Source organism: Podarcis cretensis (assembly GCF_951804945.1).
Source record: "Podarcis cretensis genome assembly, chromosome: 3".
NCBI classification, from domain to species: Eukaryota; Metazoa; Chordata; class Lepidosauria; order Squamata; family Lacertidae; genus Podarcis; species Podarcis cretensis.
This window is the reverse complement of record NC_137172.1, coordinates 73,512,505-73,767,300: the sequence shown is the minus strand read 5'-3', so window position 1 is coordinate 73,767,300 and position 254,796 is coordinate 73,512,505. Positions and strand designations below refer to the sequence as shown.

The 254,796-nt window shown below is 41.8% G+C and overlaps 5 protein-coding genes and 1 long non-coding RNA gene across 13 annotated transcripts; 1 reads left to right on the top strand and 5 right to left on the bottom strand.

Moving 5' to 3' along the window:
- The first annotated feature begins 35,455 nt into the window (after positions 1-35,455).
- CDC40 (cell division cycle 40) lies at positions 35,456-127,854 on the top strand. 4 transcript variants are annotated; one of them, XM_079971661.1, is made up of 15 exons: positions 35,456-35,543; positions 103,927-104,013; positions 106,941-107,070; positions 112,649-112,732; positions 113,356-113,495; positions 115,161-115,257; positions 116,467-116,606; positions 118,380-118,454; positions 119,388-119,433; positions 120,231-120,332; positions 120,971-121,086; positions 121,284-121,417; positions 124,461-124,537; positions 125,181-125,325; positions 125,954-127,854. In XM_079971661.1, exons 1-15 carry the CDS (start codon positions 35,478-35,480, stop codon positions 126,129-126,131), a joined length of 1,617 nt encoding a protein of 538 aa, XP_079827787.1. In that variant the 5' UTR covers positions 35,456-35,477; the 3' UTR covers positions 126,132-127,854. The 4 variants fall into 4 exon arrangements, with proteins under 4 accessions (XP_079827787.1, XP_079827789.1, XP_079827786.1 ...); XM_079971663.1 differs by lacking the exon at positions 35,456-35,543 and adding an exon at positions 88,906-89,104; XM_079971660.1 differs by lacking the exon at positions 35,456-35,543 and adding an exon at positions 90,187-90,413.
- On the bottom strand, positions 39,764-88,401 carry WASF1 (WASP family member 1). 4 transcript variants are annotated; one of them, XM_079971669.1, is made up of 11 exons: positions 87,840-88,401; positions 78,745-78,903; positions 67,011-67,156; positions 61,993-62,151; positions 57,246-57,380; positions 48,807-48,960; positions 46,966-47,083; positions 45,529-45,701; positions 44,311-44,490; positions 42,723-43,318; positions 39,764-40,692 (listed from the first exon to the last, which is right to left on the bottom strand). In XM_079971669.1, exons 4-11 carry the CDS (start codon positions 62,123-62,125, stop codon positions 40,535-40,537), a joined length of 1,647 nt encoding a protein of 548 aa, XP_079827795.1. In that variant the 5' UTR covers positions 62,126-62,151; positions 67,011-67,156; positions 78,745-78,903; positions 87,840-88,401; the 3' UTR covers positions 39,764-40,534. The 4 variants fall into 4 exon arrangements, with proteins under 4 accessions (XP_079827795.1, XP_079827794.1, XP_079827796.1 ...); XM_079971668.1 differs by lacking the exon at positions 67,011-67,156 and having other exon boundaries at positions 87,840-88,399; XM_079971670.1 differs by lacking the exons at positions 67,011-67,156; positions 78,745-78,903.
- A 685-nt stretch (positions 127,855-128,539) lies between the features above and the next one.
- On the bottom strand, positions 128,540-202,449 carry METTL24 (methyltransferase like 24). The gene is made up of 5 exons (XM_079971731.1): positions 201,698-202,449; positions 172,016-172,114; positions 163,636-163,775; positions 159,735-159,963; positions 128,540-129,305 (listed from the first exon to the last, which is right to left on the bottom strand). Exons 1-5 carry the CDS (start codon positions 202,010-202,012, stop codon positions 128,991-128,993), a joined length of 1,098 nt encoding a protein of 365 aa, XP_079827857.1. The 5' UTR covers positions 202,013-202,449; the 3' UTR covers positions 128,540-128,990.
- LOC307213528 lies at positions 139,407-140,101 on the bottom strand. Its single transcript, XR_013837553.1, has 2 exons — positions 140,015-140,101; positions 139,407-139,765 (listed from the first exon to the last, which is right to left on the bottom strand). It is a non-coding gene; the product is annotated as an uncharacterized lncRNA (long non-coding RNA).
- Positions 202,450-219,038: 16,589 nt separating the features above from the next.
- Positions 219,039-230,287, bottom strand: DDO (D-aspartate oxidase). 2 transcript variants are annotated; one of them, XM_079970991.1, is made up of 5 exons: positions 230,148-230,287; positions 226,948-227,122; positions 225,727-225,835; positions 224,220-224,396; positions 219,039-219,888 (listed from the first exon to the last, which is right to left on the bottom strand). In XM_079970991.1, the coding sequence occupies exons 1-5, from the start codon at positions 230,226-230,228 to the stop codon at positions 219,321-219,323; spliced, it is 1,110 nt and encodes a 369-aa protein (XP_079827117.1). In that variant the 5' UTR covers positions 230,229-230,287; the 3' UTR covers positions 219,039-219,320. The 2 variants fall into 2 exon arrangements, with proteins under 2 accessions (XP_079827117.1, XP_079827118.1); XM_079970992.1 differs by lacking the exon at positions 230,148-230,287 and adding an exon at positions 230,061-230,081.
- A 5,590-nt stretch (positions 230,288-235,877) lies between these two features.
- On the bottom strand, positions 235,878-254,467 carry SLC22A16 (solute carrier family 22 member 16). Its single transcript, XM_079971664.1, has 8 exons — positions 254,334-254,467; positions 244,246-244,722; positions 242,697-242,814; positions 241,103-241,649; positions 238,612-238,739; positions 237,259-237,368; positions 237,040-237,139; positions 235,878-236,526 (listed from the first exon to the last, which is right to left on the bottom strand). Exons 1-8 carry the CDS (start codon positions 254,381-254,383, stop codon positions 236,314-236,316), a joined length of 1,743 nt encoding a protein of 580 aa, XP_079827790.1. The 5' UTR covers positions 254,384-254,467; the 3' UTR covers positions 235,878-236,313.
- Positions 254,468-254,796: the final 329 nt, after the last annotated feature.

Genomic DNA, 254,796 nt, shown 5'->3' with positions numbered 1-254,796 from the left:
GCTTGTGTTTGATCTGGGAAGGCTGTTTCCATACAACAAAGCCATCATCTGGCATGTGGTCATCAAAGGATGAAGCATGTATAAACAGTGCCAACTAGTTTCAAGGAATAATACTGCTTACACTGTACCTACGTAGTATATATAACACCAGATAGACAACAATATTTTGTAAATTTTTGGCTATTTGAGCATCAAGCTGTGCTAATGATATGTGAGCAATGTCTTTAGTTGCTACTTATATAATCCTGCTCCACCATTACCAAAATACAATGAATTTACAGTACACCAGCATTTACTGAATAAGGAATAAGCTGTACATAAACAAGAGGCGATAGTTCCACTGATTGACATCTAATTCATTTCACATAATCTTTTGTGATATTGTAAAGTTGTGCATTTTTTACAAGGCATGCAAATGTTTATTGAATGTTAAGGTGTGAAAACATGGGCAGAGCAATCCTTTACTCATATTGCTTTGGGACCAGATACACTATATGCCGCTGCTACATCGGCAGAATTGCTACCATATCCAAGGTGTGCTCAGGAGGGGACAAGAAATATATATAAGCAGAAAAAAGAAAAATTGGCAGACATGTTATCAGCAGTCATGGGAATTCTGCCAATACCTGACAATCCATGTTCTACACATAGAGGGAGCCAGTGAACCCATGATGATGGGGACCCTCACCCAACACACCCCTGCATCACCCCACCCCACCACCCCACACATGGAAATAATACAATACCACCACATCCCCATGAACTCAGTCTCTGCTCCCGCCAGCCCCAAAGCAAAGATACAAATTCATTTATACTGCTCACAACCACAGTTTTATAAGCACAAGGGGAGCAAGACGACACACCACAGCGCTCACCTAGCTCTTTAGGCAGGATACCTACAAATATTACACACACACCTCCTGGGACAAGTGTTCAAGACTCGTTTAGAAAGTTTATTTTGTAGGGCAGCTGAAGGAAGGCACAGGACATACAACAGGGGCAGACACACACACAACAGCAGCAGCCTCCAGTGGCTCACTCCATAAGGCATGGATTTGGAAAGCAGGAGACGAGAGTGTAAGCCTATCAGGGGAAATGTGGGAAAATACCCTACTCACTTTGAGGGAAAGTCATGTCAGAGGGCACTGCATGTGCCTAACCATTTGAAGTTGGAATTTTGAACCTGGAAATTTTGAACCAGGAAATTCCCAGATTAGTGAATCCTCTTCCTTGAAGTGAATAGACCAGTCTACACATTGAAGCACGTGCAAGATTCTGCATTGTTGGAGGGCTGTCTTGTTAACACAAAACAAAATAAAAAAATTCCTTCCAGTAGCACCTTAAAGACCAACTAAGTTAGTTCTTGGTATGAGCTTTCGTGTGCATGCACACTTCTTCATGCACACGAAAGCTCATACCAAGAACTAACTTAGTTGGTCTTTAAGGTGCTACTGGAAGGATTTTTTTTATTTTGTTTTGACTATGGCAGACCAACACGGCTACCTATCTGTAATTGTTAACACAAGTTACTTACTGGTGCACTGAGTAATCTGATCGATGATTCATGGTAGGATTGTTTTAAATATTAATTTCCCCAGATGATTGGGCACAATCCAACCATAGGTGTGCATTTTAAGTACTATTAAGTTAAGTGGGTGTATGGGGTATGAGGCGATTTAAATGTACTGGCCTATATCCAATTTAGTCTTGAATAACTGTTCCCACACCCAGTTTTTCATCAGTTGGCATTTCATGCCACTGAGCATGTTCTTTGGAGCAGTGGCGTAGCGTGGGTTATCAGCACCCGGGGCAAGGCAAGTAATTTGCGCCCCCTAACCCGTGGATTTGCGCACCCTAACCCGTGGATTTCCCTAACCCCCAGATGTTGCGCCCGGTGCGGCCAGCCCCCCTGCACCCCCCACGCTACGCCACTGCTTTGGAGGTCTCCCTCCCCCCATGCGTTTTGTCCTTCTGCAAAATGTTGTGCTTCCCCAACCCCAGCCTGCTGATAATCTCTTTCTCTCTATTGTGCATGGGTAGTGCCATTTTGGATACAGAAGCAACACCATGCATACCCTAAACATTGGAAGTAGAGGGCTTTTTAAAAATAAAGTTTTCTCTAATGTCACTTATAATTCCTGACTTAATGCTGAATCAGGCTGAGTGGGGTGGTTGCCATCACTAATTAGACAACAGTATTAGGAAGGAAAGAAATGGAGTTCCCTCTTCCCAGTCTAACCTCATGGCTGCATAATAGTTGATGCTGTCAGACCCTTCATTTCAGATGGCTGCAGTTGTAAAGAACATCCCTCCCTCTCCCGCCCAACCTAAGAGGTGTCTGGTGCCATCAGAGCTCTGTGATATGTGACCTTTTCTCCACAAGGATGCACACTGTTCTCATAAAAACCCACAGAAAACATGTGTACAGCATAATATTTGAAGATCGTGCAAGTGTCTGTTCTGCCTCGTGTACACTCATTGGGAACCCTCTGCCACTCATGTAGTGAGTACAGTATATAGACACTGGCATTATGTTTGCAAATGATGACATGTGCTGATCTATGTGGGTCTTTCTCCCCCTTGAATACTAGTGTATACATGTGGTGGAGCAGACCTCAGAAACTACAGTATCTCTGGCAGAACATAACATCTCTAATTAAAGGGGTTCCGCAACCATATCGGTATGAATGCATGGTTTCCTACATCAGGACAGCTACATTTTAACCATTCCCCAATCATTTATAATACTGAAATCGATAAATGTTAATAATTGGATAAAATCTTAATTTGTTTTAAAAATGTGCTACTACTCAGAAGACCAATATGTCTGAACATTAATGGTAATAATAATAATAATAATAATAATAATAATAATAATAATAATAATAATTTTATGTATATACCATGTCAAAAAATTCTCTTTCAGCTTACAAATTGTTTCTGGGAAGGAGTACGCCTAAATGAGGAAGGAGACGCTTTGGTTTTGTTCTGGTTAACTCTTGGACTAGAATTGACGTCAGTCTAGTTGCAGTAAAAAGATGGCCTTTCATTTTCATACTCAGGTTGGATCTGCAAGGGTACCTGAGCAGAATAACATTAGCACCAGCTATGACATTTCTGCCTTTCCAAATAAGAGAAGCCTCTAGTTATATGCAAATGTTGAAAGCACTTTGGGGAAGAGATAATATTCACAGTGTAATTTTGCATGTCTTAGCTTTTCCTGCTTGGAGGGCTCTTTAAAATTTAGTAACAAGCAATAGAGAGAAATCCCAGTGTGAAATGAATGAACTAGAGATTTATTAGCAAATTTGATTATATTTTATTTGAGTTTTATCAGAACCATAGCTCTCATTTGCAATACAGGTGTATAATTATCATAGCATATCTGAACAGTGCTGGCTTTTCACCAGTATAGTGCTGGCTTTTCACCAATTACTGTTGTTGTGAATTAGTCACTGTTCTTATATGCATATGAGATTTGCAGACATTACATTGCCTTTTTCATTCTTCATTGCCTCTTGGCTATTTACAATCTGCATCACTGTGTTTGAATGTGTACATGTGTAAGTGGGAATATTATTATTATTATTATTATTATTATTATTATTATTATTATTATTTTATAAATATTTATTAGGAATTTTTTTTTAATTACAATACAAATAAATAAAACACAATAGTACATATCATAACACATTTTCTTGTCATCTTTGGACTTCCTCACATCTCCCGCTCCTGCGTTCCTAATTAAAATTTAATCCAGCAATTTATCACCTTATTTCCATTCTTACTAACTAATTTCCCGATGTTATATCCCACAATTTCAATAAATTTGTTCAATACCTTAAAAAAATTAATTTAGCCTAGTCATTATCTAATTAAATAAAACTTATCTTCGTCATTCACCTCATCTGTTTTAATGGTGCCAAGTTATTCATAATCTAGCATCCTGCTTAAGATTCATACAATTTACAATATTTTTGCAAATAAGTCTTGAATTTCTTCCAATCTTCCTCTACCGTCTCCTCTCCCAGGTCTCGGATTCTGCCAGTCATCTCGGCCAGTTCCATATATTCTATCAGTTTCATCTGCCATTCTTCCAGTGTGGGTAAATCTTGGGTTTTCCAATGCTTAGCAACGAGTATCCTTGCTGCTGTTGTTGCATACATTAAAAATGTTCGGTCCTTCTTTAGCACCTTCTGGCCGACAATACCCAGAAGAAAGGCCTCTGGTTTCTTAGTGAAGGTATACTTAAATACCTTTTTCAGCTCATTATATATCATTTCTCAGAAAGCCTTCACTCTAGGGCAAGTCCACCAGAGGTGAAAGAACGTTCCTTCATTTTCTTTACATTTCCAACATTTATTATCAGACAAATGGTATATTTTTGCAAGTTTGACTGGGGTCATGTACCATCTATATATCATTTTCATAACATTTTCTTTCAAAGCATTACATGCAGTGAAGTTCAGCCCGGTGGTCCACAACCTTTCCCAGTCCTCTAGCATAATATTGTACCCAATGTCCTGTGCCCATTTTATCATAGCTGACTTTACCATTTCATCTTGTGTGTTCCATTTTAACAGCAAGTTATACATTCTTGAAAGTACCTTAGTCTTGGGCTCTAACAGTTCCGTTTCCAACTTCGATTTTTCCACCTGGAATCCTAACTTTTTGTCAAGTTTAAAAACTTCCTTAATCTGAGCGTAGTGTAACCAATCTCGCACTTTATCTTTTATTTTCTCCATACTCTGCAATTTCCAATTATCTCCATCTTTTTCTAATATTTCCCAATACTTTGGCCAATTGGCCTCCATATTGAGTCTTTTTCGGGCCTTGGCTTCCAATGGTGAAAGCCACCTTGGAGTTTTATTTTCCAGTAAGTCTTTATATTTTGTCCAGACATTAAACACTGCCTTTCTGACAATATGGTTCTTGAAGACCTTGTTAATCTTAACCTTGTCATACCATAAATATGCATGCCAACCAAAAGCATTGTTAAAACCTTCCAAGTCCAATACATCAGTGTCTTCAAGAAGTAGCCAATCTTTTAGCCAGCAGAAAGCTGCTGCTTCATAATACAACTTTAAGTCTGGCAGGGCAAAGCCCCCTCTTTCTTTCGCATCGGTTAATATCTTAAACTTAATTCTGGGCTTTTTGCCCTGCCAGATAAATTTAGAAATATCTCTCTGCCACTTCCGAAAGCACTCCGTTTTGTCCACAATCTGTAATGTTTGAAATAAGAACAACATTTTTGGCAAAACATTCATCTTAATAGCAGCAATTCGGCCTAACAAGGAAAGTTTCAATCTTGTCCAACTTTCTAAGTCTCTCTTGATTTCAGACCAACATTTCTCATAATTGTCCTTAAATAAACTCAGATTTTTTGCTGTTATCTTTACCCCTAGGTATTTTACTTTTTTAACCACATTTAACTCTGTTTCTTTCTGAAACCGTTCTGACTCTGTATCTGTCAAGTTTTTTTCCAATACCTTAGTTTTCTGCTTACTTAATTTAAATCCCGCCACCCGACCAAACTCTTGAATCAATTGTAATACTCTTTTCGTACTAGATTCTGGCTCCTGCAGGGTCAAAACTAGGTCATCTGCAAAAGCTTTAAGTTTGTATTGTTTCGCTCCGACCTGAATTCCTTCCACCAACCGGTCCCCTCTAATCATATTCAAGAGCACCTCCAGAACCGAAATGAATAACAATGGGGAAATAGGGCAACCTTGTCGTGTTCCTTTTTCAATTTTAAACTCTTCTGTAACCACATTGTTAACTATCAGTTTAGCCTTTTGTTCTGAATAAATTGCATCAATCCCATTTCCAAAGCCCCGTCCCACTCCCATCCCTTCTAAATTTCCCTTCATAAATTTCCAGGAGATATTGTCAAAGGCCTTCTCCGCATCTATGAAAATTAACACTGCTTTTGTATTGATATTTGTTTGCAAGAGTTCCAAAATATCAATAATGTTCCTTGTGTTAGCAAACAAATGTCTACCTGGGAGAAAGCCTGCCTGGTCCTTGTGAATTACTTCATTTAGGACTTTTTTAAGTCTGCTTGCTAGAATGTCTGCAAATATTTTGTAATCCACATTTAAGAGAGAGATGGGACGGTAGTTCTTAAGTTGTGTCTTTTCAGCTTCCGATTTTGGTATCAATATGATAAACGCTTCTTTCCACGATTCCGGCGCCTTCTTCCCCTCCATAATTTCATTGCTGACCTCCATTAATGGTTGTATTAAATAATCTTTCAATGTCTTATAATACTTGGAGGTCAGCCCATCAGGCCCTGGAGATTTGCCCAATTGCATGTTCTGAATGGCTTGTTCGATCTCTTGTCGTGTTATTTTGCAATTCAGGATTGATCTGTTTTCTTGGGACAGTTTTGATAGTCCATTCTTTTTCAAAAATTGTTTTATCTCAGCCTCATCTTGCGGCCCTTGAGTGTATAATTTTTTGAAATATCTCTGGAAACACTTTCTAATGTCCACGGGGTTCTGAATATTTCTTCCTTCAATCTCTAAATTTGTAACTGTATTTAGCTTTTGTCTTTTCTTCAACTGCCATGCTAGCAGTTTCCCACATTTATTCGCCGATTCGAATGTTCTGTTTCATTAATTTAACTTTCCACTCTATTTCCTGGTTTATCAATTTAGAATATTGTACTTGATAGAGTTTAATTTCTCTCAGAATCAGCTGTGACTTCGGGTTTAATCTTAACTTCTTCTCTAATTCTTTGATTTTCTCCAAAATCTTGTCTTTTTTCTCATTTTGTAACCTTTTCTTTACAGCATTCTGTTGTATCAAGAACCCCCTCATCACAGCCTTGCTTGCGTCCCAGATGGTTCTTTTCCCCCCCGTAGTATTCAAATTTATATCAAAATAATCCTTCAAAACTTTTTGGGCCTTCTTGATGAGCTCCTGATCTCTAAACAAGCTGTCGTTCATCTTCCATCTAAAGGAGCCGGTTGGTAGTAGTGTCATATCCATCTTTACAGCATTATGGTTGGAGCAGGTCTTTGGGCAGATTTCCACCTTTCTGATCTTAGGTGCCAGACCTCTAGATATCCATATTTGGTCGATTCTTGTCCATGTCAGTTGGGCTTCAGAAAAGAATGTTCCCTCTCTTCCCAAGGGGTTCTTTGTCCTCCAGATGTCAATCAAGTCCATATTGTCAGTGAGTTCGAAAAAAGTCTTAGGTAGTCTGCCGTCTTTTGTCACGTTTTGACTTTGTGACTTATCCATGTTGGTTGATACGACCCCGTTCATATCTCCCATCATAATGATGTTGTCATAGTCCAGATAATCCAGCATGCTCTCATGCAACTTCTTATAAAATTCCGATTTCCCCTCATTTGGTGCGTAGATTCCTAATATCAAAAGCTTCTCTCCTTGATGTTGTATCTCAATTGCCAAAATTCTTCCTTGCTCATCTTTAAATAAGAATTTAGGTGACAGGCTCTCCTTTGCATAAATCGCCACTCCTCTCTTCTTAACTCGGTCCGAAGAAATAAATTCTTGGCCTAATCTTTTATTTATTAACACTTTTTTATGCAGCCTAGTCACATGTGTTTCTTGCAAACAGATAATGCCCAATTGTTCTTTTTTCAATATATGAAATAATTTCCTCCTTTTTTCCGGAGAATTGCAACCATTAATGTTCCAGCTCAGAAGTTGCAGAGACATCCTGAATAAATCTGTTATTTTTCTGGGGGTGGTATCTTTTTCTCTGGGTCTTCAGGCTCCAAGGATAAAGGTGCAGCTGGTAATCCAGGCCCCAAAGGTGTTCCAATTCCTTTCTGAAGGTCCTCTCCGTAGGCAATTAGAAATTTATCTCTGTCTTCAGGTGTTCTGATTTTAACCTTCTTCCCTCTGAAGGTAAAAGATAGTCCCTGAGGAAATTCCCACCTAAAGATGATTGAGTTGCTCCTTAACAATCTGGCCAATTCAAGATAGGTGGATCTAAGGTCCAAAAGTTGTTTCGGAATATCTTTATAAATTTCAGCTCTCCTATCCGAAATGTCCAATGATTTTTCGTAATGTAGGCCCAATATCTTATCTCTTTCCTCCTTCAATCTCAAAATTATCAAACAATCTCTGGGCTTGTCCTTCCTTGCAAATTTTCCAAGTCTGAAAGCCGACACAATTTTAAAGTCCTTTTCCTCCTCTAAGGACCAAAATTTAGAAAATTCTTTCGTCAGGAACTCAATTAAATTTCCTTGTTCAAATTCTGGAATTGACCTTAACCTTAGGTTATTTTCCTGGTTTCGCAGTTCTATCATGGACAAATACGTCCGATGCTCTCCAACTTGTTTATGCAGTGGTTTTACCTCTTGTTCCAAATTTTCAACTTTCTGGGCTGTTGCCTCAGCCAATTTACGATTTTCTGCAGTGTCCTCAGCAAGCTGTCCAATTGATTTTACATTCAAAGCCACCTGTTCAGTTATTTTGTTTAGGCAGGTTGTGTTTTGGTCAATCTTGGCCGTTTGTTCATCCGCTTTCTTGTCCAAAGACTCCACTCTCTTATCCAAAGATTCCAATTTTTCCAAGATTTTTTCTAAAATTGAAGCAGTTGCTCCTGCAGCCATATCTTCCGGCTGCAGTTGCTCAGTTTCTTCTTCCCCTGCAAGTGAAAGAATAGGCACAATTTCTTCTTCCCCTGCCGAGGGCAAAATAGGCACAGACGATCTACGTGTCTGTAAGGCTGAGGCCAAGGTTGTTTGTCTAGTTCTTACTCTAGACTTCTCTTCTTTAGACTCCTTTTTTCTTGTGCCACTCATTCCAATTTTATCTAATAGTCAAGGTCAAGCTGACTTGTTCCCATGGGAATGCAACAGCCCAGAGAATAAACAGTCACACAGGAGGAAAGGAAAGAAACAATAAAGTAAAATCCTCTAGAGGGAGCTCAAAATGTCTCGAGGGAAGAGGCTAAACCAGCAAGAATCCATAAAGTCAATAAAAATCCATAAAGTCAACAAAGTCCAGTTAAAAGTCCATAAAGTCAACAACGTCCAATTAAATGTCCAGGAACCTTCAAAAGCTTGAATTTAGCAGGGTTGGTTTGAATGTGTTACACTGTCTCTGATAAGTAGCAATTGATTTTTCAAAGTATCAAGTCTGTAAGCACTCAGGTTGTAACAAATCCCAGAAATCATGTAGCAAAAACTGCAAGCTGACAGTTCTATTTATTCAGGCAGCCCAAGCCCCTGGGTCTCTCAGTCCAAATTTATAGTCCCCAAAAGAAGAAGATTAACACAGTTCCAATAAAAAGGTAAATCACAAGGGTAACTTAAATCTTCACTTTAACCCAACTTCAATGGAAGCCAAGATCAGTTAGTTTTAGCGCCTCTTCAAAGGCTCCATAGCTCAGAATCTTTGCTTTGATGTTACCGCAGCAGCGGAAGACGGACTTCCTTTTTGACGTCTCTCCGCTTTCAGCCAAATTTCTGTTAATTTTAGCTCAAATTTGTTACAGTCTCAATTTTACTCACGGGTTGTTATTTCTCAAAGCCGAATTTTTCAAAGAAAAAAGGTCAGCGCTCACCGACAGCAGCTGCGCGGCTTCACTCTGCAGAGTAGCGATCGACTCACAGGGCCGCGACCCCCTCCACGATCAGAGGCTCCTTACGGGGTCTCTTTTCAGTTTTAGGAGCCGCTTCTGGCGCCCGTCGAGTCCCACGGCCACAGGCTCTTGCTGCCTGTGGTTTTTCGGTGCGGGTCTCCGCTTTGCCGTAGCGGACGACCCGTTTCTGCAGAGCTTCCTCCTCAGCGAGTGAGAAGGACCGCCATTGCCGTTCGCGCCGCCTCCGGAAGTGTTATTATTATTATTATTATTATACACCATTCATCTGGCTGGGTTTCCCCAGCAACTCTGGGCGGCTTCCAATAAAATATTAAAAATACAATAAAACATCAGACATTATGTTCCCTAAACAGGGCTGCCTTCAAATGTCTTTTAAAAGTCAGGTGGTTGTTTATTTCCTTGATATCTGATGGGAGGGTGTTCCACAGGGCGGGCACAACTACCGAGAAGGCCCTCTGCCTGGTTCCCTGTAACCGCACTTCTCACAGTGAGGGAAATGCCAGAAGGCACTTGGAGATGGACCTCAGTGTCCGGGCAGAACGATGGGGGTGGAGACGCTCCTTCAGACATATGTATATATTCATACGTATCTTCTAATGGAGGATTACACTTCATGTATCTGATGAATTTTGAATATTTTAGCACATACTTGGGAGGTAGAATTGAAATTGCAATCTCGCCATTTTTTTTCAACTAAAACGACCCCAAAAGTTATTCTAGAGACCATAAATCTATTCAAAACTATTTTAAAATTCTACAGTTTTGAAGCAGTAGCTTCAAATTCTGTTTTGGATGCAGTGGCTTTTTGTAACTAAATATGAAGATTTGCGTGCACAGTCCACCTGAAGTTAAGCATATTTGAGTCCCAAGCTATCAAAATAAATGGGATGTAAATGTGTTTGAATGCTGATGAATCATGCAAAAAAATAAATTGTAGTTTAGTTTTTGTTTTGAAATTTGAAATTACAAAAATGGATACCACCCAACCTATAAATATTAGTTGTTGATTTCTCTTATTGATTTAAGTAGATTCTTAAGCCTTTCACATAAAATTAAGAATAGTCATGTCCCATTGATTTAACTGGATCCAGGTGTGGATTCTAACTCAAGAAGAAGGTGGGCCCCACAAATTATATGAGGCACCAACACATAATGGAAAATTATGGCTTCTAGAAGGACATCATGCAACATAAAACACTCAGCCAAACAAATATCCAATAAAAACTTGGAAGTGTTCTGAATGCTGCTGTAGTCTATTTAATTGTGTGTGTATGCATGTGTATGTGCATGTTCTGTTGCTTTATTATTTCTATTACTTTCTGTTAACCCAATGCAAGCAAAAGATTAAATCCTTAGACTAAAATTGAATAATAACTAGGTACACTGTCCCCACTTTAAAATAACTAAGTAGGCCAGCCCCATACTAATTTTCACCCCTGGGGGTGGGGATCACGCTCAATAATTTGAGAAGCTCAATAAGCTCTAGAAGTTGGATGTTTCAATAATGCTGGAAATTACCTCTAATTTCTGCTTGAGTGTCATCTGTTATTGGATTTTAATTACAATCAAATCAACCCATTCATATGAATACTCGGTGGTGGTGGCAGGCGTAGGAGGGAGAATGTGTTGCAAGCACGTTTTCATTTTTAAAAAAAGAAGAAGAAGCAAGAGGAGCATTTGAACTGAAACATCCTACACACACATCAACAAAACATGGTTTTCAGATTTTAAATGGATGAACCTGGTAAACTTCTACATCTGTTCTGCATCAATTTATGTCACAAAATGCTCACAGATATATAAGTAAATGAATAAATTGACAGCCCTCCAAAGCCAAGCTCTTTATTAGATGAGCTACACCAATGGGGTAAGTGCCAGAGCCCTTAGCCAGAGCGCATTCTATCCTTATTCAACAGGAGTTTTGCCTGAAGGGTCCACAAAAAGCTGATGCACTATTAAAGCCTTCAGTGTTAATTTCACTAGCCTGCTATTGCTAAAGGAACTATCCAGTCAGAGTTAAGCATTTTCAAGTCCCACTGGGTGCTATTCACACTGGCGGACGAAGCTGGGGGTGGGGGTGCAGTCTGCCCTGGGTACCATCCGGGGGGGATGACTACATCATGGCTGCCCTGCGGGACACTCGGCATGCATCCCCAGGCCTCTCGCTGCACACCCCGCACAAGGCGGAACGCTTACCATGCAGCCCCCCAAAGTGCACCACGCACCCCATGGGCAGCGCGCCACACCCCCTGAGACGTGCGCCAGCCACACTCCCAGATGTACACCACACCCGATGCTGGAGCAGGTAGTTTTGCCACTGGCTATTCAACTATATTTTAAGAGTAAACTCGCTGAAATTTATTAGCATGACTAAGTTAGGTCCATTAATTACCACTTAGTTGAATATCACCCATTGATTTCAGTGGGAGAATAGATTCTTTGCTTACCACTCTTCTAATCATAGAATAGCTTCTGTGTTCTACCAAACCAGGGTTATATCTCTTCCTCATAAATTCAATAAAAGGAAACCAATTTATACAAAAAGTCTCTGTTGTATTCTTCTCTCTCTGGTGTAAAAAAAATCCCATGAATTTCGTCATCTCTATTTGCTACTTTTCATAATTTAATTAACAATTCCTTTAGAGCATGGGCTTCAAAAGGAATTATGCCCCTTCTTTGCCACCAAATGTTTTGCACCTGCCAATGTACTCCATACCAAATTGATGCTTTCCTTCTACATACAGATCCTAGTATCAAAGTACAGTGGTACCTCGGGTTAAGAACTTAATTCGTTCTGGAGGTCCGTTCTTAACCTGAAACTGTTCTTAACCTGAAGCACCGCTTTAGCTAATGGGGACTCCCACTGCTGCCGCGCCGCCAGAGCACAATTTCTGTTCTCATCCTGAAGCAAAGTTCTTAACCTGAGGTACTATTTCTGGGTTAGCGGAGTCTGTATCCTGAAGCGTATGTAACCTGAAGCATATGTAACCTGAGGTAGCACTGTAAAATGACTGTACAGAATTTTTTAAAAGCCAAAGGTTTCTTGATAATTTGAACAATGACTTACTAAAACTTCTTCCAAAAGGGTCTGATTACTGGGCATTTCCACCAGACATAAATAACATTACCCATTATTATCTCCTCCTCCTCCTCCTCCTCCTCTTCCTCCTTCTTCTTTTATATATCAAATAAACATGCTGTTAAGTGCCACTGATACAGTATTTTATCATGATTTCCTTTTAAAAGGAATTTCAAAGAAGGCTGCATTCTTCTCTCCTTTCAAAAAGCAAGAACAGAATTCAACTAAATGCCGCTGGTAGACAGTTCCTGGAAAACAATGTACTTTATTTTACACAGGATAGTGATAAGGTGTCTCATTACCAAATTTACACATTTTCCCAGGCCACAGTTCTCAGGTGTGACTGCCTTTCAATTGTTACTCTGATAAACTGCATCCTTATAAGGAACAAACTAATTCTGTACTGTATCATCTTAGTGAACATTCAAAGGGAATTATAGGAGAAGAAATAATAAACGGTGGTTGTATTGACCAGAGCTTGGATGACTATTTAAGTAGGAATTTAGGTTTTGCTGAGATAAGTGATTAATGACACATTTTGTATGACTAAATATTTACCACAGTTGTAATAGTAGCAAGTAATCTTCTGCATCACAGGAAAATAAATAATAGGACTGCCATACCTGCAGGGAGATATGATTTGTCTCTTCTGGTTAATGTTATGTACTGTAGGGAAAAGTGAATCTATTTACAACTTAATGCTACAAAAAAGGCGTACTCCGCAAGATCTAAGAGGTAAGAAAATTAAATTACTCTGAATTCATTACTCTGCTCAGAGGAGAGATCTTCAGCATGGTTAACCCTTCCAGTTTTTGAGTTGTTATTTCCATAGAACCAGAAATCTAGGATGAAAGTCAGAGTTTATCAACTCTGGTTCTCAGACCTAGTGCAAAATATCCTTACCACGATGTCTGGAGGCAGTTCTGGGATGTTTGTCAGCAGAGGCTTAATCCAGATAAAATGGAAGTGATATAGCTGGGTGGGAAACCAGCTGATCTGAATCGAACTGAAAGACAAAGTTTTCACATAGTGTTGTTGTTTTACCTGTACTTGGTGCTATCTATGGAGGCACATGTGGTATTGGAACTTGCTACAGTCATTCAATGCCCTGGTTACACACTCTGCATCTGCCTTTAAAGAAACTTCAGCTGCTGAATAATGCAGATGTCTGGTTGTTTGTGAGCGTATATAGGCAATCAGAGCATATAACACCAATTCTGTGCCCAGCTGCACTGGTTGCCAGGGTTAGAGAGAGCAGTTTGGAAGAGATATTCTTACTGTTTTGTAAAAGTTAGCACAATGGTTATTGCTCCAAGCACATTAAAACCTGGTTAGATTGCAAATAAGCGAATGTTTTACTCACAGAAGTTGCATCAAACAAGTCTCCATCTGTTGGCAGGAAAACAAAGGAGAGAGAAAATGTTCCAAATGACTTAAACAGAAAAATAATTGGTTTCCATACAAAAAGGATCATTCAATATTTGGGTTAGCAAAGACGCAGGCTGTAATATCTCCTTCAAGAAAGTTACAGTTCACTTGCAGGGAGCCATGGCCACATGGCTTCTCGCTTGCTCCAGGGAGCATGAAGAGAGAAGAAGAAAGGGATGGGGCAGAGGTTGTTGAGAGCCTGCTAAACCATACCCATGCTGGCAACTTGAGCTCAGGACTCATATTGACCCTTTCATGCACTCAAGTGTTAGTCAGTAACTGTATATTGCAGCAGCCAGTGCATTTCCAAACCCAATTTGAATACTTTAATGCCCTAAGTGACTTGGAACCAGGTTACTTAAAGGACTATCTGCAGCTGCATGAAGCTTCCCAGGCTACAGAGACCCTCTGCATGTGCCTGGTTTTTAGACAGGAGAGACACAGCCTTTTCTCTTGTGGCCCCATCTCTATGGGATGTCCTTCAACTGAAGACATTCCTGGCTCCCTTTCCTATTTTTAAAGGAGTCTTAAAGACCTGAATAACTCAGTCTGTTTTTTATTGATGCTGGCTTTACATTATACATTATGTAGTTCTGGTTTCAACTGTTAGTAATATTTTTATTTTTATTTGAAATGTTACCTAACTGTTCTTGTATCAGTTATTTGTAATGTGTGTGTGTGTGTGTGTGTGTGTGTGTACATATGTATTACTGTTACAAGTTTTTATGTTCTTAGTTTGTAAACCACCATGAGGGGGTTTTTCCCTATAAAGGTGATATAAAAATAATCTAAAGAAAATAAAGAAAAGTGTTTGCTATAGGGTACGTATGTCACCTGCCCCAAGTGGTGTGGGGAGGTTAAAAGACCCCAGAGGGCATGTACCCATGCATATATCTCCAAATATATGCCCATTATTCTATGAAAAACATCCCAGGCAAGACATTCATCCACCTCTCATGGAAGTTTGATGTGTTGCTATTCATAGTCTTTTGTTGCAATGCATATGCTCATAATATTTGATCTAAATCTTTCTTCCTGTGATTTTAAGCAGCTCTCAAACTGACATCTTTTATCGTAAACCCAGTTACTGATGGGTATCATTATTCGGTGGCGAGGGAAAAGCACTCAGCACCCTTTCACAGGCATCCTGCATGTCTGAGCTTTTGGAATTAGAATAGATTCCCAAATCAAAGCATTTATGAGCCCTGGTTTGAATTAATCCTTTCCCATTTGACAAGCATGTTCTACACCCACAAGGCCTCATGGTGACAATGAGCCTATATAAGCACATGAGGTAATGTTGCAGAAGGCTGCAAAGTACTTTCACTTATGTACACAGACCAGCTATGAGTCCAAGGTACAATCTACATATGGAGTTCTGGGGTGGGACCTGGTGCTGTGATCTTACTTCTCCCCACCCCCATGCATTGATTGTACCTGGTTTGCAATCATTTGCACAAAACTTAAGCAGCACCAGCATGTCAGCCAATAAGACCTAGAGAGTTTGTGTGCTTCTCATGCATATCAAGTGAAAGTTCACAAACAGCAGATAAGGAGAGCTCTAAAGATGGGGGTTCCTTCGTACAACACATTTTTCTACACATGAACAACTGGAAGCTTTCTTCCTTGGCATGAAAACTTTCTGTATGAAAGGCTTTTAAATTTTATTTTATACTGTTGTGTGTGCCCCCACCTACAACCTGAAGTGGTAGAGCCCCCAGACAGCTTTCCCTCCTCATCTGCCATTTATGAGGAGGCCATGGGTATAGTAAGGAGGATGGGATGGGGTTAGAGAGGAACTAATCTGTCAATGTCAGTTTAACTCTTTCTCATTTTTCCAGTCTTCAGTTCTTCCCATTTCAACATCAATTCCTGATTTTTTCAAAAAGTCTGCAGGAACATTTCTACACATTTTTGCATGCGATTCTCCTAATATGTAGGGATTTATATGCTACTTTTTCCACAAACAACTTCCCCTAACATTATGCATTTTCAGCAAACTTTGTCCTAATACACACTTTTTTTGCATGCATCTTTTGGTTGGAGTCTGTAACACAAAATTAGGAGGAATGAGAATTTTGAAGGATAGCTCTGTTTCAGTTTGCATATTGGGTTGGTAAGAGCAAAGGAGGCAAGTTTGGGTTTCTTTTCCCATCCCTAATTACAATAAACGGGACCTACTTCTTAGACTGCCTGGTTTGAGGAGTCTGAGGCCCAAAGTGAAGGATTACTAGTTATGTTGAATGTTACTACCCTGGCTACTTTTGTATATAATTTTCAATGTTCCTTGCTTGGATAAAGAAAAACAGTGGTACCTCGGGTTACAGATCCTTCAGGTTACAGACACTTCAGGTTACAGACTCCGCTAACCCAGAAATAGTACCTCGGGTTAAGAACTTTGCTTCAGGATGAGAACAGAAACTGCGCGGCAGCAGTGGGAGGCCCCATTAGCTACAGTGGTACCTCAGGTTAAGAACAGTTTCAGGTTAAGAACGGACCTCCAGAACGAATTGAGTTCTTAACCAGAGTTACCACTGTATTAAATAAGGCAGTGAACGTGGCTTCTTATTTTTGTAGCACGAACTTAGCTATCAACCCACACACTGGCATATCACCATAACTTTGAAATTGCCATCTTGCCACCCCTTCACTGAATGCAGTTAACAAAAACCAATCTGTGTTAATCCTTTAGTTGGCCAGATCCAGGACTTCTTAAAACAACATGAGAAAATCAATCTTTGTTAACACATGCTACTCAGTGACTAATGGTTGTAAGATTTATTTAGCACCAGCATATGCAAAGTTCTGAAATATGGGGGAGATGGGATGGAAATTAAAATTCTGAATATGCATACACTGAAAACAAAACAATTTCTTATATGACTCCTTGCATTCTCTTCCAAATTGGACAGCTTGTTGACTTCTGTGTTCTGGACTCATTGTGCTGCCAACCCAGCATTACAATACTGTCGGTTTTAATTATGCTAATTCATTCTCCTGATGACACTTCATGCTTGGAAAACCCACTGCTTCCATTGACGCAAGATTACAGTGTCATACGCCCAGTGGTATTTTGGTCTTTCTTTGCTGCTTTTTCCTTTCTCAGTAAATTTCAGCCTGGAAGTGATTGGATTTGCAACTGAAATGGAGTCAAACTAATGAACTACAATGTGTAACCAAGCTAACTTGAAAAAAGCTTCATGTCATCTTTTAATACTCAGTGGAGCTTGTGCTGTATAACTGTGGCTGCAGTTGGTTAATAGGCTGCTGATCTAGATGGACCAGTAACCTGACCTGGTAAAAGGCATGGCCCTATATTCCTACAATCATATCAAACTGTGCCAACTTCATGCATCTGTCTACTACAAAAAATGCAAATAAAACTATAAACAAAACTGCTGATTGTTTTTAAAATCTTAATATCCTGGGTACCTGGCGGCAAGTCTTACTGGTGTGCATGATCCCATGGCACAGGCTGGCATGTAGTCCAGCAAGCCAACAAGTCCAAAGTCCAGGTTCCTACCCCGGCAGCTGATCCAAAGGTCAGCATCTGGCAGTCAGTCCCACACAAGCAAAGTCTCAAAGAGAGCCCTGGAACATCCAAGATGTGGCCCAACCAATATGGGGACTTGAGCAAACACAGCTCCATAGCTCTACTGCCCCTTTTATACTCTGCATGCTGATTACAGCCTCTGAGCTTGATGAGGCATGTGACCCTCACTTGTTCCAGCTGAGGAATCACACCCTTCCTTCCAGAGCCAGTGAGCCCCACCTGGCCAGCTAGGGAGCTGCGCTGTGGACCCTTGCCTGCCTCAGCCTCTTAGAGCATACCTCCTTACACCTCAAAGCCTGCTGTATTCGGGGAGACAGGGGCCTCTCTGGCTCTGGTGGTGGGTCCTGCTGCTCTGGTTCCTATGCACTGACCCCATCCCCTCACCACCCTCCACTGAACTGTGAGTAGTTTCTACACCAACCTCTCCTTCTCCATCCCCATCTTGCCCCAGTGCGTCTCATTAACCCCTTGCTGGGATCCTCTTCCTTCTCGCCTTTGTCCTGCCAGTTCATGATATTTAAGCTATATAGTTTTTAACATCTGGATTTTATTGGCAATTCGGATCAGTAATTTATATTTTATGTAAAACACTTAGAGGTTTTGACAATTAAGTGGTATATAAATTCTGTTAAATAAAAAGCATAAATATGTGGGAACAAGAAGTGCAATTCTATAGCTGGCATATGGCTGGTTGAAGGGCTGTGGGAAGCAGTGTGCATGTCACTGCAGCGACAGAAAGGAAGACCAACCTACAGGATGGTACTTGCATTACCAGAGAACAGGTACTCCTGCAGGATAATAGCCACAGGGGAGTCATGCCCTTAGAAGTTGGGCAGGGCCATCCATTTAACTTTTTGATCCTCAAAGTGACCCCCAGTGTGAGGTTTATGGTGAGAAGGTGGATCCACTCCATTCTTTCGTAATTTAGTGGGAGTGATTCATCATGGGCTAACTGTAGTGACAAGGCATGGTGAAACTGGGTTTGGTTCTAGGGGGTCTTTTGGCTGTCCCCATGTGCTATTACTGGAAATAGGGAACAGACTCTTTCTATGCATTGGAGTGGCATTTTTGGTGATCTCAATGTTACTACTGTGTTGTCAACTTGCTATTTATCTGCTGCTTGAATTCATAATTGTGTTTTAAGTATTATTGTTGCTGTTAGTGCTAATTTGATATTTGATGAGGTGGATATTGTGATTTTGCTGACCTATTAGGATATTGTGATTTTGCTGACCTATTAGCATGGCAATGAGAGTTTATTCCCCAGGGTATATTTCCAAGGTAAACTGGGAGGACAAGAGCCTCAGGCAGAAGTTAGAGAAATAAGTCAAATTCCTCATATGGAGAGTAGACTTATTTGCTGGAGCTCAATTTTGTTGCACTAGAGATGTGAGAGATGGTGTGGCTAGATCAGGCTGTAATTAAGTAACTGCACTTATTATAATATGTGCTCTTTATTGAGTCTTCTCTTGGTTGCCTTCTCCCCTCAAAGCTCTGTGGTCCCATAGCAACCTGTATTATTTTTACTTGGATTGTGGCCAATGTTGTGTGTATACCGCTTTCCAGACCAGCAGTGTGAGCACATTGGATGCACAGTAAAATGGAATGCATACACAGCCTAGATGTCTTTGAACAGAGGTGATAGTGGGACAAATGAAAATACTATGATGTCCTCACTCTGTCAGGAGAAGGGGAGACTGAGAGGAGACAAAATGGCACCCCTTTAAGAAAAAGTTGAGTAAGTTTTCAAAAACAACAACATACAAACAATAAAACAAAAGCAATGGCTGTATGGAGCACATTATTGCAGTTGGAATAAACTAAATTAAAGGTATGATGCACTTTTGCAAACATCAAATTAAGAGTCAATTAAGAAGAAGAAGAGGAGTTTGGAATTGATATCCCGCTTTATCACTACCCTAGGGAGTCTCAAAGCAGCTAACATTCTCCTTTCCCTTCCTCCCCCACAACAAACACTCTGTGAGGTGAGTGAGGCTGAGAGACTTCAAAGAAGTGTGACTAGCCCAAGGTCACCCAGCAGCTGCATGTGGAGGAGCGGAGACGCGAACCCGGTTCCCCAGATTACGAGTCTATCGCTCTTAACCACTACACCACACTGGCTCTCAGGGTGGTGCTGAAAACCTTCTAGTAAAGGCAGTACACTGAAGCTGCTTGCCAGATGGAACAGAGCCACAACACTAGATTCCCGACAGATGGGCCACTGTTCCTTACTTGGGAGGGAAAGGACTAAGGGCAAGGAAGCAGAGAGGTCAACACAGTGCAAACACACCAGCAGGAACACATATTGTCTCCACTGGTGCATATGGACTGCTCTGACCTCCCCTCCCCTTGCCTCTTCTGGTAAATAACAGTCACCCACCTGCTGGGTAGCTAGCAAAGTGGCTCAGTCCAGCACCTTGAGCCATTCTGGTTATGTAGCCATCTGTTGGGGGTGCTCTGGTCATGAATTTTCTGCATGAAATGGGTGCATGGATTAAATGTTACGAATGTCAGGACACTGTGTTTCAGTGTAATACTTTTTGAGCTTAGTCATGCTGGCCACATGACCCGGAAGCTGTACGCTGGCTCCCTCAGCCAGTAAAGCGAGATGAGTGCCGCAACCCCAGAGTCGTCCGCGACTGGACCTAATGGTCAGGGGTCCCTTTACCTTTTACTGGGAATGTGTGTTCAGATGCAGTATGAAAGAGAGAGAGAAAATGCAAAGTTTTAAATTAGGAAGATATTAGTACCCCCAGTCTTTGGAAGAATTAGGCTGGTTGGTTCAGTGGGTATGGTTTTGCTTTGCAGAAGGTTTCTGTGCCTTCTGCCATACTCTGCTTGCCCTCTTCTCCCTTCCCTCTTCTCCGAGCACCAGCCATGATTATCACCCTTTAATCTCCCCATTGCAGCTGCCAGCAAGCAGGAACTCTTATACAACACTTGCTCTCAGGGATTGTTTTTTCCCAGAAATTATTCATTCTGCTTTTCTCAAGAGTCCTCAAGTCTATAGCACTGGAATGGACGCTAACCCTTCAAATGTTGAGACAAAAGTGATCCAGGTTTTCATTCATCTTTTTTTCTTGCTCATTGTTTCTTATTCATCTGTACACAAAAGATAAGGAAAACATTATGTACCTTGCAAAGCATGCTTGAAAGATGCAAATTTGCTGTAAGAGAAGTAAGGGCATATGTGAATATGAAAAATGACTCAATCCACAAGCCAACTGAGCAGATTTCTTTCTATTTCTAAGCTGATTGATAGCTCAATCCAAAGCACATTGTTTGGAAGTAAATTCTTCTGGGTTTCGTAGACCTTGCTTCCAAGCAAGTGTTCTTAGAGTCCGCATGATAGTCTTGTTTCAACTTCACCCCCCCCCCCCCAAGAGCCTTCATAAGTCACCCCTGCCAACCAGAAGAGCCAGGAGATGCAGACTGCATGAGGAAGGATCCTACCACCTGACACTACCTGGCCCAAATTGCTACAATGGCAATGATACTTGGGGACTTCTATTCAAAGCCTTGGTCCTACAGTGTTCCTTAAGTTTCCATTTTGTACTCTGTGCTACTGGGCATTTTATTTATTTATTTATTTCATAAAATTTATACACAGCTTGATAGTAAAAAACAACAACCCTCAAAGCAGTTTCCAAGAAGAATACAATAGAATTATCAGTTAAAACACAACTATTTACAACATTAGAAATTAAAATCAGCAATAAATTGAAAAGAGTTTAAGACTCACATCAACATTCTGCATACAGTGGTACCTCTGGTTACGTACTTAATTTGTTCTGGAGGTCCGTTCTTAACCTGAAACTGTTCTTAACCTGAAGCACCACTTCAGCTAATGGGGCCTCTTGCTGCTGCCGCCGCGCAATTTCTGTTTTCATCCTGAAGCAAAGTTCTTAACCCGAGGTAATATTTCTGGGTTAGCGGAGTCTGTAACCTGAAGCTTATGTAACCTGAGGTACCACTGTATCTGGGTAGGCTTGTCTAAAAAAAAAAAGTGTTTTTAGCTGTCACCAAAAGGAGTACAATGAAGGCACCTGCCTGATGTCAGCAGGCAGGGAGTTCCAAAGTATACGTACTGCCACACGGAAATATGGATTTCTGACAAATGTGGGATGAGCATTGTGTGGTATTATGCAACATTTGTAACAGTGCCAGCTCCATGGATCAAAGCAGTTGACTGGGCATATATGGGGTATGACAATATTACAGGTAAACTGGTCCCAAGTTGTTAAGGTCTTCTGTATATGAAACCACTGGGTGAAGAGCTCTGGAATTTGTTCTTTTCCGTCCAGAACTTCATACTTCCAAAGCATTTTGTTCTCTGTCCCCTTGCTGTGGAGTAAATAAGCTACATGGAGAGGTGTGAGTACACAATGGGAACTATTTTTCAGATTCTGACTTAACGTTCATTTTTCATTTATAAACCCAAAGCACGGAAAAATAGGTAACCTGAGGTAACTGCCTTTGAGAACCGTTACAACAGGCCCATGTGAAATGCATTTTACAAACGGTTGTCTCAGACATTAGATTGATCTGCTTCCACAATCACAATTTCTGCTACCTTTCTTCAGTGGCTAGACCTGGCATATTAGCATGAGAATGATGACTATGCTGCCTTTTCAGGCAGTTTTGTGTGTAAGTAAGTAAGTAGCAGGTGACATAGCTAACTGATTTTGAAGAAGTGGCTTAATTCAACACAGACAAAGGCTTCCAGTGCACCTGAGGGCAGCAGACTATTGGGGGTAGGTATGTGACAGACCTGTGGCACACATAGTTCTATTCTCTACCAGAGGGGAATGGCTAGAGAATTTGGGAGAAATTGTGTGTGGGGGGGGTCTCCTGCCCCCCTCCCAGCATCTGCCACCTGAGACAGTTCCCTCACTTTGTCTAAGCCAGCCTTTCTCAACCTGTGGGTCCCCAGATGTTGTTGAACTACAACTCCCATCACCTCTAGCTAGCAAGGCCAGAGCTCAGGGATGATGGGAGTTCAGGGTGCCATCACTGCTGCCCCCCCTGCCCGCGCTGGGTGCCCAGCCCCCGCAGGTGGTGTGCCCCGCCCTGAGACATGCACTAGCCCCGCCCCGTCTGCTCTCCGCCCCCGGTGCCGGAGCATGAAGCCCAATCGCCTTCTCAATCCGGCCTGCAGACTGTCCGGGAATCAGCGTGTTTTTAAATTAGTAGAATGTGTCCTTTTATTTAAAATGCATCTCTTGTTTTTTGTGGGGCCTGCCTGGTGTTTTTACATGAGTATAAGGTGTGCTTTTATTCAAAATGCAACTCTGGGTTATTTGTGGGGCATAGGAATTCGTTCATTCCCCCCCCCCCCCCAAAAAAATATAGTCCGACCCACCACATGGTCTGAGGGACGGTGGACCGGCCCACGTCTGAAAAAGGTTGCTGACCCCTGGTCTAAGGGAAGGGCTGGCACTGCTGAAGCTAGGGAGGTAAGGATGTGGTCAGTATACCACCCTGACTTGCATGGGATATAAATGAAATGGGCAAATCAATCAATGAAAAGGTGAGGATGCAAATATTGAATTATCATTAGCTCTAGTCAGTGTTGGAAAAGAAATGTATTTATAAGCTCATCTTTTTCCCTGACAGGGACTCAAGATGACTTACAGATAAAGCAGAAACAGCTGAAAACATACATGCTTTTTCATGTGTGTGAGAGAAATGATATTGAGACCCTATACCTGAGGTGGGAAATACAGCCAAGTGGGGGTTAATTTTTGAGCTGAAACAGATGATGGGGTACACTCATGGAATTCTGGGTAACATGGAATTCTGGCCAGTGTGCAGGCTGAGTCCTGTCCTGTCTGAAGAAAAGTTCTTTGTGCCTCAAAGGGTTTCATATTCTTGTTCCAACAATCCAGAAAGTATATTAAATTATCCTCAATCTGTGATATAGTATGGTTAAGGATATCTAAACTTTCATACAAACACTTTTCAAGATTTTAAATGGTTAAAAAAAAAACATTGGTGGCAAAAAAGCCAAAGTTAAGTATCTTTTAAGACACAACTCTCTTCTGTTGAAATGGATAGGATTTTGAAGTGCATAGCTTTTCTTGGATTGATTCCAAATCTCTTTTATATCTTAATCTATTGTACTCCCTAGCTAACACTTTTGATGTTGGATGTTATTGTCTTCAAAATTCAGAACACTGGGCTAATGCAATATCTCCTTCAGATGGCCCTTCTCTGAGGCTTTTAACCTCATATAAATAAATGGCAACAGCTTCTTGGCTGTTCCATTATTTTGTTATATTGATCTGCTGCACTGAGCTCATGGTGTTATGGTCAAACAGTTCTGACTCTGTGGCTCACATCTACAAGAGGAGGCAAGAGAATTATTACTCAGTTCAATTTCCTGTCAAGCACTATTTCTCAGGAGTGTATTTTTTATTGAATTCTTCAAATAAGTTTGCTTGCCTGCACACTCTTTTTATGATTTGACACCTTAAAGAGTCTCTTACAACACCTTAAGCACGTGTAAAATGCCCCCAGTCTCACTCCCATATAGAGACTAAGCTTCGAGGAAATGAATGCCTTTTAAATTCTCTGCTCTTGATCTTGTATGAAAATGTGATCCTTCATTGCCTGTTTTTAAAATATTTATATACAACAATCATCATAGCTGTCAACTTTTACCTTTTCTTGCGAGGAATAGAAACAATCCATAGGAAATGGGACAAGAAAACAAGAAAAAATTATCGTGAAACCAAACACTACCTTAAAATGCCCACTGGAACAAAAAGTCTTAGTCATGTGCCTGAAGTCAGAAAGTAGGGTAGCTATCTAATCTCATTTGGGAGGGATTTCCACAGGCTTGGGCTCACTATGCTGAATGTAATTCTTCTAGTAGTTATGAGCCATGCATAAACCATAATAGATCTCCAACAGAGACTCCCCCAAAGATCTAAGTGACTGGGCTGGGATATAAGGGATCAGGTGGGTCCTTGTGATATCCTGAGCCCAAGTTGTGAAGGACCCTGTAAATTAATACAAGAACTTGAACCTGGCCTATTTCTTTCCTGACATCACAGCCATGAGTAGGGTCAATAATAATAAGCTCTGAGAAGTGTTCACGCAAATTCACTATGAGTCTTCCCAGTAAGTATAGATAGGATTGCATTCACAACCTTAGTAGTATGGAGGAAAGCATATGGACACGAGTATTTTCATAATGCATAAGTATGATCAGCACTTATCTTGTGATTGTAAGTTCTCACAACATCCTGTTGAAACTGTGTACCTGCCACCAACTGTTATGACGTTCTGGTGCCCAGACTGAATGTATTTGAGTCAAACTGTTTCTCAGGAGAATGTTTTTCAAAGTTATCCATGAGTTTCCGTCTCATCTGCAATCAAGCACCAGCCTTTGCAGTTGGTCTGTAGATCTTTCTGTACCTTTTATTCTTCTTTTTAATTGCATTTCTATACCGCCTTTCATCTGAAGATCACAGGGTGGTTTACAATATAAAAACAGAAAAATACATACCCTGATAACAAACAAAAACAATAAAATAGCTTTCTGCAGAAACGAATACTGCAAATCATGCACATGGGTAGAAGGCAACTCGTTAACCATTCCTGCAGGGATTCTCTATCCAGTTGAGCTTCATCTTGTTACAGAGGAATTACTGAAGTCGTTTAGGGATAGCTGCCCTGGAGTGCCTTGGCTATGGCCTTAGAAACATGCCATATAAAGTTCTATTCTGAGCCCCAGAGCAATGGAAAGGCAAAAAAGTAAACCATAGCTCTTCAAACTCTTTCACCTAACTGTGTTAGGGGTTTTTTTTTTTCCTTTTTAAAAAGCATTGATGATTTAAGAAGCAGGGAGCCCACAATAACATCCTATAATAGATCTGTGTTTGAACTACAGGGACTCAGTAATGATGTGCCTGCATGGGGTAACACATCCGTTCCCTGCAGTCCACCTGCCTGCAGCCTCCTGCTGGCAGTGCCATCTTTTGCTTTGAAACACAACAGCCCCCACCTGGCTCTTTTTCCTCCCCCTGCTCTTTCACCTGCCTCATTCTCAGCCTCCCAATAGACCAGAACACAATGGTGCTCTTGGGAGCTGTGCTGTTGCAGGACGAAGCATTTGTTGGGAGAAAGAGAAAGGGTCTGAACCCAGACTAGGCATCCTCTCATATGCCAGGCTGCTCACTACAATGGTAGCAGAGATAGTGAGGCACTATTGGTGCTGGTGCTCAGAGGGATTCAGGTGTTCCAGCTGTCTCATGGCATGGGCTGGGACCTGACCCAGCCATTGAAAATGCTTTGTTTTTATCACAGTGCCCCCGAAATAACCAGCAAGGGTATTTATAATTTATCCCATTGGTTTAGCTGACAGATTAGCTGCCATTTAGTTCTTTCTTCCCCTGAACTGTTTCTTTCCTGCATAGTCATTGTAAGAACAGCCATGTAACTTCAAGAAGTATCGTTCCAGTTTCTTTATTTTCCCCTCCCCAGTCCATTCTTTTTTCTTATTGTGTCATGACTATTCAGGGGTGCCGCCTTGGGCCAAAGATTGGGTGGCAGGGAGCAGCAACATATCATGTCCCTGATGCATGCCTGTGACATCACGTGCCTGTTGCCCATCATGCTTGCATCATTGGGAGGAAGCCTTGCCCAGCACCACACAGTTTCAATGGCGGCAACTCCTTCTCTCTCACGCTCAGGAGGAGCCTGCCTTTCATGCTGCACTGCTCTTGGCTTGTCAGTTCAGCCTCCTACAGTAATGGGTGGGTGGGAGTTGAGCCCCCGGTAAGGAATATTGAGGGGGCTGACAGCACTTCTGCCCCCTAGATTTGGCACACCTGTGTCTATTAGATTGTAAGCTTCTGGACAGTGACTACCTTGTTTTTTATAATAGCACTTACAATATTTTAGTGCTTTTAAAATTACAAATAACATTTTTATCTCACTCTTCTCCCAAGGAGCACTGGCAAATACTAGGGGGACTATGCAGATAGGTTATGCTGAGAGAACGATTGGTCAAAGGACACTTGTTTCAATATCCAAAGATTCATCTCTAGCCTAATCTTGCATTTGGGGACTTTAATTTTACTTATTGTTATTATATTATACTGGTTAGTCTCTTGTTACACAGATTTCTTGCTAAGTGACTTACAAAAGTATTTGAAAATATAAACATAAATACATTATAGTATTCACCAATTCATACAAAAATGCATGCAATTCATAGAAGTATACAAAACAACACCCCCACCCAATAACAACCACAGGAAGCTTTGGCACCATACTAACAGCAAAAACAACAACATGTTAAAACATCAGAAGCGAGGGAAATGGATGTTGTAACCTGGCACTGAAACAAAGGTACCAGGCAGACCTCACTGGGGAGGGTGTTCCACTGATGCAAAGCCACAACTGAAAAGGTCCTCTCCTATAATTATTTAATAATAATATATTTTTTTGTACTCTACCCATCTGACTGAGTTGCCCCAGCCACTCTGGACGGCTTCCAACATAATATACAGAAACACCACAACAGAGCAGAGTAGTGACTCGGAAACTACAACTAATCCGCAATGCAGCAGCTAGACTGGTGACTGGGGGCGGCCGCCGAGACCACATAACACTGGTCTTAAAAGACCTACATTGGCTCCCAGTACGTTTCCGAGCACAATTCAAAGTGCTGGTGTTGACCTTTAAAGCCCTAAATGGCCTCGGTCCAGTATACCTGAAGGAGCGTCTCCACCCCCATCGTTCTGCCCGGACACGGTGGTCCAGCACCGAGGGCCTTCTGGCAGTTCCCTCATTGCGAGAAGCAAAGCTACAGGGAACCAGGCAGAGGGCCTTCTTGGTAGTGGCGCCCGCCCTGTGGAACGCCCTCCCATCAGATGTCAAAGTGATAAATAACTACTTGACGTTCAGAAGACGTCTTAAGGCAGCCCTGTTCAGGGAAGTTTTTAATCTGTGATATTTTAGTGTATTTTTGGTTTCTATGGAAGCCACCCAGAGTGGCTGGGGAAACCCAGCCAGATGGGCGGGGTACAAATAATAAATTATTATTATTATTACATTAGAAGCATATGCAAGGCTGCCCTCAGATGTCTGTGGAAGGTCGTATAATTATTTGCTGTAATCCTCTAGTCCTCCCTCAAAGAAGGAACCCTGAGAAGTAATGCTGCTGGTGTTCTACTATAGATCAGGCTGTGGCCCAGCTGTAGGCCCAGTTGCACCAGTTGAAGGTGATGACCTAGTTTGTTTCAAAACTGAGGTGATATTTGAACCCGGATCTCCCCAGACTTAGGACATTTCCACTTGTTCTGTGCATAGAAAGTGCTGGCCCTGCTCCATTACTAGGGAAAACCTGCTCTTTAGCTCTAAATTGAAGCAAACGTCAATCTGGAGAAAAGACAAATTGCCATTTGCTCCGATTGCATGCTAAACAGTGGTTTTCCCTGGAGAAAAGCAGCGGAACAAAAGGGAGTAGGGATAAGCCATGAGTCAATTACATTACGCAACTCTAAATACCAGGTGACACACTTTCCTGTGGAGGAGCAGGGCGTGGCATTTTTAAAATATTTTGACTCCATTATTGCAAAGAAATGAATTAAAAGGGCTGATTTTTTTGTAAATTATATAAGGCTTCTTTGATGTGCTTTGCAATCTTTATGCTGCTTTGATTGCTCCTTTAAGTTTGGTGATGAATAATCTCAACATGGCTGATGATGAACAGAGGATGAGAGATGAATGTTCTAGTACAGAAACTCTTCTAGAAAATGGTGGGAAAGAGTATGCTTATTATAAAGGGCAGAAAGAACAAACAGACAAATTGCTAGTTGGTTCACAGAGGCTCCATACTGAGTGAAATATTAAAGCAAATAAGCATAGGATCAATATGTAATAAATCAGCAGAAAACAAGTTTCCCTGCTGAAAAACAGTGAGATGCCATGAGGATGGGTTATATCAGGTAAAATCAATACTTTCTTTGTCAAACTAAGTAGTATGGTGAAAAAAAGGGAAGACATTTGTCTGCCTTTCAGCAAACGTCCTCAAAGAAAAACAAAACAGAAGGCAGCTTAGTGCAGATTATAGCATCCCCAAGAAGGAAGTTGGTAAACTTCTTTTTTAGGACACACAAGCTGTTGGAGGTACCATGAAACCTCACATGTTAAATTATGACCATGCAGCCAGCTTCAAACTCTTTCTCACTACCTTCCCCTCTGCTTCAGTCCTTTTCTCAGCCACCCTCCTCACAATGAAGACTTTTCCATAATTCCTTTGTCCAGGCCAGGGGTCAGCAACCCACGGCTCCGGAGCCGCATGTGGCTCTTTTACACCTTTGCCGCGGCTCCGGGGCGGATACTAGCGAGGGGAGGAGGCGCATTGTGCGCCCCGACACTCCCCACTGTGGCGGGCGCTGTACTGGCTGTGACGTCGCATGGGGGCGATGTGTGCGTTAGTTACGCACCGTCCCGATGTCACCTTCCCGCCCGCCCGCCCGCTACATTGTAAGGGGCATGTACGCTGGTCACTGCATTGAAAGGGGGCATGTACGCTGCTCACTGTTTTGAAGGGGAGTGAAGAACACACACAAACAAAAAGGTAACTTGTTAATTTAATGTTTATTTCTATGAGGAGGAGTAATTCTGAGGGGTCAAACAAAGAAATAATAAAAAAGTGACAAAAAAGTTATTTTTATAATGACGAGTTTTGCGGCTCCCAGTTTTTTTTCTTCAGAAATGGGTCCAAGTGGCTCTTTTTGTCTTAAAGGTTGCAGACCCCTGGTCCAGGTGGAGAGGTCAAGCTGAAGAACCAGACCAAAGTCAGTAGCTTTATAGGGCCAAGTGGCTTGTATTGGGCCATACTCGCTCTTCGTGTCACTTGAACCCTAGGAGGTGCAATATGACCGTCTGTAGTGGTAGCCTTTGTGGTACAGAGACAGTAAGGCATCTGGGTCTCACTACTGAAACCCTCTGGCATCTTATACCCCAAATGCCTCAATTCTTGTCCACAACTGTAAAAAAACCCAAAGTACTGTATGTGTACTTGAAATGGTTTTTGTGTTTTCATTGCCCTGCTGGGTGTTTTTCTTTTTCATGATTATGTTTTTATTATCCATTTTGCATTTGTATTTTTAGTAGGGATGGGGTAGGAATTTGGTTCCCAAAACAATACACAGTGGTGCCTCGCAAGATGAAAAGAATCCATTCCGCGAGACTCTTCGTCTAGCGGTTTTTTCGTCTTGCGAAGCAACCTAAGATCTAGCAGCTATTAGCGGCTTAGCGGCTTAGCGGCTATTAGCGGCTTAGCGGCTTAGAAAAAGGGAGAAAAAAGCGAAAAAAATCGCAAGACGTTTTCGTCTTGCAAAGCAAGCCCATAGGGAAATTCGTCTTGCGAAGCGCCTCGAAAAACTGAAAACCCTTTCGTCTAGCGGGTTTTTCGTCTTGCGAGGCATTCGTCTTGCGGGGCACCACTGCACAAGCATAACTATCCTTCAAAATTCACACTTCTGGGATTTTTGCAATGCCAAAACTAAAATATGGGAATACCCATTTTGAAAAACTACATAGCAGTCATGATTGCTGTACAGCAGTTTGAGATATCAATTAAATAAGGCTTGTGTCAGCCACCACTGCTTAGTTTGCCGTAATGTGTGAGTTAGGGGTTTTCAACCCAAAGGGTTTTGGTATACATACTTTGCTCATAGCCCCATAACATAATTTATTACTGTAGTTAGTTAGTCAGTATGTAAAAAATGATCTGTGAAAAGACGTAGGTGATCTGGAAGAAAACATGTGAATTGCCAAAGGATGTAAGGAAACCTGATAAATACTAGCTATGCTTGCTCAAAAGTAGGCCCCACTGATTTCAATAAGACTTATTTCAAAATAAACCTGAATTCTGAGTGTTTATTTATGCTTGAGACTGTCTTGTGATGTAAGAAGGTGTCTGGCTGTGCAGGAGATGCTGGTGAGAGCAACACATGCAAGGGCACATGACATGCAAAGATTATTCTAAACTACACCAGTTGCCAAGTAAGACAATCTGTGCAGTTGATATTTCTCCTGGCTGTGTTTACTCTCCTCTGAACAGTAAATTAATGAAGGTGTTTTGAACAATCATGTGTTTGGCAATGAGAAATGACTTTTTTAAATTATAGTCAAAATTTTGAATTAGAAAGAATTTGACTTATGAAGTTCCACTTTGGGCACTTAAATAAAAATAAAAATAAAGCAGTTGATGAACAAGAACGTGATGCGATCACAAGCTCAGCATTTGTGTAGACAGCAGTAGTTTAATCAGCAAAGCATCTTTGCTGTCATTTATAAAATGAAAATCTGGGGTTAACGTGTTTAAAATTAGAAAGGCAATCCCTGTGTGTGTGGTTTTTTTTAATTCAAATATTTTTTATTGATTTTCATGTAAATACAAGAACAACATAGAACTACAGTAACTTGTCCAGTGGTACATTCTTAAGTTTCATATGCAGTACACAGTACATAAGCAATACATTTATTTATGCATTGTCAATTCAGGTATCTTCTCCACAGAGATTCTTGTGTTGTGGGTGGAATGAAAGTATATACTGTCTTGTTTATAAAGGAAAATAATGGAAGCCAAATCTATCTTTGAAGTGCCTTTAATTACCCTTCTATGGCGAGTAAGGCATTCTGATAGAGCCACATTCCAAATATTATTTACCCAGGTTTCAATGGGGATTTCTATTAGCTGATAATAGAAAAAAAATTCAGTCTCTGCATTTAAGGTTATTTTTTAAATTTGAGCCTAAGGATAACAAGGCAAGAGCTGAATTGGGTGGAAGGGATTGCTGAGTAATTTTGGAAATAATCTGGAACACCTTTCCCCCAAAGGTGTAAACCAACGTGCAACTCCACCATCCATGAAAATATGAGCCTATCACTCTGCAGCCTTTCCAGCATAGGCGAGAGATGGTAGTGTTTATTTTGGCTAGACGTGGTGGAGTTAAGTGCCAGCGAAATACAATTTTAAGAGAAGTCTCCTGCAAACGAGCAGAGATTGTACATAGGGATGGGTTGTGCCAAATTGTTTGCAATTTATTATCTGCAATTAGGATCCCCAAGTCTCTTTCCCACACTGTCTGGAGGCCTCCTGTATCACCTGCATATTGTTCTAAAAGAATGCTATAATTTAAAGTCGCAGCTCCTTTTATGCCATATTTTGATTTGTTATATAGAGATTCAAATGACATAAGAGAATGAAGGCCATTCCCCTTGCGTTCCAAGTATCTTGCAAATAATAGTAATAATAATAATAATTTATTATTTATAACCCGGCCATCTGGCTGGGTTTCCCCAGCCACTCTGAGTGGTTCCCAACAGAATGAATGTGCACAATTGAATAGATTGAAACCAGGTTAACTGGGCATCATCCAATTTCTCCATGAGATCATGCGTTGAGGTTGCTTTACCTCTAGGCAGAAGGTCTCTTAACTGATGGATTCCTTTCTCCTCAAGTTTTTAAAACTGTCCTTATTTATCCTCTTGTTGGAATGATGGAGGCAATCCCTGTGTTTGATGGGAAGGGTACAGTCAGAAAGAAAAAATAAAGGAGCAGCTAGTTATGATTATAACTGAAAGATCAAATCAGTCTTAAAACTGTCATCCATGCCTGTCTGTATAGGCCACTTCATGTTGTCTGAACTGCTTTCATTTGTGACTTTACCACCGCACAAGTGCTTTTGGTAGGTTAGTTTAAGGCAGTCTTTGCCAACCTGGTGCCCTTCAGAAGTTTTGGACTACATTTCCCATCAGCCCCAGCCAACACAGCTATTTCAAGGGCATAAGGCTGACGAAGGCTGGTTTAAGAGATATTGAGCTTCAGGTTTTGCATCCGCTGTGTGCAGGAAACTATTCCCTGAAAAGACAGCTTCACTAGATGTTAAAGTTTGTATCAGACTGGCTCAACTGTGCTTCCTGAGCACATGTTTGAAGCTCACATGTAGACATGGCCTTGACAGGCTGCTCTTCATTTTATCAACATCAGTAAATGTGTTTTATTTTTAGAAGCAACTGCCCTTTAGAGAGCACTGCCAAAGTAAGAATGGAATGGACTCCCCCTGGACTCTCCTTCACTGCAGGTTTCAATGCAGAGGTTGGAGGCCTTCTGCCAGGACGCTTTAGTTGCAATTTCCTGCACTGAAGGGGGTTGGACCAGATGACCCCTGGGATTGCTTCTAACTCCACAATTCTATGATTCTATGAAACTAACTGTGAATTTAAGCATACTTAGGCAGGAAGCTTTTCCACAAAATTCCTTAGTACACCACAACTGAATGCAAGGATGCAAATATGCCCGATTAAAATATTGGCAAAGCAACTCTGAGAGGGGAAGTTCAGCATTGGAAAAGTGGTCACGCCCCCCCCCACTCCGCCAATCCCCCCTGCCCCAAGTTTGATATGTTTGCTTGTGAGGAAAACACCTTCAATATGAACCTAAGATCTGGCACTTTTTACAATCAAGCACTGCTCACTAGCCCTATTCTGTAATTGCATTCCATATGCTTGGGGAGTTTTGCCTTCCCAGCCCCAACCCTCTTATGGCAATATTCTTGTATCACTGATAAACTTTACACACAGGGCTGGACACTTCACTGCCTGTTGCAAAGAACAATGTGTGTTCCCCACCACCACTCAACTTCAGCTCAGAAACTGAAGCTGAATCTTAATTCACCCCGGTAATGGGTCTTCCACAGCACCTGAGGCAGCAGGCTAATTTAGTGTGGGGCAAAGGCATGTGATATAGTCTACATAGCTGTGTCTTCAGACACAGGGAACTGGGCAGGGCACCTTAGGAGCAACAACCAGGGAGCTGCTGCTCTCCCCCTCCCTGCCCAGCACCTGCTGCTTGAAGTGGTTGCCGGACTTTGCCTAATGGGAGAGCAGCCTTGCTTACTCTTATATTCCATATGTTCCCATATCCACACTCATCACTGTTTCACAAATGCCGTCTGCGGAGATGAATGTGCCCCATCATATGAGACAGTCATCCACCTCTCTGCTCACCAGCGTGTGGATGCAGTGAACTGAACCTTTACCAAATATTCAGGTGTGATCATGGAAAAGGGGACGCATGCTTCTTGTATGCACTTCTGTAGATAAAATGTCACAAAAGCAGCTCTTCCAAAGATCTTCTGGAAATCTTTAATGAGCTTCAGATTGTGAAAAGCAGGGGGATGCTGCCACCTGTTGGTGTGCATTTTCATTTTCACAGACTCTTGTCCTAAATTCTACTTCTTCTCTTTCTCCATTAGGCTTTTGAAACAAAAAGATTAGCTGTGAGTGAAACATCAGCAGGATGACTGGAGCACCGTGGAAAGCAGGGTCCCTTAAGCAACTGCAGGTGATCAACTTCTTCTTGCCTGGGGATCAGACAAAGTCCTGGATAAGTCAATGAATGGCTACTAATCATGGTGGCTGAATACTACTTCCAAGAGCATAAGCCAAAGGTTGCCAACCATCTTGGACTAGTAAGCACATTTACAATTTTGAAAGAGTTCTGTGGGCTCCAGTCACAAAATAGCTGCTATGGGAAGCGGGTGTGCAGCATAACATCACATGGCTGCCGTGGAGGTGTGGCACAACACACAATCTAGAGAGACAGGCACTGTGGACGACTTTGCTTTACCATGCGACCTCAGCTGTATCCTGCTGGTCCTGGTTTTAACATATACACACTATGCAGAGATGTTGTTGCTGTCAATATGTCAGTATGTTTATTTTATTGTTATGCTGTCTGTTATTATGCTTTTTATTATGTTTTTAATGTTTTACACCACCCTGGGAACTTTTGATAACGGGTGTATATAAATTGAATTAACAACAACATCACCACCATTTTAAAACAAATTACAATCTCAAGAATAGAGTGGGTGCTTAGATATTATTTTCCCAAAAATAATAAGCTAGCTAATATTTTGCCACATCACAATTTTGGGCTTAAAAAACTGTTGGCATGCTGAGCAGCAGAGGGCCCTCATTCTTCCCTACAGCTATCTATGACATGGACTCCATGCAGTATTCATTTCAGATCAAGATTGGCATGCAATTGTTATAAACATAACTTTTTTTAAAAGAATAAAAGGCTACCAAATGTACATAATAAAACTTATATTGGCAATAAACACAAGAATGCATGTCAGGAGATAGAAAGGCAGCTCTGGTAACCATGAGAAGTTTACATGAGATGTTAACTTTTTACTGTAACCCCCAATCTGTAAGGGATGCTGGTGTAGCAATAAAACTGCTAGCACATTTGCAAAGTTAAGCAAGGTCTGGTTTGGTTTCAAAATGGATGGGGGACTGAGCATTGAGGAGGTTGGACTAGATGATACCTGGTTCTCTTCCAACTCTATGATTTTATGATAAACCTTTTAATAACTTTTTAAAAAAATGTAATCAGTCAGTTTAAAATTTAGCCATTCTGCAATTACAGAATTTGCATCCATCCATCCAGTCTATGGAACTGAGAGGATTTTGTATTTTTGTGCTGATGCAAACATTTGCGCAAACTATAATGGCTACCATTCTATTTCTTACTTACAAGCATGGTGTAAATCAAGGAGCATTCCGGGGGATAAGACTAGATGACTCTTGGGCACCTTCCAATTCTACAATTCTTTGATTCTATAAATAGAGGATTAGACTGGGGAAGAAAGCAACATGACATGATTATTCTTAAAACCCTCTTTTCAAAAGGTAAAAGAGAGTATTTTATTCCCACAGATTCCGAAAGCCCAATAAAGGATCAAAATGACAAATTTCATCTGTGGGGATTGTGAAGTTGCTGATATAGAATGAAAATAAATGACAAGAGGAAAACTGTTATGGAACTTCAGAAGAACCCTGAGACACTGAGATATGTGAGTTGTGCAAGTTCCACTTTATAATATTTATGCGACCTCCTGTATGCATTCTGTATGTAATCCAGTATTTCATGTTTGGCTAGTGGCAGTTCTCCTGGGGCTCAGTATCTCCCAAAACTGCTGGTGATGCCAAGGACTATGTTTGGGATCTTCTGTATGCAGAGCCCTGTGTAATGTCCATGTATATGCAGAAATGCATCTCCCCCCCCCCCTTCTTTCCAGTGTGATGGTGTTCACCAAAACACACAAGGAGCATAATCAAATGTCCTGCCAGGTGCCTGTCTTTATGGCATGACTGACCCTTGAACTCCAATTCCAACATGCTAATTAATTGAAAACTACCAAACCTTAAACTGTTTTCCTCTCCCATTCTATATGATAGTATCACTGTTTTGCAAATGTCAAGCAATGATCATTTTTGAGACTGTTCCTAAGGGGATTCTAGTATTTTCTGTACAGCATTTTAGTGTAGAACTGGAAAACAGGAAACGGGTATTGTGGTGGGGGAAGGGTGAGGGGGAAATGAACCATAACACACAGAGGTGCACAGAGCCGTCTCCTCTATGGAGTATACAATACCATTCATTCAGACTCCACAAATCCTATGATCTGCTCTGTACACTGAGAGGACACAGACCTTGAAATAATGTGGATTCAGGAAAATGTTTGTTTCAAAATCCTACCCACTCAATACTTGTTTAGAAATTGTAATGTTTCATTTTCTTCTTCGTGTTTAGTAGTTCACCAAAGTTAGCATGATGCAGGAATTATACATGAAGTGTATTGTTATATTACATTTGGAATACTGTAACATACTCTACATAGGGTTGCCTTTGAAAAGTACTCAAAAACTCAAAGAGCTGCAGCCAAGTTGCTGACTGGGGCTGATTGTAGGGAGCATACTATTTCCTTGCTACAACAGCTCCACTGGCTACCAGTCTGTTTCTGGGCACAATTCAAAGTTTTGACCTATAAAATACTATACAGCTTAGGTCCAAGATATCTGAAAGACCATATTCCCTCATACGAACCTGTCTGGGTTTTGAGATCTTCAGGGGAGGTCTTTCTCTTCAGTCCCACCACTTTCACAGGCATGTTTGGTGGGGACACAGAACAGGGCCTTCTTGGTGGCTGCCCCCTGACTTTGGAACTCCCCCCTTCCCCAAGAAGCTAGACTGGCTCCCTCTTTGCTGTCCTTTGGTTGGCAGGTGAAGACTTTCTTCTTCTACCAGGTTTTTGGAAATGGACTTTTAACAAAAGGGCTGGTGCCATGCTGTTTTTATTATAATTATTTGTATGTTTAAACAGATTTTATATGTATATAGTTTTAATTATATCAGTGTTTAGTATATATATATATAGGCAATTTAAAAAAAAAAAATCTGTCAGCTGCCTTCAGTCTTGTCAGGGAAAAAGGCAGGGTATAAGTAAATATAATAATGATAGTGATAGTCCTAATATAGCCAGGATTATCTGCATAGAGAAACTTCCATGTGAGGATTCTCATATGGATCAGGATTCATATGTGTAGGGATTATGTGTAGAAGAAAAATCTGCACACTATCAGACTGACTGCTAAGAAGCATTGTGTGGGTGTCACTGCCAGCACTGCCAATAACCTTGTGAGGGGCATATTTCTGTGTCACAACTGGTCATACTGTTAAAACTTGAGCACATGGCTACATAACACTGCAGTGTTAACTGGGGCAGAGTGGCACCAAGATGATGCTATCAGGCATTGCATTAGCCTCCAGGAAGGCTGCTGGGGTGTTGTTTTCTGGAAAGACCACCAATGCCCCCACTTTCTATCTCATTAACACAGGCTCCAGAAGCCATGTAAGGTTATTGCTGAGTCATGTAGAAGCAAACAGTTTTCAACAGGAGATGAGCACTGGCAACTTCATGGTACTGCTTCATGCCATATGACAGCGAGTATGGTAGCTTGTTGGATTAGACAATTTGTTAGTCATATTCAGCATAGTGTCAAAATACAAACACAATTAACTTACAGATGAGGTATTCAGTGGCAATATAGGTAGGGGTGTCTCCTCTTCACACCCTCCAACTTTCTGAAGCAAGTAAAGCTGAGTTGTGCAATTTAATGTATTTATTTATTGGGGACATTTCTAATCAGCTCGTCAGTGAAATGTCTCAGAGTGGCAAATGTAGATTAAAAATTAACAATAACATAATATAAAAACAAGAAGAAAGATTGGTGAAACTAGACAACTCATTAAAGCACAAGATATGGTCTGGGTGGTAACAAGGTCTCCACATCGGACCAGAGTTGAAATGCCACAACTCAGATCCCCACCCCCATAAATCTGAAGAGGGGCATTTGAGGTGGATCTCAATTGGGAGGAGGCAGTTCTTAAGTGAGCCTGGTCCCAGGCCATTTAGAATTTTCAACTTTAAAACTTGGTCTCAGAATGGAGCCAGTGCAGCTGTTTCAAAACTGGTGAGAGATGCATTCCATCAGTTTGGCCCCACTGAGTAATCTTAACTGCAATATTCTATGCTAACTGCAGCTTTTGCACTCTTCAAGGGCAGTCCCATGTAAAATGGGTTGCAGTAATTTGAGATGTACCAGAACATGAATGATTGTGGCCAGGCTATTCCAGCTTGAAGAGAAGGTGCACCAGTGTTAGCTGAAAGGAACCTCTCCATGCCACTTGAGCTACTTGACAGGACCAGAGCTATAAGCATCTGCAAAAGATAAACCTAGTCCTTCATGGAGAGTGCAAACACCATCTGCAGGCACAGTAGCCCCTCTGTCTTATCAGGATAAAGACTATTTGCAAAACTAAGTCCTGCTTAGCTGTCTCTCCAAACTGAACACGTTCAGGCCTATATCCACATTTATTGAGACTAGACAAATGTCTGGGGGGGAATTGAGTTTCAGAATGATTTCTGTGACCAATATCAAAATCAATATTTTCTTCTTACACAGAAGTGCAGAAAACATAGTTCACTTTGCAAAAATTATGTATGTTTTGCAGAATTCAGCTTTTATTTGCACAGAATTTGAAAAACCATGGCAGTAATTTTGCTTGTTTAAAACACCAATGAAAAAGGATGAAGTACACAGAAAGTGCATGGTAGTACCTAGGTAGCAATTATCAGGTGTGTCTCTGAAATGGCTGACTAGCACTGTGCAGAAACATGGCTGCTAATCATAGCAAATGAATCAGTCAGCCCATTTCCCAGAGAAACAAGGTAAAGAGACTGCCACAGGCAATGGTTTGCTTTGGGTAGAAAGTAGTAGGCATATCTCTCAGTTGATCCAAATTCTTGCAAAACATCACTTACTTACAGAGAATCTCCCTCGTCAAGGTTGGAAAGCTTATCTGTAGACAAAATATTTATAGCTGTTAGTTTAGTTCTAATTAATCTGTTCATTAGAACATATTAGGAGACAAAAAAACCCCCCTCCTTTATATAGATTACAGATTATGCGTGATTCACCATAGTTATTTCTGGCAGCACTTCTTGGCACACAAACATTTCTTTGAAGGCAGAATTTACCATCAAGCTGCTTTATGGGTTCTTTTGAGAGGCATAATAGATTGCTCTGTAGTACAGAGCAGGAAATATAAAACAGCCTCCCACCTGCTAATGATCATCAGCCTACTTTGGAAAGAGTAAGAGCTACGAGTTCTCTGGCTGTCAGTTACACATTGCCTTACTACGCAGACTGTTAGAATTGAGAAGCTAGGTTATTTCGTGTTAAACTAAACAGTGCCTTAGGTTCTTCATTACTTAGCTAAATCAAACTGGTGTTTTGACCCTTTTTGTTATTTTAGCTGTTTGGGAAGGAATAAAATTGCAGATACATACCACACAGACAAAAAGCAACAATATTTTGTTATATAAATACATGGTGGTGGTTGTTTTTTAAGGTGATGGCCCGTGTTTTCCAATGCTAACAATTATTAATTATGATTAATCTATAGATAAAGAACTTGAGGATTGGGTAAATTCAGCTGAAGCTAATGTTTTCATAGCACAGCTAATTTAAGAAACAAGCAATTGTTTTAATTTTGGTTAGTGTGATTGGTTGATTCATACTAAGTAGTTCCTGACTTACTTGAGGCAATAAATTCCCTCTGAGTAGGGCTACAAATTCATCCAAACATTGGTGTTGTCTGCTGTTGTTTTTGTTTCTTATATAGTAATGCTCTTAAAGTGGCTCGGTGCTGAAAAAAGCAACAGCTAGAAACATTTAAAACAAACCATTTATTTAAATCAAACTGTTATTTCTAACAGTTACATAAGTTACATAGAATGGCTAAGTCAGAAGATTTCACAAGGTGGGGGAGGAGGGTCAAACTCTCAAGCAGGCAAAATAGTATCACACAATAGGTACCAGTAAAGAAAATCTTAAAACATTCAAATAAGGCCATAATTTTTAATTAAAAACAACAATAAAACCCCCAAAGATCATTATTTGTTTTTCTTTCAGTGTGTCCAGTGCTGCTAGAACTATATGTACCTTGTAATGTACAGATTTAATCAAGGCAGTAATAACTAGGGTGCAAACCCCCAAGTTCTTCTCCTGCTCAAATCCCTATGAAGTACCTGGGAATTGCAGCACTTGATGGATTACACCCTTCTCTGTTTTTAAACTGTTAACAGTGTAGTAATGCTCATTACTACGTACAACTCTCCTGGAAGCTTCTGCCTTCATAACTTAAAATTCACAAAGTGCACAGTTAAAGATATGCCAGAAAATTTAAATCTGCTACTCTACCAACAGCTGCCCATGCTTAATACTTAGTGGTCTACTGGAACAAAATTACACTCTTTTAAAAGAGCTGTATCACTGTAAAACATTTAGTTTCAAAGATGTGCCAACATTTTGTGAACTGAAAAGTAGAAAAACATGGATTATATAAAGAAAATACAAAAACACTAGAAATGACCAAACAGTTTTAAAGAACAAGCACCACAATGGACATCAGCATTCAGTTTTGTAGCATATATCCATTCTACTCCAACCAGTCAACTTCATCAAACTCTGAGTCATCTTCTGAATCACTGTATTCCACAGCAATGCGACGAGACAAGATGGTGGCAACATCATTCTCAACACGCTCGTGTTTAGCTTCTTGTTCACGTTGCTCTTCAACTTTTCGTAACTGAATACCTAAAAGTACATGGGGGGAATTAATAGTACTGTGTACACCATATTTATCAGACATGCTAATATGAACTTGCTTTGTTCAAAGCAATGCCAAAAATTCTCAATTGTTTTAGACAGCTTTTTATAGTTCATGCATTTGCGGTTTCCCCGGTATCTTGCAAATCTCCACAAAACACTAGTTTGTATATGGCTATAGGTTTATACAGGGAGGGGATTTCATGTAACATAGAGAAAATTGTTTTGATTCCTCTCCTAAGGACATAAGTGTATGGAAATATATCATAAGGCATAAAAATGCCGTTATCACACAATGAGACTCCAGTTTCTCCTCATGAACATAAGCTATTTCTACTTAAAAAAAAACAACAACAAGAAGTAACAAAGGTTGAAGTTATAATTGGCTACTAATGCAGATGTCTTTTTGAGAGGCATATATTCTTTTCAATCATGCTTTTACTGTAAAAAGCAACAACAAACTTCTGTTTGTTCAATGGTCCTTTAGTGACACTGAAGTTTTTTCCTGGTAGCTTTAGAAATCAGCTCAAATAGAAGGCTGATGGATGCTAATCCTACCAGTAAGCATTAGCAACAATAAATATTATATACTCTTTTTTTCTTCTTCATTGTCCTTTTTAGGGTTCTAAACTCATCAATAACAGTTGCTCATATGAAAAAAATCCAACTTCTCCTTACTGTTAATTAAAAAATAAATTCTGCCTGCATAGTTAGTTGCACGTGGAGAGAGTCACACGTGAAGAGTAAACTGCAGCAAAGTCTAGTAGAAATGGGATAATGGCTTCTTTTATTATTTCAGAGTAATTTAACAGCAAAGGGAAATGTCAACAACTCCCTCAATAAATATTCCGAGGTTTGCTGCTAAATTGCTATAAAAATTGTAGCCTCTGATATGGTGACTAAGACTCCCAGGAGATAAAACTAGTCTCTCTCAAATTATCCTGTAGAACCACGTCTAAGAGCACATGCTCTCCAAATGTTAAGCAAGCCTGACCTTCCAATGTTGGGATATGCAGTATATACACAAAGCAGAATACCACTTGGTGATTGTCTTATATGCCCACCCCCTTTCTGCTTTGCTTTATTTAAGTTGACAAAATACACAGCTTTTCTGAAACCATTCTCAAGCTACTAATTATCTAAAGTTGACAATGTAAAAAGACCGACGCCATGAAAATTATCATAGTTTTTAGGTTGGCAGAAGGATGTAACATGACCAGCACAATATCTATCTGTATTTAATTGGTTAAACAATTTGCAATTAATAGAAGGAAAACCTGGTTTTTCTATTTATTACATAAATTGTGGATTTTTTAAAGTCATTCTGGTTCAATTTAAAGAAACATTTAAATAATGCTATAACCTCATGGTCATAAAACTGTAGGCCAATTGTTCTGTCGTGTGAACACTTCTTCAGCTAACATTTATATGAAACCACTTTTACATTCTTATGTTAAGGAGCCCATCTCGCCCAACAACCTGTTCTCAAAGTGGCCAACCAGAAGCTGATGGGAAATCCACAAGCAGGATTTGAGCACAAGAGCGCTCTCCCCTCCTGTGGTTTTCCCCTCCTGTGGCCTTGTCACCTCCAACTGTGAAGGCAAAACATAGGCATCATGGCTATGTTATGTCTAATCCTCTTTAGTTCCACAGTTTAGCTATGTGCTGCATGAAGAACTTTCTTTTATCTGTCCTCAATCTTCCAACATTCAGCTTCACTGGGTGTCCATAAATTCTAGTGTTGTGACAGAGGGATAAAAGCTTTTCTCTATTTATTTTCCCCAGGCCATGCATAATTTTATAAACTTCTAACATGTCACCTTTACACTTTAGCCAAGGATATGTAAAGTGCATATGAGAAAATAATCTATATATGGTAATCTGCCTATTTTGCAGAACCAATGAAGTGTTTAAAATATCCTCAACAGAAATAATTTAGTTGAAAACATTAAATCTGCTAAGAGAGTATTTGATTCATTAAACAAATAACGCTGCTAACCAATGAACAGAAGAGATACCTTTTCGTATTGCTTCCAGAAGGACACTTCTGGCATCGCTGATGACAGGTAGTGTTGATGGGTGACGCTTGGGTTCAGGAGCAGGAGTGACTTGTGAAGGTGGTGATGGAGGCATTATTGGAACGTGAGCCCCAGGGGCAACAGATGTGGGAGTGTGGGAGAGTGCTGTAACAGGTGATGAGGGTCGGATGCCAGGAGGTGGCAATGGAGGAGGAGGAGGAGGTGGAGGAAGTCCTTGCATTTCGCCCTGTGGAACTGGAATGGCTTCACAGACTTGGGCCGCTCTGGTGACGGGAGGAGAGGGTTGTGCCAGAGGAGGTGCAATGGGAGGAGGAGCAGGGTGAAGCACTCCAGGAGCAATCTGGAGAGGAGCTGGGGGCGGAGGCACAGCTGGAGCTTGCAAAACAGCTGTTGGAGGGGGTGGAGGCGGCGGCACTGGAGGTGGTGGAGTGGAAGTCATTGCAGATCTTAATGAAGAAGTTGACAAGGCGGATGGAAGGGGTGGTGGTGGAGGAGGAGGAGTAGGACTCACAAACACTGGTGTTCTGCCAGTAGCAGGTGACTGAGGACGATTTTCAGTCAAACCTGTGGTAGAGCTGAAATGAAAAACACTCCAAGTGATTACTATAAGAGTGAAAGCTGGCCACAGGGCATTTATATTTAACTTTCAATTAAACTCCAGTAATAAGGCTATTGCAGATATATTTTTGCACAAGCGTGCTAAAGGATACCATAGTTTAGTCATTTACTACAAGCTTTTACTACACAAACAATGTAACAACAACACTGCATTATTTACGCTTTCACTTTTTGAGAATGTTCCATAAATTCTGTCACATGGCCAGTGCTAGACTGAAAGCAACTTGAAATACCCTTAAAGCAGGGGTGAGGGATCTGTGGTCCTCTTTATGGTATTAGACTGCAATTCCCATTATTCCTGACCATTGGCCAAGGTGGTTGCAGCTGGTGAGAGTTGAAGTCCCAACAACATCTGGAGTGCTATAGGTTCCCCACACCTGCTTTTAAAGCATAGCATGAAAACACTTTAGAACTGGGAACTAGTATTAAACTTATCTCTAATCATGTTAACAAACTGACAACTACATTTTGGAATGTGTTCATTTCTTGAAGCCTATGTCTCAAGCCAGGTCCCCACATGGCTAATACTGTGTGAGCTGAAGCAGGGTATTTTCCTTACCTTATTTTCAAAAATTAGTGCCTGTGTCCTGCAGTGGAAAACACTCTAAAACTCATATAAAGTTGTGTTTGAAGTCTGTTTTTTAGACCTACGCTTTAGAGTGTTTTGTACTGAACAAGATAGAAGTACTTTAAAAGAAACTTCGAAAAACTGATTTTTGGTTTTTTTAAAATGTAAGTTTTCTTTCAGTAATAATATAACAAAACTGAAATCTCAATGTTAAGTTCTGTATTTATTATAGTACAGTATATCAAAGTATTTGGCAAACAAGCATTCAATGCCTTTTAGTTCCTTGACAGGTTGATTTGCCTATAGCCAAGACCAATCTTTCCCCCACTTTGTCAGTTTAATGAAAAGGTGTCCTGAATTAGTATTTTAAGTGTTTCATACCTGACACAGGGTGGAATGGGTTTCACATCTCCTGCTCCATGCATTGGTGGAGGTGGGGGTGGCTCATGTGGCCTGACTAAGACACGTTCCTCTGCTCTACTCAGCAATTCAGTCATCTGGCTGTATGGCAATGCAGAAAGAGAATAGGGTCCATCCATGTGTTCCACATATGCCTGAGGTCTGAAAAGATATAAATCCACTTACAAATTGTATATGCTAATTTTGCATCCTGTCTACAGCCCTATTGGTTTCAAGAACCTCAAAAGAATGAAGACAGTCCTTCTGAAAGTTTGTATGGGGTTAAGACCAAAGACAGAAACAGTACAAAATGATCAGTAGAACATGACAAACTAGGTTACACAAGGTAGCACTGCAAGTATAAAGGAAGCACTTCGCAAGCATTTAGCGAATATTTTTTGCTTACGTTACTCTGTAACAATCTTTGTATGTTAACAGAGTATACAAATAACAGTAAATAATGTAAATGGTAGGTTGAGTTCTTCTAATCGCAAAGTAGAAAGCAAATAAAGGGGATTTCTGGTTCTCTGAAACATAGAGGCAAAAGGAGGACAAAGACTTAGACCAGGCATGTCCAAAGTCTGTTTCGGGGGCCTAATCCGGCCCCTGTGGCAGTTTATTTCCTGGGGTAAATCCTAAAAAAGCCTCAACAACTTCAATCCTAAAAAAAGGTCAACAACTTTGTTTGACCCTTTGGTCAGCCCCCACGGCTCTTCACTTCATCAAATCTGGCCCTCTTTGAAAAAAGTTTGGACACCACTGGCTTAGACACTAAAGGAGGAACAGCTGAACAATGAAGGAGGGATCACAACAGCAGTAGGAGTGTAGTGGGCGGAATGGCAACCGCTGGTAGTTGGAGGTTGTCTGAAGAACCAGCATAAAAACAGCATGTGTACATCCAAATATATAAATGGGTATAGTGGGAATGTGTTGTCATAACAGGCCTCAGGTGATTATGCGGCTCAAAAATCTATGCAGACAATAAATGAAAAAAAGCTGCTAGGTCAGGAGAGGAATACAATTTGATGTGATGGATAGCATAAACTCATGAGCATTTTGTCTACGATATCGAAAGTTCAAACAATGGCCTCAAGTTTTCTAAATTCTATGAAAAATAATTTTACAAACTGGCCAATCTTTGTTTTTATAACTAATATACAAAATAATTAGCTACTAAAAGTAAGAAGTAAAAAAGAAAACCTCGTCTCAAAATGTGACGCAGGGCCATTAGCAATTTCAATGTGCTTATGTAAGAGACTGGCGTCATCTTCAGCAAGCTCTGGACCCAGGGCTAACTTCTGCCACTCTCTGCGCCTGTCATGAGGAGCCCGCGGCACTTTTTCCGGTTCATGAGGACGATCTAAATTCTTCTGCTACAAAATAGCACAAAAAATAAATTGACAACTGTTCTTCCTGGCAAACTATAATACAATCTGTTATAACACCAACAAAATTACTTAATTATAGTACAAATACAAAATTCAAAATAGATCAGTAAGGCTTATCACTACAACTGATTCAAACATTTATTTGTACATATAGAACCATTTTTTATTACTTCAGCTATTATGCTTTGTAAATCATGCTAATTGAGAAACGCTGAAGAAAGTGTTTGAATGGAGGCTATAAGGAGTAGAAACATGCATTTCATCTATATAAGCACTCAGTCCACTTTATCTGACATTATATAAGATGTCGTGCAAGAGAATGGATTACCTGAGTGTTTTTTCTTAAAAATAATTAATATACTTCAAAAACATACATAAGAAAGAAAGAAAGAAAGAAAGAAAGAAAGAAAGAAAGAAAATTAAACCCAAACACATATACAAATCTTTTTTGAGGGTTTTTTCTACAATCCAGTGACACATAAATTTTATGAAATAAATAAATAAATAAATAATAAAATCCCTGGAAAAAATAATTATTGGTGCAGTGACATCTTTTAAAATATTTGCTTTATTTATAAATAAACGCAGTAGAATATTTCACAGGAGTTTGAACTTTGTTATCATTAATATATAAAATAAAAATCTGCCACATAGCTGAAAGCGAATCTTTTTTGTTTGTCCTCTAGTATAACTTAATTTATGAGTTAATTTTTCAGCAATAGCAATGGACCAGATTTGACAATACCATATTAAATCTTGATTTAATCCTTCTAAATATTTCTATTTTCCATCTTGGCAGCTAACATGGGAATGGGGAACAACCTCTGCCTGACACTAGGGAAACTGCTTCCAGACTGGGTTGAGATTACTAGGCTATATCTCAGCAGCATCTTTTCTTTTCTTTTGTAAAGTAGCAGCATCTTTTCTCTTCCTGTGTTTAGATGGTCTTTGATAATTTCTTCCATTCAGAAGGCTTTTATGGATGCTTTTTGTTTGTGTTATTCTGCCTCCTGGATTTTTATGACAGCATGTTTGATTTTAATGATTGTTTTATTGTGGTTTGTCTTGCTTTGTTGGTTGCTTTGGTCAATTTTAGTTAAAAAAATGAGAAGCAAATGATTAGAATAAAACCAATAAAATATAGCACAAATCTGAACAATATGTTCTATTCATGTGATGTTAAATTTTCTTAATAGCAGGGCATCCTTCAGGACCACATAACGTAACTCATTTCCTAGGAGGATAATACCTTTTGCTTTCTTTTTTCCTTTCTTTTGTCTTCTGTATCTTGTAACATCTTTTCTTTCCATAGATCAAAGAAATAGGAAGGATTGGTGTAAAACTTCAAACCCTCTTTTCCATCATCTCTAAAGGAAAAATAAAATTATTAGATAAAACATGTTACTAAATAAATATAAAATATGGTATGCATAGCATGTAACAGCAAAAGGGAGACTGCTGAACCCTCACCTCCCAATTAAGGAAAGAAAATCCTAACAATTTGAAGGGTATGAGGTTAATATAATTTTCATTATATAAAGTGAACAATAAGAGAAATTTATTGTTTGTTCTTAGGGGGACAGCACAAACAAATAGTATATGGAAGAGAGGAGGGAAAATAAAGTTTTCTACATGTACCAAAAAAGAAAAGACATGGAGAGGTAGAACAAGTGTGTGTACACAAATTCAAGCTGAGAGTGGATCTTGGGAAAGGAAGGGAGATAAGGAAGCTGCCATGGGGTGGGGGAGAGAAGACCAGGTCCCACCAGGCTTTTTCAGCTGGACTCTGCTCTTTCTTCATTAAAGCAATGAAGAGGAGGCTTCAGTCACCACCCATCCATCTGGGAGAAGGGTGAAGAGGCCCTCCCTCTAACTCCAGCCAACCGGGCAGCTCAATTACCCCACTGCATCCAATCAGCTGGCTGCATTACCCAATGAATTCTTATGGCCTTTTGAATTGCTGGGCTCTGTCAGTGCTGCAGCAGCACTAGTTTGCCCATCTAATGCATTTGGTTAGGGTCCTGGAAGGAAGAGTAGCCAATGGGTCTCTGGGTCCCTCTGGGCTGCAAGTCACTGCCCTATCTGAGGGCTCCAGCACTGGGCTTGAAAATGCACTCTGCATAGAAGTAATAGAATGGTTCAGTTGGAAGGGACCCTGGGAGTCATCTTGTTCAACCTCCTACCATTCAGGAATCTCATCATGCAGTCCCTCATCCAATTTGAAGCTGTACCAGACCCTCTTTAAAGTAAAGGGACCCCTGACCATTAGGTCCAGTCGTGGCCGACTCTGGGGTTGTGGCGCTCATCTCACGTTATTGGCCGAGGGAGCCGGCATACAGCTTCCGAGTCATGTGGCCAGCATGACTGAGCCGCTTCTGGCGAACCAGAGCAGTGCACGGAAACTCCGTTTACCTTCCTGCCAAAGCAGTACCTATTTATCTACCTGCACTTTGACATGCTTTCGAACTGCTAGGTTGGCAGGAGCAGGGACCGAGCAACGGGAGCTCACCCGCCATGGGGATTCGAACTGCCAACCTTCTGATCGGCAAGTCCTAGGCTCTGTGGTTTAACCCACAGCGCCATCCGCGTCCCTCTTTAGCTTTGCAAATATGCTAGCAGTTTTATTGCATTTTAAATAAAATGTTACAGGCCGTAGCCATGATAACAGGTTCCTGTGCAGTACTGTATCACAAACAAAACCTTCAACAACATCACTTTTCCTCTACAATGTGGGCTTAGTATTTGTAGGGCTGTGGACAAGATTAAAGTACGAGGCTAGAAGACTATACCAATCATACCTGATATTTACATGAATGCTAGGAATTTGGTTGAACCACTAGTACAATTTCACAGTGAAGAAGACAACAGTTATGCATTCTCAGAGACTGTGTCATCACAATTAATGGAACATGCAAAAAGTAATCTTAGAATGATTAGCTGTCCTAGTAAAAACTGAAAACAAAATAAGAATTGAGCTACACAAATCTCCAGTTCCCAAATTAAACTCATTCGCTTGATTAGAGGGTTCTTGCTTATCACTAGTAAAGTTTGAGAAATTAAAATGCATCCTGTTCATTTTTTAACACTGACCTGTAAGGGGTAAGTATGTTGAGTGGAGGAGGCTGTTCACATGTGTCATAAGTCTCTTGCAAAGGAATGGGCAGACTCTTGCGGTCAAAAAGCTGCTGATCTTGAGTTGTGGAACTTCGGAAAGCTTTTCTCATTGTTATATCTTGCAGTGAAACTGAAAAAAACCATCAACATTTAGATAGTGAGATATAAATGTTGCATTAGGAGGCAAAAGTTGTATTTGACAATTGTAGCTCATAAGACACAAGTAGATTGTGGAAATTATTGTTGCTGAATCATTAAAAATAAAGTTACAAAAAGAAATCATGATCACATACAATGACGATTCCATGCAATTCTGTACAGACAACTCCCCATTTATGTGTGTTCAATATGTGCACGACTGCACATACATGTATTGGCCACGAACCTGGTAGTGACCCAAAAACAATATGAAAAGGGGCAGAATGAGATTGGGGCAGAACTGGTTTTTTACAGGCTTTTTCAATGGTGTTTCAAATGTACACAATTTCACTGATGCATGCAGTGCATCAGAACATAACCCCCATGTAAATGGGGGGTTGCCTGTATTTAAATATATATGCATAATTTGGAGTAGCAAAGCAATGAGCATTACTCCCATATTACTAGTCATGTCTTTAAAGGCAATTTGAACAGAACTGAGGACATCCTTTGGAGGTACTTTTCTGCAGTGTCTTGTGGAACACCATGATTTTCATAGCACAGGATGAGTAGATGGTGGGGCTAAAAATTTTTTGGTGCCTGATAACAACACACTAACACTGAATCTATAGATTTAGAGACTCCTACTGACAACATCAGGATGTTTTTTAATAAATGGGCTGACAAAAGCCTATGTCTGGAAACAAAGTTAAAATGACTGTTTAGATTTTATATGACCAGTCTAAGCACTTCAATCATGCAAAATATTCCTTGTCTGGCTATGTCTATGTTCAGGATGACTGACTATGATTATATATCAACTGGTCTTGCTTACTGTTTAATTTTTATTCCTTCCAATTCCTTTGGGCAGATAACAATACTTTGGACATCAAATAACACTCTGTTTGCACTTTCAGCAAATTGCCTCTACAGCTAAAGCTAAGTAATCTGTCTGGAAACACCTTTATAGAAATTAGCTTCTCAGCTTTTACAATAAGAAAATTGCCTTCTAGACTTCATCTTCTACTTACTATGCTGTTTTTAGAACTCTGCTGCATTTTAGAGAAGGCTCTTCAGTACAGTGGTACCTCTGGTTACAAAGTTATTTTGTTCCGGAGCTCCGTTCTTAAGCGGAAACTGTTCTTAACCTGAGGCACGCTTTCGCTAATGGGGCCTCCTGCTGCTGCCGCCAGCTTACAACTTACACTCACATCCAGGGGCAAAGTTTGCAACTAGGGACATCTACTTCCGGGTTAGCGGAGCTTGTTACCCGAAGGATTCATAGGGAGGACAGTATGTAACCCGAGGTCCCACTGTATTTTCTTTCAGCCTGGCCTCCATTGTTCCATTTGCATCATCCCTGACATATTAAAAATACAGGGACCCCTGACCATTAGGTCCAGTCGTGGCCGACTCTGGGGTTGCGGCGCTCATCTCGCTTTATTGGCCGAGGGAGCTGGCGTACAGCTTCCGGGTCATGTGGCCAGCATGACTAAGCCGCTTCTGGCAAACCAGAGCAGCACACGGAAACACCGTTTACCTTCCCGCGGGAGCAGTACCTATTTATCTACTTGCACTTTGATGTGCTTTCGAACTGCTAGGTTGGCAGGAGCAGGGACCAAGCAACGGGAGCTCACCCTGATGCAGGGATTCGAACCGCCGACTTTCTGATCGGCAAGTCCTAGGCTCTGTGGTTTAACCCACAGCGCCACCCGCTATTGCTAAATTATAGTCTTCTGTACCAACTTTACTAAGAAGTTGCTATCTTGTAGCTTTTAAAACAGTTTTTTCCCTAGTTCCCTTTCTATCACTTCATTCATGTCATTTCTCCAGCTTTCCATTATAAGAGACTTCTTCAGTCTTGGTTCAAAGGATCACGTGAATTCTGGTGAGCCTTAGACTCATGTACTGCCTCCTCTTTGCATGTTACACCTGAATTCTATACCTTAACAGATTCTCTGTATACATTTTTCTTCGGCAGCTTATAATCCCATTAACGTGATTTAGGCCTCTGGCAGGTTTTAACTGAGTGACAGTTGCCTTCTGACACGAACAGGCAAGACTACAAGCTAAGAGGGTTCTGTGGATCTATGCTAACAGAAGTCTTGCACTACAGGTTCATAAATTGGTAATTGTTTTGGCTAATTATATTCCACTTTCATTTACTTTACACAGAACTAATTTTATAAACTCTAATATCCCTCTAGCAATCCTTAAAACTTTGAATCAAATTGACAAATAACCCCAATAATAAATTAAGATTTCCATATTGATTTTACATCCTATTTACTAAGCAATGATTTTTACAACTGTCTGCCCCATTTTTAAACTGACTTCATACTCTGGTTCCCATTTTTATCATGTTTACTTAGGCTTCTTTGCTCTTGAGATTCTTTACTTGTACATAACATCTGTTATAAAACTGCACATAATGCTACATACAAAAATGTTGAAATACACAGACATAATTTTGATCAAATATTTAGCCAAATATGAAAATTGTCAGACATTTGACTCATAAATATTCTATATATTTTAATCAATCTTTTGGCAGACATAGTTTTGTTATTCAGCTTCATCCTCTCATCTATATTATAGTCCTACATTGTTATACCTCTACCTATAAGCACATCATAATAGCATCTCTTTCTCTACTTTAATTTATTTGCACAAACTTATATGGAAGTACTATTTTAATTCATCATTTAAATCAATTCAATCCAAACTAAGTGAAATTCAATCCATAGCAATTTGAAAATTATCCCCCCCCCCCCCCGCCTGCCTAAGTAAATGCTGTCTACTTCCCGCTCCTCCCCGGCTCGGGTGGCGAGCCTATTTGGGCTCGTCCGCGAAAACTGATGGATCCTGATAGATTCCGACAAGCCTTGCGGAACCCTGCTCCTCCTGGCGACTCATTAGATGACCTTGTTGAGGACTGGAATAACCGGCTCTTGGCAGCCATTGATGAGATCGCGCCTAAGCGCCCTCTGCGACCCCGTCGAAACCGGGCCCCTTGGTTTACTGAGGAGCTCCGGAAAATGAAGTGGGATCTCAGACGGCTAGAGCGAGTATGGCGACGGACTCGTGACGGAGCCTCAAGAACATCTTATAGGACGCTTATGAAAGCCTATGAGACGGCTATGAAAGCTGCTAAGAAATCTTACTTTGCAGCTTCCATTGCATCCGCTAGCTCTCGCCCGGCACAACTTTTTAGAATAATTAGGTCAATAACGTCCTTAGGAGGACAACCAAATTTAAGCACAAATTCGACCCACAGCTGTGAGGCATTCGCAAGTTTTTTTGCGGAGAAAGTCCTGTTGCTCCGCCGTGACCTCCCTGCCAATTTAGATACAGTGACTGAACTGGAGGCCCCTCGACTGACTTCAGGTCCAGTGTTGGACCATTTCGATCGGATACTCCCTACTGATGTGGATAGATTCCTCCAAGCTGGTAGGCCCACCACCTGCCTCCTCGATCCGTGCCCATCTTGGCTGATTAGGGAGTGTCCAGATGTTGTGCGGACCCCCCTGGTTGAAATTATCAATTTGTCCCTTGTCACAGGGACATTCCCAGGGGAACTGAAGGAAGCAGTGGTGTGTCCACTCTTAAAAAAAAACTTCATTAGATCCCTTAGACCTATCCAATTACCGCCCAGTTTCAAATCTTCCATACCTGGGTAAGGTAATTGAGAGAGCGGTTGCTGAACAACTTGGTAGGTTTCTGGAGGAAACATCGGCATTAGATCCATTTCAGTCTGGTTTCCGTCCTGGTTTTGGGACGGAGACGGCTCTGGTTGCCCTAACAGATGATCTCCGTAGACAACTGGATCGAGGCGGGTCAGGACTGCTGATCCTTTTAGATTTGTCAGCAGCCTTTGACATGGTCGATCATGATCTTCTGGACCACCGCCTCGCAGACGTGGGGATACAGGGCATTGCCCGTAACTGGTTGTGCTCTTTTATCTCTGGTCGGGGACAGAGGGTGGCACTAGGGAGGTAAATGTCGTCGCGCCACTCCTTGGTGTGTGGAGTGCCGCAGGGCGCAATTCTCTCCCCGATGCTTTTTAACATCTTTATGCGCCCCCTTGCCCAGATTATCCGGAGCTTTGGGCTGGGCTGTCACCAATATGCTGATGACACTCAGCTCTATCTGCTGATGGATGGCCACACCGACTCGACCCCGAACACACTGACCAGATGCTTGGAAGCTGTGGCTGGATGGTTTCGTGGGAGCCGATTGAAACTAAATCCTTCAAAGACAGAGGTCCTATGGCTAGGTCGGGATGGCATGGGGATGAGGGACCAACTCCCTTCTCTTGCGGGGGCCCAATTAGTGCCATTGCCTTCCGTTAAGAGTTTGGGTGTAATCCTTGACGCCTCCCTTTCCATGGAGGCGCAGGTTACAGCAACAGCCAAGGCGACATTTTTCCACCTTCGCCGCATCAAGCAGTTGGTCCCTTACCTTTCCCGCCCCGACTTGGCCACAGTGATCCATGCGACGGTCATCTCCAGGCTTGACTACTGTAATTCGCTCTATGTGGGGCTGCCCTTGAAGCTGTCCCAGAAACTCCAGCGGGTACAGAACGCTGCAGCGAGGCTCCTCACGGGGTCTCTGCCATGGGAGCATATTCACCCAGTGCTTTTCAAGCTGCACTGGCTCCCGGTGGAGTACAGGGTCAGATTTAAGGTGCTGCTTTTGACCTTTAAAGCCCTTCACGGCCTAGGACCCTCGTACCTACGGGACTGCCTCTCCCGGTATGCCCCACGGAGAGCCTCAAGGTCCATAAATAGCAACACCCTAGTGGTCCCGGGCCCTAAGGAAGTTAGATTGGCTTCAACCAGAGCCCAGGGTCTTTTCAACTCTGGCTCCGGCCTGGTGGAACGCTCTGCCTCATGAGACCAGGGCCCTGCAGGATCTGATTTCTTTCCGCAGGGCCTGTAAGACAGAGTTGTTCCACCTGGCCTTTGGCTTGGAGCCAATTTGATTCCCTCCCTCCCTCTCTCTCTCTCTCTTCTTTTCCTTCTCCTCCTGCGGTGAGGCTACATTTTAATATTTTAATGTTCCATTATTTTAATGCTGTATTTTATTTTTGTTTTTAAGTTGTAATCATTCTTCTTGTTTTATTATTGTTTGTAAGCCGCTCTGAGCCCGGCCTTGGCTAGGGAGGGCGGGGTATAAATAAAAAATTATTATTATTATTATTACTTGACTGTGGAAGATGTTGACAGAGAAGAGCATAAGTCTCTGGAAGAAAAATAGATGAATACAAAAAGTCACTCTTTTATTGGAATACGCAATTCAACCAATTCCAATGATATATTAATCCAGTGGCAACCCAATCATTACTTTGGTGTGGATTCAATAATGTGGATTTGATTGGTGGTAGATTTGGAGTTCCACTTCAGATAATTTATTTATGGAATTCTGGCTTTTGCTGCTGCTTTCTTTGTTTTCACTATTTGGGAAGAAGGGTCTGCGGCATGGCTACCATCACACTTTTGGGGTTACCCTGGGCACATCTGACTTCCACAAGGCAGTTCCGGTTTTGCACAGTCACATCTGCACCCCTGGGGGCTTAAAAATGCTAGATGCCATTTTTTGAGCCCCAGTCTGAAGCACTAGTAGTTGTGCTGAGCTCCCTACTTGCTCTCACTTTGCCCATGTTCTCTGGAAGGGGAAGCTGTTCTTTTTTTAGGAGAGTTGGTCATGCTTTTGAATTCACCTGATGTACCTGAAGACTAGAGAAGAATGCTTATGACAGCACTCCTTCTGATAATTACCAGTTAATACAGTTTTGCAGTCCATGTTGAAGTAATTTGAGTTTGGGAGTGGGTATTCACAACACACAATTCATTCACACAATTCACTGGATGCATTTGATTTAAATGGAGTAGTCAATTACAGTGGTGCCCCGCAAGACGAACGCCTCGCAAGACGGAAAACCCGCTAGACGAAAGGGTTTTCCGTTTTGGAGGCGCTTCGCAAAACGAATTTCCCTATGGGCTTGCTTCGCAAGACGAAATGTCTTGCGAGTTCCTGTGGGTTCCCCCCCTTCCCCCCCTTTTCCTAAGCCGCTAAGCCGCTTATCAGCCACCATCCTGAAGCAAAGTTCTTAACCTGAGGTAATATTTCTGGGTTAGCGGAGTCTGTAACCTGAAGCGTATGTAACCTGAAATGTATGTAACCCGAGGTACCACTCTCTCTCTGTGTGTGTGTGTGTGTGTGTGTGTGTGTGTGTAGTCCACTGTTCTTGTAAAACAAACCAAGGTAGCTAACAATGTATCCTTTAAAGCAGACATGTCCAACTGGTCGACCGCGATCAACAGGTAGATCCCCTGGTGACTCTGGTCGATCATGGGATCCTTATCAATCGCGGGTTTAAGAAAACTTCATAATTAATGTTTCTGCCCCCGCCCCACTCTCTTTGTCCCTCCGTCGCGTCATGTGGGTGCAGTTTGTTTTTTTCTCATTGTGATGAGGAATATGGTGATTGACTTTAGCGCTACGCGTGTTTATTATTGGTGGAGTGTGAAATGAGCAAAGCATGTCCTTCTCCCTCAAAAACAAACAAACAAACAAACAAAAAGCTCAACAACTGTGTTCTTCCCCCGAAAAAGCTCAACAACTCTGGTCTTTACACTGGGAGTAGATCGCAGTCTCTTGGGAGTTGGACGGGCCTGCTTTAAAGAATAGCACCATAATTTTGATTGATCAATCAATAAAAAACAATAGTGTAAAAATTAAAATGAGCAGGAAAATATCCAAAGCCACATGAGCAACAAAAAGCCAGCAAGACTATCATAAATCCACAGCAACTATTTTTTTTTTTAAAAAAAAGGAATGCAAAGGAAAGCCTGGAATAATAAAAAAGCTTTATATAAGTGTCTGGTTTTAACAGGTGTCCCTGGACTGATGTTACAACTGAAAAGGCCCCACTCCTAGCAGATTCCATGGAGTCTTATTCAGCAGAAGCGCCTAGATTAAGATGTGTAATGTTGAAAGGAGTGCATGCAGTGACACAAAGGGGAGCAGGCACAACTCTAGGTACCCAGCTCTGAAACTATTTAGGACTTTACACATTTAAACCAGCATCTTGAATTGAGCTTGGCACAAACATGTAAGCCAATGCAAAGCAAGCAAGCAAGAAAGAATGGTATGATCTTTTCTAACCCACAGCCTGGAGACAGCATTCTGTACTAATATTACTCTATTTATTTAAACATTTTAGGTCATATTTCAAAGTGAAGTCTCCACAAGGCAGTTTACAAGATATAAAATACAAAATACAGCCCTGTTCAGGGAAGTTTTTAATATGTGACATTTTAGTGTATCTTTCATCTTTGTTGGAAGCTGCCCAGAGTGGCTGGGGAAACCCAGCCAGATGGGCGGGGTACAAATAATAAATTATCATTATTATTATTATTATTATTATTATTATTATTATTATTATTAAAACAGTGCCCCAAAATAGTATTTTTGTAGAGACTACTTAAAATCCCACAAATTGATAACAAATAACAGTATGAGTGGTGTGTGTGAGAGAGAGGGAGGTGGCCAACCCTCTATGTGATTCTTGGGGTAAAATGGTTAGCTACCCAGCACTAAAGCATGAAATGTCATGGTGAAATCCAACTTTAGCTGGAAAGCTGGCATCACTGCTCAGAACGAGTACCTCCAACTTATCAACCTGATTTTGGGGAAGTACAATCTCATTCCAAACAGGCTGCCCTATAACCTTGAAGCAGAGGCCCACCAGCCAACATTATTTCTAATTTGTCTGTCCGTTTGTTCACCTTCATCTAGACCAGAGCTTTCCAAACTTTTTATGCTGGTGACATACTTTCTAGTCATGCATCATTTCGTGACACAGTAATTCAGTTTTACTAGCAAACCAGAGGTTAAACTAACCCCCTTTCAGCCCGGGGACGAGCGTGGGGAGTGTTTGCACGACACACCTACACACTGCAGCTGGCACACTAACGTGTCATGACACACAGTTTGGAAAGCTCTGAACTAGACTATCACTGGCGTCAGAGAGATTCTAAGTGCTGCTACAATTCAGTAACATTTGGTAGGTCTTTGCTGAAGCCTCATAAGCCCATGAATCAGGAGATCCACAGGTTCAGACAACCCCCTGCCAATTTCTGTTAGAATCTCTCTCCCCCAAATATTTTTGTTGTTGTCTTTTGCATCTCACACCAGATATGCTCACTACTAATAGCAACTATGGCTGATATAATCCACAAGACCACACATAACATTTACATAAAAACTTACGTTCTTCTTCTTTTGGATCAAGCTGTGTAACACTGATAGATAAACGGTCCACACGTTCTTGCAAGGAGTTCACTCGGAAAGAAAAACTGTGTGCCTCATTGAAAAGCTCACCAAATATATCTTCTGCATATTTACCTGCAAAGGGACGTTTTTAAAAGTTAGGGTTAAGAATTTCAACAAGCAGCTAAATTTGTTAAATTATTCTTTGATATAGGGCATTCTTACACAAGCCTGCCTCCCATAATTCTTTGCTCCTGCCTCCGTCACTTGGAGGAATTACCCAACCCAGTGGCTTCACTGTCCACCTTAGTAAATCTGTTTATTATCAAAATTTGCCAATTTAAGAAAGTTAAGACATTGCAATTCTCCTTAATAGAAGCTTGACCCTGTTCTTAGGAGTTTACATTTTTGTTTTATCATCCAGGATATGCCCTATTTCTCTTCTCAATTATTATTACCCGGTGTTCTCCCAGGTGCAACAAGACATCTGATGCTTTATTCCCACGGCAGAATTACAGTAATCAGTAGCACTCTAAAAATATGAAATGCACATAAGACAACCATGGAAGGAAGTGTTTAAATATGTATTTGCAAATGAAATAAAATGGATTCAATCACTACATGATTCAGTTTTGAATCTGGAGTGTTGCCAGTCTTCTGCTGTATCAAAATTAATGCAATTAAGTTTGCCAGAGCAGAGTTCCCAAAATAAGAAAGTGGCACAGGTCTGTAATGGTTGCTTGCACAGCACTTTGTTATATTTTTAAACACTGAATGCCATGCAACCTGAAATGCAACTATCTTGGCCAAGCATTCAGTGTTTTCCTAAGGTCTCAATCACCAATGTTTTACAAACATTTTGATAGAAATCTTTTTCTTTATTATTTAAAATGCACATATATGTCATTATAAACCTGAAAAAGATACAATAATATATTTCAAAATGTCACTTCTTGTTTATTTCCCTGAAGAATTTCACTGGGACTTACAGTTCTCTCCCAACAGGCTTTATATTTAAAGCCTGCTACATCCCATGGTTTCATGCAATATAAAAGCTAATTCCTGTTACTGAATGGCTCATGGCTTACACAAAAATTTGTACTTCCTTATGAGTTCAAAAAATTCCTTGATCTTTCCCATCATTATTGAGATAATTGTGACTAGGCTTACCAGAGAGCTTGTCCTCTATAAAATCTCAAATCCTGCAATCCCACTTTATCCTCAAATACTCACCTTGTAGTATTTTAAGATACAAAACCATATAATGCATTGAAATATACCTGCACATATACTGAACTTCTCAGCCACTGAAACTTGACAGTCCACCAGAGGAACAAAGTTAATGTTTGAAGAAAATGCTCATGCTCCCATTCTGACAATCTTTCAGGGGGATAGTTCACAACTGGTATGGTGGTAGTGTGTTAAACACTAGGCCTGCTGGTAATAAAACATCTATCATGTATGTCTTAATCATGGACAAGGGGCCAACCTAGTGGCCATGGAAGAGGACATTCTCTGCGGCAGCCTTTAAGCTGTGAAATTCTGTCTCCAGAGAAATGTGCCTGGTGCCTTCATTGTACAGCTTTTGCTGTATGCTGAAGACACACCTCTTTATCCTGGCCTTTGACAGCTAAGATATATATTTAAGACACACCCTATTGAGATGTAAAATGTTTTAGTTGATTTTATTATTGAACTATTATATTGCTGTATGGCACCCATAGTGAAGGGGGAGCAATAAATCCTAGAAACAAATGGAAGTGCAATTGCTGTTAATACGTTTTCATGTGCTTGCTTTCGCTACTCAGAATGATATATAGATGGAACCACTAGTGGCTAAAAGCTAGATCTTATCCAGGCCACAGCTACAGTCTCAGTGGTATTTGGCAAAACTCTTATCTAGCAGAAGAATCTGGAATTTGATATTATCTCTGTACACCTGAAACTCCAGTGACCACCTAATTTAAGACATGATACTCAATGTGGTAATGCAGGGAACAGGGCAGCAGCTTACTGAATAATCCATGTAAGTGGTAGATTTCTTATGCATGTGCTGGTTATCATCTCTCCCAACTTGTAGAGAACTGAATTAAAGTAGTCACTTTAAAAACAAAACAAAACCATACACACATACACAACTTTTAATTAGTGAGAAACACATGACCGAGCCTTCCCCTAATCTAATACTCAGTGTAATACTCCAGTATAAAAACACCAGATAAGCATATTTGAAAAAAGAGACGTATATTCATTTTTTAACTGAAGTCATAATGAACTTCTGGGCCAAGGATCCTGAAGAAGCTGAAGACTTTAATTTATTAGAGAAGCTATGCACATGCTATAGCTCTGCGCTGCTCTCCTTAGGATGCATTTGGCTGACACAGGATGGAAAATGATAATGTCAGTGGTTAAAATGTACTAGAAATAGTTGCAGTTCAGGCCAGCACTGCACGCACCATATTCCATCTGATAGCCTTTTGAAGTGGTTACAGCTCAGAGGGAAAAACAATACATTTCAGTCAGATTGCTGTAGGGTTCTAAAGTATTACTTCATTTAAAATTAATATAGAAAAGGGGGGAAGCTTTATTGTTTCCTTTTTTCACTTCTGCTACATACATAAAGCAAAGTGTAGTTCAGGGCAATTAACCTACAGCTATGTTTTAAAAATTATTCTTATTTTGGGAATGAATAAACAAGTTTTTATGAGCATACTTTAGAACATAGGTCACAAGTGAAAATATGAAATCTGTGGTATGAAATATGAAATCAGCTTCAATTTTCTACAGGTAAGACTGTAATATTATTTCAGCTTTACCAAACTCTTGCTATCTGGTTAAATAGAGCCATAGTGTATTTGTTCTTTGCAAAAGATCAGTACAAAAACTGAAATATATAAATGATCAATCATTAAATGTGCTACTAGGAAAGGTCATATAGACTACTTCCAGTACCCCTAAGGTTTATGACAAAACACTTAAGACAGGGTTGGAGAACCACTTTTGTCCAATGGACTGGATAAAAAAGTGGCCAACCCACATCTGTCAATTATCTGATGTCATATGACACCAGGTGACTCCGATTCCATGTAAAAACAGTAGTCCAGGGCTGCTAAGAAACAACTGGGAGCAAACTCTCAAGGCATCTGATTGTCCTCTGCAGGTGTAACTTTATTCATCCTGCACCTGATGTCATATGATATAAAGTGAGTGACGGTTGGGCATGGCCACCCAAAATGGCATGGCCCATGGACTGGAGGTTTCTACTGTCTACTTAATATAAGCATAATAGACTAGAACAGTACTCATGCAAACACATAAAACATTCCAAAATACTATTATCTATAGTCTTCATATTTACACAATCTGTGTTTTGCAAATATTTTGTAGTTTATGCTTATTTGTACATTGTTATTTTTCAATTATATTTTTGAGGACCCTTTTTGAGTTGAAAAGTGGTTCTGAATTTTACCATTAATAATATCCCATATCCGCCCCCCCCCCTTCTCTGAACATTAAATCAGTGGTTTGTTTCTTGTTTACTCTAATTTAAACATATGCAACTACCTGTTTTCCTGCTTTTCCTCTTTATTCAGGATGTCTTGGGAGCAGCCTCTACCATTAACCTTTCCCCAGGCTGGAATATAAACCTTCTCTCCTTAAAATTGTGTGGAGCTACCAATCTTCTGCTTTAGGTTACCAGTCTCAAAAGTCAATCGTTCTTTTGTTAAATCAGTCGAGTCCCTTTAACTTTGGTTAAAGGTAAAGGTAAAGGTACCCCTGCCCGTACGGGCCAGTCTTGACAGACTCTGGGGTTGTGCGCCCATCTCACTTAAGAGGCCAGGGGCCAGCGCTGTCCGGAGACACTTCCGGGTCACGTGGCCAGCGTGACATCGCTGCTCTGGCGAGCCAGAGCCGCACACGGAAACGCCGTTTACCTTCCCGCTGGTAAGCGGTCCCTATTTATCTACTTGCACCCGGAGGTGCTTTCGAACTGCTAGGTTGGCAGGCGCTGGGACCGAGCAGCGGGAGCGCACCCCGCCACAGGGATTCGAACCGCCGACCTTTCGATCAGCAAGCCCTAGGCGCTGAGGCTTTAACCCACAGCGCCACCTGCGTCCCACTTAACTTTGGTTAGGTTAACACTATTAGCCTACTGAGCAGGAGCCTTATTACATCTATGTTTTGCATAGCAACTGCACATGTTGGCTATTAGCATTCACTAACAATTGTCATTGTGCTTCATAAGTAGTACAACTGACAGAAATGTGTACAGAACTAAAATCTAGATTTAAAAAAAACCAAAACCAAAAAGCAAATTAAGAGTGAAAATTACTGAAAGGCAGAAGGACATAAAAGGGGCCTCTCCAACAGAGAAATGTTCATATACATGGCAGTTGTATTATCCCAATATTATTCTCAAAATAGCGGGTCAGACACATACCAAGTTGGCAGAGTACAGAGAGAAATTTCTGCCTGAGTTCTATAGTCCTTATATAAACTTTGTAAAACTGCCAGTTCAGTTCTTTTAAGACCATTAAAGTCAACAATAAAACTACACATCATACAGTTTGTTAAATGCACAATTGATGGGGACATAGAACATTTTGGAAAGATTCAAAAAAGATGGGATGAACATTATGAATTAATTGTTTTGAAGAGAGTAATTTTATTTTGTTTAACTATAAAATGCAGCTGTATTACACATTAGCTCAAAATGCACTGTCCCTTAATATACCGGGGTACTTACTTAGACTGCTTAGTTGTCTGATTATATTTGCCAAGGAAATATTTGTAACACATTCCAGTTCATTCTTGATGCCTCGTGGTAGTGCTGTATGACAAAGATACCTAGGGTCTATGTTTCTTTTTACCAGTGGCATCCTGAGATATCGATGACACAGCACACCTAGGAAAAGACAGGAGATAAATTAGAACATGGTTTAATTACCAAGATCATTGCTCACTTATTGATAATGGGAAAATTAGACATTATATACATTCTTTACAGTAATGTAAAGTCAAGAGAACTACAAGATGGTTTTTCTTTCAACTGCTGTTCATTTTCAACTTCCCTTACTTGAGAATGCTACAAATGTAGTTTCTTAAGAAAATGAACAGTATGACCTTTGCATGCCCACTATGTACATTGGGGCTTACTTTCAGGTAACACAGGATTAACAATAAAGAATTAACAACTGGAGAAACTATTTGTAAATGGTTTTCGTTGCATTACGTTATAGTTAATATATAACTACAAAAGCAAGCACAAAAATTAATGATTTTCATCCAGAACTTGAATGAAATTCAAATCAAGGGTGGGCACCACTACCGAGAAGGCCCTCTGCCTGGTTCCCTGTAACTTGGCTTCTCAAAGTGAGGGAACCGCCAGAAGGCCCTCGGCACTGGAGCTCAGTGTCTGGGCAGAACGACGGGGGTGGAGATGCTCCTTCAGGTATGCTGGGCCGACTTTAGCTACAATCCATACCAACACTATGATTTCATGACAAATATTTCTCTTTGATGTGCTTTATCCTCAAATCTGCTCCAATCCAATTAGAAAACTGGATGCAGAGTAAGCAGTAATATGAATATACTCTAAGTTTTGCTATGTTAATTCTGCCTAGTGTCGGATCAGTTACACCGATATTCTGATGTAGTACAGACTGTACAGTTTTCCACACCAGAAGGGGGTGGAATGGTCTTACGTACAACTGTTTGTACGTAAAGTTTGCTTATTTTATTTTAATGAACTTGTTTATATAAAATGAATACAAAATGATCCAGAACACAACCCCCATACAAATGGGAAGCTGCCTGTATAAAAATACTATTTTTAAATTCATTCAATTTAGTTTACATTCCATTTAATTTTTATCATTGTGTTTCTTTTAAAGAGATACTGTCACTGTATGTTCTGTCTCTTTAACATGTATACTTTTAGAGAAATTACATACATATTATTTTTTCTCCTATTTGTGCGTATGAATCTAACTAAAACCTTCTTCCATTTTGGCTGCATTGTGGACTAGATGAAGTTTTGAAATTGACAGTAAGAGCAGCCCTGTCTAGAAGCATTACACTAGTCAATCTGTGAAACTACCCAAGGCATGGATGATGGTGGCTAGATCACTAAATAATGTGCTTTTTATTACATTAAAAACAAATAGATTTTTTTAGTGTTCTGTCTCAAGGTAGGGAAAGCAAGAATAGCCCTAAAAATATATTGTACGCATTAAAAACTACAACATGTCTAGCCACATTTCTTGTCTATTTTATTCATTGATTTAAAAATTGTTAACTCTCCTTTCAGAACACATTGCTCTCACTGTGTGGCTTACAAGACTCAGTATAATAGTAACAAATACACTTTCAAATTTCTGACAGTGTTGATGTTTTTGTATTCTTCAAAAACATACCTGTTCCACAATCCAGCTATAGCTAAGCACATTTAACTCCATTTATTTTAATGGGAAATTTAAGTAAATGCACAGCTATCTCCCACTGAAATCAATGGGGACTTGTGCTTAACCTTAGGGTGAGTTAAACACATAAAAAACTGCATTGAAGTGCATCTATTAGTACACAGGCTGATTTTTGTTCCCATTATATGCACTCCCCAAAATAAAAATTAATGTAATCTTTTTTAGTCCTTTTTTTTTTTCAAAATGATTTCACTTTGAGCTTACTCATTATCTCTCCACTGCTGCTACGTATAGCATACAGCCACAAAAGCTCTATGGCTGATCACAACAGCTCTTTGTATTCTTGACAGCCATAGACAACCAATCCCTTTTTAAAGCTAAAAACGTGAATAGTTTAAACAAACTGTATCTTCTAAGGATATAATTACATCATTAATAAATTATAATTTTTAAAGTTCTGTGAAGGCTTTCCTTCTCAAAAATCTACTTTTTATGAACACTGCTTGTGTACAGTTGGAATCTCAAATCTATTTCCACTACTTAAGGATAACTTGCTTTTCAAATTCAGAAAACAGCTGAATAATCTGAGTTTAAATAAAATGCACACCAATTTATGTTAAAGGTAGTCTAGAATATATTTCAACTTCAAAAAGTCCCCTATTTCCTATAAATAGCAAAATGCGGTCTAGTACTGTACAATTATTTTACACCTAAACTTTAACTGCTAAAACAGGGATGCACAAATTCACTCTGCTATTAAAAACAAAAAAACTGCAGTTCAACCTCTACTGTAATGTTAACTTCACAATTAGTCATCAGTGGCAGAATTCTAAATACACAGAAAGCACAGACGGGCTAGTCAATCACAGAGCTGTGATTCCATTAATCATACTGAACACCTCCTGTCATTCTGATGCTACAGAATGGACCGCCGGCCCTTACACAAAAGAACTGGAATTCAACACACAGTGTCTTCCCTTAATAGTGCTGCCTTTTCAAAGAGACGCTCACCCTAGTGCTCACAATTCCCCCTCTTCTTCAGAAATGTGAAGGTTGTTTTTTAAAAAATGGAGGAGGATATATTTGGTGATGAACCATAACTCCTAAATTCTAGGCTAGGGCATACAGGCAACAAGAAGCGATGTTCGGGGCGGGGGGAAAAATGTGTGCAGCTCATACTGAAGATCCAAGTTGGAAATTGGAAGCTAATGAAATAATAAATCATGTCAAACAAAATGAAATCTATTGTTCAAAGGTCTGTCACTAGGAACCTTCATATCCTATGTGACCTAATTTGCTGATTATTCAAAGAGTGATGTATACTTAATTTAGATTCATTTGAAAAATTATTATAGAATTTTAAAAATTACTTTATTTATGCTATTCTCTTATATAAAAAACTGCCTAACATTCCTTAAGATCACAGGAAATCAGTTGCTCAGAAATTAGTACTATCCAGTGCTAAGTAATTTAAGTCCATTAATTCTAATGGGCCTACTCTGAGTATAACCAACACTGGATATCACCCAAGAAATTTTCAGCTTCCTAAATATATTTATCAAGTTTTATATTTTATAACTCCAATTAACAACTGCTTTTTTAAGTGATAAAAGTTAAAAATGTTTTAGATATAAGAAATTACTGAGTTGGAAAGGATCTCAAAGGTAATCTAGGTGAAGCCCCTGCTGATACAAGAAATCCATTACTACTACTACAGTGATCAACTTGTTATCACTCTCCAAGGGCTGGTTTATGACTACTGTGTGGTGAGGGGATCTAGAGTCTGAAAATGTGGAAGTACATTTTAACTTATTTTAATTGTATTGTTTATTCATTGTTTTAGACTGTACATGGTTTGTGGTAGAATTACTTCCTTTAATTGTGTACAGAGCCATGTATGTTAATGGTGCTATGTAAATAAATGTGAATACAGTAATGCTAAATTAATGAAAGAGGTACTGATTGGCAATAGAACATGGAACTGGAGCCAAACCAGGGACAGTGCTCTTCCTAGCTGTTCTCAGAATATATCCTATACAGATATATTTTTGGCAGGGTTAAAATCTTCTACTGAAAATCAAAATGTGCCCTAGAGAGTCCATGGCTGGGTAGTGCAGAAGGGTCTGCAATTTAATTTAAAAGGTTAGCAATATGTAAAGTAGCATTCTTTTATCAAATTAAAATCCTGAGCTCCATTGTTGAGAAATATTGCTATCCTTCTTCAAGTTTGTACTCACAGTACATCTTTAGCTATACAAGTTATTATTTTCAGAATGTGATGAGATGTTAAGTAAATTATATTTAAATCAGTTTTTTCAAACTAAATGAAGTATTTGCGCTTTTGAGAGTACCATTTTACAATAAAATTTCTTTGCAACCTAAGGAGTTGAAAAACTGCTACCATGTAGTCATATATAGCATCCCATTAGGTTGCAATGTGCTTGTTTTTGATTCAACACACTAATATCATGTGGCACTACTGCCATAGCAATAAGTCCCATATTTATCATTCTGACATTACAATGAATAGCACAGTCATTCAGTTGAAATTCTGACTATAGCAATAACACTTGAATAAGTGTGGTTTCTATTCTGCAATGCAAATTCTGAATATGGAAGTAAAGACTTGCAACAAAATGCTGCACTGTAACACCAGCCCCTAAGAGGTGTTTCCCCACAAAGACCTTGAACAGCAAAATAGTTGTCTGTTTCAGATGGTGGTCTCAGCTGGGTGAGGTTTGAGCTCAAGCAGGATGAGAATGCTAAGCACAAATTTACAAGGAAAAGTCAAGCAAGTCCAAATTCAACTTCTAGTCAGACAATATCAAGCATGAAAAAATTCAGGTTCAGATAAAAAAAGAGCAAAGCAGAAGTCAGGTTCTGATAAGGCAAAGTCCAAGCAAATCAGTAAATGTCTTGGATAGTTCTGTGCAAGGTTTGCTGAACAGCAAACCAAGATTTAGCATTAGATGAAGCTGCAGGACTACCTCCACCTCTAGTAAATGAAGTCTCATCAGTTAAAGAGACTTCATCAAGATCACTACCTGTTGACTCAAACAGTGCTGGTTCTGTTGGAGCTTCAGGCCTGGAATCCAAAGACTGCAAAATGGCTTCCTCAGGTTCCAGCTGTGCTGCAGGAAAAAAACATAGGGCCAGTTCTGAGGGGAAACCCCTTCTATACCTCTGAATCCCCAGCTTTGTCCACTGAAGACAAAGGGGATCATAGGATCATGACAAGTAAGTGCTTTGTAGAATGGTGTGACTCTTGCAGAGAATGAGGAGTGGAAAAGGAAAAAGCAACACCTTTACTGAAACCTTACCCTGCTGTTCTATACAGTCATACCTCAAGCTGAATGTGCTTTGGGTTGAGCGCGTTTGAGTTGCGCTCCGCTGCAACTAAGTCTTACTCAGACTTAAGCTGTTTGGAACCTTTTTCATCTTCATTTTACTGCCAGCAGATGGAGACTTGTTTGCTGTAATTTCTGGAAACTGTGGATAGAACATTCACCTATTTGTAAAGCTAAGAGTCTGTAATGTATTCTAGCTGAAGTATTTTCATGAGGAACGTTTGTTTAAAGATGGATTTGGCCAGATGCTAATCTAACAAAGTTTTAATGTGCGTGAAGCAACCGCCACTGTACTAACTCTGCTATGACCGAGTGAAGAATGTCTCTTCCAAACTTCTCTCACCAAAAGTTTTCAGCTCTACCCTAGCAAGGAAACTACAAGAACCACAGTAAACAAACAAACAAACAAAAACTGGACTAAATCCCAACTTTGGAGAAGGAATAATCCCCTCACCCTCACCAACACAGTTCCACACAATACAAACCTAGCTAGCGGAAGTCAGTTTTGAATCATACATAGGCATAGCTTTTAGATAAGGCTCTGTGGAGACTCAAATTTCAGCATTCAGTTCAGTTTAAAACCAGGTAAAACCTAGTTAGTTTTCTTTTTTTTAAAATGAATCCTCAACAGAGCATCAATGACCAGTTACTCACTGTCCACCATACCTCTTGGTCGACATCCATTGTCCACACCTCACTTCCTAAATCCCCCCACCCTTTCAAATTCCTAATCCCTGGAAGTTGAGTCAGACCACCTGATATCATTGGCTTCAGCAGCAGCTAAGGGTAGCTAGCCCAGCGACTAAGCCAGCTCCATAAACTAGAGGGAGCTCCAACTGATAGTGTCTTGGCCCCAGAAACAAAGGATCAAGCTAACAGAAAAGTTAAGCAGCTGAGTAAGGCAACAGGGTGAGGAGGCCTCTGCCCCTCCACTGTTTGATCTAAGAAATGCCAAGCTCTCAAATAAAGTAACACAATAAATTACAAAAACTGATATGAAGGTAGAAAATCACCAGAAGGGTGAGTAATTTCCAATGTATTGCACAGTTTGTTGGACAGAAGTCATGGGTGTGTCCTCATTCCACTGAGCTTCTAGCTCTTAGGGAACAGGTTTTTTGCCTTGAGGCTAAGGTGGGCATACAGCTTTTTCACTGACCCAGAAGCAATAGCACCAGTTCTTAAACTCTTCCTCCTTCAAAGTAGCCAATTGGAACCAGACAGATTTACAAGACAGTATAGTTATTTGGAATCTAATAGGATTGCTGGTCCATTACTGATAAGGTTTATTCCCTCCCCCCTTCCCAGTTGTTAATTATGTATGCTGCTACTGCTCAGGAATGTTTCTGGAACCATCCCTGCTGCCCGAGGCAATTTTAGGCTAGTGTAACTGGTTCGGCTGCACTGGACACTGGTGCCACAGGGGACGTGTCAACAGTGATGTAGAACGGAGCAAGAGAGGTAGGTGGGGGTGATGCTGAATTTTAGCATTCCAGAAAGAGCTGCTGAAATTTGACAGCCCAACATCCGCCACTGCGGCTGTTACTAGGAACAAATCTAGTACCACTGAATTACATAGTATATATGACAATGTTAGGAAGCACTATAGGTAGGTTTTGATTTTCACACCAATATTTTGTACATATATTTGCAACCTCAAAAAACAGAGAACTTTAGTATGCTCCACATATATGAAAAATTAAGATTCTTCAGCTTCTCAAGATTGGGGAGTGGGGGAAGAAATTGAGATGTTCTTGTTTGGATTTCTGCAATGCACTCTACAGTGTCAGAAACTCAGGTACATAACCTAGACACCAAATGGCTCCTTAAAAGGAGTTACAGTTGTCAAAACAGAATGTCTAGTTGCCATTTTGGGGCAAGATGGCTCTAAAGTCTTATTTTTCATATGATAGATTCTCAGTTAAATATCTGGTTAGTTCAGATGACAACCTTGAGCTAGGTTAAGAGCCTTCAGACCTTAAAGAAAAAATCCATGGAGAGTCCACATATATATTGGCATATTCTGACCTCTTTTTCTTAATGGTGACTGTTTCTGCTTAGGCTGCACAGAAAGAGCATTTTGGTTCCAGAAATTCATTCTAATTATGCAGATAAAATATAACTGATAGAATTCTACAAGATGGGGTATTAGCGTGTAAAAACGGTCCAGATCAAATGATCCGTAGGCATGCACCTCCAGATGGTAGAGATGTCAGGCGCCATCCTGGCACCCAGGCATCTTCACTTGCTTGTAAGTAGTCAAAAGCCAGGTGCAAACACATCTAAAGGAGTGCCTCCACCATCATCATTCAGTCCTGACACTGAGGCCCAGCTCTGAGGAACTTCTGGCAGTTCCCTCATTGCGAGAAGTTACAAGAACCAGGCAGTGGGCCTTCTTGGTAGTTGCACCTGTCCTGTGAAACGCCCTCCCATCAGATGTCAAAAATTCAAACAATTATATGACTTTTCATAGACATCTGAAGGCAGCCCTGTTTTGGGAAGCTTTTAATAATTGTTGTGTCCCTTTATATTTTGTTGGAAGCTGCCCAGAATGCAACCTAGTCAGATGGGTGGGGCTAAATAAATAAATAATGTGGGGTTTTTTCCCTTAAGAAGCATGAGGGCCACCCTCTCCTCAGCAGCTGGCATGGCTGGACACCTGTCAGGGGCCTCATCCCAACATACAAACTGAACCACTGCCAACTGCAACCCTCAAAATTAAACCTAGGTGCCACGATTTTTGTTTATCCTTGTGCGCATGCTTTAACAGCACAATTACACAACCCAATCTTAGCCCTTTTTCTCCTCTTCCTGCTTCTCTTTTGCCTCATGGTGCAACTAAAAAAAACTCCAGTTCCTGTAGCACTGGCAGGAAAAAGAATCAACCATTTCTGTCTCCCTCCCCTAGGAATCACTCCCACTTCCATTTGGGATCAGTGCTTGATAAATAAGAGGCTGTGCTGGGGTAGTATGCGGGAACAAGTGAAAGGCCAGACTTGAAGGACAATGCTTCACTTTCTAGGCACTTTCCTTTCTCTCCCCTGCTTCCCCCACGCCTACTGCTCCAATATGAACTTAGACTCTGTGGCTGTAATAGTATTGAGGGATGAACCTGAACCCACCCTCTCTAGTGTCAGCCAGTAGTACAGTATGTAGGCTCAGGGAAGCAGCAGTAAGGGGACATGATACTATGGTAACAAATGGCCTACAAATGACTGAAATCATTCCTGCACAGAAAAAGCAGTACTGTAGTCAACAGAGGTGGTAACTATGATATGCAAACTGCACATCAATATATGAAGAGCAGCAAAGATAAGGCTTCTGCATGAACAAAATCAAACAGTGAATGTGTGTTCCATGACCAACATAGTAGCTTGAGTAGCTTGTTGCTGCATGGCCAGAAATACATATTCTATGGCATAGGATTCAATATTCTTGTGAATAAAGGATATAGATGTCCATATCAGCAAAATGAATACTGCCACATTCAAAATTTCCACAGAAACATAAATATTACTCTACACATTATCTGTGCACAAAGAAGAATCCATCTTATTCCCCAGGGCTACAAATACCTTGTTCTTAAAGCTCCACACACTTCTGTAGGTAGCTTTACATATGCACATTTCCAGCAGTGCAGAGACCACAAACACGAAAATGGCTAAAGGAAGAATGTGGTATCTTCTGTATGGCTAAAAGAAGGATTGGGGCAAGTTTCCCAGATTTTTTTTGCTGTTCTTAGCAGGGGAGCAGCAGTTATTTCTTTAACCAGAATTCAGAAAGCAAGATCTGTTATTTGTTGCTGGCAGTGAAAACTAAGGCTGCCTTCAGAAAAACTGGCTCTATATCATGTATTATGATTTTGCATAATTTTTGTTTATTCTCTTATTTGTAGTATCTTTTACCTTCTTGTGACAAATTCTAGATGCCCTCTTCCCTGCATCATAAAAGCTTCTTTAATAGAAAATGCTTTCTTGTCTCTCTCCCCCATGCCTTCCAATAACAAGGAATAAAGCACGTGTTGTTATTACTCAGAACCTTAGTTGGTGATTTTGGGTTGAATCCAAAGATTTTGTCTGCACAAAACGCCAACTGTGGCAACTTATTTTTACAATAACAAAAAATGAGGAGAGCACAAAATACATTGTCTATTAAGGGAAATAACCAAATCAGCACAGTTGTTTTGATCCACGGACTGCACAATATGCTTCAAGGTCTAAAAATCTCCACATCCCTTCTTCAATATAAAAATCAAGTGTGCACAACCCAGACCTTTGCAGCAGTTGGGGTAAGTTTGTCTAACAGGAGGTTAAAGAATGAGAGAGAGCTGCAAACAGATAGACACATCTAGGAGGATATTGGCTGTTGTAGAGGTCTCTCAGAAATCCTATCTCTCTACCAGCAAGACTTTCCTCAGCTACAGATTGACTGTGGCCAAACCTTCAATGCATTACAAGCAAGATTTAACTGCATGCAAGGGCCTTTATCTGCCTGAGCAGTTTGGAATCCTTGCTGAAGGCACAGAACAGTTTTGTCATTGCTATAACACAGCTCACCCTGGAGGTACATGTCTAGCATGGCCATGATAAAACAGAGAATGGCATATCCACAGTAGAAGCTTGGGGCAGAATATAAGAGCAGACAGTACCACATGGCCAGCCTTTTGGTTCGCTGGTGTATATGGATGCTTCTGTACTCTGTGTACCAACTCAAAACTGGAACACATCCTTCTTTTTAAAGATTTTCCATTAGTGACTCAACAGCAGTCTAAGAAGCCAAGAATTAATCCTGGGCGGTGGGGGCTAGTCCAGTGAAACTTCAAAACGAACAAGTATTTGGACATAAGCTTTGGTGGGTCAAAGAACACTTTTCTCAGGCACATGAAATGCTATCTGCAGCTGACAGATGCATCCGTAAACATATGGGTATGCATACAAGGGTGTAAGTGTACATACACACACACACACACACACACACAGCTATAAACAAGTTTGTGGGAAGAAGTGCAATGTAGCAACATGAAGATGAAAGGCTCAGGAAAGCATGATAGTCATGTTATAACCTATTAAGAGTGCAGTTCAGAACATTAGGCATTCAAAAAAAGAACAAGAAAAATCCAATTATTCTTGCCCGGTACGCAAAGAAACAAAAAGCAGCTAAAGAAACAATTATTTTCTGCAGCAACCTGGCCACACCCAGTCTCTACTGACCCCAATTGTGATGATTATCAAATCTTTAAGTGTTTTATGTTTATTAATCATATTTATTTGCCAAACCACAACTAGTTGTGAGTGGGTCACAGCCATGATTATTGTATCCTTTGCCTTTTTAAATAGATTTTGTGGTTCTGTGCCAAGTTGTTCATTTCCTGTGAATGCTGTGTGCTCCACCCCTTCTGTTCAAAGCTTTTGCTTCCCTGGGTAGCCTCTCCTTTGATTGTGATCTCATTGCCCAAGGAGAAGAATTCCAACCCTAATGTTCTCTTTGAAATGTTAGCATCTTTATGTGGGGACACTTAAACATTCAATCCCCCACCTACAGCCAAACAGCAGATGCATGGTGTGAGTCAGCTCTCATTTACAATCATGTAGGGACAGGGGAGGAGTGGAGAAAAAGTTGTGATGGGTGATTGAACTTTCTTCCACATAAACTAGGTTGAAAGTCACACCAGGGTCACTTTTCATTGCAGAATTTACACAGAAGCAGAGCTACTAGATATGGTCACCTGCACAGCTGCAGCCAATGTCCACAAATTTCAGACACGTGTAATTCAAAATTTTCATTCTGTAAACAAAAAACACCTAGGGTAAAAAAACACAAAACCCTCACTAAATCTACTAATGTTTTGCCATTGTGGTACTTTTTTGTTACACTTTTGCCGCGGCTCCGGGGCGGATACTAGCGAGGGGAGGAGGCGCATTGTGCGCCCCGACACTCCCCACTGTGGCGGGCGCTGTACTGGCTGTGACGTCGCATGGGGGCGATGTGTGCGTTAGTCACGCACCGTGCCGATGTCACCTTCCCGCCCACCCGCTACATTGTAAGGGGCATGTACGCTGGTCACTGCATTGAAAGGGGGCATGTACGCTGGTCACTGTTTTGAAGGGGAGTGAAGAACACACACACACACACAAAAAGGTAACTTGTTAATTTAACGTTTATTTCTATGAGGAGGAGTAAATTCTGAGGGGTCAAACAAAGAAATAATAAAAAAGTGACAAAAAAGTTATTTTTATAATGACGAGTTTTGCGGCTCCCAGTTTTTTTTTTTTCTTCAGAAACAGGTCCAAGTGGCTCTTTTTGTCTTAAAGGTTGCAGACCCCTGGTCTAAGCCATGTTTGTTTTAAACAAAAACACATACATGTATGTATGTATGTATACATATATGTATAGTTTAAATAACCCAGGTGGCATTCAACTAAGTTTTACTCAGGGTAAATGCACTGAAATTAATGTTCATTAATTTTAATTAGTGTACTCTGAGTAACACTTAGATGAGTAACACCCAGGTATAGGGAGTCCCATATAATGCATAGTTTGAGAACAAATAGCTATACACAGTTGAACAGAATTTTCACAGCTATGAATAAAATGTATGTGTCTATTCTAGTATGGCAAGTTTATACAATTCTCATTTCTTCTAGTTTGTAGTTTAAATTGTGTATAATTGTTTCATTTGTTGTAATATCAATGAGTTTCCTTTAATGTCAATTCACTGTGTGTTAATAATAGTATGAAATGAATCCTGCTTGTCATGTGTAGCTCTTGCAGATTCATCCCCAAAATTCAAAAACTTTATTTCCATTAGAGACATGGCTAGAATTGATATCACAGTGGATTAATTAACACATACAGTAAGTAATTCTGAATCAGCTGATTGCACTCCAGAACAAAGTGATGCGTTCAAAAGTCTATCTGAAAAGCAGTATGTGTGATGCAAACAATAGCCATACATATTGATATTCAGCGCCTGGATAGGGAAAATTCTAGGTAGGAAAGAGTGATCTAGGACAGGCACCCCCAAACGCGGCCTTCCAGATGTTTTCGGACTACAACTCCCATCATCCCTAGCTAACAGGACCAGTGGAAAGGGATGATGGGAGTTGTAGTCTCAAAAAACATCTGGAAGGCCGAGTTTGGGGATGCCTGATCTAGGATCTATCTGAATGCCAGCACACATCCTCTAAAACTCACAATTTTGTACTACAGCACCTAGACCTATACAAATATTCCACTAGTGCAATCCTGCATATAGTTCAAATCCTGCATCACACACACTATAGACTAAAAGTAATTTAGTCTATAATAGGCAGAATAACAGGAAAGGATGGCAAGTAGGGAGCTGTTCAGCTACCACCAACTGCTATAAAGCCCTCTCCAGTCCCTTTTTGATTTATTGACACTCCTTCAACATGTACAAACAAATTAGACTGCATCCAAAATCATATACGTGTGGAGGTTAAGATCTACACCAGCTACCTCTTTGATTCTTATAAAAAGACAATATGGACATGTAGATTGGTTTTGGGGTTGTTGTTTTTTGTTTTGGTTTGTGGTTTTTTTGCTGTTTTACCTGTTGGACACTTAACCTCTGGCAGAGGTTGCTAAGCTTTTGGGGCCAATGGAATTTTGGGAGAAAGATATCCAGGGAATTGTTCTGCAGACAGTTCCAAAAGGTAGCATTTGATGAATGCCAAGACTTCCTACCATGAATAGTATTGAACTAAGTTTTGAACTAAGTATTGAACTGTTGAACTAAGACCAAATACAGAACTTTCACCCACAAGGCCTTTAAAATTATAATTAAAAGAAATGATTAGAGTGGGATGCAAAAGTGTATCAACAGTAAAGCACTTCAGTAACTGTAAACTTACAGTCTCTATCCACCCTTTAAAGGCACTGGCCCTTGCTTGAGCATTGTATTGCTGGTCCTGACTTGGGAACACAGTAGAAAGCTATTGAGATTGTCTCCAGTTGACTTAAAAGAACTAATGTAGAAATTACAGGATTATTTCAAAATAGTGGGACTGCACTGTAATAGCAGAAGTCCTCACTCAACAATTATTTGCAAAATTGCATCATAGTCATAATATGCCAGTAATTAGCAATTTGGATTGGAAGCATTGGTTAATTATCAATTACTCTTGAATCTTGACTTCTTAGACTGCTGCTGACAATCACCAGAGAAAAAGGCAGCAGAAGTTAAAAGCTATAGCTAACTAGATTTCTAACTTTTCTTTTCACATTGCTTCAATTGTGATATCCTGTATCTAGCCTGATGGAGGAATCCCCAACAGTTAGGACTTCCGGGTTAGCGCCATCGGCTAATGGCGGATTCCCTCCAAGCTCCGGAGGGATTCGGCTCCGCAGGATTGGGTCTTGTCCGCGGCGGTGACGTGGGGACCCTTAAAAATCACAGGCGCGGAAGCCTGTGAGCGTGGTGACTCGGCGGGCACCATTTACGCCCCCCAAGCTGCGAAGGAGCCTTTTTAAAGGCTCCGGAACGGGGATGGGGTGCGGCGCGGTGCTGTGAGTAGACTGCTCCTCCTGCGGAGTGAAGCCGCAAGCCATTGTCGGAGAGCGCTGACTTTTTCCTTGGAACAATTGGATTTTAAAGTAACAACCCGTGAGTAATACGGAATTTGGAATTTAAAGAAAAATCTTGTTGAATCAGGAGCGAGTGGGGAAGGGTTAAAAAGGAAGTCCGCCCCCCCCCTTTGTAAATAATCTAAAGCAAAGAACCTGCTATCTAAGGTCGAGAGAATCCTTTCTTTCTTTTCTAAAAGACTTTAACCTTCATGGTTTGACATTATAAGAAACTTTACTGGAGGATAAAAAATTAACTTTGGGAGCTGAAGTTTCACCCCCCTGGACCTGGGAGCGTCCCGCGGGAGAGCCTGTTGATGAAGTATTGAAGAGTTTGACAGCTGTCAAATTGGCTGTCAGAAGGAAAAAGAGAACTTTGTTTCTGTCGCTTCTGCTGGTTATATTTGTTACAATTTGCTGAAAATAAGGAAGGGCTGATACAAACTAACTTGATTATTAGATTTGAGCTGAAAGACATTAAGGAACTAAAATCCCCCTAGAGGGGGTTTAGGGACATTACAAGAATGGCTGGAGGAGGGAAAATTCAGACTGAATTGGAAAGAACATTTGTTCTCTTGGGAAAGTTACAAGGCCAAATCGATGTTTTGGCTACAAGCATCACAACTCTGGTCTTAACAGCAAATAATATTGTTGAAGTTGATAAGGACTTGAAGCAGGAAGCCTATACAATTGGACAAATAGAGAAACTTGAGAGCCATGAGAATATGGAGGAGACATATGTTGTCCCTGAAGAAAAGGAAGGAGGAGCTGTAATTTCGCAGATGTTAAAGAAGAGCTGCAATTTGTGGCCTGACATGAAGGCAACAAAGGAGAATAAAAATTTGAGGTGGAAAGTCTGGCCTGAATTGGAGAGTGCAAAATTGAGAGACCCCCTTATGTGGGGATCTGAAGACTGAAGGATTATAAATTTGATCAAGGTGGAAGCTGGAGCTATGGGGACATTTGGACTTGAAAGGAGCATGAAACAAGATTTGGAGTACCCCATAGGCTTTACCTTTAAGCATGGAGGACTGTCTGGAAAAAATATGGATCCTGTTGGGCCGGAGCCTCTCCAAGATTTGGGGTCTAACATTAAGGACTATCAAAAAGGCCGGCAGAGAGGAATTGAAAGAGATTTAAGAGCCTCGGACGTGAGATCTCCAGGCTAAACAGTATATTAGACTGATGAACATTTGTTGGGGACTGAAACCGGGAAAGGGGTGGGTGGAGTCTGGGAATCCAAAGGGTACATAACTATAATTTGCTTTGTTTTTACTTTGTTTTGCTATTTGTATGGAATTTGGGAAAGCCGTGGAAGGGAAATTTTGGTCGACTTTAGGAAAAATGTTTAAGAATGAGCAATGATGTATAAGTATTGATGTTTAAGTTTGGATATAAGGATTTGTTGAATTAATAATTTAAATTGGAATACAAGAAGGGGAGGTGTGAGGAGCTCTGAGAAACAAGTTAAATGAAAATAAGTAACTGAAATTTTATGTGTTTTTTAATTGTTTTTTTTAAGTTTTGGATTTTTGTTATTTTTTGTCTAATTTTGTTTTTGTGTGTTTTTGAAAATGCCAATAAACATTCATTAAAAAAACAACAAAAAACAACCCTGAGTTAGCTGGACCAATTGTCTTGACTCGGTATAAGGCATTTGGTTAGGTCTTCTGCTTACCAACATGTGCCTCATTTGTAATTAACACAACCCTGTGTCAATTGTCCATATCTAACAATGTTAAAAAAATAAATAAAGGAAGGAATCTCAAAAAAAAAAAAAAAGGAATCCCCAACAGTCAGGAGGAGATGTGCAGCATAAAATAGTTCTGCAAGCTATGAGAAGATTGGCATATGTAATTTTCATATTCTTCAATGTATATGTTGAAATAGAATGTAAATTAAGTAGATTTCAAGGCATTCCCTAAAACACCATGCTGAGAATCTTCTAATATCTCCTACTGATATATCTAATTAATGTGCTCATCTGTTCAGATGTTGTAAGCCAGACATGAGCTTTATAACACTACTTTCATTCTACAGTGTATTTTGAAAGCATCAGCAGAACAATTTTGCTAAAGTGTAGAAAAAGCCCACAGAACAGAAATTGTGTTATTTAATACGATGGTACAAACAGAAGTGAAACTCTTTTGCTATCATGATGTTCAATCTGTTTCAGATTTCAATTTCCATAATTTGCTTTGGCTGCTAAGCAACAAATCAAATATGGTTTGATGTATTTCATATTTGAATGCATTATTCCCCCTGCTGCTCTGATGGCTGAAAATACAGTTGCAGAAGACTTGCTTTCAGAGGAACACTATTCAAAGAAATATAGATTTCAATAGGGGTATTAATCATCTGAAAAAATACCAGAATCCACAGAAAGTAAGACTCCAATTCTTAGAAGAGTGCTATCAATCCATCATCATTTCTCCTTCAAACAACATGAAAGGGCTTTGGTTCTTACCTTAGTCTATGGGAGAGCATCTCTAAAATTACAAAAATGGAAACCATGGGAAAACAGTTTAACTCATATTGATCTATTGCTAGAACTCCTTTTTTAGTACTCAAGGTCTTGTCTCTCAAGTTTTCATTTGCCAACTTCAGTACCCTTAATAAATAAATCACAGTATCAATAAGGCACACCTTGCTAAGACCTTCACTTTAAAAGACTGCACACAAGTTACTCCCGGTGTTTAAAAAAACTGCACACAAAGCAACTGATGTTGAGATGGAAGGCAGCAAGCAGAAGAAGTTGGAAACTTTCAAGAATATCATGATTAGGAAATGGCAGCTTGCACATTACCTCTTCCAGAGATAAATGACAGCTGCCTCAAGCCCATTAATTTTGCATTGTTTGACATTAAAATTAGTAATTATAATCAGTATTTCACTGGTAGAGAGGAAATGGGATGTGAAAGATAAATTATAGATTTACCATTTAATTAAGCAATTTTTCAGACAAAGAAACTGTAATTCTGATCCAAATTATAAGGAATTACCACTTATATTCCACTTATACTATATTCTCTCTATACTGTACTGGAAGATAGGTATGCTCAACCTTGCATTCAAATTCAGTTTACCAGATCACAGCCAACATGTCTAAGATCTGAAATTATGTTTGTACCATCTATCGTAACTTACCTTTTGCTTTTCAGTTGTCTTCTACCAATAACACTCCAGGGGGTGTTTGATTTTACACTCTCAAAATAGTCTTCTGTGCATAAACAGGTACTGCTTCATTATAGGAAAGCATACACTGCAATCACTTGTGTCTCATCTCTGGCCAGGAAACGGTCACATCTAGAAGTGAAAGGTTAATTTAAAACTATTTAATCTTTGACCTTTCTACAAATGATTGTCAACAAGGATGTAATTGATGTAAATTATTATGTTAACACCTGTCCACTGGGAACTGGATTGAGACTACAACTGCATTTCACACATTAGAATATACTGGCTTTTTGGCATTTTTCATATTAAGAGATGGATGATCATGACTTTCAGTGAATTTTTTATATTTTCCACCTGCTAGATATATAAACAACTACTTCTTCTTTTTACAACAAAGTTATAATCTCAATGCTACCATCTACAATGTTGAAGGATTAAATATGAAGGAGGAAAGGAGACAAAAACATCATGGGACAACAGTCTCCATAGTTGTTGAGGAGCACACAGAGTATTAAGTGGGTCAGCTCTGCTGCACAAAATTTACGATTACCATACTTCAAATAGCTGCAGGGGTCCAAAATAACCCCACCAGCTTTTTTTTGGGGGGGGAATACATTTTGAGTGTATTTCAAGGATTTGTATCTTCCAAAGCAAAAAGTCCTAATCCTTAAAAAAATATTAATTATATTTGGGCAGAATACAAATCAAATGCTATCTATATACAAAATTCATGACATGTGTAGCCACATGTAAGTAATGAAGAATCTTATTGACACCTGCCCTTGCTTAAGAGATCCCTCACTCCATCTGTTTTAATCATCTCAAAATAGGACGTCTCAAGTCCACTTAATCTTTGGTTATTTGGATTGGATTTAATTCATCCTGTTTGACATATGGGATTTATGTTACTCTTATGCTGTGATCTTATTTTATGATTACATCGGGCTTTTTAAAAAGAGGTGATGTGTGCTGTGGTGTCTTTAATGCGCCAAGTAAACCTAAGTCTCATGCATGGGATAAAAATGATAGGCAGCAAAACTGATAATGTGACAAGAAGGTTGGGATAGGAATATCAGATTATAGAGCACAAATGAAAGTGAGACCCAGTAAAGCAAGAAAAAGACTCAAAGTGTGTGTAACTTACTCACAATTGAAAAGTACATCTCAACATCAGAGGAGGGATTTCTTATTTTCTCTAGTACACTACGTACTCGGTCTCTATTGAATTCAAATTTGATAACTGTAAAATCTTCGTATGATTTCCAATTCAGCTGCTTCATACTGAAATTTTTGTGTAAGACACCTTTGAAGTTAGTTAGAGAATACCTAGCAGACATGTTCATCCACTGGTTTCTGAGTGTTGACATGTTTAATGTCCAATGATACCCAGCTCTACCTCCCTTTCAAATCAGAACCAGTGAAGGCGGTGAAGGTCCTGTGTGAGTGCCTGGAGGCGGTTGGAGGATGGATGGCGGCTAATGGATTGAGGTTGAATCCTGACAAGACAGAAGTACTGTTTTTGGGGGACAGGGTCCTGGTCCTGGATAGGGTAACTGTGCCCCTGAAGGACCAGGTGCGCAGCCTGGGAGTCATTTTGGACTCACAGCTGTCCATGGAGGCGCAGGTCAATTCTGTATCCAGGGCAGCTGTCTACCAACTCCACCTGGTACGCAGGCTGAGACCCTACCTGCCTGCGGACTGTCTCGCCAGAGTGGTGCATGCTCTAGTTATCTCCCGCTTGGACTACTGCAATGCGCTCTACGTGGGGCTACCTTTGAAGGTGACTCGGAAACTACAACTAATCCAGAATGCGGCAGCTAGACTGGTGACTGGGGGCGACCGCCGAGACCACATAACACCGGTCTTGAAAGACCTACATTGGCTCCCAGTACGTTTCCGAGCACAATTCAAAGTGCTGGTGTTGACCTTTAAAGCCCTAAATGGCCTCGGCCCAGTATACCTGAAGGAGCGTCTCCACCTCCATCGTTCTGCCCGGACGCTGAGGTCCAGTGCCGAGGGCCTTCTGGCAGTTCCCTCATTGCGAGAAGCAAAGCTATAGGGAACCAGGCAGAGGGCCTTCTCGGTCGTGGCGCCTGCCCTGTGGAACACCCTCCCATCAGATGTCAAAGCAATAAATAACTACCTGACATTCAGAAGACATCTTAAGGCAGCCCTGTTCAGGGAAGTTTTTAATCTGTGATATTTTAGTGTATTTTTGGTTTTTATGGAAGCCGCCCAGAGTGGCTGGGGAGATCCAGCCAGATGGGCGGGGTACAAATAATAAATTATTATTATTATTATTATTATTATTATTATTATTCATGTCAAGGCAGAAAGGCACTGCTGGCACATGATAACATGTATCACACAGAAAATAGGCAAATTAATGAGTCCCTGGTGGTACTGCCAATTATGTTGCCCCATGATAGCATCACTTGAGCAAATATGAGGACAAGGCTAATATTGAATCAGTTGAAAGGGCTAGCTCCTGAATTTGTGTTTATTGGTAAGTAGCTGCTTCAGATGGTGATGACGGAAGCTTTCTACCCAATATTTGAAAAGAAAAGCTCACATTCCAAGACAGGCTGCTGATCCTTAACGATGCGCTAGAGATAGGATATAGCTGGGAGCTGTAGGTGACAACTATTGATACTCAATAGTTGTGATAGCAGAAGCCACCAGTGCAATGAATCTGTTAGCACAATGGGGCTTCCCCTCACTCCCAGTAGGCTCCAGAGAGGTTGAGAGAAGTGCTAGAACAGCTCACCGGAGGAGAATGGAGATAGTGCCATTAGTGCAAGAATTTATACTTGCCTGATGGAGGAATCTCCTTAGTACTATTTTGAATTCCACCCTTTCTCGATTCAGTTGACTCTTTAGACTGACACAGCCAAATAAGTATCTATTTCTAAATTTGCTTAAGTACAGTGGTACCTCGGTTTAAGAACAGCCCTGTTTACAAACGATTTGGTTTATGAACTCTGCAAAACCAGAAGTAGTGTCCCGGTTTGCAAACTTTACCTCAATCTAAGAATGGAATCCAAATGGTGGAAGGGCACCAGCGGCAGGAGGCCTCATTAGGGAAAGCGCGCCTCGGTTTAAGAACAGTTTCAGTTTAAGAACGGACTTCCAGAACGGATTAAGTTTGTAAACCAAGTTACTGTAGTTTTTGAAATCCTTTTATGTAGATCCTGTAGATATTTGTGCCTATACAAGTATTATTGAAAATGCAGTTATGTCTTAACTTGGCTGTAAACCTTCAGGCAATGACAGAAGTCATTGAGAAATTCTACCTTATTCCAGAAGCTATATCTATTACATAGCTATATTATAGTGATCAGAAAATTTAATGGTTATATACTGGTTGATGGTGGAGTGAAGGGCCTGGAAGTATTACAAAAGGACCTCCTTCCTTGGAGTCAGTTGCTTCCCTACCTCCTTTGGCAGAAAAGGTAAAATATAAATTTAGGAAGTAAATAAATAAAGGTATGATGCCATTGACCAAGTCAATAGTTCAGTTGGTTAGAGTGTGGTCCTGATAACACCAATGTTGCAGGTTCAATCCCTATGTAGGACAACTGCATATTCCTGCATTTCAGGGGATTGGACTAGATGATTCTCAGGGTCTCTTCCAACTCTATGATTTTATAATCGGAGTATCTCAGATACAGTAGACACATGCAGACAGGAGTTGAGAGTATTGCTCCAACTCAGTCAAAAATATGGGGTGCTACTATGCATATGCCAATTTTACAACAGTGACATTCATCTCATTGAAACTGGAGTGTTAAAGATTGTATTCTCTCAAGCAAACTTATGTGGTGGTGAGTTCTTTCAAAATGCCTAAATTTGCTTGGAATCAGAATGTCTATCCAGCAAAAATAATTTGTTTTCAAAATGTATATGCCCCTCCCATTAAAACTGTTCTTTTGTATGCAGTTATTATGAAATATAATTTCATTAGACATTATTGCTGTTTGGAATTGCATGTGACAGCAAGAAATCATTGTGCAAATGTAAAATATGTGCTGGAAAACTGCTGATTAAACTAGCATGTTTAAGGAGGTTATTTGATTTATACTACCTGTACACAATCCAGACAATGTATTCCTCTTGTACAAAGACAAGAACATAGCCAGAATAAATATTAAAATACTCAATATGTTCAGGGATTTGGCCAAGACAGTATAAAGCGACTTCTGAGAACCTGACTTGACACAAGTCTGGTATGCTGCTGTGAGACGGCTCTGGGACGGTAAACTACAAATAAAAATGTACAACACCCCCACCCAATCAAAAAAGCTACTGGATTTCCCCTCCTTTTTAACTTCTGTACCCTAAAGCAGTAAATAGTGATTTACCCCAGAATCTAACACAACAATGGGCAGAATGAAGAACTCCAGCAATGAAACAAAATTATTCCAGAGGAATTCTGGTTAAAGTGCTGGTACAAAATGGAATGCATAATTATTTTTAAAAATTATATACACATAAATCTCAGATCATACCTAAGCCCTAAAATTTCAGTTGATTATTTTACCATATGTATTAAGACTTTGGTTTGGTCGTGGGATATTAATTAGATATGTTAATTAAATGTGCCACACTCAACTGCGAAGTGAATCACCTGACATCACTATGATGTCAAGTGATTCTGTGCCTTGAAGCCCCCATTGCCATGACTTGGGCTGCTTGAAAGCCCTTTTGCAAACAGCCCTGCACTCCTCTACAAACCTCAGAAAACCAGGGATTCAAGGAGCAGTACAGGGCTGTCTGCAAAAGGGCTTTCAAACAGCGGTGGTTTCCCATTCAATGAAAACTGCTTCTCCCTCCAGGAGAAAGGTGATGGGCGGTGGGCATGGCTCTTCCAAACTGGTCTGACAGGCCAAATAGGAAGGGCTGGGGAGCCATGTCTGACCCATGGCTGGAGGTTCCACGCCCCTGATATAACATAATGCTATTCTTTAGCAGGTAGTCATTATATAAAACAACTAAAGTTAGTGGTAATGTTTTACAGTAATCTAGTATGTTTTCCATTTTTAAAACTTTATAGCAAGCAAAAAGCCTAGAAAGGTCTTTCTCATCTGAAGATTCTCATGTTGGAGTTTGACGTGCCAGTAGATAATGTCAAACCAACAGGCTGGTCAGATTTAATATACGGGGGAAATGGAATCTATACCGAAGATGTACAAAATGGGGGGAAATGTATAGAAAAGACTGTACACAATGCATAAATGTGATTTAGAAGAATAAATTAACAGGCACTGCACTCTTATTACCTACAGCTTGTCACAAACAAAACACAGAGATCAGCCTTCCTCAAACCATTCTATCAGGTTTTCATCATCCTGCCCCACTTTTCTTCCAATATTTTATCCCAGTGCATTTCACTCCACTGTATAAAACAAATTGCAATGAGATGTCCATTTCTTTCCATGCATATTGTGTGCTTAAAAGTTCTTCATCCCACTGAATGGGGAGGAAAAAAACTATTGCCAAATATAATTGGTGTGGGTGTGGGTGTGGGTGTGTAATATTTGTGTACATATTCCAGAATGGATTCCTTGAAATCCAGTGATTTCAATGGGGGCCCTACAAGAGTGACTTAGTTGGGTATTATCTTCTGTGACCAAGTCAAGAACTGGCAACTACATTAGGCATCTAAAAGATAATTAAAGAAGAACCCTTAGGAATGAACACCAACACATGCCAGTCGGTATTCAAATTCAATTTGATTATTTAAACTACATATATGCTGCAAAGACCTCCCAGGGCAGCTTAAAAAGAAAATTGGATTCACTTATGTAGGATAATTTAGCTTCATATGGTTAGCAGAAACACTGTGCTTTCAAATGATTTACAGTATTAACCACTTAAAATGCTTCTGATCCTCCTTTTACCATTCACCTTCAATCAGTTTATATGCCACATCCTGTATTATCAGCCGCCACTGGACATAACCTTTGGAAGTTTCAAGCTTGTAAAATAATATACTAGATGACAACTAGCATTTTAAAAATCCACACATTTGCTTGTCTAAAGCAAATAACTCTTCCTGAGACAAGAATGGTAACAAGAGCACCTTTTATAACTGAACTGTTCTAAATATTCCTCTTGTATTGACTCATTCTAAATCAGACAAGGCTATCTTCACATATATCTATTTCCCTCTGTTTTATACAAATGCTGGTTATGTTGTTCAAAGACTCACTCTGAAAACACACACACATACAGCACCTCACTGATGGTAAAACTAGAAACAGATATTTGAAAGCCTTTACAGCAAATGCATGCTACTGCAGAACAGTGCACTACTGTATTCACACATTTCAACTTAATTATATATCTCATGCCCAGTGCTGCTGGATAAAAGCAATAGAGACTTCAACAAAATAGTTTTCTGAATGGGGTATCTGACCAATGTTTTCAAAGATACATTCCGAGCATGATATTTTTGAACACTGGTATTCGTAAACAAGAGACCTCTGTATGTGCATTGTTATGTTCAAAATAAATCTGTTACATTATTACCTAAAGCCAGTAGGGTGCTAATATAGATATATATTTGCTGCTGTTATTATTAAGTTGACCATACCTACAATCAGGTTTTTATCATCTATTATAGAATGTCTAGATTTAGCTTTATTTTTACATTTGCTTCACATATGATGGAACATCTGCAGTATAATGATCCAAAGGTAGTATCAGTGAATTTTTTTGCAAATAGGCCCTTGAGAAACGTTTTCTCTTTTTTTTAAATACACAGTTTGAGACATCTATTTCCAGACAAAGTTTTAAATTTTAAAACCTAATTTACAGGAAGAAGCAATTCAATGCAACTGAAGTACATTATGCAGGATCCAATATTGGTAGATCACATTTCAAATTCTTTAAAATAAGAGCATCACAGACACTTAGTCTCTGCAATTCTCAGACTCTGCAAAAGATTAGAAAAAGCCTAGAAATGTAACAAAATATTACTAGGAAGCCTATTTTCATATAAATGTTTTATGTTTTATAGATTAAAAAACCTCTATCACCTTATTGTCCAGCACTGGCTTTCAAAAGTTCTTATATACATGAATTATTTAAAAGCACTCAAAATAAAATATCAAATTCAATACCTCATATTTGCACTATTTTTAATTTCAAACTATACAAAATTATGTAAAATGTCAGAAATTAACAGCTAAAAGAGTTGAAGGCAGTTGAAAGAACTGATTCAGATCTATCACTATAAGCTTAGTTTCATTTAAAATTAGGCATTTAGACTATTTTAGATTACTACCATTTTTGCATTGCTTGCAGTAGATTTTATACATTTGGGAAGCATGTGTATGCTTTGACTACTACCAGGCAGTTAAGGTCTCTAGCTAGATTTAAGACATATAGGCAAAAATTTATGAAGTAGTTATGATCTCTCATAGCACCACCTATTATAACACATCTAGAGAGAAAGAGAGGTCCTTTCTTACCTTTACATGTCCAGAAGAAAAGCATTACAACTCTTCATCCCATCCTATATTACTTTCTTGCCCACTTCAGTTATACTGGCTGTATACAGTAGTAATTAATTATTATTATTATTATTATTATTATTATTATTATTATTATATATGCCACCCATCTGATTGGGTTACCCCAGCCATTCTGGGAGGCTTCCAGCAAATTATAAAACCACAGTAAAACATCACACATTAAAAACTTCCCTAATATTTTACTGCACTTTATAGCAGTCTGGCAAATATGAAGAACAATATTCATATTATATGATCTAAAGAACATGAGGCTGCCACCTTGCTGAAGCTAAGGCAAAGGCCATAGTTCAGTAGTACAGCATTTGCTTTGTATGCAGGATTTCCCAGGTTCAATCCCCACCATCTCCAGGTAGGACTGGTAGAACCCTGCCTGAAATCCTGGAGAGCGGCAGTGAGTCATTGGAGAGGATTGCTACTGATCTAGATGGATCAATGGTTTGACTCAATATAAGGCAGTTTCCTATGTTCCTAAACTGAACAGGTCTAATGTCTGGTCAGTGCCAGGATGGATGATCACTTGGAAATCACATGTACACTGCCCTGAATACAGGATGGAAGAAAAGCATGATATAAATGTAAGATGATAATGAGTAAAATAAGCAATGTGCTGAACAGCAGCTATGTTGGGGCTAAAGCCAGAGTAAAATAGCCCCCAAATTTGGATAGAAACACAATAATAAAATAAATAAATTAAAAGGGTATTTCCCAGTCCCCTCTTCTATTTTTCACTGAAACCTTATTACACTAGATCACAGGCTTTTGCTCTCTGTTAATTAGCCGAGAATAAATACCATCTGCTGGTTTGGTATTCAGAACCACTAATGCAGATTAAGATTCCTACTTCACTCTCAAAGGTAAGGGGGGGGGGCAAGAAGGGGCCCTCATACTTCTAACCACTCCTTAGTCAAAATGTGGGTTGATGGGTCAGGAAAAAGGAAGTAACAAGTTTGCATCTTACGAGACAGAAGTTGGAAATTGGACAGATGGGGTGGGATGAGTTAGGAAATGGGGGGGGGCAGATTTTTTAAAAGGCTGTTCTTTTATTTCAGAATAGTAGATACGTACACAGGAGTGGAAACTGCTCAAATAGAGGGACGGTGAGTAACCAACCTCACGATCAGTCCCTTTTGAGGAGGATTCCCGAAGCAGACTCGCCTCGCCCCCCCCCCCCTTTTCTTTCAGAGACCACAACTCCAATCTCTCATCGTGGAGAGCAAGGCGACCGGAAGCTCCTGCATACCCCAACCTGAGGAAGGGAGGGGGAAGGGAGAAGAGGCTGCAAGAGCCTGACCCACTCGCCTGCGTCTCCCCTCCGTAAGCCGCGCAGAGGCGGCGGCGAGCAGGACAAGGTGGGAGGCTCCCTCCCTTCTCCGGGTTGGAATCGGTGAGGTGAGGTCTCTCCCTCCACTCTGGAAAACCGGGGAAGCTGGGGGTCGGAGAGAGAAGCGGCGACGGCGGGAATGAGGAGGGGGGAAATGGGGAGGGGGGAGCACTGCAGTGAATGCGGGGCCGCAGCAGGGCACTCACCGTCTCTCTCTGCCCGTTCTCACAGCAAGAGCCAGCAGCACCGTCCTTCTCTTCACATCTTCACACAGCCGCCGCCGCCGCTCAGCCCCTCCCCTTTCTGGGTCTGTTGGGCTCGTGCCAACCGGGTCCGTTTGGGTTTGAAGTTCGAACTCTCAATAGCCGCCCCCCTCGCGGACAGGCGCTCGTGAGAATTCGGGGGGGGGGGAGAGAAGGAGGCTGAGATGATCCGTGAGAGAGAGTGAGGGCGGGGGGGGGGGGGGAGAAGGGGCCGGTAGAGAGAAACTGCGAAGGAGAGAAAACGCGGAGCTTCCCCCGCACAAAGCTTCACAATAGACACGCAGCGGCGCGCGCGTGTGTGTATGTGCGTGTGTGTCGAAGGCGGGGCTTCTCCGCCGGCTCCAGCACTCTCTCCTGGAACGGGGGTGGAGGATGGTAAGGGGGTGGGGGGAGGTGGAGGTGTTGTTTACGCAACCACCTGACTGGCGTCCTCGACAGATCCCTTGACACACATTGGAAAGGGAGACGGCAGACACCACCATCATCCGGCTCCCCTGCCTCGCCACCCCCCAGCACGATGTCGGGTGGTACAGGCTACTTTTGTTCTCTTGACGGGGGGAGGATGATGGAGGAGGCACCAGAATTATTGCGGCGTTTACTCTAGCCGGCTTGTCGCAGCCAATCAGAATGAAGGGAGGCGGAGCTGGAGGATGTTCCGACGCACTTATATACGAATTCTTTCCAGCATTTAGCCCTGCTTATTCGAGAGAAATATTTTTCATGGCCCAGGGTCATCCTATATATTTTGTGTCCGCCTCCATTTTCCTTTTGAGACGTGTTTGACTGGAAGCGAAAAGTGCTGAGGAGCCAGTACTTGATAGCGCAGGCTCTGGAACATTTATCACTGAAGTTTTCATAAAGCTTATGTGGGACGTCTCTAGTCTAGGATGCACAAAGGAAGTGAGGTTGCAGTCCTATTACTCTCAGGAGCCAATCTTATCCAGCACACCTGACGGATTTCTGAGTAAACATAAATAGGATTGGATTGCAGTTTGCGGATGTTTATCGAAAGACGATCTTACTAAATTCAGTGGGGCTTAACTATCTAGTAAAGCTGCAAGTGAACTAAGCACACTTACGTAAAAAGTAAATTATGGAAATTAATGGGACCTGCTTCTGAATAAGCATGCGTGGGATTAGGCTATAATACACCTAAAATGCACGATTCAGAAATAAGCCTCATTTAGTTCCGTGGAATCTACCTGCAGGTGAGTAGAGGATTGCCGCCTGCCGCCTTAACCTGGGACTAACCCAGGGCCAAGAGCCCAACTTACCGGGGAAGTAAGAACTGGTCTTCTGAGTAGCTGTGGTTATGATTGCGCTGCATTTCAGTGGGGCTTACTTAAAAGTAAACATGCATATAGAGCTTGTTGTTTGCTTTAAAACACCCTACTTGTTAATGCAATGTGAAATCAAGTGCCTTGCAGGCTACAGGATAATAAAACAAATGACACCGCATGGTTGTTGGTATGCAGTGGTTCCTCCTGAGTGCCGCAAGAATGAGCCAATGCATTGCTCGATATGCAGTTTGTCCTCGTAATGGACATGTAGCCTTTTAAACAACTTGCATGGCTCTTGGCAGCGCAATCCTATGCGCCATTTCTAGGGAGCAAGTCCCACTGATTTCAATAGGATTTCTACTCAGAAGTAAGTCCAATTCAGTGGGGCTTACTTCTGGGTAGGTGGTGGAGTTGCAGCCTAGGGCTTCGTGAATGTTAAATCATATTACTTCGTACTTCTTCTGGGGCTACTTGAGAAAACAAGCTTTGTTTACTGGTGGTGGGAAATACAGCACTGAAGTGTTAAGTGTCACAGAATATTTGTGGAAGGGGGAACGATGGGGCACTGCGTCTCTTCAGCCATTTTCTGGCAGGCCATAACATTCCTTCTCACATACTTGCAGCTGCCGCACCTCTGCTTATTTACTCGGAAGTCCTACTGAAGCGTTCTCCCAAATAAATGTGCATCAGGGAGCCGCTTTATACAGCCCAGTTCAGCGACGAAAAAGCTTTCATGTTTGGCTCTGGGTCGGCATGTCGGTTGCATGCTGGGATTTGTATACTTGCTGGAAGTCCTACGCCATGTAATCTTAAAACCAATCTTGGAATGAATGATACCTACGGCGAAGACTTCTTGACGGATGCTTTTAAAATTGGAGCAATTTTCTAAAAACAATTTTGCGATTTAAAACTGGGCAAAGTCGCGGAGCCGGCGCGTTATTCCCGACAGGGAAAGGGAGCTGTTTTGTACAGCTGCCAGGACCCGCCGGGTGCTCCTCGTGGCTCCTCCCTCCTGCCGATGGTCCACTTCCGTTCTGCTAAGATGTCGGCCGCCATAGCAGCGCTCGCTTCGTACGGCGTCTCGGACTCCGATTCCGACTCGGAAGCGGAGGGCAGGCCCGGCCACTCGGCGGCTCCGGTCGCCGACGAGGATGCGGTGCTGCACCTCGCCTCGTCTGCCCCGGCCCAGCAAGCGCTGCTGCCCGTCGTGGACTCGGCCCCGGCGGTGGCTGTCAAGGTAGGAGCTGCTCCGGAGTCGCCCGCCTGGGGCCCCGGGGCGGGTGGGGGCAAGGAAGCGCTGCCTCCTCGCCCGTACGTGGTCCGAGGAGGTCGCCCAGAAGCGGCGGCTGCGGGGCTGGCACTCGCTCTCCCTCTCTCGCCCCGAGGTGAAGTCATTTCATCCTGCTCCGAGCCGGGCAGATTCTCCCCGGGGGTCACCTATCCCGCGAAGGTTTCTCGTTGGCGCACGAGGGTTGGCGCCAGTTTTTCTAGAAGAATTCCTCTGACTTCTATGCAGGACGGGCAGAAAGTCAACCGGGAGAGCTTGCTCGCCGTGGAGGGAGAGTGCTGGCCGACGAGTTCTCGCCTCTTGGAAGCCTGCCTGTTCCTTTAAACTTTAAAGCTTTAGGAGAACTCTTAAGGCGGAGAAGGGACATGGGGTTTACAAACTTAAGGCTCAAAAATACTTGGGTGTTTTGACTGAGAGAGGGTAACGGTGGCCTATTTGGTATTCCTTAACGGGAAAGCGATCTCTAAAAGTTAGTGTGTCATATTTTTGCCCTGCTGCATCTTGGTCTGACCCATATTTCAAACTTTTGCTGTGAATAAACTTTGTTTATAAACTTTGTTTATGGGTTTCCCTTGCCCCTACTGAGTCTGAGTGGCAAAACCAACATTGCCCAGTTAGGCACCTTGCAGTGGAGGGACTTGAAAACATTACAGTACTTGTCTTTTCAATTGATTGGATCCCACTCTAATATTTGCTCTGCTCGATTTTAAGGAACTAAGCTAATACCATTGATATTCTTGTTATGCTAGGCTTTAATGCTAGGTGTGATTCCACTCCCTTTATACATAAGGGGAGCTTACCTGCTTCATTCTGTACAGCAGAGATGGCTGACCTGTGACCCTGCAGGTGTTGCTCAGCTCCAGCTCCCAACACCCCTGACTAATTGCTGTGCTGGCTGGTGCCAATAGAAGCTGGAGTCCAGCTACATCTGGATGGCAGAAGGTGAGACAGCCCTGTTGTACAATATTCTTGACATCTGGCTAGGATCCATTTAGGCTGTCTTTATTAATGCTTTCTCATGTATGTGAAACTTTAAGCTTATTCTGTTGTAGTAGAACAGGCTAGGCGTCTATAAATTGTTTCCTCCTGTTTCCACTTTAATCTATGCTTCACAGTAACCTCCAATTCCATGAGATTAAAGACCATTAAAACAACAATAACCCTATGATGACTGCAATAGCTCTTGTTTGTGTTCCCCAGCAATTGATATTCAGAGGCATAGTGCTTCTGATCCATGAGGTAGTATATAGACATCATATTGGCAGTTTGCTTTCAATTCCTTTTGTAATGATCCTTAATATGGAAACAAAATAAAAAAAATCTTCCATTAGCACCTTAGAGACCAACTAAGTTTGTTATTGGTATCCACTTTCATGTGCATGCACACTTCTTCAGACACCTTAATATGGAATTTGTCTTTTCTTAGCTGCCACACACTGTGTCATCATTTTCTCTGTACTACTCATCGCAATTCCAAAGTCCTTCTGAGAAGTGAAATGCTAGTATGGACCAGGACTGGGCATGAAATAAAACTGAGAATGGTTATTAGGCTGGGCTGTTAAGATCTGGTCTCTTCTTCATCCTCTTAGCAATTCCTTTTGCTACCCTTGTGAAAAACAAGGAGACCCTCACGCGGATCTCTCACCTCCCCTACAGATGTGCTTTTCTTGCCTGTCTTAATTAATGGCAGGTCTTAAGCAATGCTGCTGGTTGAACTAGCAGATCAGGAGAGAAGCAGAAGACTCAACCTTTTCCTTGCTTCTCTCCCTCTGCCATAGCTGCATCATTCTTCCAAAGTTCAGCAGTCAACCACTTGAGAGAAGGAAGTTGCCAGTCTTCCCAGAAGCAGTTTTGGAGAACCAGTTGCCCAAATCAAACTTAAGTAAATTGAATAAATTTCAGTGTATCTAAGTAAAATTTAACTGAAAAGTATCCATAGCTACTATGTGGAATCTTATACAAGATCCAAGCCCTTTTACATTGTCCAGTATCTAGCTGCATAACCCTGTCCATCTCTTTGTCATGCCTGTGTGTGTCTAAAGCACATGGGACTCTTACATCTATGGCAGTATAATTATTCATGAAATCATATAGCTGTTTTTAGGTTGTGAGAGTGAGGACTCCTTTTAGTCTTCCTGCTCTTGCTTCTCTCAGCCCTTTCTTTTACCCCCACTGTAGTCTACTAACTGCTCCAACATCTTTTGTATTGGTAAAATCCTGTAATGTTTCCTTTGGTGCTAGTTTTGAACAGTGTTCAGCAATTTGGTGGTGGTTGTTTCCTACACAATCTAATAATTTATCTTGTAAGCATCAGCTATAAATTTTCACTGCCAAAAGGCAATGAACAGCCAAGAAATGTACATAAGTAGTTCAATCCTGTGTCCAACAGGAAAGGTACATACTTTTTAGGAAGCAGACAACCCTTGAATTTAAATTGCATAACACAAATGTTTGCTTCCGATTCTGAAACTTGTATAGAGGCAGAAGTCTGATTTGCAATGGTTAATTCATAGTAAAGAAGATTTATTATGAGCAGTGTTGCAATTGTTTAGGTTGTATGATTCTAATTAAGTAATGCAGGGTTTTTTTTAGCTTTTTTAGTGTACTTCATCATCGTAATAGAGAAGAATACCTTCCCATTTTAAGATTGTTATATATATTCATGATACTAATCAGAGACCAATTTGGAATAATTCTTTTTGTTGCAGTGCATTGATTAAGATTCCACATAGTAGCTATGGATACTTTTCAGTTAAATTTTACTTAGATACACTGAAATTTATTCAATTTACTTAAGTTTGATTAATTTCAATGGATCTACTTTTAGAAAAACTGAGTTGACTGTCACCCTGTTTTTCTCAAGAATGGCCCTATTTGCACATCTTGGGAAGAGCATTGTTCGGCTTCATGTGTGGCTTGCTTGGAGTGAAACAAACCATAACTTCTAGTTTGGCTACAACGCTAAGCCACATGTCATTGTTGCTTTCACTTGTGCTACCAGAAGGATAAATCGGGAGCTTCCTGCACATTTACAGTTAAGCATTAGCTATTGTTTGCTGTGACATGTGAATGTAGTCATTACATCTGTTTTGTTTGGTTGTCTTGTTTGCTTATATATATGTATACGTATAGAGCTATATAGATACATTGTGTGTGTGTGTGTGCGCGCGCGCGCACACACACACACACACACACACACACACACACAGAGAGAGAGAGAAAATCCCTCCTAGAATTGTAGCTGTCCATGGGCAGGACCTGGGGTCTATGTAGAAATAATATGTTTGGTAGACTTTTCCAAACTCTGGCATTGTTTGCAAAAGTAGATTAAAATAAATTCTGAGGCTGTGTTATTCTACACATTATTTTAATGTCAAAACTTTAATGTCAAGTTTTTATAATACGTTTTTCAAATTCTTACTTTCTATACAGCCTTTGTAGTATTCATGAAAAATTCACTGACTTGAAATGTGTTGAACTTAGAAAACATTTCCAATGTACCCCTTTTGTTGCTCCTACTATGCTATTACATGCTGCATCAGGTGTTTGACAAGAAGTTGTAGTATAGTATTCCAGAAATTCACTTCTAAATTCCCATATGACCACAGTTACACCATAAATTGAGTGTGATGTTTTGTTTCATTGTTTGATTGTGAGTGTTGCTTATTCTTTGAGGAATTGCATGCATTTTTGTCAGCTTTAATTCAGCAGGAGGGTAGGAATAGGTGTGTTGCTTGTAGGAGGGCCCAGTTCTGAGTCATTCCAGATTTTCTTCTATGTAATGGGTATTGTGCAGTGCCCATGACATTTTCTTAGCTTTTAAAATGTTCTCCTAGGCCCCAAAACTTTGGGCACCCCTGAAAATAGATACGGTAAACTCTTAAGCAAGTAGATGTGTCAAGAGTTCTCTACAATGTACTAAAACAATAGCTTTTGTTTGAAGGCTAAAACCAATACTATATATTTCTTTCTCTGCCATAATTCATTAATAGAATAACATTACGTTGTGTAATATTCTTGAGCAATGGCGGGCAATCTGTGATCCTCTGCAGGTAGCAAGAAAGCAAAGTTAAGATTGTCACCAGCCCACACTTCCTTTCTCTCTTAAGATTATCACCACCCACACTGTTCTTTCTCTCTGTGTCTTGAAAATTCAGGAGAGAAAAAAGGAGGGAGAGAAACAGGGAGGAGTGATGATCATTTTACGAGAAAAACAGTGTGGGGGTGGTTCTGGCCCCACTCTCAGTGCCAGCATACAACCCCACTCCCTGCAAAGAGATTACCTCCAAGAGGGTGCATTTCTTGTAAAGAAAAGGCAAAAAAGCTCATTCCTGTTCTAGTGATTATATCATTAAAAAAAATGCTTGCTGCACACCTCAGATATGGAGACCAAACAAGAATCGAGCAGCCTGGTTTCAAATGACAGTTCTAGTTGCAAAGATGTTGATCTTGCAAAAAAGGAATGCTCAAAACGGGCAGATACAGTTTTCTGAGTGCAAGGGTCATGATTAGACCAATGAGAGTGGCTCACATGAAAAGAGAAATCAAGATAAATTTGGATGTCTGTGATAGGGCTTCCTAAACCTCTTCTCAGATTGAGGAATGTGGAACCTCTTATTCCTTGGGGCAGCTGGAGGATCTCAAAAAACAATAAAACACCCCCCTTCTTTCATTTTCCTAATTAACAAATAGATAAAATGAGCTAAGCATCTTTTGTGATTTGCAGGTTGGGGCTTCTGGGAGAGCGAAAAGAGTATGTGGTCACTCTTTTTGAAGGTGTTGGATGGGTAGAGGAAGAGACACATTGCATTTATTGTGGACTAAATGGTTTGAAATAAAAGTTCAGGCAATAGTAGTTAACATGGGATAGCTCAATTGGTAGAGCGTGAGACTCTTAATCTCAGGGTCATGGGTTCAACCCCCACGTTGGTAAAAAGGCTTTTGCATTACAGGCTTTTGCATTTTGTCATACCTTCCAATTCTATGGCTCCACTGTATGTTTGCACTAATCTCTGCCAGAAATAGGGATTTGCACTGAAGTACTCTCTTGGCGTTGCAAGCATAGAAGTGGATATATGGGATTCCCTGCTTCCCTTCTTCAGTTGTCTAAACTATAATGCAGCCTCATTTTTCCAATGATAGCTTTGTGCTGGGAAAAGGCCGTCCTCTAGTTCATCGCCTGGTGCACAAGTGGCACTCGTAGGTTCTGTTGTGCTCGTGAATATCTCTTAGCCACCTGCAAAGCTTCTGCATTCTTCTCTTCTCCCCTCCCTGCCCATCTTCAGAGGTCTGAAGGGAGCAACATCTGCATTAGAATCATAGAATCTTAGAGTTTAAGGGACCCAAGGCTTATCTAGTCCAACCCCCTGCTATACAGGAATCTCATCTAAAGCATCCATGACAGATGGCCATTCAACCTTTCCTTAAAAACCTCCAAAGGAGAAGAGTCCATCATCTCTCATGGGAGTCTGTTCCCCACATTGAAAAGTACTGAACTCTGTGAACTTTTCAAAGCAGATCAGCAGCAAACAAAGCCGAAGGTGGAGAGACTGGGAGGGAAGGTAGGAAAGTGCCTCATACTATACTACCCTTCTTCCAAGGATCACAAAGCAGTCTACAATATAAAAACACAAAATACAAAGCATAGTAACAAACATTGCAGTGCACAATAACAAAAAAATGCCTTGTTAAATTCCTGGTGATTTCACATAATTTTAATTATGCATAAAGTATTTTAATGTGAGTTGTGCTGGAAAGGAGAAGGGCCTTTCTTATGCTGCCTTCCCTGCCGGATTTGTGTGCAATGAAATCCATGAGGGGCTCTGATGTACTCATCTAGGGAGACCATTGCATAGCATGGGATCACTATGAAGAAAGCCCGTTCTTCACTGCTGTGAAGGATGGGACAGAGTAGGACGTCATCTCACAATTTTATGAGCATGAAGAAGAGGAGGAGTTTGGATTTGATATCCTACTTTATAACTACCCCAAGGAGTCTCAAAGTGGCTAACAATCTCCTTTTCCCTTCCTCCCCCACAACAAACACTCTGTGAGGTGAGTGAGAGACTTCAAAGAAGTGTGACTAGCCCAAGGTCACCCAGCAGCTGCATGTAGAGGAGCGGGGACGCGAACCCTGTTCACCAGATTACGAGTCCACCGCTCTTAACCACTACACCACATGGCGAGATACATAGCATAGCACTGTAGAGTTGGAAGGGACCCTGAGGATCATCTAGTCCAACCCCCTGCAATGCAGGAATATGCAGCTGGTCCATACAGGGATCAAACCTGCAACCTTGGCGTTATCAGCACCATGGTCTAACCAACTGAGCTATATATGCTAGAAGGTACTCCTTAGAGTACAATGACCTGGATCATTTGCATCTTTAGAGGTGACCACCAGCTATTTGGATTAGGATTGAAAGCAAGCGGACAACATCTGGTGTCGGCCAAAAGTTGTGGACTGCAACTGCCATCAGCCGCAGCCAGCATGGCCAATGGTCAGTTATAGTCAGTCAACATCCGGAGAGCACTACATTGGCTGCCTTTGCTGTAGGGAGACAGACTGCACCATACTGCATTAGCTGCAGCTTCTGAATCATCTTCAAAGGCAGTCCCACGTACCCATTCAGTCATTTTTCTCTTGATTTAAAGCTTGAACAATGCCTTCAAGGTGTTGTGTTTATCTTTGAGAATGGTATGTAATGAAAGAAGACAAATCCAGCAGACAGCGCTTTCTAATTTCACTTTTGTCATATTAATGTTTAATTAAAGAGCTGCAGTATATTCTTCATGTTCCATAAATGCTGGATTATTCTGTCAGCTTGTTTTGACTTCTTCTGGTATGTGTGATTTTTTTTTTAAAAAAAATCTAATGTTTAGAAATGTGTGGTACAGAAGCAGGAAGAATTTGCAAAGCAAGGAGTTAGATATATGCACGAGTCCCCCAAAGATGGCTAAAGAGACTAATCTTCTATAACATGGCAAATTTTTGGAGGTGTTACCCTGTGCATGCTAGCCATACAATGTTGTAAATAATATATTGAAAGATATCCACGTTTGTGCTAATTTTCCCTGCTCCTTTTTTAATCTATTGCAAAATGATCACTATTCTACTTGAAATTTTGGAACGTACTCTTCCAAAATCACACATAGTGATGTGACCTACACTTTTCCCCCTTCAAAGCAGTACCAAAGAGGTTGAAACATCATGGTTCTGAACATATTTCAGAGACAGATCCAGATAAACTTGTCTGGATTAGCAGGAAGTCATCTGTGCAAAAAATTAGATTTGCTTGTTGAAAATGGTGAATGCAGGGAGCCTTGTAAGTGAAAGCTGGGTTAATACTACTGTGCTTCAATTTCAAAGATCCCAGGTTCAGATAGAATGGTGAATGCATTGTGTGGTTTTGAAGTTAGAAGTTGAGCTATAACAGTACAATAGAACTGGAATAGCTATAATTGTCCTTGTGAAAATTGTTCATGTCACAGTCTGTTCTGTTAGTAAAATAATTTTAACAGGAAAGAGGAATGAGATAAAATTATGGATTTCTGACATTTCAGCAAGGAGAGAATTTCATATGTTCCCTTAATTAAATGTGGGGTGCTTTCGATTTCTGAATCTACATTAGTTACTGACAGCTAGAATAGTTGCATAATTGTCTAGTTTCCTTAATAGCAAAAATTATCCTCACTGTTACTCAAGAATTAATGCATTTCATGTAGTAGAATTTGAGATCCATCAAAATCGATTTTAATATTTTTTTAAAGTACGGTAGCCTCAAACCCATAGCATAGAATTGGAGTGTGTGAACCACACTTGTCACATAATTGTACTACTCCATACAATTCTGTTGTGGTGTCTTCTGAAAAAATTAACTGCTGTTAGTGTAACTCTTTCCAGTTAGAGTACGGGGTGCAAAGTGGAGGTTTGTGAATATACCAGTAGCTGTTGCCATTACAAGCAACTGAATTGGGAAGAGGCTGCTTTGAAAAGAATGAAGTCAGGCAGTGCATCTACACCACCATTGGAGGACATACTGTGGAATGCTGTGTGTACATCATTTTTAATAGGCAAAGTTAGTGAGACACACTTACTGTTTTGGATTGCAAGTCACTGATTAGATGATGCATTATGCAAAGTAGCTCACTGAACTGGTGTCTTCTATCTTTTGTAACCCTTTTGTTAAAGGACACAGGGAGGGCATACAGTCATACCTCATGTTGCGTTAGGTTCATGTTGCATCTTTTTGGCTTGCGAACGTGGCAAACCCGGTAGTGTATACTTCTGGGTTTTGCCCCACACGCGTGCACAGACGTGCTCTATCGCACTTGCGCAGAAGCGCCGCTTTAGTTGTGGACTTTTCGGGGTGTGAATGGCACCCCGGAACAGATGTCTGCAACTAGAGGTACTACTGTACTTTGGACTGTAGCGTTTTTTAACTGGCAATAGTAGTAAATTGAGGAATATAGGTACTTTATAATATGCCTACTTTATTTACTGAAATATTTATAAACCACATTTTCATATAAGATATCACAAGGCAGTATACAATCTTAAAACATAGCATTATAGTAAAAGCAGTGGTTGGCAATAGGGCTGGGCAACATCGCAGTGTATCGCCAGCCAAACATCGCAGTTGGGCAATATACTCCAATGTTGATAAAACAAGCTGCATTGGCTTCTGCCCGCGAGACAGTGCTAGCAGTGCCGCTGGAGAAAGGAACTGCTAGAAGACGTTGCTAGCAGAGGGACTCAGGAGCAGTGGCGGTTTCACCAGCGATATACTGCTGAGTGAAGCCAACATACCAAACCTGGGTGATATATCGTCCAGGCCTAGTTGGCAAAGAATCTCAGGTTTGAAAGGCCAGTCTGAGTGCCTATAAACCAGGGATTACTGCTGCTGAACCTCTGTCGACGGGGCAGGGTCTGCCACACTAAAGACTCAGCCCCTAGTAGGTTATTCAGATTGTTTCAAACAGAAGCTGTCCCTAATCTTGCTATTCTCAACTGTAGAAAAGTCTGGTGCTTAAACCTCTGTACAGCTTGACCATTTGTAAGCAAACTTCTTATGAAGAGTTCTTTGAAAGCCACCAGCTTTAGCAATAATATACAGTGCATGATATTCTACAGTGGTGCCTCGCAAGACGAAATTAATCTGTTCCGTGAGGCTCTTCGTATAGCGGTTTTTTCGTCTTGCGAAGCAAGCCCATTGACAGCTTAGCGGATTAGCGCTATTAGCGGTTTAGCGGCTTTTAGCGGATCAGCTGATAAGCGGCTTAGCGGCTTAGGAAAAGGGGGGGAGGGAAAAAACCCCGCAGGAACTCGCAAGACATTTTCGTCTTGCGAAGCAAGCCCATAGGGAAATTCGTTTTGCGAAGCGCCTCCAAAACGGAAAACCCTTTCGTCTAGTGGGTTTTCCGTCTTGCGAGGCGTTCGTCTTGCGGGGCACCACTGTATTTTGAAAGACGCATTCTTTCCTCCTATAGAGAGCTACACAAAAAATACTGTCTGTCTTTCCCTGTATCCTGCAATTGGGGAGTGGGAACCTCTGGTCTGTGGGGCCTTTCCATCCAGGCCACAGTTTCTCCTTCATCAGCCCTGTTCCATCTGCTTCTACTTCGCAGTAAAGCTGCTGCTGTTGCTTCCTCTTGCTGCATTTTTCATGCTGGACTCAGAGAAATATTTTCTTTCTTCTTCTTCGCCTAGCATGGAAGGAAATTGAGCTGCCAGTGGAGAAACAGATCACTCTGTTTGGGTATTAGCAGCCTGCGTTCCTTCTGTGCTGGGCTAAGGGAAATAGAAACCTATAACCCCACCCAGCAACGAGGAAAGCTGAATAGAAAGAAAGTATAGTGGTACCTCGGTTTACATATGCTTCAGGTTACATATGCTTCAGGTTACAGACTCCGCTAACCCAGAAATAGTACCTCGGGTTAAGAACTTTGCTTCAGGATGAGAACAGAAATCGTGCGTTGGTGGTGCAGCAGCAGCGGGAGGCCCCATCAGTTAAAGTGGTGCTTCAGGTTAAGAACAGTTTCAGGTTAAGAATGCACCTCCAGAACGAATTAAGTACATAACCAGAGGTACCACTGTAAATGAATTGTGGTTGGGGGTGGATAGAAGGAAAGCATGTGGTGGGGTGGATGAAAAGAGAGGGAAAAGTATGGCAGAGACAAAGAAAATGGGTGTTTTGCCCATTTCTGCTTACTATTGGTAAGTGGCCCTTCAACCACTGCTCCCCCAAGCCCTTGACCTAGGGGTGGGGAACCCTTTTCAGTCTAAGGAAAGGACCACATTCCCTTCTGACTGAGGGAGTGGGATCTAACCTGGCCAGTGTCCCAAAGGCCAGATAGAAAGGCCTGAAGTGTCACATTTTGGCCCCCTGTTCTTAGGTTCCCACCACTGCCTCGACCACGTATCCCAAGAGAATGCAGCCTTTGGCTTTAAAAAGGCTCCCCATACCATCTCTCTCTCTTTTTTTTATAGAATATTTATTAAGATTTTCAAGAAATAATACAATGTAAAGAATAAAAAGAAAAGATAACAGAAATACAAAAATACAAAAACAATTAAAAATAGAAAAAAGAAAAAGAAAAAAAAACAGAGAATTTCCATTACTTATTTTCTTTTAACTTATTTTCCAGACCTCCTCATACCTCCCTTTCTTGTATTCCAATTCAAATTGTTAGTTCAGCAAATCCCCACCATTAGTTTTTTACTTATTTCTAAACCTTTTTTTTTTCATATCTCTTAAGCATTACAGCTGGAAACCACTTAATTTCTGTCCAACACCATTCTAACATTCTTTAATTTTACAATATTTCTGTAAATAGTCTTTAAATTTCTTCCAGTCTTCTTCCGCCGACTCTTTTCCCTGGTCTCGGATTCTGCCGGTCATTTCTGCCAGTCCCATATAGTCCATCACCTTCATCTGCCATTCTTCCAGAGTGGGTAGATCTTGTGTCTTCCAGTATTTTGCAATGAGTATTCTTGCTGCTGTTGTGGCATACATAAAAAAAGTTCTGTCCTTCTTTGGCACCAACTGGCCGACCATGCCCAGGAGAAAGGCCTCTGGTTTCTTCAAGAAGGTATATTTAAATACCTTTTTCATTTCATTATAGATCATTTCCCAGAAAGCCTTGATCCTTGGGCACGTCAACCAAAGGTGAAAGAATGTTCCTTCAGTCTCTTTACATTTCCAACATCTGTTGTTGGGCAAACCCATACCATCTCTATTCCTGTGCAGACATGACACCTAAGCACGTTGGTTTTCCCTTTAATTAACTGTGTTGCATTTCAATACCTTAAACATGGTCTGAAAACATGGCAATGTCAAAATGCTCATCTTGTGTTTCTTCTCACTCAGTTGTAAGTATCAAGCCTGATGGCTCTTTCCACTGATGTGCTAGGCCTAGCCTAACCTAATTTTCTCAATTTGTGGTATGTGTTGGTTCACTTCCACATCTGAATTGCACATTTAGTTCTTGGTTTCACAGGTCGAGAAAGATGCTGACAGGGGAAAACAGATTTAGGGGAAATTTACAGGGGCAAAAGCAGGTCCTTTGTGGAAAACTTGAGGCATGTTAAGACTGGAGAAAACAAATGTATGCAGTCCAGAGAGTGACTTTAGTCTTACTCAACTGTGTGCATGCACAGTGGCCTGCAGATTCCTGTGCTTTATGTTTCAAACAGCTTTGGCAACTCGCCTGCATTTTAAAAGCAGGTTGCTATGCAACATGCAGGGACTGCAGTTCAAGGAACTTTACTCCAAAGTGCTGGTGGTCATGTGGAAATAGTCATGCAATTCTGTAGACTGTGGGCAAAAAGAATATTGGTCAGCATCAAAAAAGAGCTCGCAACTAGTCCAGTGACTTTTTGACTACTGCTTTAGTAACATAACCACCTTTGTCACATGGCAAACTGTTCCTCTTTAAATTCTAGCCATTGGTATAGTATAGCATAACATATTGTCTAAAATGCATGATAAGTGGCTATGTTGAAGGGAAATCCTTTCAGCGGCAGCCACTTTTACCATATGGAGTCCTACACCAGAGGGCACAGGGGTTGCCACTGGGAGGAGGTAGCTTAAAAACACCCCATGTGCAAGCAGAACATTGCATACCTTGCTGTGGAACCCAATGATTTTGAACTACATGGAGATTTAATGTTTGCAAAAATGTCTTAGTTGATAAAAGCAGTTAAGCAACTGAGTAAACTTTTTTGTGTGATTGTGACATTTCGTTCCTTGGTTACTTTTAATAGGGGGGACAGATTGTATTTGTCATTAATATTTTTGTTATAGGATTTAACTCCTTGGGGAAATAAGTTGGGGTAGCTGATGCATGGGGCCCCATTTCCATATTATACACTTTGAACTGAATAGCTGAAATTAATAAAGCAGTGTAGCCTGGTAACAAGAAACAGACAAACAGGTATATTGTCACTAATTCAATGGTAACTTTGTGACATGAAAATAGTCAATTTTTCATTTATAAGTTGTGAATATTCATGTGGATCAGTTGCTCATAAATTTCATTGGACTGCATTATTGCATGAACTGGAACAAGTATGAGTTGGCTGTGTTGTGGTAGGTTTGGAATTTGTGCAGAAGGCAATCCCCTTCATGGCTGATTTTGTATTTCAGTGGTACCTTGGTTCTCAAACTTAATCCGTTCTGGAAGTCCGTTCCAAAACCAAAGCGTTCCAAAACCAAGATGCGCTTTCCCATAGAAAGTAATGCAAAATGGATTAATCCGTTCCAGACTTTTAAAAACAACCAGTAAAACAGCAATTTAACATGAATTTTACTATCTAACGAGACCATTGATCCATAAAATGAAAGCAATAAACAATGTACCCCAGTCACACAATCAATCAGTCAATCAGTAGCTGAACTGGGTTCCACACAGCCACAAAACAAAAAAGCACCACAAAAACAAAAACGCAAAATAAATAGCAAAAACAGACAGACCTCAGCATAACACTCAAAACGGAAGTGTGGCACTCAAAACGGAGCATGTTCGACTTCCAAAAAAAGTTGGCAAACCGGAACATTTACTTCCGGGTTTGCAGTGTTTGGGTTCCAAGTTGTTTGAGTACCATGATGTTTGAGAACCAAGGTACCACTGTACAAGACTAAAGGGGAGCTGTAGTGAGCTGTAGTGCCAGAAAAGGTAAATGGGCATTTCTGTATTTGGAAGTATAAGCATTTTCTTAATGTTTTCATTTTCTCCCCCACCCCAAGAAGTTACAGTCTCAGTAATTTATCCACAGGATACTTCCTCAGTGTGTGGACAGTACCACATCAGAAGCAAATGTGATTAGCTTTTAGTGCTTCAGAGTGAAAAGTAAAAACATGGTATTAAAAGTAGTGAATGTTGCCACTTAGTAGAATCAGCTTATTCCCTATGATGTGCTGTCAGAAAATGGTTTCTATTAAAATACGATTGAATTTTCTAGGAAGATGTGGAAACGGGAGTTCACCTTGATCCAACTACAAAGGAAGTTCAGTTCAACCCAACCTATGACACCATGTTTGCACCTGAGGTAAGCAAACTAACTTTTGTTAAAAATATGAGTAAGTTGGAACAATATTGGCTAACTTTCTTCAAGGAATACCCTGTGAACTATTAAATCGTTCCTGTTTAAAAAACACTCCTTTTAAATTAGGAATAATACTAAATTCTACAGGTATTTCTATAAATCTTGATTTGAGGCCAAGCAAAATTAGAAGTCAGATGTCCTTGTGAACATCTTTTTTAAAGCCATCGTTTTTAAATTTCTATAATGAGGCCACTTAAAGTTGCAAATAGGTATGCTCATCAGGCAAAAATCATGGAATTGCACACTCAAAGTTCATTTCCATGTTCGGTTGAAATGCTTAGGATATATCATGTTCAGTCCGGGGAATATTAGACGAGTAAAAGAAAACCATGCATTATTTGCTGTTTATAATCTCCTAGCCAGGGGTTATGTTGTTTCTTTCTCCACCCCCCCCCCCCCATTTGTGGAATCACACAGTTGGTGGGTATACTGCATCTAGCCTCTCTCCCTCTCTCTGATGAATTGTCATATCTGTATACACGAGCGGAAGCCAAGGTAAAATTCTGAAGGTCTGATTCATAGTAGATGACCATATGCAACGCAAGTTATTTCTACTAAATGCTCAGACAATTTATATGTTTCATGATTTGTCATATAGGAGGGTCACTTGTACCTCTCTGTATCCCAAAGTATCATGTGTTCAAATCATGGGTACACTAAAATGTACACTAATCTGACACCATGTAAGATCTGTGCTTTATTATTTTTGCATGTTGTTTGTTTTTCTGAGTTTGCACAGTTTCAAAAATATAATCTGGATCTACCCTTATCTTCTACATTAGCAGTATTTATCATAGCAGCAGCTGAGAATGTAGAAAGCATTGTAGTAAGCTACTCTTTTAAAAAATCTTCACAAATCTTAAAAAGAAATACACTTTAAATGAGTGTGCATAATAAAATCTACTCCAGTACAGCATGGGGGGGGGGGGAGGTTGGAAAATAATATTTACTATATAAAAGTTGTCAAATAAATGGACTATAAAAACAATTTAATCTTGAAATCGAATATTCCTCATGGAAAAACACCTCTGGGGAAATGCAACTATAGTTAGTTTTAATACATGCAGCTGTCAAAATCTTGAAATTGTTGCTGTCCAAAGCTGTAAGTTATTTGTGTAAGCTTGAGGCAGTTTTCCTAGGTTTAGCCAATCAGTAAGTGTAGTTTCCATTCCCCATGGAAAATCTCATCTGAAGCAAGGATGTTAATATGTACACTAATTTTCTGTTTGTTTATTCTTTTATAAAACTTAGTCACGGTTTAGGTTTAAATACTGATTATGAAGTTTCAACTTGTATTAAAAGCATGAGAGTGTATGGGAAGGCTTCAATAAATAGAAATGGGTTTTCTCCTCTTAACCCTTGAGAAATAGCAAATAATGCATGGAAGGAATCTGATTAGATTTTGCAAATGTGGCGCAACATTACTTTTCTGATGGTTGTGGACTTACGTATTTTTCGCTCTATAGGATGCACTTTTCCCCCTCCAAAAATGAAGGGGAAATCTGTGTGCGTCCTATGGAGCGAATGCAGGCTTTCGCTGAAGTCTGGAGAGCAAGAGGGGTCGGTGCGCACCGACCCCTCTCGCTCTCCAGGCTTCAGGCAGCTATCCGCAAGCCTTCTGAGCGCGGCGGGAGTTCCCGCCGGGCTCCAAAGGCTTGCGGATAGCAGCCTGAAGACGGGGAGCGCAGCGCCAATTCCCGCTACACTCCCTGGGCTTCAGGCAGCTATCCGCAAGCTTTCTGAGTGCAGCAGGAGTTCCCACCGGGCTCCGAAGGCTTGCGGATAGCAGCCTGTTCTGGGGTCGGGGGAAGCTCGGGCTTCCCCCGTCCCCAGTCCCGCAAGCTCCAGGAGCGGCAGCGAGGTTGTGTGCAATCTTGCCGCCGCTCCTGGACCTGTTCTGGGGGCTGGGGTCGGGGGAAGCTCGGGCTTCCCCCTCCCCAGCCCTGTGGCTAAAAACGAAGTCGCGCTCAGCCTCTCCTGGCTGGAGAGGTTGCGCGTGACTAAAGAGGAAGCCAAGATAGCCAGTGGGATGGATCCCACTCACTGTCTTGCCTTCTTTGCTCTCTGGGGCTTGGGGGGGGAATAATTTTTTTTCTCCCCCCCCCTAAAAACTAGGTGCGCCCTATGGAGCAAAAAGTACGGTATTCATTATTTTAGGTTCTCTGTGGGTTATACTACACATTACAGTAGCTGATTTATGAGGTGCCAGCAGTTGGACAAGTCAGGCATTGTCCAAGGATCCCAGGGGCTCCAAATGGCTCTCACATGGCCAACCTGCTGGACCACACTCCCCACCTAGCCCCCAGAGCCATTTCAGCGATAACAGGCAACGCTGCCAGGCTCAGTTCCCATCCATGGTGCCCACTTGCTCTGTTTAATTACGGAAAATGTGCTAGCCACTCATTTGTTTTGCTGGTCAACTTGTATGCAAAGGCTTTAAAACAGAAAGCTAGTAGGATGGATCACAGTGGATGTTGTCATCAGGACAGCCTTCTCCAACCTAGTGTCTTCCACATGTTTTGGATTACAACTCCCATCATGCATGACCATTGAACATGCTGCCTGAGGCTGATGGGAGTTGTAGTCCAACAACATTTGGAGGTCATCAGGTTGGGGAAGACGGGATTAGACTAGAGTTGTTGAGCCCTAGGTTAAAAAGCTCAGCTAGTTGTGCAGCTCACTGAGTGGCCTTGGGCCAGCCAGTCACTATATCTCATGTTTGTTAAGGATAAAATGGGCAGGAAGAGAATCACTTTTATTCCCCTGAGAACCTTAGAAGAAGAGCAGGATGAAAATGTTATAAATGCATGGATACACATATGCATGTAAGTAAAGAGTTGCGTGTGAAATGGCCTTTATTTTTAATGCAGTTTGGGCCGGTGAATCCATTTAGGACTCAGCAGATGGCTGCACCTAGGAATATGCTTTCTGGATATACAGAACCAGCACACATTAATGATTTCATGTTTGAACAACAGAGAAGAACATTTGCAACCTATGGTAAGGTATATTTTTTAGATAATCCTTTTGTGATCTTGAATCTGCTACATTTGTCTATGGTTGACATGGTCTGATAGAGTTCAAAGGTTTTAAATATACTCTTATCAGTTGTAAATGTTAGCTAGTTCAGATAATTAGAAAAGGGATCTGATTAGGAGTGTAATATCGACATGCTATGTCCTATACAAGGCCATTGATCTTTGTGCATGGGTCAGTACACAGTCAATAGCCGCTTGAGGTCCTTTTCTTCCAGTTTGGAGACCTAGAGGTAGCATATGCCGTATCCCTGTTTCCACCAGAATTGTGAGAAACTACAAAGCATGCAGCTTTCAGTTAGCCAGGTAGCTTTCACGTCTCAGTCACTCTTTTATTTGCTAATGTTCCCCCCCCCCCCAATCTAAATTTTAATTACATGAACTCTGAGGTGGGAGTTCATTATTCAGCATACAACACAGGCAAAAATGTACTTGAGTCTATAAGATAGCTGAAGCTTCTTTTAATTACCGTACTATGTGCTAAATGTATGTTAAAGTATGCCACAACTACTTATTTGTATTTATATTTGCTATATGATAACTTGGATTTCTTTATTTGTATTTGTGGGCTAGGGGGTGGTTTAGGGGGTGGTTTAAGGGCTTTCACTGGGGAGTGTATTTTTAAGTGTCTCCGGACAGCGCTGGCCCCTGGCCTCTTAAGTGAGATGGGCGCACAACCCCAGAGTCTGTCAAGACTGGCCCGTACGGGCAGGGGTACCTTTACCTTTACCTTTTATACATTAGTATTGTTAATTGTTTTAATTATTTTTATTCTATATTTTGTGAACCACCCTGAGACCTACAGGTATAGGGCAGTATCCAGAATTTAAATAATAGTAATAGTAATAATTTCTACCTTCTAATGTAAGTTGAAAGCGCTCTTGAGATTGAACTGCACTTGCTCCAACATATGCATCATGGTGAGATAAGTGTTTTGGTTATTATGTATTTTCCTAAAATAACCAAATAAGTACAGAGCATACCATATCTGCAAGACATGCCTCCAAACTCTTGTCTCTTCAGAAGCTGATTTGATTCCTAGAACCATTAGTGCAGTCCCTTTTCATGCTGGTTCCCCTGGAAACTGCTAGGTTATCCAGGAGTTATGGTTACCCGATCTGTTCCAATTGTGAAATGCTGCTAGAGAAAGTGGAGCAGTGCTGTTGTTAATTCAAGTGGTAGTTAATATCATGAAGAGTATTGTATATTTTCTGAATTTTGTGTGCTATGATTTCGATCCTGACATCCACTAGCAGCTTCTTTGAAAAATGAAGCCTACTTATAAGAGTAACTTGAAGGAAGTGTCAACCAGTGAATGGTATTTCACTATTCAATAGCCTTTGAAGATTATTTTGTAGATGTCCTCTGTAAGAGGATCAGTGAATAGGAATTTCACAACAATAGTGGTAGTGAACACAAGGGCAGCAATTCTGAGAAGTACATCTAAACATTGTGCAAAAAGATTGAAGTCTAAAAAGACTCCCTGTGTCCATTCCATAAGCCTCGTGTTGCTGCTTTAAGCAATCCTATATGTCAGACAGTCAATTGATTGTGGCAAGTAGAGGGAGGAAGCATCTTCAAGAAACCAAAAGAATGGCTACATAGAAAAAGGAAGACCCTGTCCTTTATTCTTTAGAGAATACTCATTGATGGGGCACATGCTTGCATGCAGAATGTCCCAGGTACAGTTCCCAGCATTTCTAGATAGGGCATGGAAGGTCATTTGTCTGAAACCCTGAAGAACCACAGCTAGTTAGTGTAGCTACCGGTAATATTGAGCTCGACAGACAGACTTATTTCTATATTTCAACAATTTATATGTGGACTAATTACAATAATCTCTAAGTAGTATACAGGTGATTTCGCACAGTATAAGGAACATAAAAATCAGTTAAAACTATAAAATCAGAACACAGTTAAAATGTCTGCTGAAATAATAACAATAAAAGTCTTCAGTAACTGCTGGACGTCCAACTAGGAGGGACCTGTGCAATTTCAGCTGGAAGAATTGAATCCATAACAGCTTCTGGTGGATCCAGGCCATGCATCTGAGACATGAGGATCTGCTGATAGTGACTCCCCAAAGAACTTGGTGATAAGGAACGGATATAATGAATCTGGTGGTTCTTAGAGTATCCTGGACCCAAGCTGTTAAGGGCTTGGTAAATTGCTACCAGAACCTTGAACCTAGCCTATGGGCAGCCAGTATATGGGCAGCCAGGGAAAGCTTTTAAGCACCAGAGTGGAAGCAATTGTCTGTCCCAATCAATAGTCTAGCCACAGCTTTCTGCACCAGCTGGAGCCTCTGGTCCTGACTCAAACGTAGCCTTAGTCTTGGTATAAGGTAGCCTCCAATGTTCTGAGAGCAATTTCCCGTTTTAATTGAGATTTTTCAAATAAACAAAAATTACATAACAACAAACAAGACACATAAGAGGGCAACCATTTCTGAGCAGCATCAGCTTTACATATAATCCCAAAGCCATTGGAATCTGCTAATCACTAATGCCTATTCCAATATGATGTCTGAAAATGGTTGTAAATGAAAGTAGAGAGAATGCATAGCAGTCTGTGGAGAATTTTTTTATCTCCCATCCACGTATCCTGTTTCGGAGAGCTCTCCAAAGATAGCCCTTAATGCACAATTGCAATGTCTATATCTATGGGGATATGCGCATGTTGCCTTGGAATTAAATATTGGTGTGGTTTCAGTGTACTTTATAAGAAGAAAAATACTTTGCTTTCCTATTGCATCCATGACATGGTGAGCGATTTCTCTCTGTAAAACCACAATAAAATAATTTTCTAAATACCAGGGTGCAGAGAAGGACATATTGTCTGTCTCCAAGAATGCAGGCTTCTTTGCACAGGAATGCACTTCATGCCTAAAATGTTGCTAGCATAAGACAAAGGCACCATTGTTCAGTTACATCAGGCTAATAAAATACGCTAGGATGTTGGCAGTAGGAACTAATAAATCTAATTCATCCAGATACTAGGCTGTCTTCCAGGCCCATCTTAGTGCTCCACCATCACAGTGCTGGGAGCTGGTCATAGTCCTTACGCTAACATTAGGCACTCGAATTTATTTTCAGAGAAGCAAAAAAAGAACAAAGCCTCAATTTTGCCCCAACTCTTGCATTTTGTCTTTAAGTAGTGTTTCAACCTAGAAAGAGCATTATAGTATGTTTGACATTATTCACTCATTCAGAAATTATTCTTCACCAGCTAAAATATGGTTATACGCATTATGCTTTGTCAAGACCGTTGAAGTTCTTCGCTTTTAGGAAGGTAGCCAGTCATTCCATCTTCGCTGTCAGGTTGCAGAGGAGCATTTTTTTTCCAGGGGATATATGGAAGGAGAGCGATATCTAGGAATCAGAAGGGAGAGTATTGTTCTTTTTCCATACTCTGACCAGTAATAAAACATTTCTCTTCTATCCATAAGCAAGATTCTACCTGCTGCATTATTGAAGCAAGTTTCATGCTGCCAGTGGATTATTCTACCCTGAGCTTGACCTTTGTGTGAATAGACAAACTGTGGTTTCATTTGGAAGGGAGCCATTCAGCTGCCTTTTGTCAGCATGCATGCTGGCCACTGGCACTGCGGATAATTCCATCTCGCAGTGATAGCATTTATAGACCGGATGTCACTGAAACAAATAGTATTTATTAGCAGCCACATGCTTGTGTTGACCACATCACTTTCATTGTGTTTTATGTCAAATAGGAAGGAAGGAAAGGATCCTTCTTGGTCAATCTTGTGTTTTTGGACTGTGCTTTTAGACAACTTGCCATTTGCTTCTAACCCCCCAAAGGCAATTTAATGCTTGTGTCCTTACCACGGCTGAGTCAGTTCTGTTGCCACAGAGAAGGTGGGGAAGAGAAGGCAGTGCAGTCTCACAAATGTCTCCTTCTTTTTAAAGACTAAAACCATGCAGTGTTCATCTTTCATTTTATTCAGGTTCACTTCTCAGTGACGGGGAAGGTGAACCGCATGTGGGCCTGCTTATTTGTAATTGGGTTGGGGGGGGGAGTTAAGTCAAAGGTTCTAAGCAGAGACCAGTTACATAAAAAGAGGTCTGTTTTTAAAACAGCAGGTTTCCCCTTACAGCTGCATTTGGAAGTCTCTGTCAGAAAAAAAAGATAGGAATCTCTTTCACATTCTCAGCATAAAGTAGGAGTTGTTCAAAGTCCTTTTCATAAGGAAAAGATGCTGAATGAAATGCAGGCAGGCTATAGAGAACACAGCTCCCGCTGAAGATTAAATCTCACCCAGTGGCTCCATTCACGATCACTCGGTTTGAGGGAGCAAACAAATAGTCCCAGAAATGGCATCAATACAGTGAGAGGACAAATAAGCTGCTGTATTGATTTTGAAATACATCCAAATTGGCATTTCTGCCTTAAATAAGAACTGTGAAGTTGAGTCTACTGAGAAATTGGCTCATTGGCCCCATGCAAAGACCTCACTCAGCATAAAACTGGGTTCTATAATGCTTGGCTTATTTATGTGGAATTCTCATCAGAATAGTAAAATCCAGACAATTGTCATTTACCATGGTCGTCCTTGCAAATTGTTCATGAAAACCCACCTCACCAGCTAGGTTCTGACAATTGACCAGACTCTGGGTTGGATTGGAAAGTTGCTACTTTCATTAGGCAAGCAGATTTGCACTCTAAAACTATTATTCAGTGTAGGTTTGTTAAGCTGGAAACTTTACTATGTTTATTCAGTTAATTATATTTGTATGCTGCCTTTTGACAGGGTCATTAAGGTTGTTAATATCTGCCACTTTGAGTCAGGGTACTGTAAGCTCAGGGTGTGCAAATTTCTGTTCTTATGAACAAGTTAACATTGTATTTCATTGGTTGTAGCAGATTCAAGAACAGTCTGCTACGTTCAGCTTTGATAAACAGACTGAGAATTTTGTTTAAACAGTTCGTTCTTTGCTGAAAGCAAAGTGATCCCGTCTTCTATAGCAGATGATCCATGACTAGTAGCTGTCATATTAATATACTGGCACTTAGTAATAGATACTTTTGGTTGAGGCCTGCCACATCACCCAAGCTATTATTGGCCTACTTTCTGTCTTTATCTGAATTAAGATAGAATTGACTATAAACTATGAAGCTATTCTCATGTATCCACCATGTGAAAGGGTTGCTAGCATGGCAAGCACAGGGGCACGTGTCCCTACAGAGGCCTTCTCTGGCATCCAGAAGGTCCCCTTCCGTTGGTGAAATCAGGTTTGAAAGAAGCACACTTTTGTATTCTGGGTTCAAACAACATGCTAAGCCGAATTATGACTTAGTTCAGTGCAACAGCAAAATGGCCAGGGAGGAGCAAAGCGGTCACAATTGCCTCTCCAGAAAGCTGCATGTCTGTTCCTTTGTGCTAAGCTGTGCTTTGGCTTCACTATGATGGATGTGTCCTCAGGGTAAAGGTCTTCTGAGAGTTGGTGGCTGAAATTGGAGCTCTGCCAATAAAAATATTCCACAAGAGGTGAATCTTAAAATGTTACGGTTTTGTCCTTCCACAGGATATGCTTTGGATCCCTCAATAGATAATTATGAAGTTCCTACTAAATATATTGGTTCTGTTGAAGAAGCTGAAAAGAATCAAGGTAAAGAATATTTGTTATAGCGTCACCTAATTACAAAATTCAATCAGTTGTGTGTGTGTGTGTGCATTAACAAAATGTTTAAAATAAATTGTATATAATGGATGAAATAGTAGTTTACTTAAGTAGGGAGGTGCTTTTAAGCGACTGATGTTGGACATACAAAGAGACTGCTTCTGGAACATAGCAGAAGTCAGGCATAGTGTGTAAAGAACTGTGTGCATCTCAGCTTCTTGACAAAATGCTAACAAGATTTGCATCTTAGATGTTTCTTCATTGGAGAGTGCAGAAGGCGGCGATAGGTTAGTTGCCGATGAAGGCACAACTCTCTAGAAAGGCTAATCAAATATAGCGTATCGAGAGCTGATTGGTTTATCATCTTGTGATTTTACAGCTACCATTCACTTTGCATGCAGTGCTTGTTTCTTGTTTGACAGATCATTTGAAGATGCATGTCCAAGGCCAACAATTGCACACAAAAGCCTCAACTTCCCCTAATCTAGTACATTCTCTCTTTCCTGACAACACTGAAATGATTCAAGTGGAATGGTGAAGTGTGGAATGTGGAAGAATACATGGTCGTTCTTAAAGTGAACCTAAACATAAACTTCTGCTGCTGCCTACAGGTCTGACTGTGTTTGAAACAGGACAAAAGAAAACCGAGAAACGGAAGAAATTCAAAGAGAATGATGCATCTAACATTGATGGCTTCTTGGGACCGTGGGCAAAATATGTTGATGAAAAGGATGTTGCAAAACCTTCAGAAGTGAGCACCCCTTGTTTATTCTTCGAAGTAGAATAGTAGTAGGGATGTTTAGTCTGGGATCCCATGTGTGGTCATAGGGGAGTTCCTCACACCTTGCAGCAGGGTGTCTGGCTTTCCCTTCCAGCTCCAGCTGCTTTTATTGCATTAAATGCTGCCCCGAGAGTCCCCTGAGCTTCTGGTGACTCTGAGGATGGGACACGGAGGGCTGCAGTGGGAGGGGTCTTGAAAAGTTCCTGTTGTCAGAATCAGTGTAGGTTTATTTAGGCAATCTTTCTGAAGGTGCAGCGAGTGACAGGAGATGCCAGGGCTGCACACCTGTGGTGGGTGGGAGCTGGAGCCAATAGTGGGCCCAAAGCAAGAAGTGGCCAGTGCAGAGTTAACTGTGTCTACCCACCATGTTGGGCTGACTTCTTTTATATTGTACATGTGCATCTCTGCTGTTCCTTCTTGGCCATTTGTGTGCTTTCTATTGCTCCCTTCCATTCAGAAACTGCTTCTTCTTGAAGCAGCAGCAAGGTTGATCTCTTCTCCATTGGGTGCTTGTCCCCCTAGCAACATTTGCCCCCTTCTCTCCCTGTCTCAATATTGGGTGCCTTTCTCAGGAGGCTCTTGTTCTGTGTCTGGATTTTCCTTCTTCCTGACTTAGTTCCTAACGAGAGGAATCTGACACTGCCATAAAGGGAAACTATTAGGCAGGGTGTTGGAGGCTTGGAGACCCAGTGCCTCAGGAGGCTCAGTGGCTAGAGCAGCATCTTTTGAAGTGGGTTTCTAAGTGCCATGCTTTTTGACTCAGTCTCTGAGCCCACACATATGCCCTGACTATTTTCACTGTGGTGGCAGGTGATCAGAGTGATTTCTGTGTGAAGGTATGGTACATGCCACTGTGTCCAGTCCCAGATATACTAAAACATTGGATTTGTCCATTGATTTTTGTAGGCTTTTATCACTTTCATCTCACTGGTGCTACTTAAAATTAACATCTTGCTGTAAGCCAATAAATTACTTATCAGGTCAATAAGAGTGTTCTCCCTACCCTTTTTTATACCTGTACCTCTTCCTCCCTCCTTATTTCCAGCTGGTCAATTTCATTTCACCCTCTACTTGGTTTTCTGCTCACTTCATATTGAACTGCTTTTGGGGTTCCCCCTTTTGACTTCTGCAGACTTTGGAGTTGTGTATGGCTGTTGCTGTTTGACTATATAAGCAATGAATTGAATGAGAATTGGGAAACATGTTTAGAATTTATTTTGTGAAAACTTGTTTCTAAACTGAATAGTTTACTGACCTTTGTGTGGTGTAGTGGTTAAGAGCGGTGTACTCGTAATCTGGGGAACCGGGTTCGATTACCCGCTCTTCCACATGCAGCTGCTGGGTGACCTTGGGCTAGTCACACTTCTCTGAAGTCTCTCAGCCCCACTCACCTCACAGAGTGTTTGTTGTGGGGGAGGAAGGGAAAAGGAGATTGTTAGCCGCTTTGAGACTCCTTAAAGGGTAGTGAAAGGCAGGATATCAAGTCCAAACTCTTCTTCTTCTTCTAACATGCTTTTTTGACCTTTCCCCCCCTAAATAGCATTAAAATTGGAAACTTTAAGTGAATTCAGTGAAAATATTCTAGATTTTGTTGTAAAAACAAGACTGGTAATTTTTAATGTTTGGGCTACTTAGGAAGAACAGAGGGAACTGGATGAAATAACAGCAAAGAGACAAAAGAAAGGCAAACATGAAGATGATAAGCCTGGAGAAGAGAAGACTATTTTGCATGGTAAGTGCTTTCTTTAGCAGCTGATTTGCATTTCCTGCATCTACTTTCAAACACTTGTTTATGAGGAATAATGTATGTTGTCATTTATTTGCTACGTTAGTTCTTCTTGCAGCGTACCATGTAGGAAGAAACGATCTCTAAATGAAAACATGGTGCCAGAGACACAAGGGGGATTTCAGTAAGGAAGAAACTTAGAAACAGCCTGGTTTTGTTGTTTCTGGTAACACCGGAAAGAATTTCAAGATGTGGTTAAATTTAGCTTGCGGGCAGATTGTATTATTGGGAACACTGTGGAAATGTCATTTGCCTGTATATTCATCTCAAATGTCAGTTCCTTATATTTTAATTTGCCAGCCTCCTTTTCTTGGCTGTCATTTGTACCACATCAAACTTAATCGTTTGAATCTTTACTTTTGTCAACTTTTAGATCATTACATATTGACAAATCTTGCCTCATTTTTGACGATATAGGAATGTAGGCTTCATTGTTGACTATAAAGGCTTGAAATTGTCATTTTGAATTTTGCTGCTGATGTGGAAGCAATTCATAGGCTTATGGAGAAAAGTCTTTTTTGTTCCCCACTTCTGCATCACACATTTTCTTAACCTAATGTTTCGCTCCTCTCTTTGTCACATCTCTCCTGAGATTCACACATGCGGCAGGACTTCATTCACATCTCCTTTTTTTATAGAACCCTCTTGCCCATCACCACAAATGCAATGATAAGTTGCAAGTTAACTCTGAAATTTGAAGTTACATGCAGTGTTTTAATGTACATTTCACTGCTTGGTGCCTTCGTCAAAGACTGCAAGGTGTGTGCAGAAATTGCAAACAGGGTTTCTGAATTGTTTCTCATTGGATTTTCATAAACCAATTAAAAAAACCCTAACATTGCAGTCAAATCACTTTTGATGTTTCTTGATACAGAGCTGGGTATTTTAAACATAAATATTATACAGCGTTGGGTATAGCATTTTAGCCTATGGAGATTTAAATTGTCATCTAAGAGGCATGAAAAAGCCAACTAGAATAAAGTATTTAAGATCATGAATGTGTGTATCTGGTCAGGAGAAGTTAGTTTTTGAGCTGTGTAGTTAGTAGATTATTCATTTTAATCACCATTGTGTCCTAAAACTGATTTCATCCATGTCATATTTGAGGGAGACTGTAAATCTGCATGTTCTAATTTTGTTTTGTTTATTTTGCAGTCAAAGACATGTATGACTATCAAGGAAGATCCTATCTTCATGTTCCTCAGGATGTTGGGGTTAACCTACGTTCAACAGTACCCCCTGAGAAATGCTACCTTCCTAAGAAACAGATCCATGTATGGTCTGGTCATACAAAGGTAAGAGACGATTAAAATATTAAGTTTTCTTTGCTTCATAATTATGGGCCCAGCGTCATTTTTTTTTTCAATTTCAAAAATTGCCCATGCACAAACATGTTTCATGTGCCAGCTTGTATTCATTCAGTACTTAGCGATCCTATATAGGTGGAGACACTTGTGGGTAGATTCAGCTGCCCAGTTCTCTTAGCAGAAGCCAGCACAAGGACTCCCACTAGCACAGCCGAACTTCCCCCCGTGCCGCCTCCAAATCCTCTCTGGTGGGTGGGGAGAACAACCAGAATATGGAGTGAGAAGGAGAAATAGGAGGTCGAATGTCCAAAGTCTTCCAAATGCAGCACTGTATGGTTGCTCAGCAAGTTGCTAAACTTCCCAGATTATTTCCTTTGCCACTAGGTAAGGTTCCTCTGCAGTGGAGGCAGGAGTGGATTCTGCATTATCCCAATTCTCACCCATAGTTTAGACCGGTGTCATTAGGTACACAATAGCGTTCGTTTGCTAATGGTGTGTGAAAACCTTATTACTATATTTGGGACTATGAATATTTAATTTCACACTCTATATAGGCCATCATTCTTTCACCATTAAGCCATGATACAAGCACACAAATCCCCTGAGATGCAATTCTCTCAGCCAGTCTCCTAACTAATAATTCCCTGTCATGGGTCCCTGTTAGTGAACTAAACTGGCTTTGAGAAATGTGTTTCCTTATTCATACAGAGGTTATTTATATATTTTGCACTGGTAGTCCTCGCTGTACATTTTGTAGAATTACAAGTGTGTTTCTGTGATTTTCTGTTGCTAATCTTTGAGACTTTCTTAGGGAGCTTATACAAATTCAGATGCCTACTTAGAGATGGTGGGAATGGAATGGCAGAAATTATTCCTCAAACTTTAGCACATATAGCTGTCATTTAGATGCAATATGCTTAACTTGAATCCATTAGGGCCCAAATCCATGGGCAAACCTGCAAAACTTTGATTCAGTTAAGATTTGGAGTGCCTGCTTAGTAGTTACTCCCAGGCTTTTTCTATATGTCATATGAAGCTTATGGGCCTGAGTCAACTAAGTTGTTGCGCTAGCGAAAGCCAATGCAATGAGTCCCAATAGTGCAACAGAACTACCCCCAATGTGTGTCCCCTGTTGTTGTTTAGTCATTTAGTCGTGTCCGACTCTTCGTGACCCCATGGACCAGAGCACGCCAGGCACTCCTTTCTTCCACTGCCTCCCGCAGTTTGGTCAAACTCATGCTGGTAGCTTTGAGAGCACTGTCCAACCATCTCATCCTCTGTCATCCCCTTCTCCTTGTGCCTTCAATCTTTCCCCTGTACTGTCCCCAAATCGGGTTGGGAGAACCCCAAGAAGCATGCATGGGGTGGGGGTAGGAGGGGGGAATTCCACTGATAAAGCTGTACTCTTAAAAACAACAGCAACAACCAGAGCCTTTTATTCAGCGGTAAGAATAAAAATCGGGTGAGAATAAAAATCAGCATGATTTCAAAACATTGATAATGTTATGAAAAGGAACCCATTTTCCAAACACACAATACATGTTTCTTCATTAAGAGATTTGGTGGGCACCAGTGCAACTTGTGCTACTTACTCTATTCAGTAGTATCAAGAAACGGAATTGTTGCTGTGCCAACAGCTAAGTTAGTGGCATTGGCAGCCACCCTTTAACAATGAATGTCTCCTATAGGATCAAATATAAACATGTTTGGAAAGAAAAGAAAAATATTTGTAGCTATTTCATAGTTGTTTTTATTTATAAGGGAGTCAGCGCTGTCAGGCTGTTTCCTCTTTCTGGCCACTTGCTGTTGTCTTCTTCCATGGACTGTAAAATTAAGGTGAGTAGCTTCAGAAAGTACACTTATTGCTGCCTACAGATGGTTAAATTCACATCAAAAGTATTGGGATATGCCTCCCTTTTGACACTCATGTCAAGGCAAATTCAGTTGTTGCCTTTTTATTGCGCTAAAGTAATAGGTCAGGTTCATAATGGAATCTTCTGTTTATCATGAAACAAATACAGTGACTCTTTGATCATTGTAAAGCAACAACAAGCAATATATACCAAGCAGGCTGCCATACAAACTTTTTGTGTGGGAAGGGGAATCTCCTTGGTCAGTGGCTAGCGTAGTGGACTGGGACATAAGAGAACTACTACATGCTGTCTCAATTAACAGCAGTTTGGAAAAACATAGCCTGTTCCACATACTTTATTTGAGCAATCCACTTTGCATGAAGGAGGAGCATACACCTCTCTATTCGAGCTCAAGCACAAACAGTAACATGTGAGGTGCATCTTCCATGCAAAGGTTTGCATGCATGACAGCCCATTTTTTTTGCAGCCCCCTTTCAGGAATTTTTTAAAAGTTGAAACAGCACAAAACTGGGCTGTTATGCACGAAGGCCTCTGCTTTATGGAGAGGCAGGTGTGCATTTCTTTCCCTCACTTATGGAGATGGATTGCTGCCTGTTTTGAGCAAGGTGTCAGTGCAGAGTAGCTGAACAGATGTAAGACATCTATTTGAAGTCCTCATTATTGAAGGAAACAGAAAGAAATAATAAAGGTTACCAGAACATATGACTTGACCTCTACAGGCTAACAAGTTTTGTTTTGTTGAATTGCTTCAAGAAATTTTATGGGAAGCAATTCATAAATGAGGCAAAAATAAGATGGGTTTAATTTAAAATAATAAGTTGTGTGCATTAGCTGTTCTACTTGCATTTTGTGTCTTCCTTAAACCATATTGTAAAATGTATTTTCCACCCACCAGCTCTGGGAAGTATATGGTGAACGAAGATGCTTAAGAACTTTCATTGGTAATATTTTTAATTTTTTTTAAAAAAAAATCAGCTTTTTAATAAATGATAATTGCGTCAGATTCCAGTTGTGTGCTGCCTTTAGCAATATGTCCAAATATTAATGTGTGCCTCAAGGGAATAATTAGAAGTGATGGATGCTAAGAAAATAATTATTGAGCATGGTAGTTCAAAATCCTCCCTGCGGTACAATTCATTCATGTGTGGTACATAGCTAAACACACATTTATCCCAAGTAAAGCAATTGGGTTGTACCAGAGGGGAAGGCAAGGGAAGCTCCCACCCCTCAAATAGCTTATTCCACCCCCACCCCCCGGATCTTCAGGGCTGCTTGTTTTTAGAATGGGGTCATTAACGTGAAATATATGTATTTTTGCTCAGCATCTCTTTCCACTTACATTTTAAAAGCTATGGTTCATGTGAAGTAGCTTAAGGACACCCTGATCCTAATGAGGGGTGGTGCACAGGTGGACCTGGGCCTCCCTGTGCGCAGCCACTGCTGAATTGAGAACTGCATGCACAAAAAGATGCTGTATCCCTAGTTTCCAGTGTTGGATTAAGAACCACAGTCACAGCACTTGAGCCCAAATGGTTTGTGCTCTTAATTGGATAGAATAGCTTGCTTTTAAGGGGAAGCAGGGGTGATGGAGATGGGAGGACTGAATAGAGGGGGAGATAAAAAGTGCCAGAGCCATATTGCAAATCACAGACACTGCGCGTCCAACAACTGCTCTAGTACCGAAAAGAAAAACGTCTGGTTCCTTTTCCTACTAATACTATATATATTTGTCCTGCAGGGCACAGTAAAGCTGTTAGAGATATATGCTTTAACAATGCTGGGACTCAGTTTCTCAGTGCTGCATATGATCGGTATCTTAAACTCTGGGACACGGAGACAGGTAGGCAAATGCTTGTTATGTTTCCTCTTCTGATACCTGTATTTTTGTGAATGACAAATACAACTGTTAAAAGTGCAACAGGATGACAGGAGCGCAGATCCCTGTACAGCATTATCGTCTTAGAATAGCTTTGCTTTTTGGATGCATTTAAACCGTTCTGGAAAATGGTTGGTTTAAAAATGAATAAGGGTGTATTTATCAAATAGGATAAGGAAACGTAGCTCAGTGATAGAACATCTTGACACTCTGGCATTTTCAGGGCGGGCTGGAAACACCATTGTCTGAATCCTGGGGAGTTGACTGCCAATCAGGGCCACTGTGAACAATCTTGAGTTAGATGAGTTAGAGTGGTTTGAGGGTAACTGCCTATATTTCTGTACTCCAGAAATTACATTTGTTGGCAAAACCAGGTTTGTTGCTTTGTATTGCAATGAAATGGCCCTCAGTGGATTGGGTTTGGTAATCTAGATTTAAGGCAAATGGCACACCCTTCAGAAATATAGGTTGAGGCTTATTTTATAATGTGCAAAATTGTCATCCCACCATACAACCCAACAGCTACAACAGAAAACGAACAAGCTGGGTATGTGAATCTCTTCCTCTTTATTGATCTGTTTCCCCTCCCATCCCCTCTCTAGGACAGTGTATTTCAAGATTCACAAACAGGAAAGTTCCCTACTGTGTCAAATTCAATCCAGATGAAGATAAGCAAAATCTTTTTGTAGCAGGAATGTCAGATAAGAAAATTGTACAGGTAAGTTAGAAAATTCAGAGTATTTGGTAAAGATCATGCAGAAACAATTTGAAGATCAAACCAATTGACTATTTAACCAGAATTCCTTTCCTATTGTTGCAGTAACAATAGGCTATTTCTGTTACAAAGTACTTGGTTTTTAAAAAGGGATCATTTTCTTCACCATTTTTAAGGAGTTGTTTGGATTTGTCTTGCAGTGGGATATTCGAAGTGGAGAAATTGTTCAGGAGTATGATAGGCATTTAGGTGCTGTTAACACCATTGTTTTCGTGGATGAGAATAGAAGATTTGTGAGTACATCTGATGACAAGAGTTTAAGAGTCTGGGAATGGTAAGTAAAAATTTGTGTCTTGGCTTTTTGATTAGAGAGGAAGAAAATATAGTTTGAGTAGTGAACGTATTCTCTTTATACTTTCCCCTTCAATATAGCCATGATGCCAACTGGTTGCAGAACTTTAGACTTCTTTCCTGTGAGTCTACCCCATCCAGAATGTTTAGTAATTTCTCGACTTGGTTTTGCAATTTATGCTGTAGAATCTAAGTTTTAGGACCTGGAGTCACAAATCTCCTCCCCTTCTCTGGTATTGATGATGCTGAGATATAGCATACAATGACATGGCCTGATTCCTAAACCTTGGTTAGCTTGCATCTCTGTACCAGCCCTGAGATAAAACTTAGGAGGGACCACAGTTTACACCAAATTTAAAGGGGATGTTGTTGAAGAAACAATGGGCAAATATGGCAAAGAAAGGAGTATGCTTTCCAGTGTTGTTTCAAATAGTGGGCTATTCGAGAAAGGATGCCAAGACACAAACATTTTACTCCCAGGTCAGAGACTGGAATTATCAGAATGAAGACATACTTTAAGTCAGGTTTCTTTCTTTTCTTTCTTTCTTTCTTTCTTTCTTTCTTTCTTTCTCTTTCTTTCTTGTTTTTAGATGGAACCATTGCAGTAAAATTATTTGTTTGGGCTTTGGTTAGTTATTGACTCCGTGGAAAGAGCACCACCTACTGGCTTTACCAGTACCACTTCATAATGCTTAAAGGCCATATGAACATTTACTATAACATTTACTATAACCATGAGGAATGGGTAGATGAAATATGGAAATCACAGTAGATGCAGTCGGAGAAATTCATGGAGTGACAATTACAGCTAGTGTCTGTACTACCTCCATTATCCAAAGAGGTATAGCTCTAATTATCAGTTGCTGGGAATCTCAAGTGGAAAAGAGTGCTGTTGCACTGCGCTCCTGCTCTAATCTTTCTTGGGGGGCATTTTGACTTCATTTTAATGACTTCTGAAGTTGAATAATAAACTTCAAAATAGCAGAATGTTTGGTATAGTGAGTGAGAGATTGGTTGAGGGCCCTTGCATCCTGTCTACTCAGAATTGCTGTGCCCTTCAGGATGAGGGTTACTTGTTTTCTTAAACAAAAACAAATAAATGTGTGGTTTATCTAAAATGTGTAGGATTCTTTTAATGATGTGCTGCATAAAAGCTGGGCATGAAGTACTGAAGTTATTTGCCATAACAGGCAAATAGGTTTTCTCCCTTGCATTTTTGCTTCTTAAAGGTGTGAGTGAATCTTCTAAAAAAAGCTTTCCAGTCTTTCTGTTGGCCCAAAGTGCCAGTGGTAGAATTTGATTACTTTGAATTTATATGATCTCATGGTTATATGAACAAAATTAAGCTGCAATTAACCTTCATGAGAGCATTTACAGTCCATCTAATTTGTCATTAATGTGATGTATGTAAATATTATGGAGGTTAATGTAGCTGTGTAATGAATGGTTTCTGCATTGTTAAATCTTCAGTGCCACTCACAGACGCTGATGATATTTATATCAGCCTTAGCAATTCTCAAGAGTTTCCAAAGACCATTCAGTTAACCAAAACTAAACAGTTAAATGCCTTGAGCAGAATCACGAAGCAAAAGAAAATTCTAGTGGGAAATCTTTTATTCTTTGTACAGAAGCATGTAAGTGTGCTGAAGTCCTTTAACTCTCTCCTACTTGAGGCGGATCTTCCCATGTATTTATCTTCAAGTATTTATTTATTTTTGAAAAACAAGAAAATCATGTTGAATGCTGCCTTTTTCTTTCTGCAAATCTTGAGATATTACTAGGAACTATTCATAGTAATGGTAAAGCAGCCACCAACAGGATTGAGCCTTGCCCTCCCCCATTAGCCCACGCTTCAAGCTTCCCTACCCTAGCCTAGAGCAGGGATAGGCAACCTAAGGCCTGGGGCCTGGATGCAGCCCAATCGCCTTCTCAGTCCGGCCCGCGGATGGTCCGGGAATCAGTGTGTTTTTACATGAGTAGAATGTGTCCTTTTATTTAAAATGCATCTCTGGGTTGCTTGTGGGGCTTAGGGATTCGTTCATTTTGCCCCCCAAAATATAGTCCGGCCTTCCACATGGTCTGAGGGACGATGGACCGGCCCACGGATCAAAAAGGTTGCTGACCCCTGGTCTAGAGCATTATTCAAAAATAAAGAACTAGAGAGATCTGCAACAAAGTGCTGCTGTGCATACCTAGGAGTGTTCCTTTTCAGGGCTCCAGCTAACATAGAATCAGGAGTCTTGTGACATAGTGTGGGTTTGTGAATGATAGGTAAAGAGACTCCTCCCCAACTCTCCTGTTTCCAGTCCTCCTAAAAACCACCTCCACAGTGCGCATAATGCCAAAGGGCTCAGATTTAAAGCTGGCTGCCTGGCCCAAACCTGAGTGCACTTTGTTGTTTTACACAGGGAGGGGAGCTCTAGAGAATGAGAGGGGGAAATGCTGCTGCCCCACACCAGCTGTCATTTATGATGGCTGGTGTAGGGCAGGTGAGTGTGGCTTGGCCAAATGGCAGGCCTAATTAGGCCTGTGGGCGAGGTATCTCCCACTGCTGCCCTACCCCATCCAATGCACTATAAACTGTTAGAAGCTGAAGCCAGCCAATTCCTTCCTCCTCCGTTGTTCTTTTGTTTATTTCCAGCTGATACCTTCAACCTTTCAGGGCTCAACTGCTGTTTTGAGGGGTTTTTCATGAGCAGGTGGTAACATTTTGTTTTAACTGGCAAACTACTGTATGAGAAAATGCAGAAACCCCACAACATTGTCCAGGGCTGGGGGCTCATTTCACTTCAAAATGGTTAGGCATTAGACCACCCACTTTCTGCATTGAAGGAGATCGTGATTCCTAAATTTGAAACACAGGGAGAAAGTAAGTGTATTGCACATGGCGTTGTTAGACACTGCAGAATTCAATAACCAAGTAAACACATTTAGACTGCAGACCTCTAGGCCTCTCTCATCTCTTAATTTTGTTTGCTAGGTGTATGTTTATAGTATTTCATCCATATATTTCTCTTCTTTCATAGGGACATACCAGTAGATTTCAAATACATAGCAGAACCAAGTATGCACTCAATGCCAGCAGTGACTTTGTCTCCAAATGGTAAGCCAACGTATCTTCTTAGGCCTCTCATAGAATAATTTATTGCTTTAGAATTAACGCTTGAGGCTCCATATTTATGGCAGAATACAAATCCAGGGACGCAGATTTGCCGATCCAGGACTTGCCGATCGCATGGTCGGCAGTTCGAATCTCCACGGCGGGGTGAGCTCCCGTCTTTTGGTCCCAGCTCCTGCCCACCTAGCAGTTCGAAATCACCCCTAAGTGCAAGTAGATAAATAGGTACCACTTTATAGCGGGAAGGTAAACGGCGTTTCCGTGTGCTGCGCTGGTGCTGGCTCGCCAGAGCAGCTTCGTCACGCTGGCCACGTGACCCGGAAGTGTCTCCAGACAGCGCTCTCCCCCGGCCTCTTAAGTGAGATGGGCGCACAACCCTAGAGTCGGACACGACTGGCCCGTACGGGCAGGGGTACCTTTACCTTTACCCTTTTTACAAATCCATGTTAAGTCCTATTACAACCAAAATAATTCATAATTCCATGTCTCAGATTGTGTGTCTTTGTAGAATGCAAAATTGGGGCTTTATTTTTAAAAATATACTATGGATATCAGATGTAGAAATCTAAGTGCATGAATTTATTTTAAGAATGACATTTAACATTCATTTTTTTTTTACTCTTAACAGGGAAGTGGCTGGCTTGTCAGTCGATGGACAACCAGATTTTGATTTTTGGAGCGCAAAACAGATTCAGGCTAAATAAAAAGAAAATATTCAAGGGCCATATGGTGGCTGGGTATGCTTGCCAAGTAGATTTTTCACCTGACATGAGGTATGCTTCATTATAGTTCATCTGGCTATTATGGGTTATCACGCCCATTTTGATTTTCAGACTTTTCCCCTCTGGTCTGATTTTGGACTCTAAAGTGATTTAAAATATGTTTTTAAACTGTCAAAGGAGTCCTCATATGTGTATAGTCTAAAACAATGATTCCGGATTAGGGAGGAGGATGAGTGACCAGGTTCCTCCATCCAGTAGTCAAGGCTGCACATGTGGTGCCCAATACTAGCAGTGCTGAGCCTAGGTTTTGGTACCATTTGTTTTGGGGGAGGGAGGAATTGGGGGTTGTCTTCACCTTCCTTGTCATATGATGGGGCAGCATGAGGAGAAATTGGTTTAATTATTTTAACCCTTTTGAGCAGCTGATTTGCATGTTGATACTGACCACAGCGGCAACCAGTTGGGCAACTGATGCACACAGCATCTTGTAAGCAGCCCACTGCTGGGCAGGTAACTTTTGAGGCCATTGTGATTAGCGTAATTCATTGCAAAAACCCTGCAGTAGAAAGTAAGCATGGAATTGCTTTCCATGGTTAAACTGTATTTTGGTGTTTTGACATAACCCTTCAAAATTTGGTTTCAATGGATTGAAGCAATTTTTAATTTCTTTTCTTTGAAGCTATGTGATATCAGGTGATGCAGATGGTAAACTGAACATCTGGGACTGGAAGACAACAAAACTATACAGTCGATTAAAAGCCCATGACAAAGTCTGTATAGGTGCAGTTTGGCACCCACATGAGACATCCAAGGTAATCACTTGTGGATGGGATGGTCTTATTAAGCTGTGGGACTGAAGGCCACGCTGGAGAACTCTAAACTTCTCATCACTTGGTGAACACCTGAGATTTTGGAACATCTATTCTGCAACAAAGATGACCTGACATTAGAATATAAAGATGGGTTGCCTCAGGTATTTCAGTATTACAGTGCACATATACCATATGGGGAATTCAGAAGACTTCATCTGAAATGTTTCCATTCTCAAACTATTATAAGCTGAAAGTGACCAAATGAAATGGTCTAAATGGAATATCCTTTGTAAAATATTTTAAAATTAAATTGAACCGAGGAGATTTGTGTCTAGCTTTGTGTTCATGAAGCTGAAGTATACACTTCATAAGCTTCACTCTATCCTCGAAAGTGCACAATTTGGGAGAAAAATGTTTTCATTTCAGCACTGCAAGATGATGCACCTGTTCATAAATACTGTTTGGCAGTACTCTCAAATTTCCAAATACATTGGATATTTCTGAGTGTGTGTGTGTGTACAGTATAATAGAAGTTGTTAGAATTGTTTTTGTATTTTAACAGCAGTTGTTGGTCATGTTGAAATACACAAAGATTTTATATGTGCAACACAGCTGTTGTTTCTTTGTGAGGGCAATCCCCTCAAACCCAACAGCCCGACTTGAAAATATGAAGGAAAGCCTAGAGCAGAGACCCAGATAGGCAGAGGATGTCTATCTGTTGCTGTGTTTAGCTCTAAGATGAGTTCCATCAAGTCCTGGATGTTTCTCTTCACCATTATCCATTTTGTGGAGCAGATGGATATAGCTAATGGGTTAAATCAGAAAAATGCTTATGAAAGGTGATGAGCATGAGGTACATTTAATAGCTCCTCCCACTACCAAAAGGCCTTTCCTGGGTGTTAGGGCATGCTGCTGAGTGTGGTGGGCTGCAGCACATGGGGGCTAAAGCAGGGCTCACCAAAAATTGGGTGGGGGCACCTTCTTTTTGTAGGAGCCCAATATTCAGCAATCCACACCCTTCCTGTCAGCCCCCAACACCACAACCCATTCCATTCAGCGAGGGACAGGCTGTTTGTGGTGAGATGGGATAGGAAATACACTTTATGCTCCCTCACCTCCAGGTATTTTTCTCAATCCCATTATATTTGCAGATGCATGGATTTGGATACATGCTAAGAAACTCTTCATTTTTATCAGGACTCCTTTTTTATAATTATTATTGACAAGTCAGGTTTCTATTCTTACTCAAAGATTTTCTTTTTATAATGAAATAAATCCAAAGAATATTATGTATATATGTATATAAGACAGTTAACGAGTAATTCATCAAATGCTGTTTTAGCATAGGCCCCATTCAGCCAGTGGAGCTTGTGCAATTAGTGAATTACTGCCTTTGTGGAGATGCTTCCAAGAGGTATAACTGAAAGCACATTGCAGCTTCATTGCCATTTGACCACCTATGTCTTGTAAATGGGCACTTTAATATCTATTTTTATTTCATAGAATTATGTGTTTTGTGCTAAACTACTGTACATATGTCTCAATCCTCCTTTTTACAGATCTTATTTTTAATAAATGTTTTATATTAAAAGATGGATACCAGCTTAGTGTAACATCTCTAGCATTGTCTGCAGGTGGCTGCTGCTTCTTCCTTCCTTTCTTTTTACTCTTTATTTGGTATTAAAGTTATAACTGCCTAGTTTTCTGCAGTGCCAGAGTGTAAATTTATCTTTCATTGAATTTATTATATTAAAATATTGTGGGAGAATTTCTTTGTGCTGTACATTTCTACAGTTGAAGATGTGCAGCATCTTCAGAAATCTAGAACCACTTCACACATTTCTGATAACACGGCATTATAGTGGATGAAGCATGTAAGAATACTACATGATAGCTGCACAACTACTTTTTTATTCTAAATACATGCATCAATAAATTGCTGCTGCCAAATTTGTGTTTCCCATCTACTCACCCACTGCTACTTGTGCTTCATCTAAGGGCCTAACTAGGAGTCATAGCATGGAGAGAGGAAAGGTTTCACCTTTTTCATTGCTACCATAGTCCCAGTTCCACATGCCTCCTCAAACAGCTGTTTGCCCCATGGGTGTGAAGCATACAGGCACCTGTGTGCCACTTTGGGAGGATTCAGATAGGCCAATTGCAGGGGGCTTAATTCCCCAAGAAGCCCCAATCTGAATTGCCTTTTGAAAACCTTGGCTGTTGCTGTGTGAATTTACACAACTGTTTTATAGTTGTGCATGGCTGCTTCTAAAAATGTGGTCATGGACCAAAACAGACACATTTCACACATGATGATGGGCAGTTAATAACAGTATATGTTGTAAACCACCATCCTGATAACCTTAGCCCCCGCCCCACAGAAGAAAGCTTAGTATTTTAAGACAGCTTTTTGGGGGGGGGTGGGGGAATGCTATTCAGCCATGAAGAAACAATTTATTTTCCACACATTCTGAGTTTTTAATCAGTATGATGATGAAAACATCTCAACAGGCTTGGGCTGGGCAGCAGCCAAGTGCATAGATAAATTAAACAAAATACTTTATCTTAGAAGAGTTGAAGCCTGAATTTATAGAACAGGCTTCCTCAACCTTGGCCCTCCAGCTGTTTTTGGCCTACAACTCCCATGATCCCTAGCTAGCAGAACTAGTGGTCAGGGATGATGGGAATTGTAGTCTCAAAACCTCTGGAGGGCCGAGGTTGAGGAAGCCTGATATAGAAGCTATGCCTTCCCGCTTTTGTTGGGGAACAAAAATATATTTTTATTATATACCACAGCTGCTGTATTTGCACTTTGGGTAATTTTTGACAGTGCATCTCTGAACTCACCTTCAGTAGTACCGTTGAAGGGGATGAGTCGCAGTTCTGTTCTGTAGGCCGAAGCCCCTATTTCCATCTTGTATTCACCCAGCTCAGTGTATAACAACTACTTGCGTTGAAGGCTTCCCTTTTTAGGAACATCTGTGGTTTTGATAAGTCTTTGTAAGTGTGAAAAAGCCTGAAGTCTTTCATTTCTAGCTCTTTGAGGAGACTGTACCAGTACCGAACCACAGTGCTGTCATTGCCGCTGACCTCAAATCCCGGCCAATGAACATGGATTTCCAAGACCAATTGCCCTATGTGTTCCACAACGTCCTCTAGGATCAGGTTTTCCAAAATTTTCCACTCTGCACTTTCCATATCTGCTTTGAGGATATCGATCTGTAACAGTAGGACAGGAAAGCATGAAAAACAAGCTCCTTGTTTCATAAATCAACTGTCATATGAATCAACTGTGTATCAAGCCTCATCAGAGAGGTCATTTCCATGTGATTATTAGAAGTTAGAATGGTAGATTATTTACCACAGAATAGAGATTACAAAGGCGGTATAAAAAGAACTAATTATTAGAAAACAGAGACATGCATTATGGTGAGATCAGTGTCCCCTTGCACAACTGACTTCTACATGTGCAAATAAGACCTATGCTTCCTCTCTTCATTGCAGCCCCCCCCCCCAAGTGCAATCTGCTTTGGAGTTTGGTGGGCCACTAGAGGAGATGGAGGGAACAGAAGAAGCAGCCTCATCATATCTGTTAGCATATTGTTAGGTCCTGTGCATAGTATTCTATGCACTACTGATAAATTCATTTTCAAGGTGTGGATCCTTATGTAACTGAACAGTTCTCTGTGCTGAAACTGGTTGTATCTTAACAGCCACCAGAACATCCATACTCCCTTTCATATAACACAATAATGATAGATAACCCGATGAAAATTATCATGCAGAATACTTCCCAAATAAAAGACCACACACACACACACCTACAACACAGAGAGATTCACCAGCCAAGAGTTTGTCAATAGAGATTGCTCAGCTGTCCTGACTACTCTTTGACTGACTTGGCTGAAGGAAGTGCTATCTGTCATTTCCATGGGCACTCGATTCATTCCTAGCTACAAATTCCTTCCTGATTGCTTCACAGTTTCAACAGTCGCAAATAACTTGGCTTTTAGGCATCAATCCTCGCCGGGGAGCAAGTCCCATTGAACTAAATGTGAGTTACTTCTAAGTAGATGTCTGTAAGATAGTGCCATTAGCATCTATGGAACATTTTAAGAAAAAGGAAATCCTTTCTCTTGTCATAGTCTCTCCTGGTGAAAGCAAAAGTCACTATCAGGAACCAAAAGAAAAGACTTTATTAATGTGGAACTTGAAAAGCAAATGTCACAATAGCATCCACATTTCCCATGAAAATTATTTCAAGTATGGTGGCTGGTGTTCCTTCCTTAGCCCCTGCACTGCCTATGCCCCCAACAGATCTAAAGGCAGTTACAACAAATGACAATCATTAGGAGTAGGAGCCAGCCAAAGTTCAGCACTTTCAAATTCCACTATTTCAACAGCAGAGTCAAGTATGTGTTGAACCTTTGGCTTCAGGTGGAACATGACTATGGAAAACAACATACATCAGTTGAAGTGGTAAGGAAATGATTGTGGCTCATGGCTGTGAGCACCAAACTCCAGGATAATGAGTTGCTCTTAAATATCCCAGTGTGGTACATTTTACTATATAGTCCCTAGATCATGCAAGGCTATTTAAAGGAACTAAGCTTATAGATTGCTTTTTTAAACAAGACTAGAGCATTCCCTTGAGACTGGATGTCAAACATCTGAAAGGCACTCGTCTCTTCTAAAGAAGAAGTACAAACATGGAATGCTATGCAGATGTTTGCTTAAGTATATTAATTACTGCAGGACTGCTACTGCTGCCAAAGAAAAATCCCTATTAATGCTTTTGCAGAAGAGGATTCATAGCAATTTCCTTACTGTGTGTGAAAGAGATTCTAGACTACTTAGTATTCACGTCAGACATTTGTTGTCTCCACCCAGATCCACAGCTGTCAGTTTATGTCTTCCAAAAGGAGAAAAGAAAAAGTCCATCTTGGAAGATGGAGAAAAGCATGCACTCGTCACCAGGCTCCATCTGGTGATAATTCAGTTGTGCCATCTCAGTTTTGCTGTGTGCGCCATCTGCATGATTTTGCTTCATGCCCTGTTTAACTCTTCAATACCTATTAACTGCCTGCAATAATTAGGGTCAGAGCAGACAGTGCAACCTCTTTGTGGGGGCTGCTTGACAGAGCAAATGTGCCCACCCAGTGAACTACTTTTGTGTAGTGACCTACGGAGTGGATGTATTTTCACCTGGGCAATCCTGGTGGTTGCTCTTTTTTCTATTTGTGTGGTGGGATCCCATACAGAAAATAATTCAATGCATACAGTAGGCAGCAAGCTCCTACTTAGGGCAATTGAAAATGACATCCACAAGACATCTGTTTGGTGTATTAGGTCTTAAATCTTTTTTTTGTATAGGGACAAATAACAAAAGGTTCAGATATTGTACATCCCATATTTAATACGGTACAGGGGGAAACTGTCCTCCCCAAACAGAAATAGAGAATTTAGACTACTTGGGAAATATGCTCATATTGGTACACAGGTAGGATTCATTCACACAATCCATCTGCTGCAGTCAAAAGCAATAGATGGTTCACGAAACAGAGGAAGCCTATTTGTGCAGGAATGTTTGCACACAGGTCATTCACAATAAGCAGCCTGATAGGGAGTGGCAGGGGGAAGCCCCGCTGGGCAAGGCCCAAGACTCACTGCCATGATCCACCACATGTAGAATTTACACACACCATTGAATTAGCCCTACAATTAGAATTCCAAGAGGGATTTCATCAGTTTCAGTTCAGTGGAGAAACAGCTGCATCTCATGCTAACAGCTGTTAGCCAGTATGATACAGGTCGAGAGAGAGGAGGGGTGGAAATGTATAAATGGTGAATATGCATTGCATTTGGTAAAATGTTACAAGTATCACAAGATACACTTGAAAAATTAGTTTAGTTCCTGCAGTTGTGCAGAAACATTAAGCTACAGGCGACACATTTAACCATTAAGGTTCTTGTCTGAATAAGGTAAAGGTAAAGGTACCCCTGCCCGTACGGGCCAGTCTTGACAGACTCTGGGGTTGTGCGCCCATCTCACTTAAGAGGCCAGGGGCCAGCGCTGTCCGGAGACACTTCCGGGTCACGTGGCCAGCGTGACATCGCTGCTCTGGCGAGCCAGAGCCGCACACGGAAACGCCGTTTACCTTCCCGCTGGTAAGTGGTCCCTATTTATCTACTTGCACCCGGAGGTGCTTTCAAACTGCTAGGTTGGCAGGCGCTGGGACCGAGCAGCGGGAGCGCACCCCGCCGCAGGGATTCGAACCGCCGACCTTTCGATCGGCAAGCCCTAGGCACTGAGGCTTTAACCCACAGCGCCACCTGCGTCCCCTTGTCTGAATAGGAGTATCTTAAGATCTATTCAGAGAAAAATATGCTCCTCCATCAATTTTGTAGGTATTTTAAAAGAAACAACTCCCCCCGCCCACTGTTCCAAGTGGGAGGAAAAAACAAGGAAGTGGTTTAAAGGAGCTCTGTAGACCGTAGACCACATGTCATCCTGGTTTAGGTTTAGGGAAATCCTGGTGGCTGAAACAGCTTTACACCCTTCAGAACCAAGCTGATTCCTAGTCCTTTCTCAAAACTGCCCCAACACATTCTGTTTCTGGCTCTTCTGATGTCAGAGCTCCAGTGTCGATAGAGCCAAGATGCTGGAGGCTGCAGTGGCAGAAGGGAGGAGGGATCGAACATCAGATCTCTCTCTCTCTCTCTCTCTCTCTCTCTCTCTGACACTGCATGCTTGCACATGGTTTTAAATAAGAAGAAAGGGACATCTCTCTTGCTGAAATAATTATGTAGAAGAGGAGAGAATTTCAATGGCTGCTACTTGTCTCACAAGCTGCGATTTCCAGGATTTTCTCTCTTGCACAACTATTGAAAGCATAGAGATCCTCTTCTCCTTTGCAGTTGGCCCAGGGACCCTAGAGGAGGGGTAAATAACCAGTGGCTCTCCATATGTTGCTAGACTACAGCTCAAATCCTCCTTGACCATACTGGGGGAAACATATGAAAGTTCAACAACACCTGGAAGGCCACAGGTCTCCTCTGCTTTAGAGAAAAACAGATGTACAGCATGGTAAAAAATTTAAGGGGGTTTCCAGTTTGCATAACTATTGTAACTAGATATCTGCCTTTTCATACAAGCATTTACCTTTTCTTACACACCTGCAAATGCAACCTTTTCTTTTTTACATAAATAAGAATCACTTGGCTTTTCCCCCTTTCCACTCCATCAGTGACAGGATGTCTTTTGTGGAAATGTTTCTGTCACGTACCAGACCTTCAGGTTTGCACAATAAAAGTGGATTAAGATGTTCTTTCACCCTAGCACAACAAATCCACTTTAAAAAAATAAACTTGTGTGGTTCAGAAAATGACAAGGAAATGCATTGAGGGTGCATCCAGACATCCTTTTCATGGTGCATTCATGGTGCTTTGTGCTCATGATGGGATCTAGGTGCTCAGTGGTTTTTTGGTTTTTGGTTTTTTTAAAAAAAGAGGTGCTGGCATTCATTTATTGATAGTATTGCTGTGCCAGAATAAAACAGCTGCCATTGGCAGCAAAAGAACAGGTGCGGGTATTCCATATAGGGAGTTACTGTCACAAAAATGCCCTGACATGCAGCAATGTGTGATCCCATTTTCAATACTGTTTGCTCCTGCAGAAGTTCTGGGATGGACATACTGCTTCATTTCCAGTTGCTGCCTATCCTAAAACTCTCCATGCTACAATAATAATAATAATTTATTATTTATACCCCGCCCATCTGGCTGGGTTTCCCCAGCTACTCTGCGCAGCTTCCAACAAAAGATTAAAAATACATTAAAACATCAGTCATTAATCATTCCCTAAACAGGGAATGTTACAGGATTGTGTGTTACTGTTTTTGCCCAGCTTTTGCTATGTCTCCAGATGACAATAATTGCAGTAACAATGGGGAAGCATCACAGAAAAACACATAAAGCAGAATCATGTGCGGACGGTCTATTGTTGCATCAACAACATAGTGAACAACACACACACACCTGTCAAGTGGCCTGAAGAGGGTGGGATGAATAAATAACTAATGGGAAGCTGTGAAAACACCCTATAAGCAAATCGGGAAGAATGCTCATTGACTAAATCATAACAAATGCTTAATAAAGACCAGATATAATCTAATCTTGATGTAAGGATAGTGCACATAAGTCCGGATCAATACTCAGTATATGGGTCATCTGGAGGGGCTTTTAGGTTGTGGTATTCTGGCTTTGATGCCTCCCTTCACCTCATGTACTCTCAAGTTAATGCCCAAAAGAGTTGATAGCCTTGCATTCAGGAGGACAAGCAGCAGGTATTCAGCTCATAACCTACAACATTCACAAAACTGAACTGAAATGTGACTGTTATGAACAGCATCTCCAGGATAAAGTGAGCTGCCAGAAGAAGAAAAGCATAAGCTGTGCCTCTGTATCTGTTGCATACGGGAAAGCTCACAAAGGAAAGATGACAGTATTAAGAGATAGCAGGTAGCCAATTCAAAGTTTGACACTACTTGCACTGCTCACACAAAAATGTTCAGCATGCTTAGAAAAAGAAAAAAGATTGACAGAAAAGCACAGCATCTAAAATGCTCCAGCATCTAAAACCCAAAACAATGACTGCCATGAAGGGCAGATTTCTACCCTCAATTCTAAAAAAAAGGTATAAGTAAAATAAAGACATGAACCAAATAGATGTGCCTTCCTACTCATGACTTTCTATACATTACTGTTGTGTTACTAGTGCACGTCATTCTGGACAGTTCTGTCACCAGATGCACACCCCACATAGACACTAAACCCATGTCAGGCAAGGGGTGTGTGATTCTGTGGCCCTCCTGACAGGCCCTGCTAGCTGGCTAAGGGGAGTCCAGCAACATCTGGAAAGCCAAAGCTCCCTCAGTCCTGATGTAAGGGCTGCTCTGGACGAACACATGCCTGTTCCAGTCAGAGCTCTAAAGACAGAGGACAGCAGAAATGTACTTAACAACAGAAAAACTGATCTTTGTGGAAGTGGCAACATCACCACTCTTTCCATTGCACCCAGAATGAAGCCTAGAAAAGGCTACTCTGGGCAGAACTATTAAATCTTGAATTAGAAAGTCTTTCTCTTTCTCTCTCTGTGACACACACACACACACACACACCAGCACAGCTGTCTGCTCACTATAGGAAGAAGTCCAAGTGGGCAATGCTGGAATTATTGCACATTTGCCCCTAAGCAATACAGGTGGTCATGCCACCATGCACACATTAAAATTACATTTCCCCAGACATTAATAGAATAGTATAAGGCGGCGAGGATTATATAAAAATAGAGAGAGATTTAACCAGAGAAAAATAGAAAGATTTTTGAAAGATAAGCAGGTTCAGAAGATTCCAATAGAGAAAAAAGAGCAATTAAACACCCCAGTAGAGATAGAAGAAATAAAATTAGCAATTAAAGATTTAAAAAGAGGGAAAGCCCCGGGCCCAGATGGCTTCACGGCAAGCTACTATAAAGAAATGGAAAATACTGTACTGGCACCACTGAGAGAAGTAATGAATAATATTCTGAAAGAAAAAGAAATACCAGATACTTGGAAGGATGCTTTCATTACTTTAATCCCAAAACAAGACTCAGATCTGTCGCAAGTTAAGAATTACAGGCCGATCTCGCTGTTAAATGTTGATTATAAAATTTTCGCAGGAATGCTGGCAAGTAGAGTTAAAAACATATGGTCAGAATATATCCATGGAGATCAGGCGGGCTTTCTGCCAGGCAGGCAAATGAAAGATAATATTAGAAATATAATAAATTCTATAGAATACTTGTCTGCCAGGTATGATAAGCAAGCCATAATGATGTTCGTGGATGCAGAGAAAGCATTCGATAATATAGTTTGGGACTTTTTACTAAAACAGCTAGAATATATGGAGGTTGGTATGAACTTCTTCAACGGAATAAAGGCAATCTATACGGAGCAAAAGGCCAAATTGATTATAAACAACGTGGTGTCAGAAGAAATAATGGTAGCGAAGGGTACAAGACAGGGTTGCCCACTTCTCCCCGTTGCTATTTATAATAGTACTGGAAGTACTTCTGAACTCAATAAGACAAAATAAGAAAATAAAAGGGATTAGAATTGGTCAAAATGAATATAAAGTTAAGGCGTTCGCAGACGATTTAGTAATAACAACAGAAGACCCGCTGAACTCAATAAAAGAGATATTAGAAGAACTGGATCAATTTGGTAAGGTGGCTGGTTTTAAGTTAAACAAAAGAAAGACTAAAATAATGGTGAAGAATTTAGATTCGAAGGCAATCGAGGAATTACAACAACAAACAGAAATAGAAGTGGCCCAAAAGGTAAAATATCTAGGAATATGGATAACCCCGAAAAATATAGACCTATTTAAGAATAACTATGAGCAGGTATGGAAAGAGATAAAAAAGGACTTGGAGAGGTGGGGGAAGCTGAGATTGTCATTCTGGGGTAGGATAGCTTTAATTAAGATGAACGTTCTCCCGAGAATGTTATTTCTGTTCCAGAACTTACCGATAATCAAGGGCACTAAGATATTTAAAGAGTGGCAAAGAGGAATCTCAAAATATGTCTGGCAGGGCAAAAAACAAAGGATTAAGTTTAAATTGTTAACAGAAGCTAAAGAAAGAGGGGGATTCGCTCTGCCAGATCTGAAATTATATTATGAGGCATCGTGCCTTTGCTGGGTGAAAACGTGGATAAAATTGGAAAATAAGGAACTATTAGACCTGGAGGGGTTCGACAATAGAGCAGGATGGCATGCGTACTTATGGCAGGGGAAGAGGAAGCACAAGGGTTTCGCAACGCATATTTTTAAAGGCCCCCTAATGGAAGTTTGGGAGAGGAATAGATTTTTACTAGAACCTAAAGTACCACACTGGCTATCCCCATTGGAAGTTATGAGCGTGAAAAAAGTAAACATGAGAGGTGATTGGATAACTTATGAACAATTGTTAACAAAAGTAGGGGGGACATGGAAACTGAAACTATATGACCAGGTTAAAGAAAAAGTCTATGATTGGTTACACTATTTCCAAATAAACGAAATGTTTAGACAAGACGTTAAAGAGAGAGGATACGCGGATAAAGAATCTAAATTCCAGACTGAAATAATAAACAATGATTACAAAATTCTTTCTAAAACGTATAATATGCTATTAGAGTATAACTTGATAGATGAGGAAGTGAAGTCTGTGATGATTCATTGGGCAAGGGACATCGGCCATAATATATACTATGAAGAATGGGAGAAACTCTGGAAAAAAAATCTTAAATTTACAGCTTGCATAACGTTAAAAGAGAACCTCATGAAGATGTTTTACCGTTGGTATATAACACCTGCAAAATTAGCAAAAATATATAAAACTTGCAATAAATGCTGGAAATGCAGGGGAAAAGAGGGATCCTTCTTCCACATGTGGTGGGACTGCAGAAAGGTCAAAGGCTTTTGGGAAAGGGTATATAATGAAATGAAAAGTATATTAAGATATAACTTTGGGAAAAAGCCGGAGGCTTTTCTGCTAGGCCTAGCAGGAAGTGATATAAAGAACAATGATAGTAAATTCTTTCAATATGCAACAACGGCCGCAAGGGTCCTATTGGCCCAAAATTGGAAACAACAGAACATACCGACGCTTGAGGAATGGAGAGCAAAACTACTAGAATACGCGGAGATGGACAGATTGACGGGGAAAATTAGATATTTAAAAGACCAAAGGTTCATTGAGGACTGGGGGAAATTTGTGGAATATCTGGAAAATATAAGTGAAGGTCAGATAACGCTAGTTGGGTTTAAAAAAGCTCTGTGAAAAGGTTGGAATATTGTCTAAAGAGAAAAAGAAGGAAAGAGAAAATAATGTCAATATAAGCTAGGATTTGTGTGAATTTGTTAAATTAGGGTATGGATGATTTCAGGGGAAGCTGAAGGAAGTCTTATAGAAAGAAATCTGTGATAACAAGGCGTAAATTGTTTTACTTTCTTGTTTGTTATGATTTAAAAAACAATAAAAATTATGCAGGAAAAAAAAAAGAATAGTATAAGGCGGCTTCATGGTGTGCCGTTCATGAATTTACAGATTCATTTTACAGTGTGGAATTGTAGGAAATTTCCAGGGAAGGAGCATAGCACATACTTTGCCTACTTAGTTCAATCCCCGATTCCATGGCATATTTAGCTAAAAGGATCACTTTGCTGCCTGAGATCCTGGAAAGCTGCCGTCAGTCAAGAGACATCGAGTCACAGGAAACTGCTTTATACAATATCAGACTTTGGTCCACCTAGCTCAGTTTTATCTACACTGGCAGCGGCTCTCCAGGGTTTCGGGTAGGAGTCTCTCCCAGTCCTGTCTGGAGATGCCAAGCATAGAATGTGGGACTTTCTAAATACATAGCAGATCCTCGCCATTGAGTTATGGCCCCTGCCCTAGACAATTCGGGGATGGATTGACAAAGAACCTGGCTTGGTGTCATGCACCTTCCTTTGTTCTCACAATGCACAATCCCTACTCCTGCAATTTGCTTGAACTGTTTTTAATTTCTGAATTTTAAATTGTCCTAAGATGTGCTGCTGAAGGGCATGCAATAAACTTAGCAATAATACTGATAATGATATTGTTGCACACCTAACCTTCATTATTTCAGGCCCAGTCATAAAAATGGAGATGCCAAAGGAGTGTGCAGGTTCTGTGTCTTAAGCATTCTACCTACACGGTGCTTATCACTAGGACACCATGAGCATCTGAAAAACATTTTATGTTCCTGCTGCAAATTACCCTCAGGAGAGACAAAAGAATGTTGCTTTAATGATTCACCATGCATTTGCCAGCATTATGTTCCGTGTATAATCTGTTTCCCTGGTGCTACATTGTCATTCTTTCACACGCTGAGGCTGAGTATGGCAGATTGGGGAAAGAGGAGACAGATAAATTTGAAGTATACTTATGTTTACATGCAATTTCTTCAGCAACTGGAATGAAAAGTAATAAAGACTTCTAATTTCTAAACCTGCAGGCCCATAGTCCCTGCTCTATTCACAGCCGTGGGGAGCTGGTGAACTTAGCTGCTACAACAGCTACAAGGATGGGTGAAATCCAGAGCTTATCAGAGAGCCTTGAGATAGCACTGACAATCCATTTCCGGTTTCTTTTATATGACCAAAAAACATACCAGGAGTGCACTTGTAGAAGTACTGAAAGGAATGTAACATGCCAACTGGACTCATTGTTGTGGCACAGTCCCAGCCTATGTCTTTATTTTTTAAAAAAAAGCTTCACAGTTCCCTCAGCTTCCATTCCCTAGAGGCAGGCAGACCGTGGAAGCTCCTGCCAAGTCTCAGTGCGCAAGCTGTGCAAAGCTTGCTGTCTGGCAGGGGAGTTGGGCAACTCTGACAGTCATTAACGCTGTGATGGCTGCATCCCAAAAGGTGGTATCAGTACCTTTCCTGGCTATGTGCCGCTCATCAGACTGGCTTGCTCAGAGCCACCTGTCAATCAGAACCCACCCGGACAAGGAACCCTTCACAATGGAATTTGGCCAATATTCACCGTCCATCCAATCAACCTGGTGCTGCATTACTCAGGGGCCTATGTTTGTGAGTAACTACATAGGATAGTTGCTTAGATACTTACCGTATTTTTTGCTCTATAAGACTCACTTTTTCCCTCCTAAAAAGTAAGGGGAAATTTGTGTGCGTCTTATGGAGCAAATGCACACTGCACAGCTATCCCAGAAGCCATAACAGGAAGAGGGATCACTGCTTCCGCTGCGCAGCAATCCCTCTTGCTGTTCTGGCTTCTGGGATTCAGAATATTTTTTTTCTTGTTTTCCTCCTCCAAAAACTAGGTGCGTCTTATGGTCTGGTGCGAAAAATACGGTGAATGGATACTTAGGATAGTAGCTCGGTCCCAGCTCCAGCCAACCCAGCAGTTCGAAAGAATGTCAAATTGCAAGTAGATAAATAGGTACCACTCTGGCGGGAAGGTAAACGGCGTTTTGGTGCGCTGCTCTGGTTTCACCAGAAGCGGCTTAGTCATGCTGGCCACATGACCCAGAAAAACTGTCTGCAGAAAAATGTTGGCTCCCTCAGCCAGTAAAGCAAGATGAGACTTGCAACCCCAGAGTCGTCCGCGACTGGACTTAACTGTCAGGGGTCCTTTACCTTTACCTTTTTACTTAGGATAGAGTAGACTTGGTATCAGGGCCAGATGAAGACATGCTGAGACCGTAACCCTAGTCAACTTTAAGAGATCCCATAGCACATGAAACACCTTTAAATGAAAGTATCTTCTGAATTCTTACTTAGCATATATGAAAACTTTTTATGCTCAGGAACATAAAATCAGTTACACACATAGTTTAGCACTTAACGAAGCAGAAGAGGCATGCACCCTGTGTGTTATGCACATATCATAAAATTTAGAAAGAAAGAAAAAAGCATTTAGAGCCCCCTCTTAATCTGAGGCCTCAAGCTGTAGTTTACTTAGCATGAAATGTGTGAAGTGCTTTTTACTTCCTTTCATGCAGTATTCTGCCTTTCCCCTTTTTGTTCTCTTAAACCCCTTTCTCTTAAAACTGGTTGTAGGGGTTTAATCATGTGTTGTTGTGACTGCTCACAAGATAGTCTTCTCTCCACGGTGCCTAGATCTCTGGGTCCATGCTGTTTTCATGTCTAGGGAGAACTGCGGGAAAGCTAGCTGCCCTCCTTCGTAGAGGGAGAGAGGTGTGGGCTGGGTGCTCCCACATCTCCCTATCCAGGATGAATTGCTCACAGCCTTGAGGACTGCCCTTCTCTCAAAGTCAGAGGAAAAGGAAGGGCTGGTGGCAGCAGACCAAATGGTTAGAGACAGGAGCTGTTCCTGTTCCCAGGAGAGAGGGAAGGAATGAACTCTCAGGCTTTCGCTACAATAGTCAGGGCCAAAGAGGCCTTAATATCTGCAACAACAAGGTTAATGGGATTTCTGATATATCTGGCATTGACCTGAGTGCCATTTAAAGTTCCCTACAGAGAACAATCAGTTGAGAGTAAGTACCTGAGAGAAGCTATTTGCCGGTGTTATCACAGCATGTGATAAAAGCCACTAGAGAAAGCAAGATATCCCAATTTACCACACATCAGGTTTCCTGCATCTCTGCACATAACAAGAGATCATATCTGCAGTGCTTGGGTCCAAAGAGATTTAGGTTACATAGCCATGGTGTCAAAGTTAAGCACTGTAATCTTTTCTGGTTGGGAAAGAAGGGAGAAAATAATTTTCCTAGTTCCTATACTTTGCATGGATGACAAATTTACCACATTGTATATTTACATGTTTAAGCCATATGCAAATAAGGGAGTGGATTGCAACAATTTCCCTTCTTATTTGGGCTATTCAGGAAGAGTTCACCCCATAACAGCTGTTCCATCACCATGACCTATTCTTGGCATAGGGAGCATTTGGTGTTTTGCTCTTGTAGGATTTGTTTAGGGTTCTGTTCCTGGGATATTAGCACCTCAATCAAGAGATACACACAAGGACTGGATGAGCAGCACAACAAACACAGAGCACCACAAGCCTGCTTCATATAATGGCAGGATGGAAAACCTATCCAAGGGTCAGGCCTCTTGCCAAAATGTAAGTACTTCTCCTGCCTTTCAATACACAAGCGCACACACACACACACACACACACACACACACACACACACAAGTAAAACACAGTCCAAGTCTACCCAGAGCTTAACCCTGGGAGCAAGGGTCTATTATCATTCCATAACTTCTACTATTAGGGTGTTTAGGGCCTGCTGACACACCCATAAAAGCTATTAAGAAGAATGGCTTTAAAGCCTGAGACATCCCTGTCTGTACTATCCTGAATTGTGGATTTCCCTGGACTGATCTGGGAGCAGGTTTCTTGCCAATATAACCTGAATTAAAAAAAACAAAAAAAGAGCCCTGTTAGAGCATCCAAAAGGGGGCATCCCTAGTCTAGTACAGTGGCGGAGCAACCTGCTCCGGCACTGGGAGTGGTGTATATCTGGGGGTGTGGCTGGCATGTGTCCCAGGGGGTGTTGCATGCGTCCCAGGGGGCGTGGCGTGCCCCTAGCAGGGGCATGGCACATGTCGGGGGTGCGCGCAAGCAGCACCTGTCCCAGGGCATGTGCGGTGAGTGGCAAGCATCCTGGGGTGTGCACCAAGCGCCCTGAGGGGTGGGGGCGGCTGCGATGTCAACCCCCCGGGATGGGCCGTGATGTCACCCCTGCCTTCGTCCGCCAATAGTCTAGTATTGTTTTCAAGAGTGACCAGACAGATGCCTCTGGGAAACCTACAAGCAGGGGGTGAGGCTGCAGCCCTTGCTATTTTTTGTCCCCAGCATTGTGTAAGTAAAGGTGTAGCATCTTTGACTCTGGGCATTCTAATTAAGCTCAAATAGTTAACAGCCATTGACAGGTTTTTCCTTCATGCATTTAGTCCTCAGACTCTACTTAAGAATAAGAACAGCCTGCTGGATCAGGCTCCCGAGGCTGGTATTGCATCTTGTCCAGAATCCTCTTCTCACAGCCCACAAGCAGGACCTGAGTGCAACAACACTTTCCCCATCTTTGGTTTCTAGCAACTCTATATTGCCTCCAACAGTGAAGGTAGAACAGAGCCATTGGGTGAGTAGCCACCAATAGACTAATTAACTATGAATATGTCTAATCTCCTTTTAAAGTCTTCTAAGTTGGTAACCTGACCCCTTGAAAACTTCCCCTGTTCTTAACTTCACATTTCAGAGGCTTTCTTGTGGTAGTAAAATGCAGCAGTTACTATAGAATAGAATGTAGAATCCCCGTGGACTAGACAAACTTTTGTAGACATGACTGAGGTTCTCTTATTTACATTTCTATTTTTCTGTGAAAAATATTGCACTAAAGGCAGGCAAATCATACTCTGCTGCACAAACCATAACTCACACACTGTAAAAGCCTTAAAGTGGTGTCTTTTTTCTTTTTACAAAAGCACCTTAACTTAATCTCTTCTGCCATCAACCATCAATAAAATGAGTTGCTCTCCCCCCCACCCCCGATCCACACAATACACATTTAACACACATTTAAAGCACTGGACTTCTCCCAAACAATCCTGAGGACCATAGTTTCCCCTCACAACGTTGCAATTCCCAGCGCCCTTCTCAAACAACAGTACCCAGGATTCCTTAGGGGAAGTGATGTGCTTTAAATGAACATTGGATGTGCTTTAAACATACGGTGCAAATCTGCTAAAGATGAACTTGTGGACTGGACAAAAAGATTCTGCTAACAATGGGCACAATCCAGTCCCAAAGGTAGGCATCAAAAGTTGAGGTTACGTTTAATTCTCTCACTGAGGTTAGTAGGACTCAGAGTGGAATCCTATGCATGTTTACTTGGAATCATCTGTAGCGCAGAAGAAAAATCCCATCTTATCTACAGTTTTGATGTGAAGTGCCACAGGCCCAGACACAGCTGGATTCCCTAGCATACCGGATGTTTACATAAAAGAATTCATGATTTACAACAGTGAGCCCCTGTTGCTCCTTTTTGACAGAAGAACAAATATTTGCAGCTTGTTTACACTGTTCTGGTTTTAAGCTATGCGGCAAGTTTTCAATATGTAACCAAGCTCCATCAGCAGCCTCTCTCTGAATGTAAAAGCACGTTACAATGCATTTGAAATTATACCTGCAGCTGATTAGAAAGAGAAGTTTTATGTATTTCTAACACAAAGCAAATATTTGAACAAGCAGAAACATTACGGTATGTCACACATCACCCCAACTTCTGTGTGCTGCAAGATTCCAGGGGCTCCAGGTGCTTCCACAGAATGTGAGACAGCAAAGACTGTGGTGCCTTTACGATATATGGCAGGAGCTCACAGCGTTAACACTCCCAAAGGTCTTGCTTCCCCCATAGTCACAGCCTTGGATTCTAGCAAAGATCAGTCATGCCTCTCTCCCAGCTTCTGCCCACTTCTAGCTCTCCACTCAGCTCACTCTGCCTTTGTTTTCCAAATACAGTGGTACCTCGGGTTAAGTACTTAATTCGTTCCGGAGGTCTGTACTTAACCTGAAACTGTTCTTAACCTGAAGTACCACTTTAGCTAATGGGGCCTCCCGCCTCCGCCGCGCCGCCAGAGCACGATTTCTGTTCTCATCCTGAAGCAAACTTCTTAACCTGAAGCACTATTTCTGGGTCAGCGGAGTCTGTAACCTGAAGTGTATGTAACCCGAGGTACCACTGTACCAGCCAGGTGAGGGAGGGGCCTATCCATCTGCCCTCTGACAGAGAGCAACTTCTTTTGTTATACCAGGGATGGTACTCAGGCATCATGCAGGCTAACCATCCTCCCACCAATTCACAACAGCACAACAGCAATGCAGTAATTGTGTTTGATTGTTCAGCATTATAACTATAACTGCTGTATTTAATTCTTTCCCCATACTCCCTTTAGCATGCAAAGAGAAGTTCATGGCAGCTGTTACCAGGATTATCATCTTTGGGAGGAGAGGGTGCTAGAAAATTGATATGGTCTCTTTATTTATTTACAGCTAAACAGAATATAGCAGGAATTGGACAGAAGCAAGAATGCACAAGCAGAGAATACTAGTAGCATGGCAGTATTGAGCCGTGCCCTAAAGCTGCCATCTTTCAAAAAGCCTACTGAGTCAGTCAACACCAAGCAGCTTCTTTCACTTCTTCTTGCCCATTTTTTTTTTTTTTACAAACAAATCCCAGCTTCCTAATGATCTGCAGAAAGAGCAACCCTAGCTGGATACAACATCTGGAGTCCCATGGTAGTTAAGAGCATGAGCCACAAAGTAACCAATTCAAATCTCTGCTCAAACCACAAAGCCTTTAAGAAGCAAGTCAATATGTCCACTGCTGCCAAGCCACTCCAGGTATTTCTGGATGATACTGATGATCAATATCTGCTTCAATCTGCTTTTTACCATCTTTGGCACTGAAAGGTCCTTGGTCATCCTGGTTAATGATCCATGGCAGGAGGTGAGCAGGAAGGGAACAGATTCTTCATCTAGCTACCACTCACACCATTTCCTCATTAGGTTTTTGTGGGGCAACCTCACCACCACTGCTCATTTTCCAGAAACAGGTTACTCCTAGAGCTCAGGATTTATCATCCCCAGGCAGATACTTTATGCCCCTATCCAAGAGGTCCCACCTCAAACCAGGTTATGATGCCTCTTGCAAAACACACATGAATTGCTTTGGTTGCTTACAAAATGCTTATTTTCCTATGAAGGGAAAGTATCTTACATCCCATGGTGCCTTTGCAAAAAGTACAGCATAAGGACTGCCTGCTGTAACCTATCAAAGATTTGAGCCAGATGCAGAAGTGAGAAAGAACACAAGGAAGAATCATAACAGTACCAGAGGAACATCACACCAAAAGCCTTCATTGCTAGGACATGTTACAGGGGAGTAACAGATATCTGATTCAGTTACTACTTTCCATCACTCAGTTTAACCTCTTCATTTAAATTAACATCTCTCCACTGAAATTCATGCCTAGGCTCTCTGGAGATTCATAGCCTCTAACTTTCTGCCAGCCTTCACCATTATTCAGAAGATAATCACAGATAAAAGCAAGCTCCTAAAAAAATAATCCAGATTTGAATTCGAAAGCTGTTTTCACAAGTGAGGCATACCTAAGTGCTCCCACTTTTCCAGCTCTGCAAACGGAATGAAGAAAGAAAAAGAGACATCCATTAGACTGTTCACTAGATCTTAAAACAGCCATTTTCCTTTCTCACATTAGCAACATGTACAAACAACACATCCCAGACCGCGGCATTTTCAGTATCGCTTGTGAGAACACCCAAGGGGTCTGGGTTGAACTGTAAAATAATAGTCATGCATGATAATTAAAATATGCTGCTATTTTTAGATAGCTTCAGTTTTAACACTAAAGGAGGAGCAAAATATTAAATAGAAACTATTTGTTCTGAACTCTTTCTCTTCCCAAGCCCTTCTGCAATTTTCCTGTTTCCTTCTGCCTGATTTGACAAGTTAACTGCCTTGCTGTTCTCACTAGCCCAGGGGTAGGCAACCTAAGGCCCAGGGGATGGATGCGGCCCACTCGCCTTCTCAATCCGGCCCATGGACAGTCCGGGAATCAGTGTGCTTTTACATGAGTAGACTGCGTGCTTTTATTTAAAATGCATCTCTGGGTTATTTGTGGGGCATAGGAATTTGTTCATTTTTTATTTTTTTCAAAATATAGTCCAGCCCACCACATGGACTGAGGGACGATGGACCGGCCCACGGCTGAAAAAGGTTGCTGACCCCTGACTAGCCTTCCTGATTCTATCCCTTCCTGCTTGACAACATCCCTACCATTATCCTTCCTCTCAGAGGCATATTTAGAACAGCTTGACCAGATCCTCCAAACTGGGCATTGAGCCTTGGGGCACCGCAGAGCGTTGCAACTGTGACCTAGTGAATTAAGTAGAAAAGAAGGTTGAGAGGCAGGGGGGCACGAATTATGGCCTTGCACAGGGCACTGCTGAAATTTCAAAGACCAAAGTCTGCCACTACTCCTTACCACCACATAATTATTTTCAGGCTGCTCCCCTACCACACTCCAATAGGCCACCAATCTCCCCATTCAGTCATCCTTGCCACATCCTCCTCTTCCACATCTGCCTGGTTCCATTTTACTCTTTGCCTCCAAGCTCCTGAAACTTGCAGCTTCTGCCCATCACCTCAGCCTTCTCTCCCCTGACTTCTCTACTGGCCTCCTCTAGCTTCTAAGAGTCTGCCCATAGTGCTTTAAAATCATTGCACTGATTTTGCACTTCTCTGAATTTTGTGATACTGTTCTTGGCTATAAAAAAGTAGCAAAACGTATTTTAAAATTCACATTTTAAGATTAAAAAGATGCCAAGAAACGTGTATGTTGAGATAAAATATTTAAGTATATACAGTGGTACCTCGGGTTACATACGCTTCAGGTTACAGACTCTGCTAACCCAGAAATAGTACCTCGGGTTAAGAACTTTGCTTCAGGATGAGAACAGAAATCGTGCTCTGGAGGCGCGGCAGCAGCAGGAGGCCCCATTAGCTAAAGTGGTGTTTCAGGTTAAGAACAGTTTCAGGTTAAGAACGGACCTCCAGAACGAATTAAGTACTTAACCCGAGGTACCACTGTATATACTTAGTGGTGCAATTAAGAACAAATTTCCTTGCAGGTTTAAAAAATATCACAAGGTAAATGTGATGACTGAACGAACTTGGGAATAATCACTTGTGAAATGGACGTGAACCAAAATTGCCTGACCCATCCATCCCTGGAAAATATGCAGATTTCAAACATCTTAATATAGGACTAATGCTTCACCAGCACTTGCAGAATGCTCCCAGACAGTAGTTATCTTCCTGTGTTCCACCACCAACACTGCTCATTTTCTAGCCTGACTCCTTCCTTCATCTCCCAGAGGAAGGATAGCTACTTTTTCTAGGTCATAGTCAATGAGGCTGTTGGGAAATGTAGCCCTTAGCTTCAGAATTACTGTTACAATATCATTAAAACACATTTATGAATGGGAAACAAACCTGACAGTTTTCAACACAACAGTGATGTTCCATTTTTTAAAAAGACTATTTGATGTCCACTGAATTTATCTTATTCCAAAAGCAATGACTTCCCACACCTCAATGATGCAGGTTTAACTGGTGAAGGTCAAGATGCCACAAATGAGCTTAGTTCTAAAATATTAAATGGAAACACCTGCTACTTGGCTACCAATAACAGTTTGCCATAGAAACAGCATTCGCTTGTGTGTTGACATATCATTGGAAAGAAGGCTCACACGTGGGAATGGTTAATACACAAAATTAAGTTGTAGTAATCATAATGGCATTCCTGGCCTTCCACCAAGGTTCAACTCGGTCCTGATTGTGTAAGCATGATCCTGGAGGAACTTAATTTGTATCATGCACCATCAATCTTGCATGAGCCCATAATTCAACTATAGAACTGAAGACAGATGTTTCTTGTTGAATCACATGCTCTAATAGTTTAGGATTTATCACCTTAACATGATGGTTTTTAAAAGAGCTTTCGATTTTCATAGAATCATAGAGTTGGAAGAGACCACAAGGGCCATCGAGTCCAACCCCCTGCCAAGCAGGAAACACCATCACGGAGGCAGCGATGCTCTCCTGAATGCCAGTTGCTGGAAGCCACAGGAGGGGAGAGAGCTCACTAGCTATTTCCCCATGATTTTAAAAGGAAGGCCCTACATTAACAAGCCCTTTCCCCTTTCTCTTCCTGCCGTTTCCCATCTTCCATTTCTGTTCAGACATCATAAGCATTTTTCCACTTGTCAAACTTTTCAGTAAGTACACCTGTTGGCTACAGCAATCCAGCTTGTTGCCAATTCCCTTTTTTTTTTTTTGAAAGAAACGTTATGGTACAGCAGAGCAGAAAGTCTGACCTTCATATTTTACTGTACTGTGCTTTCATAAAATAGAAAGATTTCAAAGTCAACCTGGAGATAACTTGTTACGGTGCTTTTCTATTAGAAAGCACAAAATCTGCTCCAGATCTAACATTCTTTAGCGTTTGATTTCATCCTGCTGATGTACCTCTGCCTCTGCTGGCAAATCAGCCTTTATGCCCCGTCCTGAGGCCCCTCATCGGATTTACCTATTAGGGTAGGGGCACCTTCAGACTGTTCAAATTTTGCGGGAGGGATTCAAGTGCATAACAGAAAATTTAAGTTTTCACAATTAAAGTGGGTTCTTTACCCCAGTGCAACAAATCCACAGAAAGAGGGGGTTTTGTGGTTAGGAAAGTGATGGGAAAATGCATTGAGAAGTGTAGAATAATTGGGGGGAAATGTAAGGACAGCAAAAACAAATCAGAATAAATGCTCATTGTCCTAAAAAGTCCTCACAAACAAATCAGAACCAATGCTATAAAGACCAGGTATAAGCCAATCTGAAGGAGCCCTAGGATTTCTAGCTAAGGGCTTATCCACACCTACCTTCCCTCTGCACTTTCCAGGCACAGTCCACAAAAAAACCCAAATAGCCATTTGTTCTGATTCAAGTTTAAAGAGCAGGTGTTCGCGGGGAAAGCTCTGGAGCAAAAAAAAGGGGAGCACTCAAACACGGAGCTTTAAAGCATGGACCTGTATGGGAAGCAGTGGGGCAAAATAAGTGTGGATAAGCCCCAAGTGTTTTAACCAGTTATAAGAAAATTGAGGTTTTTATTTAGTACACATAAGCAAGGAAGTTCCCACTGCATCACTAACAGATACTCTAATCCAAAGACCTACAATTGCACACTTGGATCTCTTACATGCTTCCCATTCATTTCAACCACAAGTTAATTTATTTGTGCTGGCATATCAGATTCCTGAAGATGGAAGTGCCTGGCGTGCTCTGGTCCAGGGGGTCACGAAGAGTCGGACACGACTAAACGACTAAACAACCACCACAACAACAAATCAGATTCCTGCATGAAACCGGTGGAGGACCCATTATACGAAAGGTATATGTGGTATATGTTGCAAATTCCAACTGCTGGTGTGTTTTTATATCTTGCTCTTACTATGTCAGCATATAAAAATGAGCTTATTGTCCTTTGTTAGAAGACCTGGAAAATTTTGAGAGATCAAGGAGGAGTGAGTTTTGCTTTTTTTGTCACTATGGGCAGCCATGTCTTTGAGCCTCCCTGCCATTAGCCTGACTTTTGATCCTGGGGGCTTTCTTCATTCCATTGTTAGGTGGCACAGCAGACAGAGCCAGTGCCGACATTATGATTTTCCACCACACAGGAATGCCAAAAAGAAAGAAAGAAAAAAGGTGACATTTGAATTCACAATCCACACAGACTTTGCCACCCGGTAGAGCATTTTTTTACATGAATCCCTTCATGGGTGAAGAAAAAAGTAGGGAAGAAGAACTAAAGGCTGGGATCTTCAATTTCAATTCATGTGCAAAGTAAGAAAAGAGTGGTATTGCTTCCCCAAAACTACAGTATGCCTTCTGATAAAGCTGGAAGCAAAAACTCCTCATTATTTCTCACCGTTTTACTTATTGGGCAATGCTGCAGAACCATAAATAGAAAGAAGTTCCCTTAGTTCACTGCTTTGAAAATTAAGAATAGCTTTTCTTCAGGCACATGTTCTACACTGTCTAAATCAGGGGCAAAAAACAAAACAAAAAACCTCAGGATCAAGGGCTGAATATAGCCACTGCTCTCTTTTTCTGGCCACAAAGAATGTACCCAGGCTACATCTCCCACCAGCCCTGCTGTGTTTTCCTTGCCTAAGATGGAGAGAAGTGTGTGTGTGTGTTTAGAAACCTCTGACCTTTGCATGGCTGGAATTTAGTCTACCGTACAGAGGTAAGAGCTACTGTCGCTTGGCCCCCTTTTGCCTCTGGCCCTGTTCACCACTGGCATGAGGAAGCCCCACAAGGCTGGCTAGAGGAAATGTTGCCCCTAGCTTGAAAAAGCTCTCCAAGCCTGGGCTAAATGCCAGAAGTAACTAACATTCACAATTTTTTTTTTCATCTGCACAACTATTTCATTAAGTTTGCATAGCTTCCACCAGAAATGGCACAAAAATTTCATGACACAGACAGTTTATCACTTGTTTATATCTCTGCTGCTATGTGGTTTGTACTTGGCCAGCTGTTGCTCAGTTCTAATTTATTGCTATTATGATCCAGCCATAAGGTCTCCCGTGAGTTGAGAAAAGGGACACTGCCAGGATACTTTGGGACTGAGAGGGTGACCTAGTTCTTTTCTCGAGGGCAGAAATAGATGATTGGAGCGCTATTTTCAAAGGCAGCAGACTCCAGTCTCCAACTCAATGCAATGAACTGTGACATAACCTGGACCAGCCCACAACGTTTTGCAGCCTGTGGTGAAGCAGCAAATAGCACCTTTCTCCCAACCAAGGCCATTTGGTTATTTGGAGACCTGAGGCCGAAAATCCCACAAGCACCTCTCCTCTTTTCCTGGCAGTAAAATATTGTCATCGATTGGTTAGACACAGAGGACTGGTGGGAGGAACGAGGTGGGGAGCCACCAAAGGAAGAAGGCTCAGAGCCCGGGGAGTGGTGGTGGGATGACGATGAGTGGTCAGAGGGAGATGACTGGGAAGAGGGGGTGTTGAAAGCTGAAGGGGTAACAGGGCTTAATGAGCTGGGAGAGTCCGTGGCAGAGAAGTTCAGAATCAGAAGATGAAGCTAGCAAGTGGGAGGAGGGAGGTCAAAAGGCAGAGATGAATCAAAGTTGGTGAAGTTACAGGTGTCTCACCCTATGCAACAAGCTTCTCTCCCCCATCTCCCAGAACCAGGAGATGCATGAAAAGGGCAGATGAGAGACTGGCTGCACACAGGCGCAGTCTCAGAATGCTTGGGGAAAGCCCTGGAAAGGAGGAGACTTAGACCGCAGTGGGGAGGCAGGGACCTTAATCTTGGCAACTGATTTCATGGGGTAAGACCCACAGGGAATGAGCTGCTGTACTCATGAAGCCTGAGACTCAGCCCAGTCTGTGGAGATCATATTTTCGCTAATAAAGAGTTAACTACAACTTTGAACTGTGCAATTTACTGACCGCCACGCTCTGTGACAAATATATACTAATAATTAAGTAAGTTAACAATCTGCTCCACTTTCATAACACACAAAACCAACTGCCTGAGGTGGCTGCCCCACTTTGCCTAATGACAGGGTCGGCTCTGCATCATTAGTACATTTCTTCACAGTTTGGAATGTAGAGCAAGGAGAAATGGCAGCTGTTTAATCTCTGGAGATGTGGCAGCACAGAAGGGAAGCATAATAATGGTGAATATAGAGATAAAATATTTCTATTTGAGGAAGGAGGTGCAAACGTCTTCAAAACAGAATATTCATATTTGAGCTGTCACCTTAGATTTGTGCAATAAAATAAGAAGAGGTAAAAATAATGCTGTTCCTACTCCAAACCAAAGGGTATGTGCTTTAGGTTGCAAATCTGTACGCACCTGGAAGTAAGCCCCATTGGATTTGCTTTTGAGTAGAAATGTATGGACTTGTGCTGTTTAAGTTTTGCATGAACTGCCTGGAAATAAGAACGTGGGCAGGAAAAACTCCTTGTCCAGGATGGCACTGAGCTGTTAATGCATTCTACCACAGAGTTCTTCAGCAATGGTGTTGGATATTTAAAAATACACCAAAAGTTAGTTTTTTGCTTACTAAGCCTTAAATGTCGGCATGCTTTTCCAAAGAGAGCTGACATCTGTTAGCAGATTTGTCACACAAGCCACCTTTAGTTTAAAAGCCAGCACCAATTATCCTTAAAATAGCCAGTGTGACTCAAAGATTGCTTTCCTTTCTTTTAACTGGGAACCTAAGGGTGAAATCTAATGTCAGGCAAGCAGGCATCCTCTCACACAGTCATGCTTCTCTTTCTCCTTCTCCTTGTAGCCCCCACATGCCCTGAAAAATCTGCTTGGGGTGGGGGTGGGATGTGCAGGTTGCAGAGTGGGAGATGAGAAATGCCTCTGCCTACAAACCTGATTTCAACCCAATTTTAAATATTAATACTTTGTAAAAATTAAAACATTAAAAAAGGCTTTATGGAGATAACAAATAATAAATAATGATTTTAGAAACCCAGTGCAATGTTGAACAGGTTTTCTGACTGTCAGAAGTTGAAGATCCACATCTGAACATTCATTTTATTTTGTCATGGTTATTTTTCTCCATCTCCTGATGCTTCTACTCTCACAGGTACCAGAAGGAATGCCTAATCCCATATAAAACTGCTCATATTGCAAGGCCCTCCAGGGTCCCCCATCAACTTAGATGGCATCTGGAAACTGGAGGAAGGGCCTTCTTGGTGGTGGTGTCCTGTTTGTAGAATTCCCTCTCCAAAGAGGCTTGCCTGGCACCTACTATGCTATATTTTTGGCACCAGTCCAAGACATTTTTGTTCTCTCAGACTTTTAAAATTAAAACAGTTTAAGTTTCAATGGAAACTTTGAAGTGTTTGGCTTTAGTACAAATCTATTTCATTTCTGTCATGCTGATTTTACTGCTATTCAATTTTTATCTGAACAGTGGTATAGGAATGCATTAAATAATAGACATATGAGCAAATATATAAATGAATGAACATCTATCCTCAAGCTCCATAATAATCCCTGCTTCCCTTATCCAAGAACTCAAAAAGCTCAATAAATTCTGCTTCAAGAAATTTCCACTTCCAGAAGCCAACCCCATAAAATATAATAATTGCTTTTATTTTGTATCTCTGATTCAGGACTATATGCATTTTTCAAGCACTGAAATTGGTGTTAGGCACAGAATACCGCATACTGAGTGTCACACAATCTGCTGTATGGCCTTCCTAGAAGAGCAGCCACTTTGCATTGATCTGTTGAAGATCAATGTACAGACATCGGGGTGTACACAAATGTTGGTGCAACAAATGTTGTACATAAATGAATAATTCTACATCTGTGCTCACAGTAGCAGTGACTTGCTGTAGCAAGAATAGCAGCTACCATGAATCAGCCATGAAAATGGGCTCTCAGCTTACATTAGCCCAATACTGTCTGTGCTGGCTGGAAGAAGCTCTCCAGTAACTTAGCAAATTCCTAGTCCTTAAGGCACAGAAGATCTGATTGAAAGTGTAAGCAATGCCAGGCTGATGAAACCTCAGAAACAGGTGGGTGGTGTGCATAAAGCAACGAGATTTCTACCAGTTATAGGACAGGCCCTCAGTGTACCACTCCATGTTTGGCATAAGTAGAACAAAACAGGGCAAAATAATTTTTACTGCTTTGCAAATTCAGATTTTCATGATATGTTCCCTTAGGATTGCCTTTAAAGTTCACAGTCTCATTCCCGACCTCTGAGAGTAAGGTTGCATACATATTACCAGCTAAATTTTTCTTTTCTTCAATTCCAATTAAAGCTGTTTTGGAAGGAAACACAGCATTTCATAGGAAAGCACAGGATAGATAAAGGATTGTGGGTAATATTGTGTTTACCGAAACCAGCAGTGGGAGTGCACTGGAGTAAGCAGGAGTGTGAACACAACCTCAGAGCCAATTGCAAGTGATACTGAGTTGTGTGTAGTTTTCCCAACCTATTCCCCCATTCAGTGGAGGCTGGTGGAAACAGGACCTGGTGGGGTGCCTAGGAGGTCATGTGGGTGGTGCTTAGGTCACATGGGTGGCACCTAGGTCCCCATGCTCACCCCTTTCGGTTGTAATGGTAAAGAAGGTAAAGGACCTCTGGACGGCTAAGTCCAGTCAAAGGTAACTGTGGGGTGTGGCACTCATCTCGCTTTCAGGCCAAGGGAGTTGGTGTTTGTCCGCAGACAGCTTTCTGGGTCATGTAGCCAGTATGACTAAACCGTTTTTGGCGTGACAGAAGCCAGAGCGCACAGAAACACTGTTTACCTTTCCACTGCAGCGGTACCTATTAATCTACTTGCACTGGTGTGCTTTCAAACTGCTAGGTTGGCAAAAGCTGGGACAAAGCAACCAGAGCTCACCCCACCGTGCACATTCGAAGCGCTGATCAGCAAGCCCAAGAGGCTCAGTGGTTTAGACCACAGTGCCACCAGCTCCCTCTCTACTAGGTCAACCACTTTGTGGCTTGTTTACCTGTTGAAATGAGGGAGGAGCTTGATGAAACTTTCAGAGGATTGCACACAGCATACATCATTCATCAAAATAAAATGACAGCAATTGCCTCACTGTGATACAGTAACAGTACAAAGACTGGACCATGGATTTGGATGTTTAGGTGAGTTTGTAATCTTGACAGAACTATGTCCCAGTTTTCCCATAAGAGGATCTTGCCCTGCCCCCATGGCATTGTTTTTTTTTGAAAAAGAAGCCTCAGAGCTGCAGAGGAAGAGGGTCTTAACCCATCCCTATTGCCAGTTTTCTGTTAAAATTCCTCCAAGCTGGGTTTTTCACCCATAGCAGGAAAGAGAGGTGTAGCTCACCCCTCAACTAAGTGAAAGAAGTTTGGGTTGTGTTATGTACTGAGTTGAATAGGATCCAAAAGGCAGCAGTCTGATTGGTCCTAGAACAATAGGATTCAGAATGCAGCAGTCTGATTGGTCCACAGGAGACACCCAATCCAGCTCCAGGTGGAAGTGAATCCGCAACCTGATTGGCCTATAGGTGAATCCCGGAATTAGCCAATCACGTGGGGCCCATTGTGTAAATAATGTATATAAAGCAGACATTCTGGGGGAACGTCCATTCCTCCTCACCACTATGAGCTGGATAAAGAGCATGAAATCCACTCCCGACTCCAAGTATATTTCAGGGTGTTTCACTGCAGTAAGGGAAAGGGTTAAGAAGCCTCTCTGCTGCACATTTTGTGCTTCAGTAGCACCCTCCATGAGTACATTTTGTTTTCTATTTAAAACTCAGCACATTGTATAATTTGGCCCTATCCCAACAATAACTGTTCTGCCACCAGCAATGGCAGAGCTAATGCCAGGGGGATCCTCAAATTATTACATGGGGGGGAGGCTTTCCTAAAAGGATAATAAATCATTGTTGAGGGGTTCCAGATAGATATATCTTCATTATTTTGTGATCCCAGGCTATTTCTCCAGTGCCTTGGCCCAAGGGCACAAACAGATTTATGGAGAATGAAACATCCTCTAAAGTTGCAAATTGCTGCCATGACTGACGATGTTTAGATTCTGCTGGATCATTAGAAATGCAAGTCACAGGCACATGGCTGAAGGAGAAGGGAGATAGTGAGTTAAAGCCAAAAAGAAATGCCTGATGTGCAAGTGAAACGTGGACACCCAACATACAAAGCTGCCTTGGGCAATCGTTCTGTTTAAGCAAAGATAGGTATAATCCTTTTGCATACGCTCTTTCTCCCCTACACACACACACACACACACACACACACACACACACACACAAAGAGAGAGAGAGAGAGAGAGAGAGAGAGAGAGAGACTCTCCTGTTGCTTTTCACTTCTGCACAAATCGTGATGAAACAAGGAAGTCTCTCATTAACCACAGTTTATCATTTTCTTCACTTTAAACCATGGTTTAATATATTCGCTGGTTCCAAAGCTGACATCATGAATTTCCTGATTTGGACAAAATAGAAAACTAATACTATGGCTAATCAGAAACTCCATGGGGGAATGGCCTGGGTGCAGAGGCAAAATATTCATGCACAGTTCAGTTTAATAAGCAGATGTATGATTGTATGAACACAGTCACATTTTAACTTCCAAAGTAGTAGGGGTGCTCTTTTTTGTGTCAACCACATGAATATGTAGACAAATATTTCCAAAAGAACACTCAAGAGACAACCCATCACAAACTCACAGAGCTGCCTGAGAGAAAATACAATTTATAGAAAGAATCAGAAATTAGTAGAAAAATCTGCATGAATGACTCCCCATGATCTGTTGTGGAGGTCAGATGTGGAAAAATTAAGCAGGAGCTACTAAGGGATAATGCAGGCAGTTTTATGGGACATGCTCTTTTTAATTCAGGAACCAAATCTGATTTTTAATTTCAATGGGAATGGCTTGGATTGTAGCAACTGGAAAAAGGAGATGTGGTATTGGATAATAGAACAGTCACCACGAATATTACTATGTCAAAGCACACCCACCAACACTGCTATGGTAAATATGCAAAGAAGCCCAAAGAACATCCACATGTTTGGATTGTGCCCTGGGACTGGATCTTCCCCAAACCTCCATGGTTTCACGTTAGTGGAAAAATGGAAGGAGGAAAAGGCAAGGAGTAATTTTCAAAAAGATGCTGGTGCCATGCCTGATTCCCCCCCACTCCCAAAGTAAGAGCTGTGGAGAGGGCACTGAAAGGTCCTTCCAGAATTACCCTAAGAAAGTGAATGAACAAAGTGAATGAAGAATGCAGGGGAGAAGAGACCTCTAATTAATATGTGCTAGAAAGTTCTGGCATCAATTTGTTCTCAGGGGGAACATGATAGACATATAGGCAGATGAAAAGCCCAGGCAGCAATTATATAAACACTTACAAAGAAGTAAATCCTATTGAACTCAGTGGGACTTACTTCTTAGTAGACATGTCTGGGATCGTACTGTCAGTATTTACTCTGATGCACTCTTTAATTGATAAGGAGCTTTGGGGAGCCTCTCTGCAATACCCAACGCAACCTTAATTCCCCCAGCCTTTTCTCAAGAACAGAGAAAGCAGTGTAAACAAACTGTGTGTTTCATTCTGTAAACAAGAAATTCTCATTAATTGGAAGCAGCACAGTTCTAATTCTCCCTAAGAAAGCACCCCGGACAAAAAAACAACAAAACACACTGTGAATATAAGCCTTCTACAGGACAAGATGCAGTGTTCACTGGGCTGGCTTCCATCTCCTTTGTTCTGTCATCCTGCAGGGATGGCCCCATCATGAGACATATTGAGACAGTCACCTCAAGCAGCAGATGCTAGGGGGCAGAGATGGGATGGAGCTGTGTGTGCTCTGCACTCCCTAAGATAGCCTTCAGATGTAGTGGAGGATGCTGTCCCACTGCCCGTGTCAAAGTAAGATTAAACTCCCAGTCTCGCTGGCTTCTGTGCAAGGAATGAGGGGAGGCGTAATCTTGTCTGCCTCAGGCAGCAAAATGTCTTAGGCTGGCCCTGCTGCCTTGTCTAGTTCTGGCTGCTCAAAACTAGGGTTTTAAGTAGATAGCCTTCTCCTATTGTTTAACCCTATGTTCCAGTATAGAGACCTCTAAAGTTCCACATAAGCAGGCATGTCCCAAGTCAATTTCGGGGGCCTAATCCGGCCTGCCGGTCGGTTTAATCCGGACCCTGTGGCAGTTAACTTAAACCTGAACAACTTCAATCCTAAAAAAAGGTCAACAACTTTGGTCGGCCCCTTGGTTGGAAAGTTTCGACACCACTAAAAGGTAGGGCTCTTTTTAGAAGCTTTCCCAGTCTTTACAAACTCCAGTCATTCTAGTTTGAAAAGAGAGACAGACATTGGCATTGTTGACAAGGGGCATTATTTCATAGCAACAAAATATTACAGTCCAAACGGAGAATTAAATATACCTGCAAAAGAGGTATATTTTCAAAGAGAATGGCTAGAATCGAAGCAGATATGAGATGCAGCATTACAGAGCACAACCAAACAAAATGGGATGACTCCAACTCAGTAACAGACTCAACGGACATTTAAGTCAATTAATTTCAGTGGGTCTACTCAGAGTATGACTTAGATGGATACAATTTGGTGTGTTGAGAAATTCCCTTAGAAACAAAGGAGCATTCAGAAATGCTGTCTAGAGTGTGTGGGATTAAAATAAAATACTAATACTAATAATCAGAATGACATTTTTAATACATCTCTTAAAAATAAATTATACCCTACCTTTTTGAAAGAGCTCAAGAATACACACAACATAATAATGTATCAATGACAAATGATAATAACAAACAATAAAAAATAAGAACCCAAAGTTCAAAAATCAGCAAACAGCAGCCACCTGAAGTACACCCACCCACCAAATGTAAGTGCTACCAAAAGGTACCATTTCTTTCTGTGGTTAACTATTATCTGGTCCCAAGACAGTTTCATAATGTGATTCAATGGTTAAAAAAAAAAGTTCATTTTCGATTTCTATTTCAGAAGTGTTAATTCCCCATAAAATAGCACATTGCACTTTGCAATGATGCTTTATGTTTCACAGCCTTGCACTGCAAGCCCTGGAGGTGGTGTCCTCAGCCAAGTCTGCCCATGTCTTAAAAAGGAACCAAAAAGCATACAGCACTACCTGCAGGCATCGTGATATATTAGCAATCTAATTCATTCCCTGCACACTCTCAAGGGCAGCTGTAACTTGAAAGTATGCTAGCTGAGAATGTCATGAACTTTTTGAAGTATGCATTGGCAAAAAGTTAGTGGAAAGCTTCTACTGCATTCACAGTTCCCTAAAAGGAGGTCAGGCAAGTCCATTAAAAAACACTATTAAAAAAAACTGCACTCCATTTCAAGCCAGGATGTTTTTGCTACTGGTGTCACTAACAGGGAGAAAATAGTGACCCTCTGAACATCAACAATCCCTTTATAATCTCTTCTGCTCCAATTATAGCTGGAAATGTTTTCCCATTTCTTTAAATTCTGCACTTAGGATCACTGTACAATTCTGCTCATTGCTACATTTTCAGAGCCGGTAAAGAATAAAAGTTGCAGATATTGTAAGATGTACATTACAGTACTGATGGGGCAGAAAGGGAGAAAAATATGATCTTAAGAAGTGAGGGTGATTTAAAAATTGTGGGGGTATTTGACTATTAATTTTAAATCACGATTTCTTCCCCCATTTGTGTCCCTCCAATCCTCAAATATCCACAGTAAAAGCTTGATTACTCACACCATGACTACCTAAATACATGTTAGTGTAGCTCTATGTCAATGTAGAAAAACATTCCGAATTATCTAAACATTTGACTATCCTGATATTATGGGCGTTCTCTGCGTTGCTTATATAAATGGAGTTTAGGCTCTAACGGCTAAGCTTTATGAACACAATGAAGGCCCCCAGTAATTCATAAAGCTATACGAACAGTAAGTGGAGTCTTACCTTGTGGTGTCCAAAGTCATTTAATACAGTGCCAAGCTTCTTGGTGTTGGTATGAATCTTATGAGCTGCGATCATTGGATTTGGATCCCGCCAGTCAATGGACAGGCGATGGTACCAGAGGCGCTGTCCTTTCTGAATATGTGCCAGTTTGATACTGGGGTCAAAGCGATGCACCTCACATCCACTATTGGCCATGCTGATCTCAAACTGGTTGTTGTCACTGCCCAGTCTTCCCAAAGCAAACAGAAGAGGTATTGTTACTTCAAATAAAAACAAAATCTGAAGGATCGCTGCTAATAACATTTTAGCTCACCTATCCCTGAAGGACTTAAGGTAGGAAACATTAATTCTTGGTAGGTGTGCGGAAGCACTAGAAAGAGCTTACAATACCACAATTCTCAGAAAATACGTAAATAAAAACAGTAATAATAATAATAATAGACTAATGAAAAGCAGTCACTGCATGATTTGTCCTCCTAATTCTAATCAGCCCAGAAGTTTTCCTGAAAAGTGAGAAGCCAACAGTGAAGTAGAAGATACAAGGATTTGTTTAGAGAGGGCATTCCACAATCTAGGCGCTACACTCAAAAAGGCCCTGTTGCGTTCCTGCATGTTACACTTCAGACAGTGGGGGAAAGGGGCAGTCAGCAGGGTATCAGTAGTTGATTGAAGCACCTAGGCAAGTTCATATGCTAGTTTGGGGACCTTAAGAAACCCTGATTACAAATTATTTCGGGCCTTAATGGATATGACCAATGGATATGGTATGTTTAATTGGGCTCATAAGGAACTTAGCAGACAGCATAGTTGAAACAAAACTAGAATGATGTGCTCAGAACACATCTGCCCAGAAGTCTGTATGATGCATTCTGGAGCAGCTGAAGCTTCCAACCTCTTCAAAGCAACCTTCCCATGCAGATGCTTTAATCCGGATGTAACTAAAGTATGAAAGACTATGGTTAGGTCCAATTTCTCCAGTTCGGATGTGCATGTGCATTGCATGATGTAACTTCGTTCAATGGCTGTCAGCTAAACTTGTCAACTTACTCAACTGAAAGCCATTTTGTATGTGGTGAAACAAATCTGTAACATGTCAGGTGTTAATGGCATGTTGGCACATGCTTGTCACCAGTTAATGCTCCTGCTATCAAGGGGTGAAGGTGCATGTAGGAGTTTGTCCAAACACTGCAAGATGAATTAAACTCAGGGCATTCTCAGGGCTAAACGTCACATTATATCAGTCACAATTTTTTAAAGAGCATGCTTAGTGCTGCTTCCTTTCAGTCTAAAAACCAGTTGCTCATTAACTCCACACTCACCCCATCCCACTGGGCCTCAGAACAGTTTGTAGTAAAGAAGCACCTTTGGAACCAGTAGTAACTGGGGCAATTTCAGGTGGGAAAATAGGGAACAGGAGATGGCACCAAAGACCCATGGCTACATTTCCTTTAGCATAAATCAATAGTGTTAAGCACATTATAAACCACAGGGCCCTCCACACATAAGCTGAACTGTGACTGACTACTGCATGTTGGCAAGTCTCTACATATCATGATAACATAAGAAATGTTGTATGGCTTAAGGTCATACACAATGCTCTTCTGTGGGCTACACACAGATTTTCATGCTGCTCTGATTTCTGGAAATGGAGGCAGATGGGAACCTAGAAGAAAAGCTGAGCATCCTGTTTCCACCTAGTGTTCATTAGTTACACCTAGCTTCCTCTGAAATCAATGGAGTTTAAGTCAAGTCATAATGGGGATTACATGCAGCTAACAGCACAATTCTAACCATGTCTACTCAGAAGTAAGTCTTGTTGAATTCAATGGAGCTTACTTCCCAGAAAGTGGGGTTAGGATTGCAGCCTTAGTCTGGATCCAGCCTCATGAGTGTTCAGTAGCTAGAGGAAAATGTAAAATGAAAGCTGTCTTACATTCATTGCTGACTGTCAATTTAAAAATGCTTAACTATTGTGTGCATAGTTAAACACTTCAGAATGCTGAAAGCTGGTAAAACGTTTTGTGAGTCTGTGGGGTTTTTTTTAAAAAACAACAACACTCTTTCAGATAGAGCATTAATCTCTTTAATAAATTCAAACAGTGCTTTCTATACTAAGCCAATTTAAAAATGATCATTCAAATTCATTGATGCATTTTGCCATATCCCAGCCAGCCAGTAACATTGCCCTCTGTACACGACAGAGTGTTACGTGCCTCCCAATGGATGGAGTAGCAAGAAAATAATCTAAAATGGGCAGCCTCCAGAGGATTTGAGCTCTGCTCCATCATGTTCATATGAAATGCTTCTGCTTTTCATCTCACAAATGCACAGACAATAACTTCATTCCTCTCAATGTTTCATGCAATACGTATTTTTCATAGGGCTGTCCTTTATATACTCAAAAACATTTGTTTTCTCTCTAGTCATCCTCTGGGAAGAAACCAGCTGGTCTTCATTTCCTCTTTCATAAATAGAAATTCATTAGATAAGAAGTGTATTTCAAGGAGATTTTGTTTCATTCTGAACAAGATTGCTTCTCTGTGCAATCATACACCAAAGAGCAGAATTAAGTGCCAATGTTACTGAAAGATTGTAATTGGATTGGAGTCACAAGGAATTAGAATTGATTGCTATGTAATTCCTCAAGAATTGCAAACACACGCGTGCACACTTAATTTATCTGAATGTTACTAGAGTTCGTTTCTTATTTTCATTCTGTGCTTTAGGGAAAAATCTTCAGTGCTTATATATTCCAGCAGAAGGGACTGGTTTAGTTTCCATTTTTTATATATTTTATTTATGCAGCAAAACATTTTTTCAAAGGTCTCATTGTGCGCTTGCTTTTCTTAGGTTAGCTGAAGGAATTCTTAATGGAAGATAGATATGGAGGCAATAACGTTCTTTGAAGTAAGGTGACAAAATTCAACATGAAGTTTAAAACTGACTCGATTGAATTATTTCTACATAATCTATGTGAAATCATATGGAGGTAAGAATAGACCTGTTGGCTCAGAGTAAAGGCCTACCTAGTCCAGCATCCTATTCTCACAGTGCCCAACCAAATGCCTATGGAAAGCCCCTAAGCAGGACATGAGTGCAACAGCCTCTCCCCATTTGTGGTTCCCTATCAACCACTTCATCAAAAGCTTTTTGAAAGTACACAGTGTCAACTGAATTGCCTATATCCATAGGCGTCTTGTTGCAAAATGGATATGCACCAGTCTGTGCTTGAGTGGTGCAAATACCTCTGAATACACATTTGCATGACTTTTTTATTTTTTGAAAAAGTCGGCCACTTCAGCCCACATTCTTCCAATTAATATTGCAATGGTGTTGTTTTTTTAAAAGAAAAAAACACATATATCCTGGAACAAGATAAGCATAAGATAGCCTAGCAGATTGTGTGAAGAGCATGCCATTCATGATTGCTTCATTTGAATTTCCCCCACCATGTATCTACCTGTGCTTGAAGATCAGCACCTGAGGCCCTCCTTTGTATGCCACCTCCAAGAGAGGTTCAGAGGGTAGCAACAAGGGAGAGGGGGCTTTTTGGTTGTGGCTCCCCACTTATGGAATGCTCTCCCCAGTGAAACCTGCCTGGCACTGACACTGCTATCTTTTCAGCAACAAGTTAGTTTTTTCATGTACCCCCAGGTATTTGGTGCTATGTGATGGGCTGTTTTTAACACTGCTTTTGCACCAGTGTTGTTTTTGTTATTTTGTAATGGAGCTGGAGTGGTTTTAGCACTAAATGAATTGCTGCTTCTGTTGCTTTGTTTTAAATTTTGGATACCTTATATTTCTGTAAGTTAACTTGGATCTCTCTGAAAAGGGCCCCTTAAGAATGTTAATTAATAATGAATAACACAAATGGTTCCCCCCACTCAAAAGGGAGACTTACCCCAGTGAATATAGACGGCACTGCTTTCTTTTGATTTGATGAACTAAACTGAATCGGTCATCCAAGCATATTGACCATGGCCTCCTTGAGCTGTTGGGGTTTCCTGGCAGGTTGTTCATGCTCATATGATCACATGAAATCTGTTAAAATAACAAATGTCGATTTCATTCTGTGTTACAATCTTTCTACACATCTCACATTTTGTTTGAGCAGGGAGAAGGGAGAATGAGGGAATGTCTTACAGGAAATTGTTCAACAGTTATGTGACTGACAAAGTGGGGTGAGGGAAAGGCAGCCAGGCTTAATTTATTGTTTGCTTATCTCTTGTTTGTTTGCTTTGCTAAAGAAGGATGTGCCAGATCGAAAGAAGTCAGACGGTGAGAAGAGCAAGGCAAACATTAAAAGGCAAATAATTGAATTCCAGTGAATATTATGTGCCAGATGCATTTCACCAAAAACAGCTCCCTGGACTACAAAAGACCATTTATTTTATCCTTCAAGCCTTGGATTGGATTCCGCATTTGACATTATTTAAATAATAGTAACGACCTAACTCCCACTCTTAACTTTACGTTACTTGCCCTACAGGTCTGAAATCTGTATCTATTGGGATCTAGCTTCCCCACTAGAACATCAAGGCGCCTCTTTGGCACAGGGAGCCTCTCACCAGCTGAGGCTGCTCCAATGGGCACAACCTCTTTTGAATGGACACAGCCTGGCCACGGGGACCATGTTGAACCAGCTTCCAACTTAGATTACTGTATGTGGGGGCTGCCTTCAAAAACTGTGTGGAAACCACAGTGAGTCCCAATTAACAGAGACTGAGTGCTGAGATCGTATCACACCAGTGCTTAAATAGCTACACCATCTCCCAGTCCATTTCCAGGAACAAATATTGGGGTGGAACTCAATGTTGTGCCATTATGAACAAAATGCACAAGCATTTCAGCTTGCCAGATGTAACAATCGCTGCCCCACTGCACATGCCGTTCTGTGGGTTCTTGCGTACCCACACCGATACAATTTCGGGGGTTCACACACTCTGCAACATGCTGAAGTCACTCGTGCATGCCACACAACGTGGAGACGTAACTTGCGCATGCACAGTCACCAAGGAATACTGAGGGGGCCTGGATTTCTCATTGAATTCTTTGGGGGGGGCTCAGCCCCCACCCCCGCCCTGATGGCACCCCTTCCCTAGTGTTGGCGCTGATTTGAAAGTCCTACACAACTTGGGACTAGAAGGGCCAGCCTGAGAATATTGCCACCTGAGGTGGACCAGCAAATGCTGCCCAGCTCCCCCCGCCCTTGCTTCAAATTCCTCATGGTGCAGCAGTACAGATGCTGCTCACTGTTGCTTTTTCTACTCCCTTCTCCCCCCCCCCTGTCCTGATGCTGCAGCCATTCTGTCTCCTGGTGGCTCGCTGTGAGGAAGGTCACTAGCCACCTTTCTCAAAGTAAAACATTGGGGTGATCAAACAGGATGTGTTATACAGTGTCAAAGGAGCAGCAGCAGCACAGGCTGCTCTCCAGTGTGTGTGTGTGTGTGTGTGTGTGTGTGTGTGTGTGTGGTTGGCCTTCTCAGTAGTAACCCCTCAGCAAAGCACATGCTCCTGGTGATGGGCATTGCTTAATGCTTGCTTAGTTTGTTATCTCTTTGGTGCCTGGTGAACTCCTTTTCCATTTCCTAGGCCTTTTAATGAATTCAGCCCGTGATATGAAAACATTTTCCTGCTCTTTTATAGGCTGTTCCCCCATCCCACCCCCGCTGTTAGTTTTGATATCTTCACATTTTCCGTGGTTGTGTGTAGTAAAGAAAGTCATTTTGAAAGAGAGGCTATACATATGGTAAAATAATATGATTTTCTTAAATGGAGGTTGTCCTACAGGCATGCGAAGCAACAGTCAAGCCAATATAAAGGCTCTAATAAAAAAAAAATATCTCTCTCTCCCACCCGCCTCCCTACCCTCCCGTGGGGCTTAAATCCCTGCTCATTTGAATACCCATATGTTTAAATCCATTCATTCTTTTTCAGTGGATGTGCTTAAATAAATCCCACTGGAGAAAATGAGAATTAATTATATGTTCAGCTCTTTGCTGAACACATTCTATATAAAGTAAGAATGCACTGTAATAATCCCATCTAGAACTCACAACAGGATTATTTGCTACAGAAGGAGTCAAACTAACAATTGCCCAGCTATGCACACATGAGAAGCAAAAGAAATCTTGCCTCAGAATTCCACAAGGTTCCACAAGGCAAGGTTGCTCATACTCTGTAGTCCAAAGATTCAAGCTCTGTACCATAATACTCCAGATTCTGCAATCTGAATAAATTTTACACACACACACACACACACACACACACTTGATTTCCTACCATAACGGCTTTCACTTATTTTATTTATTTCAATGTATTTATATCCCGTTTTCATTTAATTTATATATTTCTGTTTGGAGTGCCTAGGCTGTTCCTGAAGAGAAACAGGAAGCGTATTCAGGGGACAGAATTATAACACCCCAATAAATAAAAGTCCTGCTCAGCCGCTCCTGGTTGGCTTTGAGATTTCACAAGCCAGGATGCTAGAGGCCGTTTCTGCAAAGAAATGGAAGAAGTTTGAAAGAGTGATAGTTCCACTTTCACCACTTCTTAATATATCACAAAAACCTGCAAAACCTATTCAGCAAACAGGATTTGTGGGATTTTGCATTCTATTAAAATCTGCAAAGCCTGTTTGATCAGTGACTGGAAGCAACACTGAGATAGAAAGGCCTCTCTCAAACCACTCTCTAAGGACTAGAAATTTTCTAATGGGAGGGGACACATTTCCATGTTTACAGAGTAATATCTAAGACACGTAGAACTATGAAGGTTCTTGAAGAATTTGATTCCAATGCTAATTGATATAATCCTGAACAACTGTGCAGTTTGAAACTGAGTTGTCTTTTGGATTTCGTACCCCTCTGACTTTTGTGTTATTATTCTTGGCTGTGTAAACACCATACATTTAAACCACATTACTTCCCACACAACTGTGCCCTCCTGTAGCACAGAGAAGGTTGCCAGGGCTTTTTATCTGATATTGATGCACGCTGAGGGGTGGATATTGCTGGATTCCTGGGATAAAAAATTATTTATATGTACTTGTCTTTAACTGCTGTAATGTACAGTATCTTTTATCTTTGCACTCAATTTTCTTGGCCTGCTACCATAACAAACTGCTTGGTTGCCCAAAGCATCGGGAACTGTATGTAGTTTGTTAAGGGTGCTGGTAACTGGAACTCTATGAGGGGTAAACTAGAGTTCCTAGGATTCATTTGAGTACAAGAAATATGCTTTAAATGTATGGTGTGTGTATGCAGTCCTTGACTCAAAAAATGTATCCTAAAAAAGCATATTTTAGGATAAAAATGTTTACAAATGAGATTAAAACATATTAAAATTTTAAATATATATTTAAATGCAAATTTTCATATTATTTTCTCTTTAAAGTTACAGATTAGCACAGAAATGGGATGGCATGATCACAGGGAGGAAAGAGACTGATCCATTCATCCTGACACAGAACACGCACTGTCTTGCTTATACGAAAATCCCTTCAGACTTTCCAAGACTGGAAAAAAAATCTATAAAAATCCTACCCATGCAAATGGAAGTTGAATTAAAGAAGCAAAAATGAAAATCAGGAGTCCGCCTTGACTAAAGCAGATGCTAACTAATCCTTCCTAATGAGCAAACTGAACAAACATGATTAACGAATATTAAACTTTATGAATGTGTTATATTGGGAGAATTAACACTGGAAGGGCTGGATGATACTGTGGTTATTCTCACTCCTCCGTTCTTCATTCCTACAAGATTTTTATGATTTTTATTGTAAGGATCTGACTTTCCTTCCTCTACCCTCCCATAAATGTAGTAAGCACTTGTTTTAAATATGGGAGTGGGAGACTGCTTAACTGTGCAACACATTAAACTGAAGTAAAATTAGTAAGAGTTCTGTTAACATTGCTAGCAGGGGTCACTGATGAAGGAACTGGTGGGTATTTTAGCAGGGCAATTTCAATCTTTATAAGAAACTATTGGGTGCTGGGGTGGAGGCAGGGGGTGCCACAGCCAGCACCATGAAAGCATGTGATTGCTAACTAGTTAGCTTTGCCTCAAACCCCATTGGGATGCTGATGCCAGCTAATCAGCAACCATATGCTTGCATGAGGCTGACAGAAGTGTCCCTTTCTCTAGCACTGCCTGCTAATCTCTGGTAAGAACAAGAATTCCTCTACCTTCCTTGATCTCCCAGCAATGTTCACCAGCACAACGAGTGAACTGGTTCCTGATCATAGCAAGCCGTTGAAATGGTAATAGTCCTTGTAGATGTCATGAGTCCCATGGAGGTGTTGGTCAGATTCTGAGGTGGAATGGGAGGAGCTCAGGGAATCAGAGCTATAGGCATTGGAACCCCAAAAACATGACTGAGCCCAGGAGGGAGCCAGAGTCTTCGCAGAGGGAAATCTGGATCCATTGGAGGGGCTTAATGGTTATATAAGAGCCCCATACCCATATTATATCCTCACTAACAGCAGTCATGAATAAAGGCATTAAAAGAGTCCACCAGAATGATAGAGAGAAAAGATAGCTTGCTGAAACCATGAAATAAAACTGCAGAACGCTTAAAGTTCATTGTTAGGTGGGAATTCTGCAGCATCTGGCAAAAAGAGAATGCGGATTCCTCTTCCTTCTCCATTTTAATTTATGCCTGCCTGGAGGAGTTGAGGCATTCATTCCCCAAACTTAAAAGTCTTGATTGCTATGCCAGCAACTATAAATTCTCTACAAATTGATGCGCTTGTAGGTTTTGACCCAGCTAGTGAAGCCTAGCAGATTCTGCCACATTTTATTACATCCTTGAGTGCGGCAAAGGGCTGGCTTGCTGCGCAGTGAAGCTACTTCACTCCGTCGCTCTAGTCAAAAGCTAGGTTGCATTTCCACACCTTCAGACCTCACAGGTGTTGTTTCATTGCTCTCCTTTCAAATGCAGTTATTTGATTTTCAAATGCAGGATGTGTTTCTGTTTTGTTTCATCTGGGTGCCACTTTTTATGTGTGTGGTTTTTTTTCCTGGCATGGAGAACAATAGTAGTGCTGGAAGAAGTCTGCACTTTTCAGGTTATGAGTGGAGGGAAATGGTCTCTTTCCAACTCAGGTTTATCCTCAGTCCCCAAGGTGGCAACGGCAGTTATATCACCATTGCATACTTTTCCTAACAGGAAGGTTTTCCTACATAGACAACAAATGCAGGAAACGAAGTATTATACAAGTATTTAATATCTCAACCCCCCCCCAAAAAAAAACCAGGGTAAAGATAATATGGAACAGTTTGGTATCACACGTCACTTCAGGTATTCAAGGCCTTGACTACTGAAAGGATCCTCAGGTAAGCCAGGTCTCTGCTGTAAGAATTCTGTAGCTTAGAACCTCAGCACAGGGCAAATAGTTCCATAAAGGCATAAAAGCAATGCCCAGTCAAACCACAGAAAAAGGGCACTGCAGAAAAGAGTCAGGGTGCAATGCAGCATAAACGACATGCATGTTGCAGTTTCAGAGATTTCTCACCATAAAGTGCACACCAGTTTGTAAGCATTCACTTAAAAAACAAAGCTGTCCTTTGACAGGTTGAGTGGCACATGCCTAAGACAAAGTCATTGTCTTTATGCTTGGGAGCATTTCATGGGGAAATGTTTTCTCAAGGGAATGTACATCCATCATGTAACATTCATTGCTCTTCCTAGAGACAAAGCAATAGTACTGGGGGTGGGGGAAGGAGTTAGGAAAATGGCTTTCAGACTACCATTCAGATGCACATTAGATGTACACTTCCAATATGTGGTCCCACAAGTCATTTGGGTGACAGAAACGAGGTACACTTGGAAGGGAGTCCCCCTGAACTCAGTGAGGCTTACTACTGTGTAAACTTGCACAGGATCATTATGTCAAACTGTAATAATGCAAGGTTCATGCACAATTCTACGTGCTTTTGACTCATGTGTTACAGCAGATACTGAAATATCTTCTCACACTGTGATTCTGCTCTGCTCACAGAAGTGATTTGCATGAGCACTTCTGTTAATGAAAATTGCAATCTGGGAAGCTGACCTGAAATATTCACCTTGCAGGAGTGATAAATACCCTTCACTATTCCTCTTCAGTGAAGGAGAGTTATAAAAGTCAGAACATATTCTCTCTTTTAACAGGAATCTGGAACAGTGTTAGAAACTGTGATATGAAAGCCAGGAGTTAAATGGCACCTTAAACCTAGGTTATGGGCACAACAATGGACGGTCTAAGCGCACTTTTTTTAGTAACAAGAATACAAAGCTGAAAATGAATGAACCGCAGTTAAAATATTATGTTCATTTTTCACATGGTCTAGTCTTCATCTGAAGACTGCAAAAAATAAAGCTATGCTTCCCCTATCCACCCCCCTAATATTCTTAAGAGGGTCTTCTCCAGTCTTCAGAGAGTAGCTGGAAGTGGGGAAGCAGAAAAAGGTCCTCCTTTGCTTCCACTCTGCAGTTTTAATCTGAAATCTTAGGCGCAGCACTGTGGTCAGACCTCCGAAACTGATCGTGCTAATGAAATTCCTTGTCGCAAAACACGCCTGGAACAATGGGCGTTTTGAACGCTGATCTGGAACTAATATTGACAACTGATGCTAGCTTTAGGGAGGATTCCAGTTCACTCTGCATTTGAGGGTGAACCTTTCGCCCTCCACCCCAGGTCCTGTGCACATATCAGAATGTAGTTCTGCGGATTAAGTCGCATAGTCAACAAACCAACCCACACATGGGTCCTGCACTTACAAGACAGTCGAGGGCTGCCTCTTTCTTCCTTTAAATGTTTTAAGCTGTTTAGAGCAACTGCATGCAGTAAAAATTCTCTGTTGAAACATTGTTCAAAGACATCATCTTGTTCAGTGGGGAATTGTATGGCGAAAAGGATGGCTGCCCCATGTACCTGTGGGAGTTGCCATCTTTTTCTTCATTCAGTTCCCCGAGAAGAGACTGCACATTTTGATGTATGGTCATTTCCTGGGAGCAACTTAAAAATATATATATTTTGCCTCATGGAGCTGCTCTAAAGAGCTTAAAATGTTAAGGAAGAAAGAGGCAGTCCATAGACTACTTCAAAAGTATTTTTGTTTGTTTGTTAAAATGGGTGTATTTATCCGCCCATAAACAAGATGAAACAGAATTATTTTTGTTTAAAAAGAAAAGAAAATGAAACCAGTACAATTTTTTGAACTTTACCTTTGGGCTACAGTCTTTGGGAGCAAAAACCCCCAACACCCTTGTGGTTTAGATCCTTTGCTTAAGTTATTGTGGAAGAGCTATACCAAATGAACAGAATTTCATAAAGACGAAGATTAACCAGAGTCATATAACAAGAGGTTAGGAGGGGTCTACAGCTGCCATCTGTGAGAAAGTCTTCATTTGTTCTGAAATTTGCATGAAATGGAATGCAATCCAGGAGATTGTACTAAACTTCTGAGATCCAAGAATACATTTTTCCCCACCAAGGGGATTTGATGTCATATAACACAATACTGGTTACCTGGATAGAGAAGTGGTACATCCGACTTTTAATTCGAAGGGACCCTATTCAGGCATACAATGAAGTCCACCCAAATACTCAATAAATTTCCCCTTGTGCAAAAGAACTTCCTTCTTCTACCCCCCGAAACCCTCCTGCACCTCCCAAATCTGCTCCAAAGGGTCAAGCTTTCAGGACAGATTTTGGGGGCATGCAGGGGTATTCAGGGGAGAGTTGAAGCCTACCTGAACAATGTTGGATATCACCCACAGCTCTCTTCTTGAAAACCAATAGTTTGGACACTGGGGAGTGGATACATGTTGGCCTTGGACTGGGGAAGAATCACCCATGAAACTCATTGGGTGAACTTAGTCCAGTCACTAGCCTAATCTACTTCACAGAGTTATTGTGAAGCTACATATTCTAGAGCTCGATAGATGGAACGGTGGAATAGAAGTATATTTAATAAAATAAATAAATACTCGGAAGTGCTTCAATGTTTTAGAGACGGTGTGCCATAAAATGCACAAACAATAAAGACCCCATCAAAGCTTCCTAGTTTTCAGGGTAATGATGGATTTTGTGAATCAGAACACCACTTTAGAGCTTTTGTTTTGACTACTATTTTTATCTGAAGCAGTGCCTGTTAAATGGTAAAATCACAAAATGAATGGTCATACCTTACCCATTATGCTACTTGCTGTATGATTATGCCATAGATTTTTTTTTTCTGAGAACAAATCTATATAAACTGTGATTTCCTAAATGACTGTCAAGATGAAAACCAACCTGTGCAGTGCTGATGTATTTTAAGAGCCTGTGGGCTTCGTTATTCAGGGACGCTGTAGGACTTGCCCAGGGTTGCAAATTTATGTGCCAGCGGATTGTCTGGAATACCAAGGAGGGACAAAAAGAATATTAGCATAGTCAAGAACAAACATATCTTCAAGAAAAGACATTTCTAGATCTAGAGCAAATGCATTGAAAGTCTAAGTATACTATGTCAATATATGTTTTATATTTAACAATACTTCCACCCAGTGCTTTTTTTTAGGCGGTAAGCCCCGGTATGCCATAGGGCTGTCTCTTTTTCCCTTGCCTGCCACTGCTTCCTGTGACGGCAGGCACCAGTTTTTGCAGAATAGGCATTAAGTTAACTGTCCTATAATTTCCCGCATCCACACTGGATCCCATTTTATGGATTTCTTTTTTTGTGGCTGGCTTTATGAGGTAATAATAAAAATTTATAAAAACACAAGCTTGTTCTGTATCTGTTCCTGCCAGCCATGTGGAATAATGGATGCAGCCTATCTAGACTTAGAGGAAATCAGAAAGAAAGACCAAGATCATATGAAAAGCTGCAAAGCGCTTATTGTCAAACAGGGCTCCCCAAATCAGGCCTCTGATTTTGTGAATCTAACCTTATAATACAAGAAGCTATTCTGCACCTGCAGAGAAAAGTTATTCCATCCGCCCGCCACCCCGACCATTATGTGGTGTCCTGAAAGAGGCAATGTTGTTGCCCACAGCATGGCATGCTCTTGATTTCATCTCTAGGGAAAGCTAGTGTCAGCACTGTTCGTACTTTTTGGAATCTGTGAAACCTGTCAGCTCAAAACCTTGGAGATCCTGTCAGCCTAGCATATAACTTTTCACACATAAAATAGGACAGGAAAGAACTTGAGAAAATGTGCTTGCATTAACAAAGGCAATTACATTCTTTCCCACCCTCCAGAAATCCATTCCCTTGGTGGAATCTCTGTCATCATGTCAAAAATGCATATGGCCACCCTTTTCCTCTCAGAAATAAAAAATAATGCTCTTTTAAAGCAGGGGTGGCGCATCAGTGGCCAGGCCATATTGTTTGAGTACAACTCCCACCCCCTCAGACCTTTAACCATGTAGGCTGGGGCCTGATGGGCATTAGAGTTCAATAGCAACACAGTTCCAATTTCTTTATTGAGGTACTTTCATCTGGCTTCAGAAGGAAGAGAAATCAGACTCCATTGACTTAGCTGAGGGACAAGCTGAAACCTGCATAACCACTAGCACAGCCTCATTTGAACATCTGCTACTTCCTCCCACCTTCCACAGGAAGATTATGGTTAAATGCAGACTCCATGGCTGCAACATCAGTCAACTTTCTTTCTTTCCTTCCCCCATCCCCTCCTTGTTTTGTTTACCATTTGCCTGGAGAAATAGGATTTTGGTTTGCCTTTGTATTGCCCTACTGGGGATGCTGGAATTAAAAGGGATTCTTCCATGCTGTTGATACGCTGTTGATATGCTGTGAACGGTAGTTTCATTTGATATTCAGAGACTGGGGAAGTGGGGGAATGTATGATGTCCGAAGTAGGAAGTTATGCTTCCTCTCTCCTGTTCTCTATGATACACCTAATGCCAACCACAGAAAAAGTAAACAAAGTGAGAGCCAGCTTCTGATGGCAAGTATCACTACGTTGAGTTCCACAGGGATTTTTGTTAGAAGAGGTGCTGAATAGGGCAATGTATCACCAGCCAAACATTGTGACATAGTGACATATCAGGATGTTGAAAAGCGGGAGTGGTGGTGGTTTCACCCTGGCACCTTGTGGGGCCAGGGCTGATGCAGCTTGTTCCTCCCTCCATGTGCCGGGTGATGGCGGTGGAGGGAGTCAGGCAATCCCCACCCACAGTATACCACCGGGTGCCATCACGCTCTGGCCCTCAAACCAGTCCTGGGCGATACATCGATACAACGCCCAGGCCTAGTTCTGATGAGGAGTTATTTCATTCATTAATTTGTGCACAGGCATGTTCAGATTTGGATCTTAGGTATTAACACTGTGCTAGTGGGATCTTTTCTGACAAAGCCAGTGTCCTGCTCCTGATATTTATCATTAAGAAGAGTGAGCTCAAGCAGGAGGAGCAGAGTTGGCGTTAGAGAACATGGATTAGGAAACCTGTGTTTTTCCTCTATTGCACAGAAAAGGAGAAAATAAATATATGTAAAAATAATGGGAAGGGAGGTACCCATCAGGAATTCTAGGAGGTTGGAAACTAAAACACAGTCCCTAAACAAAGAGTGCAATTGGGGATTTGATAGGGCAGAGGTCTCCAAGCTTTTTAGGCCATGGGTGCCAGCCCCTCTCATCACTTCTCCCCTCCCGTCCACTGGATCACCTCCTTTCCCCCTCCACTGGCAGAAGCAGAAAGAGAGAAGGCACCTGCACACCTATTTTGCTTTTCCAAGGGAGCTGAGTAAAAGTTGGATCCAGTAGAATTGATCTGGGCCTTGGAAAGCACATAGAGCTTAAAGAGAAAATGGGAAATTGTGTTTAAAGATGAAATGGGAAGAGTGACACTATGTGCTTTTCAAGAGATAAAAAAGGTAACCCTCTCATGACCAAGGGGGCAGTGAGCGTGGGTGTTCGAAGGCTTTGTGAGTGCTCATGCCATTCCACCCATGAGTACAGTACCACATTGGTAACCATATTTCTATCATAAAAACCTCAAAGCCTGTGGTAGAAACGCCTTGTACAATTTGAGAACACTAACAGAAGCAAAAGTAAATTGGGTGCCAGGCTCTGAATTCATCTACAACCGACTTCATGGAGGCCATATCCTTAGGACTACCAGAAAAGGACGCTTTGCAAGGATGGATGGTAGACACATTGCAGGGAGCGGGGTGGAATGTAATGAGAGGGAAAGGGCAAAGTTCAAAGACAAAAGGAGGATGAGAGTCAGACCAGATCAACAGCCATGAATGGATAGCGTGAGTCATATTTTTGCAGCTTAAATAAACACTGTCTTGCTGGGAGCCAAAAACACTACACGAAGCTTTTTGTTCAATGAGAGTAGAATTCTCCCTCGTCCCCTTGTAGAGGAATGATGAAAAGAACATTTTATAAATTTTTTGCAGTTGACAGCCAGAAAGCAGACTTCGGTTTTTCCATCACTTAAACTGTTCTTTTGCACTCTCCTAACTTTCCATTACTGGTCAATGAATGAGCTTGCATGCCCTTCAAAACTGAAGCTGAAATACCAACTTACAGCATCTGTCACTGCTATCTCATTTCTAGGCAGCAGTGTTGAATTGCCTGGGCCCATTGGGAGGGAGAAGCATGAAGCTTTCCAAAACCATTCAAAACTTTCCTACAGCCAGACAGCATTTGAAGGAACTTGAAGGCTAGAATTCTGACAGGTCAGAAGACAGAGATGAGAATGAGAATTGACAACACTTGCCCAGGCAGAAGCCAAGGACATATGCAGACCTGAGTCCAGTTAATTCAGAAATGTCTTTGTGGCAGGCAGTGCATGTACCACACAAAAGAAAGTGAACCTTAGCATATCCAAACCTACATTTTAAATGTATTTTTACATATAGCTTGTAGCGGGTGGGGAAAACATCTGCTGCAACAAACTGAACTTGTGTCTTTATTTTTTTAAATAAAATACTTGCCACCTTTCTGAGAAGAATTTTTTATCGTGGCAGATCTAATGTAGTTAATGTAGTATCTAGGTTAGCCAACATGGCACCCTCAAACAGTTGTTGGTTCATAACTCCCATCAGCCCCAGTCAGCACGGGGCTTGGTTTGGGGAGGGGGTTGTTACTGGCAGGGGAAGATATACAAAACCAAGCAGTGCTAAAGCAGAAACAGACCCCAAGACTGCTAAAAACTCAAAAGCTTATTTTCCCTCAGTCAAAATCCAAAGGGCCCAATCGTTCCTTTTATCTCATGCCCCCAAGCTTTAGGGCTATTCTACCATTTTTATGTAAAGAAATACCTGTAAAGTATTTTATGTAAAGAATCACCTGGTGTTCACCATCAACCAACAAATACAAGCTGGGCCTGTACAGAGGCTTTTCACTATGCTTATCACAACAGAACAGCTTGGCTCATGGCAAATCAATCTGACATTTTCAAAAGGAATAAGAAATTTTGGACTTCCGGGTTAGCGCCTCCGGCAATGGCGGAGCTCCTCCGATCGGGAGGAACCGGCTCCGTGAAAAACAGGGTCTGACCGCCACGGCGACGGCGGAGACCCTTAGAAATCACAGACGGAAGAAGTCTGTGAACCTGGGATTCGGCTGGCACCTTCTGCGCCCCCCTACTCGCGGGGAGACCCGGTATCGGGAATCCGGAGCGACGTGGGGTGAGAGGCGCGGTGCTTTGAATCAACCGCTTATTTCACGGAGCAAAGCCGCATTGCTGCTGTCGGAGAGCGCTGACTTTTTTCCTGTGGACAATCGGATTTTAAACAACAACCCATGAGTAGAACGGGAAATTGAGCTTTTAAATAATTTAATTTGGCACCGAACGGGGAAGGTTCGAACAGGAAGTCCACCTTCCCTTTCTGTAAATAGACTGAAGCAAAGTAGTTGTTAACTAAGGTTTTGGAAAGTCTTACGTAAAGGATTAAAACTCCACTGATTGAAACTATTAATTTTGACCAAGTGAACTTGCAGGAGAAGGTGAAAAATTAAAAACTGAAGCATCACGTCTCTGAACCTGGGAACGGTTTGCAAAAAGTCCATCGACGGTAAACAGGACAAATTTGACAGCCAGTTTTAAAAGAAAGACATTGTTTCTATTGTCCGCTTCTGCACTTAAAAAGAAGAAAAGGTAACTGGAAACTGTTACTAATTTACTTTTGGAATTGTGCTGGAAAGGATTGATACAAATGGAGACTGTTTTCCTCTAGAGGGAGTTTTGGGACATTGTTACAAGAGTGCAGCTGGGAAATTGGCCTCAAGATAAAGACTGTGAGAAACTAGTTCTGACCGTGAACATCTTAAGAATGTCGGCAAAGGAAGAAGTAGCGTCTGTACTGAATAGGACAATCTATCTGTTGGGAAAGCTGCATAAACAGATAAGATGTCATGGCTACTAATATTGATATTTTGGGAACAAAAGTGGGCATCAGCATAGAAGTCGACAAGAACCTGGCACAAGAATCTTCCTAAACTGAACAAATTGATGAATTAGAGAAGGAGAAAGTTGCTGTTGTTGAGTATAAAGCAAAACAAGAGGGAGCCTTAACCCTAAAGAGGCAAATGGAGGATTACAACTTGAGGCCTTATATGACTGTAATTAGGAGAAGCCAGTTTTTGAAGATGGGTGCCTGGCCTGATCTGGAAAAGGAAAGGTGGAGAGATCCCCTTATGCAGGGATCAAATGACTTTTGGAATATGAACTTGAGCCAGGAGGAGATTGGAGCTTTTGGGGCCTTTGGACTTGGAAGAATTGTGAAACAAGACTCGGAATACTTTATGGGCCCTAGCTTTAACTATGGAAATCTGGCAGACCTGTCAAGAAGGAATATAAGCATCGTTGGGTTGGAGCTCCCCCGAGATCTGCTTTTTAGCACCAAAGACTATCAAGAAGATCGGCAGAAGGAAAGTGAAGAAGAGTTAAGAGCCTTGGATATAAGATCTCCAGGTTGATGGACGCTGGGAGGTTGATGGAACTGACGGCAGGGGCTGAGACTGGGGAGGGGAGACGGTGGAAGAAAATTGGGAATTTAAAGTGTATATATGGAGATTTTAAAAAAAATTAATGAGATGGAAAAATCGTGGAATGAAGTTTTTATGACCCTAGGGGAAATGTCTTAAGAGATTAAGTTCAAATATATTAGTTTTAATGAGAAATAAGATTAAACAAAGTAAAAATGGATGATTAATTGGTGAAAGAAGAGAATGTTAAATTACAGTATATTAAGATAAATTATTAGGATAAAAACAAAGATGAAGGATTTGCTGAAATATCTAACTGAACCAGAATACAAAGAGGAGAGGTGTGAGGAGGTTAAGGAAATAAGGTAAAGAAAGAAAGTTATGTAAAGGTTTGATTTGTTCTTTTTTTTTTTGATTGTATGCATTTTTTTTCTTTTTTGTCTGTTTTCCTTTTTTATCTTTTTTCTTTGATGTGATTTGTTTTTATGTATTGTTTTGCTTTCTTTTTTGGTTTAATTGGGTGTTTTTCTGTTGTTATTTTTTTATTACTCATGTAACCTTTAAAATTTTAATAAAAATCTATTTTTTTAAAAAAAGAAATTTTGGGGAGCAGTGAATTGTCCAAGAGCAACTAATGCTGCAGCATTGCTAAAGCTAACCAGCTGTGGACCTGATCAGCCCTTTGAATGGAAGACCACTGGTAGCACCATGTAAAAGCAGAAGCGGGGGAATTAAAAAGTAGGATAAAAGTATGCTGTCTCTCAGCATGTTTGAATGTACATCAGTGCAATTGCAGTGTTATACTTTTATGTCCTCTGCTCTGCTAACCTGGCACAAGAGGCTGCTTTAGCAGCACAGAAGTATGTGCCAGCACATTCATCCCAGTGATATTATGGGCCAAGTATATTATTGATAGAAAATTAAATCTCAACAGCCTCAAGACAAAATAGGAGTCAATTTAAACTCTACATGATAAATGGGAACGTCAGGTAATCCAAATATAACTGCCAGTTGCTTGTAAACATTGGCAAAGCAAATTGGAGATGGTGGTACCAGCTATGGAAAATAATCTGATGGTTCCATAGACATTTGAGACAAATGGGTCCTAGACAGGAAGCCAATCTCAGGAGGAGGAAGTGTTACCAGCCAACTTGTCAGGCCAGGGACACTGGGTTTTGGGGTGGAGGAGGGGGTGCATGTGTGTCTGAAAAAGAAAAAAGAAAAACTATTATCTAAGTTCAAAGTTGCTTCTAGATGACATGAGCATTCAGCCTTACTTGTTTGCGAAGAGGTTAGATGCCGAAGGCCATTTAAAGAGCACTCATCAGAGCAAGTATTATCCCACACTTTTCAGTGCATTTTCTGTGCATTTTCCTTGTCACAAAAAGTCCAAGCTTTATTTCACAAGGGCTCCACATCAGCTTTAATAGTACAGTCTGAATTTGCTGGGATATGATTGAATCCCACCAAAAATTAATGACAGTCTAAAACCTCCGCAAGTCAAGGTTTTTCAGACCTCTGATCTTGACAGTAACAAGAATATGGTAGGGCATAGATTTAAACACAATTAGATTTCCTGTCCAATGGCTGACACAAATTCCTTTCAAAGTTAATAAACGGATCCAATTAGGACAGAGGTTTCTAAAGCACAAAATTCTTATCCACACATGTCATTTCTCATATCAGGACCAGCAGCATATAGATGAAGCACAACTTGGGAAGCTAAAACATCATTTAAAAAACAACACCACCACAAAAGCTTGTGATGTCTATAGTTTTACACTTCCTCTTTTTTATCCAGTACATATCTAAATGTTAACTGTTAACTGCACTTAAAAAATTACTGCTAAATACATAACACACCTACAGTGCTGTGTGTGTGTGTGTGTGTGTGTGTGTGTGTGTTTTACAAATGATTCCCTGCATACAATGGCTGTAATACAGATGCAAAACAGACCTCTTTAAACAGAAGACAAAGTCTGAGAATTACTTGTACATCTATGGGAAGTCCTCTATATTTTGTAAGAAAGTGTAATTCACAAACAATTAGGCATAATATCATATGGAAATAAATGCAATGTGCTGCACTGCACAGTGTTTAAGTTCCACATTCTTTCTAGCATGGCATAATGTTTACTGGATTGCTCCATGAGAATATAAAATAAACCCCACAACAGAGGATGTTTAATACTACAGTAGTCTTCATCTAAGAGAGTGCACAGCTTTGCACAATATCTGACAGATGTTACATTTTTAAGGAGCCTGTGTATCACTTAACATCTGATGCACAGAGTGGTGTCACAGCAGAAGAGAGCTGGTATTTCAGCTATTATAAAAATTGCATTTCCTTATTTGTTTTTAATCCTTTCTCTTCCTCACGAAGAACCTCAGTAACCACAAGATAGGGATGGAATGTTTTGAAAATCTCAGTGTCAAGTTTCTCTGCATGGATTTTTTCTAACTCCCATCCTATTCCTCGATTTTGAAAAGAAGTTAATTCTCCCTACCTAACCACTAAAAATAATAATAAAAATCCTGCTAACAATATGAATAATTCTAGCATATCCAAGTTGCCTAAAGTAACCAACATGTAAACAGATGCATATAGCTGTATAAAAATACTTATGTATCTTATAAAATTGTGCAGCAGAAATAAGGCTTGACTCATTTATACATATTGGACCGTATTCAAAGTAGCACCATTTCCCTTATTCTCTGCTCTCACAATCCCTTGACTCAATAATGGTCCACATTCCCACTGATGCTGGTTGTCTCTGGTGCCTCACGTAAGAGACATCATCTCATAAGATGTGGCCTTATGACATCGTTGACAAAATCACATGGTGCATTCTAACAGGACTAAAAAAAAATAGAGTAAACAAATTGGGCCTAAGAATGTGAGATCAAAGAAGAATGAAGAGAAACGGAATTATGTGTTCAGAGGTGCCCACCATTTTAAAAAATATAAGGTACTTTTCATCAAGCAAGGGGGGAAATCCACAAAATTAGACTAGAGGCTTTCTCTCTATCCTGATTATACATAAATGCATTTTAGTCATTAGATGTCCATCTTTATTACCGATATTTCCATCTGTGTTTTAAGCAGTGCTATAACAGCTGTAGAAAATTTTTTTATCCAACATGCAAACTTTTCTTGCCAAAAGATGTTCTCTTCCATGAGACAGTTATATGTTTTTGAGAATCTGTTTAATATCTAGAATCATGCAAAGGTCAGGTTGTTGTTTTTTAATGTTTTCTTTGGCCTAATTAGACAGTAATCTGTGTTGATGTTCCCCTGGAGACCACTTTCTCTTTCAGCATATGCGCCCTTTAAATAATCTGCAATTAAAATTGTCTCATGTGTCCTTCTGAAATGGCAACACTGCAATAATAAAGCATTCAAAGGCCAAGTTTACAAGTAGCTATTATATCACTGGAATGACAGACTACAAGGATCTTTGGATATCAGCTGGTGGGCTCTGCCTTGTCACTGATACTCCTTGTTTGAGGGGGGTTGCTGCTTTACACTCAAAGGCAGAGAACCATGCCACTCCCAGTCACCCCACACTGGGCTACGTGGACAAAACCTTTGACAGGATGTAAGGCTGCTTTCTACATGTGAATTCAGTGTGTGAGCCTGCCATTACTCCCTAACTGTTGACTTCAATTGATGGCCATAATGTTGTTCTCCAAACTCTACTTACACCCATATACTTTATTATGGCTGGCAGCGATGTGTCCGCTTGCCCGAGGGCAGGTGACAGTGTACTATCCTTCTTTCCCATAGCAATAGCATTGATGAGAGTTAAGTCATGGGCAGCCAGCCCTGTATATTATGGTTTGGGTACAAAGAGCTGCTGTGAACACCAGTTGCTAGAAATCACAAGCAGGAAAATGCTATTGTCTTCATGTCCTGGCAGTGGGCTTCCCACGGGCTTCTGTTTTGCTACTGTTAGAAAAGAATGCTAGACATGGTCTGATCCAGCAGAACTCTTCTTATATTCCTATGCTTGGGCTCACACAAGAGACTTGTGCTATCCCAATATTTGTGTTTTTTGGATTCCCCCACCTCTGGATTGCCTGACCCACATGTCATATTGCAAAAACTGTATTTTGAAAGTCCACTCAGTTTGGAAAGCAGCTTGCATTTTGGCATGGGGAATGCTATTTACAAACAAATCTTACCCTCCCCCTTGAGCCCATGGAACTAGTTCCAGAGAACTTTGGATCTTGGTCAGTTTGCCCCACAGGGAGACTCCCACGAACAGCACCCTACATGCTATAATATGAAGCACCACTCACCACATAGATCATCTGTGTCATGTAGGTAATTCTCACACCAGTTGCTCTCAGGTTGCTATAGTCTAAATTCTCTGATCTACCGTATGTAGCAAGCTAATCTAGATGTCAGTGGCAGTGAATGGACCACATGGAAATAACATCATTGTGAAGGAAATGACATCTACACCAGCCCTACCCATGCTGCAAGGCACCAGAGGTCTTGGACCAGAGACAATGGCTGGTAGCAGAGCCTAGCTCACCTTATCCATGTGCCACAAGGACAGCTCTCAGGGTTAGAGATCTTTCAGCCTGATCTCTGCAGTGGCACTGGTTTTCCTGTGTTTCAGGCAGGGAATCTTTTCCCAGTCCTATCTGGAAATGCTGAGGATTATGCATGGGACCTTCTGTATGCAAAGCAGATGTTCTACCACCTGGGGAGCCATGGGTTTGCCTCAGGTCAGAACCAAATGCTTAAGAAGAGGTGTTTGTATGTGAAGAAAAGAAACGAAAACATTAAGAACCAGCAATATTCCATGACCAGAGAGAAATATTTAGCACCTGCTGGGGGGGGGGGGGGAGTGTCTGCTTGTTTTAAAAGACCATTTTCACATTACTTCAATGGGCAATGTGTGCCAGAATGATATATTTTCTTTGGTTTCTTTCTGTGCCTCAATTTTTTTTTCAAGTGAATTGCTCAGCCAATATTCCATGGTCGTATGTTGCTAAATCTGACTGATTGTGTCCCCCACTTGGAGTCATTTTATTTGCTGGCAGCACTGCTCAATGTCAGCCAGCAACTACAATCCAAAACATATCCACTTCCCTGTGTGTGCCAACATGTCTTCTGCTTACAAGGCAGATGGACAAAAAGAAAGACACAATCTTTATCCTTACATGCCCATTTTATAAGTGTGAAAAACAGAAATCCAGCTAATTAATTCTCTAATTGCTCTTCAGCATTACAGCCAAGATTAGCATAACCATCACAAGTCAAGGACTAGCAATAAATATGTGAGTCATGGAAACACAAAACGTCTCTAACATTTGATTTACTGAGAAAATTGCTATTTTTCCTACTACATAAGCCATTCCAGGATGTCTGTTCAATCCATATATTCAGATCTTTCCTCCACACTTCCTTTAACCCAGTTGGATCTCCAGCATTTATCTTCCAGATTCAGGAAACCAAATTTGACTATTTGAGTATGAGTGGCTCAAACTGTTATGTACACATGTTTAATGTGTGTACATGGATCACACAGTTCCATTCCCCCCCATGCGCTTTTGTACATATTTGTCCACACATGAGAGCTTTCAACTGAACTCTATCTCAATGTTTCTCAGCCATCCTAGTGGGCTGTGCCTGATGGGGTGCATTGTCACTTCCTCCTCCTCAATTTATATTTCCCTACCCTTCCTGAATTCTGGAAACTTGAAGTCCATTGTGGGCAAACACACAGGTATTCGTTTACCTGTGAAGGCAGTCATTCTTTCCCATTATTTCTGAGATACAAGCTTTATGATATACAGTGGTACCTCTGGTTATGAACTTAATTCGTTCTGGAAGTCCGTTCCTAACCTGAGGTACCAATTTAGCTAATGGGGCCTCCCGCTGCCACCATGTGATTTCTGTTCTCAGCCTGAGTGAGGTAAAGTTCTTAACCCGAGGTACTACTTCCGGGTTAGCGGAGTCTGTAACCCTAAGTGTTTGTAACCTGAGGTGTTTGTAATCAGGGGTACCACTGTACCAAACTTGCACAAAAACAGCTTTTCAAAACAACAGCACATGTGCGCTGACCAATCCCACCAGCAACCCACGGAGCACATCGTCAACAGAAGTAGAAAGTGTGTTACTAGATGGTCGTTGCAACCAGCAAAACATCACCACATATGTGGCGCAAGGCAAAATATTCCTCTTCTCCCAGGCCTTTGGCTAATGAAACAATCAATGGCCTTTTAAACTAGGGGAAGGGGGTGCTTGTTGGGTGCAGGTGACAAATGAAGCCATGATTTACACGTTTTACATGCTTTATTTGTTACTATGTTATGTTTGTTTTTATATTGCAAACTGCTCCGTGAGCCTTGGATGAAGAGTGGTATAGAAATTAATTTTTAATTTAAAAAAAATCCACTAAAACAATACACTTTAGAATGTCCACAGTCAGGTAGCATGCACGTTTAGGTTGGGATTCTCCCCCCCCCCCTTCCGCATTATCCACAAATTGAGAAGATCTGAACTAAAGCACGGGGGTGGGAATTGCAGTCTGCCACTTAAGATGAGAAGATCATCTTGACTATGCCAAAAACATGCACAAATGAGACGCATCGAATCCATTTTAAGCTGCCGCGTGTGTACACAGCCAGTGATAAGTCTCTTGTGGCTTGAGATTGAGAACTATTAATTCTTAATACATATTGTATCTTGAATGTAAATTCATTGATAATGCAATGCAAATAATTTACCTGCAGTAAAAAGGATAGGAAACAGACCCTAGAGGCTATTTTCCCCATGTTCATGATTTGCTCTACTAACATCTGTGACTGAAGCAAGCTAATGAATTGCTGAGGGAGGAAAACTAATTTTGCAAAGAAGCCCACCACATTTCTGCAACTGAACTGCCTCACTCCACACTGCAAACACCAGTGATTGTTTTACATTTATACTGGCTGCACCAACAATTTGTGCTTAGCTACTCAAAAGGTGGCATTCTTATAGCTACTCTGCAGCCTCTGTAGGTAAAGTGATGGCAATTTTAAAAGAGCTCTGCGGCTATGCACACATTCCTGTGTACTCTTGGCTCCAGTGCTCTCCTGCTGCTGGTGTTTGAAGTTGTGTTCACATGAGGTCAGCCACGATTCATACTGAACCTGCAGTTCCTTGGGAAACAGTGTTGTTTGATGCATTTCCTATCAAACCAGCTTTCATCTGATTTGAACATATAAGCCACAATCACTTTGCAGTCAAGTCGAGATGTGCTACGCTTGAGACAAAAGATGACAGCTTTGTGAACAGGAACGGGAGAGGGGGGGGGGGGTCCTGCAGGCATGAGGAAACCAAAGGGGCAATGCATATCAAGTGAAGACACCCCCCCCTGGTGTGTACAGCAATGTGCACATGCAATTTGAAACACAGCAGGGGGAAACTATTTCACCACGTTTTAGGCTGCTAATCTGTACACAGTCGGCCACTGAAATACAGATTGCCTTACTGAACATGTACATGTCTAGAACTGAAGTTTAAATAATTTGTAATGCAGCATTACTGGAGAGAAACATAGTTATAGCTACAAAGTCTTCTCCTAAAAGGTTGAGAGTTTGTTGGCTGAATGTCACAGGGTGTTTGCTGGAAGCAGAGATGGCTTCCTCTGAAGCAGCAGGTAATTGCCCGAGAGTCAAACTCCCACCCAGTTAAGTGGAAAGCTTGGAGGAGGAAGGGCTTGCAAAGAGTCAGTAGTAGGTTCCCCCCTCTATTTTTAGACTTCAAAGGCATTTCCCTGAGAGAGCCTCTTTAAGGCTTTCCTTGACAGCATCAGCATTGTGTACGTGTACAATGCCTTCTTTGTATCAGTTCATTAAATAATGCTCTCACTCTCCATCAGTATTCGATTTCATGCCGTTTAGCAGTCTGACCACATGTGGAATCCATCCCACAGCCCTACAATAATAGAGCGTTTTATCTCAAAACTTGAAAGTGACCCACAAAGGCCTTGTGCCAAAAATTAGCTACCCAGTGCAGCTATCCACTGAGAGCTCAATAGCAGCCGCATTTGTAAACTAGCTTGTGTGCTAAGAGAAGCCAGGAGGGGAGACGTCAAGTCTTCCCAGGCCAAATGTCAAAAGCTAAGCACACTTCAGAGCTGTAAAAAACCGATAAAAATGAGGGGCACTCCTAAGATTGCTGTGCCTTAGTAAAGATAAGTTTCACTTTGGAATGCCCATGTTACCAGTCTTTGTACGTTCTGGAAATCCCACCCGATGCACATTCAAATGTGCATCATTGAAAGCAATGCTGGGCAGAAAGACAACATCCGTAATTGGATGCACGGAACACTGTGCATTTGAATGTACAGATCATGAGCCTCAGATTGTTGCGTATGGTTCCTGATCCAACAAGGCCTGCCCTGTGCAGATCATCTCCCCTGAATTGAGCAAAAGTGTCTTGCTCCACTTTTACCGCATTTCTCATGTGAGCTTAAGTTTTTAATAATTAAAAGCAATTAATTCGGAAGCACAATATTAAAAAGCATAATAATGACAAGTGCACAAATTATCTGAGTCGAAATCCCCAGGAAGTAATGCAATGTCTTTTTTATTCAGACAATAATCTAGTGGTAGGGGATTAGTAGAGGGAAAGGTCTTTTAAGTGCAGGCTCTTTTTTATTATTTTAATATATTGTACACCAGTGTTTCATTATGAAATGCACTAAGAGTTATTATCCACCCTGAGCCTTTGAGAGAGGGAATATTAACAACTGTAAGAGCAATAAATGATTTTTTAAATAAATGATGGGCCAGAGGAAACAGTCAAATATTACTTAATCAATCATTTATTTCGTTGTCAATATACAGGATGCTTTACAGAGGTAAAAAGATAGGTCCCTGCCCCAAGGAGCTTAGCCTCTAAATCTAAATTTAGAGGAAAGTGTCAGGGACTCCAGGGATCAAGTCAGAAACACCATGGTCTGAGGTGGGGCTGTTGCCTAGATACCTGGGACTGTACATGTTGAAGCATCAAAACGTCTATCAGCACAACAGAGGATGGGAAATGTGCAGCACGAACCCCTGTGATTTCGTTAAACTATTTTTACCAAACTCCTCAACCAAAAAAGCTCCCAGGGTAGCTTATATAATATCAGTTATAAACAAGACTGTCATTACCCCCCGGGCTTACAACCTAAAGGGCACATCGCAAAGGAAAAAGAGGAGGGAGAAGGAAAACAAGCAAACTCAGGCACCAGTTCTTAAAGTTATAAAGCTCTTCCAAAGACCAGTTCAAATGAAAACTGTTCAGGGAAAGGCGCAACTGTGGACCTTGCTTCCCATCTGTCCCATTGCTGCAGTCTGCTGGAATGACTGCTGCCAGGAGACCATCGGGAGGCCTTGGCTTAATGCTGGTGACCATAGCTTGCCACAATCCAGCCTACCAAGGGACTTTAGGGAATCCTGGGGCTCGAAAACTCACTCTCCAGATTTAGCTATAGTAATGACGTTACTGACCAGAATGCTGGGAGTGGGCCAGTAGCTGCCAAAGGGCTACAAAGATAATTCCCTCCCTAGGAGAAAGTTTCATATACAAGACTGGCTGAATTGTTGGTTTAGAATGCAAATTCTAAACCTGTGGCTTAGATGCAGTTTTAACATTTATACAGCCATGTTATATTGCAATATAACATGTTGCATGCCTCTGTGGAGCAATGGGTCAGTGTGTCTGCCTGTTAACCAGAAAGTTAGTGTTTTAAGCCCACCTCGGGACAGCTGTGAGCAGGATTCCTGCAATGCAGGGGGTTGGATTAGAATGACCCTCAGGATCCCTTCCAACTATGATTCTACGTTTTTGCACATGTTCTTTGAAGTTTCTCATGCTCACAGGAGGAAAGCAGCAAGGGGAAGGACCAGTAATATCTGCAATGCAGGACAGAGAAGGATCAAAATGCAAATAGGAGAGCACACCTCTCTCTCTCTCTAACAACTCTTCAGCAGCAAGAGTGGATGCAGCCAGGGCTTTTCTTGGCCACAGACACTTCCACACATCAGCTGATTTTGGATTTGGTGCTGCTCACTCACACGAGCTGCATGCAAAGGGGTGAGAGCAATGGAATGGAATGGTCAAGTGAAGTGGAAGAAACTATGGCTGCCTCCTCTCTTCTTGCCATGGGGCTCTTAAAGAGATAGCCTGATTGAAACTTAGCAACTCCTTTTCCATTTAATGTCCAAGTTGCCAAAACCATCCTTGCCCATCACTGTTGACAGGTCAGCTATACTATTATACTCTCACCTACAGCAGAGCATTCCAATAAATCCAGATCACTAAGCAAGCTAAACTAGCCAACTTTAAGTCTGTCTAACCCTAGACAAACATTGGTCTGTAAGGAGTAAGTGGTGCTTGACTTCAAACAGGCCATTTCCCAGACGATAAGCTCGAAATGGGATGCACATCCAAATGAACCAGATGCTTTTAATTATTAATCAGTAAAATCAAGTGCTTGGGAGATTGTGATCTCTAACCCCCAAAAGCAGGTCTTCCAGTCGATTGCCAGATTTTTAGTTTTACTTTGGAGGCTTTCAGGACTCTGGAGAGCACTACCACTAATGGCTTATTATTTATACACCATACTTAGAAATATACTCTTAGTTTCAAGTGCTTGAAAGCATAACCACAGCTTTTAAAATCTGGAGGCCCACCAGGGTACTGGAAAGGTAGAAATTGGAAATTTGGAAATCTCCTCTAGGCTCTGAAATTAAAGACCCTTTTGAGTGGATCCAGCTGACAATGAACATCTGGTCTCTGAACACAGAAATCCAGTTAATTAAAAAAAAAAGTCATGCATATTCTAAAGGGCTGGTTGTATGTTGGGGTGTATTTTTATTCTCATTATAAGGTAAAGGTAAAGGTACCCCTGCCCATACGGGCCAGTCTTGCCAGACTCTAGGGTTGTGCGCTCATCTCACTCAAGAGGCCGGGGGCCAGCGCTGTCCGGAGACACTTCCGGGTCACGTGGCCAGCGTGACATCGCTGCTCTGGCGAGCCAGAGCCGCACACGGAAACGCCGTTTACCTTCCCGCTGGTAAGCGGTCCCTATTTATCTACTTGCACCCGGGGGTGCTTTCGAACTGCTAGGTTGGCAGGCGCTGGGACCGAACGACGGGAGCACACCCCACCGCGGGGATTCGAACCACCGACCTTTCGATCGGCAAGCCCTAGGCGCTGAGGCTTTTACCCACAGCGCCACCCGCGTCCCTATTCTCATTATACACAGGTATAAAACAAACGGGTTTTGAATTTGACAGAGAAATAGCATTTGCAAGAAAAAGGTTAAATGTAATTTAAAATCTGAAATCACAAGCAGGGCTTGCAGCAAAATGTTGCAGTATCTCCCCACCCTTTTAAGCGTTTAGTTCCAGAGTTCCACAGAGCAAGTCACACCCTTCTTCAGCATACTATGAACTATATGGAGCTCAAGGCAGCTAATTCTTTCACCTACATCTTCCATCTTTTCTGTTTTGCTTTTTCATCAGACATCCCTGGAAAACACAGGGCATACTCGTGGGCTGTTGGGAGGGTATCATTCCTTTTCCTTTACAAAATTACATCTCTATTTCCCCGGTGGGGTGGGGTGGGGGTCACCAAAATGCTTGAAAACCAGCACCCTTCTTTAAGGTGCCCACATTTTACTTCCAGATTGACAGGGCCTTGACTGAGTGCACTATTAGAGGGAGCAATTAGAATCTGTCTAGTTAAAAAGAAATGTCCTGTAATACATACAGTACAGCAAAAAGGAGCATCACAGGAACACAGGAAATTACCTTATACCAAGTCAGACTTTTGGTCCATCTAGCTCAATATTGTCAACTCTGATTGGCAGTGACTCTCCAGCGTTTCAGGCAGGTCTTTTGCAGCCTAATGGCAGACACCAAATATTGAACCTGGGACCTTTTGCAGGCAAAGTATTGTTGCATGCCACCCCAATATTTGAGCAGTGTGAGATTCCAGGGGTTCCAGGCGCTCACCCAAGGTCCATGTTTCCTTTGGGAATGATGCACAGTGGAGACTGTGGTGTCTTTATGATATATGGTTTATTTACACATATGTACAACCTGAGCATAGGGACGCAGGTGACGCTGTGGGTTAAAGCCTCAGCGCCTAGGACTTGCCGATCGAAAGGTCGGCGGTTCGAATCCCTGCGGCGGGGTGCGCTCCCGCTGCTCGGTCCCAGCGCCTGCCAACCTAGCAGTTCGAAAGCACCTCCGGGTGCAAGTAGATAAATAGGGACCGCTTACCAGCGGGAAGGTAAACGGCGTTTCCGTGTGCGACTCTGGCTCGCCAGAGCAGCGATGTCACGCTGGCCACGTGACCCGGAAGTGTCTCCAGACAGCGCTGGCCCCTGGCCTCTTAAGTGAGATGGGCGCACAACCCCAGAGTCTGTCAAGACTGGCCCGTACGGGCAGGGGTACCTTTACCTTTACCTTTTACAACCTGAGCATATCATGGAACGGTTCACAGCACCCCAAAAGGATCTTGTTTCTCCCATAACCCAAACTGAAATCAAATATTGCTTTCAAACGTTACTCTCACTCTCTCTCCAACTTGCTGCTTCACTTCTGGCTCCCATCACTGCAATTCTAAACTCTTCATCCCTCTAACTAACCATGAGCTGAGGGAGGGAGGCCCACCCACTTGACGTCTGGTGCCAAGCCAGTTCCTTTGTTGCCTTAATAACCTAGGATATTCCCTCAACTCAGGAAGCTATCCTGCCTTATATTTTAACACTTGCTGGATCCAGGGCTTAGATGGTTCTAACATACAGCCTACTTCTTCCCACCCAACCCCCAAACTTATAACACAATGTATTCTACCACTGAACTATGCCCACCCCCATCCTCTTGGTCCAGTTCTATACAGATTTGGTTTTAAATCACAACAGGTTAAATGAAGGTTACTCTCAAGAAAGTGAGCATAGCAGTGCAACTGCAGGTTTTGTTTTTTGTTTTTTAAGAAGAACTAGCTACGTGTTGGCTAATAAGTCTGAAACAAGATCCACTGTGCTTCACTTGCTTCTGACTACTTTAAAAGAACCACACCTTCATTTAAAAATGTTCATTAAAAGCACTAAATAGCATTACTATGCCTAAAGCAAAAAAAATAAAAAAATACCCTGTAGTCTTTTACAAGCGAAAATCTGCTGAGCAGAACGAATTCCCCTAATCTTTTTTTTCAAACAACCTTAAGCCTTTAAGCAACAAGGGCTTTTTATTATTATTATACATTATTGTTGCATGCAAATACCTCTCGTACCACCTGAGTATTAATGGATGTATCTTCAAGCAATATTAACTATTTTCAGGTGTAGGATTACCAGGATATAAAAGATCAGTAAATTAACATTTCCAGTAGTTACTTATAACATAAGACGATCCTGTTGGATCAGACCAAAGGCCAATGGGCAGAGCAATCCTAACCTGCACTGACGTGGCAGAGGATCCAACACTGCAGGGGGCTTTGCTGCACCCACCAACACTGTAGGCTGCTGCCAGTGCCAGCAGTATCCAATGTAATGTCCTCAAACAGGGAAAGATGAGGAGAGAGAGGCAGAACAAATGGACCACCCAAGGGTCCAATGGATCCCAAACTGGTTTAACAGTTAGGGAGGAGTCAGATCTGGATTAATTAATTAATTAATTTTATAATGAAATGATTTTATAATGTTTTATCATTTTACTGCTGTTAGCCACTCTGAGCCCGGCTTCGGCTGGGGAGGGCGGGATATAAATAAAATTTATTATTATTATTATTATTATTTCTTTCTTGTACCCACTTGTTGCCAGCCCAGCAAAAAAATAAAAAAAATACTGCAATGGTTTCCCCCACTGCTCTGGTCAGCTCCACTGCTCTCCAACCAGAAGTTAGGATTTTTCCAGAGGACAGGATGACCCCATGCTTAGAGTCTTAGAATCGTAGAGTTGGAAGGAATCATGGGTCATCGAGTCCAACCCCTTAATGTGGGGCTCAAACCCACAACCCTGAGATTAGGAGTCTCATGCTCTACCGACTGAGCTACTTAACGTCTTAGTGACCACAGAATGCTGAATGACTGGGGGGGGGGGGAATATAAAACCAGAATGGAATAGAATGGAGTGGCCTGGAAGAGGGTGTGGTTGGCTATAGGAGTACTCCAAAATGGCAAGACTTTGTTGCAGGTCCCACTTGTTCAACTAAGTTTGCTGCTAGCTCCTGTAAATGAGGCTGGAAACAGCTCAACTGCCTCTGCTCTAAATGCTGCTGAGTTATTACCACAACAGTAGATTCCAAATTATAGCTTTCATTCCACTGGTATGCATGGCCTTCAGCATATTTGTATACAGAATTCTATTACTCTAATAAATTATCTGGCTCTTTAAGAAGGCCAGCATGTCGCCTTTACTTTATTCTCTCAAAAGAAGGCTGACTAGCATAAATAACTTCAAGCTGCATCAATAAGTTACAAAGATGCTAAAGGAACATGGATATGTTTTCTAGAAATGATAAACTACTTACATTCTAACAAATTGCAATCACTCCATTTATTATCTGCTTTATGTTTCAGCCCACTAGGAAGACTGCAGGTTATATTTTATAAATACATGGGTGTGTCTCCGCATGCATTTAATAGCCATTATACTATTCAGTATTTATATGCATTCACATATGTTTTTCCAATAATATATTACACATATATGCAATTTTTCAATCAAGATTAGTTCCCAATCAGAAAACCCTGCAGCAGACCACCTACACTGTGTAACTCATGAGGAAACCAGAAGCCTATATGTAGCTAGGTCAGCATAAATTTTAGCTAAGGGGTCCCTTTATTTTCCAATAGCCTGCTCTATCCATTTTTATTATTCTTAATTAAACTTCATAGCATTTAGCTGCTGGGGTCTGAAGTGCATTTCAGCCAAACTCCAGGATTCAGGTAATCTCTCACACGTCTAGCCACTGCACCTATGTTCCTGGGGTGAAATAATGGGATTTCAATGGAGAGAAGAGCTGGTCGCACTGTATCTGCAAGAGGGAAATGCAGCTGGATACTAGCCCTATAGCTCCTTGTAAAGTAAGACAGATCTTGCACCCTGGAGAGGGTCATAGAAACTAAATGCTACTTCATAGTCCCGGGTTTTAGTATTTCCTTAAGCACTCTAGAACTCCCTCCTGTCTGGAGGCTGTAAGTGTTGAAGAAAAGTGGCAGCAATTACCATATAGTTTCAGGGCATGGCTGACCTACTCACAAGGAAATTGTGCAAGGAAGTGCAGAAGCAAGCTCTCCCAGCCCGCCCCCCTTCTGTTACATTGCTCAGCTGTAGATTTTGCAGGTTGTTGTTTTTTCTTATACACCAACATAGCTACATTTTTAGGTGCCTTGGAAAATACCTTTTTAGTCAATTTGGCATCACTTGAATTAATCATCAGCTTTGCTAAAATACAGATTGCTGTGTTTCTCTTTGTTTCTGCTCTGTGCCTAATTAGGGCCCTGTATGTATCAACTTGTGATGTGTGATGGAGCTGAGTAATGGGCAGCCTTTGTGTTCTCAGAAATGGTGTGTAATTTGGTATCTGTAACAACGAGCAGAGATTTTTTTAAGTGTACAGTTTTGGAACAGAGTCTAAAAGCTCATAACATCCAGAATAATTTTTATACTTTTTTGCTTTTTAATTCCCACCCACCCACCCCCCACATCCCTGCTACGGATGCAAGAAGGTGTTGATTTCCATTCTGACCCATGTTCATAATGTACAGTGCTTCTGTTTTGATGCAGTTCAGCTTCTGACAAAAACTGCATTATTTTCTTAGTGTCCACTGTAGTGTGATTTTACACAATTAATTACATAACTAATGATGTTATTAATCACAGTATTATTATGCTATGCCCCATGATTCATTTCAATGCACAGGCCATTCACTTCAATACAATACAAAGGAAACACAACTGAACTTGGGGAAAGGGGAGTCATCCATTATGTATCATCTGAAGACTGAAAGCAACAACTGATCATAATTGCTGGATTGATTTCCATTCTGGACACTGGACAAATAAGTGGACATCAGCATTTTCCTCTCCAGTTTCTGTCAGAGGTCTCCAGCATCCCTTATCCTCACTATCTCCTACCTTGGTGTAGTATCTTGCCTGATGAAGAGTTCGATAGAACTAGAAATGTTGCCCCTATTTAGTGACAGATGGCATTGCCCAGCTGTGTATTTTGGAGTATCCACCCCCACTCAAAAAAAGCAATGCTAGGAAGTTGATCCAACAGATTCTGCTCATTAGCTGTTGTGACTAAAGTGCTAACAGGAAATGAAGGACAAAGCAATACCCTCTTACCAGAATGCTGGTAAGAACTGTCTACCTCCCTCGACATAGGAGCTGGGGCAGAATAACCGCGGCTGGGATGTGCGGGGCAGAGCTAGAGAATGAGGAACAGGAAGGGATGAAAAGAATTTGAACCTTACTGGGAGAAAGGAAGACAGAGCTCTCTGTTCATCGCCCATCACCCTGCAATTCATCAAATTTGATGAGATTTTGCTAGGTGATTATAATTACAGCATGTCACGCTATGAGTTTCCCCCACCCTTGAAAGATAGGATTCCCCAGCTGCTGCTCAAAAATGTATGAAGCAAGACTAATTTTTTAAAAGCTAAGGTAAGCATGCAAGGATCATGGTTCTGCTGTGTGATCATTAACCTAGTAAGCTTGCAAGAGACATCACTGCCAGGAACCATTTTATAATCAGTATTTTCTGGTCTATTAACTGCAAATGAAAAGGCTTTAAAATATAATTAAAAGATCAGTAGCTTTTCCTTGCACAGTTACTACGAAAATAATTCCAGAGCTTCTATATCTTCTCTTTCATTCTTTCTCTACTCCCCTCCCCCCTGATTTTGTACCAGGTTGCGCTGGTGCTCCTGGGACCTGATTATTTGCTGTTGAAAACAACTGTCAATGAAAGGGCATCCTTTTATTGCAAACACAATAATCTCTCTCAGTCTGCTCTTTCAGACTGACAATATTTGAACAAGAACTCCCTGAAGTCTTCCTTAGTTATCCATGCAGATGCCAATGGCTTGAAGTCACAATACCTAGTGCTGTAATGCTATTAATCTCCCAGGCGAAATGGGTTTGATCACAGGAGAAGATAACCAAGAGTTTATATAAAATCCATGTGTGTGAAAAGTTCCCTTTTCTTTGCGCTGAGAGCACAAGCTCCCTTATAAGCCCTTTGCACCCAGAGGATTGCTAAGGAATGCTATAGGATCAATTCTAAGAAAGCTAGTTGCACTTAAGCCCCATAGTTGTGGGTTTAACTTTTCCCAGAGCATGCCCCACATCTCATCCATTCATGGTGCATGAGGTGGGATGCCACTGCTGTGCCACCATCACCATGACCAAGATAGGGCAGGGTGGCAGCCACAGCAGGGGAAGGATCAGGCTGGCAGTGACAGCATGTATATGCACATCTGCACCCACGTCTGCCAACCCAGTGCTTCCCCAGCCATTCTAGTTCTGGCAAGTGGCAGCACTGCCACAGCTGAGAGAGCAACAGAGCAGCAGCACACCTCATGTGACATTGATGTATTCAATTCAGGATGCATTTTATGTCATTATTTCAGCAACCAGGAATGCTGTTGCTATATGTTTACGAAATTTTAATCATAGGAGTCAAGGGCTATGTCTCCAAGTGCTAAAAGTCCTTAAAACAGTGCTGACAGTATCTGCTATTTTTGCAGCGTGATCCTCACTTCCAAGCAAACATGATTAGGATCGTATCCAAAGTCTGGGTTTTATTTGTACGTGCATGAGAATAATCAGAGACTAAAGATGACCAAAACAACAAAATGAGAAGCAGTTGAATCTCATCTGTGATTTTGAAAACCTAGTAGGGTGGTTAATTCAGATATGAAGAGATGGAGTTCAAAATTCTCTGTCAGTAGTACACTAAAAGCAATCCAAGATATTGAGCGAAGATATAAGAATATGTGCAACACTTGAGATTCCCTGCCTGAGTAAACAAGGAATGTTGATGCAGAATAACTACTCTGAATCAATCACTTCTGAAAGGTCTGGTATATCAGATCATATACATAAGCCCTTGGAAGGAATGCTAATGATTATAATTAGTTTTGGTTTTTCCTTTGAAGCTTTCAGTCCAGGCACAATCAGATATAATTTCTTCAGTCCATCTGTTTCAGTGTGGCATTTCCTAGTTTCTAAGATGATGCAATAGCATTTTTATTGTAACATAATAATGTTATTGTTAAGTGTCCTAAAGATTTCAGTGTGTGTGTGTTTTGCCAAAGGCTACAAATTCCCTTTATTAAGGAAAATAAATCTGGATGAAAGTCAAAGAGAATGCAAGATTTCAATTTTTAAACATTTAAGAAATGTCTCTTTCCCAGAAACATAAGAAAAAACCTTGTAATGGTGTGCCTGTAATAGTCAGTTCCCAACTTTCTCTTTGACTCCCTGTGACAAAGGGCAGAGAACCAATTCTGGCAGGAAACTATCTTCCCTGAATCTAGAACCTCAAAACAGGGGGTATAAAAAAGATGCATTTCCGAGGCTTTGCCATCAGCAGCTCAAGAGGGGAAGTGGGAGAGGCAATATATCAAGTGGAAGTATTGAGGAGGAGGGGATGGAGAAGCTGGGGAAGACCTTGAAAGATGTCCCAGTTATCAGCCTGTCTCAAACCTTTCCTTTTGGGGCAAGTTGGACTATTGCAGTCTGGTGCACATACATTTTAAAGGATGGGAGATAGTTTGAAATAGTCACTTGGTTGCTGTATTCATCCAGTTCCACTGACTTCCAGTCCATTTCTGAGCTTAATTGGAAGTGCTGATGGTTACCTAACTTTAAACACCTACATTGTTTACATATTAGCTCATCTTTGTCCACACTAGTTCACCCAGTCCCTAAAGCTCCCCCCCCCCCAGGGCCGACCCTAACATTAGGCAGAGTAACACATCTGATTCAGGTGGTAGAAGCCAAGTGGCAGCAGACTTCCCAGCTGCTCCTCTTGAGCCTCCCATTCATTCTCCCACAGCCTTTTGCCCTCTAAACTAGGATGCCCTCAGATGCAGTAGTGGACACTGTCCCACTGTTGAAGCAAAATCTCATTGCCAGTACAGAGAGAAGTTGGAATGTGTGTGGGGTGTGTGTGTCCGGTATTGCCCTTTCCCTCAGACCACAATGTCTTGGGCTTGGCCTGCCCCCTTTTGAGGAAAGGCAGATGGTGAATGAAATAGGCCACGTCTTCAACATACATTTAAAGCACTATCATGGCTTCCCCCAAAGAATCCTGGGAACTGTGATCTTTTAAGGGCACTGAGAGTTGTTAGGAACCCCCTATTCCCCTCACAGAGCTACAGTTCCCAGAGTTCCTTAGGAAAGAAGATTGATTGCTAACAATTGTAACTGAGTGGACTAGTGGTCTAAGAACTCTTAAAACTACAGGATTCTTCAGGGGAAGTCATGGCTGTTAAAATGCTGTAGCAGTGCTTTAAATGCATAGAGCAGATGTGGCCAAAGAATTATTCCAAGGTACTCAGCCTTGGAATGTCTCCCCAGGGAAGCTCACCTGCATACACTGATATCATTCCAGTGGCAGGCAAAATACCTTTTTATTCTCCTAAACTTTCATTTTAAAACCTATTAAGTAAGCCACTGAGGAAATGCTTATGTGTTGCATTGTATTTATTATGTTTTACCTGCTATTTTAATCTTATTTTTTGTTGATTTTTTTTATTTAAAAATGTATGATTGCACTGTTTTTAGTCTTTTATAATGAGCATGGATGAGCTAAAGGCACAGGATAAACATTTAATGAATGCATAAATAAATATTAAAATGTAAACTTCCATTCTATTTTCTTAGCTGCAGTTAAGGCAATGAGTAATATGTAGGCTTCATAATTGCTAGCAGCCATGAAGGACAAATCTCTGCATTTATGAAAATAAAAAACCTGCTTTTTGTTGGTACTGTTTAAAATTGTCATCATACATTTATTTCCCATTGTGGTATTTTGAGCCATATTTGACAATTTTATCTTGGCTACTCTATCAGGCTATAAAGAGGGCTTCATGCTTTCATTTTGCAAATCATAACACATCATTTCTCTCCACTAGTTATTCTTTGGATGGCTGTGATGGACTGTGAATGCCAAGTGGGAGAATATGTTTTTTATAAACCAGAAAGTGTAGAAACATCTGGTTTCTTGGCAAACATACTGAAGAATTATATTGGTGGCTCTGGTGTTTACCAGATCTGTCACATGGTTGGGCTACAAAGGACAATCCTTTTGTTTTTTATTGGTGTTTTCCATACATTCAGCTTTTTAAAAATCAGATAAATGTACTTAGCAGTTATAACTTTACATAAAAACAGCCTGAAGGTGAAAACAGAAGCCATTTAACTCTCTATGTGTTATTTTAACACAGACTAAGAAGAACAAATCCATATGATTAATATAATTATAATTGCTTGCAGTTATGGAGATAACCTGCAATCAAGATCCTTGCATCTGATAAGAGGCAGAACTTTATGAAATATTTCAAAATCTTTTCAACATAGCCCCTGTGCATTTTTTTCTCTTTACCTGTGGCTCCCAGCAGGAAGTCCCTGATGAGCATGCCAAAAACCTTCATCACAATGTTTACTCATAGAAGAATACCGCTATTTCCTGATAGTCTTTAGCAAAAATAAAGCAAAGCAAAGCAAAGCAAATTTCCCCCCAAGAATTCATCTAAACCCTGTGGTTATTTAAGGATTATATTAAGAACATCATTTCAAACATCTGTGAGTACGATCCTTATCAGTATTTTTAATTTCTCTGTAATCCATTTTAACTGCTGGAGGAGAAGTGGGGATAGAATAACTTTTACATTTACAAAGCAATCCAAGGAAGCAAGTCCTATTGAACTCAATGGGGCTCACCTTTGAATAGACATGTCTAGGATTGCACTGTAAGAGCATGGGTCACCAACGTGGTACCTGTGGGCACACAGCTGCCCACAGAAGCCGCCTATGATGCTCACAGGGTCTCACCCCCCCCCTTCTGAAATTAGCTAAAGATGGCTTCTTCCAAGGGTAATAGAATGATTTTTCCCCAAGCCTAATTGAGGCATGGGGTGATTTTAGTGGGGTTACAGCTGGGGAGGGGGGAGAGTTGCAGCATGCGCATACTGCCCAAACTGTTCTTCTGTTTTGCAAATGTGACCACAGGCCCAAGAATAATAGTAACACCTGGTAAAGGGCTTAGGGTCTGACTTCCTTGATTTTAGACTTGGCTTGCTGCTCTAATAATCAGTGGTGTCTTCCATCCGAGGTTGTCCACAAATACAAAGACTGTCTGCGTACTGGAGCTTTTTGTAGCAGCCATCCAAGGCTATGGTGGGAATCACTTAGAAATAGGATAGCTAGGGTGGCACTGGGCAGGCTGTGGCACTGAGGCCCACCTGAAAGTGGTACAAGGTCCAATGGTGAATCCCAGAGCAGTGTTTGAGAAACACTGGTCTAACCCATCCTATGTTCCTAAAAACAAACAAAAACATCCCTGAAATGATTGAGGTTGAATCCTGACAAGACAGAAGTACTGTTTTTGGGGGACAGGGGGAGGGTGGGTGTGGGGGATTCCCTGGTCCTGAATGGGGTAACTGTGCCCCTGAAGGACCAGATGCGCAGCCTGGGAGTCATTTTGGACTCACAGCTGTCCATGGAGGCACAGGTTAATTCTGTGTCCAGGGCAGCTGGCTACCAGCTCCACCTGGTACGCAGGCTAAGACCCTACTTCCCCGCGGACTGTCTCACCAGAGTGGTGCACGCTCTAGTTATCTCCCGCTTGGACTACTGCAACGCGCTCTACGTGGGGCTACCTTTTGAAGGTGACCCGGAAACTGCAATTAATCCAGAATGCAGCAGCTAGACTGGTGACTGGGAGTGGCCGCCGGAACCACATAACACCGGTTCTGAGAGATCTGCATTGGCTCCCAGTACGTTTCCGAGCACAATTCAAAGTGTTGGTGCTGACCTTTAAAGCCCTAAACGGCCTCAGTCCTGTATACCTGAAGGAGCGTCTCCACCCCCATCGTTCAGCCCGGACACTGAGATCCAGCGCTGAGGGCCTTCTGGCAGTTCCCTCATTGCGAGAAGTAAGGTTACAGGGAACCAGACAGAGGGCCTTCTTGGTAGTGGCGCCCACCCTGTGGAACACCCTCCCTTCAGATGTGAAAGAAATAATTAGCTATCCTATCTTTAAAAGACATCTGAAGGAAGCCCTGTTCAGGGAAGTTTTTAATATTTAACGCTGTATTGTTTTTAATACTTGATTGGGAGCCGCCCAGAGTGGCTGGGGAAACTCAGCCAGATGGGCGGGGTATAAATAATAAATTATAATATTATTATTATTATGTAAGTAAAAAGCAGAAAAGCAGAGGCAGAGAGAGAAAGAACCGCTGAATTATTCATAAAATATTTGTCCTGCCTTAACACAATGCAGCTTACCATTCACATATATACGTACGTACGTATACACACACACACACACACATTATCCAGATAAAATGTAGGAAATGAGTTACAATAAGGTATCTGCAACGAAGGACAGGCAACAGCTTTTCTTCTTTGAAGTACTGTACATCTGGGGACATCTGATACACTTTAAAGAGGGAAATTACTGCCACCAAGATTTATTTCTAATTGATGAAGGGCACTCATATAGAGAGGACCGGACATAATGCAGATCTGAAAATGACATTTCCCTGAAGTACATGGCTATTTAGATCTGAGACACCAGTTGATATCTGAACAGCCTGACCTTAAATCATGTTTACTCAAATCCCACTGATTGCAAGTGGGTTTACTTCAAAGTTTAGGTTGCTTCAGACTGCAATCTTACTGAGGAGTCTCAAAGCCCGACATTCTTTGATCACATTTGAACTCTGTCCTCATTACAGAGCTTCTATTGCTTCAGGTTGTTATTGTTCCAGATGAGAACAGCATTTTGAGTCCCTCATCATAAAAAATAATTTACTTCTCATGATCTCTTTGGCTCAACTGCTTCAAACCCTGTCTGGGCCCCAAGTTTACGAACAACTTCAAATTCCCAAATCAACCTTAATCTTATTTTTGAAGGCAATTTTACCAGCATATCGGGCTACCTGCCATAATGGAAATAGATTTGCTAGGCTGAGATTAAATAAATGTACCAGTCTAGCACTCATGACTTATGGTTGCCTTACGATATTCATTGTCAAGGGATGCCTTTTATTCCAGAATACACATCCTGTGGATGCTCCAGACTTCTGTAGAATATTTCCAAGGTCACCTTTTCAGATTTGACAGCTGCACAGGGCCCCTCACTTTACAGTTTGGTGGCAGTTTTACCAGCTCAATCTCAGTGCATGCCTCACCACTGATTTATTTCATACATGTATTGTATTTTATTGTACTACAATCTGAATTACACAGAATTAAAACTGTAATAAAACAAAATACAATATAAAAAAGCATAAAAACAAAAATCCCATATTCAACCACAAATCAAAAACATGCCACAGACCACCTGAATAAAGCTCACACACCACACCACCCCCCAATAATCTTGGGAAGAGCAGTTTAATAGTGCTGGGAATCGTAGTTCTGCTGGGCAAACCACAGCGCCTACAATTCTTGGAGGTTGGATGTGCTTTAAATGTACGATACATAAACAGCCAAGAGAGAAAGAAAAGAAACCATCACTTTTGCGACTCTCAGCAGAACTAGCAGACAACCCAAGGCCACCTCATAATTTAACATCATGTCCTGGGCAACCAAAGGGCCTCAATGCACCGCATTGCAAGGGGTTGGACTAGATGACCCACCGGATCCCTTCTATGATTCTGGGATTCTCCTCCATACGATTACCTCCTCACACCCACCAGGCCTGAACCGAGCCACGTCTCAAGCAGCAGCAGCAGCAGCTCCCAACTGAAGGGTGAACCACCGACCGCACGGAGGCGGCCATTCTTACCTTCTTGCGGGCGTCGCTCGGGGGCGCCCCCTGGAGGCAACAGGTGGGCTCGGCTGGGCCCTTGCGGCGGCCGCTCCTCACGTAGGTCACCTGCCGCCTGCTGGTCGCCTCGCTCGTCTTCTCAGCTCTGCGAGCTCCCGGCGGCGGGAGAGGCGGCTTGCGCGCCTCCTTGGCGGGCTGGGCGGCGTCCCAGGAGCGCCGGAGCCCCAGCTGCAGCAGGCAGAGGAGGAGGGTGGCGGAGAGCAGGCAGAGGCGCAGCGCCCAGCCCTTCCCCGGCCGCCTCTCCTGGGCCGCTGCGCAGCGCCACGGGCTCATGCTGCCGCCAGGGTCCCGGGCGAGCGCGCGGCTCTCCTCCTCTCCGCGCTCCTGCCGCTGGGCGCGTGCCTCGCCCAAGGACACATGCCGGGGAAAGTTTGGGCTCTGGCTGGCGGTAGTTCCGCCCCTCTCCGCCTGCCCCAGCCGAGAAGCGGAGGGCGCCTCAGAGCCGCCGCCTCCCGGCCACCGGGCGAGGGACGCGAGCCTCGCTGCAGCTCTTGGCGGCCACCCCGAGGCTCTGCGGGTCCCTCGGTCCTCCTTTTCCTCGCTCGTCGACGGAGCACGCAGGAGAGAGCATGGCCGGATCCAGTGGGGCTTGGTTGGAAAAGCGGCGCAACAGGTAGAAGTTAACGGAAGGCAAAGAAGGATGGCGGGAAAGTTGGACTTTCTCGCAGCGCTTTCCAACTTTCCCTTGAAGTTGCGCCATCGGAGCCGGCTGTCCTGTGTGGCTAAGTTCGGAATCGGGGTTTGTTGCTGGTTCCCTGCTGTTTTCTAGGTAGTTGCAGTTTGCAGTGGATCAATTTAAAAACTGCTATTCAAGCTTTTGACTGGCATAAAGCATATATGCTTTTAAAAAACCGTGTAACAAGTGAAAAGTACATATGAAAGGGTGATTCCACCCACCTCACCTGGACATTATCTGTGCGTGACAGACAGTGAGTGGTGGGACAGGGGGGGGGGCAAAAAATGTAAAGGGGAAAAAACTGGATGTACATTTCCAAAATATAAGATAAAAAACAATAAAACCTGCATACAGCAACAGTGGTTTGTGTTGTATAGGCTCCTACAATGTAAGCTATGGGCCCCGCCTGCTAGCCTGCTCCCTAAAATATCACTGGTTTGCTTATTTCTATATATAGGGTGCCTACATTCTGCATGGACTGGTTGCATGGCAACATGTGCAATTGGCTTTAGATACCTATTAGGTCCATAAATTACCATATAGCATATATCCAAGAGAAAAAAGAGCAACAATTGGTTGTTGAGAAGGACAGGTGGACATATAAAGAGCCCCATTACCTTCAGTAGTTTAGGGCCTCGTCATACCTAAATCAGGCCCTGCCCCCAATCCTTTCCCTCCTTCCTTCTCTCCCCACCCCTGACTCAGACCAGGATCCTGCAATGCAAATCCTCCTTCAACAACTGCCCCAAGTAAATGGGGAGAGGGGGGCTATTTCCCAACAGAACCCAAAGGGCAGGAGGCAAGGGCAGGAGGCAACAGGCAGTGCCATCACGTCCAAAGGTAGCTCTATGGGTCAGAAGTTTCCAATCAGGCTAAACAAGCCCCTCCAGAAATGTGCTTAAAATGTATGGTGTGGGTGTGACCATAGTATTAGAGATCATACAGAAGCACACCCTGATCATATGTTTAAAGCACGTGGCTCCCCGCTGAATCCTGGGAACTGTAGTTTACCCCTCACAAATCTACAATGCATTCAGCTGCACATTAATTGAAGTTGACCTAGCAGTGACCAGGAACACTTCATTAAACGTTTAATCGTGCTTAAAAAGGTACACATTTCCACCAGATTATTTTCAAATCCTGAAAACAGCAGTGTTAGTCCAGATGCTACTCTTTAGAGTCCATGCGTATGTTTGAAGCAGTTTCTCACTGGGAAGCCACAATGTAATCTGCAAAAAATTAGCAAACCAGAGCACTGGCCTGCAACACAACCAAGCTTAAGAAGTGTTAACTCAAGAAGAAGAAGGAGACAGTCTTTTTTGTGAGAGCAAAATGGTAAGCAGAAAAATGTCCTGGTATCCCCTTCATCCCTTTTATGGTGATGAGGAAGTTAATATTGTTCACAGGTTTGGCCATGATTGTTAAATAATCATCAAATAAGCCCCTCCCTAACTGGTAAAATAAGATAAAATACAGATGCAGCTGCTATAAAAGTACTTAACAGCCTTAGGTACTTGCTTGAAAAGAGAAATGCTTTCTCCTGGTATCAATGGCCTTGTATTCTCTTGGCAGTCAGAACATACTTGAACAGTTACAGTTGCTAAATAAATTCAGCCAGACAAAAGCTCCTTTGTCCTGAAGTAATAGAGGGCAAAGCCAATGTAGGGTAAAAAGAGCAGAGGGCCAAGTAAACATAATTGCTTTTCATATAAACCGTATGAGGGAAAAGTAAATTCTGTGGAGTGCTACAGTAGCCTTGAGTCTTCTTCCTGCGTGAATTGGTAAAGAATGGAAAAGGTATTCTTTGAAAGTCATTCCAATGAACCTGAACAAGCATAACCTATTCATGGAAATCTAAGGTGAGCCACTGAAGTTTTTATTCAGAAATTGAGCACATGCTACACTGTTTGTTTAGCAGGTGTTTAATTCTCAAGTTACTATGTGCCTTTAGGTTTGTGCAGGGTGTTCAAGAAGAGCGGTGAAGAACAGGTTTTAAAATATATATTTACTTATGTTTCCATGCAGGCTTTTGGAGTAAAAACCAAAAACCTATCCCCAAGGCAACTTGCATACAATGAAAACATAAAGCTACAAAATCTAATGCCAATCAAAATAATTTAAAATAGGAGTGTAAAACATTTCACAACCCATCAACACCATCATACAAAACTAGTTTGAACAATTTAAAAGAAAACAAACACTGCAGCAAAATAAACCATTAAAACTCAGAAATTCAATTCCACATTTCAGCTAATAAACCAATATCTAACGTGTTTCCCTAATAAAAAAGTAACAGAAACCAACTGCAGTCCTGCACATAATGTAATGTATGCATAAAGCCTCACTGATCTCAACACATGTGATTCCTTAAAAAAAGGAGTACGCTGCTGCAATCGCTTTAAAAAACCCAACACCTGTTACCAGTAAAAACAGTTATGGTGCAGGTAGGGACTGGAGGAAATGTCAGTTCTGTAGTTGTGGATGGTAATGCCAGCAATTGTGCTGCACAGGCACCCTTAAGTCTGATCCTATGCATCCCAGAGAAGGAGTGCTAAGCAAAGAATCAGACTGTGGGCTCTTTAGCATAGGTGACAGCAAGCTCATGTTCATTCCATGTACAGAGGTACCTTGGTTTAAGAACAGCTTAGTTTATGAACAACTTGGATTAAGAACGCTGCAAACCCGGAAATAGGTGTTTTGGTTTGTGAACTTTGACTTGGAATAAGAACATGTTTCGCTTCCTGTTGAGTGTGTTCCATTTATAAATTGAGTTCCCTGCTGCTATTGGAAAGCACACCTTGGTTTAAGAAAGCTTCGGTTTAAGAACGAACTTCCGGAACGGATTAAGTTTGTAAACCAAGGTATCACTGTATACACCAGTGTGGTGTAGTGGTTAAGAGCAGTAGTCTCGTAATCGGGTTCGCGTCTCCGTGGGTTCGCGTCTCCGCTCCTCCACATGCAGCTGCTGGGTGACCTTGGGCCAGTCATACTTCTTTGAAGTCTCTCAGCCCCACTCACCTCACAGAGTGTTTGTTGTGGGGGAGGAAGGGAAAGGAGAATGTTAGCTGCTTTGAGACTCCTTAAAGGGAGTGAAAGGCGGGATATCAAATCCAAACTACTACTACTACTACTACTACTACTACTATTCTTCTTCTTCTTCTTCTTCTTCTTCTTCATGTTGTTAGAAGTCACAGCTAGCATCCACTCCTTTATGAATCTATCCACATGATACAGGTTTGCCACGCTATATTTTGCATGTTTAATGTGCATATCATCATGTGTATAAACCTAAAAAAAATTGTGTGAAATGGCCATGTGGAAGGGAATCTTGTCCCATTTGCTAAGTGTACATGCTCATGCAAACAGACTTGGTTTGAGATTTAAAAGAGATGGTGCAATATCCAATGTTATATTAGCAGATTCAATGGGAATTCCCTTTGGGAAGTCAACTCCTGAGGGCCGAAGTCACTTCAACCCCCCCCCCAGTAAAATATTTGAGGATGTCCAGGAGGAGGGCAAAGATGATGGGCCCTACCATTCAAATGGTGTGTGGGGGCTGCATCTTGTGATTATGTGGGTTGGGGCTTACCTGGGGCTAAGAGGAAAGAAAAAAACCCATTGCACGAGCAGAAGTCTGTTGTGCATGTGGACTGACATCATTGGATGTCACCCAAGGAGATTTTATTTTCTGATACACTTGGTAGAGTGGCTAGGGAACACTATGATGCCACATTGTAGTGCATTGTTATGAAAATGTTTTAAGCAGGGCAAGCTGAGAGAACCAACACAGAGAGGTCCACACCGTTGTGAATGGCACAGGTCTCTTGCTTTAAAAGTAAAATAAATGGAGGACATGACCACCTCATATAGCTACAGTGAACTAAAACCCCTTCCTCTCTTTGTATAAGAGAACATTCTTCCTCAAATAAGGAGAACACTACCCCCCTGTTTTTACATGAATGCAATATTTTTGCAAACATAAGGGAACTTTACCCCAGCACTCGTAATACATGGATCAATCTATACTGGAGTGAGACCATTTAAATGGTGGAAGGGGTTTTACTCAGAAAGGAAATCTTCCCAAACTTGAGAAGCCAAATAGAACCTACTTTCTTCATTGAATTATTTATAATATACTGTTGAGCTATCACTCTGAAATGGAACCAAATCCAAAATCTGTGATTAAATCAGTCACAAGATCTTGGTCATTCTGTACATTTTGATCATTTGAAGTACTGTATGTAAGGCATAATCACAGGCACATTATTGAAAGTGTGCTTAACAGTTTTATGCTATTACATCAGCTGCATTGAGAAGGCTTTTTGCCCTGAAAAAGAGCCTAAAATGTTTCAAATAAATACAAATGCAAATACATAGCTTTTAACAAAATATTTGTACATACTAGAATTTCCCTCTCCAGCTGCTAAAATAGGCCAAACAATTCTGAACAGTTTTATTAAATGGCACTGTATTTTATGGCACAGCTCTGTGTGGATGCACAGATCTAACACAAATGCCAATATTAAATGTTTAATTATTTCCCTGGTTCAATCTAGCTAGTTGCTGTAACTTTTGATTTTAAATCATTCACATACTGCATATGCCTTTGATCTTGCAGAGTTAAAAGTTTTATCAGCATATTCAGGACTTACTTTAAAAGAGTTGGTTGTTCTTTAGCTGTAAACTTTGGGATGGGTTAATGGAATGTATGAAATGGCAATTGTTCTTACTTTGCAAGGACATCAGTAACACTGAAACATTTATAACTAATGCTAAACATCCTCTCCCTGCTCCTCTGCAATAATGCAAACTTAAAACCTCACTGTAGTCAGTTACAAAATTTCCTTGGTGATCAGGCCAAGATGTAAGCATGTGTCTGACAGTTCAATCCTATGCATATTTACTTGGAAGTAATCACAGTAGCACTATTAGCCATTATCAGCAGGACTATGGAAAGGAATCCCCCATTTTCCATCTGGCTAAGTTCCCTGGCACAGGATGTTTCCAATAAAATCCTTCCTCCCTTGTTAGAGAGGAAAGCCAGAGTTAACCTGCCTGAGTTTTATCACCTGCATGATGCTGTCACTTCTCCAGAATCCAGTTTGGTAGCACAACTACAAAATCCATAGTTATGAGTCAATCATTATTAATGTGGAAGTGCTAGTCGCTAATAGACTAGCAGTGCAACCCTTAACACATCTACTTAGAAGTCCTATTGAATTCAATGGAGCTTACTCCCAGGTAAATGGGGATAGGATTGCAGCCTTAGGTAGCAATAAGGAACAAGGTCCCTGGTTTGGATTTCACCAGACCATAAGCAAACTTAGTGTCATACATGTAGACTAAAAAGGTGAGGTATAGCATCTGATTTCCTGTATACAAATAATACTATCTCAGCTTCAGCCTACTATCTGTGATACGGTGTTAAAGTAACTGAACCAACTGGCAGTGTTGTAGCAAGGATTACCACAAGATATAGGTGAAACTGTTTGAACACTCAAAAGCAATAAAGGGGGGATCCAATTTTGGGAAATGGCAACAGCTGGTTGTCTTAACTTTGCTTGTCATCCAGGCAGTCATGCTTGGCTCTCCCTACCTGCCCACCTGTCATCACTGAACCTGCCTAATGGTTGCCCAATCATTCTTAAAAGTCTGGAATGCTTTAGGGAAAGTCTTTCATCCCTGAATTCAACACATTGCAGTGCTTAATTCATATCCTCATTACCTTCAGAAATGGAAATCTCATTTTAGAATACATTTCTTTTGGGTGACTTTCCACCAGCCCTGCCTCTTTCCTTGGAAGGTATTGATTGACCTACATTACAGGGGAAGCTGCAAACCTTTTCCTCTGCTACCTTTTAAAGACACATGGAAAGGTTGGCCTAGAAGTCACAGTCAGAAGCATTACACACTTTGAAATAACCTAAACAAGGACTTAATGGACATTGGGTAATGGGAATCATGCAAGTCTCCTGAACCTTTTATACCATCATGGGATAAAGCTTTTTAGCAAGGTTTAGAAATATATTCTTTCCGTCAGCGTTTTAAATTCCATATGAACCAGTATTCAACAAATATGTTTTTCAGTTGCATTCAGTGGTGGCTGGGGCCCATTGGAAGTGGTGGGGCAGAAAGTAGGGAAGCCAAGGGTAGGTGGAGCAGATGCCGTAACAGATGAAACTGACTCCTCATAGTTTTGTCCCCATTCTCCTCCCTGTTGGGTTCTCAAAGGGCAAAACTGAGACGGAGGAGGAGGAAGCTGCCAGCCAGGGCCGCAACTGGGGATGGTTCTAAGTAAGGCAGCAGGCAGGTGGCTACTGACCCAGCTTGGTGGGGCAGTGCCCCATTTGCCCTATTGGATCAACCTCCACTGACTGCATTAATGTGGTTATGGAACCTCTAACTATGCATCTAAGCACACTCCAAGTCATACTCCAAGTAGACCCATTGAAATAAATAACATGCCTAACAAGTCGATTGGTTTCCATGGGTCTAGCTGGATGCAACCCACCATTATGCTATTTCCAATTGGTAAATTAATACTTTGGCTTTATAAGAGAGGCAAACATTTCTCAATGCACCAAATACCAAATCATTATCATCATTTTATTTGTATGCCGCCTTTCCACAGTTAAAGCAATGCTCAAGGCAGCGTACAATATGAAAAGATTTACATAATTACAAACATAACAAAGTAGTCATAAAAATAAAGAAAACACATCAAAAACTACATAACCAAACTGAACAAATTCCACATAAAAATAAAGCTACAAAAAATTAATCATTAACAGCAGCAAAAACTCCCAACAAAAACTTCCCCCCAAATACCCCAGTCCAAATCAAAGTCTGATGGCCCCACTTGGTCTGCTGGCAACCATTTTTGTAATCCTTTTCATTTTAAGCATGTGCACAATTAGGAAGTTGGTTGTAACCTCTGCTTAGCCTCAAGCCTACCACTATGTACGGAATAAAGTTAATTCTTTAAGCCTCAGGCTGTTCGCAGGCATATGGGGTTTGGGGAAATACTTTAGGTCTAAAGCCTACATAGACAAAGAGTGAATTAAGCTATTCCACATCATGGCAGCTGTCACTACCTGGTTCAGTTGATCTCCACCCCATCCAAAACATTACTATTGTCCCAAATCCCTGGCCTACCTGGCAGCAAGTCAGTATGCCAAGTCCAAAGTCTGAGGTTCAATCTACACAAGCGAAGTCCAAAGACACAGTTCAGGGTCAAAACAAGTAGCCAAGTCTGGAGGTCAGCAGTCAGGATACAGCTCAGAGTCAAACCCAAAGCACAATCCAGGAGCATACAAGCCAAGGTCCAGCAACATGGGCAGCTGAGAAGACACAGCTCCTCAGCTCTGCTTCCCTTTTGTACTTTGCTGATTGTAGCAGCTGAGCTTGATGAGGCAGGTGACTCTCACCTGTTCCAGTCCTGCTCTAGCTGAGGAATCAAATATCTCCTTCCAGAGCTAGGGAGCTGGGCTGTGGGCCCTTGCCTACCTTAGCCTCTAAGAACACCCCTCCCACTGCTCCCTAACCTCAGAGCTCACGGTGTTCGTGGGGACAGCTGCTCCTCTGGCTTTGGGGCCTGCTGTTCTGGTTTCTGTGCAGTGACCCCCATCCCCTTGCCATCCTTTGTCACCCTATACTTCCCCACCCCCTGCTTGCCCTGGTGTGGCCCAGTCCCAGCTACACCCCTCACTGGGATCCTTTTCCTCTTCCACATCATCCTGCCAGTTCATGACCACTATAAACAATAGCAGAGAAGGAAAAGGATGCCAGATGAACAATTGCCATTCCCCCCTCCCCTTTAATCACAGTGCTATGATGTAGGGCTGCAGGAGTTGGTGAATTATGACACAACACAACACTTAAGACAAAAGCCACAGTACTGCAGCTGCAGCATATGAGAAGAAACCACAATGCTTCTTTTAAACAGTGGGGAAAGACAGAAAAAGAAACATTTCTGTGGCACCATTTACAACATTGTAAGGAGGTCGGTGTTGTTATCTTCATGTTGCAGGTCAGAGGCCGAGAAGCCACCTACTGAATTTCCAGCAGCAGTGACATTTGAACTGGAGCTTATGATTATTTTGGTTCAAAGCTTCACCTCTTTGCAGCTCTTCCCTAAGAATGCAAAATTCTGCCAAAGCTGTGAAATATGATTTGAGAAGTGAAGAGGGAGGGAGGAATGTGTGTAGCTCTAGAAAAGCAGGCAAGCAGCACGTATGCCTTTATTGGACGAAAATGAAGATCAGTGAGGTCAAAGGGCCATTTTATCACATCGCAGTTGTCTTTTTACAATAATGGGGAAGGTGAGAAGCTGAGTTGCACAGGTGCTGCATCCAGATGATTGCTTCAGATACACTCCTTTTTATTCTTCGAATTCTTGCCAGAGTTCATGATCCCACAATGCATTTCTTTCTCCACCTAACTACTTACTAAACCACCTTAAACTGTTCCAAATGAGACCGTGAACTCTGGAGAGGTGGATATTTCCGCCCCCTGCCAACCATAAGAAGTGTCTCAGTTGATACAGTTAATTCCACATGAGTTTGTCCCCTCAGAAAAGAGCGGGAGGAATTGCTATGTGGTACTGATATTTATTGCTCTTCAGCAATGTTAAAATCTTTTGGCAATAATCAAGCTCACAGGGGGAAGGGAAAGCTTGTAGTTAATTATTAAAACGCTGCCTTAGTTATTGCAGCATGTCAGAAACCTCTGGATTTTCAGAGTTGGGAAACTTAATTCCTCTAAAACAGAATACATAGAGTGCTAGAAAAAAATCAGTATAATATTTAGTTTGTTTGCAAAATAGATGGGCTGCTAAACATCAGAATAGCCAATTGGTGTACAAAAAAAAGTAATCATATAAGGCAATAACAGCATTAGAAACATAATAAAACAAATTTCTGACATTTTTGCAATGCTAGTAAAGGTAAAGGTAAAGGGACCCCTGGCCATTAGGTCCAGTCATGACCGACTCTGGGGTTGCGGCGCTCATCTCGCTTTATTGGCCGAGGGAGCCGGCATACAGTTTCCAGGTCATGTGGCCAACATGACTAAGCCGCTTCTGGTGAACCAGAGCAGCGCACAGAAACACTGTTTACCTTCCCGCCAGAGCGGTACCTATTGATCTACTTGCACTTTGACGTGCTTTCAAACTGCTAGGTTGGCAGGAGCTGGGACCGAGCAACGGGAGCTCACCCCGTTGCGGGGATTCGAACTGCCTGACCTTCCGATTGGCAAGCCCTAGGCTCTGTCGTTTAACCCACAGCACCACCTGCGTCCCTTATTTGCAATGCTGGATGTAGACAAATTAACAATAGTAGACTAGAAAAGCCTGAGTAAAGCGTGGGGGGGAGAGAAGAGATTTTCAGCATATATGAAAAGCCCAGAAATCATAGGAACCTGGAATATTTTGAGCGGGAGGGGGCTTGAGAAAACTGGAATTCTAACTGAATATACCTTAACTCGGGTGGGAAATCTTTTTGACCCAGCTGACCAATCTTTATCTTCCCCTACAAGCACTGGCCAACTTTGACAAGTGAGAGGGGCAACCCTCCCATCATCATCCGATGACTGAATTGGCCCACATGGGTGAACTTCCCACACATTGGGGAGTTAATCCCTGTTTTCTGTGCAGAAAAGTTATACAAGAAGCCAATCCAGCTACTCCACACCTACTGTTACATAGGTCATCAGGTATGGAGCAGATGATTGCGACTTGGGGGAAATTCCAGTGGGAGCCTTGGCAGGCCAAACTGGGTCCACAAGCTAGAGGTTCCCCCATCTCTGCCTTAGTAGAATACAGCCCTCTGGGTTTTCATCTTTGTATACCCAGGAAAGCTTTGCGCCATTGAATCAACCCAGGTCATATTTCTTCACATCACTGCAAGGTGCCTGCAGACCTGAGAGTGCCAGATGGCTCAATGAAGCAACTGGAACTATAAGGGAAAGTTTGAAGGCATAAACTTTAATCATTATTTTAATTTTTTTAATAATGTTTTTTCACCCACTGTGTTAACACTTATGACTAGACAGGAACCGTAAAAAAAGAGAGGATAAAGACTTTTAATCCTTCATATTCTATCCGTCTGTTGTTTAAATGAGACAAGTCAATCCAATTGTTCAGGTGCCACTTTTGAAAACGAAAAGCTTTAGTAGTGATTCAAGGCTGAATCACTGGTGCATATTGAATCAGAACAGCCTTAGTTCAGCTCTTAGTAGGTAAGAGTATAATAAGAGGGCTTTTTTATCACAGCATTTCCCATTAGCACATCTTGCTCCAGCAGAGGTTTTCAGCGGTGTAACAAATGTTTCAGTCTGAGGTTCAACACAGGGCGCAGGAGAATAAGGGCAGGCAGATCTAGAAAGCTAATTCTCCTCCCAAACTGATGGACAGCCATAGCAGAGTGTGATTTTCAAGCAAAGAAGCTTCTGTTCTAGATCAGGCCAAGGAACCATCTGGTCCACCATCCCATTTCCCCCAGTGGGCATCCTTCCCCCTACCCCTTAATGTACACAGAATCATAGAATCATTTTTTTTTTGTCTGATGCTAGGTGTTTTCTCCCTATGTATTGTTTGTGGTTCATAGGAAATTTCTACAAGGTATTTAGTCTGGTTGTTTTATGATGGCTTTCTTAACATGGTTGTGCACCCCTCTGGGCTCCACTAAGGGACAGAGGCATGATGATGATATCAATATCAGAATGTTAAGGAACCTTTACTTAAGTGGAGTCTCTGACATGCAGTGCTTGTCTTCTGTTTTGGTTGATAACATACAGGCTGAAGAATTTAAACAACAGCATCTAGAGCTGCTTGTCAAAACTGTCTGGGAATTTCCAACTTTTACAGAGTGCAGCCATCAGGTTGTTAACTGCCATGAATATATCACTCCAGTATTACAAGATCTTTCTGCGTCTTTCGTTATGGGCTCTGTTCAAAGTGCTGTTTTTGACCTTTGAAAGTTTAAATGGCCTGGGGACAGGCTGCCTTCTTCTGTCAGCTGTGGTCATATTCAGATGCCCACTCTGGCTGCCCTTGCTATCAGGAGACACCTGCTGAATTTGAACTTATCAAGCCAGTTGATTGATTTTGTTTAGGTTTGAAGTGAGGCAATGGTTTCCTGGCCCACTACAGGAGCTAACTAACTCCCCAGTGCTGTGATAGTTTTGTTATTATCGCTGCTGTTGAGAACTGTCACTTTGCTTATCTTAGACTGCATACACACCATGTATTTGACGCACCCCACTCCCACAATCCTAAGAACTATAGTTTACCTCTCAAACACCTACAATTCTCAGCACCCGTAGCAAACCACAGTTGCCAGGATTATTTGGGGGAAGCTATATGGTGTGTATGTAGCTACAATATTTACCTGGAATTGTCACAAGTAGTGCTTATTGCGTTTGGTTTCCATTTGGTCCCATTGCTCACCATTTTCTCCCTGCATACCAGGGATGGCAAACCTGAGGCTCCTCAGATGTTGTCAGCCTTAGTCAGCAGGATCAAATGTTATGGATGATGAGAGCTGAGGTCCAGCAACATTTGGAGGGTGACAGATGCTCCTTCCATGATCTATTCCTGTTATATACGTACCTACCAGTTGACAATAACATTTGCATTTGATGAAGTGGACTTTAGTCCACAAAGGCTTGTGTCATAATATATATGCTAGTTTTTAAGGTGCCAAAAGCCTTAACAATTTTTTAAATCACTGTCAGTATCATTATTTCATTTGCTCCAAGGAGCTCAAAGTGGTATACATAGTTCTTCCCCTCTTCACTTTATCATTTCAAGAATCCTGTGGGGTAGGCTAGGTAGAGATAATTCTCTCCTTAAATATGTTGACCTGGCACCCTCACCCTTATCCTTCTGGCACCTGGTGAAGTCCATTCTGCTTCTTTGGCTTTTAATAGTATTTAAGGCCCCTCTATCTGGTTTCTACCTGCAGTTTTTGTTTGCTTTCTGCTTTTCCTCCTGCTGTTTTGATCGTTGTAATAGTTTAACAACGGATGCTCTACTTTTATAGCGTATTCTGTAATGTTCACTTGCCATTGTTTTGGAAGCCACCTTCAGGGCTGTTTAAACTCACATTCTGTTATCTGCCTGTTCTGAAACATTGGTAGCTATGCCCAAAGTCCCCACCGCCACCTCTAACATTTGCAGCTGGAAATATTTTTAATTTTGAATGCAAAGGCTCAGAGCAACCTTATTTTCTCACCCATTTGCATCACATCTAACGATTAAATATTGACATGGCTGCCTTCGGAAGCATGGTTCACTCCCTGATGCTAAGTATCAAAGGCTATTCTTGTATCAGGCCAGCAAATAGTCTCAACTGTATAAAAAGGAGAAAAATAATATTGAGTAGATACTGCCAGAGGGAACTCTATTTCTAAGTCATTTATTATCGTTCTTTTTTGCACCTACTTCCTGTTAGTATTACTGATAATTTCCAGCATTTTACTACTATAGAGTGTATGAGATTAGCAGAATGCCACCTTTTCCAACCCAGTAACACTATTAAATAGCGCTAGAGATAAGGTAAACGTAGCGACCAGGGGGCTGAAAGGAACTCTCCCAATGCTGTACTCTGGACTCGGTCCTGAATGTAGGGTTGGAACCACTGTAATACAGTGTCCCCAATTCCCAATCCCTGGAGCCAGTCTAGGAGGATACCATGGGCGATGGTATCAAATGCCAATGAGAAGGTCATCCATTGGGGCAACCAAGGTTGACTCAGTTCTGTGGCCAGGCCTGAAACCAGATTGGAATGGATCTAAATAATCTGTGTTGGAGGACAGAGAATGGTTGCAGATGATGTTATAGCATCACCCTGGAGGAAAACAGGTTGGTATCTGAAGGAATAATAAACGCTTTTCCTTCATAGTAAGAAAGCATCTTCTCTCATATTTCTTACTGCTTTTCATTTGAAAAGTAAATTAAGTGTTAGAGAAAGCATTGATTTTGACCTTACAACTCTGTTTCAGCCCTGCAATCCATGATTACTAAGAGACTTTTTCCAAAACCTGGTAGACAGAGGGATACAACTGTGTAATCCAGTGGTTTTCAACCAGTGTTTGAAAAGGGGTGAGGGGCTGCTGGCTCTGTGAGCAAGGGGTGACATAACTGGGCTCCTGAGCCCCACGGGGCTGCCACAGAAAGAATGTAGTTGGTCAAGGGAGCCAGGGACCCAAAAAGGTTGAAAACGTCTGGCCTAATCTACAAAAAATTAAATTAACCTTACAATCTGAGCTTGCCTCTCCTGTTGTTTGGCAAAAAATGCAAAGCTGAGAGCTGAAATCCACATTGAATATGTTCTCTTCCTTTTGTGGGATGCAAGGAAAGCTTGTCTCTATTCCCTTCCTAAATGAATCTCTCTGTGTGCCTAACAAGCCTTGCCAATTTTGCCCCCTGGAGGCGGAACCCCATCTGCTCAACCAGAGACTACTAATTCAAAGTGTTAGCTCTCATCTCACATGAAATTTTAATGAAGTTAAACTGGAATCTCTTCTCTGTCCCTGAACACCAACCGATCAACTTCCTTGATTGTGCTCTAAGAATATCAATATTCAGTGGTGCAAAGAAAGACTTTCCAAGAGCTGGGGCTATCAAGGTGTCTCCTAAAGTGTTGTTAGTTCATATGTTCTGAAACAATTGGCCTCTGATTTGTATATGTGAGAGTTAAGCAGTGTGATTTTAGACATGTCTGCTCATAAGTGAACCTGAGTTCAGTGGGCCTTACTGGTACATGTGCATAGAACTGCTGCCTGATTGGCTGACAGCAAGAATGTGGACCCTGATGTGATACCCTCCAGCTGTTGCTGGACTACAACTCCCATCAGCCCTGACAACTACCTGTGCTGGCTGGGGTGATGGGAGTTGGTGTCCAACAACACCTGGAGGGCCAGAGGTTTCCCATTTCTAGCTTGGAAGAAGGGTGAGATGAAAATGTGACTTAATATAGAAATTGTCTTTTTTAGCAGAGCCTATTCTCTGAGGAACAGCATTTGCTCTTGCATTCAGGTGAGCATATTGCATTCCTGCTGATTTCCCAAATGCTCCCCCTTTCATCTCTCTGAAAGAGATCTGAAGGCAAAATTGAACTGGAAACATGGAACAATATTCTTCTCCCTGTAAACGTACAGAAGATAACCAAATGACAGTGACAGAAGCCAGGAATGCAAATAATACATGTGATATATATCCCAAAGAGAAGCACTTTGAAATCCCAATTGGTTTCCACAGCAATGCTTATAGGCTCCTCCAGACAGCCAACTTATTGAGCGATTCATCCTGATTTGCTTTCACAATCCTTGTGCAGACGGTGGATTATGGAGCATTTGTTCCAATTCCCTGGTATGAGCTTGAATCACTCCCACAAAATACTGTCTGGGGGTGACCTAACCCTCCCCTGAAATATTTAGGACTTGATATTTTTCTTAGATGTGTAAGATTTATAAATGATTTATAAAGGAAACCTACAGTTTGGGAAGAGGGACATGGGTGGCGCTGTGATCTAAACCACTGAGCCTTGGGCTTGCTGATCAGAAAGTCAGCGATTCAAATCCCTGCGATAGGGTGAGCTCCCATTGCTCGGTCCCAGCTCCTGCCAACCTAGCAGTTCGAAAGCACGCCCCCCAAAAAAGTGCAAGTAGATTAATAGGTAACACTCCGGCGGGAAGGCAAACGGCATTTCCATGTGCTGGTGTCGTGTTCCGTTGTGCCAGAAACGGCTTAGTCATGCTGGCCACATGACCCAGAAAAACTGTCTGCGGAGCGGACAAACGCCGGCTTCCACAGCCAGTAAAGCGAGATGAGTGCCGCACCCCAGATTCGTTTGCGACTGGACTTAACTGCCATGGGTCCCTTTACCTTTAGTTTGGGAGCAGAAGGGAAAAGTGAAAGCTTCTCATAAGAAGCTAAATTGGGGGTAGCCAGCACAGAGGCCTCAGATGTTTACAACTCTTATAATCCCAGGTGGGGTTTATGGAAATCGTAGTTCAAAACACCTGAACAGTTGGATACCCCAGAACAAAATGTGTGTGTGCACGCACACACCAGGTTGCAACCCAGAACCTGGAGCTGGATTACTGAGGAATGACTGAGGAGGAAGTGAGAGAGAAGCTGCTGTCTTCCCATCTCTAGCGCTGCAGCAAGTGGGATTCCAAGTTGGCAGGTATCGTGGATGAAATGAACCGACACAGGGCTAGCTCTTACATCCCGTTGTCTTGAAGCTGTACTTCAAACTCTTGGGCTGCCTGCATCTGAAAATGTTGCTGGGGTGACTATAGCAAGGAATGCACTGTTCTGTATTCAGGAAAGGTGAGCAGTTTTGCTCAGAGCTACTTGTAAAGAGTTACAGGCAGCGTAATGGTCTGACTATTAAAGCCCAGGAATTTGGCAGCATCGTGCAACAAGCTAGTAACATAAAAGATAACGGCAACTGTAATCTACAACTGCCTGCAGCTTCACGGTCTGCAGCTTATGATATATGGTTCTGCTCTATAGTTTGAAGGATGACGTTTTGGCACTGCGGCCACACACAGCACTTGCTCGAGGATAGCAGATGCCGCTCGTGTGTTCACAAAGGAAGGCTTTTGCATAGCCACCCAGGGCTTCTTGGGAGGAAGGCGCAGGATATAAATTTCATAAATAAATAGCCATCATTGGGAAAGCTTCCACCATGAACAAAGACATGCACTAAAAAGAAACAGCTGCAGAGTTTTTCCCATTCAAAATAGGAGACGATTAGTCAACCCATCACATTGGCAAAGTCTGCCCCTTGCCTTTTTTTTTTTATCCACAAGCCCCACTGAAATAAATGGGAGGCTGGTCTTCATTACAGCGAAGTATGTGCTGAATAACCCCCCTGTGGCTTGCTCCCTGTGCTTCTTACGAGTATGTTGGCTTCTGCAGAGGAAATCCTTTATTAAGATGATGTTCAGAACAGAAGAATGAGCGGAAGAATGATTGGCAGCAGGGGACTGGTATGGGGTGCTGGGTGGAGTCAGAGTGAGTGACAGGCGGAGTCAATTGATAGCAATCATTGGAGAGTGGAGAATGACACAGAAGAGGAATTAGCAGAGTGTTAGGGAGAGCAGTGAGCTGAGTCAGAGTGGTGTTAGAGCTGCTGAAGAGAAGAGACAAGCATGCCAGGTTATGACAGCATAATTATTTGTTTTTCTATATTAAAAGTCCACTTGCTTGGGTGGCTTTCCATCCAAAATTATATACCAATTTTAAATTTATGAATGTATTCTGGTCTGGGGGATTCCAAGTTAGCAGATCTCACTCCACATACTGATTTTGAATTGCAGCCAATAAAGGGAAAATCTGGTTCCTCTATGTAAAGGAGTAGGTGGTGACAGCAGGTTGCTCTGGGAAATATTAGGAGAAGTCTGGCCTGGACCAACTGAGGGCCTTGTAGGAGACTCCTGGAATGCTGTAGCTTCTGAACCATCCAAGCCATCCCTGGTTTTTAAAGACAGTGATACCCTGCAGAGCAGCCCTCATTCCCAAGCAACTTGAATAGGGCTCAAATAGGTGACTGATCCAATGCTGCCCTCTGCTGGTGAAATGGAGCTGCACAACATAATTTTTTGCAACGGTTGGGGACTCAATAATATTTTGTATTCAGCTGCATTACAGATTAAACACTGCAGACAGAACCTCTCCTCCCATCACCTTTCAGCCAGTTCTCACATTCCCCTGCTGGCCATCAAGTGCTCAGCTGTCAAGAGAGAGACGCCTCTGTAAATCAACCCAATGGCATTTTTCCTGACGGGATTTCAGAACTAACACACTAATCCAATTTATATCAGTCATTACAGAGAGAGAGAGAGAGAGAGAGAGAGAGAGAGAAATGAGAATATGAATGTTCACCTTATAGGCTACAGTTTTGCCTTATGCCTTGACATTTCAAGGGCTGCAATGCACTCTTTAACCAGCTGGGTTGCTTCCTTAGCTGTACCCTGGTGCACGGAAAATCCACCACCCCCATGTCCATAATTGTGCACCACCAGAAGCTTTCCACTGCCTCGAACCAGTATCTCTTTCTGGACTCTCACGGCTGACCTGGATGGCCTCAGGCCCACCCTCACCTTTATATCCTGAGCTGCCTGAAGGGATGGCTCAAGAGCGCAACATCGGCCAAATATGTCTTTGCTGGTACTGGGATCTGGAGACAGCTTCCAGTTGCCTTTTTGCCGTGTCCCACCTAGCGTTATGTTGTGTATCCCTGGGTAGATGTAGGTTAATCCATCGCCATCCCGAATGAAATGTGTTACCCAAGGGGCCTTGACCTTGAGAACCTGACCTCTGACGGGGTGTATCTCGAGGTCACCCACAAGCTTCTTGGAGCCAATGCCAGAGCAATTCACTATGATGTCATAGTCACTCCGCAGCTCCCATAGGTCTTCGATTTTTCTAGCATGCACCTGGCCCCCATTTCTTTTCAGCCTGCAAAGGAAAAAAAAATCAAAGAGGTGAAATCATTCTCTATCAGTGTGAATGTTTTGCCTGACTGCTACACAGGCCAAGGATATAAGATGCCGTATTTTTTGCCCTATAAGACGCACCAGACCATAAGACGCACCTAGTTTTTGGAGGAGGAAAACAAGAAAAAATAATATTCTGAATCTCAGAAGCCAGAACAGCAAGAGGGATCGCTTCTGGGATAGCTGTGAGAAACCTCTTCAGGGCAGGGGGAGCGTTCCTCCCGCTGCCCTGAAGAGGCTTCGCACAGCTATCCCAGAAGCCAGAACAGCAAGAGGGATATCTGCGCAGCCTGTATTTGCTCCATAAGACGCACACACATTTCCCCTTACTTTTTGGGAGAGAAATAGTGAGTCTTATAGAGCAAAAAATACGGTAATTTAGATGGTCTTTGACTAGTGTGAAATAGAAAGATGGAAAGAAAAAAACAGAAAGGTTCCAATATGCAATCCAGATAATCTCATCCTACTTTTTTTAAAAAAAGAAACTGTTGAGAAGAAAAATCAGTGAAGATATTGAAAAACCTTATGGAACAGAAGTGTACACAAGTCAAATGGGATCCATTTGTTTAGGGAAAATTTTAATGTTTGAAGTTTTATTCTGTTTTAGTGTTCTGTTGGGAGCTGCCCAGAGTGACTGGGGAAATCCAGCCAGATGGGCGGGGTATAAATGTTAAAATCAATTAACAATTAAAATTAAAGCATGCATTTATAGACATAATGCTGAGTATATCCTATCTCCTTCAGCTATCAGTTCATAGCCACCAGTTCAGTCTAGAGATAAAGTATCCATTCAAATTGTAGAATATCTCATTTATGTAAAGATTCAGGTAGGTAGCCGTGTTGGTCTGACGCAGTCAAAATATATAAAAAAATAATAAAAAATGTCCAGGAGCACCTTAGAGACCAACTAAGTTTGTTCTTGGTATAAGCTTTTGTGTACATGCACACTTCTTCAGATACACACTTCTTCATTTATGTAAAGTTAGTGGAACAAAAATCAAAAAGTGTGGCTGCTGTGTGCGTCCCAATGACTCTACAATGTAAGCAGGAAAAATATGCAATTTGGAAAGATGCCTTATGAGGAACGGCTAAGGGCATGTTTAGCCTGGAGAAGAGGAGGTTAAGGGGTGATATGATAGCCATGTTCAAATATATAAAAGGATGTCACATAGAGGAGGGAGAAAGGTTGTTTTCTGCTGCTCCAGAGAAGCGGACGCAGAGCAATGGATCCAAACTACAAGAAAGAAGATTCCACCTAAACTTTAGGAAGAACTTCCTGACAGTAAGAGCTGTTCGACAGTAGAATTTGCTGCCAAGGAGCGTGGTGGAGTCTCCTTCTTTGGAGGTCTTTAAGCAGAGGCTTGACAACCATATGTCAGGAGTGCTTTGATGGTGTTTCCTGCTTGGCAGGGGGTTGGACTCGATGGCCCTTGTGGTCTCTTCCAACTCTATGATTCTATTCTATGATTCTATAAACATTGCAATAGCTTAAAAAAAAACTAAAATGAAAAAAAAACCTGGGAAAACAAAAACATCTTTGCCTCACAGTAAAATGATTGCCACTGAGACGGGGCATGTCCCATGAACAACTGATTTGTTGAAGGCACAAGAGGGTCATGATTTTTTAAAAAAGAATTGTGCCCACCTGTGAGGATGCATTGGTGCGGCACAGACAAGTGAGATTTCAGCACAAACCGAGGGCCAACTTAAGGTCCATCAGCTCTTGTATCCTGCTTTGGCCTGACACTGGGATGCGTTATTACCTGGTAGAGGTAGATGGGAAATGTGCTTTTGCTTTTTCAAGGATGGGCACAATGAGCACTGTCTCCCTCCCCCACATTAGTCAGTTTAAAGCCCTCCTGATGAGGTTTCTGAGATTTTTGGCAAAAACATTCCTCCTAACCGTTGTGAGGTGCAGCCCATCGCTTGCCAGAAGTCCATCTTCAAGAAACTGCAGTCCGTGATCTAAGAATCCAAACCGTTCCTGTTTACACCATTTGCGAAGCCAGCTGTTCACTTCCACTATTTTTCCCTCTCTCCCTGGGCCACGTCGTTCAACTGGGAGGACAGATGAGATGACAATTTGTGCATTTAATTGCTTCAATTTCCTGCCCAGAGCCTCGTAGTCTCTTTTGATCTTCTGGAGGCTATTGCTTGCAGTGTCATTGGTTCCCACATGAACCAAGAGGAAGGGGTATTTGTCAGTGGGCTTTATGATTCCTTGCAGTCGTTCAGTTGCATCTTGGATCTTAGCCCCGGGGAGACAGCACACTTCCTGAGACATCTTGTCAGGCCCACAGATCACTGCTTCTGTTCCCCTCAGTAGGGAATCCCCTATCACCACTACACGCCTCCTCTTAGGTCTGGTCGGGGTTCTTCCGTGAGCTGTCCGTTCCAAGGTCGCCTGCACATTCCCTGAGGACTGACTTTGCTGCTCGTCTTCATATACCTGATAGACTGTAATGAGGGAGAGATCCTCAAATGGAGTCTGCTCTTCGTCTTCCATGCTAGGGGAGAGGAACTCAAAGCAATTGTGTATTTCTAAACAATCAGAGCGAACCCTGGGCCTCCTACTTCTTTGAGTCACGTTTCTCCATATATCTGGCTCCTGTGTTGGTGAACTAGCCTCCTTCTCAGGGGAGTCCCCTGTCTCCTCCTTGGTGGAGACGGTGTGCTCTGTTGCTTCCAAGAAGAGCTCCAGCTATCTAATTCTTTGGAGCGTAGCTACACGTTCCTCCAGTTGCTGGACTTTGTCTTCTAAGAGGGCAATCAACATGCAATTGCTGCAGGCAAAGCTGCCTGCAACCTTTGGCAAGATGGCAAACATGGCGCAGGAACCGCAGGCGACTGCAGCTGTTCCCTCACCCTCCATCTTGAGAACGTGTCGTTGGGGGTGGCTACAGCGGTCCTCCATCATAAAAAGCATGAAGACAGGACAAATAACTCCCCCCCCAAAAAAAAACCTAGGTCTCCCCCAACAAACGTTTGAGACCCTAAATCTAAAAGATGGATCAAACTGCATGCGCCGCTGCCCTGCAAGCTCTGATAAGCTCCTCCCACAGCTAATCACCTGCCTCAACAGAAACCCTGCCCCCTCTGACCTTTGCACAGGGAGAGCAGCTAATCAGCCACAAAGAAACACACACACAAGAAAACCCTTTTTGCTCCTTCTTCAGCTGCTGCCCTGCAAACTCTCTTCTTCTTCAGCTGCTGCCCTGCAGCTGAAAATTATGCTGCCGTGGAACTGAATGCAACAGAAGGTGGTAGACTCTTAATCCCTTTGGTCTGAAGAAGAGGCTGGCTGGCTGCTCATCATTTATGCTGCAGCTGCATCTCCTGAATTGGAAGTGGCTTTGAGGTCACTCCCAATTCAATGTTTCTTAAGTTTGTTGTGACAGTCGAAAAGTAGTCGACGTGCCCCAATCAAAACCCTTCTTGCCTGCAGAAGTGGCTCGTGGGTTCCAGCCAAGTGCTTATGATTGATTCGCTTTTTGTATCTTTTGATGAACAGCACCATAAATAGTGCTCAGGGCACTTGAGGGTACACAATAAATTACACATCTAATAGACACTTCCTTCTGACCCACTCAGTGGAAGAAATCTTAATCATTTGTTTCAGCTACTTGGACACCATCCTTCAAACGGGCCTATCAGCAAAACAGCATTTATTTGAGTGAGTTTTGTGCCAATGACTCGCTCTGAGGATCAGGCAGCTCCTTTGGGAAATTACAAGAGTGTAAGACAGAAATGAGGGGCAGCAGAGGCCTTTGCCCACAGGCCTGCCTGACAGATACTAAATGGATTCTGTAATTTAGTTGAGCGTCGGTACCACTTTCAGGACTGTTTAAAAAATGAAACATGACAAGGCATGAGTTCCCCGTGAGGTTGCTCATATGTCAGAACAGCACACTGGAAGAATAAAGAGCACTCAGCGTGTGATTGCTTTGAAGCAAGAACTGCCAGCCCATGTTGTAACATGGTGTAAGAATAGAAGTGCCATTGCATTACAACCAGGGAGCACTTTCTTAACATTTGGTCTTTGTTTCACTTTGCATCACATCACCACAATAAGAAAATGGCAGTGTGTTGAAAGCTGGGACAGGGAAGCTGTTGTCCTACAATCCCCATCATCCCTGACCAGACAAAGGACCAGCACATTCTGCTTGTGAGCATGCAGAGGCATCTGTCTGGCTGCTGGTGGAGGCAGGATGCTCAGATAGAAGGATCTTGGTCTTATCCAATAAGACGGTTCTTTCATTTGTTATAGCAAGGTGTCCATCCAAACACTCATACCTTTTCTCCAGCCAAAGCAAATAGGGTGGGCAGTCACACTTCAGTGTAGTAAAGGCCTGACCACATTTGTGCTGCGGAAATTTCTTCATTTCCTGTTCAGTCATCGAGCGAAACCCCAGAACCACATCAGACCAGAATGGAGGCTTCTCTTCAGGAATGGTTTTAAAGATCTGCCAGCTCATAGACATGAAAGGGGGGAAGAACGTAAAATACACAGCCATTCTGTTCTGTTACATTTATTGGAAAATCATTATCTAAGAACAAAATTATTTCATATAATTGTGGTTGGGGTTTTTTTTTTGGGGGGGGGTAGTTTCGTGCTCCTGCTACACCTGTTCCTAAGATGAATTTCCCCCCATAACCAAACTAGGGCCTTTGTAAAGTCCACAAGCTGGGCTTAGTGGTAACAGTCCTCTCCTGCTGTTGCTCTCCTGCTTTTAATACAAAGCTGTTAAACAGCCACCATGATGAATAGCCATTGGGAGACGTCCCAAATAAATTTCTACCATTCATTCATATGATACTAAAACATGTGCTTATGTGACAGTGGGGGGAAACAGATACCACACTGGGAACAGCATATCCCAAGGGTTCCATTTAGGATGTTATTTTCATAGAATTGCATGGGGGGAGTAATTTTGTTTGTTTGTTATTATGGCATGTATGGCATGTTTTTATATTGCAAACCACCTTGTGATATTCGGATGAAGGGTGGTATAGAAATTTAAATCATCATCATCATCATCATAGAATCATAGAGTTGGAAGGGACCCCAAGGGTCATCTAGCTCAACCCCCTGCAATGCAGGAATCTCAAGTAAAGCATCCATGACAGATGGCCATTCACGCTCCGTGAAAAATCTCCAATGAAGGAGAGTCTACCACCTCCCTGGGGAGTTTGTTCCACTGTTGAACAGCTCTTACTGTGAGAAAGTTCTTCCTGATGTTTGGTCAGAATTTCCTTTCTTGTAACTTGAAGCCATTGGTTCAGGTCCTACCCTCCACAGCAGGAGAAAACCAACTTCCTCCATGTGACACCGTTTTAGATATTTGAAGACAGCTATCATATCTCCTCTCAGACTCCTCTTTTTCAGGCTAAACATACCTAGCTCCTTCAACTGTTCCTCATAAGGCTTGGTTTCCAGACCCTTGATCATGCCCTCCTCTGCACGTGTTCCTGCTTGTAAATGTCCATCTTAAATTGTGGCGCCCAGAACCGGACACAGTATTCCATTATACTAGTAATTCATGAGCGCATATTGGTTTTGTCTCTCTCCCTTTCTAAAACATGGCCATAGATTACAATTCCAATGCATGCATTTTTATGTGTTTATTGTATTTATAGCCCACCTTTCTTCCTCCAGTCAGTGTACATTGGGTTCCTACCCAGACAGTCACACAGGCACTGTCCAGACCTTCACGGCTTTATGTGCCTTGGACTCTGCTTGGCCAACAGGCTTGCCTATCCCTCTGCTTTTAGTAAGCATAGTACAGCCTTCCTTATTTACCCAGAGACCAAATGAATCCCAGCCTCTGAAGCTTCTGAGGAATTACAGATTACTGACAGGTAGTCAAAGGTCTCCTTAAACCACTGCTTCTGTTGATGAACCGGTGTGTCTGCAGAGCAGAAAGAAAACACATTTTAAATGATGTTTTAAATTTATAGTTTCATATCTCTATTCTCCATACTCAGCGAAACATCTAGAACACAATGGAGCTTGACGGTACTTTGATTTGTAATCTAGTCTTGCAAAGCGATTGCTGCTTCTTCCTGTAAAATACTGACTACCTTCATACGTAGTTGAATGGATATATTTTCCAGCTTCTATGATGTATGTAACATGGCCAAATAAACAATGCAAATATTTCTGCCTGGAAGCAAAGTGTACATACAGAGTCCAGAACAGGGAAGAGTCTTACATGCAGCAATAGGGGTACTATGACAGGCGCTGTGTACAAGGCTCTTCGGATGGAGTTTTGGAAGGACCCTAGCCTGGCAATATTACAAAGAATGTTAGTAGCTTATTGACTGGGTGCAAGTTCAATGTGTAATATTTTAGATTTGCTACTTTTTTTCCTTATAGAACTACTGTAAAGAGAGAGAGAGAGAGAGAGAGAGAGAGAGATGTACAGTTGATGCTAAACTTATGTGGTGGTTATGTTCCAGGGATAATGCATAAAGCCAAAATCGTGAATGAAACACACTCTCCCTGCATCTCTGAACACGCTCCCAAGGTGAGTGCAATGGTGGGAGGGATCCTTTTTGGCCAAGCACATAAAGCTGGATTTGCACAAGTTAAATGTGTGTAAGCTATGAGTCAACTGTACATGCACCTCAATTTGGCAACAGCAGCACTCATTTCACAGCAACCACTTCAGTGTTTTGTTGCTCGTGGTGCACTGATCCACTTGTCATGGAATCAGCACTGAAAACTACAGTTACCCCTCTCTGAAGCCCGTTTTGGGAGCTGATAGTAAATACAGAAAATCATCTGGAGGATGCTGAAGACGCACCTCTTTACCTTCGCTTTTGACACTTGAGACGTATATGTTTAGGACCCACCTTATTTTTATTGTTGTAAGTTGCTTAAAACCATTTTTAATATTATGTTTTAAATGTTGTAACCCACCCTGGAATCTTAGGGAGAAGGGCGGAAAACAAATAAATACATAATGTAAAAATCTATGCCTATTTACATTTTGCATCTTAGGAAGGAAATTCCACTCACCTGGGTAAATATGAGGAATGAGCATCCCAGCAGCTACATCACTCGTTGTATTGGGGGTAAACCTGTCAGCAATGACAGTCACGCTGCAGTCTGAGACAGATTCCGAAATGCAAACAGCAGTAGAGAGGCCAATGAGCCCTGCACCAATGACTGCAATCTTTGTTTTGGCCATGTTCTGTTATGAGAAGTAGAAGGAGAAAGGAGGGGGTGAAAATAAAATTCTAAAGACAAAATAAGGATTTCTTATATAATGATTTTTAAAATAAAATAATAATCTAAGAATACTTTAAAAAGAATCTGTCCATTGTGGAACAAGATATGGAGGGCTCTTAATCCATAGATATCTTAAGAGGGATTAGCATAGGGGACCTCACCCATACACTTGATTGAATAGGTTCTTCTGGAAATAAAGCTTAAGAGGTGTCCGTTCAGCTTCATTGACAGCACCTGACACTTTGGGGCAGTTTCTTGGACCCAAGCCACCTGGCAGGGTCCATTAGTCTGGATGCCTTTTCATTCAGCTACAGGCTTCCTTAGCAGTGGCTGACAGCCTTCTTAATTTCCTACTATGCCTCAGAGCAATGGTACACTAGGGTTCTTGCGGGACTTAAAAGGGTCGCTCACTGTTGTTGCTGCAAGATAAGCCCTGGCCAGAGGTGTAACAATGCAGACTGGGACCCACTGGAGAGGACTTTCCTGAAGGCCCTTTCAAAACTACAGCAGCTCTGCCTGCCACTGTTTAAATAACAAAGTAAAGAGAAGATGGAGTATGCAAGCAAGCACAATTTCTTCTCTAAACTAAAACACAGCCAATTAGCCAGTCATTCCTTTGAGTGGAACAAAAGGTCAACATGAAACTGCACAATGTCCAACTACACATCTGCAAACAGTGTCTGCAAAAGATACCATTTGTGAAGAAGAGAAAGTCAACCCAAAGCATGGGGCAACATCAATATATTGTGTATTTGACAGTCCTGGCAGAATGCAGAGATTTTGTATTCATAGAATATTAATATTCATCAAATCTCCTGTTGCTTTGATAGCCACGGCATTCATGTTGGAACAGTTTATGGATCAACAAGTACTTTTAAAAAAAATCTAGTAGAGAGTGGCCTTCGTACCCTGCTTTAAAACATCTTAGATTTTGAACTTCCTTTGAACTTTGCACATGACAAGTAGAATTTGGTTGATAATTCCCCAAAGTTAATTTCTGATAAAAGAATACCAATGGAAAGAACAAGTATTTGTTTTTTTTTCCCTTCAAGGAAACAGCAACAGCATGACTGAGATCAATATTTTCTCAAAATATTTTGGCATTTCAGTTCTCCCCAGCCTGACTGTTGAAAAATCAAATGAGGAAAACTTTAGTAGATCTGGTTCCTTTGTTTAAATCTTCCATAACATGTTTTAGCTGCTGGTTTATTTTAGATTAAATTCCTGCTTACCATTGCCTTCTGATATTTTTGGTGGGGAAGGAATCTGTATTCTCTATAATACAGATATACTAAGGAAGAGGGAGGTCATTCAACCATCCCAGTGAGCATACATAATTTATCAGAGGCAAGGGCTCTGATACTTTTTCCTAATATGAACTGAGTTTAGACTATTCCATCTCTTTAATCTGCATGTTTTCTTCTCTCTCCCCCTCTCCTCTCCAGTCCAACAACAAAAAAGAACAATAATGATTGCACAACAGAGCCACTCTTATGATGAATGAATATGATCAAATGTTTACTGCTTGCAGTCATAGGCCAACACACAGAGGAGAGGTAAAAGAGGAAATGTCTGAAACTGATATACAATGTGTACAATTAAACTACCAGTTCACAGTTCATCATACAAAGCATGATATAAATAGCCGCTAATAACAACTTCCAAAGGTTTCTAGCTGTTTAGTTTGGTGAACTAACTTTGCAATTTACCTACACATTATTTTTTAAAACCTGCACAGATTTTTGTGTTTGTTGTGTGTGTTGCAGTTGGAAACATCAAGGCAAAGTGGAAATATTTCTGCCCTTCCACAGAATAGAGAAGGCACCTCCATCAACAAAACACATTTCAATATGTGTACAGTACTGTAAAATGTTTGGCACTGAAAAATATGAACATTCAATGCCTTATAAAATTAGGAAATAAGATTTTTTTTATTAAAAAGTTTTTCACATTTGTACTGCACTCTTCATCTAATGAACAGGGCTGCATACATGGGATCAAGCCCATTTTACTGTCAGATTACGGTATACTAGGCTCAAGATTTGGTGGGTTTCATGGTTGAGTAAGGTCTGTCCAGCAAAACTGTCCACTAATGCTATGGAGTATATCACACAGTTTTATACTAGTCCCAAAATAACAAGAACCCTGCGGCATATTAAAGCCTAATATATTTATTATGATGTCAGCTTTTGTAGAGGTGTGATGCAGTGGATTCCAGTCCATGAAAGTTTGTGCAGTTCTAAATCTGATAATCTTTCAAGGTGCCACAAGACTCTGCTGCTTATGCTGCAAAAGACTTAACGTTGCTACCCCTTCTTGAGGTTACAATGGTCCAGTGGACTGAGGAAATAAGGAAACAAGGGTTTTGCCACAGAGTACTAAGTCGTCTTTTGCAAAGGGATCAAATATTTATTTCACTCATTCTAATGCACATTAATCTCTGACTTTTGTCTTCTGGGTTTCTGGGGTTTTTCCTGTTGCTATTCTGTCTCTCACAGCTACAGTAAACCTACCATTAAAATTATGGACTGGTCATTTCTTCGTTAGGGGGCAAACGGGCAAATTTAGCAAGGGATCAAATACTTTCCCCCCCTCACTGTACTTAGTCCCAGCCCCTGCCGTTTGTGAAGCACCCTTTTAAACAGGGCTCGATTTCTGTTCAGAAACGTTGCAAAAAACACGATTTGACAAATGATCTCTGACCAGTCAAAAACGTGCCAGTATTTTCAGCTAACTGCTTAGAATGCAGATAAGAGCAGGAGCTATGAAGCGGGATAGTATTAAAGTAAAAAATAAAAATCCACAAAATAAAAATCTCCGCCCTCCCCTTTCTCCAGGAACCGGCTTTATAATAATATGTAGGTTCACAGCGTACATTTCCTACAAGGCTCTACATTTACGTGGATAGACGGACTAGAGGAGTTCACGGGTTTTCCTGCTCATTCTGACGAGCCCCGGACAACCGCGGGAGAGAGGCTAAAAAATACCTTTCCTTTCAAAAGAATCCGCACCCTTTCCGACAAAGTGGCGCTTCCCACCAAAGGTTTCCAGGCCACGGACGCGACCATTAGAAGGGGACGAAGGGGAAACGCAGGCTCGGAGGGCGGGGCAATCTTCTGAAGACGGCTCTGCTCGTTCCCGATTGGTCAGCAGCGGCGGGCTTCGGCGACTCCACGGGCTCGAGGGTGGCCCGTTTCGTGCTCCCTCCCGCCGAGCCTCGCTCCTTGCAACGAGGCGTCTCCCGCTGGTGTTTTGGATTCGTCCGACTGGCTCCCTGTCGCGGAGTGTCCATGGTCCCTTCAAGGAAGACTGCTGCAGTTGTCTCGTTGCATGATTTTAATTGGTGCTACTGGGCAACATAGCTGTCAACTTTTCCCTTTTTTAAGAGAAATTCCATTCTTCCGAATAGGATTCCTCGCAAGAAAAGGGGAAAAATTGACAGCTATGCTGGGCAACGAAGTCAAAATAGGAGTCGCAAGGTTAAATATTAAACCAGAGGCAGTTTATTCATGGCCGGATTATAATAGTTGCAATTGTAATAATTGCGCCAGGGTTTATGTCTGCAAGGGACCCAATGAATGTTTCACGCTCTTGTGTGTCAGTCTCCAGGTGGGGAGTAAACTACAGTTCCCGAGATTCGGGTGTGCAGCCATGTGTTTTAAATGTATGGTGTAGCTGTTACATACAGGTTTCCATTACCTCTCAGAGGGAAATCTGTTAAAGCTCCTCTCTTCAGACATGTCTATCAGAGCTTCTGCCAAAGGTTTATTTATACATGAGTGGGCCAACTCAAATGGCCACCCCACTCGACATTTCCAGCAAACATATGGAAAGAGGCTTTGACTGAAATCTCGCTTTGGAGGGAATCTCCCTTTGAATTGGAGCATCCTAATAATTTGTATTGTTTGTGGACTGCCACCTCTCCCAAGCTGGCAGTGAGTCACAAAACATATTAGAATGCAGTTCAAAAAAAATTAGTGGCTGCAAATGCAACGTGCAGAAAATGATTGTTTGGTACAGTCTCTTGCCAAAATGATACAATATGATTAGATGTGTCACATATGGTCACTGTGCAACATAGATTTAAGTGCTGTGCTGGATCATGGCCAAAATTCATATTTGCTTTATGATCAGAATGTTTCGAGTTGCTGGTTATATTGAATATATTCTATGTTTATTTTTATATCTTTAGGGCCAGCTATTTACATGAAGGCTGTTCCAGGTGGGTAAAGAGGTTTATGCCATGTGTAGATGTGTAGATTCCTCAGAAGCTGGGAAGAGCAAATTACGGTAATACTCCATATATCTGGGTCCTTGGTTATGTATGCAATAGGAACTCTTTTCCATAAATGTAGGAAGCCCTTCCCTATATTGTACCTTCCTTCTTGTTGGAAAGGAATCCAATGTGGGCACTCTCTTTCATCAATGGTCAAATCATCACTTTGCACTTTGGGAGCAATTAGCTACATAGTGCATGTGTAATTTTTTTTCCCAGTTAAAACAAATCCTCATATTTCCCAGTGACTTACCGTAGCAGGTAGAATGTTCAGAGCTGCTGCTGATTTTTCAGATGTATGGAGGCAGCAAGCAATAAAAGCCCCTGGAAGCACCCATTCATTGCCTGGATAAGGTTTCAGGTTCAGTCTCCACAATTTCCCACTTAGAGATCTCTGCCTAGGAACTGCTGCCAGCTGGAGAATGGGAATGTCTGGAAACTGCTGGCAGCCCATGAAGAAAATGCTTGGCTAGGCATGGACTAGTTATCTGAGCAGGGACAGCTTATCCCATTTCACTACCTGAGGATAAACAGGAATTGCCAACCCCTGGTTCCTCCCACCATGCCCCACTTCCGCTGCCACCAAGCTCCAGTTCTCTCCAAACTCAGCAGGAGCTGAGGCGCTCCTCCAAAAGTTGCCACTCACTTGACTTTTCCACCCAGGGGCAGGGAAGACATGTGGCAATGTTGTGCTCCAGAATGCCTCCCTCTCTGTAGTGGCAGTGGTGGGGTGGGCAGAGAACTGCCTTGTTTCAGTTCCACCACCTGAGGTGGGTGCATCACCTCACATCATGGGTGGGCCAGCTCTGTATCTGACAGTCAGCATAAGGCAACTGCTCAGCTTATTATATATCTGCATGTATAGATATATAACACCACCAGGATTTTTAAAATATAAAACCCCTTAAAATACATAGCTTGCACTGACATATTTTGTCAATTTATTGTTAATTATAAATAAATTTTAAAAACACAATGTTATCGCTTTCACAGTTAGTGGTACATAGATTTACACACTGGACAATCATTTATGTCTGTTCCTTCATATAAAAAACACACACATTCATTTTCTATAATTAATAGTATCTGGGTTCTGAGGGCATAAGATGTTTGTCACTTGATTTCACTGCCATATTTTCAGTTATTGGATGGCATCATCACTCCATAAATCCATATTCTTATGAAACTCAATCTTGTGAAAGAGAACATGTGTTCCAGGAAAAACCATAGCTCTCCTCTTCACACACTGTTACAAGATATCCTCATGATGTTAGTAGAGACACACATTGGCTACTGCAAAATGGAACTGTCTGGCTGCTGATTGAAATGGCACTTCCTCCTTTGCTATCTGACCATCTTTTTCCCTGCCAAAAGTGATATTTGTCAGTCCTGGTTTTTGGGGTTGGTGGGAAAGGTCACCCCTTGCCTGAGGGGAGGCCTGCAGCCTATGACTGCCAGTGTATATTGGTGCTTTCCTGCTGGTTTTCTCACAGTAGTCTTTACAGAGGGAACCACTGAGAGCACTTCTTTCTGACTTAACACTACTGTAATGCATTGCGCATAGGGAGAGGTGTGAGCATTGCATTTAGTGACATCATCAGGACATTTTATCATCACACATTGATTAATGGCTTAATTGCTTTTCTAATGTGGGGATGTCATTCACCACCAACATTATGATGGATGGCAACAGGGTTGCTCAGAACAATGCAGGAGTGGTTGTCTGTTTTGTTACACTGCCTCTTGTTTTTATTGCTGTTCTTTGGCTTTCACCTTTGCTGCTGAGAATACATGGTGGCATAAATGAATTGCCCTGCCAGTCGTGAAACATTTATTTCAAGGGTGGGGCACCCATGGCCCTCCTTATGTTGTTGGACTCCAACTCCCATCTGCCTCAACTAGCAGAGCCAATGGTCAGAAATGATGTGAGTTGTAGTACAACATCTAGAAGGGGCAACCCAGCCAGATGGGTGGGATATAAATAATAAAATTGTTGTTGTTATTAAGGTCCAGGCAAGAACCAAGTGTGAAGGCAGGACAATACATGTTGCACCCAAGGATAACTAAGGATGCCAAAGATTTCTGTTGTTAAAATAAGAAACTGTATATAGTTGGCCTACACACACACACACATGCACACCTTTCCAGAACCACAGCCTTTATCCCCTAGCCTTTGAAAGGGCTGACACAGACAAAATGGGGCATATGAGAAATGGAGAGTCTCAATCACTGGAGTCAGGAGGGTTCAAGAATCAGGGAGGGAGAAGGGGGTGTTGGTGGGAAGAAGTCAAAGTATTCTCTTGGGCAGTGGTTCCCAACTGGTGGTCTGTGGACCCCAGAGGGTCTGCATAACCTACCAAGTGGTTCAGTAGTACCATTCATCTAACAAAAACTACCACAGAGATATCAAAAATTTCAAAAGTAAGGGAGGTGTCATAGCTTGGCTTTCAAAAAAATGGGGTCTGCAGTACTTAGCTAATTAGGAACCACTGCTTAGTGGTCTCAATATTAGGGTTTGCTGCTGTTGTTCAAGGAAATAAGTGTTTCCTTTAATGCTGCCTCAGAAATATGTTGTAGCATACATTTTGCACAGTCGAGCTTTAGTAGTTTCACACAAGGGTTTCTGCTTCTTCGCTAACTTTACCTTAGTCCACTTGCTTCCCTGCACAGTGAAACACCCATGAACAAGAAGCTTGCAAGCAGCTGCTAGGAAGGAGCTGCATGTGAAGGAGTTGCTAGCAAGCTGAAAGCCTGGCTCTGGGAACTGACATGCCCTTGTGAGGTGGATGCCTGTACCTCTAGGATGGGTGATCAGAAGGTGATGGCAGGAGGTGGCCTTATTGAAACTTGGGACAGATGTGCCAGGATGCTTTGTTGAGAAAATGAAACTACCAAGAAAGGAAAGAGCAACAGGGCACAGCTGGGGAGCCAGAGGAAGAGGAAGGGAGAGGCCAAAGAGATCTGAACACATGAGAAAGTTAAAAGTGGGGGGGGGGAAGAGGAGGAGGAAGACAAACGGGGCTTGGCAAGGCCCTTCCCTCTGAAGCCACAGGGGAATCATTGTGGAAACCAAAGGCTGAGATTGTAGCAGCTGATTCCCCTCAAACTGTTTTCTTTGTTAAAATGGCTGGGAAAGTTGCATTTCCAACAGGAACAGAAATTAATTGTGAGAGAGCTGCAGGGGTGAACGTAAGATAAATGATTGAAGAATAGCCAAAAAGCTTTGTTCTGAAGACTCAACACACATATTTTTTTTTTAAAAGCCTAGTATGTATAAACATATGCATATGTAGAACACATCCAGCAAAAGACCTGTGGCTTGGTGACCCCAGCCTCTGCTCTGCAAAGTAGTCAAGCGCATGCCCTTAGTTTTAACTGAGGGTGGTAAAGAAACTCTCCAGGGTCAAAACTACATGTTACTTTAACCATTTTAAAAAGAAATTAGCAAGCTTAAGAGCTATCATTCCTATTTATTAATAAAAAAGCAGCAATGAGGGAGGGCCTTTCCAGATTGGGACAATGGTTAACTCTTTCCCTTATGCCATTTTCACACTGACAATTGGCCCCAGGACTGTTATTTGCCCCCAAAGAGCTATTTGCAGCCAATATACAACATCCTTCTGTAGTTTTGTTCACAGATTTTTCTGGCCTTCAGGCATACCAAGACATTTTATTCTTATAGCACATTTAAGATGATGAGACTTATACGAGCTGAGTGAAAATGTATCTTGGATTATCCTCAGGTTTGTACCATTGATTCCGGCGTATTAGGCGACTGGGCGTATTAGACGACCCCCCAAACTGGCAGCTGCCAATTTGGGGGTTCGTCTTATAAGCCCAGTCACCTAATACGCTGGGCAGCTCCGCGCCAGGAGGAAGCTGCCCAGCGAAGCCAGCTTAGCATTGCTGGGCAGCTTCCTCCTGGCGTGGAGAGGAGCCTGCTATCCGCTGCTGCGGCAGCTTCTGAAGCAGCAGTGGGCGGGCTCCATACCCGGCATATAAGACGACCCACAACTTTTTAACCTTTTTTCCGGGGTTAAAAGGTCATCTTATACGCTGGAATCTATGGTAATAAGTCATAGGGAATGTACACACATTTAGTTTCATGCCAATTCTCCCCCCCCCCCCTTTGAAGAGCCCTGTTAAAGATTGAAAGAGTTAAAGATTGCAACTGAAATAAAGGGAAGGAATGAAAAGGAATGAAATAAAAATGGCACTCCAGTTTTTAAGACAACCTGATTTTATCTGTGCTGCAGAGACATTGCTACAGACAGCTAACAATATTTTGTTTCAGTCACACATAATTCATTTAACATTCAATGAGCATGCATGCTGTCTATGCAACTTACAAATGTTGACTGTCTCCATTAGAAGCCATGGGCTGGCTTCTCCTTTTAAAGGGATGGCATTGCTAAGAAATGAAACAAAAGCTTAGAAAACCTAGATTGGCATGTTCCATTTATTAAGAAATCACTACAATTATTTGAGAGTTTTCCTCCCATGTAAACATTGTCTAAATGTCCGAGAATGTAACAATACCAATTCATGATTTGTTGTGCTTGCACTTGGCAATTCAAACGTTATTGACAGGGGATTTTGAAGTGACAATGAATGCAGCAGGAAATCTGAGAAAGAAACTAGAGGTGGCCTTTTAAAATCAGTATCAGAAAAACATATTTCTTTGAATTAGCATTACTCACGTCATATGTTAACAAGGTGCTTCAGAACAGCTTCAAAATATGTTCTACAAGCTCTAATTCTTGTCTCCATGATGAGAGGGCAAGAGGGTGTACAGATTACAAGGAATGTGTACTAACCAGTGGATATTGCAAACGAAGGAGCACAATACAGCACATAATAGCTTTTTCAAAAAAATCTTATCCATCAGTGCCGTGTGCCTCTTGGTTCAGCATCTCAATCTTATCCCGTGCTGCACCATCCTGAGATGCTGGGAGATACTTTTCTGAGCCACTGTCTTTTTTCATATGCTCATTGAGTTCTGCCCATGTATTTGTCAATGGCTTCCCAAGTGTTTCTGGTAGCATCAGGGTTAGCACTCCACTCAGAAAGGCCATGACTCCTACAATCAGCTAAAAGAAAACAGGTCATGTAAGCGAGAGAAGCTAACGGCATGAAAAGCAAAACAAGAGGTTTTATTTACTGTTGTTAACAATGACACAGATGAAGTTGCAGAGCAACCCAGCCCCCCAAGGTGCGCTCGAGGGGGCTGGATAGAGCCCCCCCCTCCCAGCTCTGCGTGGCTCTGCCATCAGTAGGGGAGCCACCCACCATTGAGGAGTGTGGTAATTCAAACCATAGCTTAGCTCTGGATGAGGCAGCAGCAGGATGACAGGGAGGACTGAAATGGCCGTGGTTTTAATTTTGAGTACCTACAGGCTTGTAACTTCAAGCTTAGCCATAGTTTGGCTTAGCATCAAATGTGAACTCGTCCATTGTGGATATGCTCAAGTCATTTTCAAAGGGGGTGCAGTGCTGATATTTGTTTGTTCCAGGCCTCAGCTACTGGCTGTTCTCACACCTGGCCATCTAGTACATTACTGGCATTGTCAAGTTTGATGAAGCTGTTAAAACAAAGCATTTACCTGTGGCATAAAGATCCAAACACTTGACAGGTAAACACAGAAAGGGGCTACCACACTCCCTACCCGGCACATCATGCTCCCGCTGCCCACTGCAAGGGTCCTGAACAGTAAACAAAAAGTCCAATTTCAATTGATACTGTTATAAGCAGAAGACATTTTCACAGAGCAAAGCTGCAGGATACAATTCCAATTCTTAAGGGGTAAAGAGTTTTGCCTTACCGTGCAACTGTTGGATATAGCTCTGCCGTATACAGGTAGATAAGGCCGAATGCAACACCTATTGCAAACTTTCCAGCCATATTTGCTGCAATAACTAGAACACTGTAATCCTGTTAAGAGGAAACATAGTTTTATAACAGCATAGGGAGCATGAATTCACTGAGGGTCACTGAGGGACTTATGTTCCAGAACTCAGTTCATAAAAGCCTTGCTATTTTGTAAACATTCAGGAACCCTTACTGCACTGTTCAGAGCAGACAATGGTTCGGTTTCCTTTACCAAGTAATTAATTCCATCTCTGCACTTAATCATGACTGGACAGTATTTTTTGACTACTATTGTGGGCCCAAAGGCTGCAGGTTCCTTTCTTAAGTTCCATCTAAGCATGCAAACACTCACATTTTGGAAAAGGTTGCTAGATCAGCAAGTTACCAGTTTTACAGATGGAATATTGTCAGTATTTCTGGAATTTATGGCCCATTTCTTTAAGCCATGGCATCAGCTATGGTCTACAATTAGTTTCAGTAACAACCCTCTGTGTCAACCTAAGGTCCCATAATTGCTGCAACGTTGACAAGAGCTGCTATTGCCAAATGTGGCCTCATGTAGCCCAAAACTTGCCAAGAGGAGATGGAATGGGGGTGGAACTGGGACCATATTCTTCCGTAGCATTCTGATGCAGTAATTCAAGCTGGCAGCAATTCAAAAACCTTGGGTGGAATTCAACATCACACTGTTACAGATGTTCCATCTGTTCACATGTATCTGCTTGCCAGATAGGATGATATCCCATTTTCTTATCCTCTGCTATCCTGGGAGTTTTCTCAAACCCCAGGAGCCAATTTTGGGGAGTGCACAGGGGGAGGAGAGTGGGGGAATCCCCTGCACTGGGCTTCTGCTGGTGGGGTTCATTAGGTGAACCCTGCCCTTAGACTCCATCTGTACTATACATTTAAAGAAGAACCATGAGACTTTCAACAATCATGGGAACCAAAGTTTGTTAAGGATGTTAGAAGACCCCTATTTTCCCTAACAAAGCTACAATCCCCAAGTTCCCTCGGAAGAGGAATGAACTATTAAACCACTCTAAGAACTGTAGCTCTATGAGTGGAACAGGCGTCTTCCAACAATCCTCAGCATCTTTAAAAACCACCATTCCCAGGATTCTTCAAGGAAAGCCAGGACTATTTAAAACTATGTGATACTGCTTCAACTATATAATGCAGATATGGCTGAAACTGACAAGAAACAACACATGCCCTGACTAGATCCTCTTGCCTTGCTCAGGATGCTACATTAGTACAAGACCCACAGCATGTTTATATACACCTGACGCAGGTGTGAGTGACTCACCTGAGGTATCACCATGACTAGAGCGCAGATCACTGCACTCGAGATGAGGAATGGGATCAAGGTGTTCCTTCGTCCCAGTTTGTCCATTCCTATGCAAGCCAGGACATAGGCAGGAAGCTCCACAGCACCTAGCATCAGATAATTCACATTTTAAAAATGTGTTAGATACATAAAGACATGGCTAGACTGCTGCTTCTCATGATTTTTATTTTCTCTCCAGTGTGGCCTTAGCCTGCCCCTCCCCTTATGCCTCAGCCCTCCCGATTTGCAATATGGCGATGGCAACAGGGCGGCCTAGAATACTGCAAGGTACTGAATATGAAATACACTTGCCACTTGGGGAAAATGATCTGCAGGAACAAAGGCTGTTACAAAACAACTTTCCCCAGGTGTCAAAAGGATACCTAAAATGGCTCCTGCAGTACTATGTCAAAAAGCCGAAATAAAAAAAGAGTTCTTTGCTCTGTGGCACTTTAAAGACATATTGTGACACAGGCATGCATAGGGTGAAAAGGCCCTTGGGCCTGCCAGTTAACTGGAGCTCATATGACTAACATCCTGACACTAAATATATTGAAATAATGGGCACAATCCCATCAAACTGAAATACTGTGAAATGTCACTGATAAAAATGGAAGAGATTTAAGTGTATGTTTTAAGTCTCCCGCTGAAATCAGCAGCACGGCTCCAATTTGGCTAAACCATTCCTTAAGTGGTCAGAAGCTGATAAATGTCTTCACGATTACAGAAAAATTCATTTTTGTAACAGTATCGATCCACTGGCAATACACTGCTGCTTAACAAATGGAATACTAGCACCTTATCTTAAGCACATCCTCAAAAATGTCAACTGATGATGCTAGTTTGTGAGAAAGAACAGCCCAGCCCCATCCACGGCTTCTGATGCTGTGGCACGGAGGCATTTGTCCTGCATACAGCTACAGCAGCCTTTCTAGGCAAGGCAGGTGAGGGAGGGCTGGCCACCTCTGTTCCCACAACCCTTCTGGGTTCCAAGTGCTACTTCCTGTCTGCCTGCATAAACGTCTGCAAGAGCATTAAATGGCCAGAGGACTATTAGGATACTCTCCTAGTAGCTATAGCAGTAGCAGGTGGCATGGTGGGGCAGAGTCGCTGACTTGAGCTCTTGGCAGGTGAGTCCCTGCTGCTTAAGAAAGGTGAGGTGGTAGGGAGGGCAGCATGGTCAACACAAAGGCAGAGCCGACTTGGCGCCCCTGCTGCTGCGTTTGCACTGTGCTGCCCTCCCTGCCACGTCAGCTCTTTCCCATCCAGTAAGCAGCTGCAATTCACCTGCCAAGAGATCGGGTAAGCATCTCCACCCCACCAAGTCATCTGCTGCTAGGCTGAAGGCAGACCTGTACCCTGCCAGGCCTGAAGGAAACCCTTGCATGGTACTTCTGCATTGCATAGCAGCTCTTCCACAGTTTTGGTGCTGTTGTAACAATGGCTCCTGGTCAGGTGTTGGGGCCAACTCCCGCTGCCAAAATAAGGAGACAAAAATGTTCTCTGGATTCAGCACTGGGAACCCTGCACTTGGTTCTAGGCTATGTTATTGCTGCACAACACAGAAGCATCTGACTCCAAGCATCTGATCATGCAATTTCCAGCAGGTAATCTTATATGTGTAGTGAGGCATCAGTACAGTGCACTGCATGCACAACTCAACATGTGGCACAGAGTACATGTGCATACACTTGATTTCAGCATTCTTTCCCCTCTTTGTGGATGTGCAAGGATTTGAGGACATGCATACAGAAGTATGCACCTGCATCCTCATAGCACACCAGGTAATGTGTACAGTGGGAGAAGCATGCATACTTGATTCTCATTTTTTGGCCAGCATTTCTAAACCACATTTGTGTAAACCAGGAGTGGCTAAACTGTAGCCCTTCAGATATTACTGAACTGCAATTCACACGATCCCTGGCCATAGGCCATGCTGGCTGGGGCTACAGCTTAGCCACCACTGCTGTGAACTAACCTTAAGTGAAAGCCAAATAATTCATGCGAATAATAGCCACTTGAAACCAACCCCATAGTAAGAAATTCTGTAGGCCTAAAGGGACAGAGAAGCTTTGCAGAACAGCCAGAACATTCATACAGGCAGATTATAGCCTAACACGTTTTAAGTTTGACAGTATTATATCTTAGTGAACAACAATGCTCCTTGCACATGTTTCTTTGCATCTCTAAAAGGCTAGAGACTTGATGAAAGCTGAACATTTAGCTGGAATATCCCTGAGAGGGCCAGGTCCCCATTCCCATAACCACAGCCCTGCTTGAAACATGACAGTATTACCCTGAAAATCATTTGCCTGTGAAATGGCCCTCACATTATAATTTGCATGTGTGTATGAACAGGGCCTGAGTTTGGAAGTTCACTGGTGGTGGCGACAATCACTAGACATTTATTTTTAAAAAGTTGGTTGCATTTCTGTTGCAAGTACAGTAAGTTACATCAAACAATATTTACCTATGAGAAATAGATTTAAATATTCATTGCCTCCAAGGTTCACGGAACTGAGGGAGAACACATAATATCCTAAACTCCCAGTGAACCAAATCAGCCAGACTGTAATGGTCCTTCTTGCAATGTGCCAGTTATGAAACAGATCTAAGATGTTGTGCTTCTTCATGGGAGAAATGTCATTATCACCCGTTCTGCTACTGACTAGATCATCTTGGACGGGACACAGTTCAGAAATTTTACAAGGAGTGCTTACTTTATTCCATCTTGCCATTACATTAATTACTTTTTGTGCTTCTTCGTATCTTCCCTCTGTGAGCAGCCAGAAGGGTGTCTCTGGGAGCATCCAGCAGCACAAGACAAAGGGGAGAGTTGTTACGGAAAGGCATATCTGGTAGACCCACCAGGTCGGGGCCAAGTAGCCTACCAGAGCCACAACCATAATCCCCAGTGCAAAAAACGCATGGACGTGCATGGATGCCCATGTGCGAGCCTTTATGCCAATATATTCAGTCACATACACAAACACTACAACCAGATAGCCACTTGAAACCTGGGAGGTGGGGGAAAAACAGAGAAAGAAAACGGCTTCAGTCTAGTCTCCCTCTACAACAAGAATTAAAAATAGATGGTCATGCTGCAGAGGCTCAGAATTTCAAGAAATCTGCGATCTGCAATAAAGAGGAAAGCGGTGATCCAAGAACAAACGAAGCAATAGTATTGGATATAAATGTAGGCTATAATCCAGCCAAAAAGGGAGCCAGTGTGAATTGGATCAGGGTGATCTAGGTTCAGATTTCCCCTCAGCGATGGAAAACTCACTATGGGCTCATCCACACTGCTGTTTGTCCCATGATTACTAGGCCCGAGTCCGAGAGATTTTTCTTTTGTCCCACCGCATTCCCTGGGAAAACCCATGCTTTACTGCTGAATCGGAACAAATGTCAATCAGGTTTTCTGCGGATTGATGTTTGTTCCAATTCAGCTGTATTGGAAAGTGGCAGGACAAAAGAAAAGCCTCTCAAACCCAGGCCTAGAAATCAAGGGGCAAACAGAAGTAATCATGGAACAAATGGATGTGTGGATGAGGCCTAAGCAGTCTTGGGACAATCACTCTCTTTCTCAGCCTAGCTTACCTCAACAAATCTATGCAGGGGGGAAAATAAGATTACCCAAGTTCACTTCCCTGCTTCTTTGAAAGAAATATGGTATATGGCTATATATAATTAAGAAAACATTCAGTATTTAAGATCTGTTGATCAAATGAAAGAGGTACATGTTTAATGCTTCCACCTTAAATGATTGATATTTCAAAGTGCTTCGCTTTGGCTGGATTGGGCCTACATATTTTAAAGGGCAGTCAATATAAAACAAGGTTAGGCAATATGCTCAGAGGCAGCCAGGCAAACTCCTGGAGAAACTTTAGAAGCTCATAGAAGCATTTTTGTGTCACTGAAATCGTACTGAGATCAATCCAAGTGCTCTGGCTTAACTGGTTTAGAGACTGCAGCTAGAATATGCTTTTGGAGGTTTAATAATGAAGAGCCTTCGAAACAGTCAAGGAAATTATTTTGTTGGAAAAATCAACTTGGGTTCTTACCATTGCAAGCAGGAAACGGACAATCACAAAGCTTGTGTAGTCAAATGTGAACGCCACTGCAATGCCAAATATAAATTGGCCAGTGCTGGTGAACCACATGACAGGCCGTCTCCCCATCCTGTGGAACGCAGTAAGAAAACAAGCATAAAAATAAATATTGCAGAAACTGCATCAGAAAAACATTTCTAACTCTGGGGCTTGCATTACCAGAACAAGAGAGAAAGAAGGAAGCCCCACAAATGCTTTACCTAGCAGTTTATGGCTTACTGCAGATTTTACACTTGTCATTTACTAGATTTTTATACTTGTTATTTCTGTAATAGATTTTTATTAATCTCTTTTTAAAAACAAAATTATCTTCATTTCATCAACTCAAAATGAGCTTCAAAGCTCATTTTCAGAGTCTGCATTTTAGCTAATGGCTTTTTAAAGGGCAGCTGCTATTACTTTATCTTTGGGTGGAGTAACTGCATAGAGCATGAGGGCAACATCCTGTCATAAGCAAACTTCCAGGGGCCAGAGGCAAAAGTAGGTGGAGCAACAGATGTGACTCTTGCCTTTGCACAGTAGGCTACATTCCTTCCTTGCAAAACAAAAAATCTACAGACACACACCTCCAGCCCGCCAAAGCTACACACTTCTATGTCCTATTGAGTTCAACAGGAGAGAATGCTTAATTTAACTCCCACTTAAGTTTAAGAATTTTCTTTAAATTCTTGACTTTGGCTAGATGTTTAAGTGTTCTGAGGTCACAGGCAGACTACATACTTTTAACTATGGAAAGGCAGCGTACAAAGGAAATGATGATGATGATGATGATACAAGCCTCATTGCTTGCTGCCCATTCTCAACATTCTGTAGGACCATCTGAAGTCCACCTACAGTGATGCTAAGGGGCTGGAGTATGTCTGCATTATATTGTGTGTTACATTTCCTCAACAAGGATACTGAGGTATGTGGTGGAGTTACTGTAATTTCTCCAGCCTACGTGGCAGCTGCATTCCACCTACATCTTAGGTTCCCTTAGGCTACAATTCTGAGTACGCATGGATAGGGTTACCTTTCCGTTTTTTTATGCTCAAAATACATTTCCATGGATAACACATAAGCAGGGCCTCCCTCCCAAGTTAATAAAAGTGATCCAAAAATGCACTGGAGCTATGTGCCTCTGGCTGAGTAACTTATTTTCTTGTCTTTTGACTAGGGCATCAGAGAGGGTGGAAAGAGAACAGGACACCAACATTCCATGAGCTTGCAAATCACCTACATTTCCTCTTGAAAATACTCAGTTAACATGCCTTGTTCAAGCTCAGCCTCTGACTGCTAACTTGATTGAATAGGAATTTTATTCCACATCTCTCAGCTCTGTGCTTTCTACTGCAAGCAGAAACTTGCTTGAGAAATCTAGAATGATATATTTTAATGGCATCCTTCTGCGCTCTCCTGTTGCGTCTAACAAACCAAACCATGTCAGGAGGGCTTTTTTTTTTTTTTTTTGGTGGATGGGGATTTGAACCCAAGTCACCAAGCTAGTTCAGTACTACTGTACCTGTCAGCAATATCTCCAAAGATCACAGCTCCAAAAAGGACTCCCAACATGAATGTGGGCTGTGTGAGTTTTGCAAGCCATTCCCGCTGACAGACCAAATCCCACTCTGTCACGATGGTGCTCTGCCATTTGGTCTGGTCATAGATGAATCCATCAGTGCATGGAACATCCGTCTTGTTACCACTGTATTCGTAAGTAAAATTTGAAGTGTCCTCTCGTTTGGACCTGCTGCACTGATTAAGTTCCCAAACATCTCCATTTTCCAGCTGGACCAAGATGTAGTGTTGTGCTGATGTCCAGAGTGCCCAGGCATCCTCTATTCTTGAACTAGATGAATTATAAATCAGAACACTACTCACGTTTCCAGGGACACTGCATATGAACTTTGGTGTAACAGCCAAGAAGACAGAAGCTAAGTAGTGGATGCCACAAGAAATAGATTGAAAAACAGATGCAAAATAAACCCATGCCTGATATCTGAAAAGGAAAACAAATAATTAATTATCATTATATTCACCATTCTTTGAAATATATATCCTGATGTTATAAAAAGGGCCGCATTTTTAAACTCAAAGAAATGGTTTTAAAAACTCAACTTTGTCCCAGTGAATTGATAGAAGAAAACACAGTTCTATTAAGATAAACAATATGCACATGGATCTGGTATGTCTTGTGTAAGGAACATAGACACAGGATCGGGGTCCAAAGTGTTTTGCAATCTGCAGTTGAAGGATTAAAATCTACATTTTAGTGAGACAACTGGCAAAAATGACACCGATTTTAGCCAATCCAGTTTATAGACCATAAATAAATCTTGTCCTTTTTGCATATTTGGATTTCAAAATGGCATGCTGCTGTTTCTATATTAACGGTCAGGGGTGGGGGATGGATGAAAATCAGCCTGGGGTGTCAACATGGAAAAAAACTTAATCCTGGAAATTGCACAATCTGAGACGGGGAAGGAACATCTCTCCAGGAAGTTCCCCTTTCTTGAGAATGGTCTCCACAGATGGAATAAAGGATTCAGCACACACTTACTGTGGTAAGAGGTGGAATCTACACACATATAATACCCATTTTGAAAATGCGTTTTTTTTTTAAAAAAAAAATACATTGAATTTTCCATAAGGCTCACCATCACCATCTAGTGTCACATTGTATATTGCACTGAAAACACACTTAAAATGTTTTATTTGCAGTTATATAGCTGAGTCCAGAGTTACAGCCCAGTTTCAAGGAACAGCACCTCACCTGTGCTTTAGGCTGTTCTTTAACAGACTATATTACCTTTTCCTAAGCATTTCCAGTGCTAGCTCTTTAGTTACTATTGTTTGTTGACTGACTGTGACTTGTCTAATTATTGTTATGACTATTTTTTCTGTTACCTATAGATTTCTTTCACTAGTCAAAAACAGTAAGTTTACTGAAATGCATCTTAGGCAACCTTGGATGAGTATATACTTTTATAAAAGAAGGCATTTATTTTGTTGAGAGACATCTATCCCCACTTTGATTATTTTTCCTAACCATTGGTCTTGATTTTTTTCTTATATTTTCTGCCCTGCAGAACCATATTCATCATTTTTTTTTGGGGGGGGGGGTATGTGTAAAGTTCCTTATGCAAGTTTTATTCCACTGATTTTCCATATATCATGCATACAGCTCTCATCAAAACAAATAAATACAATTTTGCTTTCATCAAGAGTCCTTCTATCAGTATGGTATCTCAACATTTATAACTTACTAGCATGAATAACTAGGTAATTTTCCTATTCCCCAAACCCAGCAAGTCTTGTGTACACAACACCCTCAACATACCAGGCCTACTGTGAGTGTAAAGGATGAAGAGCTTCTGTTCACAAACCCAAATTACTGCCAACATTGGGCAAAAGCCATACAAAGGGATTCCAAAACTGGCTTCACCTCCATTTATTGCAACACTTCCCAAAGGGAAGTTGGGAGAAACTTGATTTATGGAAACCAGAAGCACACAGGACCTGAGCTGAAGCAGGGCTCTGAACGAAATGTACTGAAGAAATTGTATGTGGAGGAGGGAAATCTTCATTTATCACCGCCACCCAGTGTCACAGCTGAAACAAAGATGCAGAGAAGCAATGGCTGGAGGAGTGGTAGGAACAGGAAAGACCCTTCTGGCCTATCTTCAAATCCAGAAGTTAGCCACAGTGCCTATGGGGCCTCCCAGAAGCAACCTCATCCCACATTATTCTGGAGGCCTCAAACTCTCCAGAGAGGCTTTATGAGATGGGGTGGGGATGAGAACAGGAAACTTTCCTTCCATGACCTTCCTCAAGTTAGCTAATCTTAGGCTCTAAGCCTGTGGCTGGATCTCCCAAAATAAATGAACAACAGGTTATTGAACATATTTCAGAAATAACAGCAAAACAACCCCAATAAAAATGCCTATCGATCAAGAAAACCATTACAGACTAAAGTATAGAAAAGGAGAAGTGCAAAAATCCCATAGCAACACGTTGCATTTCCCCTTCTATTCTGGAAACCTCAGAGCATCCCACAGGATTTATGGCACCAAAATTATTTTGGTACTTTTCCTGTCCTTCCAAATACCTTCACTAGGAAACTGCTTATTCACAGACAAAAAGGCAACTGTAGGGCAGCAGGCATCTGAGGGGTGTGTTCAGGAGGAGGAGAGTCCCAGTAATAATGCCACCAGTGATACCTACTGTGTTCAACAACTTTAAGAAGAAGGCACTTCTTTCCACAAGCCAACAGCCAAGTATAAATAGCTGGACATTTCTTCTTTTGGGTTACAGAACTGCCAGAAATGTATGGAAAGTTTTCAAGGCTACACAGCCCAAACTTTCCACAACACTTGCTGCTTTGTGCACTACTGGATGTCATGGAAGGACAATTCCAGTCCCCTCCTGAGATGCTTTCAGAAATGTGTAAAGAAGTGTGTAAACAACAAACCTATTTGAGATGACTGTGTAGAGCAATCATTTGTGGAATGGATCTGCGGTGCTGTAGTATTTACCATCCCGTTAGGACAGGAGTGGGCAAACTTTGGCTCAGGAACTGAATGCAACCCTCCTGGTCTCCCTGTGTGGCCATCAGAACTCTGTCTAGGCTAGACCCCATCTCTCGTCCTGCTCCACACCCTCCTTGAGTGTTTTTGCCTGGCTGGAATGTGTCCTTGAGCCCTGATCACGCCTTTGGTTTCCCTGGGTGGAGGATAGAGAGGGGTGTGTAAGTGCATATAGAAACTAGCCTACTGAAACAAAGATAAAATGTGCATTCGTCACGCTGACCCCTTTGCCTCTGAGCCCATTCACTACCAACATGTGGCCCCCAGAAGGCTGCCCAGAAAGGAAAGCTTTAAAAAATGGTTCCCCAGCACTGAGCTGGCTCCTATACCACATGAATAAATTAATCCTCAAAATACATGAAGCTAGGAAAGTCATAGAATACTGTGGACTTTGTGCAAAGCAAAAAAACAACAAACTCCAAACACTTGAACAGAGGCCACCTGCAAAAGTCAACAAACTCCATTATGTCGCTTCTCATTTATAAGTACATTTTCTGAGGCCAAACACAGCAAGTAAGAGCTTAAAATGTCACTAAAAGGCACACATTTCACTGGGAATTAAGTGCCTTACGTAATCTCTTCAAAGTACATAATGAATGCTGTGCCCACTGAGCATGCTCAAGCCTCACTGGGCTGTTTTGGGTACACTCCACTCCATTCTGGTGTTCTACAGTGGGGTTGGACACATTTGTACTCAATTCCAGCTACAGTGGTACCTCGGGTTAAGTACTTAATTCGTTCCTGAGGTCTGTACTTAACCTGAAACTGTTCTTAACCTGAAGCACCACTTTAGCTAATGGGGCCTCCTGCTGCCGCTGCGCCGCCAGAGCACAATTTCTGTTCTCATCCTGAAGCAAAGTTCTTAACCTGAAGCACTATTTCTGGGTTAGTGGAAGCATATGTAACCTAAAGCATATGTAACCCGAGGTACCACTGTACATGAAAAATACAGCATTTCTGCACCGATTCCTATGGGCAGCTCTCACTTCCATCCTTGAGTATATTTAAAAATAGCTTATCCAAATACAAAATTTTCCTTTTTCCTTTTTGTAGCTACTGTTTTAAAATATCAGAATCTCCCTTCCTCCATCCTCCTTTACCAGTCACTTCGTTCCACTCCCATCCCATTTTCAGATTTCCCCCTCTCTTGTGTCAGTCAGCATTCCATGGGCCAAGCGTTTTGGGTTATTTTGTGGGACTTCCTCTAGCTTAGAGGTATTTTTTGTACCTCTGCAAACCTTGGGGTTATCCTGGGTCTGTCAATATTACCCCCTTGTGTATGGATGGTCCCTTTTTGGGTACGTATGTGTGAGCACACGAGTGTCGCTGTAGGCAAACACTGAAACTAAGCTTAGTAAAAGCATGTTATATATCCTATAAATATGTCATAACAGACCAGTCAGTCAAGGTCTAATTGTCCCTTTTTGCTACCTGTATTTTTCATTTCCCTGGGTCACAAATAAAGCCTTAGGCAGTCACTTGAACAGAGGCCACCTGCTATAATTACAATGAATCTGTCAGCACTGAACATGCCTCTTGACCTCACAAATACATTATGAACCCCACAGAAGGGGAAAAAATGTTTGGGTTAAGCGGACGGAGGTTCAGATTTAGAGTGAAGCCATTGCAGGTTGACATATAGGGTGAAGGAAGCAACCCCACTCCTTCTCCCCCTCCAGCTTCCTGCATTCCCGGTGCTGCTCTTCCTTTAAAAAAAAAAGTGCATTGGGGCACCTTACATACATAGATTAGTCCCTCGTATGTTCAGTTAGCCCTTCGTATCCCACTTTTAAATGTCCTGGTGAGACTTTTCCCAAACAAGAACAATCTGCTTCTGTCCATTAAAACCTAGTTCTGCCTTTCCCTTCCTTAAATCCTTAAAACACATACACAACCATTTAATAACAAAAAGGTAAAGGTAAAGGTAAAGGTACCCCTGCCCGTACGGGCCAGTCTTGACAGACTCTGGGGTTGTGCGCCCATCTCACTTAAGAGGCCAGGGGCCAGCGCTGTCCGGAGACACTTCCGGGTCATGTGGCCAGCGTGACATCGCTGCTCTGGCGAGCCAGAGCCGCACACGGAAACGCCGTTTACCTTCCCGCTGGTAAGCGGTCCCTATTTATCTACTTGCACCCGGAGGTGCTTTCGAACTGCTAGGTTGGCAGGCGCTGGGACCGAGCAGCGGGAGCGCACCCCGCCGCAGGGATTCGAACCGCCGACCTTTCAATCGGCAAGTCCTAGGCGCTGAGGCTTTAACCCACAGCGCCACCTGCGTCCCGTACAACAAAAAGGTACAGAGGAGCAAATTACATTTTTGTATCTCATTACTGGATATGCTTTATTTTTGTTAATTTCTAATCTTCAAAGGCTCTTCAGCATAGTATTTCCATCCATCAATTATGATGCATGTTTGATGGGATTTAGTTCATTGGTTTGTCTATTTATGCAAGTTATGAAGCAATACCAGTGTTCAATAAAATAGTATGTTGTGGTAATGCCAAGCAAAACCCAAAGGATGATATCCAACATTGGGCATATTCGAAACGGACCCACTGAAACCAATGGAGTTGCAGAACCTAAGTCAATTAATTTCAGAGGCTCTATGACTTTGTTGGATATCACCCTAAGTCTCTGCTAACTACACACTATAATTGAGACATCTACAATACCATATACCATTGTCTGAATATTGTCTATATTAGGCCTATTTCTGTATTTGCACTTGAGTTCTTCTTTTCTCCACCGGTTGTAGGGCTTCTCAAATACTAGTGAAATCTAGAACACACTGAACCCTAGAGCAACTTAAGACAGTTAACAGGATACGTTAATATACCGTGAACAATATCTTTACATGCGTTCAGGTTTTCTTGCTTTTAACAGACTGCTCCTCAGGGTTTGCTGGAACTGATCAAAATTCTGCACATAACGTCTGGATTATTTACCAGTCAGTCACAGAACAGAATTTGCCCAAGGCATTGTGGTGCTTTTGTATTATGATACAGGTGCACTTTGCAGCATTACTGAGACAAGACTTCACTTGCGCATCGAACAAAATATTTTAATAATTCAAGCAGTTGCCCACCCATGGAATTATAAACAACCTTGTGAGTCCCAAGGCTGTCTTCTTTGGCTTATAAGCAAGGCGTGCCCTCCTGCAACTAAAAGAAAAACGTGCAGAGATTTAATTTATATGCCTTTTTCTAAGAAAGGTACAAGAAACCACCAAGATAGTTACTTGGAACTAGAGGTGAAATTAATCACATCTTTGAATTCCCTGCTTGGTGTTCTCCTCTTTTTAAACCTAACTGCAGCAGTAGGGCTGAGGGCATGGTGTTGAAGGAATGTTGTACTTTCGCCCATCTTTACTTTCATACCATTTTCCATTTTCACCCCTTTGCTGCTTTTTACCCCTGATGTTTCTATTGCAAACAGAAAGGAGGATGTCCACAGGGGAAAGTGTTTCTAGAAACCTACAGTCCAGGAAATAAAAGTCAACAGCAGGTATGGGAAACCTGTGATGCTCCAGATATTGCTGGATTGTAGCTCCATATGGGGTGTATGGGGCACCAGAGGAGGGGCAGCACCTTCGGTGGGAGCACATCATGCTCCTTCTGGGATAGTTTGTCCATCTTTGGTCCCCACCCTATGCTCAGCTCCCCAATATTTTATTCCAGTTGGCACTCCTGCTTTGGTGCTGCTTATGCAGCGGTTTGACTCCACCCCGGAGGTGCACTCCATTGTCTCTTGAGACAGATGGATGCCAACAATAGCTCCAATCTTCCCTGGCCATTGGCTTATGGAAGTTGTAGACCAACATCATCTGGCAGCCCACAGGTTGCCCATTAGTTCATAGTCAAGCAAATGAATAACATGTAACCCACACTGGTAATGTGCATCAAATCACCAGTTCCCTCCAGGCTTTATGTAGTTACTACCAACATAATGTTGCACTGTGCTCTTGACCTTTTAGCCGTCAAGAAGTTGCCAGTATTGGTTGTAATAAAACGCAGTGCAAGGCAATAGTGGCCATGAGCACACTGCTGTATTGTCGTTTCAGGTGTTGGGCTAGGATGGAGGCACCCAAAGTAGTCCATCGGGGCACAGAAAAGGGGGGGAGTGGCAGCAGAAGTATCAGTGGAGAGGAAGAACAACAGAACGGACAAACAGCAGGTTTTGGACAAGCAGTCCCCATGTGTTTTTCCAGGCTATACAAACGTTTCTCTCTTATAATGGCTCTAGTGTTCAGCATTAGCCCTTGAATGCCCTGTCAAGAATTGATTTCAATAACTGTCTTGTTATTCATCAGCGGACTCCAATTTAGAGATAAGCTCCAATTAAATGTCAATTACACATGCATAATTGGCCAATTACTGTATTTGCCCAGTTATTTGTAGAGAGAGAAAAGCTCACACTGATATATATTAAGCCTTCCTCTTTATTATTACTGTATAATTTACTATACTTGATTTTCCATGTATACTATACAAAGCACAACTTCCACCACTGCAGAAAAAATAGATGATGACTTAAATGGAATATATTGACCAATTCCCAGCCCATTTTCAAGGAAAAGCAGGTTGAAAGCAGAAAGTTGTGTAAATAATACCCTTTTAATCTCCTACCTACCCTAATGATCCTAAAAAGGAAATAACATATTGTTAACGTGTTGTTAACTTTTAAAAAAGTTATATTAATAGCAAAACATTCATTGGTTCATCATTTGCTGGTGAGGATAACCAACATAGAAAGTGGCTTGGTGAAGCAAGGGTTCCCTTCTGCTCCTGGAGCAGCTGGTTATATGAAATTCAGAACCTTATATAAAACTCTGCTATCGGAGTAACACTCGTGAAGATTTATGCTCTTCGGTAAACAAGAATGGGGTGGGGAGAATTGCAGGTTTTAGCTTCATAGTTTTAACATGTAAATCTTAGAAGCAACAAGCTTAACATTCCAAGAGGGGTACAAAGTGCCTAGTTAGCAAACATTTGATTGCTTATGAAGGGTCAAAGATACTTACTAACCTGAAAAAGCAAATGACTGAAGATGCATAAAAAACATACTCAAAGCAGCTATAAAGCAGTCACAGTTTCTATATGCAGTAGTTCTTAAGAATGCTGCTTCAGGACCTGATCGAGCCCTCAAACTCTAACTGTACTCAGCTTGAACCACCCTTGTAGTTATGCATTAACATGTCATTCTGTGATAAAACTGTGGACTCAGCTACATTAGTCAAAAACCAGAGTTTTAATTGTGTTATAAACATGCAACACCAGATGGAGCTGTAGAGCACAAAACTTTTCTATGCGATTTTACATAGGATTTTTTTTTTACTTTGGTTACAACGATTTAATTTATGACTTATTTATAGCTTTTTTCCTGTGTGTAGATCCACCCAGTGATTCTGGTTTTGGATATGTGTGCGTTATATATGCACATACACAATGCAAACTGAAGGTGAGTGTAGGAGGGCCTACATGCGTATGGTTCAATGTCTGCATTTCCTGGACTTTCTTGCTTTCATGAGAAAGTAGTCTGTTTCAAATTATTGGAAGAGGAGCCATAGCTTGTTGGTATAGCACATCCTTTGCATATAGAACACACTGTTGACTCATGTTAAGCTTGTGGTCTACTAAAACACCAAGATCCTTTTCACGTGCATTACTGGCAAGCTGCCCTGCAGGACATATTCAGGAGAAGAAAAGGCTAAGGAGTAAACCCTACACAAATTTGGAGTGGTGTCCCTAAGATGATTGGATTGTGCCTTGTACTCCTCCTGCAGCCAAGCTGGTGCCAGATGCAATGCTCTGCTTCCCTTTGGACCACATCAGCGAGGCAGAGAGCGAGGACTTGTCATCTGGGCAGCCCAGGACCTCCATGCACACTGCCCAGGTTTGCGCCCCAGTGAGTTTACTTTGGTGCTGCTAAAACAGCCAAAACAATGTGGGAGGTAGCAGTTACCAGTCTGTGCAGTCACTGTGGGCCCTGTGATTCTCCAGCAGTTTGACTTCACCCCCAGAGCTGCACTCCATTGTCTCTTCAGGCAGACAGATGCTAACAGCTAGCAAGCCAGGTGCCCCCCATCTTATATTTGTGCAGCTGGTTCTTCCTGCCTAAGTGTAGAGATAATTTCCTAGAGGTGAGAGCATACTCAAAGAACCCCAAGACACAGGTTTGCCAAGCCCCTCCTTACACACACCCCTGCTATAAGCAGCTCCCAATGTGTTTTGCACACACAGGGCAGAAAGAAAACCTCCACAACCCCCTTTAAACAGCATATTCCATCCCCATGTGGGAATGGGAGCCAAGGCTCACTTGGACCCTACCCACAGAGCTCATGCCACATAAATGACAGGAAGAGTTTTTTTGGAGCATGTGCAAAATAACCACTACCACTATCCTCTGGGATAAAGGGGGAAATTTCCGTAATTTAGGGAACTTCCTCTTTTTAGTCGTTTGTCCAAAAGATCTTTCACCTCATATATAGTACAGATACTCCCTTAAGGGTTCCTACACCGGTATTTTAAAACAGGGGCTTTTATTAGCCTCTAAGTCCCCAGACGCTGCATTAACGTGCTTTAATGAATCGAGCTGGGAAGACACCGGGGTTCAAATCCCCATTCATCCCTGAAGCTCACTGGGTGACCTTGGGGACAGCCACCATCTCTCAGCCTAGCCTACTTCGCGAGGTTGTTGTGCGAGGATAAGCCGCGAGCAGGAGAAGAGAAGCGCTCTCTCTGCTTCCCGCTTTTTGGAGGGAGGGCGAGAGTCAAAACTAGCAACAAGCCTTCACTGGAAGTGGCCAACCTTCGCTCTCCCGCGGTGGACACGTGTCTCCCTCTCGTACCCCTGGCGGGCGCCCGAGTCAAAAAAGCTCTCCGCTTCTCCCGCGCCTCGCCACTCCCACCCCCGCCCCTGCCCAGGGAGCGGAGGGCCAGACCGGAGACCCACAGCGCCTCCAACTCTCCAACCCCACTCCTCCTCTGCCGCTGCTGCCTCCCTCCCTCTCGGCGCTCCAGCCTGTTACCTGCCGAAGTGTCCCAGGGAGTCAAAGAGGAGCTCGAAGTTGCGAGCCATGGCGCGGGCGCTCGGCGGTGTGCGGGGCCGGCCAGAGTCCCATCTCAGCCTCTCCCCTCCCTGCCCCGCAGAGCCCGCCTGCTGGGAAGGGGCGGCTCCTTCGCCCGCCTGTCCAACAGACGGACCCTTCAGGCCGGTGAAGGGCCGCGCTGTAACCCCACCCCTGGCGCCAGGGGGGTCAGCTCCCCCGGCCGCGCGCGCTCCTTTCCAGCCCGGTGCAGGCTTCCCTCCCTCCAGGCCCCTGGCCCATTCCGCCCCCGCCGGGCGCACCTCAGCTCCTCTAGCAGCGCCAGGGTACACCTGAGCCCTTTCAGCGCGCTTAAAGTCCCGTTTAAAGTCGAATTCCCCGGCCAAATTTTCTAGGATATGGTGGTTTTGTTCTTGTGGCCGTTCGCCTTTTGTGGGCTTCCAGT

Excerpts from the sequence above, each read along its gene's own strand:
- METTL24 (XM_079971731.1), bottom strand. The coding sequence starts at position 202,012 with ATGAGCCCGTGGCGCTGCGCAGCGGCCCAGGAGAGGCGGCCGGGGAAG. Across the intron at positions 159,964-163,635 it reads TGCCGTCTATATTCACTGGG|ACTGGGCAGTGACAACAACC; the intron begins GTAAGTCTCCCT and ends TGCTTTGGGAAG. Across the intron at positions 129,306-159,734 it reads ATGACTTTGGACACCACAAG|ATCGATATCCTCAAAGCAGA; the intron begins GTAAGACTCCAC and ends CTACTGTTACAG.
- WASF1 (XM_079971669.1), bottom strand. The coding sequence starts at position 62,125 with ATGCCACTGGTAAAAAGAAACATAGACCCTAGGTATCTTTGTCATACA. Across the intron at positions 47,084-48,806 it reads AACATACTTACCCCTTACAG|AGATGATGGAAAAGAGGGTT; the intron begins GTCAGTGTTAAA and ends TTTTTCCTTTAG. Across the intron at positions 40,693-42,722 it reads TCTGGAAGCAATACGAAAAG|GTATTCAGTTACGAAAAGTT; the intron begins GTATCTCTTCTG and ends ATGTACTTTTAG.
- SLC22A16 (XM_079971664.1), bottom strand. The coding sequence starts at position 254,383 with ATGGCTCGCAACTTCGAGCTCCTCTTTGACTCCCTGGGACACTTCGGC. Across the intron at positions 244,723-254,333 it reads TCCCTGGGACACTTCGGCAG|ATATCAGGCATGGGTTTATT; the intron begins GTAACAGGCTGG and ends TTTCCTTTTCAG. Across the intron at positions 237,369-238,611 it reads TAGTCATGGTGATACCTCAG|GATTACAGTGTTCTAGTTAT; the intron begins GTGAGTCACTCA and ends TCCTCTTAACAG.
- DDO (XM_079970991.1), bottom strand. The coding sequence starts at position 230,228 with ATGGTCGCGTCCGTGGCCTGGAAACCTTTGGTGGGAAGCGCCACTTTG. Across the intron at positions 225,836-226,947 it reads CATTCCTCATATTTACCCAG|ACACACCGGTTCATCAACAG; the intron begins GTGAGTGGAATT and ends TCTGCTCTGCAG. Across the intron at positions 224,397-225,726 it reads GGGATTCATTTGGTCTCTGG|CTGGCAGATCTTTAAAACCA; the intron begins GTAAATAAGGAA and ends CATGTCTATGAG.
- CDC40 (XM_079971660.1), top strand. The coding sequence starts at position 90,195 with ATGGTCCACTTCCGTTCTGCTAAGATGTCGGCCGCCATAGCAGCGCTC. Across the intron at positions 107,071-112,648 it reads AAGAACATTTGCAACCTATG|GATATGCTTTGGATCCCTCA; the intron begins GTAAGGTATATT and ends GTCCTTCCACAG. Across the intron at positions 119,434-120,230 it reads ATGCTTAAGAACTTTCATTG|GGCACAGTAAAGCTGTTAGA; the intron begins GTAATATTTTTA and ends TTTGTCCTGCAG.